This window comes from Eumetopias jubatus, unplaced genomic scaffold, assembly GCF_037043125.1.
Source record: "Eumetopias jubatus isolate StellerSeaLion01/CBP00866 unplaced genomic scaffold, mEumJub1_p1.0 scaffold_17, whole genome shotgun sequence".
NCBI lineage: Eukaryota > Metazoa > Chordata > Mammalia > Carnivora > Otariidae > Eumetopias > Eumetopias jubatus.
In genome coordinates this window covers 7,523,065-7,789,108 of record NW_028274823.1, presented here as the reverse complement: position 1 = coordinate 7,789,108, position 266,044 = coordinate 7,523,065, and the positions used below count along the sequence as shown (strand labels likewise).

The following is a 266,044-nucleotide window of genomic DNA, read 5'->3' as shown; positions in this document are numbered from 1 at the left end:
TTTGACAGAAAGACACAGCAAGAGAGGGAACACAAGCAGGGGGAGTGGGAGAGGGAGAAGCAGGCTTCCCGCGGAGCAGGGAGCCCGATGCGGGGCTCGATCCCAGGACCCCGGGATCATGACCTGAGCTGAAGGCAGACGCTTAACGACTGAGCCACCCAGGCGCCCCACTGAGCCACCCAGGCGCCCCGAGTCTGTGACTCTTGATCTCAGGGTTGTGAGTTTGAGCCCCACTTGGGCATAGAACTTACTTAAAAAAAAAATTTATACGCATGTACACAAACATTTATGGAGATGATAAATGTGAGTAAAAAAACCTCAGAATGTATACATAAACATATACACACCAAGTCTAATAATGGTATATTCAAATAATACATTTCTGGAAATTCCTTATAATGTCATTGGCGATTCTCTCTTGGTTTGGGTGTGTAGGTAATTCTATTTTTTATTTTTTCCTGTAGTTTCTAGGTCTTCTGCAAGAAATGTCTTTTTTTTTTTAAGATTTTATTCATTTATTAATTTGAGAGAGAGAGTATGAGTGTGGGGAGGGGCAGAGGGAGCAGGAGAGAAAGAGAGAGAGAAGTGGACTCCCTGCCTGACACGGGACTTGATCCCATGACCCGACCCGGAGGTCATGACCTGAGTTGAAACCAAGAGTCAGATGCTTTACCGACTGAGCCACCCAGGCGCCCCAGAAATAAGAATTACTTTTATTTGTTTCTCTCCTTGAGAAGCCAGGGTCTCCCACAGGTGGGCTGTGGGAGAATGTTACAGCAGAAAGCCAGATAAACTGTTCAATGTGTCATCAGCTCGAAGAGGCTAACAAGAGACCATCCAGGGACAAACTCAAGAACCCGATAAGTCCAAAGGTCAGAGGTCAAGAGCGTAACAACTGCCCTGAGCAGACAAGAGGGAAGTGGCTGGATGTGTTCAAGAGCTCCTGAGCCTCCTGCACAGAGTGGAAGGGGGTCATTAGCGTGCTAACTCCATGAGGACAACCTTTATGATCAGAGAAATATTGGAAAGCATAATCATGGTGGTTATTATTTTTTTCAGATTTTATTTATTTATTTGAGAGAGAGAGAGAAAGAGCACAAGCAGGGGGAGCGGCAGGGGGAGGGAGAAGCAGGCTCCCTGCCGAGCAGGGAGCCCGATGCGGGGCTCAATTCCAGGACCCTGGAAGGCAGACTCTTAGCCCACTGAGCCAGCTAGGCACCCCAGTCATGGTGGTTATAATAATGCCTTGGGTCTCCTCCGTGTATGTCTTTGTCACTATTCTCTTTCTTGGCATGACAGACTCCTCTGCTTGCTGCCTTAGGAGGAGCTATAAACAAAGGTCTCGGCAAAACCCTTCTGTAACCTTTGGGACCCTCAGCAGTGATAACAGCAGGAGTTAGAGCCTGAAGAGCCAAAGCCTGGAGGGATACAGGACACACAAGCTTAAGGCGACCAAGCGATGGTAGAGAGCATGAAGGCGGTGTCAGCAGCAGCCTCTGGGGCAAGGCACCAGCCGCCCGCGACCAGGGAGGAGAGATGGTCTGGGGCGTGCCGTGTTCTTGCAGCTGGGAGCTGGGTGTCAGACTGCCGCGGTTTTCCTCTGCCCGGCAAGGCCCCCAGACTGCAGAGGCCTGGCCCATAAGGCCTTGGTACAGCCCCTCTGACCTCCCAGCTCCCCTTCCTGCAGGCAGCTGCTGTCCCCGCCAAGTCCTTGTGGGGCCTTGTTGCTGTTGGACGCCACCATTCTTCACAGGAATGATGTAGGACCCGAGCCAGGATTTTCCAGGCCCTTGAGACACATGGAGCTCTCCTCTACATCTTTTGAAAGCTGCTTGCTTTTTTCTTTTTTTAAAGCTTTTTTATTTATTCATTTGAGAGAGAGAGGGAGTGAGAGTGTGAGCAGGGAGAGCGGCAGAGTGAGAGGGAGAAGCAGGCTCCCCATGAGCAAGGAGCCTGACGTGGGGCTCGATCCCAGGACCCTAGGATCATGACCTGAGCCAAAGGCAGACGCTTCACCGACTGAGCCCCCCAGGCACCCGAGAGCTGCTTTCTTAAGAGCCCTGGATAAATGCCTGGTGCAGGCGTTGTGTCTTGGCCACTCCGCAGTGACCCTGCTTCTTCTCTGCCCCTTATCCATCACTCTGGTTGGTCAGAATGAAACCAGACACACAGTTTTGTTTCCTCTTCTAGATTACGTGAGGGAAAAATTGTCATCAAGTCAAGAATTTATCAGGCCCTCATGTCTTAAATTCTTAATTTTAATTCCTTCAGTGAATGAGCTAGTCTAAATGCTGCAGCTCTGTCTTTTGCTTTGGGCCCCAGGCTGACGGTCTAGAATCCCCAGATGCTGTTATGTGTTGTGTGTGGGTTGCCATGGTGCTGGAAATGGCCTGTAAATGCTGACACGTTTGATTTCTGAGAGAGAGGATGGGGTGTTCTGTGTGGGTTTGGGTTCTGTGTAGATGAAGCTGCTCGGTGACATCTGAGAGGTGATTTCGTGGTTCGCATCCACTTCAGACCCAAATCTGATCAGCCTCTTGACTCTGACAGTCGACTGAGTTATGATCAGTTGTTAAAATGACCAAATAACCCCCGTGATAAAAGGATGCTGAACTCACAGCTGCCAGATGACATGGCCCGGCAAATTCTGCCGAGGTTGGCAAGTCCCTCCAGATTCGGGGCTGGGGACTAGAAATCTCCAAAGACTCACCACCACCTGTTTAGTGCATTGTCTTCCACTCCTTGGCTCCCCTGAGAGGAAGGCTCTTGACCCCAGGGTCAGCCATGCCCAGCACGCTCCCCCCTCTGTGGGGGGATAGAACCTACCCCTAGTCAGGGGAGACTGGTGCAGCCTCAGGAAGGGAGCGCTAGAGCTCCAGATTTTCCACCCTGATCCTTCACTGCTGAGCCACTGGACAACCATGTGTCATAGGGTGTGGGAGCATTTGTTGGAGACACGCTGGAGGAACCCTCATGCCCTCTCCGGACGTGGCCTGGTGAAGGAGGTGGAGCTCGGTTGCCATGTTTGCAATAGCGATCTCACCCCGCCAAAGGTGGTTGAATGAGACACCTCACCTGCACGGAATGGATCAGATTTTCTAGGATTCCAGCCAATGCTGCAGTGCCTGAGTTAGATGGCCCCAGTGCTGCGTCGGATGTCAGGGGCTGCTCTGGAGCCTCTGTACTTAGGTCTGCTCTTAGACACCCCCCTGCCCCCCAGTACACCCTTATTCGTGCTCCTGGGGCTTAGAGGGAATGTCAGGTTCTCCTAGCATCTGTTTTGGGCAGTGCCTTGAGTACACTCATGTGGACTCACCCCACTCTAGCTCCTCCTGTATTGTACCACTTACACCCACTCCCGGATGCTCATCCTAGCTCTGGCCAGCCGCCCATTGGCCAACTCCTGGTCTTAGCCTTTCTTAAGGCCCAGAGCCAGTACCTGGGGCCTTGGAGTGACTTATACAATGACCCAGAGGGAGAAGGATGTACTGAAGAACTGCATCCTCTGGGGAGTATCTTCTACCTACCATGCCCCCTAGACGGGCTTTTCTCCGAGCCCTCTGGCCAAAGTGGTGCCTCCCCTGGAGAGGCATCAGAGCTCCCGTGATTTAAAATGGAACTGTCCACCACTCATGCATGTATGTGCCGAAACTGGAGGCCCAGAGCCCAGGCCTTCCCCCACCATTGGCAGGGCCCAGGGCGGGAGTGGGAGTGGAGGCCCACATGCCATGTGTCCAATGTTGAAAAGTCATTAACAAGTCCCCCAACTGATACATAAAAATATGTTCTACCCTCCTGCCTCAACAAATATGTCTTCATAATGACAAAACAACAAAAAATTTCTATTTATAAAGCCATGGCTTTTACTTGCAGAAAGTTGGCAAAAATATCAAAGAAACTGAATTATTATTGTAAATGTCTAGGTGCTTTGTTAATGGGCTGGTGATGTTTGTGCGAGTGATAAAGACAAAATTCACAAATTATTCGGTATTTGTGCCACAATGTTTATTTTTCTTTCCTGTATTGCAGTAAAGTCATTATATTGTTATAGGCAAAATTTTCAGATAATTTGTGTTCTATTGACAGTAGTACTGATTTAGACAACTTTGAGTCATTGTAGTTCTTGGGTAGTTTTTTTTTTTAATTTAAATTTCAATTTGGAGGGGCGCCTGGGTGGTGGCAGTCAGTTAAGTATCTGCCTTTGGCTCGGGTCTTGATCTTGGTGTTCTGGGATCGAGCCCCACACCAGGCTCCCTGCTCAGCGGGGAGTCTGCTTCTCCCCCTGCCCCTTCCCAGTCGTGTTCTTGCACGTGCTCTCTCTCTCTCTCAAGTTAAAAAGAAAATCTCTAAATTTCAATTTGGAGAAACTTCACTCTGGTGAAGCAACAGCAACTGAAATTGTCAGTAAAATTATTAAAGCAATAGTTAGATTCAGAAATGAGCCGTGGGTTTCGTATATCAGAATCAAGCATTGTCTAGGATTACTTGTGACAGATTATCTTTACTGCAGAAAAGATTACAGCATGTTAAATTTCACCATATAAACTGCTATCGTTTATATTGCAAATTTCCCCATCTCTTTAAGCAATAGCTAGATCCACAGAGGAAGGTAAATAACTGGCATTGTGCTTCACAAGATTACGTTGAGATGTACTTATGAACACATTTCAGAGTGACCTGAATTGTATAATATTGCACGGTGTTCCTTGGCCACCATGAGCAACTCCAGTGAAGACTCTGTTTGTTTGTGAATACCTGGATTCCAATCCTGAATTAGGACATGAAGGAACAGGGGCAAAAAGGCATCTAGGACTACTGGGGAATGATGCTTTTCTTTGCAAGACTCTGTTGTAGTTACGCTATTTGAAGATTCGGTAAATTGACCGATCTGTCTTTCTCAGTCTTTTCCCCTGGCCAAATCCCTTCTGCTCCTTGAAAATCGTGTCTGTCTCCAACGTTGGTAACAGCGCAACCACAGATCTCCAGGATGATGGGGCTCAGCCACCTTCTCTTCAAGGAGAGCAGCTAGGAACTGTAGAGAAAGATTTCCCTGAGGCCTGACTAGTGTGTCCTGGGTGTGTCTGTTTCCAGTCATGACCTGTGCTCAATGCCATCGTTGAGCATAGGCTCCCAAGTGGCCCGAACACTGTGTGCTCTTTAACCTGTGGGCTTTGTGTGTGTTTTTGTCACGTATGAGGCCACGGAAGGGGCCTCTTGTGCCAACTGTCAAGACTTGGGAAAGATCCCTCTGTAGTGATGACAAAGCAGCTCGGTGTCCTGCAGAGCGGAGTGACAGAAGCTGCTAGGTTCCAGGTCCTGTGCTAAGCCCTCCCTTCCTCTCTTTTTTCCTTCTGTCCTTCCTTCCTTGAAAAGGAACCACATGCAAATAGCAACACATTCCACCTGCTGTGCCCTAAGACCAGCAGGACAGCCCTGGGGAGCGGTACCCTGGCTTTGGGAGGAACTGGGGCGCCAGGGACTTGTCAGGAAGGGAGGCCTGGGGGTGTTGGCCTCTTGAGATGCTCCCAGAATTCCAGCTGAAGCTCAGCTCCAAGGACGGTTTATTCCCATTGTTACTGCTCCCTAGACACTTGACTCTTCCTTTAGACTGTGGGGCAGATGGAGAAGGCAAAGGTTTACCCTTTAAAGACAAGTTCAGGACACTCAACACACTGAGTTTAAGGAAAGTTCCAGTGACACTCTTTCTCCCGTACTGAGCAGAAGACTGACATTGTGGCTGCCTGGTCAGTGCTTTTCATTCAAAATACGTGACTTTCTCCTTGCCAGGATCTAATGGTGGAGCCCAGCTTAGCCTCCCTGTGCTCAGATCCTCCTTTGTAAATGGTATGGATGGTGTGGGGTTGTAGGAATTCGTGAGCTGGCTTCCTCAAGCCCAGTTAGCACAGTGTGAGCGTGGCAGCTCGGGAGATGGGAATTCTCTGCATCCTTCCCGTGTGAGTGTGGAAAAGGGATGAAAACCCAACCCACGTGCGTGTTGAGTATGTGTGTGCATACTCACATGCGTGTACACACTTTGCGGGGTTTCCGAAGGCTTTCCTAACAAAGTACCACACACCGACTGGCTTAAGACAACAGAAAGGTATTCTCTCACAGTTCTGGAGGCTAAAAATCAAATATCAAGTTGTTGGCAGGGCCATGCTTCATCCAAAGAATCTAGGGGAGCGTCCTTCCTCTCTTCCCAGCTTTTGCTGGGTGCTGGCAATTCTTGGTGCCCGTTGGCTTGCAGACACGTCACCTCTGTCTCTGCCTCCATTGTCGTATGGCCTTCTTCCCTGTGTCCCTGTGTCTCTGTGTGTCCTCTCCCCTCCTTCCAAGGACACCAGTCATAGCGGTATCAGCCCCCCCCCAAAAAAAAACCAGTATGACCTCATCATAACTGATTGCATCTCCAAAGACCTCGTTTCCAAATAAGGTCACATTCCAAGGTTCCAGCTGGACATGAATTTCTGGGGGACACTATTGAACCCAGGACACAGGGTTAAGACAGAAAGCTAAGGCTGCATTGTGAGATGCACTGTGAATTCAAAGATGTTAAATGTGAAAAAATACACATATTAAACTCCATGAAATATGGCATCTACTATGCACATCCAAGAGACACAACAATGTACTTGGAAAAAATATGTTCTCAAAAATTGCCATGATAATCTTTTGGTGGGAGCCCCAGCTGAGGTGCCTCAGTGTTGGGGGGTTGGAGATACCCATATTCTCCAGAATAGTTAGGGTTTCTGGAAAAGGATTTAGACTTGGCATGAATTTGCTCCGGTGGGAGATAATGGTTGTGACAGTGCTTTGCAAACAGTCAAATGTGGTACGAATAAAGGTTAATGGATCCATGAGTTCGCCCACTTTGAGCCCTTAGGGAGGGCTGTCCATTCCACACACAAAAGCAAGGACACAGACTTGGAGAGATCACGGTGATGTCCTATAAAAATCATTTCTCGCCAGGTGAAAGGAGGTCACCTGCTCTTGGCTTTGTAAACACAAACTGTGTTTTCTATCAGGGGGTCCAGCAGCCCCTTCTGGGTTTGTTCATTGCAAAGCTCTTCAAGCGGATCCTAGATGTGCAGGTTTAGCGCACAGAAGCAGGGGCTCTGTTATCTGATCAGAATTTCACATTCTCTAGGATCTGTATATTGTCTTGTAAAAACAAGGGAGAGTGGGTCAATCATTTCAGAAGGAGTTATTAGAATTTTACACCCAGAAGTGAATTTATTCATGACCTCCTCTAACCCATTTATTTTATAAAAGAGGCCAACGGAGAAGTCCCTGGTTGAAAGTCACTGGTTGGCTGTGGGCAGGGAAGGAGTTGGAGGTGGCATCCAGGCTTGAGGGGGAACTATAGGAGCTTCTGTGATGCTCGGTCCTGTGTTTAGCCCTCTCCATCATGCTTCTAAGGTCGCGGTGACACACATTCCTCAACTGGGTATATTATTGTTCCCATTTTACAGATGGGTAAACATAGGCTGCTTGATGCAGTGTCTGGCTTAATATCATGAGCTGGTATTATAGATGGGTGACCCCAGAGCCCCAGTCTGGACCACCCCACTCTTCCTGCTGCTGGACAAAGACCATGAAGGGAGAGTCAATGTGTTGGGAGCATTCCCCATCCTCTCCGTACCCCTCATGCCCCAAGAGATGAGCCAGGGTGAATGGCAAGCATTTATTTCCATAAAATAGGTGAGTTCACCCTAGCTCTAGATACCATAATGAAAATTTGAAGTCAAACGACTGTATAAGTAAATGAAAACAATAAAGAGACTGTTTAGGGGCTTATAAAAGACAGGCAGGAATTGCAGATTATCGGGAGGAAAGGTACAAAGTGACTTAAGGACCGGGATCGGGAGAGCTCCATTGAGGAGGATGGCTCTTGCCCGGTAGATGGAGTCGCAACAGCTCTGCATCTTTTGCTCGTGGAGTAGCTGACACTCCTCCTCTAACAGTGTCCCATTCCTGTCATTTCACTGCATGTTTGCCATTGCTCTAGATGGAGGTTCAATCTGATGGTAGCACAGGCTTTAGGGCGAGCTGTGGACTTAATGTTACTGAAAAGTTAAGCAGATGCTTGTGTTTTCAGGGTAACCACAGTGCCTTTGCACTTTCTTTCTTTCCTCCCCACCAGCTGCTTGTTGCTTAAGATCTAATGAGTCAGTGATGATTTGTACTGAGTGACAGTAAGGAGACGGTTTTGAGGATTATGTGTAGCGTGTAGGAATTACGAAACCATTTTCCATGTGGAGATGATGTTGTCTGTTGTATTCTGGAAGTTTTCTAGCACTTAATCAGAAACTAAATATAGAGCAGTTTACTCAGGTTTTGATACAGCATCTCTTAAAATGTGAAAGTGTCTGTCTCATTTTTCCTTTTCTTCTTTTCAACCTCTGGTCTATTCATTTTTGGATTAAAACAAAATTCTGAAGCTCCTTCCACAAATCACAGACCAAAGCAGCAATTTGGAAAGGAGGATTTGATTAATGTTGATAAACAATCTGGAAAGTCATTGCTATTAGCATAACTTTTTCAAGTATGAAATATTACATTGAGACAAAAGTTTAGAGGTGGGAGTGAATTTAGCAATCAAAGGTCACTGCCATTTTAGAGACCTCTCACGTGGTTATTTATACATTTGGCATTTTTATTGATCAAGTATCACTAATCAGGTACGTATTTTCAAATAATGACAATAAAGTGTAATATTCAAGGGAGACATTATGAAAACAGGAGGCAACCCCCTACACTGGAAGTTTGTAAGTATCATGCAAATGTCAGTTCTTAGTGTATTATCCACTAAGCTGATTACCTAGTACAGATTCTATTTGACCTTCAAATCTGCCGAGCACCAGAAGGCTGTCCCCTCAGCCTGCTGTGTCTGGTAGGGAACAGGGACAATTTCCTCAGGGAATGCACTTGTAACATTACTCTTGAATTAACCAAACTGCAGAGCGCTCAGAAAAGTACCTTTGCCTTTTTATCCACCCTTCTCTGATTACTCTGCTGGAATTTCTCTCCCCCATACCCAACAAAAGCCTGTTCAGGTCTCTGTCTTTTATTCAGGGATGCAGAAATATTTATGGATGAAAGGTTATGCTGTCTGGGATTGACTTCAAAATCATATGGAAAATGGGAAAGCAGGTGGGGAGAAAATTGGAACAAGGTTGGCCGTGAGTTGATGATTGTTGAAGCTGGGTGGTGGGGCAGGGCACCCACTGTGATGATGTGGAGTGGACATCCTTGCCCGTGTGGGGGTGTTTCCCTGAACTAACCTGGAGAAAAGCTGCTGACCTGATATACATTTTGAATTTACTGGATGCTGTCAAAGTGCTTTCCAAACTTATCTGCACAGATTTATGTTCTTGCCAGTCACGTATCTCACCAAAACCTGAGATTTAGCATTTTTATCAGTCTGATTTTTAAAAAGTAATATACTCCTCTGTTTTATTTATGTTTTCATAATCATTTTGTGAATCCTTTCTCATTTGCTCGTTCTTCAGGGTTTTTTTTTTTTTCTTGTGAATTATCTGCCCGTGTTGTTCCAGATTATAGATGAAATCACAGCGAGTTCTCTTTCCTCTCCCCTCCATGCAGTAAGGGGCAGCAACCTGCTTGCGCTCGTTGATGAGAGCCAATTGTTAAGTTTTCAAGAATTTTATGAACTGGTTATCAAATATAGGGAGCTCAGAATTGGCCCTCTGTGGATATTTACAGTGTGGCAGCTGCAAATCAGGGCTCCCACTCCCAGAGAGTTGGGTTTTAAACCTTTACCGGCACACCACTGCCTCCATGCATTCACATCTGGATAGATCTTGGTCCAAAAGGGCATCGGGGTGAACCTGACACATGGCTGAAGGAGGGGCTGACCCCTGCCTCGCTGACCAGAACTGGAAAAAGCTTGGGGGCTCTGTGCATCCTGCGCTTGGCACCTGCTGGCGGACAGGGGCAGGGTGTGGAGGGCGGCAGCTAAGGGGCATCCTGCCGCAGGACTAGGTAGGCTTGGCAGGACCCTGTGTAGAGTCTATTCCTTGGCCCCTTTCCCTTTGGTGCCAGGTGCAGCCGGCTACATCATTTGCAGGGCCCAGTGCAATGTGAAAATGTAGGTTCCTCATTCAAAAGCCTTTTCCTGACTCACCCATGATTTCTCTCTCTCCACCAGTCACAGCTTTCTTTATTTCCTATTTAATGTCACATTCTCTTGGACATGGGGATTTTTGTGGGGTGAATGCCAAACCCCATAGTTGTCTGGGGTCTTTCCTGGTGACTTGGCGCACAGGGCATATATGACCAACGTGGTTCTTTGGGTGCCTGCACCCAGGATCCTGCCAGGAGCAAGGCAGAAGTGCTCACTACTTGGGACGGGGGATTGGGCAGCTGAGCTCCTATCCTAGGGATGGGAAGAGGTGGAGGGCAGTTAGACAGTGAGTGAATCCAGGAGTATACTCGACTGACCCATCAGACTTCACTTATAAAACACAAATGCAGAGATAAAATTAATTCAGAAATTCAAGACCGCAACCAACCACAGAGCATTAGACCCCAAGTGTGGGGCCTCCTGTGTGCAAGTCCTGTGTGACTGCATTGGTTGCATGTCCTGAGGCTGGCCGCCAGGCCTCTCTGCAGCTGAACCCTCCCTATCTGGGGTTGTATGAACCTAGATACCATATATATATGGTGTATATATATGGTATGTATACATATATTTACATGTGTATATATATATATATATATATATATAAAGTTATGTATGTTAGTGGTAGGTACTAACAAGAAAAATGAAAGCATGGAAGAGGGATCGAAAGTGTTGGGCAGTGATCCTGATACAAAATGGGTGAGTTAAAATTTTAGATGCTGGGGTTTTGGAAAGAGACATCTGAGCAAGAAGCTGAGGTGAAGGAGGACACACCAGGTACCACATCTGTCCTTCGTGTCATGTTCCTTGTCATCCCAACCATGGCTGTATCCGGATCATAAGGAGTTGTGAGTAGTGTGCAATGGCACAACCTTTTTGGTTAAAATCTGCCCGCATAAGATTCAATTTTAGTTAGAAGTTATTTTAAGCTTTGGAAATGTCATATAAAAAATATTCTGGTTAGAATCCCCCTCTTTTTTTTTTTAAATGTAATGTTTATGAATTCAGTTCTCTTTGAAACAGACACTTCATTTATTGTCATATTTTTAGAGACTTGGGAAAGTTATCTCTGGCATCTTCTGAGAATTAAACACTTTTTGCAATGATCTTTTTCTCCTCCTTATTTCAGTTACTCACTAGGGTTTCTTGCCCAAAAAGAAAAAAAAAATGGAGTGTTAGATAATAAAAATGTAAAGCTGCAGGAAAAGGAACAAGAGCAATTCTTCCACATCAGGAAGTGGATATTCCAATAGGTTGTTTGAAAAAGAAAATCCCCAAATAACAGTGCCTTTGATAAGACAGATGTATTTTTCCCATGTAAGAGCTGTCTGATAGAAGGCAGACGATGCATGGACTATATTTCTGCTCTACCATCCTCAAAATCACCTCATGGTTCAGAACGGCCACAGGAGCTCCTGCCATTACAACCATGCTCCAGGAAGGAAGATGGGGTGAGCTGAATGGCCTCTTTCCTTCCTTTTGAGGGAAATCCCCATCAAATTCCTCACAACACACACACACACACACACACACACTCTCTCTCACACACACTCACTATAGGCCAGAATTTAATAACATGGCCACACCTACCTATAATAGAGACTTGGAAATACAGGAAAGGCATTAGCTGAGTAACAATTTTGTTAGAAACCGATGTTCTTTGCTTCAGAGAGAAAGGAGAACAGATGTTGGAAAGAGTCTCTAACAATTTCTGCCACAATCTGCAACTTTGTTTTCTTTTCAAGTTATGAGGGCTATAAATCTCAGGAAAATAAATCAATACATAACTCCTAGGGCCATGACAAACTATATTTTAAAATGTTCTCATTATAGCTTTTTAAAATTCAGATGGGAAGTTCCAATGGGGAATGTAGATTCTATCATCTTTATTGATTTTGTGTATGTTAACTTAAGCAGTCTCCCATTTCATCTGCTTTGGTATTGTACAGTCAAATAAAAGAGGATTTCACTGTAGTTATACAGAACTTTGTATTTTTTAGGACAAAATATTTTTTTTTTAAACACGCATGCGAGAAAGGAAATAATAATGGGCTGGTTACAATGGTATTAATTTAAGTTCTGGGCCAAAATGAAAACATTTCCAGACGAACATCCTACCCTTTTTTCGTTTTTCTTTTCTTTTTCCTGTTGAAACTCATCTTCAACAGAGAAAGCTCCTTCCTCCCGTTGACCCACACCACAGCCTCTGCTCAGGCAATTTTACAGAGTATGTGAGGCTTTCTGACGGTAAGCTAATGTATTTTTTTTTTTAAGTGGTCTAATGTATTTTTTTTTTAAGTGGTCTATTTCTCAGCTCTTTTTTTTTTTTTTAAAGATTTTATCCATTTTTTTTTTTTTTGAGAGAGAGAGAGCACATAGGTGGAGGGAGAAGCTGACTCCCCGTTGAGCAGGAAGCCCGATGCAGGACTCAATCCCAGGACCCTGGGATTATGACCTGAGCTGAAGACAGACGCTTAACTGACTGAGCCACCCAGGCGCGCTGTTTCTCAGGTCTTGAGCAAGAGTATGCCTCCCTCTGAAGATTCATTTTCTTTCTTTCTCATGGTGACAGATGTTGTCTCTCAACAGCGCAACACAAGAAAAACGTCATGCTTCGGTTACAAATGACCGTGGGCCACTATGTTATCAGTTATCTGTTGTGCAGGGCAAGCTGGTGATTAAACTGCTAATGTTTTCTTTGTGGGGGTTTCCCTTCTGATTAGCGAAGCTTTCAGGAATATTAACACAAAGCTACATGTCATTTATGAATCTCTCTGCTTTATTAAAATATAGTTATCTCTGAGTTAGAGCTAGCTTCTTCACATAATTCTTTCCTGCTTAATAATATAAGAGATTCTTCATCTCTAATCCTGATTTCAGTGATGGAAATCCTGCAGACAGACTCAAAGCTATACCATAAGACAAAATCATAAAAGGAAAGTCTCTTATATCTGCCTGCTGTGGAAATACAGTTTAATTGTTTAACATACGAGGATGACTGGCATTAAATTCAGTGAAGGCTCCAACAAATCTTACCTTTTGTGATAAATCATTTCAGTCCAAAGAGACACTGCTAGAGAGATAACCTCTCTATAACTTTAGAGAGATACCTCTTTAGGAGAACTTTTCCTGATGACTTTCCATTATTTCACTGGAATGTGTCTGTACCACCTCTGACATCCATCTTTCCTGAGTTTTAGCTCTAGAATGGATTAATGTAATTCTTTTTTATGGCATAAAACCATGCTGAAGTAGCAAAAGGAAATTCAGATGTTCTCAAAATACATTGTCTTTGGGTGGAAAAGTCTGCTTAGGCAAATGGATTCAAAATAGTGATAGTTGCCGCCTCCAGGTAAAGTTCTAGAAATATGCATTTTTTTTAAAGATTTTATCTATTTATTTGAGGGGGGGGTAGTGAGCAGGAGGGAGAGGGAGAATCTGAAGCAGACTCCGCCCTGAGCACAGAGCCTGATGTGGGGCTCTGTCCCACAATGGATTGTGAGATCATGACATGAGCCGAAACCAAGTGTCAGACGACTGAGCCACCCAGGCGCCCCAGGAAATAACCATTCTTTTGCATGTGTTCTGCTGTAGTGTCTGTTGACTGGAGAGCTTTTATTTGTCCCTCCAGACCCACTTGCTCTGTGCCCCTGGGGCAGACTGGCCTGTGAGGGCTGTGTCAATGGCTCCCTGGCCTTATGGTCACTGGTTTGGTTTGGCCAGTGGGAGGCCCTATCCAGAGACTGGAGGGAGGAGAGAGGCACCAGGATGTTTACTCTGGCTGGTTCCTGCCGGGCCTTAGGTTGACAGTGGCTATGTTACCTGAGAAAGGCTCCTGCCAGGTGGCCCTCCCTACAATGGTCCCTCCCCAGGATTTGGTAGTGGCTCAGGTTCCTGCCATCTCAGGGCTGTTTCGCCATCCTTGTTAGTTTTCTTCAACCTCGCCCACACGTTTGTAAAGAATTTCAATTTTCCCACTGGAGTGTGCTGTTTCTGCCTGGGACATTGATTTGCAAGTTTTCTAATGACAACTGCTAAGCATGGGAACTGGTTATTTTGCCTATGACTTGTTTTGAGAAAATGTTTTCAACATGAATAAGATTTAAAGCAAATCCCCGGACAATTTAAGTTTTTCCTGCTGTTTGTTTTTTACCACTAGAGTTGTAAATTGTTTACATTTTCACAAGAATGTAAAGAGGAAGGATGTAGTTCTGCAAGGTAGTTGTACAATTCAATGAGGTCTCAAGGCAGGTTGCTGACATCCTGCCTGAGCTCCCAGACACTTGTAAGTGGTGGTCTTACCACTACGGGGTCCAGGGCAGATGTGTGTAGTACTGAGTGGGCCCTAAGAGTCAGCATCTTCTTTCCCAGACCCGCCCACCCTGCAGTGCACGTGGACTCCAGCTAACTCTCTTATCTCCTTGTTTCTTACCCCGTTACTGTCCTGCCCGCTGACCCTAACATTTCAAGGGGACTTGGGCAGGGCTCCAGAAACCAAGTGCTCTGAAGCTGATGCTAATTACCCGTCCTAAAAGGTTGGGTGAGAAATTCACTCAGTTTGAACATATTCTTTTTTCAAGTTCATCACTGAATGAGTTTGGTTTCAGGTTGGGTGCTTATGCTATTTCTCATTTTCCCCACAATTAGGAAGACTTCTATTTCACAAATGCAATGAGGCCAGTAATCTGTCATCCTTCTGGTAATTCTATTTGCTAGGATTGCTTCTTGAAAAAAGTAATCTCAAAATTAGAGAAGGGACTGATACTTCGTTTTAATCCACACATTTTATGAAAACCTTGGTAAGCTCTGTGTTTTCTGGGGCCCAGCTAGGTCGATGAAAAAGTCTGGGGCAGGGTTACTGGGTTATAACTTCTGGGGCCTGTGTTCTAATTCCTAAAGAGAGTCTTGTAACCTTTCTGTCCCTTGGCTTTCCCTTCAATCACTGGAGATAACACCTACCTGACAAAACTGATAAGGATAGAATAGGAAAATGGATGTTAAAGTGCTTTGAAAATTTAAATATTCTAGGGGTGCCTGGATGGCTTGGTTGGTTGAGCGTTCCACTCTTGATTTGCCTCAGATCATGATATCAGGGTCTTGAGATCAAGTCCAGTGTCAGGCTCTGCACTCAGCAGGGAGTCAGCTGGAGATTCTCTCTCTCCCTCTGCCCCTCCCCTCGCTTGCGTGTGCACTCCCTCTCTCTCACAAATAAACAAATCATTTTTAAAAAAAAGAAAATTTAAGTATCCTAAAGATACTAATTATTGTTGCCTAAAAAATGATGAAATATAGCCTAAATCAGTGGTTTTTTGGGTCCTGAATGCCTTTAGAGAATTGATAGGAGCTATAGACCCTCCCTCTGGAACTGCATAAACCATTTAGAGGATTTTCTTATACAATTTCAAGGCATCCATGAATCTTCTGAAGCCCACTACATCCTTGACAAATTTCATAAAATATATCTTGTTTTTTTTAAAGATTGCTAAATGTAAAAGTGAATGTGTTAGATATAATTTTCATCTGCATTTACTTATAAGACTTGACATTTAAAATTTTGCACGAGATACTGCATAAGATATATAAATTACAAACCAAAAAAAAAAAAAATCAAAAGGAAATACCAAACTATTCTGAGTTCTTGAACGAAATTTCAACGCATTAGGTTTTGGAACTAGAATAATGATGGTTGGCAATATCCTGAAGTATAAAAGCAAGAAAGTGAATTTAATTCTTTCAATAAATATTTCTTGAGCACGTATATGTGCCAAGGATCATTCTCAGTACTCAGGATTTAACAGTGAATCAAACAGTCAAAATATCTATATATATACTTATTAAGTAAGCTCTATGCCCAATGTGGGGCTCAAACTCACGACCCCGAGATCAAGAGTCATACGCTCCAGCCAGGTGCCCCAAATGGTCAAAATATCTCACATACAGAGATGATACTTTCTATTCATTGTGAAAGCTGTTAAAGCTCCAGGTAACGTATGAACATCAGCCAGTGATTCTCTTAGTTACAGATTCATGTTTTACTCTTTCGTAGAACAACTGAATAATTTTTATATTGGTCCTAAAACTATATTTCTGTCTGACCAGCCCCCTTTTAACTTGTAGCTTGTGTATTGTGAATTCTAACTACTATACATATTTTACTTTGAAGATAACCAAATATTGTGAACTTCATGCTTTCCTCCGAGCCAGGAAGCTACAATACAGATTATTCTCTTGGGTCCACAATTTGAATCTACATACTGTTTTTGAAGCCAATGAGACCATTTGCTTGACTCATCCCTATTCATTTAAGAAATACTTGAATGACATCATGAATGCTTTCAAATATTTTGAAGTATTTTTAGACTGTGGTCTCTGAAATGTTTGGAAGGAGAGGAATGAAAATTATTGTTGCATTCCTAATTTTTTAGATAATTTATCACTTTAGTGTTTGGCAGAGTGGCAAAATATTTTCAATTCCATGAGTATTATATAATAAGACACATAAGAAAGTATTAGATTCTAGATCAGTATGTTTATTTCTGCTGTGTGTGTGTGTGTGTGTGTGTGTGTGTGTGTGTGTGTGTGTGTGTGTGTGTGGTGGTGGTGGTGGAAGTGTTAACTTCTCAGCACTGAATGGGACGATGTTTGCTTGTAAAAACTATAAACTGGGTAAAAATACTTCAAAAGGGGTTAAAGTTAAAGCGCATTTGAGGTTGACCAGATATCAGTCCTGCTTTTCACTTTTTCCGAGTTTCCTCAGCGGGACCCATCTCTTCTCATCTTTCCCATTATGTCCCTGCCTCCTCTTCTCTCCTTGCTGAGCTAATCATATTTATCTGCAAAACACAGCCTTTCGTTTGCACTTGTACTCTCCGAGGGAATGGCATGGCTTGCCTATTCTGTATCCTGTATTGGAACATAAGTAATCTGATTATTTTATATGGAGTTTGCCTTTCTGTCCTGAGAAGTGAAAAAAATTCAACCTTCCCTAACTAGATGCAGGTCTCAACCTTTTTTTAAAGGTCATGTCCATTTCAGAATAATTTCTTTTTTTTAAAGATTTTATTTATTTATTTGAGAGAGAGTGAGAGAGAGAGAGAGAGAGAGAGAGTACATGAGAGGGGGGAGGGTCAGAGGGAGAAGCAGACTCCCCGCCGAGCAGGGAGCCCGTTGCGGGACTTGATCCCGGGACTCCAGGATCATGACCTGAGCCCAAGGCAGTCGCTTAACCAACTGAGCCACCCAGGCGCCCTCAGAATAATTTCTTAAATGCATAAATGAGATAACTCTATTAAATGTAATTGGTTTCCTTGTTATTAAATGTTAAAAAAATCTGTAACATTAAGCGCTTTTAAAATAACACATTAAGAAGCTGGTGGCGGGTCTAATGGCCACCATGGTTTTACAGTTGTGATGGGAATAACGTGTATTTTGAGCTATGTGCAATTGTAATGTGTTCTAAGAAATCTGTGATTTCTGATGGTGCCAAAGCCACAGGTTTGTTAATATTACTGGGGTGTGTTGACTCACGTTGATAATTAAGGTAATTTCTTCATTTCAGTTAGACGTTAGTAGAAATGAAGATGCCTTTTCTTCCCATCCGCAGTCACAGACCCCTACAGGGTATGGGAACTCCAAGTGAAGAACTGCTCTCCACTGCCCCCTGACTCTTAGCCCCTTGGTGCAGAGACCAGCACACAGCACAGTGCCTGACACAGCATGATTCCTCAATAAATGTTATCTGAATTAAGTGAGACACAAAGCGGGGAAATCGACATTTGTCCAATACGTAGGATTGTTGCTAGAACTTTTTGTCTCTAATCTCATTGACTCTCTGATTGATTAGCTGTCAGAGCAGCCCTGGATTTCTCAGATGAGGAAATGGGGGCTCAGGATAGGTATTCATCAGAGCAGAATTTAAACTCTGGTCTGTTTGACTCCAAAGTTCACATTCTTTCCACCCTCACATTGTTGCCTCTTACAAAACTTTTCTAGGTCCAGAGAAAAATACAAGGGAAGTCCTTTCAGGTATTTGATGTCTCCAGCCTTCTTAAAAAGATTCAATAAAACTTCAATTCTCTCATAACTTAGTGAGTCTAACTTCCAAGGATACCTAGTTGAGGCTTATGAAAATTTCTTTATCTAGATGTACCGTGATCTTGTTTCTATGAGCCTAAATTCTTACCTGTGGAGATGAGGCTAGTCCCAGCCTGGCCAGGACTTGGTTAAATCAAACGTCTGTTTGATGCCTTACATACATACTTGGCCCTTTCATGAGAGATTTTTATCCCAGGCATGTTTGTGGTTGGTGTCCAGGACGGTCACAGGATAATCCTATAATCTTGTGTTCCACAAAACAGTGTCGTTTATTGCATAAGAATGGATCAGGCAGCACTATTATATTGCATTTTCTACTGTAAAGAGATTTTTTTTTTTTTTACTGAGCAATCATGTTGATCACATATAGTAAGTGGAAGATACTTTGCAGTTTATGCAACTGACATTGTCTGCAACATGGCTGAGAATTTGTTCTTGTAACAATCAAACTTTCTAGCATTTCTTTTGAGGGAAGCTCACTAATTTTATAAAATCTGCTTCACAGAAGCACAGATGCCCGACAGACCCTAAGCAAGCTGGACCTGTTGTCCTTTCCTTCAGCAGAGTACCTTTCCTTTTCCTTATTTGGAAATGTCATCTCCCCTACGTGGCCTCTGAGGTCTGGCCCCCCTGTTCTGGGTCTGACTCCGGACTTCTCTACCTTGTTGGAGAAAGTGGTTCCTTGTTGCTCTTCTTTCTCCACTCTTCTTGGTTTGCTTCCTCCCAACCTGCGTCCCGACATCCCTCAGTTCTCCTCCAGCTTCCCGGCCCGGCCCTGAGCAGGTGACCTGCGCCTGCTGCCTGCAGGAGGAGAAAGGCTATGGAGTCTGCTCTATCACCTCCCTCCGATCAGAATCTCCCCGCACCACTATTTTTTCACGGCGTCTTTCCTTTCGTTTCTGAGAAAGTATGGGCCCTTCTGCCTGCCCAGACAAAGCACTGTGTTCTGGGTCACCTCCCTACTGGATTTGAATCACTTTTTTCCTTCTTTACCTTCTCTGTTTACAAAAGTACACAGATGCACTCATTCTTTAAAAAAATATGTAAAAGAAAACAAAACCTTTCCCTTATTCTTGTTACTCCCTGGGTCTATTATTATATCTCCTGCCTTCTTTACATTGGCAAACGTCTTGGACTGGTAGCCTATAATCTCACTGCTTCAATGCCCACACATGCCTTCAGCTTTTGAAATCTGGCTTCTTTCTCCACCATCCCACTGAGAATGGTTCTCTAGAAGGTCACTAAGCCTCTTGTTTGTCAAACCCAGTGACCTTTTCTCTGTTCTAATTCTGAAGTCTCTAGAATCGGACATTGTTTATTACCATGTTCTTGAGGCTTACTGCTGCTCGGGCTTTGAGAACACTTTTTTTTTTTTTTTTTTTAATCTCCTGTCTTTTCGACCAGTCTTTTCTCCTCCTTTAGAGTTGTTTCCTATTCCTGTGACTGTAGTAGTCACTTCTACATAGATAAGCCCCTGATGTTTATTTTTCAGCTCTGGCTTATCACATTTCAGACCAGCATTTCCCCTGCTTGCACACATTTCCTCCTGAGCCCAGGATCTGGACATACCTGATCCCCTCTTCTCTAGTTCCTCTCCCGTGTTTCACACTGTTAACCATCCCACTATCAGCCAGAATTCTCAGACTTTTGGTTCTTTTGCTTCAGATTCAGACACTGGCAAACCCTGACCCTTCTCCTGCCACCTTAGTTCATGTCTGTCCTTCCTTTCCATTCCGACAGCTACTTTGGTTTGGGGTTCTTATTTCTTAATTGGTTTCTTTGTCCCTGTTTCTAGTTCTACCCTAGTTTGTCCCACAGACATTCCAAGGTTGTATAGCTCCAGTACTGGCACTTTCCTGCTCAAAAACCTTTCCATGGCTTTGAACTAGTAAAGAAATTAAGTATAGATGCATCATTTGGCATTCAAGACCTTCGCAACGAGTAAAATGGAGATTTTATTTTCTACGGGTTATTTGGGAAACACCCGGAAGCCAAAACAGACTGTAAACAAAACTATACTGTCCCTACACTTTAGTACAAGAGTTCTAATAAAAATAAAAAGAACTTTATTTTTTTTTAAATAGTGCATACTTTTTTCCAGCTTTAACATAGAGTCATTTTGGGATTTGCTCTTCCTCTCAATTACAAGGTAATTTTCATTTGAATTTACTTAGCACATTCCACCTCATATTGTAATTATGGTTATTTTTGTCTTGCTCTCTTTCCTACGCTGTAGTCCCTCAGACACAGATTGTGTCTTACTCATCTTTGTCTACTTATTGTTCCTTGGCACATGGTGCAAGTCTAACGTGAGTGAAGAGTTCATAAGCCTTGCCCCAACAAGATCCCCTTAACAAAATCAACTACAACTCAAACTAAACAAAAACACCGAATTCTGCGTTTCTTCTTTCTCCGCTCTTCTTGGTTTGTGAAGAGTGATAACACTCCTAGGAGACGTGGTGTGCAGCTGAGGTCCAGGAAGGGGAAGCTGGAGGTACTCAGAAGCTCTTAAAATACTTTCAAAGCGAAATGTTGGTTGAACCATTTGTTCTTACATAGTAATGTGCTGTTTAATTTAATCTACAGTTGTGTTAATTATATGTTTGAGAATATGTGTTAAGTTTTGTAGGCAAATGACTGTTGCCATTTAAACTCAATTTATTGACAAGTCTTTGACCAAATAATGTTCTGGGAAGATGGGGATTGTTGAAAATCTCTGTCACAGGAATGGCTGTGAGGATAAAGTATACCACCATTATGAAAGGTCGTTGGTGAGGGGTAGCTCTACAAGGTTATTATTCTTTAGTGGCCATAGTAAGGCTATACACATATCCTTAACTTTTTATGAAAATAATACCATGAGTAGTTTTACTAAATGAAGTCTCCCAGTTTCACAAATCCAATTAAACTCTCAATAATCCTTCCTATCGAAGCTGAGGTGTCCAGTACAACTGCTAATGACCTTTGACAGCGCTATAGTTCTTCCACAGATAACTTAAAGAGGTCTACAACTTTTAAGGAGTTGCTGCACTTTATGGTCTTCCAGATTCTTGAAATACAAATTTGAAGTATGAAAAACTCAAGGCCAAGTCCCACTAAGAAAAACAAAGCTCTCCAGCTGGAAAAATTTGACACACGGGCTTTTATAGCACAAGGCTAAATGACTTAACTATTTGGCCATATTTAAAGTAAAAGAAGAAATACACAAAATACATCACCACAGAACATACTCTGAGACTTGGGCTCTGGGAACTCTCCTGGCAGTACTTTTTCCAGGGTTGTAATTTAGCCTCTGCCTTAAATTTACAATTTACAGAAAAGGTAACACTTGCTACAGAAAAGGCAACCATAAGAGACCTAGGAGACAGTAGAAGAGAGCGGAAAGCAAAGTCTCCACGGCTTAGATTTAAAAAAAATTTTTATTTTGCGATAGAATAGGCATAGAATTCCACGGCTTCATCGTGCATATTTGTACGTATGTAACATACAAACATATACATACACACATAGAAATGGAGAGCCGCCTCGAAGGCAGGGTTTACGTAAAACAACAGACATTGTAAAAAACAGATCTGTAAAACCCTAAACATTGATCTTCCCCGATGTCTTATAAAGAGTTTGTATTACAGCGAGGCAGAATCTGTCACTGAGTAACTCGGGAGCTCTGAGACCCAGGGTTGGGCTTGGAAGTCGGGCGAATCGGTAGCACAGACAGGGCAGTGGGAGCCGGCCAGCCACGGGGCCGCCCCCGGCGCGTCGCCTGCGTCCCCCCGCCCCGAGTACGTCGCACCGCTCTGTCGCCTCTCGGCGTGCCCCGCAAGGCGCCCAGGGCCCGCAGCCCGGCGGGCAGCAGCCTCACAATCGGGGCCGGGCGCGGGCATGACGTCACCTCTCCGCGGCCCGCCTCCTGCGCCCGGAAAGAGGCGGCCGTCCATTGGCTGCGTCGCTGGCGGCCTCCGGGCCAATGACAGGGCGGTGAGCGGCGGGGTCCGGCCTTGACGTTGTGCCGCTCACCGTGGGGTTTATTTGGCTCCGGGGCCCCTCGCCGACGCCATTAGGAGCCGCAGCGCCCGAGGCCGACCCCCCACCACTCTTTCCCCTCTCCCTCCCGAGCGCACCCCGCCTCCGCGCCTGCTCTCCGCCCCCTCTGCCCCCTCCCCCCCGCCCCCGGCCGCCGGGAGCCGCGCGCGGGCCCGCGGAGACCATGTCCTGACTGAGGGGAGAGGGCGGAGGCGGCAGCAGCGGGACGGGCGGCGGCACGGAGGGAGGCGGAGAGGGGCCGGGCTCGGCTCGTCGCCGCGGGCTGCTCGGGGAGTCGCCGCCGCCGCCGCCGCCGCCGCCGCCGCCGCCGGGCGCTGAGCATCGGACGGGGAGAAGGAGCAGGAGCTGGAGGAGCTGCCGCCGCCAGGTAACTGGGCCCCGGGAGGGCGCCCCCACTGCAGGCCCCTCGCGGCCCCCTCTGCGGCCTGCTCGGCCCCTCGCCCCGTGGAGGCGCCCGGGTCTCCGGGGCCGCCCGCCCGCGCCCCCTGGGGCGGTGTCGCGGGCGAGGGGGCTCGGTCGGCCGCCGCCGCGCTCCCATCTTGGGCTTTCTCCGGTGCGGGGACAGGCCCGGGGCTCTGGGAGGGTGGGTCCGCCGCGCTTGTTTACCGACCATCGAACAGCCGCGGCTGGACGCGCTGCCTACCTTGCCACCTCTCTTCCGCCAGATTGCCCCCCTCCCGCCCCCCAACTTCTTTTCCTGCCACCTACGGGCGGGTGAGTGGGGCTTCGCTCCTACTCTGCAATAGGCCGTAATACTTGGTTCCATCTCCACAAGTTGGTGCTGGTCTCCAAACTTGTATTTCGGCCCTTCAGCCGCTTCCTCTCTGCCTCCCAAGGTGGCCTCCGGTTGGTGCCATTTCTACGAAAATAGAGGTGGGGGGCGACGGGGCTGGGCTGGGGAGCAGTTGGAACTAGGGGAAGGATTGTCTACCCCTCGCTCGCAATAACAGTTGTTCAGTGCAAGTATCTTGTTTTTTTCTCCGCAGTGGTTTGGTATGGGTTATTTCACAGACAAAAGGACTGTAATGAATACTTGGCGTTAAGCGCAAGGGACAGGCAGTTTGGGTTCACCCTGGAAGTTTGAACCGGCCCATTATCTTTGAGATACACTGGTGTTTTGAAACACTGTGGCTGAGAATTTTGAGTTTCTGTCGATTGGGTCTCCTTTTCCATTAACTCCATAGACTACTATCAGGTTCAGGGCCATCCTCTCTACTCTCTATTTAGGTCTCTTTGCTCACGGTATGGTTTATGGTATTGTCAATACATTTAACGTACGAGAATATTGGTTTCGGACTACAGTTGAGAAACCCTCCAGTCTTGGAAACCTTATATAATGAGTGGTTCTTCTCCTTGTGGTCTTTTAGTTGACTTTATCACTTGTGCCACCTCAAGGGTACCCCTGTTTTGATCAAACATGGATACGCCAGGGGAAACCATAAAAAATTTTGATCTTGGTTTGTGCCAAGGGCCTTGGAAAAGTCACGTAAACTGTGTTTGTGAAAAATAAATAAAGCTGAATCTCGTCTCCTGGTTATTATTAATTAAATGAGGTAATTCTAAGATATGCATTCACTTACTTATACTAAAATTTCATGACATTGGTTTTTTTGGGCTATTAGGGAAACTAAAAGGACAGTACTGACACATTTTAATCTTTGGGGAGGATAGTTGAATGCCATGAGGGATTTTTATTTCTGTTAATGTTTCAACACCTTTTATTAATGCTTCAGAACATTGAGACACTCAGAGCATTGAGACACTCATTTAGTTACTCTTGAAATATGCCTGGGTTAGTATGATGAACTCATTCTTGGTTGTGTATTTTCAACTTATGGCCCCAGTCCGCCTCTGTACACTGATAAGGGTCACGGCATATCACATTTAAGGGCTCAGGGTTAAAACAGTTATGGAACTCTCCGTCCAGTTGTACAATATTTGAGGTAAATTGCCTACTATGTGTAATTGATATAGTGAGGGCTGTTCAATGTGCTTTACACTTACATTGCTTTTATAATAAGTGGAAACTTTAAATGGGAGTTGGAAAAGTAGAGCACTTAGGTTTTTATTTCACTTGGTTAAGTTTTATAATTTGAGCATTGCTGCTGCCTCCCTTCTCCCCCAGTAATAAACTCTTAGGCCTGGGTTTGAACGCATTTTCTCCCAGTGATGTGCAGTCTCATTTGGAATATTTGTGCTTGCTTATGCTTTGGGTTAATAATATCTTGAACATTTTAACACTCTCATCCCCTCACTCACAACATAAAAACTTCCAGAACACTCGTTACATGCAAAGTAAGGTTTAAGCTTCTTGGTGTGGTGGTGAAGTTTCTTTGTAACCTGGCCCGGATCCACTTCAGTCTTAACTCTTTTTTTCTTCCCTTTGTGGATTCTTAGTTCTAGCCAAACTAACTTGTTTGTTGCTGCTGTGAAGTCCCTCCTCTTGGCCTTTCTTTGTGCCTTTTTTTCTGTTTGAAACCCTCTTCCGCAGTATTCATGGATGTTCTCTTTACTTTGGGCCCAGTTGAGTCCTGTCTCTTGAGAAGCCTTTTGGACTACAACCTCAAGGGATCTATTCACTTCTTTTTCTCTTCACTTCTTTTTTTGTGGGGGACTTTTTTTTTTTTCTTAGCATATGCTAGGCTGGATTTCAATATATCTTTTTATGTTTTTATTCTACTTCCCAATTAGATTTTAAGACCTCTGAGAAATGGGTATGAGTTCTTTTTCTGTGAAGACCATATATTCAGCACTGAAATATGGATACATGATCTGACAAAGTATTTTTGGTTATAGAATTGTTCTAGGATATGCTGTTCATAGGCTTCTAAGTAGTGAGGTTTCTGGGATTTTGATGATTTATGAAATAGAATATTTGAAGTTATGTCTGTCTCAAATTTTTTTTGTCAGTATGTTTATTTCTATTATTAGTGTGGTTTTCTTCCTGTAGAGAGTGCGCAGTGATTTGGTAATGATCATGTATCATTCAAATAAAAATAAGTACTGCATTTCTGTAGTTTACTTCAGATTTGAGTCTCGTGCAGTTACTTGGGTTTGAGTTTGGCACCAGTAATGCTAAGGGGGAGGTCATTCCATATTTGTATACAGGTAGCATTTAGCATCATGAGAAGGAGAAAATAATCTGTAGTCTGTTTGCATCCTTCACCTCAGATGTTGGCAGTGGGTGACATTGATCATGAGGCGGATGAGACACAGGAGAATGTGTGATTCACTGTTACCTGTCAACACTGTTGGAAGAAAACACAAACAAGCCGGTCCATAGTATTTTTGTATACCGAGGATAACATGTATAATTATATAGTACCTGGGTGGGTGCTGATGTAGTCGGAAAATGTTTCTGTTGTGTGTATGAGTAGGAGGCTTGGTATTTTATGGATACGTAGTCTCTTAGCAGTAAACAATCTTGATTTATCCATTGCATGTATGTGGAAACTTGTCCTCTTCTTCCAGTTCATCAAAATATTTTTTCCTTGTAATTGATTTTTTTTTTTAGAAGGTAGCTTCAGAAACCTTTTTAGCATAATCGAAGCTGAAGTTAGTCTGTTAACAGACTTTCCAAACATATTAAGCATTTTTACTTAGGCTATTTGCATTTGTAAAAGGCACTTCCGTGGAGTTGATACCGGTAATTTTACCATTTGAGAAATCTGGATCAGTAAGCATTCTTTGCTTTCTGGGAGGGTGGTATTTTGGTTAAGATGCAATTTTTGACAAGAGCCATCAGTTTGGGGCGCCCAGGTGGCTCAGTCGGTTAAGCGTCTGCCTTCTGCTCAGGTCATGATCCCAGGATCCTGGGATCTAGTCTCACATCGGGCTCCCTGCTCAGTGGGGAGTCTGCTTCTCCCTCTCCCTCTGCGCCCCCCCACTTGTGTTCACACACTCTTTCTCTTTCTCGCTCTGAAATAAATAAAATCTTTAAAAACTTTTTTTTGAATTTTTGAATTTTAAAATGGATGTTGGTCAGGTAAATTGAATATAAAGTTGATAATTTTTCAGCTGCCTAGTGAATTTAACTTTTCAGTAATGAAAAAACTAATTTCCTTTATAGTTCCTATATTGAGGGCAGGCTGTCTCACTCTCTCCTTAATCAACACAACATAATTTTGGCTTTTCACCATTTGGTAAGTCAAAATTTGATGTGGCTTGAATGCACGTAAATAAAAGAATATTTGCGGGCACCTGGGTGGCTCAGATGGTTAAGCATCTGCCTTTGGCTCAGGTCATGATCCCAGAGTCCTGGGATCGAGTCCCGCATCGGGCTCCCTGCTCCTTGGGAGCCTGCTTCTCCCTCTGCTTCTCTCTCTCTCTCTCTCCCTCTGTCTCTCATGAATAAATAAATAAATAAAATCTTTAAAAAAAAAAAAGAATATTTGCATGCATAAAGCTTGTGGGAATCAGTTGCATATCTTTCCACTTTTTTTCTTAATTTTAAAGTAACAATTTCATTGAAGTTTATTTCATATACCATGAAATTTTTTTTTTTTTAAGATTTTATTTATTTGAGAGAGAGAGAAGTGCGTGTGTGAGCCAGGGGGTGGGGGTGAGGGGCAAAAGCAGAGGTAGAAGCAGGCTCCCAGCTGAGCAGGGAACCCCACCTGGGGCTTGATCCCAGGATTCTGGGATCATGAACTGAGCGGAAGGCAGACACTTAATCAACTGAGCCAACCACCCAGGTGCCCCGAAATTCACTCTTTTAAGAAGTATATAATTCATTAGTTTTTAGTGATTTCACAAAGTTGTGTAGCCATCACCACTACCCAGAACATTTCATCACCCCAAAAACTGTACCCATCAGCCAATCATTCCCTCTTTTGCCTCAGTTCCTGGGAACCACTGATTTTTCTGTCTCTATGGTTTTGCCTGTTCTGTACATTTCATATAAGTGGAATCAGTCATACAATATGACCTCTTTTATGTCTGGCTTCATTCACTTAACATAATGTTTTCAAGGTTTATCGTATTGTAACTAACATGTAATGGTACTCTTTTTATGGCTGAATAATTAATATTGTATGGATATACCGCATTTTGTTTTGTGTTTATCCATTCATTGATTGATGGACATTTAGGTTGTTTCCACTTTTTGGCTGTTACGAAGTATGCTGCTATGAATAACTGTGTACAAGTGTCTGGTGGACATAAGTTTTCATTTCGCTTGGGTATATACCTGGGAATGCTGGGTCATATGGTAACTGTTAAATTGCAGCAATACACTTTGATTGGAGTTCTGAAGGGAAGACATCATTTCTGTGATTCTTAACAATAACACTTCTAAATCCTTTGCTTTTTTTGGTCAGGGTGGGTAATATGTTATTAAAAATTTTTATTATAAAAACTCGTTTTTTGGTGTTTTGTGAAGCTAAAGTTTGTTTTCACATGGGAACTACAGTAATTTGCAGTTTTTGACTAATTTTGTTTTGAAATGCTATCCATTCAGTAAATACCAGTAGAATATTTCTTTGCTTTTTATTGCCTAAATGATGAGTAAGTGACTGTTGCAGAGGAGACACTGTTTATAGAGACATAAAGGTGAATTTTCTACAGGCAGTCATTGGAAACAAACCATAATTCACAAAACTAAGTACTATGAAGTGGTAAAGAAGTGACTGAATTAGTACAGGTTAGTTATGGGTCAGGAAGGGCTTTATAGAGATGGGAACATTTAAGCTGGTCCTTGCAGAAGTACTACGTTTCTGAAACTGGGTAAGATGGGGGTTGGAAAGGGGCAAGCGTCCTGTGCAGAAGCGAACTTGTGTGTGAGGGTATGGAGACGTGAAAATTACATGTCCTGTTTAAGGACCAGCAGAGGCTTCAGGATAGCTAAAGCATGTGGATGAGGTTGGCAAGGCACTCCTATCCAGTCCTTGCCTCACTTTCCCCAGAGCTAGTATTGTGGGACTCGGAATTAGAAAGGTGGAGTGATCCTCTTCAGTATGGATCATCTTCACAGACAGGAAGAGAGAATTCTGTCTCCCCACTCCATCTCTGTCTCTCTTTGTGTGTATGGTGGGATATATGGGGGATATTTATTAAGTTGAAAATCTGAAGGCATTGTTTTTATATAAATTCATCCAGCAGATTAATTTTTGGGCACTTACTGTGTGTTCTGAAGTTGTTTAAGATTTTCAAAAAGTAGATTATATAAAACACTGTTACAAAGGCTACTGAAATTAAAACATTTAATAATGACCTAGTCACTGTTCAAAAAGCAACCATACTGGATGTTGAGATACCCAGGTGAACAAGACTTGTATTTACATTCCTGTATGGAGAGGCAGTCTAGGAGCAAACAAGGGGAAAAACCAGATAGTGGTTAAGTGCCATGTAGATAACGCAAGCAGGGTGATTTGGTGGATGTGACTGAGTGGTCAGGGAAAATCTTTCTTTGGAGGTGGTGTTTAAACCTAGATCTCAGTGACGACAGCTGGCCATATGAAAATCTGGGGATAGAGCATTCAAGGCAGAAGAGATTTCAAATATAAAACTCTTAACGTGAGATCGAGCTTGCTGGTAAAAGGGAACAGAATGAATTCCATTTTTTATGTAGAGATTTTTAAGAAGGGCTGGTTTTAATTTTATTCTGAGTGGATTGGGAAGCCATTAGAGGATTTTAAATCCTTGTGTTGTGATCGGGTTTACATTTCTAAAGAATCCATCTGGCTTCTATGTAAGGATGGTGGATAGATTAGAAAGCAGTGAGAATAGTGGGGAGGCTTTGCAGTAATCCACAGGAGAGTTGATGGTGCCTGGGACTAGGGGTTCACACCTAGGGGATTCTGGAGGAAAGTCAAGATTCTGGGACTTGTTTTGGAGGTAGTGTCAGTGTCAGTGCTTTGTGGTAGCTAGAGACAGTGACTACAGTCAGCCTGTCTTGTCACCTAATATTCATGTTTTATTCTAGGGAAATGCTTTTGTAATCCTGGAAGGCTCTGGTACACTAGTGAGAAAAAACCAGAGTCAGAATTCGGGGTTTATTTCTTAAAGCTTTGTGACCCTGGGCAAGTCATTTTACTTTTCCTGGAGCCCTGGATTCCTTGTCATTAAAATGAATATACTTGTACCTCAGGAAGATTCTAGAGTATCTTAAGGGAGAATACCTGAGGGTTCTTAGGATTAAGGGAAATAATGTAAGTGTTCTGTGGCCTAAAGCTCCATACGTAATTTAAGGTGGTGTTATTTCAAGCTGGCAGTTGTTGGTAGTATTAATTATGGGATGTGGATCTTGAGGTTATTAGTTTTAGTACCTACTTAAAGACAGGTGTGGCATTATTAGCATTTTTTTCAGTGAAGACCTTTGGGTCTTAATCATTTGGCCAATATCTGAGATTCAGTAAGAGGTGGAGAGGGACTTGAATTTGCGTCTAAGAAGTGAAGTACATTTTCCTGTATATGGGAGAAATAAATATAAACATCAAGAGACGGAACTGATCTTCCATAGTAGATTAAAGTAGATTTCACCTTAACACTTTGGTGAAAGGCACTAGTAAATCACTAAAGGAAAATATTGTAGGATATTCTTGAAGTGCGTTTTTGTGTTTCTGTGACTGAGCAGATACTTAAAAGACCTGTCAGGAAGGGCCTTTGATACCCTGTTTAGGATTTTTAACTTTGGTAGGATGCTCTTGAAAATTTCAGAGCTGCAGAACAGCAACATCAGATTTTTTTTCTTTTCCTTGTTTTTTTTTTTTTTTTTTTTTTTAAAGATTTTATTTGCGCGCGCGAGAAGGAAGCTCCCCGCTGAGCAGGGAGCCCGATGGAGGGCTCCATTCCAGGACCTTGGGATCATGACCTGAGCTGAAGGCAGATGCTTAACTGACTGAGCCACCCAGGCGCCCCTCTTTTCCGTCTTTTTTGACCGCTCTGGTAGAGATGTGGAGTAAGAAGGTGGGAAAACCAGTTATAAAAATAGTTGAGGAAAGAAATGATGAGCTAGGGCTTGATACGGATGGAAAGAAGGGCTAATTCTTGAGAAAGGCTTAGGGTATAAGAGGCAGATTTATTCCCTGATAAAAGGACTCTTTTATACCTATTTCATGGTTTTTATCAGGATAAAAATAATGTATGTGAAAGTACTTTGTAAATAGTAAGATTTATTGTGTGATGTGGATCTATATAAATAACATATATTCTCCCCAGAGCTGTTTGAAAATCAGTACCCCTTTATCCTTAAATATGTCAGTGTATAGTTCCTAAAAATATTGGGCTTTCTGCTACATAACCGCAATATAATGATCAAAACAGGAAATTAACATTGTATGATATGTTATTCTTAATAAGAGTCTACAGATCTTTTTTTTTAAGATGCAGGTTTTATTATTTTTGTATTTTTAAGTAATATCTGCACCCAACATGGGGCTCGAATTTACAACCCCAAGATCAAGAGTCGCATGCTCTACCACCTGAGCTAGCCAGGTGCCCCAAGATTCTATAAATCTTACTCAAATTTGGCACTTACTCCATTAATGTTCTTTATAAAGGCAAAAGAAAATCTCAGATTATGTGTTGCAGTCTTTTGCCATTTTTTAAAAAAGATTTTGTCAGGGAGTGCACACAAGCAGGGGGAACTGCAGGCAGAGGGAGAAGCAGGCTTCTTGCTTCTCCTTGCGGATGTGGGACTTGGTCCCAGGACCCTGGGATCATGACCTGAGCCGAAGGCAGATGCTTAACGGACTGAGCCACCCAGGCGCCTCCAAAGGGTGATTTTCTAATCCAGTTACTTTTTGCATTTATTAGTTGGATTTTTACTGTAAGGAGGAGCTTTCTCTTATTTACTTATTTGTGTGTTTATCGGTGTCTGTGTAGACTTACAGATTTTTATTTTAGTCAGTGTTTTAAAATCTTTATTGTCGGGGTGCCTGGGTGGCTCAGTCTGTTAAGTGCCTGACCCTTGGTTTCGGCTCAGGTCGTGATCTCAGGGTTCCTGGGATCAAGCCCCGCATCTAGTCGGCTCGGTGCTCAGCGTGGAGTGTGGTTGAGGGATTCTTCCCCCCTCCATGTCCCTCCCGCTCTGCTCCTCCTCCCCTGCTTGTTCTCTTTCTCTCCTCTAAAATAAATAAAATCTTAAAAAAATTAAAAAAAAATTGTCATTGTTTATGGTGATGCTCAAGTTGATCCAGATTTGGTCACTGGGAGCTCTTCATACTAATTTCTGTGTCTTTTTGTTTTTTTAATTTAAGATTTTAGGTGTGACTGTATTTCAAATTTGGTTTTATTTTTTAGAAACAGCTTTAGGTTCAAACCAAAAGTTACTGTGGCCTTTTTAAAACTATCATTCTTTGAGAGCTGATTTTTTTTTTTTAAAGAAAATGTTTCCTGTGTATTAGTGACTTAAAAAGAAACATTAAGCAGATTTTTAAAAATAGACTTTTATTTTTAGAGCGGTATAGGTTCATAGCAAAATTGAGCAGAAAGTATAGAGAGTTCTCCTATATCCCTTGCCCCAACACATGCATAGCCTTCCCCAGTATCAATCACAGCAGAGTGGTACATTTGTTACAGTTGATGAATTATTATCAACCAGACTCCATAGTTTACGTTAAGGTTCACTCTTAGTGTTGTCATTCTATATATGTCAAAACCCATAGAATGTACAAGTATCCACCATTATAGTGTCATACAGCATATTTTTACAACCCTAAAAATCCTCTTTGCGCTGCCTGTACATTCTCCCCTCCCCACAACCCCTGGCAACCACTGATCTTTTTACTCCTTAGTTTTGCTTTTTCTAGAGTATCATGTAGTTGGAATTACACAGTATATAGCCATTTCATATTGGCATCTTTCACTTAGTAATAGGCATTTAAGGTTCCTCTGTGTCTTTTTATGGCTTGATCCCTCACTGGTTTTTAGTGCTGAATAGTATTTCATCGTACCACAGTTTATCCATTCACCTCAGATCATGTGTCGCACCTACTGAAGGACATCTTGGTTGCTTGCAAGTTTTGGCAATTACGAATAACATCTGTATGCAGACTTTTGTGTGGACATAAGTTTTCAGCTGCTTTGGGTAAATACCAAGGTGCACAGTTGCTGGATTGTATGGTAAGAGCATGTGTAGTTTTGTAAACGCTCAAACACTCTTCCTAAGTGGCTATACTATTTTGCATTCCCATCAGTAATGAATGAGAGGTCTTGTTGCTCTATGTCCTCGCTAGCATTTGGGGTTATCAGTGTTCTGGATTTTGGTCGTTCTGATAGGTGTGTAATGGTCCCTAATTGTTATTTTAATTTGCAGTTTCCTCTTGACATAGGATGTTGAACATTTTTTTCATGTGTTTATTGGCCATCTGTAGATGTTCCTTGGTGAGGTTTGTCTGTTTAGATTTTTTGCCCATGTTTTAATTGGATTGTTTGTTATTGTTAAGGTTCAAGAGTTCTTTGTATATTTTGGATAACAGTCCTGTAGCAGATAGGGCTTTTGCAAATATTTTCTCCTATTTTCTGGCTTATCTTTTCATTCCCTTGACAGTGTGTTTTGCAGAGTGGAAGTTTTTAACTGTAATAAGAAGTACTTCAGAAAGTATTTTTCATGGTATTTTATCTAAAAAGTCATTGCCATAGCTAAGGTCATCTAGATATCCTTTTATTTTGTCTTCTAGGAATTTTATAGTTCTTCATTTTACATTTAGGTCTGTGATCATTTTGAGTGAATTTTTGTGAAGGATGTGAGGTCTGTGTCTAGGGTAAATTCTTTGCATATGGGTGTCTAGTTGTTCCAGTGCCATTTTTTTTTTTTTTTTAAAGACATCTTTTCTCCATTGTGTTGCCTTTACTCCTTTGTCAAAGATCAGTTGACTATATTTGTAGGTCTCTTTCTGGGCTCTGTTCTATCCCATTGACTTGTCTATTTTGCAAATAACACACTGTCTTGATTATTGTAGCTTTATAGTAAGTTTTGAAGTTAGGGGTATCAGTTCTCAGACTTTGTTTTTTTTTCCTTCAGTACTTTGTTGGCTATTCTGGAAATTATGGTTCTCCATATAAACTTAGAATTGCTTTGTTGATACCCACAGAATAACTTCCCGGCGTTTTGATTGGGATTGCATTGGATCTCTTGATGAAGTTGGGAAGAAGTGAGATTTTGACAGTTTTGAGTCTGCCCTTCCATGAACATGGAATAATAATCCATTTATTTAGTTCCTCTTTGATTTCTTTCATCAGAGTTTTATAGTTTTTCTCATATAGGTCTTGTATGTGTTTTGTTAGATTTATACCCAAGTATTTCACTTTTGGGGGTGCTAGTGTAAATGGTGATAATGTTTTTAATTTCAAATTCCGTTTGTTCATTGTGTTATATAGGAAAGCAATTGACTTTTGTATATTAACCTTGTATCCTGCAACCTTGTTGTAATCACTTATTAGCTCTAGGCGTCATTTTGTTGATTTTTTGGGGTTTTCTATGTAGATAGTCCTATCATCTCTCAATAAAGACAGTTTTATTTTTCTTCCCAATTTGTGTACTTTTTAAAGTTTTCTTCTACAGCATTAGCTAGAATTTCCAATTTGATGTTAAAAGGAATGGGGAGAGGGAACATTTTGCCTTATTACTGATCTTAGTAGAAAAGTTTCTAGTTTTTCACCATTAAATATGATGTTAGCTGTAGTTTTTTTGTATATGCTCTTTACCATGTTGGGGAAGTTCCCCTCTGTTTCTAGTTTGCTGAGAGTTTACCCCCTGCTCCACGAATGGGTGTTTGATTTTGTCAAATGCCTTTTCTGCATGTATTTGTGTGATCTTGTGGTTTTTTTATTTTTCAGTGTGTTGATATGAAGGATTACATTAATTGATTTTTTGAACATTGAACTAGCCTTGCATATCTGGGATAAACCCCACTTGCTTGTGGTATATAATTCTTTTTATACATTGTTGGATTTGATTTGCCAATATTTTCTTGAGGATTTTTGCATCTTTGTTCATGAGAGACATTGAAAAGACAGGTTTTTATCACTTTTTAACTTTTAGTTTTCTGAAGTGTGATATTCACCTGTGCAAGTTTAAGATGAAATAAACTTTGGTTCATAATTTGATAGATTTTCTCTTATTTTATGAACTGTACCTGCAAGTTGTAGAAAGAGGCTGTATTTGTAAGTTTTCCAAATGTTTTAACATTGCTTCTCAAACACAAATGTTTTATTTATTATTAGACTCAGTAGTCATAAAATTACCCTGTAAAATTACTACAGAATTTTGAAAATGCTTGCTGTCAATTTTTCTACAGACCAGTAAACAGTTTGTGGACTATCACAGGCTCCTGGACCGTGGTTTGAGTAGCAGTCTGAATATTACACAGTGTACTGCTTCTTGCTCCTTTTCTTTTTTTTTAAGATTTTATTATTTCAGTGAGCATGAGCGTGGGGGGTGGGGGCAGAGGGAGAGAGAGAATCTTAAGCAGATTCCATGCTGAGTACAGAGACCGACAAGAGGCTCCTTCCCAAGACCCTGAGATCACAGCCTGAGCTGAAACCAAGAGTCCACCGCTTAAGTGACTGTGCCACCCAGGAGCTCCTCCTGCTCTTTTTCTGATAGTCTGAGCCTTAATTCTCAGTCTTGAGCAGCATTTGTTACTTTCCTAATAGATTGAAAGATTTTTCATTATGAAAAGCTTCCAGCACACATATACATATATATGGACTAGAAAAATGAATTCTCATGTATCTGTCATTTATGTTCCTCCTACTTCCAGTGGAGTATTTTAAAGCAAATTCTAGACATTTTACAGCACTGTAAATATTTTCGGTAAAAGAAAAGGACTCTTTTTTTTCTTTTTTTTTAAAGAAAGGGAGGGGGGTGAGAGGCAGACGAGAGACAGAGAGCGAACCTTAAGCAGGCTCCATGCCCAGTGCTGAGCCTGATCTTGATCTCACAGACCTGAGATCTTGACCTGATCCGAATTCAAGAGTTGGACACTTAAACTAACTGAGCCACTCAGCCGCCCTGAAAAGGACTTGTATTTTTTTTAAGATTTTATTTATTTATTTGAGAGAGGGAGAGAGAAAGCATGAGAAGGGGGAGGGTCAGAGGGAGAAGCAGAGTGGGGAGCCCGATGTGGGACTTGAGCCTGGGACTCCAGAATCATGACCTGAGCTGAAGGCAAGATGGTTAACCGACTGGGCCACCCAGGCGCCCTGGAAAGGACTGTTTTAAGAGCATAGGTACCACGCTGTTAATCACACCTTAAAATTTTAATAATTTCTTAATAACACATCAGTGTTCAAGTTAATTTTTAACATGTATTTAAATTTTAATACACACCCCCACACACAGGAATTTGCTGATTGCATCTCCATGGAATCAGTTCTATCCCCTATAATCCTGTAAACCGGTAATTAGATCTGGAAGCTTGATCTTATTCAGGTTTGATAACTATTATTATTTGGCACAAGTAATTCATAGGTGGTATATGAATGTTTGATGGCTTTATTTTAAGAATAAATTTTTGATACTGCTTACATCTATTAAGTGATCATTAACTTAGTATATATTTTAAAAATTGGGCTTGCCTACCAGAACTTAACAAATGGAGCAGGGAAAAGTTAAGAAAATGCTTCATTATTTCTGGAAATAGAGTATTTGCAAAATAAATTCAGTAAACAAGATTTGAAAGTGAGTCTTTACATAGAAGAATATTGAGACTCTTTGATAGTTACAGTTTAGTTTGTGGGATGGAGATTCTTGAGATTATCTTAATTTATTTTTTTTTAACAAGTGAGAAAGTTGAGGCTCTAAGATAAAATTGACTTACTTGCTATCTCACAGTCTTTGCTTTCCTGTAAAAAAGGGGCATGTATGTATAGGCGCTGCAGTTCATACACATCTGTCATTTGGGGAGATCCTCCGTTTTTCAGTTGTCTAAATGAAAATGGAAGCCTTTTCTATAATTTTAATCTACATACTGTAATTTCTTCAGTAATCTGGATTAGTGTATTAGTTTAAGGGAAGTCAGTCTGTTTTTTTAAGATTTATTTATTTGAGAGAGAGAGAGCACTAGCGGGAGGGGCAAGGACAGCGAGAGAGAATCTCAAGCAGACTGTGGGGCTTGATCCCACGACCCTGAGATCATGACCCGAGCCAAAAGCAAGAGTCAGGATGCTCAAGTGTGCCACCCAGATGCCCCCAGTCTGGCTTTAATAATATTTTCTTTCTCAGGGATTAAATAAAATAAAAAAAAACAAAATAAAAAATCCCTTAAGGTATTTTATAGTAGAGAACCGTGGTGAATATTCCCAGGTTGTTTTTTTTTCCCTACTCAATTTTAGATGCTAAATTTAGTATTATCTTTTTTAAAAAATTTTATTTATTTATTTGACAGAGACACAGTGAGAGAGGGAACACAAGCTGGGGGAGTGGGAGAGGGAGAAGCAGGCTTCCCATGGAGCAGGGAGCCCAACGCGGGGCTCGATCCCAAGACTCTGGGATCATGACCTGAGCCGAAGGCAGCCGCTTAACGACTGAGCCATGCAGATGCCCCAGTATATCTTGTTTTATAAATAACTTTTTTTTTTTTAAAGAGAGGGAGGTGGGGGAGGGGCAGAGGGAGAGAGAGAGAGAGAGTCCCAAGCAGGGCTCAGTCTCACGACCCTGAGATCATGACCTAGCCAAAATCAAGAGTCAGACGCTTAACTGACTGAGCCACCCAGGTAGGTACCCCTTATAAATAATTTTTTAAGGTCTTGCTTATTGCTCAACTTTTTAAAGATTTTGTAGTACTCAATCTAGATATGCTGTGGGAATATTCTCTGTAATTTTATTTATTTATTTAATTTAAAGATTTTATTTATTTGAGAGAGAAAGCAAGAAAGAGCACGCAAGCAGAGGCAGAGGCAGGGGGAGAAGCCAACTCCTGGCTGAGCAGGGAGCCTGATGTGGAACTCGATCCCCAGGACCCTGGGATCGTGACCTGAGCTGAAGGCAGACGCTTAATGACTGAGCCACCCAGGCGCCCAATTCTATGTAATTTTATTTTATTTTTTTATTTTTATTTTTGATTTTATTTATTTGAGAGAAAGAAAGGGAGCACATGAGAGGGGGGAGGGTCAGAGGGAGAAGCAGACTCCCTGCTGAGCAGGGAGCCCGATGTGGGACTCGATCCCGGGACTCCAGGATCACGACCTGAGCCAGAGGCAGACGCTTAACCAGCTGAGCCACCCAGGTGCCCCCAATTCTGTGTAATTTTAAAAAGCAAAAATTTGAGCAAAATGTGTGTTAAATAAGTTTTTCTAAGTTTTCTCATTTAAATATAATCTGTCATAGTCATCTAAGAAGGGACTGCTTAGTGAGAAACTCATTGCCGTTCGTTAATAGTCCAGATTCTGGATTATTGGAATAAGTGACTATGGGCTGCAGTATAAATGTGTATTTATTATGTAATGTGTATAGTACCAACTTTGGAGCCAGAATCCCTGGCTGTGCCACTTAGTAGCTTTGTGACTTTGGGCAAGTTTCTCAACTTCTCTGTTCCTGTTTCCAGTTTTTAAAATTGGAGACAATACTAGTACCTGTTTCATAGGGTTCTGAGGATTAAAGTAGTTAATGTATATGCACAGTGCTTAGAACATGTGTAGCATGCTGTAAATGCTTAAGTTTTAGCTGTTTTCTTAGTTGGACAAGGCTGATCCCAACAAAATTGTGAGGAAGACAGAGTTGGCTTAGGCCTTCATCCATCTCTAATGACTGGGTGAGCAGTGCCGTTAGCCTTCGGCCATCTTTGGCGCTCCTTCCCAGATTGCCCTTTGCTCAGCCTTTGCCTGCTTGTTCTCCTTGTCCCTGCAGTGTAAACCTAAATTACAAAATCCCCGTCCTATTTTCCTGTTAGTCATTACACTAGGAATCCTGAGAAAAATGATTGAGTTGAATGACTTTACATTATTAATAAATAACATTTGTGAATAACTTGGGTTTATAAAATAAGTTTTTTTTTCTTTTTAAGATGTCATTTTTAAGTAATCTCTACACCTACCTTGGGGCTTGAACTCACAACCCTGAGATCAAGAGTCACATGCTCTACTGACTGAGTCAGCCAGGCACCCCATATAAATAAGTGTTTTAATTAAAATAACTTTAGTGGATTGGAAGTTAGGGAAAATAACAAATTTGAGCAAAGTTGAAGCATTGGGAAAAATATATGGTAGCTCTGAGTTGGTTTTGCCTTGGAATATTTCATCCATTTGGTTTCCTCTGCTTTTCACATCCCTCCCCTCTCTCTTTCTTTCTCTCTCTCTTTCAAAGATTTTATTTTTTTATTTTTAAGATTTTATTTATTTGACACAGAGAGAGACAGCGAGAGAGGGGACACAAGCAGGGGGAGTGGGAGAGGGAGAAGCAGGGTTCGCTCTGAGTGGGGAGCCTGATACGGGGCTCGATCCTAGGATCCTGGGATCATGACCCGAGCCGAAGGCAAACACTTAACGACTGAGCCACCCAGGCTCCCCTCAAAGATTTTATTTATCAGAGAGAGAGAGCACTAACAGGAGGGAGGGGCAGAGGGAGAGAGAGAAGCATACTCCCCGCTGAGCAGGGAGCCCAACATGGGCTTGATCCCAGGATGCTGGGATCATGACCTTAGCGTGACATGAGCCGAAGACAGACGCTTAACCAGCTGAGCCACCCAGGCGCCCCTATCTTTTTCTTTCTTTTACATCAGAACTCACTGATTATCTAAAAGTTCCAAGTTTGTACTCCTCCTTTCTCGAAATATCACACAAAAAGCATCCATAGTGTTTGGCAAAAAGATGGCCTTTAGTTGGGCTTAGGTATAGTAATGACTCTTGGTTTCTATGGATACTTTGTTAATTGGGATTGATGTGTTTAGTATGAACAGAGAATAGATAGGATAGTGAAAGAATCAAATTCTGAATGAGGTAGCATCTTTATAGTTCTTACAAATGTTATTTTTTAAATGCTGGGTTGATAATGCACTCTTGGAGCTAACCCACTTCCATTCATGTTTAAGAAAACCATTGTCATGTTTCATCTGATTAGATGCCCTGAACATTGTAGACCTTTGGTAACTTCTGTAGGTTGTTAGGTTACATTCGTTTTGTTTGGGATTATAATAGGGTGTGCATGATTGACTTGTGAAGTCTCTGAAACTGTCCAAATGAACCATGCTGAAATGGGTGGTATGGTAGTTAAAGATACATGCATGTATATATGTATGTATGTATAGGTGTATGTGTATAGGTTGTGTATATATGTATATGTAGTGTGTATATATGTATGTGTATATGTGTAGGAACTGAAGAATATAGAGGAAGTAGGCAAGATTACAGATAAAGCCCTAGTACATATTTAAAGAGGTAGAATTTCTCTTGAAAAGAGTGGAGTGTGGGGTATGGGGTGCTTGGGTGGCTTAGTTGGTTAAGCGACTGCCTTTGGCTCAGGTCATGATCTCAGGGTCCTGGGATCGAACTCCCCGCCAGGCTCCCTGCAGAGTGGAGAGTCTGCTTCTCCTGCTGCCCCTCCACCCTGCTTGTGCACACGCTCGCTCGCTCTCTCAAGTAAATAAATCTTAAAAAAAAATAGGGAGTAGATTAAAAGAAAGAGCATTATATTGTTTTGTGCAAGAGTTTTAACATATTGTAAATTTTTTTTTTTTTTAAGATTTTATTTGTCAGAGAGCTAGAGCGAGAACAAGCAGGGGAAGCTGCAGGCAGACAGGGAAGCAGGCTCCCTGCTGAGCAGGAAGCCCGATGAGGGACTCAATCCCTGGGATCATGACCTGAGCTGAAGGCAGATGCTCAACTGACTGAGCCACCCAGGTGTCCTGACATAGGGTAAATTTTTGTGTCTATAGATCTAATCAATGGATTGCTAAGTAGTTTGAAAGAAAAACTATTAGAATTTTGTAGCTTTCATTACAGTTGTTCCTGATTCTGCAATGTTCACATATTAAAATGTAAACTTTATATTCTTTGTTATATTTCAGGGACTTAGGTTTGGTTGGAATGAAGTTAGATGTACTAGTTGTATGGGTAATTGGCTCAGTTAATCAGGCGCAGTGCTAGTAAGATCATGGTCACCATGGCAGGTGTTATTTAATTTTGTTATTTTAACTGAATTTACTTTGTCCAGCTTGTCCACAAATTTTTGGGAAGGGACCTGAGCAAGTATGTTTAATAAAGTAAGTTATGTAGATAACTATGATCTCTCTATAGGAGGAAGGGCAGCACATTTTTGAGATCTGATTCTTTTTTTTTTTTTTGAGATTTTATTTGACACAGAGAGCACAAGCAGGGGGAGCAGCAGAAGGAGAGGGGGAAGCAGGGAGCCTGACACGGGCTTGATCCCAGGACCCTGGGATCATGACCTGAGCCAAAGGCAGATGCTTAACCCACTGAGCCACCCAGACACCCCTTGAGATCTGATTCTTGATTACTTTTTACAAAATTTCACATAGATTTAGTACTTTCAGAGGGTATTTAATGATCGTAAAAGTTTTTGTGACCTTTATAGGACACAAAGGACTTGTGTCCTTTACATTGCAGGACTTGAACAATTAACCAGCTCATGAGTGCCTACGGTTTGGTACCTAGTTGTTAGTGGTAGACGTTGTCTACTGAGGTCTTGCCACAGGAGTGGATCCCATCCTCTAAAATTTCTTTTTGCCTGAGATTGCTTTAAGCTCCACTCCTGTCTTTTCAGTACTCTCAGTGTGGTCTGTTCTGTGGATTTTACTAAACATAGGGCTGGCCCACATTCCATGCCACTTGATGCCCTGAGCCACAGTTTGTTTTTGTTTTTAATTATTTGAGAGAGAGAATGTGTGCATGCGCACTGAGCAAGCACAGGGGTGGGGAGAGCAGAGGGGGAGAGAGAGAGAGAGAGAGAGTAACTTAAGCAGACTCCATGCTGCTCGTGGAGCCTGATGTGGGGCCTGATCCCATGACCCTGAGATCATGACCTGAGCCAAAACCAAGAGTCTGCCCCTTAACAGACTGTGCTGCCCAGGCGCCCTTGAGCCGCAGTTTTCTTGGTGTCTCTGTCAAATAAATCTTAAAAAAAAAAAAAACCGCAGTTTTCGAAATCTTGGCTACCTGATTGAAAACTGAGAATACAGGAAACACACACACGCAAATCGATATTCTGGAAATTAGCCCCAGGAGGAAATACAGATAGTGCCAAATGCCAGTAGAAGTGTGATGGTTTGGAGTGTAGTTGAAGTGATTTGGAAAAAACTCATGAGAGAGATGAGACTTGAACTGAGCTTTAAAGAAGGGATGGGATTTGCCACAAGTTGAACATGTGCATCTGTTATGCTTGTGTTTGTAAAGGTAGTGCCTATCATTTGGGTGGGGTGGGGGTGGTACGTGCATGAGGCTGGGGTATGTGTGAGGTGTTTGGGAGCGAATCTGTGAGGTGGGTGTTGTGTGCGACTACTGGAAGGAGTTGGGAGTTCATTCAGTTGCAGAATTGCGTCAGAAAGAGTGCCTTGCTATTAGGAGGATTTTTCTGGTAACAGTAAGCTGGGTGGATTTAGAAAGGGAAGGCGCTTAGAAGGCTATTAGAGTAGTTCTGACCTGGACTGAGAAGGGTTGATGGCAGTGGGAAATGGGAAGAAAGGAACTGATTGGACAGAAACCACCAGAGAGACTCTGGTGGGGGGAAAGGCAAAATTCAAGAGGATTCTGCATTTCTGTGCTGGGTGCAGAGGTCCTCATGGTGTCCTTAATGGGTACAGTAGAAGTCAGGATTAAGAGTTTGCTGTGAGAGGAAGAGAAGAGGTTTAATGTGGGATGTGATACGGTATTGGAGCCCTGAAATGAGGTCAGATTTATGGATAGAGGGTTCACTGTACCATCAATCTTCAGGATCTTGCTCAAGGCCAGTTGTTTTTTCTGTTGACTGTTGTGAGGAAGGACAGTGGTGTAGAAAGATGTGGAGGAGAAAAGGGAATAACTGTGTGGGATTTTTGGCTTAAGAGTTAAGTAGTACTTTTTATATATCAATATTACAGTTCAGAATTACCATATGATGGTGTAACAGAAACTGAAAATTCAGCATGCTTGGAATAACCTAATTTTAACTTTCATCTGTGTTCCCCTAAGATGCTTTCTGAGCATTTATAAATTTCCATAGATTTATGTTAATATTTATATCAACAATTTATATTGAGTTAATATTTATATTACTGAATACAGACTCATATTTAATAAAGCTAATACGAAACCTTAAGGACTGCTATTAGTCCTTTGTTTGGACGACTTAACCATTTGAAACTAATAGGCAAATGGGCTTCTCTGTTTCTTTCTTTCCTTTTTTTTTTTTTTTGAAGATTTATTTATTTGAGTGAGAGAGCATGCACAGCAGGAGGAGGGGGAGAGGGAGAAGCAGACTCCCCACTGAGCAGGGAAGCCTGACCTGGGGCTCTCTCCCAGGACCCTGAGATCACATCCTGAGCCATTAGCAGACGCAACCAACTGAGCCACCCAGGCACCCTGCTTCTCTCTTTCTTACAGAGTTTATACATGATGAGGATTATTTCACATCTCCAGTTTTTTTTTTTTCATAGGGTTTTAGTAGGTGGTTGGGAGAAGTTGTAGAGTAGCTACAATTTTGAGGAATTGCCTTTAATAGAGATCTATTTCTTCTACAGTGTTTAGTAATGCTTCACAAATATGACCATGGTCTAATTAATTATTAAGCATGACAATATAAAAAATGTTCAGTTGCTAGCCTCTGTTTTCCCCTGATCATTAATCCATATACCATAATACTTGCGCTTTTATTATTATTTCAAGTGGGAAGTATATAATCAAAAGCATTGATCAGTTTAGAACTGCTTGATATACTTGGAGACATTATTCAGTCTGTCTACAGGTAGAGCTTGATGCACAAATGGATTCATGGATTCTTTGGTCCACAGGATGGGAATTGCTGGTATTGCATTCGAACCAAGGAATATTTGTTTGAAGAGTAGAAGTTGTGTCTGCTTCTCCTTAAAGAGGGTCCAGATTGTGCAGATTTTATTTTTGCTTTTATATTGTACCAATTAATTGAAGTATGATTCATTGGATAGAATTTAGAAGTCTGTTACATGTAAAATTAGACTTGTAAATTAAATTTACTTGGGTATATGACTGTATATTAACTTAAGAGATATTTAGTAACAGTTTTATTTCAGTGTATAATAGTAATTCTCAGAGCTGGTTGCTATTAAACATAATTTTATGTTTTTGGGGGGATTTTTGACAACTGGAAGAAAACGTGTGCTTAGTGTTAATTTCATCTCAATAATGCAAAAGCATATAGTTGAGCCAAAGTTATCTTTACTCTTCCATTCCATTTACTGATTACAGCAGGTACAAATGGCTCTCTCAGATAATCCTCTCCAATGAGTTTTAGTTTTCAGTTACTAAAAAACGGTATTTCTACAAAGTCTTAATTTCCCATAGAGTTGATACTGTATACATCATTGTTTAATATAATGCACTTGCCTTAAAACTTTGGAGCATGGTTTTGGTATTGCTTAGTTACCTGGATTTTTTTTTTTTAAAGATTTATTTATTTATTTGGGAGAGAGAGAGAGAGAGAGAAAGCACATGGGGGGGGAGGGTCAGAGGGAGAAGCAGACTCCCCGCTGAGCAGGGAGCCGGATGCGGGACTCGATCCAGGGACTCCAGGATCATGACCTGAGCTGAAGGCAGTCGCCCAACCAACTGAGCCACCCAGGCGCCCAGTTACCTGGATTTTTAAAGAGGGAGGCTATTTACCAGGCATATATGACAATGATTCTATTTTTTTATAGTAGTTTTTTTTTTTTTGTCTTTTGTCACACGTGGACATTTAAACATGTGCTGGCACATTAGTTCCATGAAGATTAGCTAAGATAATGTAAGGTCACAAGCTGTTTAGTTGGGCCTGTAAACATATCAAAGTAAGACTTACTGAAGCAAGCATGATGTTTTGAATGTGAATATTTTACATGAAATACTGAAATTACTTATAGTAGCCCTGGATGTGTATTCATTATGTCATTTGTTCTTGTCATAAGTTTCTACTTGATCATGTTTTTTTCCAATAGCACAAGCAACTTATTTATATTTCATTCCTGAGAAACTAAAGGAAGAAACTGCCTAATGAATATGAAAATTGCCATTAAATTAGATTGTCCATTTTATGGATGCTTATATGATTATAGTTCCTTGCTCTTCAACACACTTTTGGACTGGTGTTAAGAGTGTGTGTAATCCATATGTACAAACTAAATTTCAAAATCTAAGCAATATAAATATAAATAACCTGGGTTAGGGAAAAAATACAGTTGCTGAAGGAGAAAAAGACTTCAGGGTAAATACAAGCCGTATTTTTTGCTTTTTCTACTCACTTGGTTTACACCATCTTTTTCTTTTCAGTAATAACAAGTAATATGGGTAGGAACTGACTTAACACTACTAACTTAATATTAACAATGCCATTAGTGAATATACACACATGTTTAAGGCTTTAGAGAAAAATGTCTTTCCCGTGTCATGACCAGCCCAATCAGCTAATTTTATTGTTAAATAAATTTAATTTATTAAATTAAAGTGCTAAATACAGTAGTCCATTATTAAAAGAAACGAGTAGGATTAAAATAAAGGCTTTTTTAAAAAAATAAATACTTCTGGATAAAGTAGCAGGCTTCAAGTGAAACTCAGTTTTGGTTTCCTTTACAGGACTAGCTATTCACAGTCAGAACCACTTAGCACGCTTTGCCCGTAGAGTCTACTGAGGAAGTCAGAATCTGAGCCAGGATGAAGACTGAATCTTGTCTTTGGTCTGATTTATAAATCATACTTTTATTCTGACCATGTGCAAGGTGGAGGTTATAGCATGGAAACTAAAACCTTAGTAAGTGTGATTTTTATTTTGGCTAATAAATTATAGCCTTTCTTGTAGTGAATTTGTCCTCTTAACGGAGTTCACAGTATAAATGGAGTGAGGACTTGGCGGACAGAGACACAGTAATACACATACAAAGCCAAAGATTGAGCTTTTCAGGTCAGGAAAAATCTCTGTGAAAGGGAGGCAAAAGCTTCTCTTACTCTGCCTAGGATTTTTCACTTTTCTGGTTAAAAATAGGTGGCAGGATGATATTTAGTTGAGAAGGGATATAAGAAAATGGCTTTAGTGGCTGCCATTAAAAAAAGTAATTATTAAATTTGCTGTGGAAGTTACTTCATAAATTAGTTGGCATTAAATCATGAAGTCTTCATTTTAGTGTGGTGTTAGTAATAAGCCCAGGGAAGAATCCTAGGAACCTTTTTAAATATTGAATGTGTTTAGTATGAATTGAATTTTGAGTATGTTTTAAATATTGAATATTTTTCATAAAAGTTTGAATATTCAAAATTATATTGGTATTAACATGCTAGTAGTTATCTTAGGGACATTCCGGCGATTTTATTGTGCCAATAGGTGATGTACAGTTATTTTTTTTGTGCTCCAGACAGAACTAGATTTTGACGGTGTAGGCTATCAAGGAACTTAATCTGTATTTCAGTGTTATTTTCTGATTGTAAGGATTACTCTTCAACATTTTTCTTTTCTCCTGTGCTTATTAAGAGCAGTGGATAAGTAGTACCTTTAAGCTGCTGCTTCTTCCTTAGCAAAAATGATAGAATTGACTTTGTTTGATCTGAATTCTTCAGTAAATCAAACAGAACGATACTGTACCTAGAGAGCATAAGAATCTAAGTTGTTCAAAATTTGAGAATGGTTATGTGTTTATTTGGTTTGTGTTCTTTCCCTTCTCTTTGAATCTTAACTGTTGGTTACTTTTCTAAATTGATGGTGATGACCTGGCTTAAATTAAACATTTCTATTAGCGGCTTCTCTGTTTTAACTTGCTTCTGTCTTAGAACAAACGTCCCTTTATCTCCTGCTTATCTCTTTTGCATTCTAAAGTACAATTTCATTAAATCCCTGAGGTCTAAGATTTTTTCTTTGGGAGCTTATCTCTGGTGTCTCTAATGGAAAGTGGAAAAATAAGGATAGTTCATTGCTAAATCTTACAGGCTTCTTTTGAGAGATTTATATTTTACAAGTTGAAGGGTACTTTTGGGGCACAGAGATGGAATTATGTAGTTACTGTTTTAATAACCATGTCCTAATTATTTATAGCTTCCTGCCTGACATAACTCACTTCAAGAAGAGCACAATGTCAGAACGTGGAATTAAGTGGGCTTGTGAATATTGTACGTATGAAAACTGGCCATCTGCGATCAAGTGTACTATGTGTCGCGCCCAAAGACCAAGTGGAACAATTATTACAGAAGATCCATTTAAAAGTGGTTCAAGTGATGTTGGTAGAGATTGGGATCCTTCTAGCACTGAAGGAGGAAGTAGTCCTTTGATATGTCCAGACTCTAGTGCAAGACCCAGGGTTAAGTCTTCGTACAGCATGGAAAACGCAAATAAATGGTCATGCCATATGTGTACCTATTTGAACTGGCCAAGAGCAATCAGATGTACCCAGTGCTTATCCCAGCGTAGGACCAGGAGTCCCACAGAATCTCCTCAATCCTCAGGATCTGGTTCAAGACCAGTTGCTTTTTCTCTTGATCCTTGCGAGGAATACAATGATAGAAATAAACCAAACACAAGGACCCAGCATTGGACTTGTTCTATTTGCACATATGAAAACTGGGCCAAGGCTAAAAAATGTGTTGTTTGCGATCATCCCAGGCCTAATAATATTGAAGCAATAGAGTTGGCAGAGACTGAAGAGGCTTCTTCAATAATAAATGAGCAAGACCGAGCTCGGTGGAGGGGAAGCTGCAGCAGTGGGAATAGCCAAAGAAGATCGCCTCCCACTATGAAACGGGACTCTGAAATGAAAATGGATTTTCAGAGGATTGAATTGGCTGGTGCTGTTGGCAGCAAGGAGGAACTTGAAGTGGACTTTAAAAAACTAAAACAAATTAAAAACAGGATGAAAAAGACTGATTGGCTATTCCTCAATGCTTGTGTGGGTAAGTTTCTGCATTTTTTGAATGGGATGGGAAAAGGTATTAAAAATGACATGAAAGATCTAAGCAGGGTCAATATTATTTAGCATTTTGATCATTCAGCATGATAGCTGTACTCCCACTATGCATGCATGAGAATCTCTGTATTTGTGATTTTGTTATAACTTTGTTCTAAATTGCCTCCATTTCATTGTGTGTCTTTCCATCATTAGGGAGAAAAACTTTTTAAGTTAAAGCAAAGTTTTTTACACATCAGTAGGAGAAAAATATACCTGGAGTTTAAAGCTGCTCCTCTATTTATTGTAACAGGATGTGACTGAGGAACACCAGCTGCTGCTTCAGAGTGTTTGTAAACAGTGTGAGCATCTTGTGATGATAGACGCTTTAGTCAGATGTTAAAAATATCACAAAAATGTGACTCCAAGAAGTTGAACAAACATAATACTGACCTTGAAAATGCTGATGTTAATTTAACGTGAATGTCATATAATTAATATTTGCACATTTTATGAAACTGATTTCACGTAGCCAGCTGAATTCCACATTTCAAATTATGATTTGTATATTTTGTGGTATTAGTGCTTCCTAAAGAAATTTTGGATATTGGTCCCAGTTACTGATTCAGACCTGTCGAAGGACCAGGACATGTTGTGAGAGCAGGGTTTTCTCTAGTTAGACCTTGTGAGGTTAGTATTTGTGATGTAATTCACAAAAGGAGTTACTGGACTCCCTGTGCTTTTTTGTTTCTTTTTTTGAGTAGGTTAGCTTTTTGAATTTTATGATTTAAATTATTTGGATGGGGTGCTTACCTTGACATTTTGTTTTGTAAAGAAAATTTTTGTGAAGGATAATTTGGAGTGACTACTCAAGTTAAATATTGTGTGGAACAATAGCTAAGCCTTAAATATAGCTTAGCTGTATGTGTATGTTTTTTTTCCCCAGTATGAATTTCTTTTGTTTATCCTCCTGAATATAGCTCCAAGAACGGAAGACATAACTGTATGAACTTGTAAGTCCTAAGCGTAGATTTCAAGAAATCTTGAGTTTTTTATTTTAGTTTTGTTCCGGCAAAAAGAATGTACAAGAAGGTGAGTCCTTCTGAACACCAAAACACAGTAGGCACTTAGTAACTCTTGGCTCCAGTTTTCTTGAGGACTAGGGATGAAAGCACACTGAGCCATTTTAGGCTATCTGTGTTTTTCCATTTCATCCCATTGATTTTTTTTTTCCTCTCAAGTTGGGGTACCCTATGTGGTATAATTTTCTTTTTTTTTTTAAAGGAGGTACAAAGAGTTTTATTTATTTTATTGACGCCAAAGTTGCAACATAAAATTCACCATTTTGAACGTGAACAAATCAGTGTCATTTAGTGCATTCAGAGTGTTGTGCAACCACCATCTGTCTGGTGCTAAAACATTTTATCACCCCAAAAGGAAACCCTGTACCATTAAGCAGTTACTCTACCTCCTCTCCTCTCCCAAGTCTGTCTGTGTGGATTTACCTATTCTGGATATTCCATATACAAGTGGAATCTTATGTAACCTTTTGTATCTAGGTGTGATTGTCCTTAAATTACCTCGATGCCTTTTGGAAACTCTTAAAATCATTTTTGCAGGTGGTAATGCGCTATGCATACCTTTAGTACAAGGTCGTGTTATAGTACACATAAGTTTACAGATGGAAATGAAGTACGTTGGGACAATTACACCTCTGTTGGGGTCATAGAATCCTTTAGAAGTCAGAGGTTCGTAGTTTCTTCAGGTTACTGGATCTCAGGATAAGAACTTCTACTTTGAAATATTTTCTCTTCTTGAAACACAAATTAGACCAATCAATATAACTTTGTCTATGTGGCTTTATTTCTTTATGACTACTCTCATTTTGTTGCACCCTTTTATTTCCACATATTCTTATTTCTTTTTTTTTAAAGGTTTTTTTTTTTTTTTTTTTAATTTGACACAGAGAGACATAGAGAGGGAACACAAGCAGGGGGAGTGGGAGAGGGAGAAGCAGGCTTCCCGCCGAGCCGGGAGCCCGATGTGGGGCTCGATCCCAGGACCCTGGGACCATGACCTGAGCCGAAGGCAGACGCTTTACCAGCTGAGCCACCCAGGTGCCCCTCTACATATTCTTATTTCTTTTGGGATAACCATCCTTGTACCTCTTTGCATTTTGATGGCTGTGATTTCATTTCATTTTATTTTATTTTTTATTTTTTTAAAGATTTTATTTATTTAACAGAGAGAGACACAGCGAGAGAGGTAACACACGCAGGGGGGGAGTAGGAGAGGGAGAAGCAGGCTTCTCTGCAGAGCAGGGAGCCTGATGCAGGGCTCGATCCCAGGACCCTGGGATCATGACCTGAGCCGAAGGCAGACACTTAACGACTGAGCCACCCAGGTGCCCCTGTGATTTCATTTTAAAGGTGGAACAAAAACTCATGCCAGCAGGACCAATATTATATTTGATTTTATTTCATCTACCAAACAGTTTTGTCGTTAAGTCCCTACTCCCACTCCAGAGTTTCTAGGTTCTTAGGGCTAAGTATTAATTGTATTTAGTTCTTAGTAATGTGCATTCTGTTTTCCCTTTCAACAGATATTTTTTACTTCACCACACAATATGGTTCTGAACTGTTGTACCAATTATGACTGTGTCTTTTTTGGGTAATCCTATCCTGATTTGTAAACATCACTGAAAATGTGTAAAACATTTTTTTGTTTACCTTGTGTTGGGTTAATTAACAGAAGCCCCCATGTACTGAACATTAACCTTTACTTCCCCTTTTCTGCCTGCCTTATGTTCTCCAGATTTATGGTATATTATGGCTTGTCCATGTTAGGCATTTAAGAAAATCATCTTGGGCGCCTGGGTGGCTCAGTTGGTTAAGCGACTGCCTTCGGCTCAGGTCATGATCCTGGAGTCCCTGGATCGAGTCCCGCATTGGGCTCCCTGCTCGGCGGGGAGTCTGTTTCTCCCTCTGACCCTCCCCCCATCTCATGGGCTTTCTCTCTCTCTCTCTAATAAATAAATAAAATCTTTAAAAAAAATCATCTCTATGGTCCCTTTGGTAACACATTTACTAAAAAAAAAAATCATCTCTGAAGTATATACATTAAGCATAAAATATTTACTGAGTATAAAATTTATACTAAGTATAAAATGTGAGACAACCCCTTTGAAATTGGAAAAAGTCTCAACCTTTGCAGATTGTTAAAATAGGATTGAGGAGGATTCAGTTGTTAAGAAGGCAAAAGTAAACTGAAGTGCCAGCAGTATTGAGCAAGTTTCTTTTTTACATGACTGTTGGGTGTAAGTTTCACCTAAGTCATTATTATTATCTTATGTGGTGAGCAGACATTGGGGACAGTGATGCCAAGACCTGACATCAATGAAAGTGGAATCTGGGGGTAGGAACCAGGATGGTAAAGGCAGAGGTGTGAATTTAAATGTGCAGTTGTCTCTGGAATGTCTGCAGTTTGGTGCCAGGTGTTTTCTGGGAGGTCATGTTGGTGCTAATCATAGACTGCCTTTCCTGCTGGATAGATCGTGTCCCTAGAGAATAGGGCAGTACTACCTAACACACCATTTTAATTCTGCTATTGTATTGAATCGGTTGCCCGTTAGAAGAACGTTTTAATCTGTGACCCAGGCTGATCCCTTGAAAAGATAAACAGGGTCACATAAGAATCCCAGATTAAATCTGTGGTGATAACTTTCTGTATTCCTGAACCCTGGACTTGTGTAACCAGTCGTGTACACCACATTTTTCCTTGAATAGCTGATATTTCCATATTCTTCCCAATTCAGCGAAGCTGAAACTGAACTGGTCTCTCCCTTAAACCTATTCTTTCATAATCCCCTTTCTCCCTTGATGACAAGTTTATCATCCCACCGGCTGTGCCCACAGCCTCGGTCATCCTTGATTCTCCTTTTTCTCATTCCTTTCCGACTTGTCAGAAAATCTTACTGACTCTGCCTTCAAAATACATGGAGAATCTGTACTTCTCACTACCCTGGTCCAAACCATGATCCCCTCTGTCCTTTTTTTCTTTTACAAATGTTCTCCACCTAGGAGCTACTCTTCTAAAACTGCTCAGAACTCTTCAGTGATTGTGTTGCTCAGAGTAAAAGCCAGAGTCCCTCAAAGACACTCTAGGCCCCCTCAGCTGTGTCCTGCACCTTCCCCCGCCCCCATTCCGCCTCCTGTCTGTTGCTCTCAGCCTCACTTACTCACTTCAGCCACTCTGGCCACCTTTCTTCTCTACAAATAAGCCTCAAACCTTTGTACTTGCTGTTTCCTCTGCCTGGAATGCTCATTTTCTGGATTGCAGGATTAGCTCATTTAGTTGCTTAAGCTCTTTGCTCAGTTGTAGCCTTCTCGTTGAGGCTTCCCGGACCGCTGTATCTACAGGTCCAGCCCTGTCCTCGTCCCCTTCCCCCGGTTTTAATTTTCTTTACAACACTTGTTACTTTCCACTTTATTATTGGTCTCTTTTCTTCCTTAGAATTTAAGCTTGGTGAGGGCCAGGAATTCTGTTTCCTTCACAGCTGTATCCTCGTACTTAAAATAGTGTCTGATATATAGCAGGCGTTCAGGCATTTGTTAAATCATTCAGCAAATAAGCCCTTGTGGAAACTGAGATCCGGACAAATAGACCTTTATGCTTCTTTTCTGAATTTCTAGATTTTTTACTTTCTTCCTAGCTTTCTGTATTTTTTACTTTACAAACTACCCCTGGGCTTGACCCAGTGGGAGCCAACTTGACTTCTCCCTATTAGGAGAAGAAAGGAAGTTGGTACAACAGTCTTCTTGAAAGAGGTAGGCCTCAGTTTATCACTGGGCAGTCTATGGATACGAACAGTCTGAAGTCAGATTTCTTTACCTTAAATTTCTCTGTCTTCCTGCCTTCACTGATGAATATTTGACAGTTTGATGAATATTTGATATAAAGAAAAAAAATCACGTGTTTGCTATACCTGAAGTCCTAAAGCAAATAAAATTTTTACTTGAATACTTTATATTCGTCATTGGATCTGTTGTTGCAATTTGGCATTTTGTCTCATGTCTTCAACAACAGCTGCGTCTTTCTTATGTTTGGCTTGTCCAGTGACCCTGCTAATGAAGATGGGAAGGATTTGAGATTGGGGGTCAGGGTGGTGGTGTAGGTGTAGGGGAAAAAGAATCATACATAACAAATACATGTTGAAACTGGATTTTTAAGCTGAAAATATTCATTTGCCCCATGGCAGTGGCATTATAGGAAATGTGTGCAACAGTAATGTCTCCTGCTCTTCTCAGGCTTTGGGGTGACCTGAAGCATACACTTGTGTCCTCCCGCCCCCCCCCTTTTTTTTTAAAGATTTTATTTATTTGAGAGAGAATGAGAGAGAGGGAGAGCAAGAGAGGGGGGAGGGTCAGAGGGAGAAGCAGACTTCCCACTGAGCAGGGAGCCTGATGCAGGGCTCGATCCCGGGACTCCAGGATCATGACCGGAGCCGAAGGCAGTCGCTTAACCAACTGAGCCACCCAGGCGCCCTGTGTCTCCCCTCTTTTTAATTAACATATAATGTATTATTTGTTTCAGGGGTACAGGTCTGTGATTCATCAGTCTTACACAATTCACAGTGCTCACCATAGCAGATACCCTCCCCTCCCCGATGTCCATCACCCAGCCACCCCATCCTTCCCACCCCCCCCTCCCCTCCAGTAACCCTCAGTCTGTTTCCTGAGATTAAGAGTCTCCTATGGGGGGTGCCTGGGTGGCTCAGCCGTTAAGCGTCTGCCTTCGGCTCAGGTCATGAGGATTGAGCCCTGTGTAGGGCTCCCTTGCTCAGTGGGAAGCCTGCTTCTTCCTCTCCCACTCCCCCTGCTTGTGTTCCCTCTCTCGCTGTCTCTCTCTCTCTGTCAAATAAATAAATAAAATCTTAAAAAAAAAAAAGTCTCTTATGGTTTCTCTCCCTCTCTGGTTTCGTTTGTGTCCCCTGTTGAGAATCACTGAGTTACGGGCTAAATCAGAATCTCCTTATCAGTGAGCATGCTGAAATGGAATCATGAGGATTGTAGTCTGGGGTATTCCTGAGCAAAATTTTGATGTGTCTAAAAACTTACATGATTTTTTTTTTTTTAAGATTTTATTTATTTGAGCGAGAGAAACAGCGACAAGAGAGCATGAGCAGGGAGGAGAGGGAGAAGCAGGCTCTTGGCTCAGCAGGGAATCCGGTGCAGGGCTGATGCCAGGACTCCGGGATCATGACCTGAGCGGAAGGCAGACGCTTAACTGAGCCACACAGGCGCCCCATAACTTACATGATTCTTAAAAACATAGGAAATATGTTAGAATTGACTTTTTCTTTCAGGTTGTCTGCAAGGATAGTTCTATTTGATCAAATACTTCTCTTCTCATAACTGTGTTGAAAATCAATATTTGTGGCTGTTATTTTCTGCCCTGACGCCAATTGTGTTTTGTCCGCTTGCCTGTGTACCGTGTCCCACATAGCCACTCCAGGGCACCAGATGCAACTGTAGAAACACCTATGACTTATATGGTGCTAAACATGTCAGAATGTGTCTGTTTGCTTTCACTAATACTCTTTTTTCATTGTATTTTTTAATTTAAAAAATTTTTTTACCTTTGTCATTTTTAACAAAAATTAGTAAGGTATAGGCTTATTACATTTAAAAATACTGTTTATTTTGGTATCATTAAGAATTGTAGCTATGAATGGTTTTTTTCAAGGAAGTAACTATTAAGGTTGTGTAAATGTTTTTCTGGAAAAACAAATGTGTTGCAAAATGTAATGTTCTAAGGTAATTTTTTTAATGGTGACTTTATTATTTAGTTTAGAGATATAGTGTGTCTGGTCAAATGAGTGTTGTACAATAATCCAAACAAAATTTTACTAACTTCGACAGAAGAAAAAGTCCTGTATAATTAGTTTTTGAGAGATGGAAATACTATGAACTGCAATGATAATAAGGTGATATATACCAAGGACAGTACCACATCAGAACAAAACAAAAGGAAATCCTTGACATAAGATGCAATGGCGATTTTACCTATTTATTAAGATGTCTTTGTGGCTGACTTTTTAACTTTAGAGGAAGCTGAGGGCATATAAATTAGTGTAAGGAAAGAAATGGAAGAGGCTTCTATTCTCTAGTTTGGTGTTCTTTGGCTTTAAAAATTGCTGCACAGAGATACCTTACTGATGACTTACTTGAAGGTACAAAACATGAAATATCTTGCAAAATATGCTATTAGGGAGAGGAGTTGGTGTGTAAAGTTGTTTTTATTAGATGCCCAAAACTGCTTGCTTTCACCGCCCCCCCCCCCCGGCCCAGCCTTTTCTGATTTACACAACTGATTGAAATAGTGTAACAGGCAGAGTAATGCCTTCTGGCCCCCCAAGGCATTTGAATTCTAATCCCCAGAGTATATGAATATGCTGCTTTACGTGGCAAAAGGGATCTTGCAGATGTAGTTAAATTAAGGACCCTCAAATGGAGAGAGATGGACCTCCTGTTATTTGGGTGGGCCCAGCATAATCATAAGGGTCCTTATAAACAAGAGAGAGACAGGAGAACGTATGTCACAGAAGGAGATATGACAGTGGAGCAACAGAGGTCCTAGTGGTGCGGGGCTGTGAGCTGAGGAATGCTGGCAGCCTCTATAAGCTGGAAGAGGCAAGGCTCCCCTAGACCCTCCCCAAGGAGTACACTTTGGTTTTAGCCCAGTGAGAGCCATGTGGAACTTCTGCTCTTGCTCAGATTTTAAAATAAAAGATCTGAATTGTTTTAAGCCACTAAATTTGTAGTAATTTGTTAGAGCAGCAATAGGAAATTAATATGAACAGCATTTTTTTTTTTTTTCATTACAAATAGCAAGTCCAGGGTGTCGTGTGTGTTTCTGATCTCTTGGTTATAAATCACAGGTTTCCATAACCCTGGCTTGGGTTTAGTAAATTTGGTAGAACTGCTCACAGAACTCAGGAAAACCTTTTACTTACTAGATGACTAGTTTATTATAAAAGGCTTGAACTCAGGAACTAGATGGAAGAGACGTAGAGGGCAAGGAAAGGGGCTTTCGGTGTCCCGTTGGCTGCCACTCTCCTGGCACCTCCGCAGGTTCAGCAGCCCGGAAGCTTACGGAGGCTGAATCACACAGGTGAGATCGATCAGATCATTGGCCACAGGTGAATAATTCACCCTCCAGCTCCTCTCCTTTCCCAGTAGGTGGGAGCGGGATGGTGCTGGAAGTTCCAACCCTTTAATCCCAGGGTTGGTTCCCTTGGCACCCAGCCCCCGTCCTTAGGTGTTTTCCAGAAGTCACCTCATTAACATAAACTCAGAAGTGGAGAAAGGGACTTGTTTTATGAATAACAAAAGACATTCAGTTTTCCCTTTATCTCTCTGGAGCAATTTCAGGAACTGGGAACAAAACTAAATATATTAACAAAAGCTGCCCCTAGGGATCTTACTTAGGAAATTACAGGGGTTTTAGTAATTATGTGCCAGGAACAGTAGATACATATTTCTTAATCACAGTGGGTCTTTCTTTAGTTAGTTTTCTTTGTTTTTGCTCTGTGTTTGAAAGTACTGTTACAGGAATTTTTGAATAATGTTTGATGCCTGTGAATATTAATGTTTCCAATCTTGCCTTTTTTCCAAGTCAACTAAATAAATATGCCTAAATGAAGCTGATTGTCGAGCCCCAAGATAGTCTGTCACTTGCTAATAGTTCTGGGCATTGCATGATTAGGTCACATTATTTGTGCGGTTTTTAGTATGACATTTCTGTAGTATTCTGTTTGTTTTGCTTGTGTTTGCCTGTTTTCAGTTTGGTATACTATAGCCGTTTGGAAAATCTGTTTTCCACCTTGAGAAGTTTTTCTGCCCTATGGATCGCCTTTGCGGCCATCATCACTTCTGAGTTGGTAGTCCAATAGCAGATCTTTGTTCTAATATTTAATTTTTAGAGATCATTTTCTGGGAGTTCAGAGAAGGAGTTAATGAAATTGTTCACTGTTCTCATAGATTTAGGTTATGGTTATTTTTTAAGTGCTGGATTTATTCCAGGATGCTAGTGAACCATTTTGTTTGAGTATGAACTTGATTTTGTATTGGTACGAGACTGAGTGTTTTACTGAAAGATACTCTTCTGATTTTAGAGTCCTTTTTCCCTTAATACTTGGCTTTTTTTCCTTAATACAGGTAGAACCTGAAAAAGGTCTTGGACGTCTTAATAGTCTTTGACATTTAAAACCATCACATTAAAAAAAAAGCATAAAAAAATAAAAATGGTTTGTTAAAATATCCTATTGAAAGCTTTTAATAGAATCCAAAATACATGCAGACTCCTGCAGCAGATCTTTGGCACTGTATCCATAAAAGGAAAGTAAGCTGCTAGAGTGCCGGCAATGCCTTGTATGTCCTTGGTTAACTCTGTGATACTCTTACGTGGACGTGTGTGTGTAGCTATCAAAACTGAGGTGTCTTTTCACTCCATACACATTCTGGGTTGTGGATCTCCTTCCTATCCAAGGTAGTTGATGTTATAGGTAATAGAATTATTTTTAGCACTGTGAATGGAGTATCTCTTCAGATAGCTTTTGTCTTGTTTTTCTTCAAGTTTCTAAGGATTTTCTCTTGTGATTGGCACTCTGGATATAAGAATTTTATGTTACGATTTTTAAGAAAATTGTGATAATTCTCAGCAATGTCAAAGATTCTAATCAGTAGGGAACATGCACATACTTTGTTTCTCCTGGCCAGTTCATTCTGGCTTTGAAAGTGCTTCCTGACACCTGGGATGAGAAAGAAGTTTCTAGGAATGAGTGTGTCTGTTAAGGCAAATGGATGGGAATGGCAGAAATAGAGCCTCCGTGGTATACTGCTGGTTGCCTTTGGTCTGAAACGCAGTATTTGTCTTTTAGAAATGATTGATTATACTGGCCGGCCAACTAATAATGTGCCTCCTTATGCTGAGAATGGGGGTCTGTCAGGTGATTTTTGATTCTGTGGTACTGACATTTGAATATGCATCATTGATTTAGTAAAAGCTTTCATTTTTAAAAAGCATTATATTAAATGAACACATTGAGTTATGAAATCCAAATGTATTGTTTAAATATTAAATATAAAAAGATGTGTTTAGACTCAGCGAACTTTACTGTTTACCATAAAATAACTTTAATTGAAAACATTTATTAAAGAAAACTATTTAAAAAATCAAGCAGTAGAGAGGGAAGAGTTTATAAAGAAAAACAGTAGTTTTTCTTTTTTTCACTCCCAGTCCTGCTGTGCAGAGACAGCTTTTTGCCCCATCAACCTTTTATTGTGAGAAATTTCAAAACATGAAGAAAAGTTAGAAGTATAACTATATTATATGCCTTTGACCTACATTTTCCAGTTGTTAATACTTTGCCACATTTACTCTCTATTTGTCTTTATTTCTCCTGAACCATTTGAGAGGTAATTGCAGATGTCGTGACATTTTGCCCCTAAATAGTTCAGCATGTGTGTCCTAAAAACAGACATTTTTCCCTGCATAACTACATAATATGATTATCCAGAAAATTTAATATTCAAAGTCCATACTCAGTTTCACTGATAGCTATTGATCCAACCCCATTCAATCAAGGATTGTACATTTTATCTATTAGTGTTCTCTCGGTAGGCCCCTCTTTTCTAAACGGTGCCTCAGATGGTTTTTGGCTTTGTTTATTCTTTCATGAGAGAAACATTTTTTCTTTTCTTTTAAAGGTTCTACCTATCTATTTGACAGAGAGATAAAGAGCACAAGTAGGCAGAGCGGCAGGGAGAGGGAGGAGCAAGGCTCTCCACTGAGCAGGGAGCCCGATGCGGGGCTCGATCCCAGGACCCTGGGATCATGACCTGAGCCGAAGGCAGACGCTTAACCAACTGAGCCACCCAGGAGCCCCGAGATAAACATTTTCAAAGAGTCGAGGCAATTTTTTCACAGAATTACACTCAATTTGGAAATTAATAGATTAAATTAAAATATTTTATCTTTTTTGGGGGGAGGGAGGAATACTACATAAGTGATATTGTTTGAAACAGTACCTCTGATATGTCTGAATTGTGTCCTTGTATCATTTTTTCTCTTTTTTAAAAATTTATTTTAACTGTGGTAAAATACATGGGACAAAATTTGTAATCTGAACCATTTTTTTTTTTAAGATTTATTTATTTTAGAGAGAGCACAAGTGGGAGGGGCAGGGAGAGGAAAAGAGAATCTCAAGCAGACTCCCTACTAAGCGTGGAACCTTACACGGGGCTCAGTCTCAGGACCCTGAGGTCACTACTGAGCCGAAACCAAGAGTCGACACGTAACTGACTGTGCCACCCAGGCGCCCCACCATCTTAACCATTTTTAAGTGTACGGTTCAGTGGTATTAAGTACATTCATATTGTGCAGTCATCACCACCATTCCTCTCTGGAACTTTTTTCATTTTGCAAAACTGAACTCTCTATCCATGAACAGGAGATCCCATTTCCCCCTCCCCTAGCCCCCCGGCAACCACCACTCTCGTTTCTGTCTCTGCGCATTTGACTGCTCGCAGTACCTCACATAAGTGGAATTTATGGTGTTTGTCCTTTTGTGACTGGCTTGTTTCATTTAGTGGAATGTCTTTAGAGTTCATTCATGTTGCAGCACATGTCAGAATTTGCTTCCTTTTTAAGGCTGAATAATATTGTATGTATATACCACATTTTGTTCATATCTGGATGGACACACCAGTCTTCTTGTTTCATCAAGTTTAGACATTATGTACTGACTTCTTTTAACAGTATATGAGAGTTGGGTTCATTTTTAAATAATAAAAGAGCATGCTCATTGTAGAATATTTCAGAGATAAGCTATGAAAAAATAATAGTGTAAAGCATTTGTGTCTAGAGGAAATGTGTCATGTTATTTTGTATTTTCAGTTTTTTTTTTTTTACATATTTTTATGTAATTGAAATGACTTTTTTGTTGAACTTTATATTTTGAAGTGATTAGAATGTTTTCATCTTTTAAAAAATGAATGTGTAACAGGACATTAAGTTGCTATACTTTAACTTGGCCCTTACTTAGCCTTTTGGGTTATTTCAACATTTTTTATTCTGATAGTGTTTTCCTGAGCAAAATTATCAGCATTTCTAACTATTTTCTTAGATTCCCTGAAATGGGATTACATGATCAAACGATATGAACATATGCATATTGGTAAATAGCTGCCTGGAAGAACTGCCTGGATTGTACCCCATCAGCGGGGTCAGAGCGACGTTGCGGCTGGGTCTTTCCTTGGGGTTTATTAGTAAGGGAGGTGTATTGTCTTGTTTAGTCATTTGTATTTTTCCCTGTGAATTGCTGATTTATGTCTTCTGTCCATTTTTCTTTTATTTTTAGCAAGTTATATGAAGTCTAAATATAAATAATACACTAAAAACTGTACCAATCATATTTCCTGCAAATTCCCCCCCTTTTTTAAGTGTGGGGAGAATTATATTAATGACACTTTATCTTTGTTGTCTTACACAGTCTTTCAGTTTGAACTAAGAATTAAAATTTTCTAAATTCCATTAATATTTATTTATGATTTTATTTATTTGTCAGAAAAAGAGAGCGCAAGCAGGGGGAGCAGCAGAGGGAGAGGGAGAAGCAGGTCCCCGCTGAGCAAGGAGCCTGATGCGGGACTCGATCCCAGGACCCTGGGATCATGACCTGAGCCGAAGGCAGACATGCAACTGACTGAGCCACCCAGGCGTCCCTTTTAATATGACTTTAAATAAATTATTTCCCTGTGGGTTTGGGTGGTTCTTTTATACGTAAAATGATTCTGCATCATTTGTTTTGAGGCTCTTTATTTTGACGTTTGTTTTTTACATCAGTATCATACTTTTCCTTAAGTAATTATGGTTTTATGTATTTAAACATCTGATAAGGCAAGTGTTCATCCTGTTCCACCCTCCAGTTGCTTTCCAAAATTGACTTAGTTTTTGCCTTTTCTTTATTGGTCCATTTATTTTCACACTTAGATATTCATGGAGTGTTTTCCTAAGCACTGTGAAGGAAGTCATGGCTCTCCGTGAGCTTGTGCCCTGGTAGAGGAAGATAAAATCCAGTAAGTCAATATAGTGTGATGAGTTTAGTAGAGGAAGGATAAGGTGCCGGAGGAGTGTATACCCTAATCTCATTTGAAGATCTGGAGAGGGCTTTAAGGAGGAAATGACATCTAAGCCAAAACCTTAAAGAGAGGAGGGAAGAATGTTTTGATCTGAGGGAATGGCATGTGTGAAGACCCATTAGACAAACTGATGGAGTTAGCAGGGTTGATGTGTAGTGTGGGAGCTCCAGGGTGATGCTGTGGGGTAATGCTGGACCTTTCAAGGCCTGTGGACCTGGTTAAGGAGTTTAGCTTTTAACGTAAGGGCAGTGGTAAACATTCCAAAGGAGACTGCCTTAATCAGATTTGTGGTTTAGAAAGAACACTTCGGTCATAGTATGGAGACTAGATTGGAAGAGAACAGCACTAGAGGTAAGCTAACTACTCAGAACGTTACACTAATCTTAGGGAGAGTGCAGTCTTGACCTAGGATAGAGGCAGTAGAGATGGGGCAGGGGATGTATTTGAGAGAGACTTAAAAGGCAGGATTGACAAAACTTGGCAAAATTGATATGGGGCCTGAGGGGAGAGTTAAGAAAGATGTCCAGGGTTTTGGTTTGGACACTTGGGTTTGGATCATTTTTCCTAAGCATAGGAGATGTGAAATTCAGTTTTAGACAGGATGGTAGTGAGGCTGTCTAATGGGTTGTTGGATATATGGGCCTGAAACTTTTGAGGAAAATCTCCCACTCCATTTATATGGATACTTGTGTGGCCGTGGGAGTTCACTGAGGCTGTGGAACTTCTCTAGCAGTGGCAAATAATAGGAACTTTCTTGTTTTGTGCTTCTACCTGGGAACCTTATCAAGATGGACTAAGTAACGTTTTAACATGTCTTCCATTTTGATGATTCTGCCCTGATTCTGTCAATATCTTTGGCTAGAAGAAGAGTTACATGGACATATTATGAACAGTGTAATGTTATATGTCATAAGAGTTTTTCCTTTTGTAAACTAAGTCTTCCATGACTTGTAAAAGAGAGTGGGCTAGACTATTCAATAATCCCTCCAGGCCTACCTAAAATAGTATAATTCTAAAAATCTAAAATTTGGTTTCAGATTCAGCCAGGATAACTTGGCCTTGTTGCAGGCAAAATTTTTACTTGCAGTCAGAAAACTTTTGGGACTTGATTTCAGTGGTGAAAGTGGATTTGACATACACTGTTTTATACAACTGGAACCCTAGGTTTTTAGGAACCCTAATATCCCCTCAATTGACTCTTTGGGCAATATTTTCAGTGACCTTTGTAATTCGAACTCATGTTCATCTTCGTTAACTGTTAACACTGGCCCTCATCTCTGATCCCCTTCCCAAAGATAACTTTGTGACCTGTTCCTTTAAATCCTTCCATGGCGCTTTCCGCAGTATAATTCTTCCTGCATGGTGAGATCTTCTTTCTTCTGAAGGTATCTATCGATTCAAGTATTTTTTCATGACTTTGGGGATTTATATTTCCACAGCAGTTGGGTTGTTAACAGTCTAATCAGAGATGTAAAGACGTAAGAGCTCCAAAGTATAAATTATATCTGGCATAGTTTGTCATGATTAATAATAGAATAGTTGAAGGCCTTAAAGATTATTTTGACCTTTCTATCATTGAATCTTTTATTCTAAAGAGGATGTTTTCATAATGGAGTGAGTTTATTGACTGAATTGAAGTTCATCTTGATATAGTATAATAGATTAAAGAATTTATTTCCAATTTGTGATTTTCATCTCAGTTTTTGAAAAGGTTATTTTTCTATAGCACTATTCTAGGAATAGAAGTGGTACATTTTCACTTGCTGCCGTTGGTTATGTGAATGATGCCTCTAGGAGGTGGTCTGGGCTGCTTATTACACTGTTCCTGAGATTACCACTGAGCTTGTGCCCTACTTGAAGATACACTTAAAAATACTGAGGTCATTTTGTTTAAAGAGCAGCTCATATTTGAATATTGAAGGAGTTAGCTGTGAATATGACTATCTAAGCCAAGTTTGTGATCGAACTATAGCGAAATGGTTAGGAATATAAAGAAAAAGTATTACTGGGTGGTATAGTTTTTTTTTTTTTAATATGCAAAACCACCTAAGTGAATTAAACTCGGGGTAGAAGACAACTATCCAGACATTGTAGCCAGCGCATCTGCATCTTTCTACTGACCATGGTAAAGCACATTGTGAACATTACCACTTAAAACTAACTTTTCTCTTTAAGGGCTCCTGAAATTGTGCCAGCTGACTCCAAGTCCACCCTGACCCCACAGCATAAACCATGCTGTCATGTCACAGCTACCATAGAACTCCAGGGTAGTGTTGAGCTGGCCCATGTGGGCTCAGGTAAGTCCTGGCTTTTTTTTACCATTTGGCATTCTTTTCAAAGTTAGTTACGATTATGATTTTATGTCATAAAAGAAAATAAGGCAAAACTTTGAAAACTGTGCCATATATGGGGGAAAAAATAAGTCTGTTTTCTAAACATCTCTGAGCCAGCTCCATATTCTAACCAACGGAGTTCCATAGTAGCTGTGAAGTCCCCAGTGAGTTGTGACCTGTGGCTTCAAAATATGTTAAATTCCACTCCTGGCCCAGCTTCTAGGACAATATGAACTTTTTTTTTTTTTTAAACTTTATAGTTTGTAAGACGTAGTAACTTTCATTTACTCTTAGGTCTTAATGTTTTTAAAAGTATATTAACACTTTGCATTATCTGTAATTATGCACCACTGCTTAGTTGGTTGTGTATTTCATTCAGTCAGTTTTGAGTGTATGATGATACTGTAGGTTAGTTTTATAAAGTTAATCTCAGAGTGTCTTCAGCTGTCCTTTTAATTTGCCTTCATAGCACGGAAGAAGAAGGGACAGAACATGTAATAGACATTTATTAAATTTTCAGAAAACACTACAAGAAAGACGCTTCAGTTACTCTCTTGGAGGCAGTGTGAGAGGTCAGTAACTAGGAAGCATGTATATATCACCTCTTCCATTGGAATTGTCCTGGTTTTTCCTGGTCGTTGTTACACGAAGTGAGATTTTATCCCTTGTGTTTATTTTGCTGTCTTTTCCTACCTCTCAGCTCTTCTCCCGTCTTGCTACTTTTCTTTATCATACCCTGATATTAGAGGTGGTAAAATTTTATGTGAAGAACTCAAAAGACATTTTGTAAGTTGTTCTGCGTATAATCTTATACTTTTTTCCCCCTAAGTAGAAAACATTTGGTAGCTAAAGCTTTACCTTATCTGAGTATGGGCCAAATCCTTTTAAATACCTTGTTTACAGTGAAAACCCATCTGTCAAGAAACTGTGGACACGTTAATCAATAGCTGTCTTTGAACAATGTGTCATAAAGATAGACTAAACATTTGGACTGTTCAGCGACAGTCTCATGAAATTTATAATAAATGTACTTTGTAGCTGAAAACTCACTGGTAACTGAAACTAAGTTCTTTTTTTTTTTTAATGTTAACTCTCTCTTTTTTTTTTAAGATTTTATTTATTTATTTGAGAGAGAGAGAGCACGAGAGGGGAGAGGGTCAGAGGGAGAAGCAGACTCCCTGCCGAGCAGGGAGCCCGATGCGGGACTCGATCCCGGGACTCCAGGATCATGACCTGAGCCGAAGGCAGTCGCTTAACCAACTGAGCCACCCAGGCGCCCTAATCACAGTTAATGAAAAGAGTGGAATCCTATGTTTCCAAAACATTAGATAATATATTTTTCTTTAAAATATTACTTTGTGCCTATACTTATGTTTGTGTTTTTCATGTTCTAGAAGATTTGGAGGATTTTATGCCGTAATGAATAGAGCACAAACTCTCTAGTCTCTTCATCCTCATTTTCTGCCCTCCTGGATTTGCTCCATTCTGGGGAGCGGCAGCATACCCTATCTGCAGTTCAGTGCAGAGTTTGGGGTTGAAGGAAGTAATTGTTTTAGTATTTTCGATTTGGACGAATAGAAGTCATGTGTTTTTTTTTATATATGTATCCTCTTTATTGAGCTAGAATTCATATACTGTGCAGTTCACCATTTGAAGTTCTATTTGTATTTAAAAAAAAAAAACGCTTAATTTGAAGGCAGACTGACATTGTAAATCATAATTCCAAAGCACAGTTCGTCAACTTGTGCTATTTGGTCTGTTACCCTCCTCCCCCTTGATTATGTTAGTTAGTTTCTAATTATAGAAATCCCTCACAAACATGACAGAGGAAATGAATTCTTAAGCAAGACTTTCTAAGATGAGATTCTTCCAGATACCAGCTATATGGTGAGTTAGCTAAAAATAGTGAAGACAGTGATTTAGAAGTTGGTTGGCAGTCATCTTTGTCTTTGAGAAACAAAAGAAGGTGTGTGTGCATGGGCATGCACGTGCCTAAATAGGTACACAGATGTATACATGTTCTGTGCAGGTCTTCCTCTGTATCTTCTCAGGTAAATTGATCAGTCTTTTTGGTCCTTGGGTGGCTTTTCTTATGTCATAAAGAAATTTTATAAATATATTTTATAAATAGATATTTTACAGTTAAAAAACTGTGTAAGGGGCAGTGATACTGAAGGCACCCAGAATAGTGACAGCTTTGATAGGACTAACATGAAAAGCAGTTGCCTTCATACGGAAATACATGTACAGGGAAGGAAACAGAGCAGGGCATATTTAGTTCTAAAGAGATGAACTACATTAGATTATTCATAAAGTTACAAGCTCTCTCTGATTATTCTCCTCTGTTATTAAAACAAGCAGAAATTTTAGAGTTCTTTGTGTACTTGACTCTTTAACCATAGATTTGTTTTTATTTCAAGTAGGGCTTTCTGTGTCTGTTTTTAAGGCTTGCCCTTTGGAGAAGATTCCTGCCAGCCGTATCACGTTTTAGCCCTGATGACTTCTCCAGGGCACTGGGCCTCCTAAGGGTGTGTTAAAGCCCTTTCCATAGTGGGGGTAGTACACAGTGACAGCTGCGCTTAGGCATTTCTAGTGAAGAATGTCTTAATCTGTGTGGCCATGAAAATAAAAGTTCCTGTAATAAGGTGTTCTCGTTTGATATCATGGATTTCTTCACCTGAAAAATGTCTGTGTCGGCGGCAGGGTGTCCTTTTATGGGGGAGTGGGTCTAGATTTGCAGAAAGGATCTTTGGCCACAGAGTCTGAAAACTTTTGAAGCTGGCCTTTTATGGTCCACAGATGGGATGAGAAAGGACTTTTGAGTATAGGAATCATGTTTGTACTGTGTTTCTCACATTGCCTCGCACAGTGCTTTGTATGTAATGGGTGTTCAGTGAACATGGGAATTATTTTAAAGTTTTGCTATTTTTAATAACTGGGAGAAATTGTTGCATTGTACCAATCTGTTATACTCCAAGGAGTAGCTCTTATTTCTCTAATTCTTAATTCAAGATGGCAATTAAAAAATGGTTCTTTAAAAAATACACTAAGAATATTTTTAGCTGGTATTAGCATTTTACCCAACAAACAAATTTTTCCTGATATAACTTAGGATACACTTAAAATTATTTGGTCCTTCAGTCGTGTGTGTGTGTGTGTGTGTGTGTGTGTGTGTGTGTGTGTGTATGTAACACTATTTGTGGTTAAATTTGAAGCTCATCTACACCTTTATATTTGCCAGGGATATTTATTCATAAATGTGTACTGTACTGCTTAGTAAATAGGATTACTGTCTTCACCTAATATTACTTTGTGTTAAGTTTAGTAACATGGGTTAGTGGAACAGAAAGTTCTTTATGGATTGGGAAAAATGATATTTGTTTTATCTCTCTACCCCCAACTGGTTTGTAATGTTTATTTTAGCATATTTTTGTTCTAACTCATCTGGTTCAAGTTTTACCGTATTAATACTTAGTAAGTGTGAGGAAGACTTGGCTTTGAGAGGTTCTGAAATCAAAATGTTGCTAACTTTAACTTATATTGAAAATGGTTTTAATTGCTCTGAATTGTTTCATACCTAAACAGCAATATGGAAGGCTCAGCATCTGTTTTGATTCAGCTTAAAAAGTGCAGTTGTAAAGGGCAAGAGAGCCCAAAGCCAACAGGAAGGACGTTCCCGTCTCCTTGGTTTCTGCAGAGTCAGGGCCAGACAGGAGTTTAGTGTCTTGTGTAAAGTTTAGTTTCTCAGACTAGGATTACTGATCTCTTTGATCCAATTAATACATTCTAATGATTCCTCTAAGCCTCGAGCATGGAGCCAGCGCTGATGTGAAGGTAAGTACCTAAATAGGTAGTTCTAGTTCTGGAAAGAAATTAAAGGGAGAGGAATACACCAGTTTTCCTTAATATTTAGAACATTTAAATATGTTGTCCCGGGGTCCAGAAATCCTAGAGAAACACTTAAAAGGGTTTAGAGTGAATGCAACAGGTTTATGCTTTTGGAAGAAAAATAGAAATAAACTCTTTTCTATCTTGCTGCTTGTTCTAGGGGTTGTGGAAGGTGACTTAGCCGCTATAGAAGCGTACAAGTCATCAGGTGGGGACATTGCGCGTCAGCTCACTGCAGATGAGGTGCGCCTCCTGAACCGCCCTTCTGCTTTTGATGTTGGCTACACTCTCGTACATCTGGCTATACGCTTTCAGAGGCAGGATATGCTAGCAATACTGCTTACAGAGGTGAGTATGGCACTTTGGTTAAACGTTTTATGTGATGGAAGTGTGTTCATTAGTTTTCATTTTTGATGTAATGTTTTTCTAAACTGTTCTTAAATGTTTTGTATTTCTTTTACTCCCTTTGTAAAGTCACACTAAATTGAGACTTCCAACAGTATATAATTCCTAAAGGTATTATGCTTTTAAAATAGAACATTTTGCCACAAGATTTGAATCATCAGTTTGATTAAAAAAAAAACACTAGGATGTATCTTTCATTCATTCATTTAACCAATATTTATTGAGTACCTACTGTGCTAGATATGGTGCTAAAAAGGGATATAATTGTGAAGACATTGGCTCTTCCTTCAGTGCGTATCCAGAAAAGTAGAGAAATAAACAGGTAATTCCGTACAGAGTGTGTTCTCATAGATGTAAATGCCAGGTGCTGTGGGAGTACTTGAGAACGTGTTTTGGGGTATCTTACCTTCTTCTTACCTAGAGTAGGTAACATTGTAGTGGAAATCCGAAGGAGAAGTAGGAGTTAGCCTCATAAGTGGGTGGAGGAGAGACGGAAGTTGAGGAAACCATTTATTCAGAGGCCCTGGTGGTAGTGTTTGTGGTGAGGTCAGGCACTTGCAGGTACTCGGCATGCCTGTGATGGTGATTGGGAACTGGGAAGGGAAGCATTGTGAAGGATGATCTAGGCCAGGGAATTGGAAGATTGTTCCTAGGGCAGTGAACAGGCTGTGCAGAATGTTAGGGAGAGGGTCAGGGGAGTAGCCAGATCAGATCAGAGTGTTCTGACTTCTGTTGATGGGAGAGGGGGGATCCTGGGTAGGGTAGCACTGTGTGATGCTGGTGATGCTGGCAAGCGCTCTGCTGGTACAGGAGTGGCAGTGGCAGTGCAAGGAGGTGGGCCGGTTTGAGAGGGCTCGGGGGGACGGGGTCAAGATTGAGTGGATCGATGGGATGTGGGGGGAGAGGGGTCAAGTTGGTTCTGAGCGCTTGGGCTTAGATAACCACGCAGATGTCACAAAGGATTGCAGATGAACGATTCAGGATGTGACCATATTATTCAGGTAATTCTTTTAATGGTAAGAGATACAGAGTGAGAGTGCAGAGAGATCAGTTGTAGATTCAAATTTTGTCACTATACGTCTTCTGTGGTATGCATATGCATATTGGCATATTCAAATTGGCCAATATTGGGAACCATTATGTACAAAGCACTGGGAGGGATTAAGGAATGTGAAGGTTACCTGAAACCATGATTGAAATGGCTAGCCATTGTTCAGTTTGCTAAGAGTCCAGTGACGCCAGAGGCACCAAAAAGAGGAAGGGAAGGGCTTGAGCGATAGTCATGTGAAAACAAGGGGCAGGCTTACTGTGGATAGAAAAAGGGACTGTTTGAAAAGCAGCAGTGTTTTAAGAAGGCCCAGAGTTCTGGAACAGGGGATGGAACAGTTAGAGGTAGTTTCTGTAGGATTTGAGGTCTGTCTGTATTTGCGTTGTGTATTGGCAGGGCCAGTGTGTAGAGCTGTAGCTGCTGGTGGTGGCAAGAGGCAGGACAGAGAGGGCGGCTGTGAATCAAGGCTCAAGTCCTTTGGGGGGGGTTCCTGGACGCCCCTCCGCCTGGCAGAGGGCTGTGAGAAGGTTGGAGGGGATTGAGTCAGTGATCTCCTAAGAGCATCTGGGGACTAACAGTGGGAACCGTTGACTGCCCAACAGGTCACCTCCACTGAGCAGCTTTAGACAGCAGTTGTTATCTGCACACAGTTTCTGAGTGTAGGGAATCTGGGAGCTGCTCTGCTGAATGGTTTTGGCTCAAGGTCTCATGAGTTTACAGTCACATTTTCAGAGCTGCACTTGTCAAAAGGCTTGACTGGGGTGAGAGGATCTGGTTCCAAGCACACTCGCATGACGGGTGGCGGGAGGCTTCAAATCCTGGTCATGTGGGCCCCTCCAGAGGGCAGGTCTCACCAGAACAAGTGATCCGAGAGAGGGGGCACGAGAGATTGATCCACATGGAAGCCTCAGGGTCTTCTAGATGGAACCTAATTTAGGAAGCGACATACCATCATTTTTGCCATATTCTCTGGAACACATAGACCAACCGTGGTGCACTGTGGGAGAGGTGGGAGCAGGGTGGATTTCCAGGGAAAGAACCATTGGGTGTGGAATGTCATCTCAGTGGAGTGGGCACTCCAGAGGACAGAATTGAAGGGGCCGGCAGGGAGATTGGACTAAGTAAGGGATGTGCCTGCAGAGAGAGCACAGAGCTAAGTATTTCTGGGTTGAGACTAGGAGAACATTATATTTTGGGGGATATGTATCTGGGGCAGGGTTTTTTTTTTTTAATATTTTTTTAAATTTATTTGACAGAGACACAGCGAGAGAGGGAACACAAGCGGGGGGAGTGCGAGAGGGAGAAGCAGCCTTCCCGCGGAGCAGGGAGCCCAATGCGGGGTTCGATCCCAGGACCCTGGGATCATGACCTGAGCCGAAGGCAGACGCTTAACGACTGAGCCACCCAGGCGCCCCTGGGGCAGGGGTTTTAATTGGATTTTAGGTCATGGACTCTGTTGGTAGTCTGGTGGAACCTATGAACTCCTTTTCATAATACTGTTTTTTAAATGCCTAAAATAAAAGTAGGATTGCAGTGGAAATCAATTATATTGAAATGATAGTTTTTTCAGAATATTAGATTTGTGATAGGTAAGAGAATGCATTTTAAATATAGACAGGAGAGGGGCGCCTGGGTGTCTCATTTGGTTAAACGACTGCCTTCGGCTCAGGTCATGATCCCAGGACCCTGGGATGGAGCCCTGCATCAGGCTCCTTGCTCAGCGGGGAGCCTGCTTCTCCCTCTATCTCTGCCTGCTACTCCGCCTGCTTGTGCTCTGTCAAATAAAAAAAAAAATCTTAAAAAAAAAAAGGAAACTGTTAAAAAAAATATAGACAGGAGGTCAGTGAAAATGAAGTATTTAAATTTTTTTTGAAGATTTTATTCATTTGAGACAGATAGCATGGGCAGGGGGAGAGGCAGGAAGCCGACTCCTTGCTGAGCTGGGAGCCCCACCTGGGCCTCCATCCCAGGAACCCAGATATCATGACCTGAGCCGAAGGCAGACGCTTAACCATCTGAGCCACCCAGGCACCGCTGAAGGATTTAAATTTAATGAAAATTCCCATTCAGGTTCACAGGTCCTTCCCAAGTTCATGTGCCCTAAGTTAAGAATTACTGGCCTGAGGAGATGGTTGAGAGTCATAAGGTTGAAGCGGCTAGAGATAAAGGGTAGGGAAGGTTGTCCAGGTTTGTGGCTTCGGTCTGTAGTGACAACAGAGAACAGAGCTGACTGGTTCACTCAGGGTTCACACCAGACTCATTTCCTCTCCAGCAGATACCTTTGATTTCAGAATTCTTCGTATGCAGTTATCTTGAGCTCCACAAAAGGAATACAACTTAAATATAATATAGTATCTTTGCATTCCTTGTTGGTATCCCTCATGAAAGAGAAAAGGAGTTTCCTAGCCATGCCCTTGCTTAGAAGTTCTCTGTCGTAGTGCTCACTAACTACATCGCTGCTCACATTTATTCCTTTAGGCTGGCTATACTTCGAAGGTTTGTTGTCCTACACTTGGAGAAGCCAATTGCTTTTTTTAAATATTCAGAGTTGTAACAAAGGGGGAGGGATTTGAGGTCAGTGGAAACTAACCCTTTAAAAATATCATGCTTTCTTTATTCCATGTCAGGGTACTCGAAGTATTCTTTTTTTTTTTTTTAATATTATGTTTTGCCTGAATTATTACTATTTTTTAAGATTTTATTTATTTATTTGACAGAGAGACAGCGAGAGAGGGAACACAAGCAGGGGGAGTGGGAGAGGGAGAAGCAGGCTCTGGCTGAGCAGGGAGCCCGACGCGACGCGGGGCTCGATCCCAGGAGCCCGGGATCATGACCCGAGCTGAAGGCAGACACTTAACGAGTGAGCCACCCAGGCGCCCCGTACTCGAAGTATTCTTAACCCAGCAGAAGAGTGTTTGTACTTTACTCTTTCTCCGTGAGCTGGAATTTCCTGTTTTTTAAGAATGCTTTTATTGTGGGCATGATGCTTAGTCTTACTTAGGTGGGTTTTTGTGTCCTCCTGCCCTGTCCTAGGATGAACCTTTGTGAACAACACCATTTTACATAAGTTTTTATCTAAATCTTTATATATTTCCTTGGGATAAATTCCTAAGAAGTGAATTTCCAGAGTCAGAACGTAAAGCATTTTTATGGCTATTTTCCCGGAAAGTTGTACTGAAACATGTTTCCACTGGTGAGGAAGTAATCCCTAATCTGTTTTAAAATTAAACAAACAACACCCTGAGTTACTGGGAAGGTTTGGTAATTTCTCTTAAATACTGTTGTTTTCTGCTTATGTTAATGATAAATGAGATGCAGAGGAAAGTTTCTTTTGTGTTTAAGGTGTCTCAACAAGCAGCAAAGTGTATTCCAGCAATGGTGTGTCCTGAACTGACAGAGCAGATCCGGCGAGAGATAGCCGCCTCTCTTCATCAGAGAAAGGGGGATTTTGCTTGCTACTTTCTAACTGACCTTGTTACATTTACATTGCCAGCAGGTAACTCCAAATTTCAATGTGAAAAGAAATGTTCACTTTATTATAATTCTTTTTTTTTAATGTGTGAGTGAAATTGTTTCTGTTAGAAAGCAGATAACTTAGCTACTGTTTGTGCATTTTAAATAATTTGACTACCCTATTTATCCTGGAAGTGACCAGTACAAGGGTTCCTCGTAAACTTATGCTTTGGATCTGGTAGGAAGATAGCAGCTGATAATAACTGACTTCTATGTGGGCCTTAGATGTTTTAAAAAAATCTTTACCCATTTATTTTTCTCTTCAGGTTTAGTTTATGATATTGGTATACTTTTTCTTTGCTTTTTCATACCTATTTTAAAATTATGTGACTTTGGTTATTGGTATATTAGTAGATAGGATTAGAACGCTGGCTTTTGATGGGTGGAATCAGATTATTTGAATCAAAAGACACTGGCATTCTTTTGCAAGTGTCATTGTGTTTTTCACTCATTATATTAATTTCTACTATGTTTGTGAAGCAGCTTTTCATTTTTCAATTCAGTGACAATCAGAAATGTATTCCAGGATACTTTTTGTCATTTGGCACCGAATAAACGCACCAAACATCAGAAGTTTCTAAAATAAAGCTTCCATCATGGTTCTAAGTGTCTTGAACTTTTTATATTGACATGAACAGAGGAATTTGCAAATGTTAGGGAGATAATAACTAAGCCTTTTTTTTTTTTTTAAGATTTAATTTATTTTAGAGAGAGAGAGTGAGCACGAGTGGAGTTGGGGAGTAGAGGGAGAGGGCCAGGCAGACTCCACGCTGAGCACTGAGCCCAACGTGGGGCTTGATTTCACAACCCCGAGATCATGACCTGAGCCAAAATCAAGAGTCGGACGCTTAACCAGCTGAGCCAGCCAGGCACCCCAGTAACTAAGTCTTTTAAAATCAGACAAAGTTCTGGGGCGCCTGGGTTCTGGGCCTGGGTGGCTCAGTTGTTAAACGTCTGCCTTCGGCTCAGGTCATGATCCTAGAGTCCTGGGATCGAGCCCCACATTGGGCTCCCTGATCAGCGGGGAGTCTGCTTCTCCCTCTCACTCTCCTCTTCTGCTCTCTCTCAAATAATAAAATCTTAAAAAAAAAAAAAAAAAAGACAAAGTTCACTTGAAATGCACTCTCTGTATACTTAAGCTTACTCTGGTGATGTTTAGATTTTTATTTTGACTTGAAAATAGCCTAATTTTTTTTTTTTTTTAAATTTTAAGGATAATACTTTTTACTGTAGACTGCTCCTTTTTACTGTAGACTGCTCCATTAGTAAACTGAATAAAGCATGGAGAATTTGAGGAAGATGACAAATACGGGGGTCTGTGTGCCAATAATTAATGGTTCATTAACTTTTATAAGAAAATTCTAAAGTCTGAAAACAATAGGCCTGAGCAGAGGTTGAGAGTGGGGGGAGACAAGGGCAGATAAATATTTGTATGTTGTTACTGTTTCATCATCTTGAATTTCAGATAGCCCTTTTTTTTTTCCCTTTTTTGTTTTACTGAGGGTTAATTGTCCTATAAAATTGTCAAATATTTCAAGTATCCACTGTGATTTCATATATACATATGTGGTGAAAGGGTTTCCCTGTCTAGTTATAACACACCCATTGTCACACATGTTTGGTTTATTTATCTGTTTTGGTGAGAACATGTAAGTTCTACTCTCCTAGCAAATTTCAGTGATATAATACAGTGTTATAAGATACAGTTACCATGGTTTTGACATTAGGTGTTCAGCCTTATTCATTTTATAGCTTGGAAGTTTCTGTACCCTTTTGCCCATCTCTCTTTTCCTCACTTCCCCCAGCCCTGGCAACCTCTTTTCTGCCCTCTTTTTAGGAGTCTGACTTTTTTTAAGAGTCCACATGGAAGTGGTACAATGCAGTATTTGATGTGTCTTTCTCTGGCTAATTCTACTTAGCCTAATGCCCTCATTGCCCTTGTTGCAAATGGCAGGATTTCTTTCTTTCACTTGGCCGAATAGCATTCCGTTTTCTACCCCCCCATCTTTATTCATTCATCCATTATCTATATCTTGGCTATTGTGAGTAATGCTGCAACACACATGGGAGTTCAGTACCTCTTCATCATCCTATTTTCATTTCCCTTGGATATATACCCAGATGTGGGATTGCTGGATCATGATAATTCTAACTCTTTGAGGAACCACCATACTGTTTTCCATGGTGGCTGCACCAGTTTACATTCCACTAACTGTGCACAAGGCTGCCTTTTCTCCACATCCTCACCAACATTATTATCTCTTATCTTTTTGATAATAGTTGTATGTAAATTATTGGTCCAGATATTATTTTTTAGGTAACAGTTTTGCTAATGAAGTATAGAAAGGAAATCCTTTATATTACATTTATACACACGCACATTATACGTGCATTTTTTTTTTTTTTTTTTTTTAACGAGAAACCACTTGACAGCCTTCACTGGCAGGGGAGTTTTTATTTTTTGTGTGTGTGTGTGTTTTTTTTTTTTTTTTAAGATTTTATTTATTAGCGCGCGAGTGAGAGAGCACCCTGGCAAGGGAATTATTTTAGGGGAAATCACTATTAGATGCTCGTATCAAATTTATTAAGATATGAGACATAAGAAAATCTTTTAAGTCTGTTTTTTGCTTTGTAGATATTGAAGACTTGCCTCCAACAGTCCAAGAAAAATTATTTGATGAGGTGCTTGATAGAGATGTTCAGAAAGGTAAGTGTGGAATTAATGAATGTGATTTAGTTCAATTTCCATAAACACTTTGCTTTGTAAGGCTTGGAGCAGTTCAGTGTATGGTTGACTTGTTTTATTTTTACTTTAATTGAAAATGGAAAGTCCTTAAGAGCAATGTCACATTGTGCTGTTAAACGTTCATTCTGTTAATTGTATCTCGATAAAACTAGAAAAAAAATTTAAGAATGCTCATTCACGGCTCTTAACTGTGATGGAAAAGTTTTTAAGCCTCGGTTTTCTACTTCCTATTCTAGAATGGGTATATTTCCATGTTAAGCATTCTTCGCAAATAGTAAAGAATTTAGTTGAGAAAATTATTCTAGAGCCACAGATGTTTCAACTACTCAGAAGATTTGTATTTCAGTTGATCAGATTTATTTAGGTGTTTAATAGTACATGACACATAAACTTACCAACATCTAGAGAATGGGTTCTTTCCTCCAATGAATAGTCCTAAATTGCATGAAAATGAACATGTTACTTAAATTCCTTATGTAGAGTTAGAAGAAGAATCTCCAATTATAAACTGGTCTTTGGAATTGGCTACACGTTTGGACAGTCGACTTTATGCGCTTTGGAACCGGACTGCAGGAGACTGCTTGCTTGATTCAGTGCTACAAGCTACCTGGGGCATTTATGACAAGGACTCGGTGCTTCGGAAAGCCCTGCATGACAGCCTGCATGACTGTTCACATTGGTGAGCCGGCATCCTTCCCTGTGTAAAACCAGGCGTGCTCTCGCTGAATCATTTCCTTATAGTGTTGGGATACTTTCTGCTTGTTACATTTTCTGTGGAAGTTAGGGGGAAAACTTTGGTTTTGCACATTGAGACACTTTGAACATTTTGGTGGCTTTTAGACCTTTTTGCTGAGCTTTTAAATAGAAACATTTGAAGTTAAATATTGATAAGGTCTTTGCTCATATTTTTAAGTGTTATGATTCCATATTTTTGTTGAAATTTAAAAGATTATGTTGGCATTATATTATAAGATTTTTTTTTCTTCCTGCGGCACATAGTCTTCAGACCACATTTTATTTTGCAAATTTTGAGATCCACAGTAAAGTTAAAAAAATATATCAGTGCAACAGATGCTAGTGTTTTCTTCATTAGATGTCCAGTTGTTAACCTTTACCCACATGTGCTTCATCTCTACATATGTAAGCACCTCCCTTTGTCAGTTAGTTTAAGTCATCACGATGCTTTTTCCCCCATCAGTGTCTCGGTGTGCATCTTGAAGAACAAGGATATTCTCTTACCCAGCCAAGTCCTCATTACCAAATCTAAGAAAATCAGCAAGGACTCTGTTATCCAGTATACAGTCCACATTATATCTTCCACTTATCTCAGAAATGTCCTTTCTGTAGACAGGTTTCCCTGCTATCTGAAAGTAGAGCATTCCTGGGAAACCTTTTGTCAGCTGAAATGGCATAAAGCAAAGATGCAGTTACCATCTCGTAGAAGTGAAAATCCTCTTCAGATTTCTTTTTGGCTAGCAAAAACAGGTGCTAATAGAGGTCTTTTGTAAAGGTGAAGGGATACGAAGCAAACTTTCAGGTAGTGGGGAATCCTGTATGTATATATACATATACTTGGGTGGATGCCGGGTAAAAAATATTACCCGGCATCCACCCAAGTATGTGACTGGTCTTGACCTATGGTATTTTCTTGGTTCTGTATATACATCTCAGTTATCATAAATGAAAAAAATTGAGACTGTGAAAGAAGCTAAATTAATTAAAATGTGTTTCTTCCCCCCTCTTAACACCTGATTGAATGCTCACACAATAATGATAATGGCCTTACTCCAAAAAACTTTACTACCCTAGTTCCTGTCTGTAATTTTTGAGCACTTACTAGTTGTGAATTTTGTCAGTATTTAGGGATTATGTGAAGTCCATTAGAATATAAACTCCATGAAAACAGAGATTTTGTTGTGTTTCATTGTGGAAGATCTAGTGCCTCCAGTAGCCTGACACATAGTAAGTACATAGTAAACATTATTCAATGAAAGTACTCTCTAGAATTTGAAAATGAAAGCAATTTAATCACTTTTTTGAGAGCTAAATTATAGATAAAAGCATAATGCAAGAGAGGAAGAATTTGAGGTCACCTGAAAAAAATTAAAAAGTTCTCTGGCTGGCAAGCCTCGATGTTACCTGATTGGATGTATAATACGTACAGGCATACCTTGGAGATATTGTGGGTTCAGTTCCAGACAACTGCAGTAAAGTGAATATCGTAATACAGTGAGCCAAAGGAAACTTTGGTTTCCCAGTGCATAGAAAAGTTTAGTCTGTAGTCAAGTGTGCAATAGCATTAGGTCTTAAAAAACTACACATACCTTAATTTTAAAAATATGTCTTTGCTAAGAGACCCTAACCATCATCTGAGCTTTCAGTGAGTCGTAATCTTTTTGCTGGTGGAGGGTCTTGCTTCAACGTTGATGGCTGCTAGCTGATCAGGGTGATGGTGGCTGTTTCTTACGATGACAACGAAGTTTGCTGCATCAGTTGACTCTTCACAAATGATTTCTCTGTAGCATGTGATGCCGTTTGATGGCATTTTACCCGCAGTTAGAGTTCCTTTCAGCTTTGGAGTCCGTCCTCTCAACCCCTGCTGCTGCTTTATTGGCGAAATTATGCGATAGTCTCAATCCTTTGTTGTCCTCTCATCAGTCTTCACAGCATCTTCACCAGGATTAGATTCCACTGCAAAAAACCACTCTCTGCTCGTCCATCCCAAGCAAGTCCTCATCTGTTCGAGTTGTGTACGAGCTCGCAGCGCTTCAGTCCCATCTCAATGCTCCGCTTCTCATTCTAGCTCTCTTGTTCCCAGCACGGCTGTACTGACTTCCTCCACTCAGGTCTTGAACCCCTCCAAGTCATCCATGAGGGTTGGAATCAACTTCTTCCAAACGCCTGTAAATGTTGTTATTTTGACCTCTTTCCATGAATTAGGAATGTTCTTAGTTGCATCCAGAATGGTGAATCCTTTCCAGAAGTTTTTCAGTTTCCTTTGCCCAGATCTGTCTGAGGGATCAATGTATATGGCAGTTATAGGCTTACTTGGAATAATGGCTTGAAGGTTGAAATTACTCCTTGATCATGGGCTGCAGAATGGATGTTGTGTTAGCAGGCATGAAAACAGTCTGGTTGTCCATCTCCATCAGAGCTCTTGGGTGATCAGGTGCGTTGTCAGTGAGCAGTCATAATTTGAAAGTTTTTTACCTGAGGGGTAGGCATCAGGTATTTCAAAATATTTAGTAAATTATACTGAAAATGGTTGTGCGGTCATCCAGGCTTTGTTGTTCTTTTATAGAGCAGATTATATTTAGCTCAATTTTTAAGGGTCCTAGGATTTTCTGAATGGTCAGTGAGTATTGGCTTCCATCTAAAGTCACCAGCTGCATGAGCCCCTTCACAAAAGAGTCAGCCTGTCCTTTGAAGCCAGGCAGTGACTTCTCCTCTCTGGCTATGGACAGTCCCAGATGGCATCATTTTCCAAGAGAAGACTGTTTCATCTACATTGAAAATTTGTTGTTTAGTGTAGCTTCCTGCATTCATGATCTTAGCTAGATCTGGAGAACTTGTCACAGCTTTTGTATCACTTGCCGATTCACTTTGCACTTTGATGTCTGGATACAGCTTTCCTTAAACCTCATAAGCCAACGTCTGCTAGCTTCAGGCTTCTCTTTGATAGTTTCCTCATCTGTCTGAGCCTTCATATAATTGAAGAGAATTAGGGCCTTGCTCTGGAAGTGGTTTTGATATTCTTGTGAACACATGGGCTATTTCTAGTCAATTATTTATACAATGACCAAATAGTGAATACTATACAGTAATGTAGAAATGTATTGTCTTTGTATCCAGCATCTCAGATGATTTTGAGTGTGAACTTGTAAACCAATAGTAGACAATTGAAATTGTTCTCATCACTAGTGTTTAAAGTTGTGGTGGAAAACTTGATGGGTGGTGAATGAAATTTTGTGTGAGAATGTGTTAAATGATGTCTGTTAGCAGAAGGTAGGCATTTTTAATTTGAAAATATAGTACAAAGTGGGTAAAATTAATAATTGCTGATCTCTACATGAATTGCTTAAAGACTACATTAAATAAATGATTGGGACATTTATAGAAGGCTTATTTTTTACTGTCTTGCTTTTTCAGGTTTTACACACGTTGGAAAGATTGGGAATCATGGTATTCTCAGAGCTTTGGTTTACATTTTTCCTTGAGAGAAGAACAGTGGCAAGAAGACTGGGCATTTATACTCTCTCTTGCTAGTCAGGTAAGAATGCTTCGAGGCATGTCGCTTCTGTGAGAAAAGTAGGCTACATGCTCTAAATCCTGGATTTACATGCATAAGCTATGTTGGAGGCATTGTGGTATACACGGAAGAGTGCTTGATTTGGCATCAGGTGACTTGGGTTCTGGCCGTGACTGCTGTCTGTCAACTATATGACCAGAGGCGAGTCCGCACTGCAGGACAGAGGTAGTAACATGTTTCTTACATTAAGTGACTAGAAACGGTCAGAATGAAAGTTGTACTGTGTTGGTTCCAAGCGCTTCTATACTTTTTTCATATTGCTCTTCATTTATATTGTCTTCTTAGGAAGGTGGCTTTATGCCTGTTTTATCTACCTCCTGGTTAGCTCCTGTTCTGTGTCTGAGAGGGCACGGAACCGAGATCGCTGAGCTGGTGGTGGGCACTCTTGTGCTGGTGCTCCGCTGTCAGGCCCGGAGGGTGAAGCGGTCATCTGCGCGAGGCTCTCTCTCCATGTGATGTGTGCCAGGGGGAAGGTGCCATGGCCGACAGGTGGAAGGATTTCTTTAAAATTCACCTGGGAATGAACTTTTAGAAAAATGAATCATGTAGAGTGGTTCCTCTTGGACTCCAGCTTTCATACTAGTTTTATTCCGTGAAGCACATTCAGTATGCTGAACGTTCAGATATACACACAACAAACCCTTCCTTTTCTTTGCAGAAAGCACCATCATTTATTTGAACCCTGTGAATGTCACAGTGGCTGTTTTACATCTGCAACACGTACTTCCTGAAAATGGGGTGTCGGCATCCTTATAGACGGGTGGTAGACCTGTTCCGTATTCTTGCCATTTATGTTTGTGTGAACTAACAGCTCATCTTTTTACTTGCGGAGGACCTCGTTGTTGGGTCGTACTCCTACAGGTGACTTAATGAGGAAGCCATGGAATGACTCCAGCATCCCTTGCTATCTGAATCTCTCGTTCCTGGGATCACTATTTAACCAAATCCGCTGGGTTCTTGAGATCGGATAGTGAAAGATACTTGTCTGCACAGACTTTGCAGATTTATTTTATTATTTCATTGGATTTTGCTGTTTGAAGAATTTTATGCTTCTTTAGCTTGTCAATATTAATAATAGAAAAAAAAAAGCATCGCTCTAGTGTACTGAAGGGGAGCAGCACTGTGTTTTGCACAGTAGTTTTCCAGGGCGGCAGTAAATGTTTTAAAGAGAAATTGCTTTCTTTATTTTATTCCGTACAGCCTGGAGCAAGTTTGGAACAGACACACATTTTTGTACTTGCACATATTCTTAGACGACCAATTATAGTTTATGGAGTAAAATATTATAAGAGTTTCCGGGGAGAAACTTTAGGATATACTCGGTTTCAAGGTAAGCCATTATTCAAGAGTATTTTAGAAGTCTCTTGTTAACTCACCAGGCAGCTTGCAGCCATGTCTGGTAACCCCACGGGGATCTTCTTTCCTCCCTCCAGGTGTTTATTTGCCTTTGTTGTGGGAACAGAGTTTTTGTTGGAAGAGTCCCATCGCTCTGGGCTATACAAGGGGCCACTTCTCTGCTTTGGTTGCCATGGAGAACGACGGCTACGGCAACCGGGGTGCTGGGGCTAATCTCCACACCGACGACGACGTTACCATCACCTTCCTGCCCCTGGTCGACAGCGAGAGGAAGTTGCTCCACGTGCACTTTCTTTCTGCTCAGGAGGTAAGAGGGTAGGAGGCGTGGCGCTCCTGTGAACCACCGGAAGTGGTCCCGCTGCCCCAGCCTGGCCCGGGACACCTCGCCCCGCAGCCTTCTCCACGCTGCCAGCCCCGGCCCTCGGCTCCGCCAGCCCGTGACACATACCTTTCCTGAGCTGTCTGTAGGTGGTGTGGTGCAGGTGCCGCCGTCATGGGAACTGAGGCGGTGGGGGGAGGGGGTTGTTGCTGAGGAGAAAAACTAGAAAGATGGGGGGCGGGGGGGCCCGGGGCTCATGATTGCAATCGGGCCGTAACGGGGGGTGTCTGAGGTGATGATGCCTGAAACAAGCCCCGCAAGAGAAGGGAGTCTTGCAGAATATGAGGGAAGAGAGCTGTAGGGAGAGGGTACCTCAGCCCCAGTGTGGTTTGTGGGGAGAGGGGGTTGAGGGGCTCAGGGATGGCAAGGGGCCCACCAACAGCCTTTTAAAGCCTTGGCTTTGACTCTGGGCAAACTGGGAAGCCTGCAGCCCGTCTGTCCGGTAGAGGACCACCGGCTGCTCGGCGTGGAGCCTAGAGGCTAGGTGCCCGGAGCAGTGGTGGGGGCAGCAGCGCCAGCTAGGAGACTACTGCAGATGCAGGGGCGAGGGAGGTATAGACCGGGCAGGGGTGGTGAGGCTGTGCAGGAAGAACATGCTCAGAAAACCCATATTCTTACAAAATTATTGGTCTTTTATTTAATATCCTAGTAGTTATTATAAAACTTTTATAATCAGGACATTAATTAGTAGAACATAATTTTTATAACTTCATTCTGTAAAGACTTTACTGAATAAACTTACCTTGTCATGTGTTTGAAGCTGAGAGTTTGTTTTTCTAGCCTTTTCTTTGCCAAGATCAGTGTATTAGGTAACATTTGGTTTTTCCTGTTTTCAAACAAATTAACTCATTAGTAGGTGGTTTTTCCTCCTGTGAGATTTTCCTGTGAATTTTCCCATTGATGTTTTTCTGTTTAACTATAGGAAACTGGGTTTTATCATAAAATTGATGAGAGACTGAAACCACGTGAAAAGTTTGTTGCTTTGACCTTTTTGTTAGTAATCCTGCCAGCTATGTTTTCATTAGACTTTTCCTAGCAGGTCTCTGATCTGTGGTATTATTTCCCCTTTTCTTCACATTCCTCTAAAAGCTAGGTAATGAGGAACAGCAAGAGAAACTGCTCAGGGAGTGGCTGGACTGCTGTGTGACCGAAGGGGGGGTGCTGGTGGCCATGCAGAAAAGTTCTCGGCGGCGGAACCACCCCCTGGTCACGCAGATGGTAGAGAAATGGCTTGACCGCTACCGTCAGATCCGGCCTTGTACGTCCCTGTCAGACGGAGAGGAAGATGAAGATGACGAAGATGAATGAAAAAAATCAAAGAGCAGAAAACCAGGGTATCAGCTCTGTGGCGACCCCAAAGCTAGTGTGGTGCACGCTCCAAGCAGAGCGCAGGCATGGAAGGAACCAGATCTGCCAGGATCTGCCCGGAAGGGCTTTTCTAATCCACACCCAATGGAGATGACGTATCTGCTGTGTGAGGAGACAGAGAACTTTGTTTGGACTACAGTTTGTAAAAAAAGAAGAAAAAAAACTAATTTTATTAAGACAGAACTTTTTTCCTTTCAAATTGTAAATCTGTCTATAAATGTGTAACGCATGTGGTTGTGTAAGAAGTTGTGTAATAGGACAAGTTGTACCAGCATCTTCATATTATTGAGAAGTTTTTTCCAGCACGGGCACCTCCAAAAGCACATGGCAGATGACTCTCTGTTCCTTTGAGATACTTTTTTTGAAGTAGAACCTGGCATTCTACTTCCATCTTAAAAGGCCCACTTTACGTTGAGTCTCATTAGAGCTCATTAGAGATTTGGAAACTTTCTGTACAAATTATCCACAGCAAAACATAAAAATAAAAACAAGCTTTTATTTTATTAATAATTTAGTTCCTGTCATGCCCAATAAAACGAAGTCAAATCTTTAAGGAACAAACTGGAAGGAAAGTAAGAATTATTTGAGTGAACTTCATACAGACGTCATTCCCTTGTTTTGGAAAGGGTTTTGGTTTCTATTATTTTGTCTTTTTTAAGCTTCTGATATGCCCCTCTTCAGTATTTAGGTATTTATTTGTTTGGAAGAGCACCCTTAACCTGAGGGTTCTTCTCCCAGAGTCCGGGCGGCAGTCTCTCTGTGAGTCGTCATTCCCGGGATGTAAGTTAAAAGAAAGAGCCTGGGGAACAGGCCCACTTGTAACTAAATGAATTGTGTGAAATTTGCGCACTTGATTCAATTGACGATGTTATACTCCCAAATTGCCATGCAGAGGGTCTTTGGATTCTACCTTGTATCAACTCTGCTTTAAGCAAATCGTGTTAGAAAGGCATGCCTTTGCTTGGGCTCATTGGGAATCATTGTTAAGTATAGAATAAAGATTTGAAAATGCAGTAAGGTGGAAATGCATTATATAATGAATTTCTCAGAGTAGTCTGAGAATTTTTGCATGTTGGTTAATTGTGGCCATTCTTATTTAAAAGTTAAAACTTATAATCTTAGATAGAAATCTTTTTATAAAAAGTATTATTTGACCACTTCAGGTATATGTTCAATACTGGGTAAAAATTTCAGGCCTATCTCAGGAACACATGAAAGACTTAGTGTCCTGATAAGCACTTTGTAGACTATTAATGTGGCAAGGAATTCGGAAAGCAGCCCCATACACACACACACGCACACGGTTCCTTTCCTTTGATGGAAAGGCTGTGAAAAACCTTTAAATATTTGCTTCTTGTTTCCTTCTAAGTTCTGTTTAGATGGTGTTTGAAATGTGCATCCCCTCTAATTTGATGCTGGAATACTAAAAATAGAGAAACACCCATGAGATGTCATGTCTTTAGTTCCTTCTCCCCTCTCGGAACAGTGCAGAGATTCCCGGGTGAGAGGATCACTTGTGCTGTATGCTAAAACTTGCAGGAAACTTTTGCAATTTGATTTCATATAAATGAGTTTTGGTGTAATAATGGTAAATGTTACTGTTCTAAGTGGCTAGGTTTCCCTACAAATTGACTCTCTGGTTGGCTTTCATTTTGGTCAGTAAGTTTCTAGAAGGCTGTCGTTCTTACTTAGCATCTCTGTAAACTTTTCTCCATACATAGGAAGAATTCTTTAGTGGGCACAGATCCTATTCTAGTTGCTGTTAAGCAAAACTACCCTCTCAATTGAAGAAGCCAAAGAGAAATGTTTGAGAGAAGTGTCTAGTCACTATGGTCTACGCTGCAGTCAATGCTGTCCAGAAATCATAGGCTCAGTAGTTAGCCTGTGTGTGGTGGTCTGCTGAGTGTTGCTTCCCCTGAGGTGCCTCTTTATTTATTTATTTATGATCAGTGATCCTGACCACACCTAGTTTAACGGGTACAGCATTCTTCCCTGTGGGAAAGGTAGAGCATTGCATTTCCTAGGCTCCAGACAGGGATGGGGCTTTAAATGGTTTTCATAGCAGATTGGCCACTAATGGCCAAAATGTTGGTGAATCAATGCTATGTTAAGCTCTTGAACTATTAAACAGCCATAATTGTTGTCCCGAGATAGAGTACGCAGTCCTTTCTCAAAGATGAGGTCTTGGTTGACTCTGGACAGTAATTACCTTACCTGTATGGACTTAACTTTATCGTTCTTTTTTAGGGAGAATACAGTGTGGTGTTTTCTGTTCTAATTAAACAAAACCTAGGTGCACCATGGATTTGAACTGGCCTTTTTGTTTTTTTACTCTAGGCTCACCGTGTCCCACACTTCATCCGTGTTACGGGAACACTGCTTGCTTTAGGCAGTTGGGAGTCTCCTTTTTGCGCATGTGTTGTCGCGCCCTCATTGACAACATTCTGGTTATGACGAGGACGTTCAGCTCCCATTCCGTTTCCTGGAGTGATGGGTCAGTCAGTAACCATGTGCTCCATCTCTAGCGTAGGAGGTGGTTTTAGTATAATTTTTCTGGGAGGGTTGGGATGGGGCCACCACCTTCAGATGAGGGAGGAGGTTGATGTTTGAAGACCTGGTCATAGCCCCTTCCCCCCTTTTCTTCACGGGAAGGGGAGGAGGAGGAGTGACAGGGAGTTGGGTACCTGGAATTGGGCCTGATGGATGGGTGGATACTTGCGGATACCACTAGAACAAAGGGATTTAATGCTATTCAAGAAGGAAAATCCTTTAAATCAACTTAAAGTTCTTAACATATGGAAATGGCTGATTTCTTTGTAACATTTCTTTGTAAATATTTAAAAGAATTTTGAGATTCACTTCCCTTCCTGCATTAATGCTTGAGCCAGGTAATTCTGCTTTTGGGTAAATTAAAATCAAAACTCTCTAACTTGACCAATTTTGTTTCTTGAATCGACTCAGTTCCAACCCACTATTTCATCTTGAGGATGTCATGATTTGGTAACGATGGACTTACTGGGCAGTTTTCTGATTTCTGGGTTAAGCTATCATAGGTAATCGCCTGCATATGGGCAGATAGAAAAGTGTTCATTTTTGAACCCGGGAGGAACACGAGTTGAAAACTGGCTAATTGAGAATGTAGTTTGCCTTTAAAACATCTCAAGTAGAGAACATTTACCTGGGTGAGATGTACTTGAATTTCAGAACTTAACAAATTTTTATTACTTTTTATTGAAAACTGCACTGAACGCTAAATGTCCACCTTTACAATAAACAGACACAGTAGCGGGAACTCACACTAAAACAAAACACTTCCGATAGCCATTATTTTTCTGTTTGGGACAGTTTTAAAGGATTTTTTTTTTTTTGTCACAAAAACAGGAATGTACCTATACAAAGGCTCAAAATAGGCCATCTTTTAAACAAAAAGGCGATGATTCACAAAAGACTATGAATATAACATGTAACTAGTTGATACAAATCTAATAGGATTTGTTAAAATCAGTCACATCTAATAACACACCTGAAGTGTTCTTGTATAAAATATCACGTGAAGAAAAGAAGATTTATCAATGTCTAAAAAAGTGGGTTTGTTCATAGACAATCTGACAAGTTACCATAAAAAGTGTTTCCTGAGACATAAGGAAATGCAACATTATTTTTCTTGAACTCTTTTAGCTCAAGACTTTCCACTCAATAAAATAGCTGAGGATCTGAAACTGAGAAAATATATTTGAGTACAAACAGCTTGTGAAACTTAATACTTTTTCTTTTTTTTCTTTTTTTTCTTTTTTTCCTTTTTTTGCATCATCAAGAGGGTATCACTGAATTCACAACCAACTCGCCCGCTCAGTATGCAGTTCAGATGGGAGAGAGACTTCTGTACAGGAGCCCGTACACTTGCGGTGGTCTAACCCGGGCACACAGTTTTCTCCCCCTTCTCTGTAGTAATTTAAATCTTCCTATCAGCAAACGAGGTCACCAGCCCCCATGGACCGAAGGGACTAGAGTCATAGGAGGGGGATTTCCTCTTAGTATTTTTTATTTGACGTTTGGAACTCCTGATGCAACATTCTAGAGCCAGGTGTTCAGGACCTGCTGTGCCCAAGGGGCTGATAAAGGAAAAGGATCTATTTATTCTTTGTGATTGGATGCACAGATGAAGAACGTAACACACAATAACAGAAGTTGGTCGTTAATAAATCACGTCCTAGTCTCTCAGCACTTCCGTCACCAGATGACAGCTCCAGCCTTCCCACGCCTCGGCTTCGCGCGCTCGTAACACTGCAGCGTCAATGATGCGTATGTCCGGAATCGGTTAAAAAGACGGTCAAAGTCCTTTTCTTAGTTTTATCTATTTTTCACTGTCTCTTGGTCCCAGGTTTATCTGAATGATGACCGTTCGTCATTCTCTGCTATTGCTCATTGGGGTGCTCTCTATTGTCCCCGTGTTTTGTAGGCTGGTTGGGAGAGGGAGCTTGGGAAGGGTGTGCCACTGTGGGGAGGTTGTGAGTCACCGGGATGCCTCCGGGGATGATCCCTTCCATGGCTGCAGGAAGTCCACCGGGAGCCACCCCCACGATGCCTGGCGGGTATCTGGAGCACACAAAGGAAGGGCCAGTAAGTCGAGAGCAGGGAGGAGCAGAGGCCTTGGCTCTGCCTACTTCGGGTTGTTGTTTTTAAAAAGGTGAGTCACTTTACCCCCCCAAAAGCAAGGAGAAATCCACATGAAAAATCTAAAACGCTGACATTTAACCCCTAAAGAACAAAATCTACGTAGTCCAATCAAAACTGCCACGGACCGTGTAGCTTTCACACAATAGGAACAGCCCGCATCACGTCCACGGACACTACTGCATTTGGGAAACATTCTTCAAAAAAAGGCTCCCCATTAGAAAGTGTTCGTTACTTGTATCGATGCTTTTAATGATCTCCCAACAGACCAGACCCTAGGCGAGCTAGCTGTGTGCTCTCGGGGCTGGAGCTGTGGGACCAGACCGCGGCGGCAGCAGCAGGGGAAGAGCTGAGCCGGCGAAGACTGCCCTTACGGCCCGGGCGCACGAGCTGCTGTGCGCGCGAGGACACGCTGGCACTAAGCCACCCACAGAACATGCGGTTCTTACGCAAATGCGAGTCCGGGTATGGAAACCTGCCTCGGATAAAACGGACTTAGGAGGCAGGTGCTTTAGAATTAAAAGCCTCATTCTCACCATTCTCAAACCCTTGACCATGGCTCTCCACCCCGCACCCTGTCACAAGTGCTCACTGGTGGGTCGGAAATGAAGGACTCCCCAGGATTTGGCGAGCTACAGCCTCTCGAGCGTAAGCCCTATTCCAAGGGGCCAGGGGAGGCTTGGTCTGTCAAAGGGAAGAGTTAACATGGGGCCTTGAAAAGGACAAGCTGCCAACAATAAGGAACAGGAAACCTGGGGCCGAGGCAGGTTCAAGTGATGATAGCGAAATACTATTAAAAGGGTAAAAAAGAGTGGGACGTTAATAGAAGATGGCAAACCGAAATGTAAATAAAGCCACGAGACCCAGGAAGAAAACCACAGGACTTCCTCAGAGTCTGAGCCTTCACCTATGGGTCCTCCTCCACCAACTATAGTTCCCCATCCCTCGCCCCCCTACCCCCGCCGCCCCGATGGTTAGAGGGTGGTTAGAGCCGTGCCTCACAGCGGGGGAGGTTAGGCAACAGCTCGAGCCATTTTCCTTTATTAGGGTTGCGAGTGCTGGTGGAGGCCAGGGCCACCAAGACGCATCCCACAGTGCAAAGGCTAGGCCCCAGGGGACAATGATCTGGCCGGTAAGTGAATACTGCCAGGGGTGGGGCCACCGTGGGTTACAGCAAGAGCGCAATTTCCTACTGGAATTCAAGGCTGCAGCTCCTTTATAAAGCCGGACTTTGATTTCCCTGTGAGCCCAGCCATGGTCGGGAGAGAGCCATGGGAAACGGGGCTGTGCGGGCTCTGGGCCAGAAGATTCAAATTAGCAAACAAATTCACCAGCAGGCCCTTTCCCCTGAAAATCTTCCCGGTACCTTCTCACACCCAGAAGCCCTCTGCTTCTGATGCGGTTCGGAATGCAGGGGGAGTCCCCACAGCGTTCAGACCCTCTGGGGAACGCACTCCCAGTTCCCACTCCTTATAAATAGGAACCCCAATTCTAGGCTGTATCCTGAGAGTTGTGTTTGCTCCACAGAAACTGGGCAGCGGCACAACTGCGAGGACCGCAGACCTGGTGCAGGGAGACTCCGGTGGTTTCCCCATCTCTCCTCCCCTCTCCCGGGGGGAGCCCTCCAGCCAAGGCCGGTGCCATTCTGCTTCTCACCTGTACGTGGCGCCGTTGAGCTCCGGATGGATTGCTTGCTGATCTATTACTGACCAGGGAGCTGTTGTGACGAAGAATTCCTTGTTCACACAGTTTCTTAAGCTTTCGGGGATGCGACCTGGAATATGAGGATTAAAATTAATCAGATGTATTTTTTTAAGGTCACGGTTACAGATCACTCTCAGTAGCTGCTGCGGGGGGAACCCCCTACCATGTTTGAACTATGGAAATCTGACGGTAAAGTCTCTTACTCTAGAATGAGAGGGCCGGCCCTTCCATTTTCAGAAAAGGTGCAATGTTGCGGGGCCTGTGCCCTGCGCTCTTCACTCCAGCCCCCGCCCCCGCCCCCCCCCCCCCCCCCGGAACAGAACGGAGCCTCTCCCTGGCTCCCTCCACACTTGGCACGCTTATGCTGGCTGACTGAAAACGAATTCGTTTCCTCTGAAATTGAGTCCAGGGCTTGGATGAACTGGGTCCAGCTCCTTCCAAATGTAATCAGCTTGATCCCTAAAACCTCCTCTGCCTGTAGTAGCAAGCCTCTGTAAGCCCTCTGGCGTGTTAGCCGAGCCGCAGGGCCCTGGCCGTCCCTCCCACCAGGTGCTGGCTGGCGGGGCCGCAGAGGGCGGGCTCACCTGTGATTGCCCGGCGGATCTCGGTGGCGGCTGCCTCCCGCATCTCTAGTGAGGCTTGCTCACTATACCAAGCGGTGTGGGGCGTACAAATGAGATTCGGTGCATCTTTCAAGGGACCCTGAGCAAAGCTAGATAAATGTACAAAAACACAACAAATGAGAAGAGTTGAGTATCACTCCCTACCCTACTCCTCGAGAGAGAGCTGGTGGCCATGCAGCACACTGACCAGTTAATCTGTGTAGAGAACAGTGGGTAGGACGTCTCCTAAAGGCTGGAAATTTAAGAACATACTGACCAAACCTTCTAAATGAGTGTCAGGAGGGATGAGGGACGCAGGAGGAAGGATCTTCGGAGGATCGGCAGGGCCTGCCTCTGAGCAGAACCCGCAGTCGAGGGGACAGATGAAGCCTGCTCCTCTCTAGACCAACACACCATTTTTCTTCCTTTCAGACATTTGTGGGCCCTCTGGCCCTTTTACACTCCAAGTACAGCCCAGCCCTTGGAGCAGAGGCTGTAGGTCTCTGGTTTCCTCCCCAGGAGCCGCTTCTCTGGGGAAGTGCCCTGCGGTCAGTGTGGGGGGCGGTCAGGGCTAGAAGCAGGCCCCGTGAGTTCCTGGTGTGAGGCTGGGAGCTCGGCTAACGATCGGGTCAGCAGCCCAGCAGACCCACCTGAAAGGCTCCGATTCATGCACGTCGAGGGCTGCCCCTCGTATCCTGCCTTCCTTGAGGGCTTGGGCTAAGGCTTTCTCATCCACCAGCCCACCGCGGGCCGCATTCACTAGGAATGCTCCTTGCCTCATCTGTGGGAGGAAAGCAAGCCGTTAGATGCCACCACGCTGGAAGGCACCTGCCCGGAGGTTTCAAGAAGCCAGCCACGGCCCGGACCAAGGAGTTCTGCTGGTCTGGCTGTTGAGTGCATGTGCGGCAGGGCGGGGGAGGGGCGCAGGGGGTGCCAGCGACAGCTGGGTGGGTTTCTGCGCCGCCTCCGCGGGGCCATAAGGCGGGCAGGCTGGAGTTGTGGCCTGTCACCTGCCTGCTGCTTCTTGGGAGGCCAAACCTGATTGAGACAGGTCCCTGCTGGGTCCTGGGCCAGCCCCCGTTTGTCCTGGCTTGACGTGGCCCATCCCGTGCTGGGGCCTCACCTGGTCCCTCACTGATGTCCTGGGGGATGGTCTTCCCTTTCCACGCACATGTCCACGGACCACTTCCCTTCCCCTACCCCCCTTTTGTTTGGTTGGAAGTCTCCAGGGGCTGAGGGTATTTATGTCCAGTTACCTGCTTTATAGTAAAGTCATTGATGAGGTGGTGGTTATGTTCGTTGAGATTACAGTGCAAGGAGACGCAGTCGCTCTGATACAGTAAGTCCTGTAGGGTGTAGACCCTCTGCACGCCCAGGGACCGCTCTATCCCATCCTGCAAGTAGGGGTCATAAAATATGACGCTGAATCCAAAGGCCTTGGCTCGAACAGCAACCGCCTGCCCCGTGCGACCTGTGCAGAGAGAGAGCGTCCAGGTGAGCGAGTCCGCAGTCCTGTCCGCTGCCGCCCAGCGCTCCGGATGCCGCGCCTTGTGGGGGCCCCAGCTGCCCCCGCTGCCAGAGCAACCGCGTGCCCAAAGCTTGGTGATGCTCTCCGCCAGTGCGGCTCCTTGGCTTCCTGGGTGAGGAGCGGGGAGCTTGTTTGCAGCGGTGTGCGTGCGCGTGCCCGTGTGCGTGTGTGCATGCGCACGCGTGCGCGCTAAGGCTCCTGCGATGGACCTTCTCAAACATACAGCTACAGAGGATGTTCTAGTGAATGCCACGTGCCGCTCCCCCAGTTGCAGCCGGCACCACAGTCTCCCATCCTCCCTTCTCTCTCCCCGAGGTTTCTGGGTACACAGCAGGCTTCTTAACCTGAGCGTCCTTTCTTGCGACAGAGAGGGCAGTAAGACAGAACATTCTCTTGCCAAGGAGCACAGGGTTTGCTCACGAAGGGGCACAGGGATTGGAAGGGCCCCCCGCGGAGCGGGAGCCTCACTTTGATGGGGAGGGGGAGCCCCGCACCGGTCGGGTGTGCAGGCTGGTTCTGACCTGCTGGGGGAGCCCCAGGCCCCTCTCTCTAGCGGGTTAGTGGCCCACACCACCTAACCGTCCGGGACGGCCTCCCTGTCTCCGAAGTGGTTGGCATTTGCACAAGCCCACGGAACCCCACGGCTAGCGCCTCCGGCTTCCCAGAGCTGTTTTCGGCTTGAAAACAAAGTGGTTTGCGTGATGCTTGAATAGGCTCGTCTGGGAAGCGCGCAGAATCGTCTTTGAAACCACTGCTCAACGGTGCAAGGGAAGGAGGAGGCAAGGGAAGGTATCCCTTCCCAAACGGGAAGCCCACGTGAGGGCACCATGGAGGCGGGCTGTCCCCCACTCCTGCGGGCTGGAGGGCCAGCGGCAAGGCAACCAGTGCGTGCTTGTCCCTCCTGTCCTCCCTCCTCGGCGTCACCACTTGGGACGCAGCGCACCGGGAACTGCAGCCACACACCCCAGTGGACAGACAGGCATGACAAAGGTGACAAGCTGGAGAAGCACCAGTGGCCTACAACACCCCTGACGTCCCCGAAGCAGGGGACACACGACCCCATGCTCTCAGCCCACACAGGAACGCCCCCCCCCCCCCCCACGTTCTAACGCACTTTGCCTGGAGATGGGGCTTCCCGGCTGTGGCTGCCGGGGCCCGAGCGTGATTTTCCAGTCTTTCCTTTTCATCAGTCCCCTAACACTCATCTTTTCACTAGCTTCTCTGTTAGCCCGGAGGTTTTCTTAAGTTTCTACAAGACCTAGTGAGTTAATTCTGTTACTGACTTGATCAAAACTGAGCCTTGCAGGACAAACCACTTGTCTTGGCCTGAAAAATATATGTATCTTGTTGCCACTGGCTGGCTGTCTGTAAGCACCACCCCACCACCAGCCCGGGCTGGGGCCACGCTCAGGGCTGGGCCGCCCCCCCCACTCCGGGTGCTGCTTCTCAGCGAAGCCTCAGGCAACCGAACGCTTTCGGAGGGAGGCATCAGGCAGGCTCCGACTACGCCTCCTCCCGTCCGGAGTCCTGTCTGCACTGGGGAAGGCCACAGACAGACCTGAAAGGCAGCAAGGCGACCTCACCGTCAGAGTGCACGGGGAGCAGGGGCTGAGGCGGTGCTGGCTTACAGTCTCAAGTGAACGGGGCTCAAACCATGGGACTGCAAAGGACGGCAAAGGGCTCAGCCGCTGCAGGGGTAAGAACACGCGCCATGTTCTAAGAAGCATCTCCACGGGCCACTGCACAGAGCCACAGGAGGCCCAGCGGGCACCAGCAGAGGCGCTGCGGTCCTCACACAACGCACCCGCGTTGCCTATGGTCACTTGTACCGTCCGCTCAAGAAAAAGTAAAGAGGACTCCTTTGTAAATCGTTTAGAGGAATGCCTTCGAGAGTGTGATCATCCCTGACACCTGCGTTCTTGAACTCACCCTGGGGAGTTAGATGCGCCCTCCCCGAAGAAACCCAGCTCCCTCTACCTTGTTCAGGCTGGCACCCAGAGGCCATCCCAGGCGTCCTGACCCTTGGTTTTCTGGAAACAGCTCTAAGGGTCGAGCGACAGCTTGGGGTCACGCCCTTCCTGAGGTACAGAGTGGGACACCCAAGCAGAGAGGTCAGTGAATTTCCTCAAGGTCATGGAATGGCCGAGTGGCGGGGCTGAGACTCAGCAGTAAAGCAAGCCCCCCTTTGTGCAGCGCGGGGCCCACCTGAGCCCCTGTGCTGTCAACGTCATCAGGCTGCTTTCCGTCACAGCTCACCTTGTCCTTGGTGACCCGCCCAGGACGCTCATAGGGCCGCCAGCCCAAGTGGGCTTTCTAAACTGATGACCTGACCATGCCACCTTCTGGCTCAAAATCCTTCAGGGACTCCCTGCTGCCACCTTGGCCGGACATTTGAGGGTCTCCAGGGGCTGGGCCTTGATCATGGCCCAGATCTCGGCTCAGACACCAGCCCCCATTCGAGCCCCAAGCCTGCTGGTTTCTCCACAAGGCACCTCCAGCAGCCCCTACCCGGGGCATTCGGCGGGCACACAGCCCCTCCTGTTGCCCAGCGGCAGAGACTGTCCCCTGTGCTGCATGCTCCCCACCCAGCCCTGCAGACCCACCTCCCAGGGGGTGCAGTTGCCTCGTCAGCCTCTGGCTCCCCCAGCAGACAGGGAAGGCCAGCTCCCAGGGGACCGGCCGTTCCCGGGCTCTTCCTCGCTGGGGTGGGGGGGGGGTGGGGTCCCCGTGCCAGCACCGGTGGGTGGGGGGCGGGCTGGGCAGCTGCACCTACCGAAGCCGATGAGGCCCAGTGTTTCCCCGCGGATGCGGGCTGCTCCCGAGGCCACCTCCCGGATCTGCTCGACGCTCTGGACCCGCGTGCCTTCCCGCAGCGCCTGGTAGAGCCACGTGTTCCGCCGGTACAAGTTGAGGATGTGGCAGATGGTGGAGTCGGCCGTCTCTTCCACGGCTGCGGACGGGATGTTGCACACGGCGATGCCTGGGGAGGACAGGGCCCGGACCCCGGGTGAGGACCCCTGACTCTGGGGCGGAGCTCCGGGGCTCCCCGAGCGCCCAGCTGAGGGGTGGGGAGGCGGAGCTGGCCCTTCAGCCACGGACTCGGCGTGTGGTCCCATCAGGTCAGGCTCTGAGGTCTGCCCGTCACCTGGGAGACACGGACTCTTGGGCTCTGATGCTCAGGGGCCTCCAGCCCCCACACATCCATCCCAGGCTCACCGTATCCCCAGGCCCCCACTCACACCATGTCCCGCCCACCCTTTGCTTCTGGACCCTGTGTTCCCAGGAAGCGAGCAGTCGGCAGCTGGAGGGGTGAACAGCCAAGAGGCTGGAAACCTGCCCCGCGTCCGCCGTGGACAGCAGGAAACCAGGGTGCAGAGACCGCCCCCCCACTCCGAGGGTCGTGTCCAGAAGACCAGACTCCTCACAGCGAACCCTCTGGACCTTCCTCCTGGAGCTGGGCGGAGGGCACGGAGACTGGCTTCTTGTTTACGGTATTTTAAGTCTCTTGTGATGAACATATCAACAGTTGTTTTGGTAAAAGGGCAAGATGGAAGAATTAGGAACCAACACCTCCCCGTCAACACGGGCCCGGGTGAGGCCAGGACGGAGCGGATGCCGGAATTCAGCCCCACGCCCATTCAGTGGGTCCTGCCCACGGTCCTGCTCGGGCAGAAAGAGCACCGAGCGGTCGGAGCGCCTGCCCTGCTTTCTGAAAGAGCATTTAGGGCTGGGGGCAGCTGGTGAGGGCGGGCCCCCAGGCTCTGGGGCCAAAGGGGCTGCTGGAAGAACCACCCCATGTCTCCAGCAGGCAGAGCTAGGCACTGACCTTCCTTGGTAGGAGGGTGTTTGGGGGAAGAACGCAAATGTCTGCCAGATGTGGGAGGGGCGCAGAGGGCCTGGCTCGGCTGTGGCAGAGAACAGGGGCCTGTGGAGGGGGCTGTCAGGCAAGCAGCTTTCTGAGGGACATAAGTATCCAGGCACCAGTCAGACGAGCTCAGAAAACCACCCTTTAATCCCAGGTTTGGGACCCAAGGAACACAGGGGGCAGGGCCTCCAAGAAGGCAGCCCTGCCTTTCTCTACCTTCTCAAGCTCGGCAGTGGCGACAAGAGCACCAGAGCCACTGTGGCTCACTGGAGGGAACGCAGGACTCCCTGTGCTGAGCACCCCCCTTCTAGTAGCTGTGTGACCACCCCACAAGGGCTGCCCTGAGGTCCAGGGTCTCGATGACCCCCTCAGGAGGACAGAACAGCTCAGAGGGAAAGCCCCCATGAGCACATCGTCCCACCTGGTCCCAGCTGGTCCCAGCCACCTGCCGGGGGACAAAGTGTCCGACAGATCTAGGCTGCCGAAATTTCCATGAGCTGGAAGTCAGTTCTGCAAACAGCCACAATGGAGCCTGCTCCATGTGAAAGAGGCCAGCCTAGAATTTGGGCTGCGCCAGAAGCCAGGGTTTTCTGATGGTTTCCGATCCTCTGAGGAACCGGAGGTGTTCTGGCCAGAGCCCAGCAGGAGGGTCCGGCAGTGGACCCTCGGCCACTACCCAGCCAACCACCCAGGCCTGGGACCGGCTGTGCCCTGGGAGCCAAGATCGGAGGGGGTGCACTGGAGGAGGGGGTCCCCACGTGTGTCCGTGTGACACAGAGCATCGCATCCGCCCACCCCAGGGGTGGGGGGTGCAAAGGGACACTGCTCAGGCTGCACCCCTGAACTCTGACATGTTAGCTGCTCGGCTGCAGAGCCTGAAAGGGGCCCGAGACCGAAACCTGGAGGAGGGGCTGCTGGAAGCACCGGGGACCGTCCTTGCCCCAAGGGCAATGGCACCTTCTTCTGAAACCCCAAAGCCCTGACGACCCTCCTGCTGTGGGATTCTTTCTAAACCATTCTTGAGGTCATGGTCTGCATCAGGGCAATCCCCTAAAGGTCATGATGAGAAGTTTCTAGCACCCGCAGGGCAAGAGTCGCAGCGCCGCCTCACCCCAAGGCCTGAGCCCTGTGGCTGAGCTGCTTTTCCCGTCAGTGGTTTCACTCTTTGCTGTTACCCCTTCTGAACTGGAAGCCAGATAAAGGAGTTTGCTAGAGAGGCTCACAAGGTGAGAGGCCTCCAGCAACCTCCCACCTCCCCCGGCTTCCCCCTGGCTCCCTCGTTCTTGGGGAGACACTGCACAGGCTGAATCCCTCTAACTCCTCCAGGCAGGTGACACAGCTGTTTCCCGAGCTCGCCCTGCTCTCAACCCCAAGCAGCGACTCTGGCCCGCCATCTTCATGCCAAGGCTCCTGTCCTCCCAGGAAGGCCACGCTGCAAGCCCCAGACACAAGCAGCACCTACAGCCACTGTTCTCCTTTGCATGAAGTCTGGGGACAGAACCATCTGCGGAGTGCACTCTGGAGACAGGACAGAGGCCCATTTTCCTTCTCCAAATTCCACATGCCCCAGGGTCAATGGAAACTGAGTGGAACGGAAGCTGACGTCGTTTCCGTTGTTCAAAACGGCAGGCCCCTGGGAACAGGATCTCCTCCGCCCGGGCCCCCTCACCAAGGGCAGCCGTGCAGCTGGGGGAGCGGGGCACCTTTGGTTTTAGGGAAACGAGGTCCCCCCCCTCCTGGCCCAGGCCAGCTGTGTGGGGAGCTTCTGCAAATGGAGGGATGGCAAGTTTTGCTTGGGAGACCTTGCCATCTCTCCCTGGAAAGAAGTTCCCTGGTTCCCATCAAGGAAACTCAACATGAACACCTCACCCGAGCCTGGGCTGCAAGGGGTGGACACACAGAGATGAGGAGGCGGGTGAAGGGACGCATTTGAGGACCGCCCCTCCTGCCCCCCTCTCAGTGTGTTAAAACTATATTCTCCATCGCTGTTTGAACCTGGGATTTCAGCTCTACCAAGAGCACAAAGAACATTTGTTTTCAAACAAAAATATTCTTGTTGGTGCCCAGGAAAGATGGAAAATTGGAGGTAATGCTAGACATGCTTCTGAGGACCCCTATCTACCCAAGTTTCTTTGTTGCAACCAAGATGGGCTCAGCAGGACCCTGAGGCCAGAAGCAAGCGCTCAGGGCAGACGCAGGAAGCCATCACTTCCCCCAGACCCCGTAACAGAGTCTGGGTTCTGATGCCGCCCCTTTTCCTCTTGTATAGGGTCGATCTTCCAAGGCACTTGCCACCCAGCCCCTCACTTCCAGGATGGGGGAGGGGAAGAAGGCATCTTGTTGGGGAATGACCATCTCTTGCCTCTTCCTTTGGGGTTCACCTGTGGGGCGATCCCACCTGCCGTATCCACACGCTCAGAGCGCCCTGGACCACCATGAAGCACCACCAGACTCAGCACCGGCCAGGCTCCCTCTACCCGGCACCTGCCCCCAATTCAAGTGAGGGAACTAAGCACTCGAAGAAACCATGGACCTTTACTCAAAACCCCAGGCTAGGAACTTGGAGGAGGAAGCGGAGGCCAGGTCCTGAGGCCGTGGCGCGCACGCTTAGGTAGGACGCTGGCTCAGCTCACCGTGCCGGGCATGGCACGCACGCAGCCCGTCCCTGGAGCGCTGGGGCCCACAGGGTCCTCGGTGGGGGCGGGGAGGGAGATGGCCCACTGGCCCACAGACAGCCCACCAGGGCCTCAGCACAGCCAAAGGCTGGGGGACTGTAGAGGCCTGAGTTCCTAGATACCCGCTAGCAGCCCTGGGGCTTTGGGGCACCCCAGTACCCAGGTGGAGCACGGGCCCACGCACCCAGGAGCCGATCTGGCACATCGAACACACAGATCAAGGACAGTGAGCACAGGAGCTCATTTTGAAGGACCTTGGGCCCTCACAGAGCGAGGAGGCCAGCTCAGGGTCGCCTGCCATCAATGCTCTGTGGACACTCCTCACACATGGAATCCACAGGTGCTGGGAAGGGGGGGGCTGTGGGGTGGGCACAGTGCCATGGCCCTACCTCTGGGCAACTGCCTGTGGGTGTCCATCTACTGCCCCTGCTTTTCTCTGGAACCCCTGCCCCTCTGACAAGGGCTGGGCAGGAGGTGCTGGGCTTTGGTCCACCCCGTTGGCACTGACCTGGGCAGGTTTCTGGGTGGACAGCGGCCCTTGGGAGAACGGCTCCATGCTGGGACTGGAGGTTCCCTAGAAATGCCCGACGCCCCCACTTCCCGAGCCCTGAGCTGTGCACCCAGCACCGGCATTCCCAGGTGGTGGGTCCTGACTGGCCAGCACTGACCTGTGGCCACTCACAGGGTCCCCTCTGCAGGGACGGGCCCCTGGCTCGTGGGGCTTCAGGTTCTTCCCAAGTGAGACAGCCCGGTCCGGCCGGCACAGGCACCGCGGCGGGGGCTCGGGGCCCGGCAGGCATACTCCTGCCTGCGTATGTGGAGCTGTGCCCACCTCGGCCCCCCGCACAGCCGCCCCGCGGCCCTGCGCACTCACCGAGCTCACCAGCAGCCTTGATGTCAACGTTGTCATAGCCGCTGCCTATCCGCACGATCACTCTCAGGGCCTTGAACTTCTCCAGGTCCTCCCTGGTGAGGGTAATGGTGTGGTACATCATGGCGCCAACGGCTTCATTTAGAACCTGTGATGGGGTGAGCAGAGCAAGGCTGGAGCCCTCGCCCCAGCCCCATCACCCCTGCACCCGCTGCAGAGGACGCAGGGTGGGCATGACCGCTCCCCCAGGCGAGTGGCCCGTGGTTGCGCTTCGGGGTCTGCCTGTGACTCTGGGTGATGGGGGGGGCGGAGCGGAGGGTGAGAGGGTGCAGCCCGGGGAGACCTGAGGGACCCCTTGCTGAATGGCAGCCACCTGACCTGGGGTGACCCCGGCCTCGGGGTGGGGGGTGGGGGCCCACCTTCTCGTGGATCTCCTGAGTGGACTGTGCGTCACAGAAGGCCACAGTGGCCAGGTCCTTCAGGATTGGCATCTCCACGGTGCAGTCTCTGCCATCGAGCAGCGCCACCAGGGGGCGGGGGTGCAGGGGGCCGTTCATGATCTGGGGGCGGATGCCTGTGAGGATGGGAGGGTGATTTGGTGGGCGGGCATGGTGGCCTGTCCCACACTGGGGGACAGTGCTCCCCCTTACCCACATCCATCAGGTCTGCGGGACCCCAGAGCTCCCTCCCTACTCCCTGAGCGGACCACGAACCCACGAGGCCGCCCAGGCTCCCCTGGGCTCAAACACCACAGGCTCCTTTGGAGTCGTGGGGGAAGATTCTGGGGCAAGCCAAGGAGACCCAGGGGGAACATCTGTCTGGGTGGACGTCTGAGGGGGACCTGGGTCTCAGTGAGCAATCTCAAGTGTAGCGAACAGGAACCACCGCAGAGCTAACTCCATCGCCACGTGGAACTTGGGCCAAGGAATCTGTTTAAGACACACCAGCCTCGGGCACCTGCTGCCAGTATGAGCCGGGCCCACAAGGGGGCTCCCCCTCCCACTCCAGCACCTTCCAAACAAACACGAGGGGGTACAAAATGAAACCAGAGGGACAGGTCATGGCTCTCGTACCCCACGGGAGCGTCCTGGAGAAACAGGCACCCTGGGCTCAGCTCAGGGCCCCTCTTGACCTGGCCCGGTGGTGGGGAGGTGTGTGTGAAGGCCAGCAGCCCGCTGGGGACTTGGGAGAGCAAACAGAATCTGCCCAAGGGCCGCAGAGCGAGGCGCACTCCTCAGGTACCAGGACCAGTCAGAGCGGTCCTGGGTCCTGGCGCTGCCCAGAGACAAAGGACACTTGTCCCCACAGCTTGGGGCGGGGGGCGGTGAAGGGAGCACAGAGCAGGGGCAGTCCTCCCTGCATGCTGCTCCGTGCAGACCAGCACGGCTGCTTACGGGAGGCTCAAGGGGGCGGCAGGGACGCCCCCAACCCACAGAACAGAGCGGGGGCGCGTGCCCTGGGCCACATGGCCACACGAGGTGCACGCACCAGGCTGCCTGCAGAAGCCTGGCAAAATCCATATGCTGGCAAGTCTTGGTGTCTCCAGAGGGACCGTGGCCCCAAGATGGTGCCATTTTCTCGACTGATCTGATGCGTAGTGTCCCAGGCTACAAGTCAAAGCGAGAGAGCTTTCCGTGCATCTTATGCTTTCAGAGGTCAGGATGAACTCTGACAGGGGCCGCTGCACCGAGGCCAGGCTCCGTCTGTTTTGCTTCCTTCTTCCTGTACAGAATCTACTTGTCCTTGCCGCTGGTGGCTGCCTGGCCCACTGGCCTTCGTGTGACCACAAGGCATCGGGTAGAGGCTCCGGCCAACAAAAGCAGGACCCGTCTGCCCAGGCTGCACTCAGCTGCGTGCTCTCCCGAAGGGCTCGTCCCCTGGCAGCCCTGCCATGGCCATCGGGGTGTGGGGGCCCCAGACCCATGAAGCCCCCATGTGACCGCCAGGGCTCATCACGCAGCGACACGCTTGTGTAAGAAGCGGAGAGAAATCCCCACCTGGAGCTGTGTCTGGGTTCCCACTAGCACTGGACGTGGAGGTGGGGAGGGTGTCCCCGTGGTGCCCACACAGCCCCTGCACAGTGGCCTCTGCCCTGGGATGGCACTCCCACGCCACAGCTGCTCAGCTCGGGACAATCACCTCTTTGAACGAGGAGCCGAGGAAAGGCTTTTGTCCTGGCCTCACACTGGGCCAGGGCGCAGGTTTCCTCGGGGCAGCTCCATCCTGAGCTGGGACTCACGAGGGATCAGTCCCTCCCAGCCTCTGAGTGGCAACAAAACCACTGCTGAACCCAGAGCCTGGATCCCCAAAGCAGGACGTCCAAGTGAAGTCGAGCCCCCAACATCCACTGTACCAGGTGGGAAAATGGGGGCTCCAAGGCTGTTTGCCGGGGGGCTGGTGAGGCCTCTGCTAGTGTTCTTTTGGCCTAACTAGCAGGTGGGCTCCACAAGGGGTCAAGGTGGGTGTGTGTGAATGGAGAGACTTCCCCAAAGACCAAGGGTGCTGTTGAGTCAGGAACCCTGGAGACCAACCGCCTTTTACCCCTGAACTCTGCAGAGGGAAGTGAGGGGCAGTAATTCACATGGTGGCCTATATAGCCTCTCATTTCATTCTCATCCCTTTTAATAGATGAGGACCCTGAGGCACAGAGTGTTAAGTGCCCCCTGGAGTAGGCAGCTGAAGGGGGGGGCAACCTGATGTGCACACATTAAAGCTCCTACCTCTGCCCTTCCCTTTGGCCAAGAAAAGGGTGAGACTTTGACCGAATCCCAAAGGGCCCGTCTTCTTCCACCAGATTCTGCCCTATTCCCACAGCTGCTGCCAAGCCCAGGGCGGGCTCCCATGGGACTGGTGGTCTTGGACTATGGGGGCAGATTTACCCACCTGCCCCAGGCTGTCCCTCCTACAGGGTACAGAACATCCTGACTTGACTCCAAAGGTGCTGGCAAGAGTGTTAATCAGACAGTGTTTGCAGAGTTCATTGATCGTGGTAAGAAATCCAACTTGTTAATTAAAAAGCAACCACAGAGGAAAATGACGGGCAGGCATAAGACAGGCATCTAGAGTCATCCAAGACATCTGGAGAGGCTGAGGGGCCTCATCACAAGATGTCCATCCACAGCATCAGTGCATGGATCCCGTTACCTGGGCAACAAGCTCCAGGTTGCCTAGCGATCGCCCCCCTCCCTGGCTTGGGTCGCCTCCTCTTTGGCGAAACCCACACCCTTTGCCCTCGTTCAGGCTGGGCATGCAGAATGCAGCTGAGGCTCGTCCGTGAGAGCCAAGGGCTCCCAGATGAGGCCCTGGGCTGAGATACGGGCTGCAAGCCGTGTACGGGAAAGCAGGAAGGGGAGAGGCACAGGGGGTTCTGCTGGGGATGCATGCTGAGCGGAGACAGCAGTGGTGAGATTCCCGTGTGTCCTGCACGAGGTGTAGGGGGCCGCACGAAACCCCAGTACTGAGGATGAGACAAAGCTCAGCCAAGGCATCGCCGAGGTTCGCTTCTTTTGACAAAGGGACTGCACCATACATGCCCCTCAGTCCCAGAAGGCTCGCCTACCTGCACACCAGAGAATCCAGCAGAATTCAAGCCACACCCCGCCCAGCACCTGCTGTCCCTACAGTCTTGCAGAAGTTGGGGCAGAGGTCCCCACAAGACCCCAGGAAACGCCAGTGAGTTGAAGTTGTAAACAGACTTTCTATCTTGCCTCACATCAACCGATGCATCTCTCAGGGCTTCTGACAATTGGAGTCATTTTTAGTATATTAGGATGCAACCAACATGTTACTGTAAATAACCATTTAAGGGACTCTGGGAAATGGGTTACCCCAGCAGGGGCCGCCCTTAGGCCTGAAGGGAGTGTCCCATTTCCTCTGCAGCCAGGGGAATTTGGGGGAGAAAGCCAAGGCACAAATATCTTTAACAAGAACGGACTAAAAACTGAGGTCTGTGACCAAAAGCTAGGGTAGCCATCACTAGACACTGCTCAAACCCCGAGACCGACATTCAGAAGCCCATTGTGTTACTCTTATTCCCATCTTACTAGCCAGGGAGACAGAGCCAAGAGTGACCACAGACCACACCAAGGAACAACAGGGAATGACGAGAGCCACCTCACACAGCCCCAGGGACCCAAAAGAGCCCGAGGAAACACGTGCTGATGATGAGGGGCTGAGGGTCCTGGTGGCCCCCTAGTCAAAGCGACTACTCCCTTTCTGCAATCTTGCCTTCTATTTCAGGACAATTCCAGCTGCCGTTGGACACATCCACAGGGAAAAAAAAAAAAAAATCTATCAGCACGTTCCTTTCAACAACTTGTCCAGCACTGACTCTGCAGGGCAACTTCGACTCCACTGGTGTCAATTACTTGCTGGTTTCAGGCTCACCTCCGCACAAGCAGGGCCGTGTTCGCCGTCAAGGATGCAGTGCCTCAGCTCGAGGCCACCTCCCATGGCCGTCCTTGGGCCCGGTATTACTTACAGCTGGAACTGCACATAAGAAACTGTGAAATTAGACATCCAGTGGAAAACAAAGAAGACACCAGGCCGCGCTGCTGGAGTTCTGCTAGGAGTGGCCGATGGTCCAGGGGAAGACGAGTCCATAGGCCCCATGGATTCCGAGGGAGGAAAGGGAGGTCCCCAGGGAGGACACCGGCAGCTCTCTGGTCAACCAACCTCAATGCCACCTTATCTGAGCAGCACCAGATTTCTCAGGAGCTGCTTCTTCCCCGGGCGACATGGGCTGACAGGGCCGCAGTCGGCCTAATGGGACAGGCGTCCCTAAGCAGAGTGACTGAGGGGGAAATGGGATGATCCTGCCACACGATGCGGCCTGTGGTGTCGGAGACCCATTTTCTGGCTTTCCTGGACGCTGTGTGAGGTTCAGCTGACATGCTTCCTACAGAACTCTGCCTTGTTTTTGAAGATCTGAGTTGGTTTCTGTTGCTTGCCAACTTAAGAACCAACCTGCTGGGGGCTTTTTTTGATTTTGCAGTTTCAAGATTTCACAAATGAAGCAGTTTTACCCCAAAGCAAAGTGGCCACAATAATCATGTTTGACCAGCAGCCAGAGGCCTCTTTTGACAACTGACCAGATTTTGCTGAAGCATCCCTACACCACAGCCCTCGAACACCTGTGCTGGGCCGGCCAGGATCAAGGGTGACAGTGATGAGTGACCGCTCCACCGGCTCAGGGTCACCCCTGTTCGCCTGGCAGGGACTAGCCAAGTATGCTGGGATGACCAAGGAGGGGAAAGGGCCTGCCAAGCAGCATGGATTCGCACCAAGATCTTCACTGCTGCTCCGGGGCCAAAGAACACGGGCTAGGCCTTGCAGGTGGGAACCCAGCTGGGAGCCTCTGGGGCCTGAAGGCAGTTGCTGGGATTCTCTGGGCCAGGCACCAGCTGTTCTGGCAGCTGACGCTGGAATTAAGTACCTGGGAAGAACCAAGTGATCCACGCAGGCCTTAGAAAGATCCGAGATAAAACGCACTGTCCTGCATGCTTAGCCAGTGGCCCCAGAGCCCATCAAATGGGTCTTCAGCTCCCAGATCTTGCAAGGTGGTCTGGAAGGCAGAAGGGGCTCCTGTCCTCATGGGCAGGCGTTTTGATGGGGAGAGAAGATGCAACCACACAGTCCCAGCGGTCCGGCGGGGGTGGGAAAGGACACTCAGGTCTGCACTTACGGCCTCTCCAGCCACGACCACTTCATGGGGATCTGATCATGTTGCCCCCGCCCCAAGAACAACTTCTCCTTAAATGCAGGTGCTCCCCAATTAAAAAGCCACTTCCTGCAACCCTGCACAAACCAACCCTCATTGGCTGGGCTCAGCAGTCCCTATTTCTACAAGGCCAGACACAGAATCAGATCTAGGGTCTGATAAGGTGCCTATTTTACAGGCTTGCATTCCCACAATCTAGAGCTGAAACCCATGACTGGAGCCAAACTGGGGGCCGGATGCGGACCTTGGGTCATAAATGAACCTGTATCTGAGACTCGGCATTCAACTTGCAGACATGTCCGCGCTGTGTGGGGGTCCAGCATCTACCCCAGTGCACGGGGTTCCAGAACCCCACCTAGGGGAGAAGGCTGTGGAGCCTTGTGTTGAGACAGGTCTCCCTTACTTGTAAATACGGTTCATCCATGTAGTAAAAACTGTTCTACATTGTCAGCCACGGGGTCTCGCCCACAAGTGTCACGCAGCTGGCTAGAGCTTGTTCAGAAGGTGGGTCTGGACAGCCAGCAAAGGCACGGTGACCGTCCCCATGTCTAGAGGCCTGCGGACAGGATCCACGCCCACGGCAGCTGCCCTTGCCTCTCACGAGAAAGAACATGGGAGAAGACGGAAGTGAGTGGCTTCAAGACAGCAACTGTAATAAAATGTGTGTTGCTAAGTGTGGCACTATTTTCAGGTTAAAAAAACACAGTTTCTGTTAAGAAACCTCATCTTTGTGTCCACGTCACTGTCTGCCTTTTCGTTGGGCAAACGTGCATTTCTCGGTGGTGTCCCCATCCTGCCCAGGCCGCGGGATGATTTTGAGAACTCGGCGATGTGCACAGATGTGACCCCCACCGCGAAAGGAGAACCCGACATTTTCTCAGGGGGTCTCTCCTTTCGAGTCTCGTCTTATACCTGGACAGGCTGCTGGGGGAGGCCTGCTCGGCCCGAGGGGCGGTGACGACGCCTAAGTCAAGTCGGTTCCGGAAATCAACAGCAGCTCGTAGCTCCTGGGCTGCTCGGCGGCGCGGACTCCCAGGAGCGGGGTGCAGCCTCACTCCTTTCCAACTGCGCACCCTCAACAGGCTCTGGCACGCGGGCCTGGCTCCGGTCTCAGGGCCCGCAGAGGAATGAGAGGCTGCTGCAACCCCCAGGAGCTCCAAGGGCACAGGGAATCCGGCTAACGGAAGAGACAGCTTTTCCTCGAGCTGCTTCGCAACCAGGAACACGAGGGCCGACTGAGGAAGGCAACTTTTCTAGCATAGAAGTTAAATCAGTGCATCTCAAAATTCAGCTCAGGCTGGAACAGAGCGCCCTTATGCACCTTGGTGTGTCAACAGCGAAGAGGAGAAAGTAAAGCAAACCTGCCCCAGGAATGCAAACACGCACGCACTCTTCCCTTCCTGCACTCATGGCAGACATCACTAATGGACCTCAGCACTTTCAGCCTCCGAGTCCCCGATGATCACGATGCCCCAGCGAGCCCCCCTGCAAGGCTGGGTGCCATCTGCCTGCCAATCCCCTCTAGAAACTGGGAAAGGAAGGTGAAGGTCAGAAGAGAGCCAGGAGATGTAGGGAGGCTGCAGGGGAAGGAAGAAAAGGCCCACGACCCAGGCTCAGACCTCGGTGAGCAGCTGGACCTCCTATGCCACCCCTTCCAGGCCCGTGACTGGGGGTCTGCGACCTCCTCTGTTGCTCTAGGACCGCCCTCTGCTCTGCTGGGCTCCACGGCGGGTGCCTTGGTTTGTACCCACCTCCTTCACCATGGAGAGCCTCCGCTGTGTCCTGCACTGTTCCGGGACCACCCGGGGCCACCTGCCTCCTGTGTTGAACGCAGCCCCCTCCCAACATGACCTTGCCGCCCCCTCGCGGTGGAGGGAACTTCCCCAGCCCTGGAAATGGTCTGGCCTTGGACTTTGCTCTGAACTACGTCACGTAGCAGAACCAATGTGGCGTCGGTTCCATGGCGAGACCCCACGGGGTGGGCATTGGGCCGTCCACGCTCATGCGCCCTGCGGTGAGACACCTGGGAGGAAGGACCACTGAGCAAGCCCTGCCGGCCCAGCTGACGGGGGGTCGGGTGGGGGGCACTGCAGACTGTCCTGCCACAGCCGAGCACAGAGCTTCTGCGAGCCAGGAGGCCCCAGATTCAACTCTGAGCATCGTGAGTGAACTGATGTGCTCACGAGGGCAAGGCCGGGTGTGTGAGGGTGTGAGCCCTGCGACCTGACAAAGATAGCAGCATGGACATGACCCATGCCGAGGCTGCAGAAACCCCTGGAAGCTGGTCCCCAGGCCTTGCCAGGACGGATTGTCTGTTTTTTAAGATCCAGAAGACTTGTGCAGGGTCGGCGCCCCAAACTGGGCTGAGCTGTGGGCATGTCAGTCATGGGGTTCATAATCACAGGCGCCCCTGTCGGAGGGCCAGGGCGCCTTTATCGTCCCCCAGGGAAGGACCAGACTGCTCCGCCCCCAGCAGACTCAGAGGGGCCCTCCCCGAGGCCCGGCCACCGGAAGTGGAGACCCTGGTGTGGCCTTTTTAAAAAGAGCATTCCTGTCTTTTCACTTTCTGGATGAGCCCCCAGCTCTTGGACTTCCTTGGCACACCCTAGAACCCCCACCTGATGCTAATAAGCCTTATGGTCGGGGCCCTAGGAGCCTTGTGCCAGGTTGCGCCCCCTGTCTGGAAGGAAGCTGTTCAACCTTTCACTCCACGGGCACCGGGGCCCGGAAGGCGAGAGGGTGCAGGCGGCGCCTGGTGGGCGAGCAGCAGCCTGCGGGCAGTGCGTGGGCCCAGCTGCCCTGAGCTCCGCAGTGTCCCTGCACCGTGCCATTGAGGACCTTGCCCGGCAGAAAATTACTTAACTCAAACATGAGCAAGGACTAGCCCCAGGCCAGGTGCTGGAAAAACAGCAGGAATCAGGAACAAAACAGAACCTGGCTTAAAAATGCCACTGGGGAATAAAAAGGAGTGAAGTACTTTCCAAGATAAGAAAGTGGCCACGCCATCCCGTGCGGACCCCCGGCCACTCCAGGCGCTGCCCCAAGTCCCTCTAGGGACAAGTGGCACGACCGGGTAGGAAGAGAGCTCAGCGCAGACACCGTGCCCTGGGAGCACCTGCACCCCGGATGCAGTCGGGCCCCCCGAGGCCGTGTTCTTCCACCGGGCTGTGAACACACATCAGCCCCGCCTCGCACACGGCACTGGGCTGACTGGTACGGGCCTGAGTTCTCTCTCAATAAAGCGAGTGTGGGGAGACCCGGCCTCACCAGGCCCTCTGAGCTGCTGGGGGTGACCCCCACTAAGGGGACTGCTCACAGGGCTGGCTGTGTGCCATGGAGGGGCCAGGTTTTAAGCCACTCCTCAGCTCTGATTTTAGTGTTCTCTCCAGTTGGCCGGAGGTTCACCCGAGAGGTGGCCTCAGGATAAGGAGATTAGCTTCTTAAATAAAACAGGGATCTTAATGAGTCATGGCCCTCGTAGTGAGGTGGCTTCAGGCCACCTCCTCTGTAGCTCAGGTCACAGCTGGCCAGAAAGCCGGCCAAGCAGGAGGCCCCCAGGAGCCTGGGCCATTGCCCCCTCCCCACCCGAGGCTTGCCGGGTGATTGCGGTCAGCCCAGTGCACACGTGTGTGCTGACTTCTGGAAGCCAAGCAGGTGTCTACACTACGTGGTTCCCACCACATCATCCAGTTCAAAGAAGAGGAGAACCTTCTGTACCTCCAGAAAGACAAGCATTCATGGTTGCTTTAACTGGTCCCTTAGAGCAACCCAGGGAAACTGAGTCAGCAGTCTGAACTATACAGTGTCCACACCACAGTGGGGGCCTTGAACAGAGAAGAGGGACAGAAACTTCTCCTTTTTCCAAGAGAGCTTCACAACAAAACCAAGAACCATTGATCGCTTGCTTGAAATCCTTCCCTTGGACAGTCACACGCGGCCCCGGGGGCTGTTTGGTAGCCCAGGTACCGCTGCCTGGCCGCACTCAATGCACCCTTTCCAGAGCCGCTCCTGGCTTTGAGGGTTTGTGCCTGTCACCCTCAGTCCCCAGGGAGCCTTGTGTTTCCGGTGAATCCCTCTGCCCTGAAGAAGCTCCTGAAACAGGTGCTTTCCACCGGGGGGTGGGCCTGAACACCACCACTTAGCGCCTCCTGACTGACCGGCCAAAAGAAGCACGGAGGAGGAAGTGCCTGCCCCAAGGTCTCGGGGAAGGGATGGGCTCAGGGCACGGAGGTTCGACCCGCTCAGGGCCACAGGGACAAGACCGGAAACCAAGCAGGCCACTGCGGGACGCATTTCCACAGCAAATCGGCCAAGGATGCCAGGTTCTGCTTCCGTTTATGGTAAAACGTGCTTCCTGTTCTGGATTTCTCCAAAGGGCAGTCTCACGTGGGTGGTCCTGGAGCGCAGGGAGGGAGGATGGGATGGAGGGAGGTGGTCTAGGCAGACACTGGGCTTGGGAACAGCCGACCCCCTAGGTTCAAGGACTCACTGGCTTCCCATCCGGGCAAGGTCACAATTCACCTCCCAACCTTCCCAGCATGCCTTGGGCACTGGCCAGAGCCACAGATCCCTGGCCCGGGCCGCATCTAATCTGATGACAGGCAGGCGATCCCAGCTTAGGAGATGGGGAGGCCTTCAAGTTCTCTTCGCCACCGCAACACTGGCCATTTGTCAATTACACATGGTCATCAAATCAAGAATCCTCACCCCTTCTCACAGCAGGGATGGACCCTTCCCTTGGGGGTCACTCTGGATTTTGTGGCCCAAGAGATGAATCTCAGCGTGGTAAGCGTCCTCCAGTATGATCTTGTGGCACCAAAAGAAGAAACACCCCTGCCCCTCCTTTGGTACCTTCCAAGCTAGGACCTTGCCCGGGGCCCACTCAAGTCCCTCTTTCTGCTGGTTGCCCCCAGAGCCTCAGACCCATGGAGACTAGAAGGATGCATCCAGACAAGTCCGAACACCGGAGAACGGTGAGCAAGCTGCAGGTGCCTGATCCCTACCCCCCGGGGCCACTCTGAGGGACACGAGGTCATTCCGCAAAGTGCCCTAAGACCCAACATACACCCATGGGCCTCGTTGATAAGAAACCTGGTCCAGAAAATGCCTGCTTGGCTCCTGACCTCTGCCCCTAAAGGCATCAACCTCTGGACATCCCAAACACATGCTTTCCAAGACCTTCCTGACAGGAAGCAACCTACTGGTGACCTCCCCACAGATCCCAGCTGCTCTGCACCTTGAGTCCACGGACCTCTGGCATCACAGACATGCAGGCTTGGAAGGAAGAAGTGCTCCCCCCAAGGCCTTAGGGAAGGATGAGTCCAGAGGAGTGAGCTTCGACCAGCTCAGGGCCACAGTGACAAGACCAAGAGCCATGCCTGGCTGTTCAGTGTGGTGGATCTCTCACAGCCAGTCACCACCAGCCTTGGGCAGACGGGGGACAGGGGACGCGACACAGTTCTGTCACTCCTAAACGGTAACTGGAGAGATGGTCAAGCCATCAGGCCTCAAGATAGAGGACGGAGGAGAAAAGCGAGGATTCGCCGCCCAGAGCTCCCCACACAACTATTTTTCCTAGAAAATACTCTTGAGTGTGTAGGGTGTTTACCAGTTACCATATGTCTGTTTCCTTGGGCTTTCAATTAGCCTGGGGAGGGGGGGGCGTGTTCCACATCCTTTGGCAGAAGCTCTGGGCAACCTAGCCGAGCCTGGAATAGCTTTACAGAGTGGCCCCTGAGAACACCTCCTTGCTCACCTCCTGTTCCTGCGCTGAGGGTCATTCATCATTTAGCTCACTCACCGCGCCGGACAACACGCCGGCAACGTACAAAACCATCCTCACAAGTGGTATGACCCACACAAAACGGTAAACAACCCAGGCAGCACTCATAAGGTCACTGCTTCTCTACGACGTGGGCTTTGCCACCGCGAGAGCCACGTCCCAGAGGGGAGAGCAGCTACTAGGGTTCGTGTGGGTGCCAACATCAGCAGTCACCCCAAAGGCTACAAGCCAGGCACACAGTTCTCCACAGCTCAGCCTGCTCCCGAGCCGTCGGACACTGGACTCTGTGCCCCCGTCTGCCCGGAGCACCCGGCCACCAGGACGTGGGGCTGGGGAACACGGGCCTGGCTCCCGGGCCCTCCCTGGGCATCCTGCCCCAGCCTGGGGAGGGGCGGCACAGGCCCCGCTGGGTCCCCAAGGCCGAGGGGGGAGGCGCTGTCCCTGCAGGACTCCCGGTAAAGGCCCTACCTGCCGGCGGTGTGTGCGTGTGTGTGTGTGGGGGGGGGGGGAGTTTCATGTGAGTACTTCTCAAGCTCTAAAAATGTGCCTATGGCAACAACAGAAGGGGATGTTTGAGAAAAATAAAATGAAATAAAGATGAGAAAAGAAGGGATGGTTGCCAAAAGAGTCTGGCAGAGGCAAGCTTTGCACGCCTACTTGCTGGCCTGTGTGCTGTCGGCGTGTGTTACTGGCTCACGCAGGGCTGACAGGACTCCACAGGAACCCCAGGAGGCTGCGGTCAACCCACCAGAGCAGGGACTCTCCCACCCCAACCTCTCTCCAGGGGAGCACTTACGGGGGCCTGGCACCCAGCAGGGGGCTATGGCACAGTCCGGGACACGGCAAGTCAGGGACGGGGATGTAACGGGGCCAGGGAAGCCCTTGGAGGGGTGGGTCCCTGACCAGGCTGAGGACACCCCGCACTCTTTTTTGGTGCCTGGAAGGGCCTTTCCTTCCAAAGGCCAGGCAGCAGCAGCAAGCAGCAAGGCAGGTGCTCAGGCGCCCCGTGACCGCAGAACAGCCGTGAACGGTGCTGCCCCTACAGGCCTGCAGCCCCCGCGTGCCGGGCAGCCCGGTGTTTCCTGCTCACCGCATCGGCTGCTGCTTCCCTCCCGGACTCCGTCGGTGCCCCTGAGGAGCAGACACCGTGCTTTCCTCCTGAAAGGCCCCTGCAAGAGCCTGGCGGACCCAGGCTTATTCTTCTGACCACACTGCCCAGGCCCTGTGCCCATGAAAACAAAACAGTGCCCTGTTTCTTAGCTACGACAGCCACCAAGGCTGGGATGGGAGATGGGAGAAGCCCAAGGCTTTCAGCTAACTCTGTTTTTCATGTGGCCCTAAAACCAAAAAGAAAAGTGATGCTAAAGACCCTGTAACGGGCTTGCTATCTGGCTGCCCTCGGGCCCCAGAGTGGCCGGGAAGCTGATTTTTCCCAAGCACAACAGCTGGTGGGATATCCCTTCCCTGCTCTTCTCCTCTGTAACTTCTTTTTCCTTAAAACCTAATGACTTCTAAAGTGTTCCAGGCTCAAAGCCCAGTTCACAGGGAAACACCAGAACCCATCACAAAGTCATAGTTATTCCATCAAATAAAAAGCATCTAAGAGAGAAATCCCCAGTGGGGAAGTTGGGTGGGTTGAGAGGTCAGCTTTGAGCACCGTACGTGGAGGGAGAGTGGCCAGGCCCACACGGTGCAGCTGGTGACAGTGTCCACCTCTACAGGCACAGCCCCCTTCAACGGAGGAAGATCGCCACTTCCTGTTGGACTTGGCCATGCCCGCGGCGGGGCTGACCCAGGGAAGAGGCAGACAGCCTGGAGAGGAAATCAGAGGTCAGCTGCAGGCACGGCAGCCGCCCCCCCCACCCCCCCCGCCGGCCCCAAACCCGCACATGTGAGCTTTTTAGCAACTGCGACCGCGTGAGGCCCGCTGAAAATCTTAACATTTTATAAAAATTAGAAGACGATGCACAGGAAGCGGTCATGAGTCACGGAACCCCTGAACGGAGAGGGGCAGGCTGGGCCATAATGGGGAGCTAACAGAGAATGCAAACTGCACATCTAGAGCTGATGCGGATTCTTTGGACAGGAACAACACCTCGCAGCCGCTCTCCAGAGCCAGGGGCTCATCAGTCCCATCTTGGGCACAGTGGGAATTAAGTGATCTCATTTCCCTCTTTACTTGGGTTGCTAGGAAGCCTGGAGAGACATGCCCACCTCCTTGGGCACAAGACTGCAGGGAAAGCTCTGCATTCTGGCCTCCCACCCAGTTTCCTCTTTCCTTAATATGCTTATTTCTCCCTCTACTCAACTCTGTGCTTGTGTGTTAGAGCCATTCCCCAGAGGGAGGCTTAATCCTCTTAGGACCAAAGAACATTTACACTCCATTTAAGCACACAGCAGAATTCATTTCCTTTGCTCTCCCGAAAGGCAGCAGGGTAGGAGGAAAGGGGCTTGGCTCTGCAGCAGAGCAGGGGGCAGGGCACCAAGCTGGGCCAGGAGCAAAGCCTCAGGTCTCTGGGGATGAGTGGAGCCCAACACCCCAATGTCACACTTGGGGAAATGAGCCTCAGAGCACCACGGGACTCCTCTGGAAGGAGTTTACTTTACCCTATTCTTGCTGACATAGACCTCAGCTTCCAGCCTGGGCTGGTTTCCTCTTCCCAGCTTGACACCACTGCTGATTTTTCCATGCGACCCTGAAGCCCTATGCTTGGTGGTTCATCACGGCACAGTGACGAATCACAGGTTCGGAGTCAGACAGGCTGGCTTCAAGTCCCAGCCCTGCTGTGTGACCTGGGGAGAGTACTAACCTCTCTGAGCCTCAATAGTGTTCATCTTAATAAGGAATTACTCAGGAATTCAAATGCTCCATAATGGTGACAATCACACTGTAATTTACTGGGCTGATTTGGTCCTGGATGCTCTCAATGCTGGTGAACCCCCCGCCCTGCTAGCGCTTCAGGTACTTGCATTTGGGACCCAGAAGTCAGAGTACCCGTCCTGAGCCTTCATTTCTTTGCACAAACAGCCTGCCAGGATCCTTCCTCCCACAGCAATCTTGTTTAAACAACAAGTTCTTTCACTCACATTTGGCAAACCCTTCCAGGGATCAATTTTCAACTGCTCTCAGGAGAACACGTCTCCAGAGCCGCCCACCTTCTCAGTGGGGACGGGCGTTTACAGGTTTGATTTTATGCTCTCCCAACAATTTGGCAAAAAAGTTGTTTTATTCATACACTGCGTACCGCTATGTGGCTAAATTTAACTGCAGTGTGTACCTTCCTGTTCCTTGAGCAGTGGAGGGAGCAAGAAAAAGTGAACAGACTGTTTTTTTCCTTTACATGAAAAACAACTAGAAAGTTCTCTGTGAAGCCAGCCTCAGAATGGGGAAAACACACAACAGCGGCATGTCTGTTGGGCTCTATGCTGCTAACATGGGCTAATCAATTACGGACTGTAAGTGTTATTTCTATTTCATAAATCTAAGAAACAAACAACCCCCCCCAAACGCCTATGAAACAGCTTTAGAATTCTTGCTTCATGTAACTTTGGGGACAAGAAATTAGCTCCAAATGTCTGAAAATCTTCTCTTTTAATATATGCTGGTTTTCTTTAAACAGTGTCTATCTTCTTTGGATGATCAGTTGCCAGATGCAATACATATAATATGTGCCTCCACCGCCGCCCAAGTCTGGGCCCCCTCACCTAGCTCAGCTCCCCTGAAAGCAAAAACAAATGCGTGCTGGAACAACAGAATATCCACATGCAGTAGAATGTAGCTGGAGCCCTACCTCACACCCACATACAAACTGGACTCAAAATGGTTCAAACACCTAAATGTAAGAGCTAACATGGTCAAACTCTAAGAAAACACAGGCATACATCTTCATGACCTTGGATTATGATACCAAAGGGCAAAGCAAGCAAAGGAAACAAGTACATAAATTGAACTTCATCAAAATTAAAACTTGTGTTTCAAAGACAATATCAAGAATGTGAAAAGACAGTCACAAAATGGAAGAAAATATTTGCAAAGCACATATCTGATACCAAAAGCCAGTGAAGACTTCTTGCCTGCTTCCTGAGCTCCGTGATCCATGAAGACCCAGGTCAAGCACTGAGGTCAATGAAGCCAACTGGAAGTTGGAGAACCACAGCGTAGGGCAATGATCATATAGGGATCAAAATGGCTAAGAGATACATGAAAAGATGTTCAACATCACTACTCATCAGGGAAATGCAAATCAACATCACAAGATACCAACTCACACCTGTTAGAATGGCTATCCTCAAGAAGACAAGGGACAACAGGTGCTGGTGAGGATGTGGTAAAAAGAAAACCATGTTCACTATATTAATGGGGATGTCAATTGGTCCAACCACCGTGGAAAACAGTATGGACATTCTTCAAAAAAAACTAAGATTAGATCTATCATACGATCCAGCCATTCCACTTCCAGGTACACATCCAAAGTAAACAAAAACAGGATCTCAACAGGTATGTGCATCCTCGTGTTTATCAAAGCATTATTCCCAACAGCCAAGATATGGAAACAACCCAAATGCCCATCAAGATACGAATGGATGAAAAAGACAAGAGGTACATACACAACAGAATACTATTTAGCTGCAAGAAAGGAGGATATTCTCCCATTTGCAGCAACATGGGTAGAACCTTGAACACATCGTGCTATGCTGGAGAGGTCAGAGAAAGACAAGTACGTACAATATCACCTATCTGTGGACTGTAAAAAGGGTAAACCTGTAAAAACTAGAGAGTGAACTGGTTGTTACCAAGGAATGACCGGAGTGGAGGCTGGGGGGTGGGGGTGGGGGGGGCGTGCACAAGACTGATAGTGTTTCAGGATGCAAACTTGCAGCAAGTGTAATCCAGAGACAATGAATACAGACAATGATATTGTATTATAATTACATAACCCAATAAATACTGCTACATCTGCCATCGAGGTGCCTATATAAATACCAAAGTAACATGCTGTACCCCTCACACTTATACAACGTTACACATAAGATATAATGCAGTTAAAGAACATAGGTCAGGTGAAAAAGTAGCATGGTGAAGGGCTCCATCAGCTTCCCCTTTTCTTGGGTAGATAATCCTACCAGTGCTCACCCCCACTGTGGATTCAGCTCAGCCCCTTGTGCCACTAACTCTGTAAAAACTTCCAGAAAAATTTGGCCCATGCTGTGTGGTTGGGACTGTTGCCTCTTTTAAAAGACTTTGGAGAGGCAGTCATCCCTGGGGGAGTCTAAGGGTGGAGAGAGATAAAACAAAACAAAACAAAACAAAAAACCCCCACACACACAAACTATTCTTTGGAAGCCAAAGCCGAGCCTGCGAGGTCACTCCTCGAAGGCAAGGCCCGTGAGAGTGGGTGAGGCCCCACTCTCTCTAAAACAGGAAGACAGAACGCCCATCTAGAGAGAGGGCACGAACAACCTGTCCCGGGCAACTTCGGGCCTGCTCAGGCCACATGAGAGAGGGTCTGGCGACAGGAGCTCAGACAGAGGTGGCCAGTCCCAGGGTGGACTCGGCTCCATGTCTTCCCATGAGGACACGAGTCAATTCCTTTAACTCTGCAGGAAGCACAGCCAGGACTAACCTCATTAACCACCTTCTCTGTGTCCGGCACATTAGGCAGAAACCCCGTGGTGACCCTGTAGCCCTCCAAGAAGGCCGAGGGAGCCCACCTTACCCAAAGGGGTGGGGGCTTCTCAAACCCAAATTCCCAGACCACACTCCTTGAATGATCACTGACACACACCCCTGCGGACGGGGTCTGAGCCATCAATGCGGGGGTGGAGGGTGCACTGTACAAGAAGTTGACAAATCCCCAGACACCCAGTTTTGTGAAAGGCCCATTAAGTTTTCATGGGACTTAGGCCCGGCAGAGTGGCCCTCGCGCTCCAACCCAGCCGGTGGCAGGGTCTTCTCCAGGCTGCCCGACCACAGCCCACTCGGATGCTGTCCTCCATGGACAGAAGCACCAAGTGTCCAGCCAACATGTCTGAGGAGGCTGCTCTGAGAAACCCAGAGCTGGGGGACAGGCCTGGCCTCTAGCTCTGCAGTGCCCCTCGGCCCAGAGTACTGTGCCCAGCTTCAGAAGTGACCAAGAGATGATAATGATGAGAAAAGCACCATTTCCAGAGCAGGCCCAGGCTCTGGCCAAGGCCACGCAGGTTTAATGACCTCAACACTCAAGTTACCTCTTCCTAGGCTTGCTGCATCCCCACATGCCCATGAGGCAGGTTCAGTTCCCACCTTCCTTGGACAGACATGGAAGTAGAAACAGAGAAGACAATACGGTCACCAAAAGACACACAGCATACATTCAACTACCTTATGTTCCTGGGCTGAAGTCCTATTCCCCGGTGTGCAAGGGTTTTCTAGCAACCCAGTAAGAACGGAGAAATTCACGCTGCCCGGTAAAAACAGCTACAAGAACAAAGGTGACATCAAGTTCAGTCTCCGAGTTGAGTCTGGTAAGGAGAAAACGACCGAAGTCCAAATTCTCCTGGACACTGAGAGGTAGGAGATGATCATTCCCACTCTGGGAAAACAGCAGTCAACAGCGAAGGCCAGGAATGACAGGTCAGTCCAGTGACCTCCAACAGAGGGTGGGGATCGTGGGGGCCCTAAGAGGGTGGGGAATGGCTGCACCTGGGGCCTTGAATGCAGAGACCAGGAGCAGGTGACCCCCGAGGGGGCCACCTGCATTTGGAGAAACATGAGCCAAAGAGTCACATGTGACTCCAAACACATGCGCAGGGGTCAGCCTGAAGGACGGATCAAGTGCTTGCCAATTTTATGGGCACGGAACACGTTTTAGGTGTTTTACTTGCTTGGGAAGCCTGAGCCATCAGCAGCTCTGACGTGCACAGGTGCTCCCCGAGCTTTATGTAAGGGAGGTGGACCGTAGAGAAGAGGGTCCTGGCCAGAGAGAAGTCTTGGCTGAGTGGCCTCAGACAAGTCCCCTTCCTGCCCATGGGGCTGGAATTTCTTGGCCATGGAGGTATAAAACAATCTGCAAGAAAAAAAGAAAAAAAAAAAAAAAAAAAAGCCGGGAGATGCCCCAGGGAGTCACAAAGCAGCACTGCCTTGCAGGCCATGACTCGTGCGCACCCGTCTTAGCTCCCTCGTGCCACCTGGGGCCGCGTCCTCGCCCTTGGCCTGCTCACAGGCCAGTCTGTGAGTCTGTCCGCAGTCTGGTAGCTGCTCCGGAGTCTGTGCTCGGCTCTCAGCCCTTCCCTCCAGTGTACACCATGTCCTTAGACAGCCATTCCCAGCTGTCCCAGGCTCCCCGAAGGCCCCCATGTGTGTCCCGTTTCACAGGGCAGCACCCCCCACCCCAATACCCCAGGCCGCGGTCTTACACACTTGTGGGCCATCGAAGGTCTGACCCGGGGCCCGGCACACAGCTGAGGAATCACGGAGCCAGAGCCAAGCTCCCAGGCGGCCTCACCCGGTTTGTGCTCCGTGTTCAGGGGTGTTAAGGGTTGCCCTACTTGCTCTCCACCTCTCTTCAGTCAAAGGGCAAGATTTTGCCAAAGTAAGGCTCTGCAGCAGAAGGGCTGATACCATCACCCTGATTCCCCGCAGGGCCAGCTCAGGGTCATGGTCCCTAGATCCCCATTCCACCCCTCCCAGGCTGGCTCTACTCTCGGGCAGGGGATGGGTGTCATCAGCTGGCTCTGGGTGCCTTTGGGGCCTCGTGGTAGCCTCCCTCCCACCTGACGGTTTGAGTCCTCACCCTCAAGCCCCATGCATCGCCCCTCTGTCCTCCTACCAGGACCGACCCTCACGTGCAGAGGCTCCCTCCAAGAAAACCAAGGACAGGGAAAGAATCCCCAGGTGTGCATGTGCCCAATCCTCCATTCTGATTCTGAGGAGACAGGAGATCTCTCCTAACCCAGCAGGCCAGGTGCCCACACCATGTGTTGGCACCTCATCAAATGCCACCACACACGTGACCAGCCCCGATAACTGGGAGCACGGTGACAACCACCCGTCTCCCCACAGCCCCAGCGCCAATGGGCCTTGGATGTGCCCTGAAAGGTCCTTGGGCAGCGGCCCCAGCTACTAGACAGGGATCACAACACTGAACGAATCCAACTGCATCCAGAAAAATGCCTGGAAGGAAACAGACCCCCAGACAGAGCAGGCCACGCGGCATTTCTCACTTGAAACCGCGAGCGCCGGCTGTGTTCGCGGTGACCCGTGGCAGGCGCTGTGCCCTGCCGTCTTTGGGGAAGACAAAAACATGGGCTGGGTTGCAGTACTGCGGTTGACAGGATGCGCCCCGCTGCGCGGTCACAGACAGGGCTTCATGTAGTGCGGGAGAGGGGGCGGTGCCGGGTTGCAGCCACGGCTGGAAGGTTCTGCGGCCTGTGCCACAGTCAGCCAGGTCAGTGTGTAAGGGACAGCAGGCCCACCAGATGCCGACGCTCACCCAGGTCCGATGTGCAGCTAATCCCCCGTCACATGGGGGCTGGCGGGCTGCACAGGGGGCCCTCTTCATCTGGCCGTCCCCAACTGCCTGGTCCATGGGCTAGCAAACAGCCTATTATTTCCACCCACAAAGCCAACCAAGGTGAAGCAGGCAGTTCATGGACTGAGAAAAGCAAGTAGGTGTTAAAACACCCAAAGCACGTTAAAGTAAAACCAGGCGCTTTTAAAACCAAACACACAACCCACCGGAAACCTACAGATTGCCTCTCCCAAGGGAGAGAAGAGTCGCATTCTCGAGCATTCCCTGCCCCTCCAGATCAGAGGGAAACCTTTCTGAGTTAGGTGAAGACCAAAATGAACATTAGCTCATGCTGGCTGTGCCGTCAATGACCGTGATGGCCAAGCTGGATTTGAGGACGGCCATCCCCCAGCACAGGCTAGCTGGGGCTGCCCCACGGGAGCTCCGGGTTCCCAGACTTTAGGGCCAGGGTGCTTCCCTTCAGCGTAAATGCTACCCTCCTGGGGGCAAAGTGACCACCCAGCGCTTGGTGATAGGAGCCAACACATCCAAATCTGGCTGTGGAAGCTACCCCCCAACATGCCAGTTCTACAGGCTGAAAGCTCTGGGAGAAGAAGCCAAGTTCCTACCCCCGGGGTCCCCGACACCACTTCAGGGGGAGGGTCGGAATGACACACTGAGTGCAGCAGAAGGATCGAGGAGAATGACCGCTACGGGACAGATCGCCGGACAGAGAAATTTATTTGCTGGCAGACTTCCGACTGCAGGCTTCCTTGGCACTGGCTGGCTGCCACGCAAATGAAACAAAAATCAATATCCTTTGGTCTGCAAAACAGTGTGTTAACAATCATACTCCAAACAACTTAAATAATACCCCTCAACCCCATACCCAAATAACGGGGAATGTTTCTGTATAGAAGGCAGTGCAAGATAAAGAGAAGAAAGAAGAAAATAAGGAAATTTTATAGGTCCTCCTTCAGCAAAACCTTTCCAGGACTTCAATGAGGAGATAATCTTTCTGTGATTATGACCAAACCCTCCCGTTGCTTAGCAACACATAATTAAGGAATATGTTTTCAGATCCGCTTTGCAAGCCCGGCCATTATCAGATGAAATTACTGGAGCAACAAATGTCATTGCCATGCAAATTAGTTGGTTGCAAAGAAGGAATGTTTGCGAGGGAGAAGGTGCATACGCTCTCTGCGTGCCCATCTGAATTTCTCCTGCTGCACGTTGATGTTGATTAGAGAAAGTCGGTGGGGCAAAAAAAAAAAAAAAAAAGTCAAATACATTGTATGATCAAACTTAAAAAAAAGCCACACTAGCCATTTCAGCCGCCTGGTAGCCACGAGGTCAGCAGCCCCACAAATGTGATAGAAGAGCCAGTTACAGCCCTCCAGGGTTTCAGGATCAGGCCCCCACAGCTGGCGAGGGGGTATTTTCAAAAAGGTACATCTTATTTTTCACACCAGTCCCTCCACCCGAGAGTTCTAGTTATTCAGAAAAAAAAAAAAATGCATTTGAAAGGGATTCAGTTTTCTAAATTGGGGTGGCAAGAAGAATGAAAAGAAAAAAAAAAACTGTCGTCAGTAAAGATTTGTCAGTAAGTTGTCAGTAAGGATTCTACAGTGAAAACACAAAGTAAGTGTTGTTCAGAGAACGTCCACCTGGAATTTTACCCACAATACCCAAGGAAACACATGTAATAAATTAAACTTGTCTTCTGTTGTGAAGAAAACCACCCAGGACGGTTCTTTCTTTCTTCAACTTGGAAATCTATCGTTACCTACAAGTAAACAGAATTCCCAACTGTATTTCCCAAAATGAGACTACGTCTGTCTTTGAAACAGGGAGTTCTAAGGAATTTCGTCATCTTGCTTTGTTTAACACACAAGCCTGGAAGCACACCCGATTTTAGTCTACGGTGGTTCCAACCTCGGATACTGTGCGCAGACCCTTCAGAGGTGTGTCTCCACGCTACAACGCACTTCTCGTGGGAAGTGAGTGATGCACAATTTGTGGGAGGCCCTGGATAAATACCCCCGCCTTCTCCAGAGTCACAGAAGGTGAACTGGAGAATACGCCACCCCCCGTGAGCCGATGGTTTCATTCTGTTCTGAACGATTTCTGGGTTTCTCCCAGAAATACAGTTGTGTTGCATCACCACAAAGGGAGAGTCACTAATCAACTGGGACCGAACCAGAGAAAGGGAAGGCCATGCAGCTATCCCAGTGGGTCAGCCTGAACGGCAATTCTGTCTCGCCCAAAAGAACCTGTATTGGATTGGCTAGCTGGCTCCGTGGGAGCGTGTGTGTGCATCAGGCTGTAGGGTCTGGTCTCTCCAGGCATGACGAGAGAACAGCAAAAATGTGAGGACCCGCTGTCCTGTGCTCAAACCTCTGCCTGCACTGTCCCCTCAACGTCCCAAGCGAGTAAGGGCAGGGAGGGTTCATTACTTGGTTCCGGAGCAAGCATGGTGGACACGATGATGGGGGCCCCCGTCCGCCGGGCCACCTTCTGGTAGGGCGGTTGAGGCGTGCGGAGGCTCTGGCTGGCTGGCGGCAGCGTGGCCGGCTCCACGGGGACACTGGGCTTCCGCAAGAGCTGGGGGCTGCCATGGGGGCTGGACAGAGGAGACGCGGCCACGCCGCGATCCCGCTTCAGCAGCTCCATGGGCACCGTGTATGCTGTGGAGTAGGCGGTTCTGGGGCCCGGGTGAAGGGGGGGGATGGGGCCTGGGTGAATTAAGGCCACTCCGGCCTGTGGGGGGTATGTGGGGCCCAGCTGTGCCGTCAGGGCGCAGGGGGTAGGAGAGCTGTACCCAGAGTTGGAGGGGAAGTGGGGGGCTTGGGCGCCCACCCCCGGGGCAGAGTAGGTGGCCGCCGTCTCTAGGAGGTGCTGGGATGGTGCGCTGGAGGGGCGGCGAGCCAGGTCTCTCGCACGGGGGGATGGCGCCTGCAGGGGCCCCATGGGCTGGGGCTGCAAGGCCGAGGCGCCCAGCGAAGACAAGTCACCATGGAGCTCGCCGCGATGGCTGAAGCTGCTGGAGCGCATCCGGGGCGAGGGGCCCCCCCGGCCCTGCCTGCGCAGCTGCATCTCGGTCCTGCAGGTGCCGGCCAGGCGGCTCAGCACGCGGGCTTGGCCCAGGTTGGGCGCAACGCACTTGATGTCTGCGTCTTCCATGGTGGCCAGGACGGCTGGGGAGTCGAAGCCCTGCTGTAGCAGGGCCACCAGCGTGGCCTCCGCCACCCCCTCAGCCCGCAGGAGGGCCAGGAACTCGGGCAGCGTGCTCCTCCTGCCCCCGAGTCCCTGGAAGGAGGACAGGTTCGCCTCGTAATTCTCATCAGCCGCCCTAGAGGAGGCACTGCCCCGGGCAGGCCCGTAGCTGCGGTTCAGGGTTCCTGGGGCCACCCCTGGGCTGCTGTCCGAGGCACTGGCTGCGGCGGGGTCCACGACCAGGCAGGTGGGGGCTGCCTGCCTGGCAAGAGCAGAATCCATGGGCCTCTCGCCGACGTCGTTGTAGAGCTGGCTGGCCGGGTAGGCGGGGGCCTCAGTGGCGTACCTGCCGACGGCCAGCTCCCCTGCACACCGAGTGGGCGACGGGGCCCGGCTCTGCGTCTGCGGCCCCTGAGCCATCCCTCTACCCGCCGGATCCCGGTACAGGTGCCCGGCCTCCTGCAGAGCAGGGACGCGGCCTTGCACCTGATCCCACGACATCCTGCTGCCCGTCACTCCATAACCAGGCAGCGACCGGCCAAGTCCCGGGTCGCGGGGGTGGCGAGCCTCCTTGGGCGCCCGAGTGGCTCCGGCCGCGTCACCGTAGTAATCCCGGGGCAGCAGACCACCTCGGCCAGACATCACCGCCTGTCTGCTGTCGTAAAAGGCGAAGTTGGCGACCGGGCTCTTCCTTCCAGCGACAGAGTTGAAGAAGGCCTCCCGGTAGAGGTAGGGCTCGGCGGCGCCCTGCGGCTCGTACCAGGGTCCTGCGGTGCCGCCGTCCGCCAGGGAGCTGCTCCTCGCCGGAGCCTCGGCCACCTCCCAGGGGCCCTCGCACCACCCTGCTGCATCCCAGCTCTGGGACCGGCCAATATGGACCTGGCGGCTGGGGACCGGCATCGGGAAGGAGGGACGGCGGCTGAGGCAGGGGAGGATGCTGGTCTCTATAAATCTTCAGTTACACACATCACAACAGACCCGCTGCCTTCTAGCCCTTCCCAGACGGCAGGAAAGACCAACTGGGGGTTTTCTATTTCAAAGTACGGCCTGAATTATTAATCCCCTGAAACATTAGTAGACAAAACACAACTCACGGTAACTTCGCCTCACTCCCCAATGGCAGCACCAGTCCCAGAAAGGAGGCTGCGCCAGGCTTGCCGGGCCCCCTCCCTCACGGGGGGTGAGCTCACATGGACCTCGGCTCTCTCAGCGTGGGGATTAGGAGCTAAATAAAACCCGTAAAGCTTTTGTTCCATGTGACATCTCGTTAGATGGAAGAACACGGCTGAGGGCTCCAGCCAGGCCTCCGGACCCGCAACTGGCAATTACTTTCACACTGAAGCTCTGGCTTATCTCCGTGGTCCTCACCAGGATACTTTTGGGATGAGCACTGCCTCCCCCCACCCCTGCCCGAGATGGCCTAAAAGTGACAGAAGGAAAATAGGAAAAGACCGCTTTAATGTCAATTCAATCTTAATCCACCCTGATGAAATGTTAATCCATTGCACACGGCTAAGAACAAATTAAATGTGAATAGGCAGGCAGGATAAAATGGGGGTGGAGGGAAATCTCATGCACAATTCTAGAACACGAGGTGCCCTGAGAAATGGGCCAGGTCTGCAGCCAGATGCTCCGAGGACTCTGGTTACCAATCAAATGAGTTACATCGCTCAAGTCCAAATGGATTCTTTATTATCGTAAAACACAGATTCCCTTCATGCTGCCAGGGATAAACAAACAAAAAAACACCTCTGTGTGTAATCTAGAATTTACCATTTTAAGACCGCCACAGAGGTCAATGACTAAACCCCGACATTATGAAGCAAAACCGGGAAGCGGCTGCAACTGAGGTGTGCCTCCTTTTAAATCTGTTCACAGGGAAAGCGTCATTCCAGCAGGCTCAGGCCGGCTTAGATTTTGCAGACGATTTTCCAATATTCCTATGGATTAAGAGTTTTACCTCCCTCACTAGGGGCTTCGGGTGCAGTCACGCAAACAACAGCAGTTATTTAATCTAGATAAAGGAACGCCCCAATCAGGAGCAACAGAACATTTCCTAATAATAAATATCGAAGGGTCTGAGAGAAGCAACACTGTAGACGAAGCCACAGGCTCTGCTCCTCCGACCGTGGGAGCCCCGAGGCACAGAACTCACAACAGAACAAAAGCTCGTGATCGCGGCGTCCAGTGCGAACGTTTAGAACTGAGATCATGTGCCTATCTGCAGCCGTGAAACCCAAGAGTGGGGTCTTCACCCACATCTCTCTCAGTGTCAGATTCAATCAGAATCTTTCACTTAAAAATCCCAGTTGCTAAAAAACTTTTGTTTGAACTGAGTACTGAAAATTTACTGTGGGAGAGGAGAGTAGGTACAAATCCATTTCCAGGAACTGAAGGAACATGGTAATACAAGACAGGTTCAGGGGGGCCAGTGCTCCACCCCATCTCCCTGTGTCCTGATGAACACACATACTCAACTTGGGACAAGCTCTGTTTATAAATCAGCACTACTCCCCCAAAGCTGGAGCTCTGTGGCCTCCCACTGACGGTTGAGGAACCGGCGGGGATGCAGCCCAGGACCCCAGGCTGTTACCTGAACACCACCGCCCCCATTTCTGACTCTAAAATACCAACAAAACCTCGAGTTATCTGGAAAAATTCCCTGGCAGGCGGAGAGGAGACCCAAATCCTCCTCCACCTCCTGGGATGCATGGGAAGGAAGAAAAAAAAACAAAAAACTAACAAGCCACACTGCCAAACGCTGGGTTTCCACGTACAAAGGATGGCTGCTGGCGCCGATTTCTGTATTTCCTCTGCTGGTACAAGCACTACCACGGGCTGAAAGGCCTGGCTGGGCAGGGGCCCGAGGGAATGGGCCTGGCCACACCAAGACAGCAGTTCCGCGTCTCACCAGCAGCTGGAGGATGTGCTCACTTAGAAGATACAGACAGGAGGATGTTACAGAGCCCCAAACCAAATGGAAACAAGGCTATCTGGTTACAGCTGATCCGTCCCCGGAGCGGCTGGCCCGGCCCATCTCGTGCATGTTGTCCCCTCCTCTGGGCGCCGCTCAGAGCTTCCCCCCCTCTGGAAAGGAGCGGGCCGGGGAGGATGCGGCGTCTCACTGGGGCCCCTTCTCAGAAGGAGCCCAGAACACAAACTTGTGGGTCAGGCGAGACAAAGTCAGCCGTCAGCAGACACTCTTGAGCAGCTTCTGCCCACATCTACCTCGTCACCTCTTCCCCTTCAGTCTTGGGTTTTGGGGCCAAAAGGGCCTGTTAGGCCTCTCAGTAGGGAATGCACCCCATTGTCACCTCTTCCTCCACCACTTGCCAGAGAACGTGTCTGGCTGGGCAGGATGGACAACCGCAGTCCTTACCCTTCAGAGGTGACCAGAAACCAGGCATCTTTGGTATCGCGTCTTTCTTACAGTTTCCTTATTAGAGGATGTCCACCACTGTGAATGTCTGTACCAGGAGGGCCCCGTTCTAGGTGCTCCGCCCATAAACAACTCTATAAGCAGGTATGACTATGTCCCACCCAGATGCTGGAGATGGAGCTTGGGTGCCCTGCCCACGGCAACAGGGTGTGGGACGCAGGTCAAACCCCAAAGCTAATGCTCCACTTTCCAGAATCCCCTGCACTGACCCTGGGTAGCTCTGCCCTGGCGCTGGAAAAGGAAACCTGTTTAACACAGTAATCCTATTATTTGCTTAAGATTTTCCCAAACTCCCAAGTATTGACGAGGTCACCTACAAAATTAACTACTTGAGTATTGGAAAGTCACTCCTGAACTTGGACTGTGCCAGCCAGCCTTCCGAGTGGGGCGCCCTGCGCTGCTGCTGGAGCCGGGGACCCCCTGCCAAAAGCTGATGATGGAAACTGCCCGAGGCCTCGGGTCAGCCCATCTGGCCATTTCCTTTTCTTCCCATCTTGTAATAAAGGAAACATAACATTCAGTGGCTCTAGGGCTCAGGGGCCCCGCTCATGTTGCACACACATCCCTTCCTGGGTGCATGGACCCCGAGAGCTGTGTGCACAGGATCTCTTTGCAGTGGGGGTAGCTCAAGGGGCTCATCTGGCTTAAGCACATCACGTTCACAGTTCAAGTTCTCCAATGGAAGCAGGACTGTCTGGAAGAATGTGTACCCAATAGCTCCTAAGAAACCACGAACGGGTTTTTGAGAAGGAGCGGAAGGTGTAATGCTAGAGGCAGGGCAGTAGTGGGGGGAGAAGCTGCAGGGTGGGCGCCACCCTCTGCACCAGAATGAGGAGGCCCGGGTCTCCCCTGCCATCACCCAGCCCATTCTGCTTGGAAGCCACCCAAACTCACACAGCCCCGGCTCCACAAGGCACCAAATATTATGACAGATGTTTTCCTGTGTTAGGTAAAAACACCTGTAACTGGACTCACACTTTCCTAAACACTCTGGCAGATTTTTTTTTTTTTAAAGCACATTGCAGTCTTTTAGAAAGAGCCACTTTTCTGAAAATCTCATGTTGACTAAATAAAGCAAGATGGGACCAATTTCTGAAAGAGCAATGAGTCTCACAGACTTAACTCTTTAATCCTGGAAAGAGTTTCACTACAGAAAATTTCATCGAGTAAAAAAAAGCCATCTTCTGAAAACAGAGAGACACAAGCCAAATTCTCTTGCAGATGAAATGAACCCAAGCGAAAGCTGACCATACAGAATAACCCCCGGGGCTATAAGCAGCACCCTCCCCGAGCCAATTCTTCACTTCCCTGTGCAGTGCTGAGAGAGGATCTAGAAGGTTCCAGAAGAACAGGGAAGAAAATCAAGGAGGGGCCGGCCGGCCGGCCGGCCGGCCGGCCAGCCAGCCAGCCAGCCAGCCAGCCCTTCCACGGAGCAGTCCTTGGGCGAACCACCAATAAGCATTTCATGTTCCAACCACTACGGTGACCCAGGAAACTGCCTGAAGAAAATGGGAAATGGAAGGCTAGCCTCACATTTGTTCATAAATGAATTCCGTATATATCAGGTAGGAGGTGGAGTCGGCCAATCTAAAGTCTGGACTCACCTGAAGGGCCCCGGTCTGCCTGCCCATCCCTCAACAGCTGTGCTGTTTCCGGCCCGCCTGGTGGCCATTGACGCTCGCCCCTCCTCAGGAGGCAGCCAGGCCCGGCTTTGGAGCATTGCTGGCTGGCCTTCCATTTCTTGGTCCTCCTCTAGCCCTTGAGGCCACGAGACCATGGCAGCTCCGAAAGCGAAGGCAGGAATGAGAACCCCCTAGAAGCTTCCCTGTGCCTGCGGGATCCCAGGACGGAGCCCCAGCAGTGCCCGCACCTCTGCCGTCCACGGGCGGCATCTCCTGGGGGACACTGCGGAAGTCAGCGGGCTACGCGCCGTTTTCCCGCAGAAACAGTGCCAAAAACAGTCCTAGGACATCCTGCTTCCTACTTTTCAGTGTGTACAGCCTGTGTTGGTTGTTTTGTTTCTGTCAAGTGTTTTCGAGTTTATGTTTAAAAACAGCTTCCTGCCTGAAAAGTTTTCTGTCTTGTTCCCCCAGCACCCTGATCGAAATAACTTACTTGGCTCATCTCAGGCAGAGGGGCTGGGTGACCCAAGTGCGCTGGTAAAATAGCAGACAGGACACTGTAGTGGGGTTTTAAGGCAGCCTGCATCCACATTTTCACGAATGCAAAGAGAAAATCAGAATGTCTGGACGTCATTTCAGTCCTCAAAGGAATGACAGCACCGACTATCCTGGGATACGTGATGCATGTTCCCCATTTCTTAGTAGAAAGACGGAGGCTTCAGATCATCAGTGCACCCCAGACCCGAAACGGCGCCTTGTAACCAAACCAACCTTTCCAAGATCAGCACCCTCAAAACAGTCCCAGCCAGCATGTACCTCAAGATCTAGCCATTTTAAAAAAGGGAAAACAAAGGCTCGCACGTTGCTCCTATCTTGACTTCTTAACTAGATTATAAATAAGATGACAGCTGTGTTATGAAAATTAGCTTTGATTCCCACTCATGATGGGGTAAAAAGTCCTCTCCTCTTTCAGGGCGTGGTTGGGGGGTGGGGGGAGAAGAAAGTGTGTGCTGGGACACTAAGCTGGGACACAGGCCTGGGCAAAAAGCCACAGGACAAAAATCTACCAGGAAAAGCTGACAACTCCCCACACAAGGTCTGCTCAGGCAGGTGCTAGATGAAAACCACCACTTCCTTCCTTCCTCTCTGTAAAAAACCTCCAATAACAGCAAAAATCCTGCAAAATCTCAGCATCTCGGGTAATCCTCAACCCACCCTGACGCTGCCACCCCTCACTCCATCACAATCTGTGTTTTATGTCCCTTCCCCTGTATGGGGTTCAGAATATTCCCGAATTCCTTCCTCTCACCTTTGAGAATGCCCTAATCATTTCCATTCACCAGGGCCCCGCTCAAATAACCTACCTCCAGGAAGCTTCTTTCATTCACTCTTTGTCCCTCTGTCCATAAGTACAAAGAAATCGACCCCTATTAAGGGGAGACCACCGAAATAATCCAGGGAATACATCAACTGGCAAAGACAGCCCATGGTTTTCTCAAGTTGACAGAACCCTGTCCCTCCTGACATGTCCTTTTCTCCATCACATGCTTGTTCCTTCAACACAGTGACCAGACGGGTGTGACCGTACAGGGCACAGGACTCGATGGGGACAGCCATTCCTTGCCCTCAAGGCACGTACTGTGTGATGGGGAAAAATGACAGGTGTACGCAGTCACCAGGACGCGGTACCCACACCCACGCTGAGGCATAGGTAATGAGCCCAGTCCCTCCAATGAGTAACATGGCAAGAGGGACAGGGAGGAGTGGAGATCACTCGGAGCAGGTGCACATGGATATGCAGAACACGCCCCCCTCCTCCCGCGACCTCATAGCCCCGCTGGTGGTGCCGAGCCGAATTCTTGCCTGGACCCGGCTGCGCACCTGAAGCCTCCCTGGAGACAGAAAGCATGCCAAAGACCCTGAGCTTTGTTATAGAGCAAGAGCCCCATTAACGTCAGGATGTTCATAAAATCATGGTTTGGTGGCCTGAGTGTAAATCAATCAGAAACAGGAGCCTCATTTCAGTGTATCCCTCGTAGGTTCTGAAAAAGGAGTCACGGTACAAAGAGCTGGCAGCCAAGCATATCCTGGGGTTCTGGTTTCGTAGTCCCCTCAAATCCCTGTAATTGGGACCTACCCAAGCCCAAGGACAGCCTCCACATTTGCGTGCGGGCACTGTGTGCAGGTCTCTGGCTCTGCAAAAGCCAGGACTGCTCTGCTTGCCCTTGGACCTATTCCAAGGAGACTAGGCCTGGGTCCGTTGGAACCCTGGTTCCTGTGAGGTGTTGACTGAGCCCAAAAGCAGATAGCCTTTCCTCAAAGGTGCTGTGACCAAATGAAATGCACCCAGAGCAAAGCAGGCTGGGGACTCCGGGGCACCCAGGAGGTTTGATCCCAAACCCGGACAGAGACAGGGTGCTGCCAACCTGAGGGAGGGCAAGACCCACTGTGCTGGGGGAGAGGGCAGAAGCACCAGCCACTAGCTAAACACCACATCCCCACACCCCAGGTGGAAGCAGGCGGCCCTGACACGCTGCTCGTGGAAACATAGGGAGTTAAAAAGAAATCCGGCAGCTGCAGCGAGAGAGCCCGCTTGGTGAATCAAGTGCAAAGAAACGCTGAAGTCTGCATTTTACAGGTGAGTAGCAACAGAGAAGAAAACACTTAACCTGATTTTCATCTGCAGAAAGTGAGGGCCTGACTGAATGTGCGCAATTCTAGGAACCCAATCCCTAGCTGACAGACAGCGGACACCCCAGGGGAGGAGCCATGACCAGATAAGGGAAAATGTGGATTTTTATCCCTTGCAAATAACTTCCATTAAGCTTCAACTTGACCACACTCCCTTCCTTTACTGATCCCTTACATGGAGCGCATGGTTGCGGTCTATTTGTCTATGCTTGGAGTTTAAAGTCATGTCTAGTTGACTATTGTATATTTACATAGCTAATGTAATTATCGCTAATCACATAATTACTAGAAATGTGCATAATTGCCTGAGCCAAACATATAATTATAACGTATAGCAACATTATGAATCCCCCTTTTAAAATCCACATTTTGGGGCTATTTAAGGGTATTTATTAGAAACGATTGTGGACTACCTAGAGATGGCCTGCTTCAACACAGTTTCTGTATATAGTGCTGGTAAGTGCTTTCAAGACCAAAACACGTACAACAAAATAGCCTACAAACAGAAGACAAAGTGATTCTGGTCTGAGTCTGTTGACTCCTGTCTTGTCTGTAGGGAAATACCAGCCAGTCCCGCTCCATGGGCTCCCGTGGGCGTGAGCAGTGGGATGAAAGCGGCTATGAGGGAAGATCCCCCAGGCGCCCCATGCCTCTACCACCGCAGTCATCTGGAAAACCTGGAGGCTCGGAGACATCTTTGCTTCCAGAACATTCTGGGACCATGAATAAACGTTCTTAGGGCCACACTGCATCGAGATGTACTACTCTCTCACGGTGACATGCTCAACCTGCTGAGAAGAGGAGAATGCCACTGAAGGACGGTCTTCCTTTACCTCATCCCTGCAACATTTTCTGACTCCTCCTGTCCTCCTCGGTGACAAAACTGACATAGAAAGACTCCCAGAATGTTAGAACTACTCATGTGTTCAACGGATAGCAGTTAGTCTCTATTTTTCCCATGTCCATGCAACCAGCCCACCTTCTCACCTCCTACCTCCATGCTCATGAAAACATCCTAGAGACAAGACATACCACATAGGATGGTTTATTTAAAAGAAGGTTTCCATCATTCATTTTTCTCCTGTCGAGGAAGGGGAGAGTCCTGTCCTGAGTTATGTTACAAAGGGGGTGCTAATCACAGCTCAACTGATGCAATCACCAAGACCATTTTTCCACGTGTGTAAGACGTTCCAACAAAATAAAATGAAATATCTACATTTTCCAAATTGCATTCTCCATAGCCACAGGAAAGGATGGTGTTTAGTGATTTATTCTACCATAACCCATAATAAGATGTTCTAACAAAAAGTCATCAGCAAAGCCATTCTGGTATATTACCCTTCCACAAACCCAGAAAATGCTTTCCAGAAAATGCTTTTCTGGGCTACTTTTGCAATACTGAATGATAGTAAGCCCTCTTCTCTGACCAACAGATATTTGGGGCAAAATTACACCAGCTCTGCCATGATGTAGTAACACAGTAAAACTCTGATGGTGCAATTCGCAAATGCAATATATCAATTATGCCAGCAAACTTAAAAGAGTGGGAAACCAAGACCTAAATTATACACCAAAAAGGGGAGATGGCAGCCTGGCCCTGACCAGTGACTGTTATCACACCCTGCTCCGTAAGAATTCTTACACAACAGCACTCTAGGACTGTTTGATACCAGGCATTAGAAAGAGCAGAGAACTATAAATATCAAAATAGAGCGGTCGCTTTAAAAAGAAAGATTAAAATCTGGCTTTTAAGTCAGCTTGAAAGACCATTATTCCAACTGATTTGGATGGAGTCCCAAAGACTGGCTGGTGAGAAGCAAAGGTATACTCTGCACTGTGCTGAAAGCACGATAGGAACATCCCGTGGTGGGGGGAGGGGGAGGGGAATGAGAAGGTGCAGCCGGAGTCAGATTCCCCCCTCTACCCCGTTTTCCCTTGGCGTCAACTCAGAGCCACAAAAGGCAGAGTGGCTAGGAGTGGCCACAGGGAGACCTTGAGGTTTCCAGGAGGAAGAGGCTGGGCCTTGGAAGGCAGGCAGGAATTCTGGAGGCAGCATCTGTGCAGGGATAAGGCTCAGATTCCACCAGACTGGCTAGGCTGGAGCAAAAGTGTTCATTAAAGTGAGGGAGGGGGAAGGAGTGGGACCCAGGAGGGCCTGTCTGGCATGGGGTCCCACAGTCAGGGTTTGCGCTGGGGTCTTGAGGTAGGCAGGAGGACAGAATTCTGGAGATTTGTTCCCAGAAACCAAGAGCCGAGATGACAAAGTTCCTATGAGCCCAGAGCGGCTACAACTGAGCAAGGCAGCTTTCATGCTTTTAATCATAAAAATCAAAAACAATGAGCTGCAGGAAATCCCGGGGGATGGGGCGGACATTAGCAGAGGGAAGGAGACTATAGTTTGCAGGGCGCGATGGACTTTCTAGAAGAATATTAAAGAGCGGTTAGCTCGGGTTTACAGAACAGATACTGGTAACAGTCAGAAGCCAGGGATGCAGACGCATGAGGCCTTCAGGAGGAAGAACTGAATCCACGGAACTGATCTGCGAGAAAGGCCAGATAAACAACAGCAGACTGCCCGGGTTCGGGGGCACACAGACCGACTGCTCTGTGCCTCACTGGTCGCAGCTGGGAAATGAGCACCACCTGTCCCGGCCTGAAAAACCTGCTAAGTCGGTGCCTCAGCACAAGGGTCAGAAATGAAGCACCTTACAACAGCTGTTATCCGGAACGGGACAGCAAACCAGTGTCTGGGGTCGTGGATTACAAGTAACACCCGAGTAAGTGAATTTTGCATGTCTGTTTTGATGGCACCTATTGAGAAATTTTAAAAATTGTAGCTGCAACCAGCTCAGGAATGTCGTTCACGGATGAAGTGGATACTGAAATTTCAGTTACAAAAAGCGGGTGGGAGGTTGATGGACCATGCTCGGGAGGGGGGGGGGGTCTAGCCCTAACAATATAGAGGGGAAAGGCCACAGGCTCTCCAATCCCATTCTCGTCCCTGATGGGGTACATCTAAATAAATCCTGGGATCCTGGGGTGGGGTGGGGGTGAAATCAGCAAAGGCATTCTGCCCACAAGCCTTGCAGAGTTGATTCACTACGTTTTCTGAACAGTAACCTAAAACGAAGCACCTTTCCACTGGAGGTCAAAAGTAAATTTAATAAATCCCCACATGATCGGGTGAACCCAGATGGTGGGACACGACCAGCCAAACAGTTGGCCTGGGCTCTTCAAGGAGTATCAGTGTTTCTGCAAGTCAAAAAGGCCAAGAAAAAATGTTTAGACGAAGGTCACCAAGAAGACATGACAACTAAATGGGTCCCTTGATAAGTTTCTGCACAAACCAAGCAGCTGGAAACAGATGCGCGGGGAAAATGAAAACAGGCGGTCTGTATTAGGGAATGCTGCAGTGAGGTTCAGTCCCCTGGGCGGGGGGTGGATTATGGCACTGTGTTTACATCAGGAGAGGTCCTAAAAGGGGACACATGCCACAGGTCCTTAGGAGTGAACTGCCGCATCTTCAACTTTCGTTTCGATGGTTCTGGAAAGTCCACCCATCCATTCGTACACACACACACGTATCACTCTCTGTACATCCATAGAAAGCGAGTGACAGCAAATGTTCTCAACTGGTACATGCAGTTGAAGGGAGTCTCAGTGTCCATTCTAGTCCATCGATCCTTCTGTAGGTTTCAAACTTCTCTCATGTTTAGCAAAATCTTTAAATCCCAAACCCCCGACACGGCAGCAGAACCCAGGGCTGTGGGAGGGCCAGTGAAGAGTGCTATGCTCTGGTGTCACAGAGCTCTTGCCGGGCACACAGTCACCCGGTACAACACGTCCTTGATGCCTCCACCCTGTGCGGCTGGACCAACTGTTCCATGTGCGCAGCTGGTGGGCGAAGCAGAGTGCGAGCGCATGCAGGGTGGGGGAGCTGCGGAGCCCACCCTGCCGGGGGGGGGCGGTTAGCAGGGGGCTCCCCTCTGCCGCCCCCATCAAAGACCCTGCAGCCAAGTCACCGGTCACAAGGCTGGGCCAACCCAGTGGGCAGTGTGGCCGTGGCTGCCAGGAGCGCTCAACCCCACGCCCGAGGCCGTGCGCTCTGGATTTCTTCCCACTCCATAATTAGGAGGGGATGGTGTTTAATCAACATCTCAGAGGTTCGTCCCCAGGTTTCCATTAGATTTTAATTATGTTTATTTTTCCTTTCATGAATAAAACACTTCCAGACATTTTCAAAGATACCAGGGATGTGAACACATAATGAGGGGCAACGCTGGGCTCTTCAGGAGTATCTTGGAATTCATCACTGTAAATATCTTAATCGGAAACAGATAAAAAGTCCGGAAACCTCAGAAAGTGAAAAAAGATGGCCCTGTTACATGGTGTCCTCCCATCTGCAGGGTGACCTTAGGGTGTGCGCAAGAAACAGACGGAGGGCCACTCCCTCCCCCGGGAGCCAGGCACCCCTGCACGCAGGTCAGGTCTGGTGACCATGAGGCCCAGGACCCGGGTGGGGGGTGCTAGGGCCGGGAGTGGTTTCTGGCTGCAGTGGGTTTCAGTCTGAACCGGGAACCAGGTGCCCACGGGTCAGCGATGAGCGGGGCGAGGGTTCCAGGGCGGGACTACGCACCTTTGGTTACAAACCGCCAATCACGCTGGCTCTTACCTTCACAAATTCTGTCCAATCGCTGTCGCTTGACTTTGTGCTTATCCACAAGGGCCATTCTTTATCGAACTTTGCAACTCTCTGATTCAAAAGGCAAAGCGGTCCTCTAAGAACTTAGGGGAACGCGCAGGAGTCTGCGGGCATTACGCCACTATGAACCCTGAAACAAGGAGAAAAGAATCCTTACTCTCTGGACAGCCTGGGGGCAAGGACAACAGGTCATTCAGGATTTTACTGCCCCTTCCTACAAGGGGACCTGCCACCAGCGCTCGCTCTCCTCCCTCCAACACAGGAGATGGAGGTTGTTCCAGTCCGCTGTCCCGGTCTCCCACCCTCCGTCTCAGACAGGAAGGGAGCAGACGCACAAGACAATTGTTACTTGCGTCTGCAAGCAGTAAATGGCAGCATCTAGAGCTCCTGCTTTTAACTTCAGGGCTGTCCACGCCAACTGCCGACAACCTGAACTGTTAATAATTCGTACTCCGACGCCAGAGACCACACTATGAGGCCAGCTGGGCCCGCCCTGTGCTGAACACAGAGGGGCGGAGCCTCAAGGGGGGGGGGGCAGAGCATCAGGGGAGCAGGTCCCAGGCCCACGGGCACTGAGATACAGACACCCAGCTGGGGCTGCAGGACAAGTTCTCTCTCCTTCCACCAGGCAGTTTACGCGACCTCCCCCCCAGAGCCGCTGCTCAGCACGACACCTGGCCCTGTCCCCACTGTAAGAGGATGGGACAGGAAGCCACACGCCACCTAGCCACTTAAGCGAAGTGTGTCAGGGCCACCTTCCTGGGCCTCCTCGGCACCTGGAGGGAGCCACAGGTGACATCGTGACGGCTGAGTCCAGGCTGCTGGCCTTTGACACAGGGCAGCGGCGACCGGGCCCATGCCCGTCCGCGGCGTTTTGGGCAGAAACGAGGCAGAGGAGGGGTGGCTCCCATCTGGGTTGAGGGCTGCGGGAGTCTCCAGAGGGAGAGCCACATGCCACCCGAGGAATGGGGAGCTGCTGCCCAGCTCGTTTGTGGAGGGAGGCTGGAGGGGGCTGTGTTCTGGAAGGCTCTGACCATCACTTCCTGCTCATCCAACGTACCAGTTGAGGCCACAAGTCACTATCTGCCCCCCACAATGTCCGAGCCTTTTTGACTCAGTGCTGTGGTCTTATTTTAACAACACGCACACGCATGGAAAAAGTTGTCCTTAGTCACCCAGCAAATGAGGGGGGTTAGAAGACAAAAGTGAGGCTCCAGGGTTAATAATGAGGATTATTATGTATGGTCATCAATTATGCAAAAACGCTGGGAGTTACTTTATCAAAGGTCAGAATACAGGTCTGACTGGGAGAAGGCAGACTTCCTGGTAGTTAATGGCTAATTTCCCAGCAATGAGGCGCACCCCAAAGATTTATGGCAATAATTACACGATTTTTTTTTTTTTAAAGAGCTAGGGGAAAAGCACAATTTCCAATCACATAAATAATGCAACATCCCAGGGATACTAAGCCCTATCCAAACCTGGGGAGTTCCCCAAACCTGCACTGGCCACACCAGACTAGGCAGGGGATGAAGGTTGTCCGAAAGCAAGTGGGTCAACCAACACTTGGGAGGTCCCCGGTGCAGACGTGATGGACACGTTATAAAAAATTCTGCTTTTGCTTTTCCTGGGCTTTAGGAAAGGCAACATCGCAAAGGAGCGAAAGGGGTTCCTAACTCAAGCAAACTGGAGACAAGAGTCCCAGACAGAGGGACAGCAAGGCCTCAACCCTGCACACGAGTGCCGGTGCTCACGAGACACCCATGGGGCGGCCCCGGGCCCCAGAGCTCGGCCTGGCAATTTCCACCTGCTTGGGTCCCGAGTTCTGCTCATCGAGCTGCAGTGTGGCCCCTCTCCTCCATGCCCGCGTGAAGTCAGAACCTCATGTTAGCCGAGGGGTGAGAGAATTAATTAGTTAATAATTGTGAAGTGCCTTAGAGATGAAAAATGACAGCATTATCATCCTAGGCAAGCCAGCTTTCACACCCTCCTCCTCCCATTCCCCAAGTGAGGCCTAATCATTCTTTTTGCTTTCCTTTGAATTTTAATTTGTATAATTAGATGGAGTCCTGAAAAATTGATAAGTAGAATCTCGATTATGCAATCAAAGGAAAGATCAGGCATCGGCTTACACAAATAGTCTGCGTCCTATTATTTAAAAAAAAAAAATGAAGAAAAAGGGCAATGGACTCCCACGTCTGGGTATTTTTGGGGCTGGGTGTGTGTGTGTGGGGGGGAGGTGGGGGGTCTCTATGCTAGCTCCTCTGCGGAGCCCCCTCCGGCTGTGGCACCCACCCAAGCTGACAGTGAATTTAGACTCACAAGGCCACCGGGCAGAGCCCGGTCAGGACCTTGTGGCAGTGACCGCTGATTCACAGAGCCCTGTTCCTTTCCCCTCAGTATCTCTTTTGAAGCAAGAATGTATGAAATGTGACATTTTCCTCCTTGGCTCTCCCGGGGAGCAAGCTATTTATGAGGACTTAATTAGCATACCCCTCTTCCTGATGACAGGGACAGGCCCTCCTCAGAGCAGAGCCGCCACGAGCTTCAGTCTCTAGCTGGTGTCCACACGGGGATGGCCAGCACACCGCACCCTCCACGCTGGCCCCGGGCTCCCCGGGCAGCGCCCGCTGCAAAAGCCACCATCCACCTTTACCTTATACCAGTCTCCACTCATAAATCAGGCCCTTTTCTGCCCCCGAATTGATCACCACTATCATCACTCAAGTCCGTGTTTAACAACAAATCGAGGTACACATAGAACAGAAAAAGGAGGGGGGATGGGTCCCACTGTCCCTCTTCGGTGCAAACCAAACAACTTCGAACCACAGTCGTGGTGTTGTCGCAGGGGGGAGAATTCTAGAACCTACTTGTGTAATGACCGAGGGGAAGCAGGCTCTGTGCATGTTAAAAAGGGATGCTTTTACGTTCCCTGCCCACGGTAGCCAGCCGTGGACACCGCTCCCTCCGGCTGAGGCTGGGGGGGTGGCCTCAGTGGAACTCAAGAAGGGTCAGAAGGCAAGTCAGGTCTTCTCACAGGCAGGATCACCAATGCCAAACCTTACAGGAAAACCACTGTCGTCTTCTCCCCCAAAAGGGAGATCCTAAAATTGCAGGGCAAACCACAGAAGGGCCTACCTGACCTTCTATTAGCTCGAGATGAGGGGTGATCCAGGGCTGAAAGGTCTGGGGTCAGGGAATCTGGCTCACTGTAGAAGGAGAAAGATGCCTGCATGAGAAAGACACTTAGATTCTGGCCTCCACCAGAAAGCAGCCGCAAGGGTGGGAGATGGTGGGAGATGTGCTCCCCGTGGTTTTCCAAGAGAAACTGGAGATTTAAAAGGGGCGGCAAACAGGAAGTGCACTTCATTTTACGACCACTTGCTTGTTTATCAAACACAAAACACCCAAAAGCGAGTACAAGAGAAATGGGTTGTTCCCCTCATCCAACGAGGTCTAAAATCTGGGTGGATTGATTTTTACTGAATAGGACCATTAACAGCCCACCTGCCTAGACCAAACTCCACAATGCGCAGAAACCCCGAGTCCTTACTCATTTACATTCGTAAAATCACAAGTTTTAAAAAATGCCCTCAGTTTCTTTACTCTAATTCCTAGTCTCCATAAATATTAGGCAGACGATAAAAAGTTACAGCCAGTAATTGATGTCTTTCCAAATGAAAATTTTTCTAAAACCATGGCGATCGCCTTCAATTCTTTTTAAGGAAATCTACTTAAACATTATGTTAATAAAGAGAGACCAAGTTGTATGATGGGTCCTCAATATATTGCACTGTTCTTGCCCGCAAGGGGACTAGAGTTTCGGTTTGAGAGGTTGAGATGATCCAATGCAAGGAGAAAAGGCCCCCACGGCCCCCCAAAAGCGTGGGTACAACGGCTCCCACCCCGAGGGGATGATGGCACCACTCCTCAGGTCTCCTTTGCCCCATCCTACAAGGCTCTAGAGATGTCCACAGGCTTGCTCACCAACCTGGGAGTGACCCAGCAGGGCAGCAGGCCAGGTACCTGCTGGCAGGCGCAAGGTCAGCATATTTAACTAGTGCCTTGACAATGCTGACCCACCGAAGCCAACTGCCCAGAACACTCTTGACTCTTCATCGAGACCCAGTGGAGTCAAGTGGTCCTCACGCTACTGCCAAAAGAACCTGTTCCAGCATTTTCAGAGGCCAAACTGGAACAACAGATTTCCCTTCTTGGGGAGACGGCTGGGTAGAATCCTCTGTACAGGGGATCTGGGTTTTGTTCGGTAAAGTCTATCTGAAGAAATATTCTATAGGGGTCAGGGATCAACGGGAAAAACATTGGCTTAGCCTTTGGGAAGTGGTTGACATAATAGCACAATGAACAACAAAATTATTAAAACTGCATTTTAGGGAAAAAAAGGAAGCTTTGGGGGGAAGATCAATCGTGGGAAATAAGCTCACTGAAGTCAATTTTGTAAATGTCTCAGACCTACTACTGATCTTGGATTATTTCCTCAGTAGCTTTGGGCATATTTAGGGTTTTTTCTTTTTCTTTTTTTTTGAAAGGGGAAACCAATGGTTCAGACATCAAGTGGCATATCATAAGGTGTAGAGGTGACTCCCAGCCCCACAGCCCCCACCCCAGGCCCAAGACAGAGGTAAGCAGCAGGACTAAAGCCTCACTCTGGTTCCTGGAGCCAGACCTGTAGACCATTTGGTAAGGCTGCTCACCTTTCCCCCAGGGAACTCCTGGCAGCCCAACCGAGGGTGACAGGGTCACACCCTGGTCACATGCCCTCCATCAATTCCATGGGCCCCACCCTCTGATCACCAGAAGTGCACAGCCAGCATCAAGTGCCATTAGCACAGGCCCACCACATTTTTCCAGCACCCAGGGGCCAGGTAAGCTTCAGGAGTCAGAAGCATTTGGATCTTTAAGAAGCAAAAGTGCTGGGCGCCTGGGTGGCTCAGATGGTTAAGTGTCTGCCTTCGGCTCAGGTCATGATCCCAGGGTCCTGGGGTCGAGTCCCACATCGGGCTCCCTGCTCCTTGGGAGCCTGCTTCTCCCTCTGCCTCGCTCTCTCTCTCTAATAAATAAAATCTTTAAAAAAAAAAAAGGCAACAGACTGCTTACACCGTATTATGGTAGACCCCCCAGATCAATCATTAAGATTTCTGCACCAGGACACAAGAATATGCTCACCCAACCGGATGAACATACAGGATAGAATTACCCTCAACAATTCAGGCCAGGTAAAAAATCTGCTGCCAAATGGGTTACCAAAGAATTAAAGGTTCCAGAACTTTCTACAGTTTGGATGTGAGGCTAAGGAATTGTGGGCCTGGAATTTTAGGCTTTCCGTCTGGCCCCCCAGCAAAATATCCTCTGGGGCTCTGAGGGAAGGAGAAAGATGAAGAGTGAAGGGCCTGTAAGGTCACCAACCCAGAAGGCAAGTCTTCTAGCACGAGGAAGCCCAGGGCCAGGGCGTGAGTCCTGTGAGGCCAGAGGCTGCCCCCAAGAAGGAGCAAACGTCAAAGCCACGCTTGCGCTGAGACCAGCTCCTCGGCCAACAGTTTCGAGTGAGTCCTTCTGCTTGGTTTACGATGGTTAGCACATGAAAATACCCTTCCCGGCGTTAAACGCAAAACACAAGAATTCTCAATATTTTCACTTGCTAACAACTATCCCCAAGAACAGAGGACTGGAACAGCACCAATTCATGATTTTCCTAATTGGTTGTTTTGTGTCATAATGAAAATTAAGTGTTGGTTTTCCCACGCTGAAGGAAATGAGACTCTCCCGTGTTCAGAATTTTCACACATTTTTAAAGCACTTCACTTACAAGTATGCTGCAAACATTAATATATTCATTTTTATAATAAAATGGTCTTTAGAAACAAAAGCAAACCGAACAAAAAAGATAAAGGCAAATAAACAAATTTTCATTTAAATTAAGAAACGTAAACCACCACCTTTTATTCCCATGGTGCTGAGACCAAGGAACCATGGGAACACAGACGGAATTGTTCCTTCCCCAGTTTTCTGACCTCTCCCCTCCCTACCTCCAATCAACCTTAAAACCAGGTATGACAATTCCCATCTGGAGCTGAGACGTTCGCCTAGACAGGGTGAAGGGAGGAGCAGCCTCAAGTTCCATTATGACCTGATAACTCCTCTTTTGTTACATACTGAATGTAAGAAATTACTGTAGATTATTGGCATCTGAGCGAATAAAAGTGAACACCGTATTAGAGGAAGCAACCAGAACTTTCTCATGAAAGGCCTGCAGAGGGGCCGTGGGCATGGTGAGGATTTTGGGGTGGCCACTCCAGTGCCCCAAAGGTCACCTGAAGGTGATGTTTGCAGCCGGTGATGAGACAGTCCACCCGTGGCATTTGCGGTGGTTCAGTGCAGAACAAAAGCAACGGTAATTAACGGCCACTAAGGGCCTGGACCTGGAGGTCAACCAAGGCAGGAGGCACCAGGTGACAGCGATCTCAGAGTGTAAGCTAACATCATGCTTAATTTTAAAATAGCCTACGGAGGGGTGCCAGGCTGGCTCAGTTGGAGGAGCATGTGACTCTTGATCATGGGGTTGGGAGTTCGAGCCCCACGCTGGGTGTAGAGATTACTTAAATACACACACACACACACACACACACACACACACACACACACATATATACATATATATATATATATATAAAGTTATTTATTTGAGAGACAGCAAGCATGAGTGGGGGGAGGGAGACGCAGGCTCCCAGCTGAGCAGGACCCTGGGATCATGACCTGAGCTGGGCAGAGGCTCAACTGACTAAGGCGCCCAGGTGTCCCAATAAACAAACTTTAAAATAACCTATTGAATGGAGGGTGGGATGGGGGAGGAATAGGGTGGAGAGTAAAGATTTAACACTTCCAAGGCAGTCTGGATTATTTGCTTATTCTAACATATGAATTGCATCTGTATTTAAATGCCTAATAAGGACAATTTTATGGAACTAAGTTGGCAAACAAATGGCAAGGTCTTGAATTTTTAAAAAAATCTTAATGTTAGATTTTGAAGACCTCTGCCTCCTCGGCTGCCCTCCTGGAACATGCGCCTTCCTCAGGGGACACAACTGTTTTGCTGCCCCTCTGAAGATTCCAGCCTGCTTGTCTCTTCACACCGCGCAGTCCAGAATCCGCATGTGAGGGGACGCTCTTTGCAGTCTTGGCTCATTTGCAAAGCTAATGGGAAAACCACCAGTGTGAGGCGAACCGTCTCCTGGTCTAACCCCTCCCAGGAGGAGGCCTGGCGCCCAGCGATGGGGCCCTCTGGCCGGCAGAGGGCATTGCTCGCCCGGCGTGGCCTTCCCAGGCCCCAGAGTCCCGAGCTGCTATGCTGGGACTCATCCTGCTCATTTCAACCCCAACTTGGACTCTACCAAGAACCTGGAGAAAATGAAACCAGATACCTCCAGAAGGAAAGGTCTGAGCTGATTTCAGGATGGCACACGGCACCTTCCCTCAATCTCCAGGTGCAAAAAGAATAGATACCTCCAACCAACCTTAAAACCAGGGATGTTTTTAGATTTAGGACCATGAGCACCTGGGAAAAACAGAACCCAGGCAGGCCCCCCACCTTCAGAGCTGAGTGAGCCGATGAGGTGGGTCACGGATCCAGGAAGGGCAGAGCCACCCTGAAGGATGATTTTCCATTATGCCCACGCTTCTTGTTTAAAGACAAGAGGAATCAATGGGGAATGAGCCATAGTGATGAAAAATGAAAACAACTTGGCAGGGATGTAGTTTCTAAGGAGAGGGAAGAAGAGGTGGAAACTGAGCAAAGGCGAGTCAAGGTTTCCACCATGAAGCTCAGGACCACGTACACCTGGTTAATTGGTAATTGTGCAATTCTCCTTGACCCCCAGCCTCAGTGTGCTTTGAGACACGGATGACTTCAGGATACACAACTTTTTCAGGAGACACTAACTGAGAGAGGGAGGTCAAATGAATTTTTCCAACCACGTTCAGGAATGAATTCTGACCAGCAGGCAGTGGCCTAGAGGCAAGGCCTTCTCCCTGGGCCCCTTAAATGAGCACAGCAGAGGGAGAGCTGACCCCCCGCCCAGTCTTCTCCGACCACCACGTTCTAAGAAGCCCACACACGGATGCAGTAAGTCAGCTCCCTCTCCACACCTGCGGGCACCCAGATGGTTCAGGTTGGTGGGGGGAGCTGGTTTCGTTCATGGACGCTGAAGTAGGGGTGACGCACATGCCTCATCCAATCTCCACAGCTCCCTAAGACCAGCATCCTCTCCTAGCCCCATTTCAAAGCCAGCGTTGCCATAGCAACAGGATGCCGCTGGGCAGCATGACTTGGCAGGCCAGGTCTTTGAAGAACCCCCCCAGTCAGGCGCCAGGGTGTCCCACCTGGCCCCCGACTCAGCCTTCTCCAGGAAGCGTCCTACAAGTCTCTCCTGCTCTTTGCTCTCTGCATCTGACACAAGCCCCTCCCCATCATGTTCCAAAGCACACTGATTTGGAGCAGGATCCTCTACTGCCCACTTTGGGGTAGACAACCCAGCACGGCGTGTGGGTCACCTGATGGTCCAGGAGAAACAGAGGCTGCCACGCATGGCCCACCAGCTCCGAGGCTGGCAGGAGAGGGGATTCAAGTCGGTCTGTTGGAAATAAAGTTATCAATCTGAACGATGGCTGGCTGGGTCCCTTTGTTCGCTTTCAAAAAGCTGGTGTCTGGAAAGATGGTATCTAAGAAATAGCTCAAAGAGTTCACTCTGAACCTGCCCACCTGCCTGAAGGAGCAGGGTGAGCCAGCCTCCCAAGTTTGGTGCTTGAAGGGATACAGTAGCCAGTCGAGGACCAAACCAGGTACACCCCCGAGCAACCCTGCAGCCCGGCCCGGCCAAGCCCGGGGAGAAAGCGCCCGGGGAAGGCCCCGTCACACAACTCAGCTTATGGCTGCCCCCCCTCGGAGGGACCCACACTTCAAGACTAGATCAGCAGGCACGTCCTGGGACAGGAGTGTTCCAAGTGCCTGAGGGTGGCCCATCCTTCATTTCAAATGAGGTGTGGCTTACACAAAGGCAGGTATCAGGAAAGTCAACTCAGACCTCAGGAACAGAGTAAGGAATTTCCTTTCTGACGATGGCTCTTCCACATCTGGATCTTTACAAACACCCAAAGCCCATGGCCACATTTCTCTACGGGAAAAGCCACTTGCTGGAGCCGTAGGGGCATCTGCAGGCTCCCTTGGTGCCCCGTCTCAGGCAGCAGGGTTAAGGAAATCGGACGTCCCTAACTCCGAAAGTCTTTTGACTGAAAATCTGTTCTTCCCAGACCTTCTCTTTTCAACCTGAGTCACAAAAAGGAGAAATCTTAATCTTAGATGTCGCTATTTAACAAAATGAAATAAATCCATTGGCCGCTATTCATTTTGCTCGACACTGTTTTAATATGGAAGATTGGGGGCGAGGTGTACCGGAAACCCGGGGGGGGCGGGGCAGGCTTTGTATCCACGACTGCAACCAAAGGAGGGTGGCCGGCTGGCAGTCCGGTTGGGGGAGAAGCGGGTGACACTTATATGTCACACAGATTCATCTTCACTGATCAAATTCAAGAAGGGAGCCTCTAAAGAGCTCCTTTTGTTTTTTTGTAGTAGGGTATTCCTGGAGAATTTCCCTGGTGTTACGGGGGGGCTCCAGATCTGTTCTCCAAGTCTTTGGTGGGTAAACAATACAATTTCTACATTTATTGTAGCCCAGAATGTTCTGAACTATGGCTAAAATATCCCTTGGTGTAGAGAGCTTGTTTGAATAGGAGGCGGCGGCGGCAACATTCACCGTGAGAATGTTCCGGAGGTGTGAATCCTTGTCCTAATGAACTGGGTTCTTCACAAACAGGGTCACCATGGGATGGTTCACGTGAATACAATCACCTGTTTAGATAATTACCGCTCACCATGTGCTGAAGCCCAAAGATCCTAATTTTACATGAAATCCTATTGAAGAACTCTTGACAAGGTGATCGCCATTGAAAAATCCGTTTTGAGCTGACTTATGAGGGCGCTGTACACTTTGGAGCCCCAGGCAAAGAACAGAGGAAGGGAGGCTCAGAGAAGGTGGGATATCTGGACACCAAGTTTATGTCCCCGGACCGACAAAATGTGCAAATGGCACAAGATGTCATTCTAGGGGAGGGAAGGCAGCTTCCTGAACGCCCATCCTTGCCGCCCAAACTGCGTTATTTATGGTCTTGTCCGTATCGGAAGACCCCAAAGCTTAACACATATTTTCAGCTGACTGCCCACAGTCACATCAGGTGTAAGTGTCTTGTTCTACGGACTGAATTATGCCCCCTCTCCAACAACAAAAATGACATTCAAGTCAGAAGCCCCAGTACCTCGGAATGTGGCCTTATTTGGGGATACAGTCTTTACAGAGGTAATCAAGTTAAACCAAGGTCATTAGGGTGGGCCCTAGTCTAGTAGGACTGGAGTCCTTCTAAGAAGGGGAAATTTAGACAGAGGGACCACATGTGTGGACACACTGAGGAGATGACCATCTACAAGCCAAGATGAAAGGCCTGGAAGAGATCCTTCCTTCCCAGCCCACAGACGAAACCAACCCTGGTGACTTCCTGCTCTCAGACTTCTGGTCTCCAGAGCCTCGTGCCAATGCGCTTCTGTTGATTAAGCCACCCGGTTGGTGGTACTTGGTTATGGTGGCCCTAGCAGACTGATCCATGCTTACTGATGATATTGGACATGGCTGCCCCAATAAATCCTCTAGGATCTTGCACCAGCGATGCTCAGGGAAGCTCAGGACCACCTTGGCGGGGGTCCCGGCTGTGCAATTTGTCAAGAATCCTGGCTTTGTTCACAACACCAATGCCAAGTCAACCTGAGTCCAGCCATGTGCCCGAAAACTCAATAAATGCAGACACCCCCCTTGCCCCAGGTGCTGGGCCCCAGCGGCTGCTATCCCGAGCAATCAGAATGGGCCAGGCTGGTGAAGGAAGGGGCTGCCAGCCCAACCCCCAACTCCTGCAATACACAAGCTGTCACCTCCTGAAAGAGACCTGTGTTTTCAGGGAGAGACACAAAGAGAAAAATGCCCTAACCTTCCCTTTAAACTGTGTTCTGCTCCCCAAATCTGAGAATGCACTGTTTCGAACACATTATGGTCACTGATACGGTAGTTAAACAGGAGAAATAAAAAAAAAAAAAAAAATGATACCCTTGTACTGCACTGGCACCAGATTTGCATTACCCAGAGGACAAGGAACCCTAACAGAAAGCCACCAGAATACTGTCAATCCTCAGCTGCCCATGCTGACACGAGGTCTGTGATCTACCTGCTTCTGTGAACTCCGGGGTACACGACACTCTCCTCGCGTCGGCAATGCCCATAGGCCTGGAGAACAGAAAGCCGGTGGCGGTGATCCCTTATCCCAGATGCTTACAGTACATTTCCAGGCTGCGTTCAGCACGCACGTAGAGTTAACGGAGGCACCCCAGGGTCTCTACTCTAACTCATGCTCACCCATAAATCTGGGGACATTAAACAAGATCTATCAGGGGCCGGGCCCACATTAAGAATGCAGCCTTCCAGGCCACCCTCGGCACGGCAATTCGCTGGATAAACAGGCCCTCTTGCTTTCCTATTCTCAGAAGTGGTCCTTGAACTGCGGTTCCTATTAAAGTTGAGCTCTCCTAATCAGAGGAAAAAGAATGCAGGTAACATGAAAGGCAGTCTGCAGAGTTTCAGAGCATACACAAAGCCCATTCCGGCAACGTGAACGACACATGGGAGCTCTGAGATATCAGCAAGCCCCACCCAGAGCCCAAAGGGCAGAAAAGGCATGGAGTGGAGTGGTGCTGTGGTGTGCGCGCACACACGCACGCACGCGCGCACACACACACACACACACACACACACTTGTGTGGGCCTTGATGTTTTCTGGGAACCATGGCATTTCTGGAACATTCTGAGACTTGAGAAGTTACCAAATCCAAACTGCTGCCTTCACAGATGAAGAATGTGAGACTCAAGGACTCTGGGTCACTCCCAGCCCATGTTTCTGCTCATCCCCTAGGGTCCCCGTGACACTTCTCACCCAGCAGCTGTGCAGAGAGGCATTATTGGTACAAGAATCTGGAAACCCAGGAGCCAGCTTGGGCCGTGCAAGCCAGGCTGAAAATGTGTGTGACGGCTACATCTCATTTAGCTATACCCACAGTCCCTAAACCACAACTAACATCCCCCCCCAACCCCCCCCCCCCCCCGCCGCCCCCGGCCAAGGTGGAGCTCTCCAGACCCAAGAGGGAATACCCACATAAGTAAGCCAACAGATCAGCAAAACAAAGACAGACTAGTTTGTAAACTCATTAGGAAAACAGAGTCCAGGTACAATCACACCCAGCCTTCGGAGGGGGGAGCTCCCACAGTATACAGTCTTGAATGGCTGCGAGGTTTGTTATTTGAGCACCGGTGAACACTTGCAGAGCGCTTAATGTGTGACAGGTACTGTTCTAGGTGCTTTCGGGAGTGAAGTCATCCACCACACATAGAAGCAGCCCGCTAGCAAGTTCCACTCTGCTGAAGTCAAGAGATAATTTTGCAGTCTACGCTGCAAACACACCCAGCACCACCTCAGTTGTCAAACCGGCTCTGGATGACTTTGGGCAAGTCTCCAACATCCCAGGTAATCAGAGAACAGAGGTGCTCCCCCAGCCCAGACTCTTTCAGAAGAGTGAGCCCAGAGGAAGCCCAGATCAGGGCCCAAGGGGTCAGGGACTATGGCTCAAGACTCCCTCCCTCCAGTAACTTGTCTTTTTTTTTTTTTTTTTTTTTTTAACATTTATTTATTTTAGAGAGAGGGAAAGCATGCATGACAGAAGGAGAACTGGGAGGGAGAATCTCAAGCAGACTCCCTGCTGAGCGAGGAGCCCGATTCGGGGCTCAATCGCAGGACCCCAAGATCGCGACCTGAGTGGAAATCAGGAGTCAGATCCTTAAACAACTGCGCCACCGGGCGCCCCAGTAACCTGCCAGTCTCCTAGCTGTGCTTTTGCTGTGTGAGTTTCAGGTAAAGGCTAAAATACCAACACCACCTTCCAGCCTCCAGGACAGATACCATGTCTACTTGGGTGGTGGTCTGCTCTCTCGGACTAGGGATGTCAGCTTCAGACTTTCATGGGTTTAGGACCTCCGACACGATGACTCCCAACCCTTGCCATGGGCAGTGACTTGTCCAGGTCACACAGGCTGCCATGATGTCACCTACTAGGGACCCACCTCCCGGTCACACCGTGGCTTGCAGCGTTGGATGAGCTCTAGTCTTGGCACACATCCACGTGCAATACCTAGAGATTCTGGAAGGTTCTCTCTCACAGGGACATGGTGGGTCGTTTGTTGCATTCCTGGTTTGTGAGTCTCCATTAGACCTTTTCTTCAAGCCACAGCTTCCTTCAGGTCACGGGGCATCGGATGCTTCTGGCTGCTGATCTGCCCAGCGCTGCAGGACCCGGATGGGCTCAGCTCCCCAGGCCAGGTCCAAGAGGCAGAACAGAAAGTGGCAGAAAGAACAGACGGGGTGATCTTATTCTCAGAGGGAAACTCAGGATGGGGTAAACGGAATTTGAAAAACAAAACCTGGGAAAATGGCTCCACTAAAATGTGATGAGGTCAGCGAGTAGAGAGCGCCCTAATGACACTTATAAGAAAAAACATCTGTCGGTGTCGAAAGGTCGGCAGGAAGTGAGTGGGATTTACACGGGCCTGACTGGCCAGACCAGTGCTCCTAGAAAGAGAGACACACATGGCTTGACTTAGCCCAGAGAAACAACAAAAAACCCCTTTCAATTGTCCTCTGACCAGCCCCCGCCGCCCTCTGAACAAGAGGCCAAACTCTGAGCTATGAAATCCGTCTAGGACCCTGACTGGCAATTACCTCTTTGTTCATTCACTGATCAGCCACCGAGGCTAAAATATTTCTGAATGAGCAGTCTTAGGGGGAATGACGTTCTTGGTGTGTGTCTGTGTCACCGCTCCCGGCCACAAAATCTCCAGTTTTACTCTTTGGTTGGAAAACAACGTGGGTCTCTTGAATAGCAAATGTTTCAATAAATCCATCATTACAAAAAACCAAAACAAGAGGTTTCTTTGGAAAAACAGGAAGTCCTGGTACATAACATGGCTTAAAATAGAGCCAAATTCATTTGTTGACAAAACCTCAGCGTACTAAGCCTGTTGGCCTGATTTGTCCAAGATCCAACTTACCTTTTAATCCCTCCTTGAGAAGCCCATCCTGTTCCCTCGGGCGACAGGCTGGCCTGGTCTTTGTTATTGCTCTGACACAGGTCACAGAGCTGGAGCCCGGCCTGGCCGCCTGCTTCCTGCCCACAAGCCCCGAGGACAGGCTCACGAGAAGCCAGCTCAGCCACTGCAGGAGTCAGGCCTGGTGCTTTTCATAAACCGGGGGCCCACTTCAGGTTTCTCTTTGGGACCCCGTACAACATGGAGGCCTTCTGGAATTCATGTTCTGTTTGTTCCTTATGGATAGGTACAGAGCTTTAGAGATGTCCTGATTGTTGAGCCAAAACTCTGGGCTACTACCTGAGCTTAACCCCTGGGCAGCGGGCAAAGCAGGGTGCCTGGCTTCATCCTCGTCTGAAAGAATGAGCCTCTTTCTCAAGGCCAGGAGGGAAGGAGGCCAGGAACTAACTTACTGTTTCCGTTCTTCCCAGAGGTGTCCGACTTTCGAGAATTATAGGCGCAAGGAATCTCCCAAAGACATGACACAGAAAGTTCTTCCCTGGGCAGATAAAGCTACCCCCTGCACTTGAACCTGCATCTGTACATGCGGCACGTGTCCACAAGATGCCGCCTGTACACACCATCCATCCCATCTACCTGTCCTTGCCCCTGAAGACCAGCCCCACCCTCTCCCCACTACTTTTTGACTTTCCTTACTAACCACCAAGCACAAGGATGGGCGTGTTAGTAGAGCAGGGTGTGCGCCTATCATAATTATCCCCTTGTTAAAACGTGAAACCACATAACGCACACAGGAAGATCGCATGATCAAGTCAGCCCAATGCTTACAGACATCCCGATCACCAAACTCCATTTCCCCAGATCTGGCAGTCTTCTAGGACCCTTAAAATGTTTCTTCACCACCGGGGAGGGTATTAGGAGGTTTATATAGTCTAGTTTAAAAACTGTACTACGGGGGCATCTGGCTGGCTCAGAGGAGCGCACGACTCTGGATCTCAGGGTTGTGAGTTCAAGCCCATGTTGGGAGTAGAGATTACTTAAACACACACACACACACACACACACACACACACACAAACAAACTGTATACCACAGTAAGTAAATTTTCTACTCAGTTTGCTGACCCAAAAGAGAATTAAAAAAAAAAAAAAAGTCCAGAGGTAAATAGAAATGCTAAGTCGTTTCAGGATTCTGCTGAGTTTTGGTTTGTTAAGGAGAAAACCAGCCGTCGTTGCGCATTCTCATTGAAGAAGTGAGAATTTAAACTTCAGTTTCAGCTATGTGGACAAGTGTATTAAAAAATGGGAAAAAACATACTACGTAACTTCAAAAGATAACAGGATTTGGGGCACCTGGGTGGCTTAGTTGGTTAAGCATCTGACTCTTAATTTTGGCTCAGGTCATGATCTCAGGGTCGTGGGATTGGGCACTGCATGGTGTGCTTGGGGTTCTCTCTCCCTCTCCCTCTGCCCCTCCCTCCACTCATGCACACTCTCTCCCAAAATAAATAAAATCTTAAAAAAAAAAACCCAACAGGATTTAGATGAAATTTCGTTTGCACCCCAACACTTGCCACCCCTGACCCGCCCTGATTACACAGCCATTCCGGACCCCGAGGAGGGCCGCAGCCCGAGGCCAGCATGCCCTTCCAGGCGACTGGCCACCAACGCTGGAGCGCACCCTGCCTACCCTCATCCTCGGACTGCCAGGGGTCAGAGAAGAAGGTGCCGGCCTTAGTCGGGGCTCACTGGGACCCGGAGGGCTGGAGAGCCAGGAAAGGGCACATCTGGGAGCCCTGTGTGGGTCTGGCTTTGCTGCAGGTGAGATGGGGGGGTTTGGGACAGACGGGGGCTTACCTCGGCCTTCACTGGTGAACCCCATGGCCAGCACCCCCGGGATCGTGCTCCGCTGCCCCAGCCCCTGGGTGCTTGGTTAGGGGGCCAAGGGCACAGAGGTCTCGTCCACATGGCCCTCAAACATATGCGGCAGCACACGGCCACTCAGTTTTAAAGCATCGTGTGCTATGTTTATGCTCCCCCGAAACACTGCCAAGGGAGTCCACAAAAAAGGACACGTCCGCGGGGGCCGCTCTGGCTACTCGGGCTGCCCGTTTGTACGCAATGGACTATACCTACACATCATTTGCTACCTTGACCCCGAGGCAGAGGTCGTAAACTAAATCACTGGAAATGATTCGAGTACTTTGTTTTAAAAAAAAAAAGAAAAAAAGAAAAGGTCACAAGTGGCTTTTAACTGGAAATGCCATGTTCTTACTCTCCACCCTGCCGTGCGCGTGCGCGTGCGTGCATGTGTTGTGTCTGTCTGTCACAGCTCACCTGCAACCCTGTTCTTAGCAAGCAACCAACTCGAAACTGCTGGGAAAGAACCGGCCATGCCCACGCCCTGGAAGGGAAAGTTCTGGAGCCGATCCTGGCCCGTGATTATGTGCAGGGCAGTCATGCAGGAGGAGGGCCGAGTGTATCCTGTGTGGGCAGAACCGTGACTGAAGAGGGGAGGAAGCCAAAAGGAGATTGCGGATGGATAAAGAAGTTTCTCACAGTCAAGAAAAGGCTGCCCCCCAGGTGTGAACCAGGCCCCCTGGAGAGGAGCTCCCCACCCCAACTTTGGACTTGGGAGTGTCGTCCCGGGCTGTGGGCCTGTTGGGAGACTCCCTCACGGGCAGCAGTGCTAAGGAGAAAGGGGATGGGGGAAGGACGTGCAGTTTCCCGTCTGTAGAGGCTTTTATCCCTGTTCTAGAATCTTCTGGACTGTCCAGGAGGCGTGCCCAAGGGGACGCGCAGCCAGCCCCTATTTGATCCACGCTCCCCGTGGCCCTTATAATCCTGAACTCTCACGGGATTCCTGCGGAGGCGAACAGCCGTGGTATTTATCATTTTATTTTCACTCAAAACATCCTTCCTGGGACCATCCCAACAAGCTGAGCATACTATTTTCAACTAAGGCCCTGGCATTGTCTAGGAATGTTTTCAGGACTAAGCAAATTGCTAAAGCAAACATCTTATTTTTGTCTGCTAGGCCAGCCAAGCACTGAAACAACATTTCCTGATCAGACCTCCGGGGGAACTGCCCCCTCTGGTGGACCCGGCGGCACCAGACACGCGGTGCAGGGAAAAAGCTCTCACTCCAGACACCTGGGTGGGGGGCACCCACACGGTCCCCGGGGGTGGTTTCTGCTTCAGGAAGGAGTGAAAGTTGGGGGGATTCCCCTCTCCTCCCCACTGCCATCTCCAAGGCACAGCCACTGTTTGCAAAGGAAAATAGGGGCCGGGGGAGTCTATACCCCTCACCTCTAGATAATTAGGTCACCCTGAACAAGAGAGAAGTGGGGTTGGCATTGGAGTGGCTTATCTGAATTTTCTTTAGGCATGATAATGCCATTATTGCTGGATTTCTAAATGGAGGCCTTATCTTTTAGGAATATAAACTGAAGTGTTTACCATTGCAAAGAAATGACGGCGAGGATGTGCTTTAGGACAGCCTGGTGGGATGTGTGGGGGTGCGCACGCAACGAGAGCGGCCATCAGCTGCGGAGGGCCCGAGCTGGCTGCTGGGGACGTGGGTGTTCAGGACGCAATCTTCTCTGCTTTTGTAGATTTCAAAATCTTTGTTTTTATTTGTTTTGTTTTCATCTCCCCTTCTGTAAAATGGGGACATGTCCTCTACTTTGCAGAGCTGTTGTGGGTATCACAGACCGTGGAGGCTGGCTCTCCACTCACAGCAGGGCTGTGGGTGTTGTTAGTGACGGGGGGCACTGAGCACCTTGCAGCTTCCTGGTGGGGCCCAGAAGGGCGTGGTGTGAGCACAGCTGTGCCTAGGTGATGGTTCTGGGGTAGCACACTGCAGGCCGGGGCCCCTACAGGGAAGACGGGGGCCCAAAGGCAGCCTCCCACAGCAGCACTGGGCCCACCACACTGGCCCCGCACAATCCCACGGTGGTCGAAGCAAGAAGGAACAATGAGCAAATTATCACATCCTCCTTCTCCTTACGAAGAGATCTGGAAAGCTAATTACGCGTTTCTCCGAGCACATCTTCATTTCTGATGTGGAACCAGCGTGGTGGATAGCTCTAGTGAGAGCAACATCATACTTAGAAAACTCAGATTATTTGTTACTTCGGAAGCTACAAGCCTGCAGAGCACACACACACATATCTCGAGGCCCTTCATGTGGGGATGGGGAGCGAAAGTCGGCTCCCAGCCTGGCTTTGGCCACGTGAGGAAGCAGCGAGAGAGGACAAGGGCCATGCGTGCCAGCACCCCCGCCCGCCGATTCCCTCGCAGGCCTTCACCCACTCCTCTCTAGCTGTGGCAAAACTACCACGCTCCTCTCAACGTACACAAAACCAGGGTAAAATTCTAGGCCTCTGGCTCCTGCCAAGAGTTAACAATTAATTGCCACATAAAATTGCTGACTCCTACCAAATGAAGCTCTACGATTTATCAACTCGCGAATGGCGCAAACTCAATAGCGGTTTAAGTCCATCACCTGAGTTATTGCTGTGTTTGGTTATCGGCGACAGCTTTACTGGGAATGAAAGTTTTGCAAATTCATTCACGTAGCACAAAGTTCCAAAGTAAACCAAGGTGTCAAGCAGACACACAGCATCCCCACAGCTCTGTCACACTGGTTCTCAAGGCCAGACAGTGTATGGAGGACAAAGTTTCCCTAAACCCGGCCTGGGGTGGGGTGGGGCCCCAGGATGTGCACCTGCAGCGGGGTCACACACCCCACTCCCACAGCATCACTGTAAGTAAGGGTGCTGCCCTCGGACACCCCAAGCTTTAGACCCCGTTGTAATTTAATCATCCAACTCCGCCTTCCTGTAGGAACCCAGTGATTTAAAATGCATTAAAAAAAAAAATCACTGCCTACTGTTTTATTTTCATCCAGGGCAATGAATTTATAAATAGCTTGTATGGTACAGCAATTAGATGGAGCCCAACTCTGTGAAAGCCACATGTTATCGACGAGGGGCAGGCATTACCATGCTTTCAAGGGCAGAAGACACCTTTGTGCTAGCAGGAGCCTTTGCCTGTGAGGCTGGGGATGCCCACCACCCCGTGGGCTGCTTTGGTTTTCCTCACCCTCATCTTGTGCTGTTGGGACAGTGGTGGGTTGGTGTTTTTCCGATTTTGAATTGGGTGGGGCATAAACAGGTAAGTTTCCTTCCAGTCTACCCATCAGGGAAACAGGCAAGCCGTTCTTCCAAACTCCCCAAATTCAGGCTTTTGGGGGAAAAACCAACTTTGGGGGCATGCTTGGGAGAGGAGTTCCCTCCATGCTCGAAGTAAGCACTGGAGGGTCACCGATCCTTCTTCAAAGCATGGGAGCTCAGGGGTACCTGGGTGGCTCAGTCCGTTGAGCGTCTGCCTTTTGGTTTCGGCTCAGGTCATGATCTCAGGGTCCTGGGATCCAGCCCCAAGGCACGCTCCACGGGGAGTCAGCTTGAGAATCGCTCTCTCCCTCTGCCTCTGCCCCGCCCCCCACTGCATGTTCACGCAGGTGTGCACACATGTGCTCTCTCTCTCCCAAATAAATAAGATCTTAAAAAAAAAAAGTGGGCACTCCAACCCTCAAGAGAGGAGCACCCCAACTCAAACAGAGAACTTGAAACAAAAATCAGAAGCCAGTTTCTTGAAAACCAGAGAGGGTATTAGTACGGCCAGCTGGCTGATTTTCCCCATTTCCAACCACTCCAATTTGTCTTTTGTCTCCCCGACCCCTCCCCGCCCCAGGAGTGAGGAAGTGGGGATGCAGCCTGAGGTCTGTGGTCAAGGTCACAGGAAGACAGAAGAATGAAACCTTTCTGGTTTGGTTACTCAGCTCAAAGCCAGTTTTGTTCTTTTCTTCTTTCTTGGCCAAGTTCTGCATATTTAGGGTTTTAGTTTCACTGAGTGTCCCCACCCCACTGGTTTTACTACTTAATGAGCAGGGCCGATTCTCCAATGATTATCTGAAACACCGCCCCCAGGTAAGCACTACGGCTTCATGGACAACATGAAAGCAGGCTGAGCTGGCAAGGAAATGCCCAGCACCAGCATACACAGCCAGCTGTCCCCACTGCCGGGACGGGAACCCGCCCTCCACGTAAGCGGTGGGTCACTCAGGAGGCAGCTTCACAGACCACCCAGAGATCTCACCAATTCAGCTGCTGGGGCCGGGGCGGGGGGCGGGGGGGGGGGGGGAATCAGGCTCCTGTTCACACAAACAAAATTCGTATGGAAAGCCACTCTCCCTGCCATGAACTATGATCTGGAATGTTCTTTGACTCAGGGATCTGACCCTTCCAGAAAGGCCAAGCCAGCATCAGAACCCAAATGGAAGTCCTGTGACTGTGGGACTCTGCTTGAGCTCAAAACCCAACAAGGGTTGCCAACTTTGTTGGCATGACAACTCACTGCGCTGTACATTCAGAGTTTATATGCTTCTCTGTGGGCATAAGAACACTTAAAAAAAATTTTTTTTTTTTAAACAACCCAGGGGAGGGTCAACAGTTTAATTCAACTGATGTCTGGCTATTAAGTAACTCCAGCAAAAGACAGGAGAGGAACCAGGGCCACGAGGCAACTGGTGTCACCAGCTGTACTCCCTAACACCCCCGGGGGCTGGGAGATTTGGGGCAGGGCAGCTGGAGAGGGTTGTGGCATGGATCAGTTAAAGGATGCTAGACCAGTGAAATAGTGAATCCACACCCCTGTGCAACCAGCACCCCCTCACCCTGGGTTTTACTTCTGTGGGTCTCTGAGCTGGGAACTAAGCGAGGGCTCTGGACAAGTGGGAAGTCCCGTTAGAGGAGGAGTCCACAGCACCCACACCAGCTGGATCTGGCCAGCCACGGCAGAAATGGAACCCTACCAAGGCCTAAGACTAAATTAATATTTGTTCAGTCTCCGTTTGAAAACAGGGATTCATCTCTCTCTTCTAGGTATTTGGACCAGCCTGGCTTGTTACAGAAGGTTGTCAAAAAAAAAGGGGGGGGGTCACCATCCACCTGACTCTGAGCACCTGGCTGTCCAACGGCTGTGCAGTTAGCTACCCCTCTAGCGTGTAATGGGCCAAAACCCGAACCCCAGCGGGGTGAGAAATAATGCTCTGGAGGCAAGCAGACCTACAGATAGCAGGACCCGCAGGGCTGTCTAAAAACCTTCCGGTCAGAATGTTTCGCCTTCTCACTTGTCAGGTGCACGCCCAGTGCTGGGTGGTGTCAGGAGATGAATAGGGTGGGGAAGCAGGGCTCCCTGCCTTTGGGGTGCAGTCTTTCTTTTTAAAGATTTTATTTATTTGACCCAGAGAGAGAGAGAGTGAGCACAAGCAGGGAGACTGATGTGGGGCTCGATCCCAGGACCCTGGGATCATGACCTGGGCCCAAGGCAGGCGCTTAACTGACTGAGCCACCCAGGCGGCCCTGGGGTGCAGTTTTCACAGGGGAGGCAGCACCAGAAAGTGGCCAAGAAATGCAGACAACCTTGGGCGGCAGCTCTTCCGTCCATCTGTCCCACAACGCAAGGTCTGAGTGCCACGTAAGTGCTGGGAGGACAGAGTGCCAAAGCAGAGTTTAAAAACTCTAGCTCTCCCACTTCACTGGAGAGCCGTGTGACCTGTCGCCTCAGCCCTCTACACCTTGGTTCCTTATCCATAAAGGGAACTACCAGGACTTGTAAGATATAAGAGGAAGGAAGGGTCCAGCGCGCGGCAGCCCTCGGTAATGGCTCACATACACCTCAGGGGGACCCGAAGAGATTGCACAGCTCCCAGAGGAGGTCGGTGCGTGCCTGCAGACAGCACGTGCAGTGGAGAAGCAGGGACCGGCCAGCCCCCCCAGAGAAGCCTGCAGTGAACTGAACGCAGGCAAGGCCGCTGACTCCTGGGGTCCCCAGACCCAAGATCTGAGGGAGAGAACCTCACGTCCTCAGCTCACCAATGAAGTGGGGCAACTCGTTAGGGGCCGGCAAGAGTCTTGCCCTTCTTCCCCTACAAAGCCCATGAAAAATGGCTTCCACGTAACCCATAACCTGGTTTACTCATGAGAAAACCATCCAACAGGACGCCTGCGTGGCTCAGTGGGTTAAGCGACGGCCTTCGGCTCAGGTCATGATCCTGGAGTCCCGGGTTCGAGTCCCGCATCGGGCTCCCTGCTCGGCGGGGAGTCTGCTTCTCCCTCTGGCCCTCCTCCCTCTCGTGCTGTCTCTCATTCTCTCTCTCAAATAAATAAATAAAATCTTTAAAAAAAAAAACCATCCAACACACCACAACAGAGGGATCACTCCACAAAATACACGAATGTATGCCTCAGAACTGTCAAAGGCACTGCAAGAGACAGGATGACTACATGTAACGTGGTATCTGGAGGGAATCCAGGTACACGACAAAAAAAAAAAAAAAAAAAAAAGACACCAGGCGATCTGAGTAAGAGGTGGACTTCAGTCAATAACATTAATATTGGTTCATCAATTGCAAAAAATGCACCATGCTAATGTAAAATGTTAGTGATAGGGAACCCGGGTGTGGAATAAATGGAACTCAATGCCACTTTCTCAGCTTACCTGTACATCTAAAAGTGTTCTAAAAAATAAATAAATAAATAACATCTATTTAAAAAGAAGAATTGCTTCTGTAAGTACCATTTCTCAAACTTCTTGCCACTTCCACACTCAGCCCATTGTAGCTATCAAATCATGGTGCACGTGTCCTAAGACATGGCGTGCTTCAGCCGGGGTGGGGTGTCAGCTTGCTTTCCCTGACCATGGGGCACCGGGGCCCCACCTCTGGACCTGCCAAGGGCAGGGTCAGCCCCTGGGAGCCACTGAGCTCCAGACCCCACAAGGGTCTGATCGGTGTCCAGTCAGGTCCCCCAAACTCCTTGCCCACTTCCTCAGGAGGCATCACTCCAGCAAAGTCGGAAGACACCTGCTACTGAGAATAACCAGGTGTATCTCACCTGGGCTGGTGTGTCCAACAAGAAACCAGAAAACAAAGTGAGGAGAATGACAGTCTCCAGGTCAATCGGATCACATGGCAGCAGCTTGCATCAGCCCGACTGCAGGGGATCTGAGGTGCTTTATGCCCCAATGACTTTCCTGGTGTGTGGAGGACGTATCTGTCCTGTCGACAGATGTCCACGGAGCCCCCGCTGGATACAGAAGAGCACCACAGAAGGACTGTCCCCAAATTCAGGAATCTGAAATTTCATCTGCCTTAAAAGGACACATGTACAGAGGGAATAACGTAAACCAGAAGAAAAGTTATTTTGTACTTTTACAAACCTGCATCCCATTGCCCTCAAAATAGTAAGTTGTAAAAATCCAAGATGCAAAGAAAATGTTATTTACGTTTTGGGTAACTAAGGTTTAGTGACTGATGAAAAGCAGAGTATTTCCTCCTAAAAGATAGGCTACAAGTTTCAATGGAGCATGAAGCACAGTAAGGCAGCGAGCATCCGAAGGGTCGGGAATTCGTCTGCAGACAGCACGGAGAATGCCCAGCATCCCGGGAGGAGGAGGAGGAGGGGCTCCAAGAGCTTCAATGCCCTGACAGAGACAACTGTCCAGGCTCCTCAGATTGGCTGCTCGCACACAGAGGCTGAGCAGGGTTACCAGCACCTGCCAAAGAGAGGGCCCACTGCTGTTGGGTCCTGAGTGCCCGGCCCTGGGGAAGAGGAGATGTGGGACCAGGAGGGCTTAGAAGGTGTTTATTGCACCACCAACTCCCTCGCAACTTGGAGGCCAGGCTCACTCCCCTGGCCCAGCAAGGGAGGCCTGGCGCCTGAGCTTCTCCAGTGGGGCCGCTTTCAGTCTCTGTGATGCCCAGGCCCTCTTCAGCAAACCCACCAGCAAAAATAGTCTCCCTCTGCACGAGGCCTATGTTCTCCTCTGGACTCCACTGCTTGACCTAGAGGACTCACCTCATCTCTCTGACCACCCCCGGCCCCAGATCCTGATCAAGGGGATAAGCCCCCAGAATGAAATGCAGGGATGGCCACGAAGGGCCCAGGCAGAGCAGGTGCCTGCCGTCCTCCCGACAAACAGCCCCCAGGGCCGGGTCCCCCCAGCCTGACGGTGCTGTGACCACCCACCGGCTCCCAACCATCACGGCCCTTCTGCCAACAACACCCACACTACGTGGCAGCAACATCGTGGAAACTCCAAAATCAGAATCGGGTAAGTCTAATCTATAAAACATACTGAACAATGAGTTTCGCCCAGCATGCACTTGCTCAAAGTTTCCATTTAGACAATTCTATTTTCCAGCACGGAATTCCTAAGCCGGGACATGGTCGCTTCTGTTTGTTTTGCTATTTAATCAGGAAGTGGGAGACTCTGTGGACCAAACCCCCTTTTCGATGGAGGTTCTTAGGATCTTTTGTCATCTGCCTCCTGACACCCCCCACCCCAAAGTTGAATGTAAATCAGAGGCAGAGTATCTCCTTTATTACAGTGCATGCACACACACACCTGAAGGAACTGAATACTACAGAAATATGAAAAGTTACTCTCTCTAGATAAAACCACGTGGACTTTAGTTGATAATAACGTATCAATACTGGTTCATTAATTATAACAAATATATTCACGGAGAACATAAATGATAGGGAACATCGGGTACAGGGCATACGGGAATCTCTGTATTATCTTCTCAATTTTTCTGTAAATCTAAACCTATTCTAGAATGTAAATGTAAAATATACTGAAAAAATTTAAATCCTAAGGGTAAAGTGATCCACTGTCCCCAGTGCTGCAGACCCCCTGCTGTTGGCAAGTACCTGCCCCCACCCCTTGCTCTGTGTGTTCGAGCAATCTTCCATCAGCATCCAGAGGCTTCTGTGGACCTGTGCCTGCATCGGCCTGCCCCCACCTCAGCTCGGGTGGACAGGCTGGGCAGCGGCGGTCAGGCTCACAGAGCCCAGGTGAGGGGGCCTGGGGTGGGGGAGGCTCCATAAACCTGCGGGCTTGCTGAAGGTGGCCAGTCCTTGGCACCAGACTAGAGGGCCAACCAAGGCTTCGGGGGATGAATGGAAAAACGAAGATATAAATGCGGAACGCCACTGACGGAGGAAGTGGTAAAGGCTGCTAACAAATCGGTCGTTTGTGTAGTGAGCTTGAGCTGATGTGGAACAGGAAATTAATCCAACATGCTGAAGACTTGCAGTCCGATTCTTGGAACCAGGCAGGGGGAACCCACCCCAAAAGTGAAGTAAGACCAGAAACACGGCAGTGAAAAAAACTCACGAGACTCAAATTAAAACAGAGCTAATGGCCAGGACTGCTGGCCAGGGAGCCTGAGGACGGACCAGGCAGCCAGGTTTTAAAGAGCTCTTTAGAGAAGCAAGGCTCACTAGAGCCATGAGGGAAATAATGGCAAAATAAAATCCGTGACAGATTAGACGATAAATCTCTGAAACTAGAGCGAACAGCCCAATATTTTTCCAATAACTTTTCCTTCAGTAACAAAACGGTCAGCAAAAATCTACTTCGTAGATACCCAGAAATGGATGCCCCACTGCCAAATGCTTCCAAAACAGAAAGACACCACACCTTTGCAAAGATGTCTACCAAATGCTATAACTGCCAGAGCAGGAAGCGGAGTCGGGCAATATTTTACTGAGGAGGACGAGCCAAGGCAGGCGGCTGCATACAGATGCAGAAGTCCGAGCATTTGGCGGACAACGAGCGGGCAGGACAGACGCCTCCCCTCCACACTCTGTGGGTGGTCGGCCCGGGGCTGGCATGTCCACAGGATGCATAGCCTCCTTAGGGCCTGGGCCCTGAGTATTTGTGGCCAGATACCAACCCCAGAACAGAACCCAGGTGCGGCCCTATTTGTCCTGCAAGAAAAGGCAACCGGCTGGCAGGGGGATGTCAGAAGCAAAGTTAAGATGCCAATTTCTGGGTCCACTGCACACCAGCCTTCCACTTGCACTCCTCACGGTATGTAGGGAGAGCAGCCCCCCAAATAACACCCCCTTCCAGCTGCCAAAGGGAGTTGCTGGTGCCCTAAGTGACGATCCAGACATCTCTGGAGGGGACAGAGTGGAGCAGACACGGAGCAGCAGGGGGTCTCTCCCACCCGGCCTTCCAGGGCCTGAAAACCCAAATCAATAAAAAATCCAGTCTCAGAGATTCGGTAGATCCCCCCGGACATGTGCTTCGGGGCTAATTATCTCGCAAGCGAGGCCCCAAATCATTAACAAAAACATTGATTACAGTTTTGGCAATCATTACTTAAGCCACTACTTAAACCGTTGGATGCAATAAATAGATATGACAGAACGGTAAGCAGCTGAGAGCCCACCTCCAGAGCCCAAGAACACTGTGTCGGAAAAAGAACACAGCCCTCGCGTTTCCAGACAGGCTGGCCCAGCCCTCACGTTCAAACCCTGCCTGAGAAACCATCCTCAGGATTCCTTCCTGGTTTTGCAATTCCGGGGGCCACTGTGTCAATTTCCGAGAAGTTTTTCTTCCTAATCTCTATGTTGGCAGGGCCCACAAAGAAGCTCAAGAGCATCTGATTTCTTCAATGGCTCCCACATCTCTTTCAAATGGGCTCTTTACATAAAATGGACATATTAGTGGGATCGGGAACCATATTTTATGTGGCAAACAATTTTCTGTGGCAAATCAACTGCCTCGATTCATACATTGGATCCGCAATACTGTGGCTAAGACATGTTTTCCTAGAAGAAAAATAAAAATTAAGTTTCTTGTAGACTCTAGGCTCATTAGGGTTTGTCCTACACGAGGGCTAAGCGTCTGGGCTTGCTGCCGTGGCGTAAGGGCCCACGGGCGGTGGTGACAAGTACGTGAACTGAGACAGCTTTGTGCAGCCAGGGCCGGGCTGGAGGCTGTGCTCACACCCCCCCCAGTTTACATGTGGAAACAGCCTCCCAGAGCTTTCAGGGACCTGCCCGAGGGATCGGGATTCCAGCCGCTGTCTCCTGGACCCGAATCCTCAAACTTGTCCAACACCCCAGGATGCTGAGGACCCCACAAGCTACTTGAAGCTTTCTAAACGTTGGCACGGTGGACATTTGGCTGGGAATTCTGTGGGGGGCTGTCGTATGATTCACAGCATCCCTGGCCTCTGCCCACTAGATGCCAGCAACATCCCTCACCCGAATATAACAACAAAAAATGTCTCCAGGCATTGCACAAAGTCCCCTGGGTGGGGACTGGGGGGTGTGTACAAAATCCTGGGTGGAGAGCTGCCGGGGGACCTCGGCACCGGTCCTCCTCATCAGGGCACAGGACAGTGGTTAGCAAGCAACGCAGACACCAATGCCTGACACGCGGTCCACGTGTGGCCAGAAGGGCAAAACTTTCCCACCAAGCAGAAGCCTGGTCTAGTCCTTCCGGCGAGGACCTCGCAGGACAAGGTGGGATGAGTCCCCTTGGGTCTGAGAACCTCTTGGCACCACGGCTGTGCAAGGCCCCACCAACCACAGGCCCTTGGCACAAGACTGGCAGGGATGTTGGGCCAGGATGGCACCTGGCTAGAAATAAGGGACGTTCTCCTAATTATCACTGTTTTTAGGCTAAAGAAAAATTTTGGCCCAATGATCGTTTGTCCTTAAAAAGCATTACATACAAATCCACGCATGTATTTTTAATGTCAATGGTCTAGTGACATCTACTACTCTGCTAAACTTTTGGCGAGGCAATGATCTTTCTTTCCAACAGTTACTTGAAAACAAGTTCAGCACTGTTCATACAGTTTATGAAATCCTGCCTTGCCACAGACTAAGGAAAAGGACTTCCTCTGCTGATGAGTCTGGGGGCCTGTGGGCAAGGAGCTGGGGCTGGTTTCTGGGGTATGGTCTTGAGGCTGTGTCCACCATCTGGGAGAATGAGCCTCAATTCACACCGGCCAGCTGGTCTCAACCTCCCCCTTCCTTTCTACACCTTCCCCCCGCAAAGGAGCTAAGAAGGTAACAGCTCCCCCAAACATTTCCCCTCACGATGGCTCACTATGAATCTTAAGGAAAAGGGCCATTTGGCCAATAGTTTAAATCCATATACCTCATGGTTCAGATGCTTTTCTATCCCTGGAAATAAGGCACACCTCGGGCCTTAGTTGTCTCATTTAGAAAATCAGGGGCTTCCAGAAGCTTCCTTCCAACCTAAAATGTTGTGACCTTCTGAGTGCCACTTTGTGATTCTGAATTTTAGAGAAATACCTCTTCAGTACCTAGAAGAACAAGCTTAAGGCTCCATTCTTTTTATTTTCCAGACAATTTCTTGAGATAATATCCTATATAACTCAGACCTGAGTCAAAAGTTGCTTTTCTTGTGTGGGGGTGGGGGTTGCAGTTTTAGGCTGTAATAGTCACAAGCCAAAGTACCAGACACCACAAACACACCACACACCAGTGGTGCCCGGTGGTTCCACTACAAATATGGCGCTCACCATGAGGAAGGCGATGGAACCACCCGAGGAGACAAGGGGTTCCATACAGTCAGCCACAGAAACGATTTGGGGTCTTGCTGGCAATGACCCAGCAAGCGGCCATAAAGCCCACGGTAAGTGCTGCCCTCTGGATACCCATGCGGGGCGGGGGCGGGGAACCAACCGAGAGTATACACTGTGAAACACATGGCAGGTGTTCCTTCCAGTCCTCCTGGGATCTTCCGTTCCTCGAGGCAGCCCTGCACGGTACAGCCCACCTCCCTGGCCCTTCCTAAGTAGAAACTAGCTCATGCCTCCATCAGCCGGGCAGTTCCTCCTCATCAGCTGCTCTGTGGCCGAGGCAGAGGTCTAACTAGGTGGGATGTCCCAGGGCGACAAAGTCCCAAATGCTCATCAACAGGAGGATGGACAAATAAAATGAAGTATATTCAGACAGCAGAATATTACACAGCGGTAGGAAAAACTGAACTACCATTCACACCAAACAGATGAATCTCACACAATGCAAGACACAAAGGGTACAAACTGCAGAATTCCATTTTTAAGTGAAAAACAGGCAAAGGTAATCTCAGATAAGTCCAAATCGTACCTTTGAGGAGAGGGATGTAGGGCGCGAGGCTCCTCCAAGGAGACTTCTGAGCTTGCCCTAGTGGGGGTTCAACAGTGTATTTGCTGTGTAAACTCTATGAGCTGTACACTTAAGATCTGTGCACTGTTCTGTTTGTATATTCTGTTTTCATTAAAATTTTAAAAGATGGATAAAGCAGCCCAAGTCTCACCACTCATTCCAGAGACTCCCTCCTTCCCCTTGTTTTCTTTCCAAGCTCCAGCTCCCTCATCCTCTCGACACCATTCCCAACACCAGAGGCGGCACCCACTTCTGGGCCACTTCCCACCTCCCCCGCCCAGACGAACGATGAACCTGAGCACGTGCATCCTAGACTCCAACATGACACGACAGGACATGCCCTGTCGGGTCGTGAGGGCCCATAGTGTTGTGTGGCCTCCGGGGAACGTGGTACAGAGGGCAGGACTCTTGGGTTCCAGCCCCACATCCAAGGCCCCCTTGCCCTGAGTCCTTAGCAAAGCCTTCCCACCTGGGGCCCGCTCATGCACCAGGAGCAGCTTATCCCAGCCGGGGAGTCAGCCTCTCTTCCCTGGTCTGGAAGGTCTGGAAGGCTCAGCCCTGAGCAAGACTGTCACCCTTCTGCTCCTTTTCCTGGGAACTTGCCACGCAGCCCTTCCTCGCTCTCCCACCCACCCTCCTTTTGGCTCCCTCTACCTCTCAGCAGAAGAAACACACGGACCTGCGAGGCAGAGCCTGCCCATGGGGCACAAGCTCACTTCTACGGGCCCTCCCACCCACTGGACGTAAATGACACATCTGGCACAAAGGAACCTCACGAAACCGAATGCCAGCCAGGTCAGCCCTGCCTCGAGCCCACAAGAGAAAAAGAAAAACGGAGCTGTGGCAGGGGTTGCGAGTTTTGTATCCACGCCGGCCAGAGGCAGCTCATTTCTCAGGAACTGCCTACGGATTTCCAGATTTCTTCCCAGGAGAGTTAGAACGTCCAGAAAGGTTTCTTCCTTCCCAGACCCTCTCTTCATCCTTTCCCCTTGAAACTGCCACTTCTGCCAAGAATCATCGGTCTTGCTGCTTCCTGCCGCTCCATTAATTACAATAACAAGAAATAACCTTGCGGTGATGTCATCCAAACTTTTACTTCCTGTAGTGAACGAACAGGTCAGCCAACCGCTCGGAGGCCAGCTGCGTCACGCCTCCATTTTGCAAAGAAAAAAAAAAACAAAACAAAACAAAACCCAGGGCTGTTGCACTCCATGAAAGCTTTTATGTTTACAGAGGCACTCACCCCAAAGGTTTTATAAGTTAAATAAAAATAAAGTGTGTGTCAGGCACTGCTACCACCAAAATGTAGCTATTGTAAGGGCAAAACAAGCCATCGATTGTGCAAAAGCTGTGAATGTAGGTTTATATGCATAAAGAAAAGCCACATTTTAAGATGCACATAATGAGATGGAGGGCACAAAGTACACCCAGTGTTTCCAGCATGTGCGAGCTGAGTCGAGGTGGAATCGGTCGTTTCTGACCTCGGCGGGGATACCGAGGCACCCATGGGTGCCATGCAGACCCGTGGGAAAGGAGAGTGACAGGCGTGGAGATGCGGCAGGAAGCACCACCTGCCGGGGTCTCCGAGCTCCACGGGACCGCAGGACAGTTCCCTGTCTCCTTCACAAAACCTGGCAGCCAACACTGATAGGCACACTCTGAACTTTCGGAAGGGATCGGAGAGCAAGGTTCTGTCCAGCGACACATTCTGGCAAGTTCTGTGCTTGGGATTTCTGACAAAAAGGGGCTCTCTGGGGGACCAATGGGAGGTCCCTTGGAAGGAAGGGGACCCGGGTTAGCTGCAGACATCCCAGCCCTCCATTCCTCTGCACCCTGCGTCTAGCCTCGGTCACCCCTACAGCACTTAGTGGGGCCACCACCTGGAGCCTCTTCTGTGTCCTCAACCCCGGGGAGCAAGGTTTCCTTGGGTGACTGTTTCAAGGGCCAAGTCTGAATCTGGACTCAGGGGCCAACCCGGTGTGGATGTGTTGCCGCGAGGGGGATGGCCACCCTGATGCCATAGAGTCCCCAGCCCACAGGGGAAGACCTGCTCAGACCGCAGCACAACTCCCGCAAGAAAAGAAACAGAAGCTTTCTCGCGGGAGGAGGCCACGTGTGGGCTTGAGTAGTAAGATCAATCGAGGGAGCTTCTAGGAATTATTTCTTACTGCAATGATGACTGGGCCCAAATAGTGCCCGTGATTTTTTTTTTTTTTTTTTGGTCCCTCGTCTGCAGAGGCCAGATCTCATTGTCAATTATTTGCAGCTGAACGCTGTGTTGTGTTCCCAGGGGCACCCCCATCACCCAGAACTAGATGTTCTGCGGCCACCCTAAGATTTTTCCACTTCCGCAGCTATATTAACCCTGTCCTGGCCAGGTCCTGACGAGCTCTAGCAGGGTCGGTTCCAAGTACCCCCGGAAAGTGCTGAGGAGACACGAGGCTGAGGCAGCGTGTTTTTCCTGGGGGCAGAGCCGGTGTTAGTTCATGAGGGAGAACCCACGAGCATTTCTTTAGATACCTTGGGGGATCCGGTGTCTCCCCCACAACTTAATTTGACCCCTTCCAACGAGAGTGCTCTTTCTTTCTCCAACTGTGTTTTTCCCACCACAGATCACGGCCAGAATACTCCTTCTAGGCTGTTCAACAAACTGGGGTTAAAGCATCCCAAGCTCTAGCCCTTGGTGAGTTTGAGTTTCTCCACCCTCCACGGGGAGTTTGAAAGCTCGGAGTGGGGTTTCTGGGTCACCTGGTTTCTGGTGGGTGGAGGGTCTGCACAGGCGGTACCTCCCACAAACAGGTAGAAGGAGGAGCGCTAGAGAATATTCTTTTTAAAAAAAAAAAAAGATTTTTTTATTTGACAGAGGGGGAGAGAGAGAGCACTAGCAAGGGGAGCGGCAGGCAGAGGGAGAGGGAGAGGGAGAGGGAGAAGCAGACTCCCTGCTGAGCAAGGAGCCAGATGCGGGGCTCAATCCCAGGACCCCAGGACCATGACCTGAGCCAAAGGCAGACGCTTAACCGTCTGAGCCACCCAGGTGCTCCGCTAGAGACTATTCTTAAGTGATCAACTCATCTGCCTGCTGCACCCCCTTCCAAACTTGGGGCACAGCCATTCTGTCTCAAGGACACGGTGCGCTTCAGACCCTCCTTCTACAGATGGAGACAAACAAATAGTGGGCTGGTTTCAGTAGGATCTGAAGAAACAATGGGGAAAGACCATTTTGAAACGGCCCATTATATTTAGAAAATTAAATCAAGTCCTGGCTCCAAACAGAAGGGTGGACCTCATCCTAGCATGCCCTTAATTATTAATTCTCCTGTAATGTCCCAATAAGAACCAAATGGCCTATTCCCAGAGGAAAACTTACTCTCATGACAAAAGACGACCAAAATATTTATAATGGTTGTTAATTTGAATAGAATCAGTTCCAAAATTAGGACAACTATTTCAATGGCGAGTTTATTGACCAGGCATTTTCTCAGATGGAAAGCAGGGAGATGGATTTAGAAACCACAGGCCTTTCTCCCGTGATGGAAACCACTTCCAGTATGAAGCACTCTGTGGAGAAGTACTTATATTCCTTCCCTTTGATTTTGAATGTTTGGGGCAGAATTTTAAAATTCCTGTAACGGCGTTAAATGCTTCTGATACTGTACCTGAGTGTTTGAGTGATCATGTCAAATAAAATGTTCTTCCAAGTTAACTCTGCTGTATATTTAGGCATTTAATACCACAGCTTACTGCAAAGTGCACAAATCATTTTAACAGAGTGTAAATTTAACTACCATGAAGGCATTTTATACTCTGCTTAACTTCTCTAAGGGCCCCGTATTTTTTGGAGCAGATAAATCAAGCTTCTACAGAGTTCTATTTAAGGGAGTAACAGTCAAACTTCTAAAGAGACACCCCAACCCCCCTAACCACCCCCCAAGGCTCCTTGGCTTCGGAGATACACACACATACATCTACACCGTCAACCAAGAAGTCCGCCTTTGTCAACTGCCTCCCCCCTTTCTAACCAAGAACGGGCAAGCCAACAGCACATCTGGGCTGGGGCAAGTGTGGGTAAGTGATCGGCCCCCTCCCTGCCCCTGGTCACTGCTCCCCTGACCTCTCTCCACGGACAGGGATTGACCACTGTAGACCTGAGAATACTGCTAACACCACAGGGGCTGACATCTGTGCTCTTCTAACTGTCCTCGTTAGAAACATGATCTCCTATGGATCTCTCCTAAAACGAACTCAGTCCTCCAGTGCCAAAAAGGTCTCCAGATGCACACAAGAAATAATTAAAAAAAAAAAAAAAAAAAGTGGGAAAAAGAAGAAACCCATGCCCACAGCAGCTGAAGTCATAAATTATTTACTGAATTGAGGGAACCCTAGCCATGGGCCATCTGGAAGGGCCAGACTTGGGTCTCACGCTGCACCCCAAAGGTCGACATGGGGGAGGCTCTTTTGGCCAGAGAGAAGCCAAAAAGCAACAGCCTCCGGATTCATGGACATGGGAACACACTTCTATGTGCAGACTATGCAATCACAAATGGATAACCCACAAATACTCAACACTGCCCATGCCCAAGTCCATACCCAGACATGGTATATAAGGGAAAGATACACAAAATCATGTACAGGATGACTTAGGGGAAAGGAAAGGAGATTGGGCCAGAAAGGAAGGAAATGCTCAATGAGACAGACACGTCCAAGGGGCATAAGATAGAGCAGTCAGCCCGAAGAGGCACCTGCTGGCCAAATATGAAGCAATCTGGGCATCGGCGTGCGTAATGATAGTCCCAGAATCTAACCTATGGAAAGAAATAAGGGCCCAGGAGTCTTCATCAAGACTCATATATAACACACAAAGGGAAAGGGGAAGCTTCTCATTAACAGTGGGAAACAGACGAATCAATGTATGCGGCAGAAATGATGGAGTCAGAGAATTAATTACCAACTGGCAACCATCATAATAATTGATTCAGGCGAGAGTTATCAGTGGATGTCAGAACCAGAGAAGCTGGCATCACCCGGGGCCCCCAACAGGAAGCACGGAGGACACATGCCCACTTCCAAGGAACTCCTGCCAAGCGCGCATCACTTGAATCTCATCAGGAGAAAACGTGAAGCAAACCCAAATGGAGGGCTCCGTCTACAAACTAACTGGTCTGTTCTCCTGAAAACATCACTGCCATGGAACAACGGCAGATGAGCAGCGGCTCCAGAGGAAAGAGAATTAAGGAAGCGTGGCAATCAAACTTCCTTTTGCAATAAAGGAGGTTATTGGAACAACTGGCAAAATCTACAGGAGGTCCAACAAGACAATATGATCAACCATGTGAATTTCCCGATTCGGACCCCTGCGCTGATATTTAGGAAAAACTTCTTTATCTCTAACTACTACTCTGTTGCATATTTGCAAGTCTTTCTCAGAGGGTTTAGGGGAAAAAAAAAAAAAACCCAAACTACAGGGCTGCTGTGTGTGTGTGTGTGTGTGTGTGTGTGTGAGAGAGAGAGAGAGAGAGACAGAGAGAGAGAGAGAGACAGAGAGAGAGAGAGAGAGAGAGAGAGACAGAGACAGAGAGAGAACACAGATGTGGGAAAGTATCATTCAGGGGTATCAGGGGGAAGAGTAATTAGAAATTCTTGGACACCCATTCTTACCACTTTTCTGTAAGCCTGAAATTACATCAAATAAAAAGTTTAGATCAATGTTTCCCCCACAGGACCTAAATTACTGAAACGTGGTGTTATTGCTCTCAAAGATAAACTACCAAAAATAAAGATTCACAGTATGTCTGTGGCTTTAGGTGAAAGGACAGGCAGGGTCAGAGAAAACAAGGACCCCCCCCCCCAGTTTTGGTGATGAATGAAGACAAAGCCAGGAGAGACCTCCCTGCCCTGCTATCTGCAGACTGGGGTCCAGGGGCCCCACTGCTCTGAAAAAGGCCTGAAGAGATCAACCAGAAAGGGCTATCCATCTCCTGAGCCCCTTCCTTCAGTCTGAGCTGGGGAGTCCGCCCATCCCCCACCCAGGCCGAGAAACAGTTGAACCCTGGGCCACATCTCTGGCATCCACTGAAGGTGGCATGTGAGGCCGTGGCCTTTGGGCTGCACAGAGAGCATGCACGTGGAGGATGCAGAACTCAAGAATTCACCAACCGTCCACACAAATACCACTTCACACGGACGTTTCTACAGGCCCCCAGTGAATGCCGGAAGGAGCCCAGGTCCCAAAGCTGAGCAGGCCCCCTGGTGGCCCACGGGCCAAGCCTGGCCCCTACGTGGCCTACAGGACTGTCTCCCTCTCTCCCCGGGGCATCAGCTCACAGGCCCCCCGGGGCAATCATACCTTTTAAAAATCCCAGGCTCCTCAGAGGCAAATGACATTCCCCCCACCCCATTTAAATGCAGCCTGACTGGTCTCTCTCTGGCAAAGACAGAAAACTGCCTGTAGGTTCCCCCAAAAATGTTTTCTGTAACTAACCTCAACTTTCCATTATTCAATTGATTCTTATAAAAATTTAATGTACCTCTTGCCTCAGGTAACATTTTCAGCTAATTCTGCCTCTCCCCTTGTGACCAGATTGTGGTGGCTAGGCGAGGCAATTCTGGGGCACTCTATCATAATTCTTCACCAGTTTTCAAAAGGACAAGGCCAGCTGGCTTCAGCATCACCTTCTACTCGTCAGATTCTCACTGCTAGAAAGTCTGGCTCAGAAGCTACTTCTCCAAGGACAGGGCTTCCAGAAAGTCAGATCTGAGGGTCCCTTCCCCTGAGCCAGACAGGGTGTGTCTGCCTGGGACACGGGGGAGGGAATGTCTCTCTGCTGGTGGCCATCCCACCAGCCTGTAAAGACGTACCAGAGGGCAGGGGTCCCTCGCCATCTCTGCATCCTACCAGCTGAAGCTGAACACACTGTTAGACGGAAGTTAGCTAAAGGTAGCACTAAATACGGCTGGGCTATTATCTTACCCTGGGACTGAAGGTTTCCATCTGACACCAAATCCACAGACGCAAGACCATGGGAGTTAGCACACATTCCCAACATACTTTCCCAACCTGAAGAGAGCATAGCTAAGTCGCTCCAAAAAAGCTTGCAATGTAGCTTCAGGAGCAAACCAGTCTCCCCAGTGTGCCGGCGCAAGAACATCAGGCTGCACCACGAAGCCTCAGGTCCTGCACCAGGGAGGCCACCAGCCCAGGCAGCTGGCCTCGATTTCTGACACTTGAGTGAGGACCCAACTCTCTGAGGCTCAGTTTCCCCATGTGCGGAAGAAGAAGACAAGACATCACTTTACCAAGCCCACCCTAACAAAACCACCGCTTAGGTGGCAGAAGACAACAGGGCATTCAAGGTCCTCTGCCCTGTATCCTGCACCAAACAAGGAGCCCCGCCACACCAGCGGCGCCTTCTGAGCGGGTGCCCTAGCCCAGGGTGCTGGGGCCAGAGGCACAGGGCACTGCAGGAGAGGCCAGTCAGCCAACCTTCTATTTGGAGCCCACAGCAGCCACAAGGAAAGGGGACTGATGAGGAAGCGCCTGGCAGAGGGAGGTGCTCCGGAGGCCACTGGCCGCCCCAGGAGGGCCACCCCCTTGGTGGAGTTCCTCATGTCCTGCTGGCACCTACCCCATAGCCTCTCCTCCTTGGGAAGGGAGGCCGCTGGGAGTGGTTCCTGAAGCCACCTCCCCAGCCCCAAGGCCCACACAAGTTCTTGACAGTGGTCCCAGCCCATGCAGAATTTGTCCGGCCAGTGAGGTTCCCAGAAGTGCCTACCACCCTCTCCCTGCCATCCTTTGTCCTCTGGCAGAACTTGGGCCTGGCAAACACAGAGCAGGTCCCGGCCCCACCCAAGGCCCCATCATGCCCCCCTCCCACCCGTCACCCCCTCCCTTCCTTGCCTTGTTGCAGGACCAGGGCTCCTTCCTGCCAAGGTGCCTCGTGATCCCGAAACATTTCCCCGCGGCTGCCCTCAGCGCACCCCTACAAGGTGCTGACTTCTCCACCTGTTACTGCCCGTGCTTGACACACAAGCCTGGAGAGTTCTGCCTTCGCCACGTCAGCAAATCTTTGCCAAAGTGTACTTCCTTTGAACATTCCCCCGGCTCTATGCAAACAAAGCCCTCTCCTTAGCAACAGCTTACTGGGCAAAATGCAAAGATGACCCAGCCTGGAGCTGCTCCAGCATCCCGGGTCTCTGCTCAGGACCACCCCCCCATCCCCCGGACCACAGCAGCAATGACCTGCTAGCCCCCCACCCCCACCACCCAGCCTGCGACGCCAATTCATCAGGAGCAAACACGAGGCAGACTGCAAACAGCTGCCGAGCTCCAAGATAAAGTTTTATTTTAGTGGCTAAGGGGGAAAGTGCAGAAAAGGCGCCAACATTTTTACTAACAGCATAATTCTATCAGGGAAAGCTCCCTCCTCTAAGATTCCCGCGCTGCCCCGACAGCAATTTCAGCTGCTGGAAAGATGGTCGACAAAGTCATTACAGCCCGAGCCCAGCTCTTCCCACATGCGCCTGCCTCTCTTTAATGGCAATGACAGAGGCGATGAGGACATATGGTGAGGGAGGCTAGCCCCGTGTGCACCAGCAGTGACAGGAAAGTGCTCGGTGGAGGACTGAGCCCCTTCTCAAGATCCCATCAACTGGAGACCATTTCCACCTCGGCGTCCAGGCAGGGCTGGTAGCTTTCCCTCTGAAACCCGGGCCAAGAGCCTCCGAAGTGTTCTGGGGGTGCACGACTGCTGAGCAGGACGCCTCGTGCAAGTCCGCTCCCGGCGGCTTCACTGCAGCCGCCTCCCAGAAGCACAGATCTGCTCGGCTAGCGGCGAGGACACTCTGCTACGTGGGGCCCCCCAGGGGGTCTCCTGTTCTGGCCTTGCCCCTTCTGAGCCCTTTTTCAGACACACCTAGGGCCGGGGCTTGGCTCTTTTTCTAAAAACTTAAATCTGATCTTATCACATGGTCCTTGAATCTGTCCGAATGGCTCCCACTGCTTGATGGTTAAAAGCAGGACGTGGTATGATGGCCAAGTGCTCGCGGCCCCACTGCTTCCCCCTCCCCCTGCCACAGCCGTGCTGCTTGTGGCTCTGGGGGCTCTGCAGGAGCTGCCCCTCGGCCTAGACCTCCCGGGTGCCCACCCCCATGCCAGAGCCCTGCTCTCAACACTCCCACCCCAGTGGTTACTCAACATGATCCCAACTTGACACACACCTCCCAAGAAAACAATCCATCAGGGTGTCTCATCCTCTGGCATAGAAGCCCAGTGACCGCTTGTCCACCCTAACCATGGAGCCCAGAATAGTCCCCGGCATGCACGGGTACGTGTGGGTGCACACACACGTTGCACACACACACACACACACTTTTTTGAATAAGCAAATCTGATGAGCACACGAGCGGGCCAGCCCTAACCTCAACCCCGAGAAGGTGGGTCCGGGCAGTCCCTCATTGAGGACAGAAGCATCTGTGAGGGCCAGTGGGCCCTTCCAACACAGGGAAAAAGAAAAGAAGAAACTTCTAGCCATGCAACCTCCAGGCACGACAACGGATGTCCTGTTGGGCCCGCAAAGGGTGAGTCTGTCTGCTTAAGGATCCCAAGCCAAATCGTGTTGTAATTCTATCAGCCCATCGCCAGATACCTTGCATCCCCTCTTTTTATTTTCCTCTGGAGTCTTTCTGTTTGACTAACCAGGGAGGGCCCGTGTCTAGGAGTGTGCCAGACACCTCAGAGGCGTTTGAGTACAGATCTTAGCTGCATCAGTGCAGACTCCTGCATCTTGCAGCAACCCTGTAAACTAGGAGAGGTGGCCCATGGGGTCGCGCTCTAGGACACAGGGGGTCTGACTCATGGTTGGGCAAGTCGTTATTTTTGAAATTCTTTAGGTTTAAAAAGAACTATATGCTTCCTGTCTCCCCACCCAGTTCCACCCTCTGGGACAACCTGCCTTCCTTTTTGACAGGACCGTGCTCTGAGGGAAGGTGTTTTTCCCCTCCACTCAACAGCCCCACGTCCCCCAGAGGCCTTTCCCAACCCCTCCATCTCAACTTGGCTTTTGGGAGCTCTTCAGAGGTCGAGGTGCAGCTGACCCCTGGCTCTGGAATCTGACCCCACACTCAGGCTGCAGAGCCCACTGAGAACAGACCTATTTGTCTTCTGCGCTTCTGCCTAACAGGACTAAAAGCCGCACGAATGCCTGTCCAAACATAACCGGCACATCCTGTGTGTCAAAGATGCAGCCAAGTCGCTCAAGAAGCTCACAGGAATGGTACAGCGGTCAGTGAGCAGGGGGATCCAAAGAGCCAAGATAAATGGAATAGAAGTTGGTGAGAGAGGCAGGGGTTGCTGCTGTTGGTTACAAAAAAGGGGGTAAGGAAAGGGGGGGGGGGGCTTGCACAGGCGAGCGGTGGCGGATTAAAAACCGGGACCCAGAAGGAAGAGTTAAAATACACCAACCATGTATCTTTCCCAATCAACCAAGGACGGGCAGCATCGGCACAGTCCCACCTGGTAACCATTTCAGGTCCTGCTCTGCTCACAAGTGCTTGCCGCTCATCACGGCTACATAAGCCAACCAGGGTTGGAGCACTGTTCATCAATCAACACGGTAAAGAGCCTAAATCACCCAGATAACCTCAGGACTCTGTTGCCTATTCCCTTCTCAACTGCATGGAATGAGGCAAAAGCCTCTGAAAAAGGTCCCTCTCCAAGAAATTACGGTTTCTGAATGCTAGAAATCCAGAGTCCTTTGTCAGGCCCAACTACGGTGAGTTTTTTGAAAATACACACAAAATTAGGAGTTCCCACTTCTCACTGCTGTGTAAGCCCGTCTACCTTCGAGAAAGGCCCCAAACAAGGAGCCCCAGTTGGAAGGGAGGTGCACACGACTCTTCTCTCCCACCCTACCCTAGAGGTCAGCGGTCAGCTCCACCGAGCAAAACGATCAAAATGGATAAAATATCAAATAAGCCATTTTAGTTTCATAGCCTATCAAATATGCCTTTGACTTTAGGCTGGGATTCGACGGTGTGGTTGCTGATACATAAAGTTGGTAAGCGGAGCGAGGAAAGCGGCGTTCTAATACCTTCCCTGAACATTCAACAGAATATGAGTAAGAGCTCCCAAAAAAGCATAGTTATAATGGAAGACTCAAAGAGGCAGAGACCCACAGAGTATTTCTGAGCCTGATAATATGCCACACATTTTTTTTTAACTTTAAAAATATTTACTCTTGACAACAAACTTTAGAACCAGAATAATTTTTTTTTTTTTTAACCAGAGTATTGAAAAGGAAAAACAAACAGTACTTAACGGGATTGTTTTTAAGCATTGGGAGTTTCTGACAAATCAGAGGTTGAAGCAAAAAATTTTAACTCAGGATACCAAATATGCCAGTAGAATTGGTGAAATTATTCTGTAAAGGCTGACCACAGCTGAGAACAGGTCAACTGGAGGCGTAGTGGCCTGACCCAAGGAGGGCCCAGGTCTAGCAGGGAGTTAGTAAATGACCGTTTTGTCAATCCAGAGCTTGTCATCCACCAACAGACTGCCTGAAACTATCCTGGCCACTGCTTCGTCTGCTTCCCTTTCTTCTGACCATGCAAAGTGTGCGTACCAGGCCCAGAGGGAGCAGATGGAAACTGCAATGAACCTCAGGAGAGAGGAGCAGGGAAGCACACAGCTCAAAGCAGCTTGGAGCCTGGCAGCCTCCCAGACTGACCTGCACAGAGTCCTAGGTCCACCCCTGACATACAGCAGGCACTTAATAAATGCCTTGACAAGAAACAAAACCGCTACTTGCAGGCTGGCTGCTCAGGGGAACCCCGTACTGGGTGAGATCGAATCGGAGGAGAATTATCTTGGCCTGTGGGCCCACTGTTCATGAGCCCCCCCCAAATCAGCCCCCCCCACCGTGAACACTTCTGGCTGGGCTCCACCTCTGCCCTTGCTCTGCTAGTGGGACACCTGGGGGCACGGCAGCCTCGTTAATGAACTCGTCCCAGGGGGCAGCACCAGTGCAATAGGCCTTGAAGATCCAACCCAAACCATGCCTGCTACAGACAGACAACACCTGCCGGTGCGGGCAGGCGGAGGGGGAAGGGGTGGGCACAAACAGAACACAATTTTCCCTTAAAAACAGCAATTTGTCAAAGGCATGTACTGGAGAGTTAGGGTATGGATGATGTATTAGGGCAGCTAAATGCAAAGAATATGTGACATGAACTGAACGATGCGCTTAATGCACCATAATCCGCATATGTGACTACAAACACGGAGCGGACGGAGACTGATCCCGGCGGTGACAAAAACCGGATGTGAGTAACAACAGATGAAATCAACATGCATAGGAAACCGGGTCTCCAGGTGCTGGTTTACCCAGTTTACAAGCATTAACTCACCGAGTCCTTAAGGAGCCTACAAAATAGGAGTGCTGTCCCTGTGTTTAAGGAGAAAACAGGCGCAGAGAAGATCAGCCATTTCCCCAAGGCCACACAGCTACCAAATGTCAGGGGGATGCTCGCATACACTGTCCTGCCACGGAAGACAATTTAAAAAGGGGCGGGGCCGGGGCTAACCTACAAAAACCTAAAACCTAGCAGGTATATAGACCCCCGCCGACAAAATCCTGTATCTGCACAGATACCCTAAGACAAAGGGCAATACTGGATGGAGATCTGTTGTATCAAATGGGGCTACAAGCATGGCAGGATTCTTTTTTGGTAAGCCAACACAAACCCTCGGTTATGTTCATACATGCTTGCATATTCTAAGAAATACAAGCAGAAAGAACAGAAACAGCACCTTGAGAATCAGGAAGATAGGATAGTCAGCTCCGCCTTTATAAATCTTGCATTGCACTGCCCCCTCCTCCCCAAGCATATGATCCTTCTGGAAACAGATGACCACCACTTTTTTCCCTGTTTAAAAAAATAAAAAAAATCAACATATACTCGTTACAGAACATTGGGATGGGGAATAGGGAAAAGAAAAAAAAAAAATCACCCAAATTCTACCAATTAAAGATAACCACTATGAAATATTCATCACGTTTCCCATGAGTATTTTCTATGGTTTTAATTTGTAAATGTACATTCAATATTAAATCTTTTCACTCTGAGACAAGCCTTCTATTTATGTTATTTCAAACTGTGAAGGCATCGTTTTTTAAAGGAATTAGCTATTTTCCCCACTGTTGGATGCTTCAGGCATCTTTTATGCCATTAAATAACACCAGGATAAGACATCTTGAGGGAGTAAAGCTTTTTTTCTGGCACCAGGTGGGGAAGGGAGATTACTAGGTCAAAGGGCACGTGTGCTATTTTGGAAGGGGCAACACTGGTTTCCATGTCTGAAAATTCTGACAATCCCCGACACTATCTTATCAGCCTCCCTCCCACGGACACACCAATGCGCGTGCACACGCACACACGGCAGAGTCTCCGGCTCCTGGGTTTGGCTCTACGGTAGAGCCAGGCCCCTGGCCGGCCCTGGAGTGGAGCAGAGGTAGTGAGCGCTCCAGTGGCAGGTGCCCAGCCTCTGGATAAGCACACAATGGTACAGACTGTTGCTTTTCCTACCAGCGCCAGATGCAAGCAGTGGCCTGCGTTTACGAGCCAGGGCACTTAAAATACCCCCACCTTTACTTGAGAGTACCCCTCGGTGAGATGCTCACGCCAGGGACGATGGTGGCGGTACCGGATCACAGTGCACCTTCCGCAGAGACAGGTGGCAGGTTAAAGGCGGCGTGCAGCCCAGCCCAGCCTGACCACTGGGCGGTGCAGGAACGGCACCCAGGGTAGGGGACCCCGGCGCTCCCGGGCCTGAGTATCTCAGTGTCTCTGCTCCTGCCTTTCTCTCTGCCCAACCTCGCGGGTAGACGGCCTGCTAGGACCAGAGCCATCCCCTGGCCTGCCTTCTCAGCAAGCACCTGTGCACTTCTAATCGTGTTCAAAACACCCCATTATTTCGAAAGACGGGTCCTTCGCTGCACCTGTCCTGTAATCGGGGCCGGGGAGGGCACACCCGCAGGAACCCTGGGGCCCACAGGGAAAAGAGAAGGCAGGCTCAGTTATCACCACGCTCACTAGAAAGGCGCACGCCCCAACCGCCCCTCCTCACCCCGCCCACCACACCCCCTCCGAGAGCCCGTCAACCACCCCTCCCGTATATGGGACAGCCACTTCAGCAGGTCCTATTTTAGGCAGATTTTCCACATTAGAAAGTAAATTGGTTAAAATCATTGTAAGATACACCTCCCACTCATGACACTTTGTTTAATTCAAAGTCAAATAGCAAAGCAGGAGAGTGGGCTGTTTAGCACATTTATACATTTATAAATGGCCTTCCTGACCAGCACCCAGGCTGCCCCGCCCCCCTCCCTTCTTTCAGCCACAGCTGGGTAGGAATTCACTGACCTAATAGCACCGGACAGATAATTCCTTGCCTGGGGGAAAGACTGGCAAAGCCCATGGCATCTGCCATTTCCAATCTATGTTTTGAGATGGTGAGCAGGGGCTTGTGCCAGGAAGCTTGGGATGGGGGGGTAGGGGGGGCAGCGGCAGGGGATGCACCCCTCACTCTCCGTGAAAAGTTGACAATCCACCTACAGCCGACGTGGAGGCACAGCTTTACGTCGGAAAGTCCGGGCCCTCTGATTCAACTAAATCATCTCATCATCTCGAAGCCTGCACTGGAGAAAATAATTGAATTAAAGAGTTGCCGTAAGTCATTCAAGTGAGAGAGCAGCCATCCAGTGGGAAGCAGAGACGGTGCTGTTAAAATCCGCCGTCTTCTTGAGATAGCAAGAAAAAAGGCAATATAACGCGGTTCAAAGGACAGATGGGACTCTCCTAATTGTCCCCAGATTCCTAGCAGCAGGGGTGGTAACTAAATGGTTTCAATTAAAAGTTAAAGAAACAGGGAAAAGCAGGCGGTAAGTTATGCTCGTGCCGATGAGACTCGGTCGGTGCAGCGCAGACTGCCAGGGCTGCTTTGTCCCGATTTCACCGGCCCACCCTCAGTGGAATACGAGCAGTGAAGCTATCGCAACATGCTGCCGTGACAAGGTGACCGATAAACCCGTCTGTCGGATGCACAGTCGTGAACACCCATGTGAGTCTAATGGAGCCGAGGGTGAGGCAGGAGCCCACCTCTCCGTGCCAGTCCCCGCCTCTCCGGAGGGGCCAAGCGCGTGCGGGCACGGGTGTGGAGGGCACGCTGTGTGCGGGAAGGCTGCAGAACCCGCCCTGGGCAGGGCGGTAGGGGGAGTTCAATGCCACTCCAGGCTCAGTCCCTGCGGCTCAAGCACAACACGACAACACGCATGGAGTAAACATCCGCTCCTTAAAGCAGTGATCTCAACCGGGGAACACTTTCCACCCCAGGCACATTTCGTGACGTCGGGACACATTTTTGGTGGTCAACATGGGGGCAGGGAGGGCGGGTGGACAGAGGCCAGGGGTGCTGAGAAAGATCCCACAAAGCACAGGACAGCCTCACAACAAGGAAATGATCTAAAATATCAACGGTGCCAGGCTGAGACAGCCCCTTAAGGGAATCTTAAAGCATCTGAAATTCAAAGAAGTAAGAAAGCTAAGAAATAAGCTGGGGTCAAGTACACACACGTTAATCCGTCACCACCGTGGGACAGAAAAGAATTCACGGCTGTGAAAGGGACAGTTGGAGGCAAAAAAACAGTGGTGTCAACGAAGTGCATCAAGTGAGCGGAGTAGATAGATGAAGGAGGGTGAGGCACCCCCACTCCCCCCAGGAGGAGCTCGGTAACCACGGTAACCATGGTGTTTGGGGCCAGGAGACAATCAGACCCAGTCTGGCCCACAGACCAGGGCAGCTGACGCAGACACTGAGGCTCCTGGCGATCACCTGGCGACCTGAGGTGAGCAGCCTGGGTGGGCGTTTGGGCGGGGGGGGGCTCTGCGCACGTTACATTTCCCAACTGTACCACCACTGCTCTGTACCAGCCGCACACCTACGAACAGATTTCAGAATAAGTACCAAATCACTCGGTGTAAGAAGGTCCCTAACGGACAAAGGCAAAGAGAGAGATGGAAGGTCCCGGAAAGCCAAGTTCAATGGGTAAGACCCTAAAACCGGTAACCAGCATCCACCAGTCCCTTGTCCCAACTCTCAGGACATAGTCTTGTCTGGGCCCAACGGTCACTAACCAGGTGGGGGGGGCGGGGGGGGGGGTCCTTGCATCCCCCTGGGAATTACAAGTCAGTCTTGTCAGGTCCTCATGGAACCTCTTCCTGGAAGCCCTTTGAACAGCAGGCCCAGAGGTGAACCAGAGTAGAGAAAGGAGGTGGGGGGTCACTTCTTTCCTCCCCCTTGTAAATACTTGTGACTTTGTTCTTTGTTCCCATTGTAAAAACAAAAACCCCACACGACGGTTATCACAACAACAAATCCGGGAAGAAGTAAGAACATTTGAATATTCCTTAATTACACAGCACCACTACTAATTAACTTTTCATCACTACAGTTCATAATTCCTGCTCATTTTTTTTTCTTTTCTGAGAGTAGGTTAAAGAGGAAGAAAAGACACTGAACTCAGACTTGAATCTGCTCTATGGGGGATAAAAAAAAGCCCAGAGTTATGAAAAGTGGAAAAGCAAACACAAATGCAAAATAAAATATAGGAATGATGATAAAATTTCCTGTGTGATTGAAGACTGAAGCCTCAGGAATCCAACAGCGACTGATCAATACTGCTTACTTCCCAACTCAAAAGCAGCAACAGAGCCACATGCCCAAACCCATAAGCCAAAGAGCCAAGAAAAAAGTTATTAGCCACTAGATTAAGGCATGTGGCTGTTTACAGAGCTCGATGTGGAGAGACGCCTGTACTTGGTCAAGTTATCAGACAGAGTTCTGCCTGACAAATCCTCTCATCTCAGACAATCATACACATTAAGGTTTAAAAAAAAAAAAGGAAGCTAACCCAGGTAAGAAATACAAAAGTCTATGTAGCATGAAATATCTCCAAGAGACTTGTTTGGTGAAATTAACTAGTGGTTTAATAGGGGGGAAAGCCTGATATACAAGAGTGCCCCAATTTCTTCAGAGAAATTAACATTTCAATCCTGTTTTTATCTAGAAGTCATTAAACTGTGCAACATGAATTATAGGAACTACAGCAGCGAATTAACTCTATTCATCAACTAAGTCCAAACACTTTAGAGTGCATCTGTAATGAAAAAATAGCTCTACATTTCTGCCTCTTCTCATTAAAGTAAACCAGTTTTCTCTCTCTCAGTATATAAAACTGTCTTCTCTTCATATAATTTATATTACCATAAGCCGGCTCACATTCTAAACTATTACACGCCTCCAATTAATTTTTGCAGCTTTTGCCTGAAAATTTAATGAGATAGTAGTGGGTGAACCTGCTGACTCTAGATTATGTGTGTGCTCCCAATATTAATGTTGGCATAATAAAATAATCTGATCCATACTTGATGAGAGTGTCCCCCGTTGCCCCCGTGGTAAAGGTAACGTGTAAACCAGGGCTACTCGTTTTCCTCTTTTAAATCCAATTACAAAATTTACTAGTCTCAAATTAAAATGCCCCCCACTCATCAACCTGGGGGAAAGAAGGCAACAGCGCCATGTAATTATCCCCCAGCTCCATTTCTATGACCATTTCAGACAGTGGTGAAGACGGATGGCTGTTTGTCTAAGACCTCGGCTCTTGACCACGGAGGCTGCACTTGTCAAAAAGCCAATCCCGAAGAGGCAGCGAGGGCGAGCGCCCAGATGAGGAATCCCTCACTCAGTCCAGCTGCAGGCATCCCTGGGGCTGACGTGCCACAAGTGGGGTCCATACCCCCACGTCTGCTCATGTGCAGACATACGTGTACCTGAGTGTTCAAGTTCAGCCAGAGACGGAAGAGGTCTCAGCCATCGTCCACTGGACTGAGGGGAAGCAGGAGTGTTCAGCCCTGGGAACCGGCCAGCGAAGCTTGGGCAGATCACCCCAAAAGCCAAGGTTGATCCTTACCTACGCTGGAAGGATGTTTCCAGATGCCATCACTGGTGGCTAAGAATTAGCCGTGGCAGGAGAATACACAGCACTGAGCCGAGCGCCTGGATAGGGTTGGCCCTTAACACATCATTTAGTTGGAATCTTTGTGTTTAACAGCTCGTAGGGAAGCTGGGGAGTGAGTGGGGCTGGAAGAGCCTCCCGTTCGGGCCCTCCCCTGACGTGGCCCACACCCCAGCTGCATCTTCCCAGTGCCGGTGAGACAGCTGGGGGTCTGCTTCTGCTGAACAGAGACACAGACAGACTCTGAGGTTTGAGCCGCCCTGCCAGCGCCAGTCCAGCCTGGAGGCCTAGCTACTGCCATGTGCGACGGACTTGTTCTTGTCTGGAGCCAACCCTGCAGGTGGGCTTAAGGAGCACTAAACCCCACAGACACGACACTCAACAAGCTCACCTGACTGTGAGCACTTAGCCCAGTGGGATGCCCCGTCTTAGAAGATGGTTTGTTTGTACACAAACCTGGGGGTATATAAAGATTATAGAATGGCTATCAAATCAACAGCTGATCAGGAACACCCAATATTAAACCTTTTTATACCCAATGTCTGAGCTGTCAGGGTTGGGGGTGCGGTGTGGAACATGCTAGGTGTGCAGATCAATCCTGGACCCGGGTTCAAATCCCACATCTGCTCCTCCAAGTCCCAAGAGAAGTCAATTAACCTCCATTATCTATTAAAATCTTAAGAATAAATAAGGATAGCTCCCCCTGCAACCCTCACAGGACCAGCCACATACACGGGACCAGACGAGGCTGTGTGCTTGGGAGTGACAGGCATGCAGAGAACACTCAGCGTGTCGGGCTTCCTTCTCACTTGTCATTGCTGCCGGGCCTCCCTGACGCTCCAAATAAAGTCACTTTCAACTCTGCTTTCCATACCAAGGCAAAGTGGCAACATAAGCCCCAAACCCCAACACTCGGGCTCACTGAAGAAACCTGTCTCCCCCAACTCAACCAGAAGCATCTCCTCCTCCTCCTCCTCCTCCTCCTCCTCCTCCTGCGGGGTGCAGCTTCTCACTCTCCCATTGGGAAAGTTGGGACTTCCCGGATCCCCAAACTACCAACAAGTTTTTATTTAAAAAAAAGGGGGGGGGCTCTTGTGTTACCAAAACCGGAGGGGAAGCAAAACCAGGGAAGGCAGCATCACCTAGGAGGGCAGAGGGTTCTGAGGACTTCCCAGGCCCAAGGTCACTTGCTCTGAACCCATCACTAGCCAGTCTGGTCTAGGCTGGACGTGGGTTATGGGGGCCCGAGACTGGGGCCAGCCATCCTGGATTCTTCCCAGAACCAATACCAGCACACTCTGGCCAGAGGCACCCTCGAGAGAGGATTCTACAGGGGCTCAGGCCTAGTTCCAAGGAACCTGGAAAAGCCCCCCCCCCCCAAATTCTACACCACCAAGGCCCTGGGGAAGACACAGTATGTCTCAGCAAGGTCACATACAGACTGTGAACCCCTTCTCCTATGTTGAGGAACGGAAGCTATTAACTGTGTTACTGGCAAGCACAGATGTTGTCTATATCTAAAAATTCCCAAATAGATCAATTAGCATATTATAAAGAATTTACTTTCATTTTTCCTTGGCAGATCATAAAAGCCCAAACGCAACACTCAGTTTGAAACTGACAAGTGCATATAGCAGAAGATGCTCTATTAAACGCAGACAACAGGAAAAGTAAATGGTGTTTATAATGATTAGCCACCTAATTAATTCTAAGAGTAGAATGTCCAAAGCTATAAATCCATTTCTTTGGTAACTGAAGCTCGACATCAAACAAGTCACTTCTGTGCTGAGAATGGCAGCCCTAACATCTTCCCGACATTTGCATCCAGCAATAGGGCTGTCTTGAGGGTTTTCCAGGGAAGGTACTCAGAATCTATGTGAAAAAGCAACAGAAATAAATACACTTGCACGCGCGCGCGCGCACACACACACACACACACACACACACACACACACACACACAAATAGCAGCAATAGATTCTGAAATGAAAACAGCTTCGATGCTACAAACATGGCTAAGTATTAACAGACTCCTAGGACAAGTGTTCCTCCCCTCCTGTGGCAATTAGCTCAGTTTAGAGGGAGAACTGCCCAGGCTCCTGACCCCGTGAAGAAATCTGGGGGCCTCTGTGTTTCTTCAACTTGGCCAGGGAGGATATAGGTGGTAGATTCTAAGACAGACCGAAGTGTAACAACATGATCACCCTCTGAAACTCTGTGCCTCTTCCTTACTTGTGACTTCAGAAACTACCTTCTGGGGCAGGAGTGGGGGAGGGAGAAATGCACAGGCAGAGTAAGAGCAAGAATACCATGGAACCAAAGTTGATAATAGATGCAGAGCTGTCCTTCTTCCCATACTTCCTGAATTTTCTTCCTAGATTGCAAATCAAAATCTGCATTTAAATAGAATATTTTTAATGTAGAAAAGAGGAAGCCCTAGGGTACAGAGGTATTGCGTTCAATATCTATGGGCACAACACTGCATTTCAAATGAGATGCAGCATTTTGAAATTTACTGAATATATTACATATTCCAAATTGTCTTCTTATTACCACTATTTTTACTCGATTCTCCTATCCTAATAGGTGTGTTTCTTTTATGACCAGGACTGTTAATAAAAGTAATGTGATATTACATCATGCTATCAACTGAATCTTGAGAAAAGATTACAACAATCCAAGGATCTCATAAGCCCCTGGCTCTGATAATTCCAGCCATTATTCAGTGTGAAATTCAAACAGTCTGAATTCATTAACATTGGTTGCTACAAATCTGCATTTTCAGACTTTGCCATAAAACGCAGGAGTCCAAACCTGGTGACCTGAATCGATTGAACAGCCTTTAGCGCGAAGTGGCCCCGCTCACAGGCCTCTCTCCGCACAGTTCTGGGTGCTGGCCCTCTCCACGGCTGACCCACCACTGCTGGCCTCACGCTTCATGCTCGGTCATGCAGGCAAATCGCAGAGACCTCGGGCCACTGACAGAAGAGGGACGACCCGCTCCCAGTGAAAGACCACATTGCTAAATGGGTCTCCAGGTTGCTGATCACATCGGGGCACAGAACCTTGACTCCAACACCTCCCCTCCCTTACTCGGCTCAGATCGGCTCACCCTCACAAAAATAAGAACTCAAATCCAATAGGCATATATGAGAAAGACTTCGGAGAACCCCACACCCTTTGTTCCTTGATGAAGAGAGATCACTGCGAGGTTGACGGTGGGGGGTGTAGGGGGTGCAGCAGGGGGTATGCCTCACTTCCAAAGTCCCAGGAGGAAACCACGACAGAACTGTCGTGAGCAAGAAGTCTAGCGTTCTAGCCACTTTTCATCTAAACGTTCACGTAACCCTGACCGCAGGTGTGTGCTCTCCAGCCGTGGGCAGGTCACCAGGGCTGACCCCAAGCCGAGGGCATGGCTAGCTCTTTACTGAAGCTGCTAATGATGGAGAGGATAGCAGCAGTCATCCCTCAGAAGCCCCTACCATGGGCCAGGTACGTGGCTAAGCCCTCCTCAATGAGAGTTTCACTGGACACCCCAACTCTTGAGAATAAGCACTACTATTCACCCCCATTCGACAGAGGGGGAGCCTGAGGCACTAAGCACAGAAAGCTCCTACCTGCCCAAGGTCAACACCATCAAGGGTGGCCCAGGTTGCCCTGAAGGCATTTCCTGGGCCCGCCCTCAGGATCCTTCCCCCCACCCATCACCAGGGCCTTGGCCAAGTCTTTGCCTCTGCAACTGGACTCTTTCTTTACCTTTCCCGTGCAAACATGCGGAAGATGTGCCAAAGCCATCGGGCTGCTGGAGGGAGCGGCTGCTAGGATGCAATTCCATGCTAAAGAGCTGGGTTGCTTCCCAGCCAAGGCGAACGCTGCATCAATCTGCTCTGTTTAAACACACAGGCAGAAGGCTTTCCGGACTTAAACAGGCCTCTGTGGTGCGGCCACTTAAGCCCGTGGGAGATCAGAGTACAAATCAATATGAATCCTCCTTCCTAGAGGAAGTTGCAACCCTACCTCGCGGTTTAGAGGTCATCTTCTGCTGTAATTAGGAAGTAGCAGGGAGTTTCGACTAAATTATGAAAAGCCAGGACTCTCAAAGTTAAGGTTTTCAACAATGTGGGGCCAGGGCTTGTCAGTTCCACATGCAGGAAATGCCGGCTTCCAAATCTCCAAAGGCAGGCAAAGCAGGCGGCCACCATGCTGGGTGCATGAAGGAATGTGATACGCAGGCCATCTGTCCTCCAGTCCTAAGGGGCCTGCAGGCACGAGGCTCTGGGAGCCAGTTGGGCCTTCTTGAGGTCCTCATAGTCCCTGCTCAGATGTGGTCACCGCAGCTGGATCCAGGAAGCCCCCATGCCCACGAGGCTACCACAAGCCACACTGAGTTCAAACTCCCCACCCCGCCTCCGAAAACTCCGGAACACATATACCTCCCCCTAGGCAGGTAGTGTGTCATGCTGGTTTGCCTTCTGTCTGCAGAAAACACTCCCAAGCTAATGCAGAACCAACCCTGCCTTCCAGACAGATGCTGGGACAGGCTCTCCCACATGGGCCCAGCCATTCCACCCCTCCCCGGCCCCACCACAGCCTGGGATCCACTCATTCAAGAAACATTCCTGTGGAATCCAGAACATGTGGACCATGTACAGAAAAATGAAGATGACGGGAGCCGTGGGCATGGCTTCTACCTCAGGAAGCTTGCAGTTATCGCTCTGGAAGGTTCCATGTAATCAGAGCACTGTTTGTTAACCTTTATTATCCAATTTCACCTGGTAGAGTCTGAAGGCATGGCATCATGAGAGACTAAACTTCTGGGGAGAATCTGAGCTAACAAGGACTAAAAGGGCTCACAGCCCATCCCAGGCTACCTCCTGTACTCAGGGAAGCCAGTGAGGACCCAGCAAAGCCAGTCCCAGTAGATGATCCTATTAAAGATGCAGAGGAGGCCAAGAGGCCAAGGGCAGCTTGATGGAGTCTAGACCTCCTGGTCCTGAGCTCCCGAAATGTGGTAGCAGCCGTGAGTTTTCAGTCCGCAGAGGCTGCCCCGACTGGCGGGACCCGAGGGGCATGCCAGTGAACCTGACCTGCCACGCCCTCGTCCCAAGCTGCCCCGGGAAGAGGGAGCAAAAGCACCAGCCAGCCATCTGAACGGACTCACCCCGCGCCCGATGGAAACTGATAGCCCTGCTCCAGCTGAATTTTTCAAGGAGTTGCAGGTTACACCCTGTCCAGGCCAACCAAGGTTTCCTTTGAGTTAAACAATGTATAGTTGAACCGGAAGAGGGAAGGCGACCACAGAAAAGGGGTTGGGTTACAGGCACAAGAACCAGATAGCTTTACCACCGAGACTCATTTTCTGCAAATCTCCCCTATGAAAAGGCAGCACGACACAGTCCGCTAAATCAAGGCCCACCCCAAACAGATCCCATTAGGAGCTGGCGTGGGGACACCCGATCCTGTCTGCCTGGAGAAAGATGGGGACTGGGAGATTGGGGTCCTCTGTTCCCACTGTTCTCAGTGTGCATTTACGAAGAAATGGAAATCAAATACCGGGCTCAGATGCTCAGAACTGCTCCTCATGCACGGTGCGTGTTTTTACCCCCGCACGCTTTTTCCTCCCAATGTTCTATCTTTTTGCCATATATAATTAATTTTAACAGCCATCTCCAAATTACCCCACAGGCTGGTGCCGGTTCTTTTCAACAGTTCACTGCTGAGAAATTGATTTGTTGGCTCCCCGTGCCTAAAGAACCCACATAATGAAATATGTATAAATGTCACTGGTCGGGCTGCTTCTGAGGATAAAGTCCAGGAAGCGCTTTCACCCCCCCTGCACAGGAGTCCACTCGTGGTGCATATCCTCGGGTATTACTCACGTGCCCCCATGCAAAAACCAAGGAATTATACTGCATCTTCTTTTAAAACCTCCTATTTATCCTTAACTGGTACAAGTCTAGGGGAAATTATCTTAATTGCTACGTGGAGAAAATGAATTGCAAATGCACTTGGTTAACCAAGAAGACTATTTTTAACAGCATGTGGCCAGCTGGGAGTGGCCGAGTTTGCCAAAATTAAAGGAATCAATTGATCGATCGATGGATGGATCAATCGAGCAAATGTGTTCTGAACACACTTGAACCTGGAGAGGCGGCGTGTGTCCCTCCATGAATACCTCGATGGGGGCACAATAGGAATTACAACCCAGACCAGGTTCAAAAAAGTTACTGGTCTAATGCATCCTAGAAGACGTAGTAACAGTGGCAACACACAAGCCCTATGCAAAAATACAGGAGAAAAACCACCTTTTCCTCTCCTGTGAATCACCCTCGGAACGTCTGATTAGAGATCCCGTTTTCCTATGAGAAAGTTCACTTCCTCACCCACTCACACATCAACATACATAATCCTTATTATGAAACTTACTGTAAACAAAGTACCATTTCCTTCCACCAGCAGAGCCCTCACCCTGTAGGCCATCACCTCCCTCCACTCCTCCCCATCCCCCCTAACACCCATGCCTCAAGCCTCGGGGAAAGCACAAGAATCTGTCCACTGACAGTTGCCTCTGGTTGTCCCAGAACGTGGGCTGCTGGTCCCCAGTTCACTGGGGGGACCAGGGGTAGGACAGCCTCTGTCTGGGGCGTGTTTGGGCATCCATCACAGCCAGCCTCCCAGGAGCTTTCTCTGGGCTCCATGGCCACACCCTCGGGGGCGAGCAGCCGCCCGAGGTCAGCCCCCACTTCACATGGACCAAGTGTGAGGGAAGGGACAGACTCACTGCACACCTGAGAACAGGAGCACACCAGAGAGCTGCGGCCCCCAGGAGTCACCACTCACTACAAAGGGGTCCTGTGATGATGTTGGCACAGCCAGTCACCGTGTTGTAGTGTTTCCACAGGGGGAGCCGGAGTTTGGGCTACACAGTGTCTCCAGCTCTATTCTCTCACAGGTCCCGCGTGCCAGCAAAGAGATCCTCGCTTTTCTCGGAAAGGGAGGTGGGCCACACATCCACGTTTCCCAGCATGACAGGGTCGCAACTCCTGCCCCACCAGGGGAGAGGGATGCAGGGAGCCATCACTCCCCAGCCGGGCCCTCCAACCGCAGTGCCATTCGGCAGAGACCCACCCTGGCCAGGAACCCCAGGAAGTACTGACAGGCTTGCTTATTCTGGACACACGGATGACAGAGTGAAAATTAAGACCCTCTGTTCCGTTCCGAGTCTCCTTGGCTGGTTAACGGCTGTGATTAGAACCAGCAGTCTCGAGGGGTGGGAGGTGGGCAAGAGGGTCAACAGCAGGAAACAAACCCACCAGGACGAGTCGGGAGGCTGGGCCTGTGTGGTGTGGTGTGGACAAGGAGGAACTCTTGAGAACAGAAACAAGGGGGCTAGGCTGGATGATCTCTGCGCTTCTATGCAGAAGCCGAGGTAGGATTTTGAGATTCTCGGGAGGAAGGAACACGGGGGGAATCAACACCTCCCAGAGAATGGCTCCCATGTGAGCTCGGATCTGCGGCTCAGGAAATAAAATCCAAACAAGACCCAAGCACCCAGAGCTCAGCTGGGGCCCTCCTCCCCTCTCCGCAGAGCTGACTGAAGCCCCACCAGCATCCCCCAGCCCCCATCTCGGCCTCCTAGCTGTTTCTCATCCAGAGAGTTCCCCTACAGATAGAAGGCCCTGTGAATCTTCCTCTGGTTTGCTGTTTCTGATGTTGGCAGTCTTGCCTCGCCGAAAATCTAGAGCAGGATCCCACATCCCTCGTGCAGGCCCAGAGCACAGGAGGACCCTGGAGGCCACGGTGCCAGGACCAACATACCCACCCCATGGTGTAGCTATTGGTTTCTAGAGCAGGACAATACTTCCCTTCTGTTTCCTCGGGAAAGAATCAGTCTTGGCAGAAACAGGGCAGAGGCCCCAACGACCAGGCAGAGGGCTTCATGGAACCCTGCTGGTCCACTCAAGCCACACTGCAGATGGCCGGCTCAGCCTGGTGCCCATGGCAGGCCCGGGTGAGGCTCTCCCCACCCACCAGGCACAGCCGTCATCGGTGCCCTGGCGTCCCCCGCTTGCCACCATTTCTGGGAGGCTTGTGAAGCGGACTGAGCTTGCACATCATTATTATGATCTGTCAGAACAGCACGGTGCACAAACTTCTCTGGGTGCAAGCAGCTGGATTCGCTGCCACATCCTTGCCAAACCACAGCCACGGCTACCCTGCCATCATTTTACGGAATAAAGGCTGAGAACTCTGATTTGCATTTCCGCGTATTTGTAGACATTTAACAAGAAAGCACCTCTTCCTCCCTACCACTTCTGCTGCGATCACAAGGTAAATGGGGGCTGGGGCAAGTGTTAATGCTCAGTAACAAAACAGTTCCAGAACAACAACGACCCGTCTGAACTGATGGAGAATGAGTTCTGGTTCCAGGAGAAATCAGCAAACCAGAGGGCATTTGGGGTTTTCATTTTAACAAGTAACAACACACAGAACGAAGAGCAAAACTACAAAAAAACACCAAGATGTAAACTTCGCATGTCATGATTCATTCATGATGACAAAATGAGCCTCTCTGCAGGAAGAAAACTGAAATGTTTCATGTGAAATTTATTTTTAAAAGGCTATAAACCAAAATAATGAAGTCTAGAATACCAGGCACACAACGCTCTTAAATGAGGACGTCCTCAAAAATACGAAGGTCAGAAAGGCTATATAAATGGTTCTGGAGCTTCGGAGGTTTGCCATTCTGAGGCTGTGGCTTTTTGTGAGTTTTGTGCAAAACATCTACTTCCTTCTCCTCTGCCCACATTAAACAAGATTTGTCTAGACCAGAGACCTCAGCAGGTGAGTTACTGGGTTGAAATCAACACGTGGTCCTTCCTCAGGCTGGAATGCCAGATACCCCTTACGCTGCTGTATATGGACCACAGGCGGGGCTGACTGGGTGGCTGCCAAAAACGGGGTACAACCTACTGGGCACAGTGATGAGCCACAGACAAGAGCTCCAAGAGCCAACACATGCCTCTAGGGATATGCGGGAAACTCCATCCACCCTGTATTTGTGAGGGTGGTCAGGGCAAAGCTAAACTCCCAGCAGGATGCTGGGCATGGGGCGTGGCGGGGGGGGGGGCACCGGGCAAATGGTTTGGTTGTAGACAGTGCATCCCCCCAGCACAATGGCCACGTTCCAACTATGGTCGACCCCAGCGTGGTCCCAAATGCCTTGAGCACCTCCAAGGTGCTGTCAAAAACTGTTTCCCCAAATTATGCCCCAAACACAGAAGCGGGAACAAGTGTATCAGGCCAATGTCTGAGCACACTTGGTTCTCAGGAAAAATCTGTTATCAGGAGCCGTGCTGCAACCACATTCTGATACAGATGCATTTATGCAACGTGAATGCTCTTCTCACTGAGATCAAAACCACTGATAAACAGGAGCCTGCAGTGGTTCAATTATCAGGTTGAGTCAAATGAAAATGCTGTTACTCAACCATTTTTGATATATATTAAAAAAAAAAAAAGCCCATTTCATCTTTTACTATGAATTCCCACATTCCTATCTTTAGAGGAAATAGTTTTCCAACCCTGTGGTGTCTATAAAATGTACCAAGTGTTACTTTCCAGTTTTGGGTATCCAATGGAGCTGTTCCCCTGGCCAGCAGGTGAGCCTCAAGCACCTTTCAGTGAAGGACTTGACATGAGGCACCACCAGTGTTTGTACACGGAACTGGATGCCTGTGGGAGGGAGTCCACTGGATTTCCATCACCATCGCCATGAGTCCCTGGAACCATCTCTGGCCCCAGCACCCAATACTGAAACCAACACCCCACCAGCCCCAGGCCCACAGAGATTCTGTAACATCATCTCTCTGCCTGAGAATCCTGGATTAGACTCCAGCACACGGTCTTCAAGAAAAGTTCCTTTTAGAAGAATGGGTGAAAAAAGAATTAATGTTGGCCTTGAAAGGCAAAACTGAAGGTCTATGACTGAGAGTGGCCATCATGACTTACGAATAAATACACCCCTTTCCCCCAAAGAATGGTCAATATTCCTAGTCTCTTGCCCTCTCGAATGCTCAGATTCTTAGAATTGTTCCAAGAACATGGAGTGTCCTCTGGTAAGCAATCCTCTCAACTACACACTCTGCTGTGGTCTTTGGTCGGGCAAGCCCTCTCGGGTCATCCCGGGAGAGGCTTCTGGACTACCACACCAAATTTAATCTTAAAAAACAGGCAGGGGATCTTGGGGACCGTCCTAGCACAGCTACTGAATTCACATGAAAGAAGACCTCCAAATGCCTGGAAGAGGCCCAGGTCCCGGTAGTTTTCGGTCAGGATCTCCAACTGACCCTACTCTATGGGGAAAGGGGGGGCACACAGTGAGACCCTTCCCTGGGCCACAAGCCTCTCTGCTAGCTAGGTTCAGGCCGTGGTTGTGCTCAGGCTCCCGCCCACTGGTGCTCACAGAGGAATACTGCACTGCAGGGCTCTAACAGAGCCCAGCTCCGAGAAAGGTGGGCCCAAGCCCGAAGGGGTGCACCTGCCTACTCTCCAAACCAGAGGCTAGATGCTATCCAACACTTTGGGCAACACTCCCAGGGGTTTGACAGAAAGGACACCGAGAAAATTTGCTCTCCCACTCTTTGTCTTGCTTTTAAATGATGCTGTTAGCTCAAGGAGAAAACATTTTTTTCCAGCAGGATAAACATCAATCACTTCTGAGAAGTTGCCATTTTGAGACGTTGAGTTAAGATGCAGGTTTTGTGAAGAATGGCAAGCGGCGTGTTGCGACTAGACTTCTGGACCTCCAAACCTTGCTCTGGGTAAAGGATTGAACTACATTGATTGAGGATTTTCTCAGCCACACTCTGAGGGAGTGCAGGCAAAATTGAATGCTCTCCTCTGTGCACACCCACATCCCCAATCAACTCCACCAGAAAAAAAAAATCACTTCACACTCAAGACATCCTAGAGGTTGGTAGCTCTAAAAAAATCCAAGCTCATTAGAGATGTGCTTCCATCAGCAAGCTGCTGTCTTTCTAAAGACGTCCATCCACCTTTTCACTCGAGCGTCTTTGGGGTGGCATGAGACTATTTCCCTAATTCATTTTTACTCTTTGTAATTAATACGTTGAGAAGTCCTAACACGACTTCCATTCTGCCTTGAGTCTCCTAGTAGTATAATTTCCGTTGACTTATCTCTGTGGCAGCAGCGAGAGCAGAAACAATCACTTTACACTGAACTATATTGCTTCAGAGTTAATTACATGTATTTTGCTTTTGATAAATGAAAATACCAGATGCAATTAATTGAAAGACAATCAATAGAATCCTGTTATTAGACATCCCAATGAAACATCCAGAGCCTGCTGGCAATCCATAGTCATCAACTAATTGAAAACACATTCCAGAGGTGTTTTAAAAAACCTGAGCTTTTACCTGGAGATATTTTACAGTAACTCACCAGTATAAATCTGTCCACAAACTATAGATCACACGATGGGCTGTCCGTCTTTTTAAGGGATTCCAGCTTCATTGGTTCAAAACCATTTAAGGCGATGAGAGTCTGAAAGTGAAATGAATTGGGTCAGTGGAGCTGAAGGAGTGATTTTTTTTTTCCCTCTGTTGTTTACATCTAGCCATTCCTTAATTGCATTTTTCCAATGCCTTCGATTCTAAGCTACCAGAGGTTATTAAATGGTTTCATTAAAAATACTATTTGTCTTGCTTTAGTCACACACCAGATCAAATTAAACAGTAGAGCACCAGAACAAATGAACCCTTTCCATCTATTCTGACACAAAGCCAAGTGTGCAAGACCAGAAGGTGATATTGTGTCATCACCGTGAAAATGTCATTTACATCTCTTTACATCTCCGAGTAGCGAGCAAAGGGACAACACAATCAATACCTTCAAGCAAAAAGTATTACCAACTGTTGGAGAAATATGGAAGTATGAAGTGCAATTCATAAGCCCATGGTTTATAAGTGCTATTAGCATAAATGCTGACAACTGTTAATCCACTGTAACTCTGATTAACGGTTGCAGTTGTCCATTAATAGAAGGCATTTTAACTTACTACTGAAATTGATTACTCAGTTAAGAATTCAATCCTAATGTTCAATAAAATTGCACTTTCTTGGCAAATGCAATATGAAATGAGGTGATGCATTAAACAGCACTCACATTTATTTTACTATACAAGGGATGAAGAGGAAATCTACTGTGGTGTCATCACCTACTTGAACCACTTCCTATACAGACAGAGTTGTCAGAGGGGCAGGTGGGGAAGGTACCCCTGGGGCAGACAGAACAGGCAAGCGCGCGGGTGAGCGTGTCCGAGTGCCTTTTCGGGGACTTTCCCATGACAGACAGGATTGCACCACTGCAGTTGTCATGCAACCAGACTGTCCATGTTTCAAGGTAGTATTTCTCAAGGCCCATGAGAAAGGAGAGGTATGCACGTCCTGGAAATGAACTGTTGCAGCCAACCCTGACCATTCCCAGGCCCATCTTGTAATCAATCAGGATTCAGATGGTTGGTTAATATTTTTAAAAGGGTATGAAATTACGGAAACCAGCTTCCTAGCTTCGCTCTACTTTTCAAACCATTCGAATCTTAGGGAGCAAGAGTTTCCTAATATACTTTTCCCCCCTTTAATTTTTTTTAAGTAGGCTCCACTCCCCGTGTGGAGTCCAATGAGGGGCCTGAATTCACGACCCTGAGATTAAGACCTGAGCCGAGAGCAAGAGTCTGACACTCAGCCGACTGAAACACCCAGGTGCCCCACTTTCTCCTCCTTTAAAACAATGGCGTCATCTCTTGGGATCCAATCCTGTGGCATAACCTGCCCAATTACACAGCAAGTCAGGGAAAGGAAAGCCATACTTGTGTTTTCTATTCAGCGTAATGAAGCAGAGCATCCGGGTGCTCCGACGTCAGCCAGCTCCCACACCACAGCTAGATCCGAGTCAAAGGCAGGCATGGTTCTGAAGAACTACTTAGAAGAAGGGTGACCTCTATAGTCAGGGTTATCATACCAAAGGTCAAAAAGTAATTCCACTCCCACACCATCTTATGCCCCCAACTTTCCAATTTAAGGAGGGGTGGGAGGGAGGGGACGGAGACATGTCAGCCTTAATTTATTAAGTGCTGGGGACGGAAGAGCAGGCACAGGCTCTCGGCAGTGCTGAGCATCTAACGACACAATTAAGTTTCATGTTTAGTAACTAAGCATTTAACTCTATCTAGGAACCATCCTGAAATTTTCAGGAGACAAGAGCTTGCCTATCAAACTCCTGTTCACCCTTCAAAACCCATCTCACTGAGATCACCTTCCTGCTCCAGCTGCCAGGCTGTTCCATACCCTGACCAACTCCAAGTCTCTTCAGTGTTAAATGTCTCGATCGCATTCATCTCTAGATTTCTCCAGGTGTGGAACACAGTCGAAAATCAAATATTTAACTACCTGCATAATGGAATCTTTCTCCTTAGTCTAGCACTGCTCGTCCTAATAGGTCACAAGCTTCCTTTTTCTTTGTTTCCAGTGCTTTGCACAACAGACACTCGAATGTTTATAGATACATATATATGTAAATGACGCATTTCCAAAAACATAAGGAAATGATATGTACATCTGACCCTCAGATGACACGAAGGTGAAGTGTGCGGGTCCACTTATATGTGGATTTTTTTTTTTCTGATGGAGAACAGTCCTGTAAACGTCTTTTCGCTGATGATTTTCTTAACAATTTCTTTTTTTCTAGCTTGCTTTACTTCAGTATGGCCTATAATACAAACAACACACAAAACCTGTCAATCGACTGTTTATAGATTGTGATTAAGGGCTTCTAGTCAATCATCGGTTACTGGTAGTTAAGTTTTGGGGGAGTCCAAAGTTCTATGTGGATTTCTGACTGTTGAGGGGTTGGCACCCCCAAACCTCATGTTGTTCAAGGGTTGACTGTATAACAGGAAGAGGTCCCTTTTGGAAAGGAGGGAGAGAAGGAAAAGTTACTGGGGAAGTGAAATTGAGCAGGGTGTGTGAAGTTACTTCTTGTATTTAAACAAAGCTTAAAGAGAAATATACTAACACGTTCACACTGGTGGGTACAGTCTTACTTTGAGCTAATGCTTCATAGCGAAACCAATTCAATAGGGAACTGACAACTTGGCCATTTAGAAGGCTTCACAGAGGAGGTGACAAATTCAGGAGAGCCTGCAGACTGCCCAAGCCAACAGGGACGGCTTATGTAGCCGATGAAGAACACCAAAAAGGCTTGGAAGACTGCCGGAATCTTGATAGCCGGTGTCCACTGTTACTTGAAGGTAGTAAGAAGAAGTACTTTCAAAAAACTGGAGCAGGAGAAAGGCTACAAATCCACAAGCCCTTGTTTCTGAAGATACCTGGGGGTGGCACCGCGTGCGGGAGGGCCGTGCACACCCACCAGGATTTACGAACTTCCAGGAGCGTGCAACAAGACGCGGATATGACTTCGCTGATCACAGTCGCCACAGCTCCTACAAAAGCAACCTCAGGAGCCCGAGCGGGCTGTCCCACCGAGTGTCCCGGCCATAGCGGGCGAATGCCAGGCAGCTCCCGTGTCTGGCCAGGGAGAAAGGCTCCTATTTTTGGCCTGTACCATCAACCTGGGTGAAGCTATTAAAGAGCACTTGGCAAATGTGTTCCGCCCATATTGTGTGGTAACAGGGGCGTGCACGGGGGCCTCAGCCCACGCCCGAGGAATGCAGCACCCAGACGCTGAAGGAATCTCAGCCAGGCCACGTCCTGGGGCTTTCTACACACAGGAAACAGACAATTCAGGACACGTTGCCTAGAAGGATCTTCTCCTCCTGGGTTTCTAGTTCCTTCTCACAGGAAGTCGGGCAGATGAAAGTTACTGTTAGGGATATAGTAAGACTACTTTTCTGAAATGGAATGAGAGGAGCACCTGGGAAATCTGCAAAGGACCGGAGCAAGGTCAGGCCTACAGAGGTCAGGCGGGGGCCGAAGCGCTCTGTCCTGGCTCATTCTAGGAGAACCCGTCCTGCCTGGACTTCAACCGTCTTTCCCAACGGCTCTTGTGTCCTGCATGGCACCGAAGGCCCTCAGGCATCCAAACTGCAGTGAGGAGAGAGTACAGGGCGGCTCCGCCTGGGCTCTCCCACCCTCCCAGCTGCGGCAGGCATCATTTACAGACAAAAAGCCCACTGACTTGCACTTGCTCTGGGTGAGTTCTTCTCATGCTACTTCTTGCATCTCCGGCTTTGATGCATTGGCTACTGTTACCACTTGGGGCTTGTCTGAGCCCCACCTGGATTCTCTGCTCTGACTCACGTTTGGGTCATCTAGGCTTTAAAATGCCCGTCCTACTGTCCTGCCATGAGTGATGAGAGCCGCTTTACCCGCTGGTCCTAAGTGGAGCTCCTCCTCCCCCTCCCCAGCCTCATCGTCCCCAGGCTGGCCAGTGAGCTACAGTACAGCTCAACCTGGGCGATTATTAGAAGGGAAAAGACCCTCGAGTGGCAGATGTGGACGGAGCAGGTGGCCCAGGCTCCTGGAGAGCACCAGCCTCATCTGGAACCAGCTCACAGCGTCCACAGCCTCCTCTCGGATCCAGGGAACCCCATCGGCATTCACCACTTAAACAGAAAACCTGAAAGCAGCCCGCGAGATCATCCCTTAGGCAATCGTGAATTTTCTGCAATAAAGGGCCACTGGGAAGGGACCAAGGGAAGAGCACGGAGCACTAGCAAGACACCACACAGGAGAATCCCAGGCTCCATGGGTGAGGATGACCAACCCACTCCCTAGGACTCTGCCCTGTCTGAGATGGAGACTGCACCTGCTTCACGGGGGGACAGGGCCCTTCAAAGACAGAAGGAAGTCCAGTCCAGGGCCAGGGTACATCAACTACTCAGAAAATGCTAGTCATCATCGGATTCGGCACTTGGCTCCAGGACAAGGTCATCCTCATTAGCATCTTCTAAAAACCAAACCCGCCCCTGCCCACATCACGAGATAAATGGTTCCTATTTGGCACAAGAATGCAATAGTCCCAGCTGGGTCTTTGAGACCAACATGCCCCCATCCCATCTGCCCTCACCTCAGTGAGTCCTGTGGCAAGGCTGTGCTCAGCAACAAGAGACTGGGTGGAGAAGCATCCAGAACCCCAGCCTTCCCTCCTGTCAACGTTCCCTTGGCACAGATGCCGCCACCCGGTGCTCTCAGGAGGGCGCCCAACGTTAGGACACTGACGATGGAGCTGTGCTAACGTGACAGGTCGCCTCTCCGGGAACTGCTCACCTCTCCTCAGCTGCGAGTACCCCCCCACCCCGGTCCCGCTGCCCGTCTGCCCCTCAGGGCAGGGCAGACCAGCCTGCAAGACTGACTGGCCCATGGGGCCGCTGAAAGAAGGGCCCACAGAAACAAAACGCAAGCCAAAGCTCCAGAGAAGTCTCACCCCACCTCTCAAGGGCCTTGGATGGGGTCCCGAGGGAGCCCACCGTGACATGAAGGTCCGTGGGTCCACACCCAGGCAAGACCCATTTCAGTCTATTCTCCCTTCCTGCTGCAGACCCGGGCCCTTGTCACTGTTGGGGGGCATCAGTCTGAGAGGGCAGTGACCCTTAGTGATGGGATCGCAATAGGGATGTGAGGGCGGATGAAAAGGGGTGCCAGGGGCTTTCCCTGATATCCACAGTGGGTCCTCTTAACCGTCTCAAGGTCAAAGGCAACAGACAGGGAAAAGCCGCAGGCAGACGTGGAACCTACAAGTTCAGGGAAAACCCAAATGCCCACCGCATAAAATGGACCTGCCTAGATCACAAGTCCTTCCAGCCAAGTGGACGGACACAAGCGCACAGAGGCCACATGCAACAGCACCCGAAGAGTGTTTCGCAGGACTCCACGAGCACCCTGGGCCCCTGTTCCAGAATGACAAGGGCAGGGCACTTGGTTCCCTGTGTCCACGCCCAGCCCTCGTTACCAGCCCCTGCTTCCTGCCCTGGCCACCTCGGCTGGTCTCTCACTGGGAGGGTGAGATCGTCCACCACCAGTTGTGACCTCACTCTTCAGGGTCCCTCTGAGGATGTGTGGGGCAAAGCAACCCACAAGACTACTGAGATGGCACCAGGGGAGCTGCTGGGGAGCAAGGTCAGGGCAGTAAGGGCCAACAGGGATTGGGGGAGGTGGTGGTGCAGCCTTCTGCTTCTGAGCACGCTGGGCCACAGCTGGGGTCTGCCCTGCAATCAGGATGCCAGGCCAACACCGAGATACATAAGCCCCAGTGGCCCAGAACGGTGCCCCCACCCCTCAGCCGCCCAGACTTTGTTAACTCACCCCAGAAAGGCCCAGCCCATCCGGCATGGAGCGGTACAGAATTCTGGTTCAGCTGTTACATGGGAAAAGGCAAGCAAAGGACAATGTCCACCAGAGAGCAAAATGTTCCCTACACGTCAGACAGGACAGAGTGAACACGGTGTGATCTGAGATGCTGTCGCCCCAGTGCAGCCAGGTTATTCCTCCCCAGGACTCAATTCCACTTACTACTGCCTCATAATAAATAAACCATATTAATTAGCTTTGAAACAATTAGCCTTTATTCAGGGGAAGAAAAAAAAAAAACAAACCCAACAACCCTGCAAGCTAATTCTTTCCAGGTCCCTATACAGCCCACGTTGGCATCGAGACACTTAAGGTCAAATCAACACTTCGTTATAATCCCCCGATGTCCAAGAGCTTCAACTTCAATAAGAAAAAAGCCCTCCGGGCAGAAACTTTACATACATAGTCTTTGTGGCGAATGTTTATGGAAATTTTGTAATATTAAATATGTTCAGCTGGTTTTAAGTTTTAAGAAAGTAAAGCACCAACAGCCAAGATTTTAGAACTCTGGTCTTCAACCGGGACCGCCAGTGGGAAACTTAAGGGGAGTCTTGGAACTCTGCCATGTTTTTAAGGAAAACAAAATAGGATATTTTCTCAGTGTTGTCTCAGATGTAGTCAATTAATTTGTCCCCTTCTCTGCTCTGTTTTCAGCTTTTTACTTCTGTGTGCTACAGAGCCCGCACATCTGAGACAGGTTAGGTGACCAGGACAGCAAAGCCTCGTAGCCCTCGCTAAGTGCTGCAGAAACGCTCTGTCCTAAGCCACTATTCCACTGAGGGAATAAACAAAGACCCAAGGGTGCCAGGTGGGGGGGGGGGGGTAGGGGGCTTGGAGACAAGCGTAAAAATGACCACGGAAAGCAAATCAATAAATGGGTGCTGCTGATCAGGCCTGGCACAGGCCAAGGTTTTCGGGGGAAAATAAGTAGATCCATAAGCATCAACCCCCCACATACAATGATGTCATTTTGTGAATTCAAGCTGAGTTCCCACACCCCAAACTGCCCAGCTGGCCAGGGGAGGGAAGGCAGCTGGCCTGAGCCGATTGACCCTCGGCTCATAGAAGCCTGTATGAAAAGTCAGACAAGCCATGAAGCTGCCTCTTTAACTCTGAACAGACCAGAGGAGTGGAAGGAATCCCTGCCAGGGGGCCAGGACCCCTTTCAAATCAGCCTGGCTCCCAAGGAAGCCTGGCCCACGGAGGCCTCTGCTGAATGTACCAGGACCCAGTTTCCAGCAAGGGAGGAACGCGGATAATCCCACATCGAAAATCATAGACACCTGTAGGTGGCTTTTCATGGTTCCAAATAGTAACTTAAGAGGAAACCTGGAGGCCGAGGTACACGCCCCTCTGTGTAGGGGGGTCTGGAACATGCCAGGAGTGAGGACAGAGCCCAGCTGGTGGAACCACCAGCCCAGCGGGGCATCTGGAAAGCAGGCCCTGGCCTGGGTTTTCTCCCTGGTAGAGTGGCGGGCTCCAAAGAGAAGAGGTGGTATCTAAGCTCCTTTCCTCTAGGCACCCCATCTAAACCCCAAGTGACAAAGGGCACAGGGTCTGACGGGAAGCAGAGGGGTCTCCTGATGCTCATTACCACCATAACACCAAACCTACAGGCTGACAGTCTTTAAAATAAAATCCACTGATGAGAAAGCAGAATGTTGAAGCCTCAGCAAGACAGACAACCCTACACACTCTGGTGGGAATAGGAGGGCTCCTTTTCTGAAAAGTTAGATTTCATCCTTCACCCCATTCTACCCCTAGAGGTAGGGGTCACAGAAGGGACCGGTACTTACATAAAAGTAAGAAACCATCTAAGATGCCCCCTTAATAGCTAGATAACTCTCTCCTGAGACACAACAGATACGTACTCACTGTACCATATATCAGGCATCACAACACCTGTATCAACAGATTATGCAGTTAAAAAAATTTTTAAAAATACTTAACATGGGAAAAATACTTACAGGTTAAGTGGAAAAAGAAATACGAAATACATAGAATAATCCAATCGTAATTTTAAAATATTCTTTAAATGGTTTTCATTTTTTTACATATATACACTTACATGTAAGAGACAGAAATCACATCCAAAGTGTTACTTCTCTATGCGAAGATTAAAGGTGATTTTTTAAATGTCTTTCAAGATCATGCAAATCATTTCATCTTCTTCACACTCCCCTATATTCTCCATGTCCTACAATCTGAAAATGCACAGTGAAGATGCTGTGGCCGGGGGGTAGGGAGCTGAAGCTGGGAGTACAGAACGGGAGTCCCCAGGTCATGGCAGCAACTACCTAGGTGAGTTTGAAGCAAGTAAGGTGTCTCCCACATCCTTGTGCAAATTCAGTCTGTAACAGGGTGTCCCTCTTGGTAATTCAGATACCTAAGTTTGAGTTCCAGTGGCCAAGCAACCTGGGAGAATCCACTGGGGTGGGGTGAGGGGGCGGGGGAGGCACCCACACAGTGGGGGACCCCTGGGCTCAGATGGGGAGCTTGCCACCCATACATCCCCGGGGCCGCTGGAGAAAGACACGGCACTAGGGCTGAGAAAAGGGCTGACTTCTCAGCAGGCTCGGCCAAGTTCTTAGGCACGGACCAGACTGCAGAAGAATGAGCACAGAGAAGTACTTGAAGACGAGAGCTGAGCCCTCAAACCCTAAAGAATGACTTAACACGAAGAGTGATCAGCTTTCAATACCAACATGACCAGTGGGCTCCATGTGGAATATTGAGCAGGGCAGTGAAGCTGGGTAAAATTCACACGGACAGGTAACCCCTTCTCTCCCCAACACCGTGTCCTCACCCCCACCCCTTTATACACTACAGAAGCTGATCACGGCTGCGCCTGTTTTGTAACTGGTTTAGCTGGTCAGCGTCATGCCAGCAGGGACGCAATCTGATTTTTGTGCTGGAGAACTCGGACACCCACCCCTTGGTGTTAAGAGCCTTGGAAGGAGGCTGTGTATGGTCCTGGAAAAGCTGGTCATCCTCAGAATGCCTTCCTCCGCTGAGCCCAGGAGGTGACCGTCAGCACCTTGTTTGTGGGGATTCCTGCGATAGTGCAGGTAAGGTAAAGTGCACAGAGCTGGGTTCAGGGCACGCCGGAAACCCTAGCATTTCACAAATACTTTCTTTACTGACACAACTGGGTAAATTCAAGAATCCAGTGTCCTGGAAAGAAAGAAAGAAAAAAAAAAAGCCTGCAGGAAATTGGGTTCCCTTTTTATTTCAAAGCAAATTTATTCAAACCTAAACCTCAAGGTTCAGAGAGGATTTAAGTATAAAATGAAGTACATCACTGCCATCAAACGGAGCAGCTGTGGTACCTGCAACAGAGGAAAGACTACTTTTTAAAATCCATTTACAAGGTCGGGCGTTTGACAGAGAATAGCACTTGGGGAAACTCTGCAAATACAAACACGAGCGAGGCACCGAAGGTCTGAGGATTAATGTGTGGGTCCAGAATGTACTTCCTTTAGTGGCAACAAGCTTTATTTTTAAGAATAAATCAGAGTAGGGGCGCCTGGGTAGCTCAGTCGTTAAGCGTCTGCCTTCGGCTCAGGTCATGATCCCAGGGCCCTGGGATCGAGCCCTGCATTGGGCGCCCTGCTCGGCCGGGAGTCTGCTTCTCCCTCTCCCTCTCCCACTCCCACTCCCCCTGCTTGCGTTTCATCTCTGTCAAATAAGTAAAATCTTTAAGAAAACAGAAAAGAAAAAAAGAATAAATCAAAGAAAAGAATAAATCAGAGTCAGGGGAGATCTCGACGGAAAACCGAGACCCAGATGACCTGGCAAAATCAAGTGTGGCTTGGTCCTTTCCACTCCCCACCCCAACACGTCGTCAGAACACGAAAGCCCCGAAACAGACAGGACAGCCTCTTCACCTGTGACCCCGGCTCAGACCAACCAGTGGCACTGATCCCTAATACAGATGCCAGACACTCCTAACCCAGAGGGATCCAGGACCAGGAGAGGAAAACCAAATACCAGCCCAACCGAGGGGCCCCTTCCCTGGCTGCATGACCCCCATCTCAAGCACCAGGTGGGGAGGTGCAGGTGCCTCATCAAGCAGCATTGCCTACAACCAGCATCAAGTCGGACCCAACAGTCTCATCTAGGAAAAGGAACAGAGGAGTCCCTAAGTAGCATGGAAATATTACATATCAATTCATATACATCAGGTAAATAACCCTGGGAATCCTGAACTCTCTTCCACACACACCTAATTACTCAGTGTGTTTCATTAATTTTGAAAGTACAGACAAGCTTTTAGCACGGATGGTCACGAGGGCCAGGGCTGTCCTCTCTTACAAGATGAATGTGTAGATACACACATACCTATGTGCACAACGCACCGCACCTGTGCTTTCTGAAGGGACGGCAGCTCAAACGTGTCCCTCTGAACTTAGGTTCCCAGCATGTGTGCATTTACAGTCGTCGTGAAATCACACCAAAGCCAACCCGGGGACCCGCGATGACTTCCAAAGCCCCACGGATACTGCCTTCCCCTCCTTTGTGCATCAAGTCTACACCCCACGTGTTGCTGCTATCACCGCGTGACTGCTAAGAAACAAAACCTTAAAATTCCATGATCCATTATCCCAAGTTGGGTGTCTTCACATCCTGCAGTCAACGAGCACGATGCAAAAGCACACATCACAGAGAAACAAAACTCCCAAGGGGAAAGCAGCTCTTTCTGCTAGTTTCAAACTAGCTGAGCCAACGTGGCAGAAGCCACTCATGTGTCACCGCACAGCCAGTCACTGAGACAGGGGGCGAGCAAAGGGGAGGCCGGTGATGCCCAGTTCCTCTTTACATCAAGCAACTGGGTGGAGAGGGGGTGTGAGGGGGCTTCAGCACTCAGGTCCCCACAGTGGGTTTCTTCTTACCCACTTCTGGTCTAAGACTGGGTCAGAAATCTTTGGGATGGAATATTCCTCATCAATAAAACAAACCAGGGATACACAAAAGAACTTGAATGAATCTCAACGGGAATCACGCGGTGAAAAAATTCAATCCCAAAAGGCCACACGTTCTGACTCCATATATGTAACTTCCTTATGTAACAAAATTAGATGAAAAAAAAAAAAAAGATTCATGGTTCTCAGCGGGAGGGACTGGGAGGAGGGCAGGACACGCCAACGCTAGAACATTCTCTGAGCAAGCCAGGTCTTGGCTACCTGAAGAGGGTGTGGCTGTAAGTGGACGACAGGGGAGATCCTTGGGGTGGTGGGACTGTTCTGTCCCTTGACCACAGCAGGGCATGCTGGAACCGACACTTTGTGGTACCACCGCACAGAAGTAAACACACACGGGAACAAACACATGAAAGCTGGGCAAATCTGAAGGCTATCTGGGGATGCATCAGTATCAATTTCCTGGTTGTGTTAACTGTTACTATTGTTTTGCAAGATGTTACCAATGGGGGAGACTAGACAGGGTATTATTACAGGTACAGGGGACTGGAGGATTACTTCAAAATAAGTTTAATTACAAAAATAACAACCAGTTTGTCCTGGTTTTTATTGTTGTTTAGCTGGGCTCATGGTGACCATAGATAGATAGGGTAACTCCTTTCTTTTGTGGATTGCTGTGTTTACAAGAAGGAGCCCCCCAAGGAGCCAACCCTATGAACAGGATTTTCACACTGCCTGGGGCCCACGAGCCCAGCCTGCCTCTCCTTCTCCACTGCAGTCAGCAAAGATGCTTGCTCTGTAAGTTCTGTCCTGGGAACAGGCACAACTGACTGGTTTCTCTCTCCCAGCTGCTGTGGATGCCCGTGGCTCCCCAGGTCACATGTGACAGAGAGCACCCTCCCTGGCCCAGCAGCCCTGGAAAGGACGGGAGAAAAAAAATCAGCCCCTGGAGCTGGTCTGTGCTGGGTGAGTGGGCACCCTGGCGGGGAACTAAATCCAGGCCTCGCTGACCCAGCCTGGCTAAATCGAAACTACCGGCAACAGGCTGGAACAGGCCAAGACCGTCCCCAGCTGATACACACGGCTGTACGCTGGGCTGGCCACCTTCCAACACCCAGCTCGCTCAAAGAAAGTTCTGGAGCTGAGGCATCCCAGCAGATCATGGGGGTCAGGGGAGCCACCTGTCTGCCTGGACCCACAGCGACATTCCTGCTTTTGCAGCCTTCTAGGACAAAACTTAATCACACTGTATCAACCTAAAGGTCTTTTGTGGCATTCTGTTTGTCCCCCGTTGCCTCCGTTTTAAGGAGAGCCGGCATACTCACTCCTCACGCTCGCCGGTAACTCCCCGCTGATTCAAAGAACCCAAGGAAAAAATTACAGGAGCGTCTGTTTCTGCCTTTATTGTCTTCGGGGCTACACTTTTTTCGATTCTTTCAACGGGAGTTTATCCTTAATGTCTCCCGGAGACAGTAACAAAAATATCTCCCTCTCCCCAAAATGTGCCATTAGATAACAGTATACAGCTGAGAAGGATTTCAATAATAATGCTATTTTTTTCTGCTTCCAGAAACCCTTAAATAGCCACTTACTCAAAAAGCTGAATGTTTTCAAATCTCCCAACACTGCCCAGCTTCAAAGCTGCTGAAGAAATAACCAGCAACTCTTCCACGGAAATAAAAATTACATTCTACATAAATTAAATATATAATTTGATTAAACGTGTTTATGTCTTTGTGATGACATTTAAAATAGAAGCAATCATTTTCCTTCTTAAAAGAAAAACTCTTTCAAATATAATTCGAAGCTGTCAAACCTACCTTCTGCTACAGATCTTTTAAATGTCACATACCTTCAAAAGGGGATGGCAGTTTCCTTTTAAATATGCAATTCCAAGCAGCGCGTTCTGAATCAAGCACGTATTAAAACACACTGCTGGCATTTATCCTGACTGAGTGTAGCCTCCGTGCCCCTGCACCTGATGGACTTGCTCAGGCCCCGGCCGGTCCCTCCGTCCCTCCTCGGTCCCTCCTCATACTACCCCAGCGTGGTTAGTGCCCCCATGGCTGGCTGCAAACCACACGGCCCAGCACCAAGTCACGCCCCAACGCCTTAAGGGGGCAAAGGTATCTTCCTGTGATTCCTAGTTTCCCTCCCCATACCTCGCTGAACTCTGTGTAACCCAATTTTGGCATGACATCAACGGCCCAATTGTAAGACAGTGTTAAATCAGATGCAAAGAAAACCCCAAACTCATTCTCCTAAGTCAATGACCTACATATTCAATTGCTTATTCTCCAACTCTGTAGCAAACACCGTGCTATATTTAAACATAGAGCACAGATAGGCTTTCTCCTGAAACGTTAGTGATACAGACAAGCCTTCTACTCCAGCCCTCTCTCCTCCAGCTAAAGAATGTAAATCTTGTCAATATCAACTGTGGAACTCTGAAAGCAACAAGCGGGGTCGACTGTCTCCCTTATTTTAGTAAGGTAGCAAATGTCATTTTTGTAAAAAGCAAAAGTGAGCAGTATCTCCACTGGAACACAAGAAAAACGAAGCCTGGTTCAACCCTGCCTCCCCAGTACTTGGCAAATAGCAAGTGCTCAGAAAGAAAACAGATAACGTCCTCAAGTCAGTTAAACGTGGGTAACAAGCATGTCACGTACCAAGTGTCCAAAGGGTATGCGAACACTGCCTAACTGCTGAACCCTGACACCCAAATAGTATTGCAGCCAGCAGGGATGACAGCAAAAGCAGGAGGGAGCTCTCAGAGTCTAAGACTCTGGGAGACTTCACTGCCAGTCTCGGTATCTCATCCAAATATGACGGGGCATGGGAAAGTCAGCCCCCCACAACCAATGCTGGAAGAGGATCCTAAGAACATCTGAAGAAGCAACAAGGCAGAGGGTTTGAAAGCCAAACAGAAGACAGCCCAGCCCAACACCTCAACAGGTGCCTCCTTCCTGGGAAAGGAAAGCTGCTGGGGGTAGGGCGGGGGGCAGGGCAGTAAGCAAGAGGCCAGGGGAGCCTTCCAAACAGACTGCAGTGCAGTGGGTCCTCTGGGAAAGGACCAGGGTGACTAGAACACACGTGACAACCACAGCCCAAACTGCGGCTGTAGTTTGGAATCCCTCCTGCAGGCACCTTCTTGCCATGTCCAACCGTGTGACCCTAGAAGCATCTTCTCACAGGTATGGGAAAAGAATGCCACCCGGACACACTAAGATCCTCTAACTCAAGTTCTAATTCCATTTAAAACAGGCGATCATGAACATTAAAGCCAATTCTCAAGTGACCAGGGCTTGACAGAAATCAAGAGTGCAGAACAGGAAGAGTCATTGCAAAAGGGATTTCTCTGTTCCTTTGGACTCAGGTAAAGTTCCGTTCATTGGGCAGCAAACTCCAGCCCCACAGCACAGATGAGAAGGGCCAAGAAACACCACCCCTGAGGCCAGACCCCACAACCTGACCCACGGCGTCAATGAGGAAGATGGAAAACGCGTGTGGACTGAAATGCTCAACTCAGTGGAGCCGTCATTCAGCAAAATGTTTTTGTTCCTTTTGGCCACACTGGCCCTTCTAAGTGGTTCCTGCACCCTCAGCCTCCTCCTCAGAGGAGACTTCCCAGTCAATACCACTCGCCCTCCCGTCTCCCCATGCCTCGCCCACAGAAGTAATCAGCCAATTTCCCTCAATCAACTCTCTGGGGCTCCGCCATTGCTTTTTAAGCCTTGCTGTCAAGCTTTCCTTCCTATCACCTCCCCCCACTACCGTAGATTTATTTATATATATATTACATATATAAATTATATAAAATTACATATATAACATATATATATTAACATATACATTCAAAAAAGCTGGTGTGGACTCCTGATGGTCAAAACCAACAGCCTTTTTTTTCCTTAAAGATTTTATTTATTTATTTGAGAGAGAATGAGAGAGAGCACGAGAGGGAAGAGGGTCAGAGGGAGAAGCAGACTCCCCGCCGAGCAGGGAGCCTGATGCGGGACGCGATCCCGGGACTCCAGGATCATGACCTGAGCCGAAGGCAGTCGCCTAACCAACTGAGCCACCCAGGCGCCCCCAACAGCTCTTTCTCAGCTGCTATCTAGACACTGCCCCACGACATACACACACACACCCCCCACCCTATGCACTCGGATACTGCGCCAAGTGAGAAGGAGGTACTATTAAGAAAGGCAGATTTGAAGATAAATGAAGATAAACGAAACCTAACCTTGTCTTCAAGGAGTTCTCCAGTGCTGGAGAAGCAGGCATGGAAGGAGATTACCCCTCTGCCTGAACTCCCATTCAGATGCTCCCAAGTCCATTTCCTCCACCTGTCTCCCTAGGCAGAAGCTCCATGTGCACCTCACCCCTGCCTTCTAGACACTTCCTCCCCATCTGCATGTCCCACCTGCCCCTCAAACTCCGCTAGCCCCCATCATCGCCCTACCACTTGGGAGTTCCTGATTCCGACCAGGCTAGCCTCTCCATTTGTCCACCTCTGTGTCTGACAAATTGGGAGAGTAATCCCAATGTTTCCCCTACACACCAGTTCCAGGGCAGGAAGTAAAACTCCTAACTATCATCTTTAAACCACCTAACAAAAGCCCAACAGAATTAGTATTTTTTTGGAAGAGAGTCCAATTCAACTGGTCGGTATCAACTGGCTTTGTCCTTGAAGTATTTTAAATTCCATTCCATGCAAGCTGGTGCAGCCACTCTGGAGAACAGTATGGAGGTTCCTCAAAAAGTTGAAAATAGAGCTACCCTATGACCCAGCAATTGCACTACTGGGTATTTACCCCAAAGATACAAACGTAGTGATCTGAAGGGGCACCTGCACCACAATGTTTATAGCAGCAATGTCCATAATAGCCAAACTATGGAAAGAGCCAAGATGTCCCTCAACAGATGAATGGATAAAAAAGATGTGGTGTGTATATAATACACACACACACACACACACACAGTGGAATATTACACATTTCATCAAAAAAAATGAAACCTTGCCATGTGCAATGATGTGGATGGAACTAGAGATATTATGCTAAGCAAAATAAGTCCATCAGAGAAAGACAAGTATCATATGATCTCACTGATATGAGGAGAATTTGAGAAACAAGACAGAGGACCATAGGGGAAGGGAGGGAAAAATGAAACAAGATGAAACCAGAGGTTTCAAACCATAAGAGACTCTTAATCTCAGGAAACAAACTGGGGGTTGCTGGAGTGGAGGGGGGTAGAAGGGAGGGGGTGGCTGGGTGATGGACACTGGGGAGGGTATGTGCTATGGTGAGCGCTGTGAATTGTGTAAGACTGTTGAATCACAGACCTATACCTCTGAAACAAATAATGCATTATATGTTAATAAAAAAAAAAAGAAAAGCAGAGTTCAACTTAAAAAAAAAAATTCCATTCCAAATCAAATGACCACCTTAGAACAAGAGCTCCTCACAGAACGGCTTCCTCTAAATTGTCCCTCAACATGCTTCTGACTTTTTCCGGTGGACCCAGGCACAAGCAGCCTGATATGTTACCAGACCTTGGTTGATGGTAACTCTCTATCCCTGTACCCAACTCTCTGAAACAGAGCATTTCTCTTTGTGATCAGCTCAAGGGCAAATGTTGTCTCCCTAAACTCAGAGAGAGCTGTCCACGGCCAACTGTCCTGAAATTTATGGTTGCTGTATTTGCATTTTTTTTAATCAACTCTGGCCCTTCCCCAATCTCATACAGCAGCCTATTTTCGAGTCCTCAAAGTACTTTCTTGAAAGAGGTAGGATATAAATAAATGGAATCCACTCAAGGACACGTTAGTGGCCCTATAAACCAGGGCTTCAAATGTACTGGCCCCAGAAAAACTTGGAGAAGCTTCCCCGAGGCCAGTGAAGCCAGCACACCCGGATTGCTGGGTTTTTGTAGGGCCCAGCTCACAAGGTAGCAGATATGCAGGGAGGGGTCCAGAACACCCCCTTAACCAGTATCTTCACACTGAAAAAAACTAGAAATGTACGTGCTACTACGTGATTTATCAGTGGCTCCAGAAATCAAGTGCAGGCAGCCAGAAATGCAAACAGGTAGGCACAGATGTTGAAAACCAGGAACTAAAGACCATGACCCTCACGCTTCATTGAGCACAGTATCTGGCGGGGAGGGGAGACCACAGGGCAAGAGAGAGGCATGAGAAGGGCTATCAATGATCATTCTGAATATCTAGGGAAAGCCAAGACAAGCAGGCCCCCTCTAAATAAAAACGGCATGGCTACTTTTTCCAGAACGAGTGAACTCCACAGCCCACCCCCAGCGGAGCAAATGGTATAGACTCTGCATCTGTCTTGTTAATGGAGGGGCGAAGGTAGAGGAGGATGTCCCCCACCCACTCGTCCCCCGTACCCACTGCACCACCCTCCCGCAGAAAGCCAACCTTCTGTTAAATGGTTTAAAAAACAGCTCCATTTCCCTACATGATGGGTAGCACTATAAAATTTCATAACTGCTTTAGAAAACTAAACAATGTACCTATTCTGTGACCAGTAATTCCATTTCTAGGAATTTACCCAAGAGACATGAAAATGTAGGTCCATAAAAAGACAAGCGAAGAACGATCCATAGCAGCTTTATTCAGAATAGCTAAAAGCTGGAAACAGCCCATGTATCCAACCACAGGTAAAAGGGTAAACAGTGTGGCAGATTCCTACAATGGAATCCTACACAGCCACTAAGAAGGAACAGGTAACTGACCCAGGCTAAAACAATTCAAGTATCTCAAAAACATTATGAATTAGAAAAGGCTTTTGCAAAAAGGTTCATGTGGTATAATATATATGAACGTATAACACATATGTATCTATGTATGTTATATAGTATTGGTTTCACGAACAAGCAAAATTAATCATGGGGAGGTTGGGGGTGCCTGAGGTGGTCAGGGACTGCATGGAAAGGGCCAGGAGGGAAATTTCTGGAGCAATGCCGTGTCCTGGATCTTGAGAGGGCACAGGTATGTGCATTTGCCAACCAAGTGACTGGCCCCCTTAGGATATATGCATTTCCTTTTACCGCATGCCCCCACTCCCCGAACACCTCCCAAAGTTTCACCTCAAAGGAAAACAAAACAAAGAGGAACCACAAGCAAGTCCATGTCAGGTGATGAGATGCACGCTGAGGGACTCAGGGTTAAAGGTGAGCAGGATCTGGAAAGGTAGCCAAGAAACGTTGCCAAGTAAAAGACAGGCTGATGGGCAGAGGGCAGGAGAGCGCCTTAGCCCTTGGGTGAGGGTGGGTGCATGTGTTCACTGCAGAATCGTGTCCACTTGGGGAGCCTTTCATGCTTGTCAATCCACAGGAGTCCTGTCTCTGGAATGAGGCCCACAGGAACCCTGAGAGGCAGGGTCCATTTCCCCACCAAGTGTGCGAATCCAGGCAGCCCAGGTAGAACTTCCGCCCAAGTCCTATGTGGAAACAGCCTCCAACCAAGTAATAGCCACTCTGTCCACGGACTTCTGAATCCAAGGAGGCGGGCTGGGGGCTTGTTTAGGACTGTGTGCTCATGCCAGCTGATAAAACAGAACCCCGCCCCCTCAGGAAAAGAGCCACTGTCTGAATACAGCGTCAAGGGGGCTCACCTGCACTGTGTGCGTTCTGGTGTCTCGAGGCAGGCAAGGGGAACCCCAAGAGCAGCCAGAGCAGCCAGAGAGTTTCAGACCCTCCCTCTCCAAGCCTCTTCAGGGGTGGTACAGCCTTTTGGCCCACAAACAGCTCCCCAAGAGCAAAACAATTACCCAGAGCCCATCTGGAGCACATCATAAGTGCCACACGGCCGTAACCCAGCTATCGCTGGGAAGGGCCATGTCCTGTCAAAGTCAGGACTCCTTTGTCTCAAGGTGTAGCCCCAGCACAGGTCACACTCATGGGCCGGACATTCCAGCCTGTCGTATCACTCAAGAGGCTTTTAAAGGATTAAGTATAGAAAATGAAAGTTCCCGGGGGGGAATACAGCATGGGGACCCTCTGAAAGGCCACCCACTCCACTGTCATTCCAGATGCTTCACTCAGATGGCGGGCAAATGACAATAAAAGCACGTGTGAGAGGCATGAACAGCGAGGCAAGGGTAACGGAGCCATACCCAGATGGAACCCTAGTGCTCAGACTTGGGCCACGCCTGGAATCACTGAGCACAGGCCCCGCATTTTAAGACTCAGGCAAAAGGCACTGGGAGAGTAAGTATGGCTTGCTGCCCGAACTAGAAGAAATTCCTGGGCACTGTCCCTTTGACCTACGTCATAAAGTTCGATAGGTGTTAGGAGTTTGGGTCCTCCAAAAACAAGGCCAGACGAAATGAGCTGTGCAAGAGACTTCTTGGGGAACGCAAAAAGGGAGTCAGAGAGAGATTCGGGTTGGACTCCTGCAGAGGAACAGGGGAGAAAGGAGTCCAGGTGGGAGAAATCTCCACCGTTGTGCAGTTTAAGGCCAGCATTGGCTGGCTGCTAGGAGGAATCCCCAGTCTTACAGGAAAGGCCTGGGGGCACCAGGTGGCTCAGTCAGTTGGGTGTCCAACTGGTAATTTCGGCTCGGGTCATGATCTCAGGGTCGTGAAACTGATCCCCATGTCGGGCTCCACTCTCAGCAGGGAGTCTGCTTGAGATTCTCAAGCTCTTCCTCTCCTTCTGCACCTCCCCCTACCCCCCCCCATCTCAAATAAATAGATCTTTAAGGAAGGAAGGCCGGAACGAAGGCCTGGCATCCCCACCATGTTCAGACCCCAGCTAGGGGCAGCCCCTGGGAGCCGAGGCTCTGTGAGTGCCAAGCTGGATTCCAGATGCAGAACACAACAGTTGGGGCCACCAGTCGATTCCATTCCCAGAAGCAGAAGATATCAGAGAGGCACCTTTTCATGGCTGCCACCCCTTACCAGGTCCCTGCTACAGTTTTACCACCCAAGACTTCATTCTAGATTTCTCCAAACATGGACAATCCACTCTCAGGGCCACCTGGCTGCACCCCAAAGTACTGGGGTGGATGGCATTTGGCAGGTGTGAGGCAGGGAGCCTTGCAAGGATGCCCACCCTCAGGGACTCACAGCCTAGCGGGAGCACCCCTACAAGATGGGGGGCGGGGGTGGGAGACAGAATCTCCAGGACGAAGCACATAAATGGACAGGAGCTGGCCATGAGGTGGCGATCGGGAGAAGCGGACACCTTATCACTGAGGCAGAGTGTGACACAGGGTTGGCCTGGATCTACGATCAAGGTACTCGATTTCCCAAACTAGGGTATTAAGTTACATTCACACTGCTTCCACAAACCCAGAACGGAGTATCCACTCAAAACAACACACGCTTATTTCTGTATCACACAAAGATCAATGTTCCTAACCATGGGCAACTCTCCACAGGGTGACTCAGGGACCCAGGAAGCTAGGTGATTTCCTGCTGAACAATCAAGGGTGGAAAAAGAGAAAGTGGGTAAACACTTGTTTCTGAACTAATTCTGCTGGGAAGGGACACTTATTCCGACCAGGACTCACTGGCAGGAATGGTCCTGGGGCTTCAGGGAGATGCCTAGGTGGCCACCAAGCAGCCACTCCAGCAATCAGTCCCCACCAGTGAAGGGAAGTGTGGGACTGCAGGGGACATCCGGTCATCTCCACCACACACACCTGCCAACTTGGCCTCAGGACAGGCTTACTTTGGAAGCAATACAAGCCTCTGGTTCTCTGAACACAAGAGTCCAAGGTTATCGGACCATGGGGCCAAACCTGAAAAAAGAGGCCAACTCTAGAAACGCATCTCTTCCATTTTCCTGGGGCCACACAACCACGGCATTGAAGCGGAAGTGGTCCTAGCTTGACTTTCACTGATCGACTTAAAAAGTTAAGTTTTATTTGGAAAAGGCCCAACCCTAACACTTTCAAGTTTGCAAAAATGCTTTCATGTCTATCAAGGCTAAAATACCATCAAATCTGATACTCGGCATTATTTCATAAGCCACTAGGAAAGGAAAAAAAAGAATACTGTTCATTCAACTAAGGCACACAATCAATTTCGTGACGGCTCAATCCTGGAGATAGATATTAAAACGGCGTGAACACCAAGGAAGTAACAGTGTTTCTGTTGAAGTCTCTCAACAACCCAGGAAGAAGCACAGACCTCACCATTTCACAGATTGGGGGGCCCAACCCCCGTGTTGGGTTGGGTGACTTGCCAGAGCTTACCCAGCTTGCGGGGGGGGCGGGGGGGGTTCCAACCAGCCTGACTCAGCACCTGCACCTGCGTCGAGACCCAGCCCGTCTGCCAACCCTCACAGACAGACCTAGCCATTCTCCAGTATCCTTACATCCATATACGCTCCGCTTCAAATGGCAAATCAAGCACCTTGGATAGAATATTCTTTTAAACTCATTTGAATTAAAAAAAAAAAACACTACACTAAAATATGGATTTTCATCTGCATAACACTTTACCAACAAATTCCACAACATTCGAGTGAGAACAGATGATGTACTGAAACATCAAAAACAAGAATCCGATTTGGTAAACAGTTGAGTGCTATTTTCACATCATCCTAATGAATTTAGTTTCAATAAACGCAAATCAGCAAACACTCTGAAAATTCTAATGGTATGGCACAAAATGATGCTTTGAATGACAGCCCCAGAAAGCAAACTGTTTCCAGCAAGTGACAGATACCACAAGAGAAAAATCAAAACTGATGACTCCGTTCAAAGGGTCTACTTATATGGCTGGCAGGTCTGAACTTGGCCCTGGGCATGCTGCCCATATATAGCTCCCTGGACCATGAGTGAAGCCAGTGGAGGAGCTCTAGACCCCTGGATCCTGCTCAAACTGCTCAATCTGATAGCAGGTGTCTGGTGCGCGCAAATATGTGTACAGCAGGTGGGTCAGCCATCACAAAAGACGCCGCGCAGAGTTCTGGTCAAATTCTTGCCCGGGGCAGACTCCTGCCTCTCGATCCATCTCAGTAGGGCCCCCAGCATTAAGTGCAGGAAGTGTCTGAGGATACGGATGGGATACGGGCCCAGACGCCCCCAGGGCCCCACTCAGCTGCCCACCCACCCTGTATGCTGTGTCTGAATCCTGTGGTCCCTAGGTTAAACCTCAATAGTGACTTCACTACCACTTTCTTAAACTCAAGAGCACAGTGAGCCCGAGACAGGAAAACACATGGACACACAGAGAGCCATCGCTTCCTCTGAGCTCTTCGTCTTCTCCATCCGAAAACAGGGGTCATTGTTGGTAGGCTGTCCTTAGAACACATCTAAACACAACTGTCAACTAGAAACCACTATAAAAAGACTGGCCTGGTCTTTTGCAATGACATTTTTACCTTGGCCAATGAACAAATTCAGAGTCGTTTTTGCAAAAAAGAACCCCAAAATCTAATAGCTTCCTTAAAAAACAAGCGTAGCGTAGTCTCTCCAGACTGTGAGCTCTGTGCAGACAAGGAAGTGGCCCCTTCTTACTGTATTCCTCCTGGAGCCTAACATGTGGGAATCAACACGTGATTAACTGAATTCTGAGTGCCTGGCACAGACTTCCTGGCCGTGGCCAAGATTACAGGAGTTTGTGGGTTTTTTTTTTCTTTTGCATGGACAATGAAAGTTTGGTTCCAAAAAGAAAGGCACATAAAAAGCATTTAAGACTTCACTGGTATGATTTTAAGCACGAACCAAGATCAGATTTTAAAAGCATGTCAGCAGCAGGAACAAAAACAAGCATTTGAAAGCCACAAGCACGTTATTTTCCACTTGCTGTGCGTCCAAGGATCCAGGTAGCCCCCAACGGCCAGACCCATGCAGCTGGAACTCTTTAATCCATCACTATTCTAGTCCAGCGGCCTCGCCATCGAGTAAGCGTTAGGACTCTCAACTTGAGAACAAGGAGACGGAGGCACTGAGCCTCATGCCACGGTCCACAGATTAACAGAGTTCAACTCCAGTGCACCCAGTGGAAGGCCACTCATGACCTGCCCAGCAAAGGCCAACGGGGCAGGAGGAATACGGTGAAATGGGATCCGGGCTTCAAGACGGACCCCCATGGAGAATTCAGGACCCTCCGCTTCCTGCCACCCCTCCCCCTTCACCCAGGCGGCTAGAGGGGGTATAACACACCACGATTCCAGCTCTGAACTCAGGGCCCATCCAGGAACCCCAGGGAGGGACTGGGGAATCTGCAAGACCCTAGGATCCTAATGGTCCAGCACCTCTAGAGACGCCTCAGTGAGGGGGGGTCGCCGGCCCAGTTCCCAAGGGAGGGGAAAGATCGCAAAAGACTCGGCTAGAAAACTGTGCCACCTGCCATAGCAGCCCCAGACACACAGCTGAGGAAGGCAAAGCACCCAGCACCCCAGGTGCCACCTCTGCCCCCACAAGTGCTCAGGGAAGGGAATCAGCCAACAGGAGCAGCTGAACGGGGCTTAAGTCAGGCACAACCCTTCCCCCTGGCCCCAGCTGCAGCCTCTTAGCCCAGCCTGCTGGCCGGCTGCCCCTGCCCCACCACACTAACCCCCAATGGCTTCATCCCAACACCAGCCAGTCGCCCAGGATCTTGGTATTGTTAGAATCTCAAACCCTTTCCCTTTCCTAATAAAGGGGAAGAGCTAGATTGCATCCTACAGGGGTCCATGGGGCGCCGCCACCCACTTAGCCCAGCTAGAAGAGCCTCTCCTTGGTCCAGGGATCACACTGTCACCTGTGTTCACTTCCTCCTCCATCGCGGCCCCAGCACCCCTCATGCCCCCAACCCCAGGGCCTTCACCAAAGCCCAGTGACCTGCAAGCAAGACAATTCCTGGCAGCTCCTCAGGGCTTCCCCAGTTCCCTGTTCAGCACCCACCCCGCACCCTTTGCTCTCTCTCCCTCCTGTCTCAGAGAGTGGGCAGAACAAATTTCCCCACTTCCACCCCCGACGACAAGGTACCTCACATAGGAGTTCTGAACAATATTAGGTCCCAGGCTCCTGCAAGAACTGTCCAGAGCTGGATTCTGTTCCTATAAAAATGCACCTAAGACCCTCCCCACCCCATCCCCCTGACTAGAGCCATTTCTGGGGCTCACACCCACCCCCAGGCATGGAGCCCCGAGCCTCCAGCTCTGTTTCCTAGGCAACAGCCCGCTCTCCTTCCCACTGACCACTGACCGAGGCGGGAAGATCTGGACGCTCCCACAGTTACTTCTCAAGAGGCAGGAGACGCAGCTTTCCTTACTTATAAGCAGGAGGGGCCCTGCAGCAGCTGGGATCCCAGCAGCTAGGGCTCCCCCAACCCCGTTCACGTGCTCACAGGCACCTGTCCTACAAACCTGACCTCACTTTCACTCCAGGAGAGCCTCGCAGAGGAAATGGCACAGCCCCAAAGACTCTCACCTGGCGATGGGAAACTGGCCGGTGACTCCTGCTTATGACGGTGGTGAGTGGCTCTGGGTCACCTGGTGTCTGGGCTTGCAGGACTGGTGTACCTGTCACGTCGGACCCAAGTTTGAAGAGCTGTGCTTCCGGGAAACTCCTCTCTGCCCAGCCCCCATTCCGTAGGCCCATGCCTTCTGGCCCACGGGCAGAAAGGGGCAAGTGGCCTCCGCTGAGAGCAGATAGGCTGGGCAGTGGCTTTCTATCTGGTTGCCCGTTAGAATCATCTGGGAGCTTTTAAAGCTACCCGAGGCAGGTCCCACCCCAAGATCATTGACTTAGAACCTCTGAGGGTGGGGCTGGGCTCAGACCGCTTGTCAAAACTCCCAGGTGATGTCAGGGCCAGACAGAGATGAGAAAGATGGGGCTGGATGGGGCCAGGTGGAGGACAGGGCAGCCTCCGGGGTGGACAAGCTGGAGGGAACTCAGGCAGCCCCTCCTCACCGCCACCGGCAACTCACGGCCCATAGCCCACCTCCTTCAGGTCGCCTTCCCTTAGTGTATGTGGACGGGAGCCTGGGTCCCAGGGCCGGGACCCCCTTGCCCCTCCCCAGCCTGGCTCCCCAGCTTGCTCACTGCTCTCTGGTTGTGAGGTCTGCTCCTTGCAGGTGGGACCACGTCAGACTTCTTCAGGCTGCCATCCCAGACCCAGCACAGCATGGGCCACACTTTGTGCCACCCCCACCCCGACAGTTCAGTAGCCCTGAAATGAGGAAAGGTCCACTCCCCCTCCATGTGCTCAGAGAAGGAAGAGGCAACAAGGAAAGCAAGCCCCACCCCACGGAGCCCAGTCTCTCAGGAATTACCCTTCTCAGCACCTTCCAAGCCTCCCTACTCAGGTGTGATTTATTCCTGAAACCATCCCCTGCAGAGACTTCCCTGAACTCACACTGTGCACCTGCCACCAGCCAGGGGCTGAGAAACACAGACCCCATAGTCTGTTAAAAAGCACCAGCCCAAAACACTGACTACAACTCCCTCCAAAATAGCTCCACTCGGCCACGGACATCTAGGAATGGACACATATAACACGTTCTCCCCAAAGGCTAATAGAATGTCTCCCCAGAGGTGCTGCCTGTGTCCTTGAAAGAAGCCAGAGTGATTTCAAATGGGCTCTGGGTAGGCAGAGGTGGGGGGGGCGTTAGGAGGGGCGGGTCACCAAACTCCCCCCACCCAAATCTTCAGCGGTGACATCATCACCTTCAGGATAGGAGATGTTTATTTTTTTACAAGTCTCATGTTCCTAAAAATCTAAATTCCCCATCTGGGTCTTCACATACCAGTGGTGCCCAAATCACAATTCACCAAAACATTGAAAGCACCAACAATGTCAGAGAAGCGGTCTAAAAGGAAAAAGGGATTGGGAAATCAAGGTGAGAGAGAAACATCTGGGAGGAAAAGCCTAGTTTGATCAGAACGGGATCTGTGTTTTACAAAGGGCTATGATGTGGGCCTACAGAGATGGGGGTCCCACTTCTGGGCGCAGCCGCAGTGACCAAACTCAGAGCAGGGCCTTGGGAACCCCTGGCCCTCAACATCCAGCCCCCTGCCCCCACTGTCTCCCTCCCCCACCAGGCAGTCAGCAGCCGGTTCCCTTCAAGGATGGTGAACAGCACACACAATATCAAGGGTCAGACTTTATCTTTTAAATGCACAGTGTTGCCTGAGCCAAAAACAAAACAAAAAAGCTTTCCAAGATGCTTTCCAAATTCCAGAAACACACTGGGCTGGAAAAACGGAGCCCAGTTTCCTCTTATTTTTAATCTAACACTGGCGAGGTTTATAATAAAAGAGAATTACCTATTTATTTGCTTACCTTGGAAAGACAATAAATTGGAAAGGCTTCATAAATCTCACAGGGAAGTCCTTTAAATAAGGACTGTCAGCAAAAATCTGTAAATAACCTTCTGCCAGTCTCTAGCAATCACCTCCACCACACATTCTTTTTCCTTCCTGCTTTTGTACTAATCTTCTAGCAAACAAATCCAGTCAAGCACCAAAAAATGTTTTTAGGCTTATCGAGGTAAGGCTCAGAAAGTACCCGGGAGTCACCGGGCTGCTGACCAAAGGTGGCCCTGTAAGAAGCCACAGCAGAGAAGGCCCCAGGGGACAGGCTGAGGGCTACCTCCGCACCCCCAAAGGCAGCCACACCGCCCCCCCCGGCCCCGATTTACCAAACCCTGGTAAATCAACATTAATCTGAAGCATACCATCGGCCAAGCCCCAAACAGACAGACACCTAATGACACAAGGTCGTGCTCAGGCTGATGACAGGTTGTCACGAGTTGGCCCACCTTGGGGTGGGCTGGTGTCAACGGTGGCTGTGTTTGCCTCCTGCCCGTAAAACCCCAGCGTGGATGGAACTGCGGGATCCAGGCCAGCTGCTGGTCTGGTCAAGTTCGTCCATCCCGGTCCTGCCGGGACTGGAAGGAAGCAAGCTCGCACTCAAGAGCGGACCAGGCCTTATCCAGGAGGCCCCGTTCCTCCCACGTTAGCATGACTCGCAAGGCAACTGGTGGATGGGGTTGATTAAAACGACCTTCGGCAGCTCAGAGAGAGCAGAAGATGGACAGTCTCACACTGAGGTTTCAAGGACTGTGCTAAAAATAAGTTTAAATAAGAGGCAGAAGGAGGCTTGTGGATAATCAAATGAGCAAGACTTGAAAGAGCTGCTGTAATCAATTTACATATCAGGAAAGGAAAATTACCATAACCGGAGGGAAAATTTCTCCAAGCCAAAAGGTTAAAAAAAAAAAAAAAAAAATTAGATCAGCAAACCACTACCCAAATGTAAACGGAAATGTGTCTTCAGAAAGCACCACCCTCTTGAAATGCCTGTCCACTTCCAGAGCCTCGAAGCTTCACTGCGAGACCTCAATTCTTGGGTGTGAGACGCACAACTCAGGAAACCCAAACCCACCTGTGCACGTCCACAGACTCATTCGGATGGCTGGCTCGGCAAAGGAATGGGCTTGTCTCCAGTCCTACTGAGGTTCCCATGCAGCAACTGTCACCAAAAAGCTGTGTCCCTGCGAGCCACTGAGCTGCCCTGAGCCGAACACGCTGAAGAACTTTCAGCCCGTGAGAGGCACTTCGCTGTTATTATTACGGATGCACCAGATATTTATTTTTTTTTATCCTCCTCTTTGGCACATTCCCAGTACTCAAAAAAAAGCAGCTGTATTATCATTTATCTACCAAAGGAATGTATTTCTAGTATTCTCGAACACAGGCGAAGGCTTTTCTGAACTGGCTCCCTTTGAAATAGTCATCTGACAACGTGCACACCTCAAGAATGTTCTTCTTTTCCACCTGGGCCTGGGCATACAATAATAGCAAGCTGCTCACCCCTCCGGCAAAGCAGAGTGGCTGCCCATTCACTTCCCTCCAAGTCAGCTGGAATGATCCACCCAAGGGAGTGGCTTCTCACCTAGAACTTACCCTGTGGACACAGACGCGGAGCCCACGGAGGGCCCTGGGAAGGCCCTGGGCGGCCTGGAGTCACGGTCCTACTGTGCGCTCACAGCTGCGCACCATGGCCACGGGAAACCATCCACCGAGAGCTTTGACTGCTGTGGATGGAGCAGCCATGCTTGCTGACACCCTTCGGGGCAGAAAACACTTTTCTCTCTTATCTGTATGCAGTCAACCTTTCCCGTAAGAACTCCAGGCCCTGCACAGGTATCTTTCCCCCCAGCCCCTGTGCAGGTGTTTTCCCCCCGCCAGCCCCAAGGGTTGCGCAGGGAACTGGGGTCCCAAGACTGTCATGGCAGCGTGTGCCCGGAGAACCCTGCTGCAGCCAGGTCCTGCAGGCCCTCCAGCCTGGGACAATACTGGCCTCTGAAGCTCCCCCGGGACATGGGATGCCAACCTTCCTGCTACTCCCCCAAATCCTGTATGCATCTGCGTCTCCATCCACTCACTGGATGGGAGCCCACAGATGACCACCCCCAAGAGGACAGGGATGCTCAGACATGAGTTTCAGGCCAGGACCAAGGTCAGGTTGACTCTGAGTTCACGGGCATCAAAGAGTTTCCGTGCACACACAGGCACGCATGATGCACCGTGAGCCCCTCCAGCATGAGGAGTGCTCTCACCCACCCAGAGGCTGGGGCCCTAGTGGGGAAGCAAAGAACCAGCTCTGAAGACATTTCCAGCAACAACCGGAAAAATCGATAAATGCAGCGATCCCCAGCTAGCAATTTAAAAAATTCCCAGGCTCATTTCATTAAATTCCCCCCCAACTGAACGGAAATAGAATATTAAATACTACGAAGAAAGCCAGTCAATTTGGGCCCCCATGCAGTGTGATGGGGGGCGCTCTCCTGCACGCCCGCAGTGCCTCATTACAAATGACCCTCCTCAGAGAGATCCTGACCCTACTTGGTGCAAAGGTACTGGGGTGGGATGCTGAGCCAGTGGAATGATCCACAGCTGGATCTGGCAGCCACTGACCTTCCCACAGAAAAGTCCTCTAGTCCCTCCAGGCTCTCCCCAAACCACTGCAGGAAGGCAAATGGAGACCTGAGTCCCCCACCGCCCCGTGTCCCCAGGAGTCACAGAACACAGAATGACCACAGCACACAGGAAATACACTGGCTGCTTGCTCCAAAGCCACTTCCCCCAAGGAGGAGAAAGGAGGAAGCAGCAAGTGACGTGGCGGTCACTCCCGATCCCTCTGGACCCAGAGCCAGCAGCCGGGGTGGACAGAGAAGCACCTGTCTCCGGGTACCTTCCAAGAGGGGCTGGCAGGACATTGTGTGGAGGAGGGTGAGCAGCTGTTGTGTGCGTGTCCCCAGGAAGCCCAGGGACAATGGCCTGAGAAGCACCGTGGCCTGTATGTATGGGTTTGGAACTCACCCCTCTGGGGAGAGAAAAGGGGACCTTTGGGGGTTTCATGGGGCAGACAAGATTCCAACTCCAGGGACTGACCTTGGATCTATCTTGCCCAGCATGGGCCAAATGCCTGAAGTCTCAGACATCCTTGGATGGCGTCGGTGCCTGCCCCTCAAGCAACTCTATCTGCTGTGACTGGAGAGTGCCCCCCGAGCCAAGTGAGACCTCAGACATTACAGATGTGCCTCACATGACACATCTACCTACCTTGCCAAACTTCCGAGGCTGGCTTTTCTATACTAACAAAAAGGGGCGATTTCATCCGTTAACACGTGACGGAACTGGTTCTGCAGCCACGTGGTGTTTACATATCTTTGGTCAAAACTTACAGAACAGCAGGCGGAAAGGGTGAATCTTACTGTATGTAAATTACACCTATGTGAAAGTTTCTCAACCTCCATCTCGACGAAAGACCAAAACAAATAAAACAAACATCCTCCCCTGGGCAGTCAACTGATCTCCACCAAAGACCAAAACAAATAAAACAGACATCCTCCCCTGGGCAGTCAACTGCAGTCCCAGAGCAGGGACCCCAGCCTCCAGCTCGCCCCAGGAAATCACCTCGGTCCCAATCCCCAACCCCCAGAAGGGTCTCCACATCAGCGGGAAGGACCCCACTCCACACACACTGGCAGCGTCCCTGAAACTCAGCCGCACTTCAGAACAGTCTTGTCAGGGAAGACACTTTTGTTGCCTCCAGCAGGGGAAAAGAGAAATGAGACTCCCCTCAAGTACCGTGCCTTGACTGCTCTTACCCCAAAGTCTCCTCGATCCTCGGAGGAGGTCCCTTTAAAAAAGTGAGCCTTGTCAGGGTCCCTTTAATCTAACTGCAAGCCCATTTGATCAAGCCAGGAACGGACAGGCTCCGCCCCAGCCCCGCCCCACTGCTCCCTTCAGGAAGATCCCCAGAGGGACTGGATCTACCCTTGCTAAGGGCTGCTGCTGTCATCCTGGGGAAGCGTGGGACGTGCGTGCAAGGGCCAAGCCAGTAGCCCGCGAGAGCCCCCGGAGGCCACACCCAGCCTAACAAGTCCCCATCAGTAGGGCGTTGGGACCCCAGGCGTGCCCCAATCCTGAGAACCCAGGGACACCCACTGAAGGAGAAACAGTGGGGTAGCGCTGGAGGTCATCCAAGGTCACAGAGCAAGCTCAGGGCAGAGCCAGGACAAGACCTGAGACTTCCCTTGCTGGCCCCTTTGTTAAAGAGGATCACCACCATCCCTGGCCCTGAAGATGACCGACGTGGGGGGGGGGGGCGCCGAGGATATAGTGACAGTGACAAAATAGCCCTCAGCCCTATCTTGGCACCTGGGCTTCTCTGTGGAGGAACAAAACAGGGTCATGTGCAGGAGCTCAGAGCGAAGCTGACACTCAAGCTCTAGTGTAAAATGAGCTGGGTTTAGAGATGACTGACCCACCCTGCAGCCCGAGTCCTTGAGCAGACCCCCAAAGACTGACCCACCGTGCATGCAGCCCAAGTACTTGACCCACTGTCCTCCTGTCTGTCCACCACCTGTCAGTCACCTGGGCCTGTTCGACTGAGCACCAAGCACCCTTCTGATAGCTCCTCCACCCCTCACGTCCACCGAGTCCACAGCGGGTCCAGTCCCCCAGGCACCACGGCCATCGCTCTAAAATGCCATGTCTTGGGGCGCCTGGGTGGCTCAGTTGGTTAAGCATCTGCCTTCGGCTCAGGTCATGATCCCAGGGTTCTGGGATTGAGCCCCGCATCGGGCTCCCTGCTCAGCGGGGAGTCTGCTTCTCCGTCTCACTCTCCCTCTGTTCTCTCTCGCGCGCGCAAATAAATAAAATCTAAAAAAAAAAAAAAAAAAAAGCCATGTCTGGCCGTGGTGATCTGAACTCAGGGCCACCCCGCAACCCTCTGGGCCCTCTCTTTGCCTCTTCAGACCTAGAGTCCTTCCCACTCCCACACTTCATTCTCTCTACTCCAATGTTAACTACTACTATAATAATAATAGTAATGCCCACATTGGAGATCTTCCTCAAGGTGCATGTCAAGGGCTTGCCATACATGAAGTCACTTCACCCTCACAGATTCCCTGAGCACCCACCACCCCACAGTGAAGACACTCAGGCATAAGGAAGTGGGGTCACGTCCCAAGGACTTCACCAGGGGGGCAGGTGTCCTGGGACCCGAAATGCACATCTGGAAGTTATGTTCTTAAGCTCTACACAGCACATCCTCAGTCATAGGAGAGCACCACGGATGTCTTTCAATTCCTCCAGCAGCTCAGCATCCCTGACCCCTCAGCCTGGGGATGACCTACCGCCCACCCATGCCCTGGAGAAGCCCCTCGTGCCCATTCCAGCTCTTGCAAGGTCACCAGTACATTGCTGAACTTCAGGATAAACCCTCCTTGCTCTCACCTGGAGGCTGGCGCACAGTAGGAACTCTATTTGCTCAAGAAGTGGATTTTTGTTCAACAGGCCATTTTCAGAAAAGCAAATTCATCTCGGTGTCACTGCATAAATTTCCACAAATCAATCCAAATTGAGTTACTTTATCATAGAACGTAAAAATTTTAAACCCTATGCATAAAATATGATACATCTATTTTTATTTGATCTACAAAATTATAAAGCTTTCCTAAATCTCTTAAAGGTGGTTTTTCCAGTAATGCATAACTGCTTAATTGGGAAGTGTACAAAACATAATTACACTGCCTAACACTACAATATTGCTTATGGGAATATCTTCGTTCATGCATTCTGCTTTATTCTGTATTTAATCTCTATTAAGTTGTCTATATGAGAACAGATAGGTATGCTAGTCTTCATAAACACCATAAATCATAAAGTCATTTCTTTGCTAACCCAAGTCCAAAAGCAGCCCCCAAAGAAACTGCTAGGACCCAAAGGCTTCTACTTCTCGTATTTAAACAGAATTGTGGCCCCGGGCATCTATCCCTGTGCCACTTGGCCAGGTAATGGTTAAGGTAATGGTTGGAATTTCTCTCACAGTAAATGTCTCTGTGTGTAATTCAAAAGGTATCCCAAACTTCCCCCAGAAAGCAGTTACCCAAACCAGAAAGGGCCAAAAAGCTCAAGACCACAGTTAACAACCTCAGATCAAGGAGTTAGAAGCCCCTTAGATCACTCATCTGAGGACACCATGCATGCCCCCCCTTCAAGCTCACCTTGACCCTAGCACCTGGAACTCACACCAAAGGCTCCAGATTCTTCAAACTGGGTGGACTTCCCCACACCCCCGCCCTGCCTTCAAATTTGTACACACACCCTCATCCTTAGAATTGGGTTAGCTGAGGGGCACCTGGATGGTTTAGTCAGTTAAGCATCTGCCTTCGGCTCCGGTCATGAGCTCAGGGTCCCGGGATCGGGTCTCCGAGCTCAGTGGGGAGTCTGCCTGTTCCTCTCCCTCTGCCCCTCCTCCCCTCTGCCCCTCCTCCCGCTCAGATGCAGGTGTGCATGTGCGCAGTGCACGCTCTCTCTCTCAAACAAATACAATCTTTAAAAAAAAAAAGAATTGGGTTATCTGAATACAAAGCCACTCTTCAGACAGCTTGGTATTGGTAGAGAAGAGGCAGGTCAGAACCAGCTCCATCATTTCTGAACTGTGAGCCCATCCACATGGCTTGTGAGACCCCTCAGCGGATTCCACAAGTGGGAAGTAACCACACCTCCTCACTGTCTCATTAAGGGTTGTTACTAAAAAACAAAACAAGCTCCTGGATGACAAAGCGTTTCTACAAACAGAAGAAAGGTAAGTTGTCATCTATATAGAAACATAAGCTATCAGCCTCAGTGAAGCCTACTAATTAATAAATCCACTGATTAAGATAAAAAGAATCTGCCACAAAATGTGTTTGCTTACATTTCTAAAACAGAAGGTGTTGTCCCCAAATCTGTGTTTGGCAACACAGGGAAATAATACCATCGGCTCACAAGAGCTCCTGGAGGTTGACTTGTTCACTTGCAAAATGAGGCAGATGTGCCTGGTGCTGATCTCGTTCACGCTCACACTGGCCAGCGTGCAAGTCACTGACCCCGCTGCTGCACCCATCCTTGACTTGTGTACCCAGATTTCCAAAGTGTGCTTCCCTGAAGTGACTCATATTGTACTAAAATGTAATTTGTAAAACCAACTTCTCCCCTTGCCAGCAGGCTGTGACACTCAGCCCAGCCCCCCTTGGTGGATGCTGCTGGCCAGTCAGAAGAGAGAGAGTTCCATGTCAAGTGCATCTGAGTATGGAACCAGCTCCAATGTTAACGGGTACATGCAGAATTTCCCTCCTGTCCCTAGGAAAGCCTGGTGCTATTCTAGGGGGTGAAGAATCCCTCTTAAACCCCCCCCCAAAAAAACCCAAAAATGAGACTAGGTCGGGCAGCAATCCATATTTCCCATTTCCAAATCTATTCATTCAGATTTTGAGGGGGACGGGGTTATTCAAGACATATAAAATCTTTCAATCATTTGTCGTGCCAAATGTTCACTAGACTCAAGTGTATGTATGTGTGCTGGGGAGTGGTTTGTTGTTGAAGAAAGATAATCTGTGTGCAGTTGGCAGGTTCTGGGCTGGCTGCATTAAGAACCACCAGGAGGAGTTTGCTAAAAATATAGCTGTTCTGGCCCTACCTGGAGTTTCTTCCAAAGATATGTTGGGTGGAGCTCCAGGAGACTGACTCCTGGCCAGGGGGTACCCCAGAGAAGCCCTGCTCCAGAGGACACCCTCTCAAACCACCTGGGCACAGGCCCTCCCTCGGGACTGCATGAATCACTCATGTGAAAACCACCAAGCCCACAGCCAGCTTCTTACCGCTAAACGCACGCACGGAATCCATGGGCTCTGCTCATGGGGCAGGCCGGAGCAGGGCCTAGGGTGGGGGTGGGCTGAGGGGTGCTGGCAACTTGTGCTGACCCAGCAGGGCACAAAGGACCTCTCCGTGATCCCGGAAGGCCTCTAATTCCAGTTTGATGTTTTACAGGGATGTAGCAAGGCACGCAGCTCATCGCTTGAAAAAGGCAGAGGCAGAAGGGAACTTTAGTCGCACTTACTTTACCACCCACCACAGCTTCTGGTACTACCCATGGTTCCCACTCCTCTTAGACTACCACCACCACCACCACCACCACCACCAATGATGATGATGATGATGATGATCAAACCACAGCTAATGTCTGAGCCCTTCCCACGTGCATTAGCCTTTAGTTACTGAACACCACTCCCTAGGATTTGCAAATGTGGAAGTATGACATTTTGGTCCCTGACCCCTGAGATGTCCTCACATTCCAGCACCGGCTGCCTCCCAAGGGCATTTTCAAGGACCATCTTGCTTTCCAAGGGAGATTTTTTTTTTTTTTTAATGGCATGAATTGAGCCCAAAGAAACTGCTGGTCCATGAAATGACCAGCCCACCCTGAAGGCAACAAACTGTCCCTTCCACGGACCCCGGTAGGACATCTTCCCAGAACACAGTCCCCCCAGGCTGTGCCTCACCACTTCATGCTCTCAAGATCCTACTACTTGAACCTGGAGCCCAACACGAAATGCAGAGCAGGAGCCCTGCCCCCGGGCGGTCATGTGCACCCCCACACAGCACCGGGCCCTAGTGGGCACCCAGTCAGTCCCCATGAGTGGATGACTGCCCTGGGAGGAGATGAGCAAGTACCATCCTATTTCCAGGGCCAGGGGGCAGGAACACATGCAGCAAGCTGGTCACCCAGCTGGACCTGGGCCAGTCACCAGAGCTGCTATGGACCAAGTGCCCACCACGTGCCAGGAAGGCAACCCCAACAAGCCATTCTCTGGGACAGGCACCAACCCTCCTACTGCCCGCTCGGGACCTGGAGATCGGACGGGAGCATGTGAAGGCAAATGCTGACAGGGAAGGGGGCTGACTAGTGCCTTCTCCTACACAAATTCCGCTAGGAATGTGGCCAGTCAGGCCCACCTGCACTGTGCTTTATCAGCTCTGGAGAGAAGGTGCGGAGCACTCAGTGGTGCTGAATTCAACACAGGGCTGGCTCTCCAGTGGACCCCACCTGTCCAGGGCAGCTGCAGCAGGGGGTGGCCCAAGCCCCCATGTGGGCCGTACTCAGGCAGAGTGAGGCAGCACCCAACGCTACTCTTTCTTCCTTCTCTGGTAAGGGAAAGTAGCTCTTAAAGAGAAAGTAAATATTTTACTGGGCATTTCTCAGAGTGACCTAATACAGAGTAGCATTCCAGTCTAAAAACAACCTGAATGGTTTTTGGGTCATCACTTTGGCCCCAGGAATCATCGAGAAGATGGGTTGCTCCCTAACCTAACCAGCCACCACCCTTATATCCCTGTACTTTTTTTTAACAGCACCAGGATTTGGATATCCCACCCTCAAACACTATTCAACTACACACCCATTTCACCTAGCACTTCACCAGGCTCCATAAAATTCACCCAACCTTCGTGTGCAAAGGATAAAACCTCCCATCCATTGGGCGGCCATTCCCCTAGGACACAGCCCACCATCTGTGACTAGCAAGCCCCATCTCAAAGCCCAGGGAGCCTTCTCTCCTGTCCCCCAACACCCAAGGGGAACCCCTTTCCACTGCTGAGGTCAGGATTCTCTGATCTCCACCCCGACGGTGTGAAGGACACACAAGGAAACCTGCTCCAACAGGTACACAGCACCTCGAGGCAGAAGTGGATGATTTATTTGTCTATATTTTGTATTTTTAAAAATTTAACAAATACCTATGGTGTGTGAGGCCTGTTCCAAGCAGTTTATAATTCTGATCCTCATTTTAGATTCAGAAACGGTAAGTCCTCTCCAAGGCCTCAGTAAATCCCGAATGCAGTCAAGCAGCTTTCCCTGCCTCCTTTGCCACACACTTTCTCAAACCGTCCGTCCCATCGGATCAGTCCGTGTTTATCTTGTTGCCTCTCCTAAGGTCTTGAGGATGGGGTGGCTCTCCTTGGGCCCAGCATCAGTCTGGGAAGGATGACATTCAACGACCTTTCTGTGGGACCTCTCCTCTCCCTCCTGGGAAGTGTGAACAGGCAGAGAACACTGGTAACCCTGGGCTCCCAAGTGGGCTGCTGGGATGGCTCAGGGGAAAGCTTCTGGGTCTGACCCTGGAGCCTGCCACGCCGAGGGATCACCAGGTTGTAAAACTCCCTGCTACAGGCAAGGCCAAAAAGTGGTCCCTGCACTGGCCCCGCCCCCTCCCCCACTAACAGGAGAACCCAGACCCAACTCCCACCAGTCCTCTCTCGGTGCCTCCGGCCGGCCCAGCCTGCTGGGCCGCTGCCCCAGATGATGGAGGGAATCACGGCAAAACACAACAAAACCCAACTTTTTAATCCCTCTTGTGCAGAAACGTTTTAAAGAACTAGAGTTATACTTGCAAAGCGCGTTTCAAGTGGTTTTGCTGAGGTGGGGGGGAGGGGGGAGGAAGGCAGCTTCGAAGATCTCATGCCCGTGTGACACACACAGTAAGAACACAACCCAAACAGCAGCCAGTCACAAGCCTCTTCCCTTTGTGCCCCTGGGACACAGGGGACTCAAATAAGGCAAGCTCACAATTATCACAAAGAAAACTCAAATCACGTGGAGCTGCTTCCTTTGCCCACGACTCGGAGCACATCTGGCCAGTTTAGGAAGGAAAAAAAATTACCCACGGTTCAAAGTCCTCCTTAAATACTCAGGAAGACATCATTATGGATAGAATTCCAACTTTAATTCTGAAATCTCCTGGCTTTTGTCAGCTGAAGCCACATTCTTAATCCCAGGCTTAGTTGAGAAATGAGAAGAAAGGATGTGTGTTTAAAAAAAAAAAAAAATTCTCAGCCCTGAGTGAAAAGCAACAAGCATCTTGGAAGAGCAGGAGAATAAACTGAACTCCGCACAGAGGCCAAGGTGGAGAAAAATCGGGTCTTAGGAAACCTGGTGTACTAACCACGGCACCAACAAGGGCATGTGGGGCACTAATCAGATGGCCCCTGTGTCCTGCTGGAGGGACTTGGATGCCAAGCTCAGGGGCCTTTCTGCAGAGCCAGGGAACCCTGAAACGTGGAACAGGGCAGAGACACACACCTTCTACACCACAGATCTGAAGGCCGGTTCTGAGGCCACCCATGACCCCTGGCTCCCATCAAGAACCTGCATGGTGGGGCCAGCCAGCAAAAGCTGACAAAGCTACAAGGGACATCAGAGCGTCGCCTATGCAGAGAAGCCTGAAACCCCAGTGCCCCATCCACGCTCCAGGCAGTGCGGCCCGAAGCAGCTTCTCCCTTCTCCTGTCCCACCGAGGCGGCTGACTGAGCCCCACCACAGCCCCTCTTCTGTGGGGAGTGAAGCAGAATGGAGACCTGTTTGAAAACTGCACGGGGGACTTAAAATAGAAAGAATACAATCATTACCTAAACTAGAGCTGAGCCAGCACATCAGGGCTACAGTGACCAGCTGATCAAGAGACACCGCCCCTCCTGGCCTTTCCCCTCAGCCCTGCAGACCAGGCAGAACGCAATGACTGAGTGAGACCCCCCGGGGGGCCTTGGAGCCAGAGCAGCTATGTTGGGCATCTCCCAAGCACACACGTGTTCCCAAAAGGGTCAGGAGCACGGCAGGGCAGGAAGGAAATCTTGTCAGTAGAGGAAAGCCTGTTTTTCAGGAAAATCTCCACCTTGGGGGACCTTACCCTAAAGGAAGCCAAGGTCAGTGAGAGCTCTCTCGTCACCTGCTCTGGGTGCCTTTTAGGTGAGTTAATCACCCAGGCAGGCTCCTCTCCGGATTTCAGGACACACCCAACTTGGTGCCATTCCCTTTCAATTCTCTGATAGACTCTTTGAAAAGAAGGCTGCTCCTTTTGTTCAGGAGTATGATTTCAAATTCCTTGCTAAGGCCAACACAAACGCAGGGCAGCCACCCAAAGGAGGTTTACCCAGCAGAATCAAGTTTCTGGCCGGTTTTTACAGGAATGGTGCAAACAGACTATTCCAATCAGATGAAATCCTCCCCATCTTCCCAGTCTCTTCTCCCAGATGCCCCCACGTTGAACCCAGGAAGCAACTCCCGTTGTAAGAGGTGCATCATGAGTCCTGTTGGAAAGTGTACAGCAGCCAGAGTGAGGGAACGGAGCATCCCACCCACCACCTCCAGCCCCTCCCCAAGAAAGGGGCACACCCCAGGAAGAAGGGGGGCTGGTTTTGAAAAAATCTGAGATCACTAACCTAGACCACAAATTTGGAAATCTGAGTCTGACAAAATGATACCTGGCCACCAAATCCAATGTTACCACCAAGAGAGCCTAAGCACTGTGAAAGCTAGCCACACACAGAGAGAGAGAGAGAGAGAGAGAGTGTGTGTGTGTGTGTGTTGGGAGGGGATAGTGTGGTTGCATCAGACACCAAGATGGAAGCAAGGGAGAAAATGAGATAGCACAGAAGGGGTCTAATTTGGCTATCATGGCAAAGCCATCCCCAAGTCCCAACCAAAAGCCCAAAGTCTCAATCAATTACAGAGAAACCAGCTCAGGATGGACTGGGAACTAACTAGACTTCTGGCTCCCCTGGCTGCTTAACCTTCCTGACCCTCGGTTTCTTCACCGGTAAAACACCATCACTTCTACCAGGGAGAGGATCCGAGGGTAAATGAAGGAGCACGGCTGGAGAAACAGCACGGTGCCTGGCTACTGAGGTCCTTCGGGATGTCTACTCTCTGCCTGGACAGTGAGTCCGTGATCCAGAGGGGCAGAACTCTCCCCATGCATCCAAGGGGGCCCCTGACTGCGAAGCCTGCCCGAGGCTTCTGATCGGGAGCCATGCTGTTCATTAATCCAAAAAGTGTAGGGAATTTAAAACAGGCCTTGTCCAGGAAACTATCTAGAAATTCCTCCCTGGCATTAGATTGTGAGATCCTAACAAAAGATCACTAATCAAAGGCGGAAATTAAAACAAGCCAGACTTCTCATGGCCCCATGTGATGTGGAAGTCAACCCGGGCCTGAGAAAGAGGATTGTTTCTGAGAAGCCCATCTGAATCCTGGGGAGAACGTGCCAGATTTGGGGTAGACCTGGAATTCTCACTTCCCCTCTGCTCTCAGGGTGACAGGACAGGCTCCCGACACAGGAGGAGTTCCTCCTCTGCCAAGGAATCCTGCCAGAACCCCACTGCCAACAGCCTGATCCGAGTCCCAGCACTGCCACTTGGGGCAAGGGGTTACAGGCAAGTCACCCAAGTGCCTCCGGCACCTGACATCACCCCACCTTACTGTGAAGATCAAATGCAACATACACCAAGTGTGGGAGTGACAAAGATACTAAGTAAATGCTCAATAAACCATAGCTATATTGTTACCTTAACAAAAGTAAGAGTACTACTTAAAAAGGGCCTGGGGTAGATTTGAGTTTCAAATTAAGTCGGCCAGAACAGGAAGAATCAAACACACAGAAATTCTTCCAGCAAGGACAAAAGGGGTGCAAAGTGGAAAAGCCCTAGGCCATCCTGGCTCTACACTCACTGGCCCATCAGGAGCCGCACTGTGACAAGAGGAGTAAGGTCACTTGTCCTGGACTTGGGGTCTGGGGAAGGCCTGGGTAGCCCTCGCAGCTCCCCGCAGCAACTAGCGCCGCGCTCCCGCTAGCGCGAGTAAGACACCCAGACTGGAAGGTTGCAAGAGGAGCGCGGCCCCAACACCGCCCAGGAGACCGGATGCCAAGCGGGCCAAGTCGTGAGGATGCGGCCGTTCACCGTTTCAGCGTCTCCGCCGCCATCGCGGATCAACGGACCTCCTTGTCCCCTTGGCGGGGGGGGGGGGGGGGGGGGCAGACAGGAGGTTGGGGGTTCCTGGAGCCTACGATCGCTGGGGGGTGGGGTGGTTCAGGCACGGTCCAGCCAGGTACCTGGTTCAGCCCCGGGCCTCGGGCGCGGGTTCGGGACCCACCTGGGGTCCTGCGTCGTCTCGCGGCTCCTTCCCCGTCCCGCCCCGGGACCCGGAGAAGCGCGGAGGTCCCTGCGGGTGTGGGCCGCGTCCGGCCGGACCCCCGCCGCCCGGGGTCAGACCCCGCACAATGGCCTGTGGGAGGAAGGAGGAAGTGGGCACAGGGGGGCAGGGGCCATTTCTATCACCTCTAGCGGACTTCCCCACGGCGAGAAACGGCTGCTATTTACAAGTGAAAGGGCCAGCGCCAGAGGAGGGGCGCTTCCGGCGGTGTCAAGTGGGGGTGGGGGGTGAGGGGGGCACAGGTACGCGAGCCCCAGAGGGGGAGGGGCGGGGCCGCCAGGTACGCGGGCCTGCGGGGGGCGGAGCCCCAGGTGCGCGGGCCCGGAGGGGAGGGCGGGAGCCGGCAGGTCCGCGGGCCGCGGAGGTCAGGGGGTGTGGGCACCCGGGGAACCGCAGACGCCGGCAGGCCGGTCCTTCCAGCAGGGCGGAGCACCCCGACCGTCCGGGCGCGCGCGGGGAAACGCGGCCAGACCCCGCCCCCTCCAGGTAGAGCGCGGCCAGGTGCGGCGGCCAGGCTTCCCCCAGGCCCAACTTTGCCCTCCCGGCATCACAGAGTCGAGCAGGAGACCGGAAGTCGCCCTGTGGTCCGTCTGGGCGGAACGTGGGGGTTCCCGGGGCCCCCACACCCCCAGCGCGCTGCGGAAACCAGAGGCGAACACCAGCCTTTTTAGGAGTTGGGGGAGGTGATTCACTATTTCTGCGGCGGGCAAAATAGCAATTGTTCTGTTTACCTAGCCCGCAGGAGCTTCGCGAGGATTAATAACTGCGAAAGGGTTTTAAGATCAAAAACATTCTGAGATTTTACGTGTAGGCACTTATATGTGCATACTGATATCCGTACAGAAAAATATACTCTTTATTCATTGCCCTCCTGGAGTGACTTCTAGCCCATAACCGGAAATCGCTGAGAAAAAGGAATAAGGTACATCTCTTGAGTGCTCCTGGGGAGAAATATCATTCCCACTTGGCATCCACGCTGGGCCTCCTGCTCCATCCCGTCCCTGAAGGGCAGATGGGAGCAATCGGCCAGACCACAGTTCGAAGTCTGGAGAAGAGACAGAAAAAAACTTGAAAAGTATTTGTCACCGCCACTGGAAAGAAAATGCAGCGTTTCTCCCCAACCCCACCCAGTTCATTAGGCAAGTGTCCCCAAGTGAAGGCTGCCCTGGTGGTCTCCGGTGTTTGGAAAGCTTTGTCCCACCTAACCACACCTCACACAGCAGTCCGCCAAGCTCAGCCGGTGCTAGGAGGCCATGCAACCATCTGGCCCAGCAGCTTCTCCAGCAAAGCTTCCCTGGTGTCACCAAGACTCCGTCCCTCCCAGCAAAGCTTCCCTGGCATCACCAAGACTCATCCCTCCCAGCAAAGCAAGCCCATGTGACCAAGTGAGGCTGTTCCCCTCCAAGCAGAACATTCCCAGTCCCCTCAGCCATTCCGGGACAGGGACAAGAGCTCTTGAGAGCCCTCCCCCTGCTCACTGCTGGCTGGGCCTGGGAGCTTACTGCAGGCAACTTACTGCGGGCTCTCCACCATCCAAAAGAGCCATGTGGCCCCCACCCCCTCCCTAGCCCACCTGGGCCTGAACACGCAGATGATATACTGTGACTTTGTTTGCGCTTGTAGGCCTACCGCACTAAAGACATCCATCAGCAAAAGAATAAAGTCCCAGACAGAGCTCATTCAGCAGGAAAGGTGCACAAACCCTTTCCCAGCCTCACACCCCCTACAGCAAAAGAATTTCACCTGCAGTTCCTCTTATCCCCCTCCCACACACCTAGGGCAGGAACACTATGAGCACTTCCAGGTTGACTGGGCCATTTACACCCAGCTACTGGCTCTCTGCTAGGCCTCAACATTAGGTAGGCTTTTTAAGTTGCCATACTGGAGGGGAAAAAAATCCCATTAGGCCAGAGGAGTTGACCTCTGCGGTCTTGGTCTACAGTTCCTTCTAAAGAACTTCCTGGGACTCCTTGACTCCATAATGAAGTTTTTGTTTGTCCTGGGCTTGGACAGATTGCTAGAGGCCAGATTTCAGGCCTGGCTGGAGCACAGCAGTGAGTTTACAATCCCTTGGCTAGCCCCGATGCTGCGGAAAAGACCCGCTCGCCACCTAAGTTACACATCTTTTAAAAAGGCCCTTCCAGTCCCTGCCACTATGTAGGCTGGAATGAGACAGAAATATTGCCACTATTTCCAATCAGTCTTCAAGCCAGTAACAGTGTCTTGCAAGTCGTAATTAAGGGCTTATTTTAATGCAAAAAGCACATTTCTGCTGATCAATAGATTGCTTTTGAAGGGAGTCAGAGCAATAACACAAAAGAAGGTGCGTATTTTTTTTTTGCATTTTATAAGTGGGAAAGATTTTAAGAACCAAATGGATGAAAAGCACTGCCCTCCCCCCCTTCACCACCATTCCCTACCCCCCAGACTTTTTTGGACTCCCAGAAAACCACCACCAAAGACCAGCCCACCAAGTTCAGACAACGACAGCTATTTGGGATTAACATCCTCTAAATACCACTGGGAAAAATGAAGTCTCTACTATTATCTAGAAGTTACAATTCCCCATAAAATCAAAGGCATCACTTGCCCCATGAATAAGAACCCAACCATTTTATCAGAAATTTTGTGAACATTAAGCCAAACTTTTGGCCAGTTAAATCAGATCATCTCTGAAACATTCACTCAAGGAGGGATAGGCTTGATACAGACGGAATGGTCAACTGGACCTCAAGTTCTAAACCAAGGGTACCTCGGTAACATCAGAACAGGCATCAGCCCCCAACGGTAGTCAATGTCTATACTGATTCCACTTAGGGTAGAGCGGCAAAAGAGAAAGGACACAGTAATGCCCGTCACTTGGAACTATAGAGTCGGCTCCGCTCTGGAACCTCAGTTCTCACACGGAAGCAGGAGGGCTCTGTGAATGGGGAGAAAGATGCACAGAGGACTGTTTTCAAAAATGGCAGCAGCTGTCCAACCAAACATGAAAAGCCAACAAATACTCACTTCAGCTCTACTTTCCCTAACACTACAAACAGCTTAAAAACTACTTCAACATGAGGAGTAATAAAAATAAACACAACAGCTTCTTGCGACTTGAAATGCCTCAATTTCTGGTAAGGGTTGATAGGATTTCTTAAAATTGTTTTGAGGGGCAGGGGGGAGTCTGCTTTTTATACTTTTCTTTGAAGAACGCTTCTCTCTACTTTTAGAATCTTTACTCAAAAAAGCAGATTACAGAGAAGAGCCCACAAAGGTCCCTAGCAGTCCAAAAGGGACCACCTTCTAAGAAAACTCTGGAAAGGGAGTAGACCAGTGGCCCACATTGCCATGCCAGGCAAAGGCAGATAAATGTGCCTCTGGTTCCCATCGGTCCACAGCTCCTGAAGTTTCTGTGTTCTCGAGCAGTTGGAAGAATGAAGGCCAAACTGCCCCTTGGCTCCCATTGTCAACATTCCACACAAACAATGGCCAGGCTCTCTCCCTATTGTACATTCTGTATTCATTTGTGAGTCCCCCCCTTTTTTTTTTGCACAATGTGCAAAGTCCTTCTTTTCAGCAGGGAAGTCCTGAATGCCCAAGTGCAGCCATAAATTTAGGCTTTAAACATCAATAATGAGAGCTAAAAAGCAAACTGCAGATTCTGCCCCAACATTAATTTGTGAGGATCATTTGAGTCACATTCATGACTTCTGGATACCATCCATTAAATCATGATCAAAAGAAACACTGAACACCTTGAAAATGGTTCTGAAGTTTTTAGCAATGATTAAGTATAATTTTCCAAATCCAGAGATAGGGCTTTAAAAAAAAAAAAAAAAAACCTTTCATACATCCTCGATACACGTTCCATCAAACACAGACTTGAAGAAAAAATTAACTTCTCAAGCTCGTCCGTGGGGAGAAGACTTGCTTTTTCCCTCCTTTCCCAGTGTGCTGTAACTTTAACTGCAGCAGTGTGAATTAGGACATGCTCACCAGCTGTAAGGGAGAAAACTGATATCTACCCAGGCAGTGTGGCCTCAGACTGTATCCATTCCAGCATTTTCATGTGCCTGCTCAAAGTTGTTCAGCAGTCCACGCGAGCATTCCTGAGCTAGCGATTCACGGGAAGATCTTGGAGGAAAGGGCACCCCGATATTTCACTATACCGAGTCACTTCTGCTAAGTCCAAGTACTTCTCTTCAAAGGGTTGGGCAAACTGCACTCCCATTTTTTTAATTACTACAAAACTGTGTTCCAGCCTCTGTGATGGAACTATCAGCCATACATTGGAAATATTACCTGAGTTGTGCCCTGCCCTACAGATAAATTTCCTCTCCTGATCGTGTACTTTATGACTATATGTCTGCGGCCTGTATCAGGGACACAGGACACTTAGCCTGCCGCTTGTCACTGATAGAAAGATTACTCACAGAGGGACCCGGGCTGCACTCACATACATTATGATGACAGCCCTTCTATATTGAAATGACAGTGGTAAAAAAAATGACAACGGAGATGGCCATTCCCCTTTAAATTTGTTCCATTTAGGGAAAGCGTTAAATGCAGAGGGTGTAACTGCATTCAAAAGTGATTCACGAAGGAAAAGGACTTTTGGTAAATGGCAATCTGGTGCTAGATCTCAAAGGAGGGGTGTGCCTGAGATGCGGGCCCTTTTTTGTTTTTAATCCGCGAGAATCTCAAGGATTTCAAGTGGTGTGAGCCATCCTGAGCTCCCTCTGCTTTAGTATTTTAAACAGTTCCCAACAATATCCTTTTCAAACCCCGGGCACTGCTTGTTCAGTTCTGATTTTATACACTCATCATTTCCTGACCTTGTAGCTAGCTACTCCGAATGCTGCAAGAGATGCGGGCTGACTCTGTAGTTTTGTTTGTTTGTTGGTGTGGCTGTGTTTCATCATCTCTCTTTAAAACACTTCCCAGACTTAGAGATGCAATTTCTTTGGGGGGGGGGGGGTGGCTTAAAAAATCAAGAGTAAACTTATCGATTATTCCCTGAAAGGATAACTGATTGGCTAGTTAATGATTATACAGATAGCCAAGTTTTCCTGTTTCATCTTGTGTACACGACCAGATGAACAATGCCAAGGAAAGCAAACTCGACCCTGCAGGGACAGGAACAGGTGTGCCCTGAGTCTTAAAAGGCCAAAATATCTCACAAAGTATGTCACCGGTGTATTTTTACAATGCTACTAGTATTTGTTTTTAAGTAGCCAAACTTTTTTACTTTCTTAACCTTAAGAAGACACACTTTGCAAATATTTCTTCTTTGAGTTGATGACTAAGTCCCAGAATAAGATGCAACTTGTGCCGAGCAAAGAAATACATTTTAGGGACAAAGAAGTTTTTTAGAAAAATCACAGTTAAGAAAAGGTAATTCACCCTGCCCCTCCCCCAGGAGAACACCCTTTCAAGGGCCAGTTTCAAAAGATCCCAAGTGAAGTCATAAATAACACAGGGCTTGGAGCTCAAACTGCAGAGCCACACCACCCTCCACTCAGCCTTACTGAGGTACAGTTAGAAATGAGGGAGACAACATGCCTACTCCCCTAGCCTCATCTTCCCAAACAGGAAAAAGGATTAAACCAAAAAGCACCTTGTCAGGTTCAAAACGAGTTCTAAAGCCAAGATTTTAAAATTCCCTTTAATAACTGCTTTCTACAGGGACAAACTGGGGTCCCCAACCCCTGGGGCACAGAAAAACCAATCAGTGCCATAAATTCCCTTTGCCTTCAACCCTCACTCCCTTGTACTGGGGGCAAAATGGGGGGAGGGGGTGACCTGACATCAACACTTACACTAAACCCCTCAACGCTCTACAGAAATATGCTGGCTTATTTCCTTTGTTTGGTCCTGTTATACTTGATCAAGTGTGAACGATTAAACTGGCTTCATTAAAGGCAAGTGCATTCACGACTAACATACAACTTCAATGGCAACTGTAAGCATATTTTGCAAGAAGGAGGGTCTGCTTTTTTGCTTGAAACCTACCATCTCATTAACTTTTCTTTGGGGGGCAATAAAAAGGGCACCAGGGTTTTTTTGTTTTGTTTTGTTTTTTGTTTTTTTTTTTTTTACAGGAGAGTGTCACTGAGGTTCAGAGATCTGATGGCAGACAAAAGGATTTTTAGTGTTTCAACTCTAAGATATAGTCCCTGTTACTTAAAAAAAAAGAAAGAAAAGAAATTGTTTCAATATTAAAGCTGCTGACTTAAACTGTTTAATTAGCATTTTGAATATCACTTTATAATTGCTGTAAGAAGTACTCTTTGAAATCAAATGATTATAAAAACAAGATCCTTTAAAGTGCATTACTTCAAAATGTAAAGGATTTATTTAAAAATTTTTTTCAAAACACTGGAATTCTCCTAAGTACAAAAAAACTAACTAGTTCTACTGTGAAGTTCTACTGCCTAGAGGCAGAAAAGCAGTCTTAGGTACTGAACACGAGGTAATTTTAAAACTGTCTTTGAACCCAAGCACCTAGTAGAGAATCTTCTTTGAAAAAGTAGTAGGAGTTTAATATATTTCGCCAAAGTCGGGAGGCAGAATCACTTTGTAAACTAACCAAAATATACGTCCCCTCCAAATTATCCATGTCAGATAAAAATATACCAGTCTCTAGAATATCCAACAGAATTGCAAATAAGGCACTTAGCATTTTAAATTCCCAATGCATATTTATAGAATACAATTCTCTTGTCTACCCTTCAAGCCACTCATATCTGACTCTCTAAGAACTTAACCTGATCTCCAATCTTTGGAGAAAAAAGGTGGGAAAAAAATCCAGAAAGATCTGTTTACCCTGGATAGGGCAAGTGAGTCCGGCATGACGACGTAGGCCACCGCAAGGACGCAGAGCGAGCGGGGTTTTCTACGAAAAATTCCTCCTTTCTCCTGTAAAATACTAAACATGGGGACCCCTGGAGCCAACTGCTGCTTGGGGCTGCCTCCGGAAAAAGTACTCGGGGTCGGGAGGTGGGGGGGGCCACCCCACACACTCGCGCGCACACGCACACTCAGGGTCCGTGACCATCCGCCGCGGCCAAGAGCGAGCCACCGGAGGGTGTGTGTGCGCGTGTGTGTCTCGCCGCGGCCGGCGGTGACCGCGCCGAGCTCCCGGGCCCGCGGCCTCCGAGCACCAGGACGCTGCGTGGGCTGCGGGCAAGCAGCTACGCCGCGGGGCCTCCCGCCGGAGAAAGGCCCCGGCGCGCCCCGGCTCCCGCGCGCCTCTGCCCAACTTGCCCCGGAGCGCTGGGCAAAGCGGGAGGGAGAGAAAGAAAGGCGCTTCCCCTCGGCCTCGCGGGTCAGTCCTGCGCCGCAGAGGACGAGGAGGAAGAGGCGACCGCGGCGGCCCGGCTGTCGCTACGCCGCGCCGGGTCCCCGCCGCCCGGGGCGCGCCCTCGCCAGCCCCTCCTGCGAAACTTTTTCTTTTTGGTTCGCCCCACCCGAAAAGTGCAGTCCGGGAGGGGGAGGCGGGCAGACCTGGTTCGCGGCGGCGGCGGCGGCGGGCGAGGAGGAAGTGGTGCCCGCGGGAGCGCGGACGGGCAGAGGAAATGCCCGGCCCGCTGGGCCCCCGCCCGCGCCCGCCGCCCGGCCAGCCCCGGGCCCCCGCCCCGCTGCGACTTTGGCGGGCCCAGCCCGGCGCGGCAGTGGTGGCGGCGGCGGCAGATGTGGCCCGGGCTGCCCGGAGGAGCCAACAATGCGGGGCCGGCAAAACAAAAGGGTTCCACTTCGCCTCCTTTCCCTTCTTTCACTTGCGCTCTCGGGGCGCCGCGCGGGATCCCCGGCCAGCAGGGGCCGCTCCCCTGGGGGCCCTGAGCCGCGCGCGCCCCGGTTTCCCCGCGGACCCCCGCTCTCCCCCCACCCCCGCCCCGCAAGCCTAAGGCCCCGCGCGCTCGGACTCCCGGTCCCGGGGGATCCGGCCGTATTGTCCCCGCGGCGCGCCGCGCGCTCGGCCTGGGTCGCGGGCGGCCCCCGCGCGCGCACCCACCGGCCTCGGGGAGCAGGAGCCGGGGGCGCCTAGGAAACCGTCGCCGAGACGCCGCCGCCGCCGCTGCCCTCCGGACGCCGCCGCGCTCGGGATTTCTTTTTTCTTTTTTTTTTTTTTTTTGCCAATCCTGATGGGAAGGAAGGTGACCGCCTACTTCGCATTCATCAACTCTCATCACAACAACAAAAATCCTGGCACAAACGGCAACCGGCGGGCGCGATCGGCGGCGGGGGGCGGCAGGCAAGGACCTCCAGGCCGGCTCCCACCCCCGGGCGCCAAGCGGGGACACGGGGGCGCAGACCAAAGATGTCCTCGGATGCCGGCTCCGTGTCCTTCGCCCTCCTCCTCCCCCCCCCACACGGCGAGTGGCGCAGTGAGGCGCGGGCGCGGCGCCCCCAGCCCGCGGCCGCAGGTGAGGCGGGGGCGGCAGCGGCCCCAGCCCTCCCCCGGGGCCCCTCTTACCTCGTCCCGGGCCGCCGGCGTCCACGGCGAAGGGCGCCCACCCGGGAGGCGGTGGCGGCGGCGGCGGCTCCCGCCCCTCCCACCCCACCCGGCGGCGGTGGCGGTGGCGGCGGCTGTGCGGCCCCCCCTCAGCGCGGCATGGCTCCCGGCTCGGTCCCTCGCTCCTCGGGCCGCCGCCGGCTTCTCTGGGCCGCTCCCGGGCCACCTTAAAATGACACACGCACACAGGGACACACACACAAAAACTTAATCTCTCCAGCTCCCCGCCCCTCCCCCTCCCGCCCTTCCCTCCCCTCCCTGTCTCTCCCCTCCCCTCCCCTCCCCACCCTACCCCTCCCCTTCCCTTCCTCCTCCTCCCCTCGCCGCCGAGCCTCTTCCTACTTCCCCACCCACCCCACCCCCTTCCTCCGCCCACCCGGCTCCCGATCCTCCCCACCCCAGTCCCAGCCCCGCGCCCGCAGGCCGGGAGGGGGCTGCGTTGGGGGTCCCCGGCCCGCGCTCGCCCCGCGCCGCGCTCACCCCCAAGAGGATGCTAATTCCAACTTGGATCGGGGGAGGGAGCGTCCTGGATGCCTTGCGCCTCCCGGCTATTTGCTCTTCTTTATTTGTTTTCTCCTCCCGGGAAGGAGGCGGAAAACGGAGAGAAAGGGAAAGGGAAAGAAGCGGCGCCGGCCGCGTCGCCCGGTGCCCGCCGGCTGCGCAGGAGCGAGGCGGGAGGCGAGGTGAGGGTCGCCGCTCGCTCACTCCTCGCTCCTTTTTTTTTTTTTTTTTTTTTTTTTTGGGTAAAGGCGGGGTCTCTCTTTGCAAACCAATGACACAACCCCACATGGGCCGGCCTCGCCCCCTACAGATACTCCTCACTACAAATCGGCTCTCTCGGGGGATTAGTGGCTCCGCGAAAGTGCACACAGGCGCGGCTGGCGGGCGAGGGGGCCGGGCGCGGCGGGCACTCCCCGGCCCGGCCCCGCCCGGGAGGCCCTCGCGAAACACTGGGGCCTCGGCGGCGGGGGCGGGGGTCCCGCTACAGCGGCCGGCAGTCGGGCCCTCCCTTCGCTCCCCTTCTTCCTCCGCCCCTTCCACGTGGGGCCCCGGGCGGCCGGCCACGTGGGGGGACGCGAGCCCAGGCCGGCCTGGGCGCAGGGCCCCGGGGTGGCCCTGGCCCCATCGGGCCCCCGCCTGGTCCGCGGCGCCGACCTGCCCCCTTCCCGGCCCCGCGGCTCCAACTTCCTCCTGGGCCGCGCGCCGGCTGCTTCTGCCTTCTCTGGCCCGCGGGGTCAGGCGCGGGCCGGCCACAGGGGGCACTTGCGCTCCCCAAATCCGGATCCGGGAGACGGTACCCGCGCCTTGCCGGAGAGGCGGCGATGGCTGTGGGTGCGCGGGAGGGGCCCTGTGTGCTGGAACTTGCAGCGGTTGTGTTCCCTACAAGAAGCAAAACATTTTTTACACATTAAAAAAAAAAATGTTCCTTCCTGTTGCCTGGATCTCGCCGGGGCTATTTTTAAAAGCCTTGCTTTGGGTGGGAGCGCCCGGCCTCGCGGGACGGAGACGCGGGCCCGAGAGTAGGGGTCCTAGGCTTGCGCTGCGCCCCGACGCCGCGAGGTTACAGTCTGGACACCAAAGCTAGGGATCAGGCCGCGCGCCGGCCGCACCTAGATTAAATTCAATGCCCGTGACCTGCGGTACTGGAGCCCTGTTTGCGAAGGGGGTCGGCGGCCAAGGATTGGGAAGGCTCTTCCCCCTGCGCCCTAGAGCCCCTCGAACTCCTCTCACTTCCCCGAGGTCGCCGCGCATCGTCCAAGAGCTCCCGTGGAGGCTGAACGGAGCCCCCAGTGTCGATGTTTTAAAACTATATTGAGATGTTATGAACTGGATTGAGACGTTGAGCAGGAAAGGCATGAAGAGGGGTGTGAGGTCGGGCCTTTGCAGGCCGCAGGCATGGCTATTCTGGAAGCCCAGACTCTTGGTTTGGCCTCTGACGTCCCGGCAGGGCACCGCACCCCACGGTGCCGAGGAAACGTCAGGTAGGGCCTGGAGGCCACAGGAAGGGCCGCGGAACCGCGGAACCCTTCCTGCATCCCGAGGAGAGCTGCTCTAGGCCTGTCCGTCTATTCACATTTAAAAAAAAAAAAAACTCCTGCTCCGGCCCGCAGCAGGGGAGAGGTGCTCACTGCTGGTTTGCTAAAGTGCACCCAGATGTGGCAAGCACGGCCGGCCTTGGGGGGGAGGGGGGAGGGGGACGCTTGACTCCTAATGATTGTTTCATCATCAAACAGTAGGTTTTTAAAACTCGAGGGAAGACCTCCCACACTGATGGCCCAGGCATTTCACACCCGCTAGCTCAGTAACTAAGATGTTTATCACACGGCCTGAATAGGCCGGGCCAGCCCAGCTACGTGGCTCTTGGGTCTGTGGTTCAGTCGGAAAAACTCCCAGACGTGCCCGCCCAGTTGTCTCCATCTTCTGGCGACCCCAAATCGTCACAAGCATCGTCAGGGCCCTCCTCCCCTCAGCAGTGCTACCTCAAGGTCATGCGGCCTAGGATAGTTCTGGACGATTAGACCCGCCCACCCCCAGGCTACTGGGCTGCCAGCAGGTGATTTTGTTTCTTAGGCATAAACTGTAAATGACCGTAACTAAAGCAGAAATGCTTCCTCATTTCACAGATGATCATTGGTTCTGAGTGGCCATCTCTTCTCTCCCAGAAACCACAAAAAGTCAGCTGGTTTTTCCTATCACTTATTCGTTTTCTTGTGTAACAGGAATGCGTGGCCTCACTCTTCTTGTTTGGAGAGTGTTTAAAAAGCAGGCATCCTCAGAGACAAAAATTATCTTTCATTTCAGTTTGACACCCTGTATTTTAAAATATTAAACCCATTTAACAGCAGCATGTGAATTATTTCAAACTCCAATTGTTTTTTTAATGTTCTAAAAAACGAACCAAAAACCCAGCCCAATTCAAAAATGAGCAAAGACTCGAAGAGACATTTTTTTTTTTAAGATTTTATTTGTCAGAGAGACAAATAGGGGGAGTGGCCGGCAGAGGGAGAAGCCGGCTCCCCACTGAGCAAGGAGCCCCCATGGGGGACTCAATCCCAGGACCCCAGGATCATGACCTGAGCTGAAGAAGGCAGATGCTTAACCACCTGAGCCACCCAGGCGTCACTTGAACAGACATTTCTTAAAGGAAGATATGCAAACGCCCAATGTGCACATGAAAAGATGCTCAGCATCACTAATCATCTGGGAAATGCTAATCAAAACCACAGTATATACCACTTCACGTCCATAGGGATGGCTCTTATAAACCATAATAACAAGTGTTGGTAAAGATGTGGAGAAATGAGCAAACATATGCACTGCTGGCAGGAACGTAAATTGGTACACGCACTATGGAAAACAGTGTGCTAGTTTCTCAAAAAGTAACGTAGATTTACTATATGATCCAGTAATTCCAATTTTAGGTGTTTCCCCAAAAGAATGAAAAGGGTCTCAAAAAAAGTTGGGGTGCCTGGGTGGCTCCGTCGTTAAGCATCTGCCTTCGGCTCAGGTCCTGATCCCCGGGTCCTGGGATCGAGCCCCGCATCGGGCTCCCTGCTCCGCGGGAAGCCTGCTTCTCCCTCTCCCACTCCCCCTGCTTGTGTTCCCTCTCTCGCTGTGTCTCTGTCAAATAAATAAATAAAATCTTTAAAAAAAATTGAACACCAATGTTCACAGAATTATTCACAATAGCCAAAAGGTGTGAATAACTCAAATGTCCATCCAAGAATGAATGGATAAACAAAATATGGATATATATGTGAAATGGAATATTATTCAGTCTTCAAAAGGAATGAAGTTCTGATACCTGCTCTCATAGGGATGAACCTTGAGGACATTATGCTAAGGGAAATAAACCAGACACAAAAGGACAAATATTATGCCACATACAAGCTATCTAGAATAGGCAAATTCACAGAGACAGTAGAAGGGAGATTACCAAGGGCTGGGGGGAGGGAGAAAGGGGAGTTATTGTATAATGGGCACAGAGTTTCTGTTTGGAGTGCTGAAAAAGTTCTAGAAACGGGTGATGGCGGTGAGTTACAAAACACTGTGAACTATACACTTAAAAATAGACAAAATGATAAATTTTATGTTATATACATTATACCACAATATTTTTTAAATGTTGCAAACTAGCTTTTGTCTTACAAACCTCTTGGTTTATTTTTATTACTAGACATAAAGGTATTTTTCAGTAAGAAAAAAACATTAAGATACAGAGAAAATATTTTAAGTACATTTCAGCTAATTTACAGAATAAATGCCATTTACCAATTTTTATTTCTCTGTGTTAACATTGTAGAATATCATACTGAAACGTTAATTTTTCAGTACCCTCCATGATCTCTTCCCATCTAATCCTGTTTAATCGTCAGGTTCAACTTCTGGTGTTCCAACATGGATTTTGACAGACATAAAAAAGAAGAGTCATAAAAATAACAATAGTAGGGGCGCCTGGGTGGCTCAGTCGTTAAGTGTCTGCCTTCAGCTCAGGTCATGATCCCAGGGTCCTGGGATTGGGCCCCCCATCGGGCTCCCTGCTCCTTGAGAAGCCTGCTTCTCCCTCTCCCACTCCCCCTGCTGTGTTCCCTCTCTCCCTGTGTCTCTCTCTGTCAAATAAATAAATAAAATCTTAAAAAAATAATAACAATAGTAGCAAAAAATGTTTCTCCATGGCTCACTAGGGTGCCTGGCACTGGGCTAAGCCATGGACATGCATCTTTAATCCTCATAGCAGACCCTTACGAGAGATACTAGTATTATTCCCATTTTACAGATGAAGGAAACTGAGCTTCAAAGACTTACTGACTTCCCCAAGGTCACACTGCTAGGGAGTGAGGAGGTAGGCTTGGATCCCTGTCTGCCTTATTTTGACCACTTTTCTCCCCCATTTCAAGAAGGGCTTCTATTTACATAGATACACATTCATTAGCATGGGCTCAGAAAAGGCAAAGTTAGTTACTTTTGTTTTTTTTAAATATTTTATTTATTTATTTGTCAGAGAGAGAGAGAGCACAAGCAGGGGGAGCGGCAGGCAGAGCAGGCAGAGGGAGATGCAGACTCCCCACTGAACAAGGGGCCCGATGTGGGACTTGATCTCAGGACCGTGGGATCATGACCTGAGCTGAAGGTGGATGCTTAACGGACTGAGCCACCCAGGCGCCCCAGTTAGTTACCTTTGAAACATTAAAGATGCATCTTATTTGAAAGGTTTTGTTTGTTTTGTTTACTAATGTCACCGCAATCTAGTCTTTAGAGGGGGGGTTAAAAAAAAAAAAAGGAAAGCCCAAGAATTAAATGTGTTGTCAGACACTGGTTACAAAATAAAAAGAAGAAGATGGGTAGTGGATTTTAAGGCTCCCGAGAATCAGTTTCAGAACAACAAAAAAAGCTGTGATCTAGAAAGTAGAAAATAAACTTTTGATTACTGAGAATAAGTCTTCCACATAGTACTTTCATACTGAGGAAGAAGAATTAATATAGAGTTCAAAAGGTTACATCTAACACTATTTTTTTCCTTGTTGAAGAGCCGGAATCGCTTTTTCCTGGTGGTCTGAGCTAAAGAGAAAAACCCAATCACTGGGAATGCTTCATTTGTTCAGGTGATCTCATTCACCAAGCTTCCAAAGTGGGAGGGGTTTGAAATGCACACACTTCTCAGGCATGCAGAGAGGAAGGTTTTTCTTTACTCTGGGGAACTCAACTCATTTGCCTAGGAGCCTCCATTCCCACTTGATGTTGCTAAAGAAAGGTAACTTGGTGTCTTCTGGTTCGATTCTGCTTCTTCTGGGTTAACCAGCTCTTTGGGTCTCTCTTTTTTTTTTTAAGATTTTATTTATTTATTTGAGGGAGAGAGAGAATGAGAGATAGAGAGCACAAGAGGGAAGAGGGTCAGAGGGAGAAGCAGACTCCCTGCTGAGCAGGGAGCCCAATGTGGGACTCTATCCCGGGACTCCAGGATCATGACCCGAGCTGAAGGCAGTCGCTTAATCAACTGAGCCACCCAGGTGCCCCTCTTTGGGTCTCTTTTGATGCATAAAGTTCAAACTCCTTATCAAAGTGATTTCTCCCCTGTTCGGGGAGTCTCTTCCTTTCAGGGCACTCGAATTTGGGTTTCAGATGGGGGGTGTTTTCCAACCCTAAGGCTCTGGGGGAGGGGTCCTAGCTCTCTAGATGAGGGATCTAGCCCAGGGGAGCCCCAGTAGTGCAGTGTGGGGGCTGGTATAACTGGTATAGCTCTCAGCACAGACAGGGCAAGAACATTATTCCTGGGGCCATAACCATTCCCCTCCTGTTGTAGGGCTGGTACAGCCAATTCTCTGAGATGCTGCCAGTATCCTCCACAGCATACTCCCCAACCCCTCCCACAGGGCCACGTTCCCCATGGACACACAGGACTTCTTAACTTTCAGGTGCTTTCTGCGTCCTCCGGGAAGCCATGGGTTCCATCCTACCACAGGCCATCAGTCCACTTCCTTTGGCCACCCTCTCCCCCACCCCTGCCACTACACACTCACACACACTCACGCGCACACACACGCGTGCGTGCACGTGCACACACACACGAGGAGTCTGGGGCAGGCAGCAAGAGCTGGTTCAGATTCTCCCTTAACCCATGGGAGTTTCTGGATCTCTGCTCTGCACTCCTTCAAAAGAAAATAAAGTTCATCTCTCTTGAAGAATTAATGGTTTGCTTTTTTTTTTTTAAGATTTTATTAGAGAGAGAGAGAGAACACACTGTGGGGAGGGGCAGAGGGAGAGGGAGGCTGGGCAGGGAGGCTGACTTGGGACTCAATCCCAAGACGCTGAGATCATGACCTGAGCCGAAGGCAGACGCTTAACCGACTGAGCCACCCAGGAGCCCCTAATGGTTTGCTTTTAACGGATAATTAAAACAGTGTAAATCATCATGATTCCTTGTTGCCTTGGCTCATAGGAAGCTCAAAGTCAATATGTAATGCTCAAGGATACCAAGCAGCCTATTGTCATGTTCCAGGAAATATCTCCCTTCCTCTGTGAAAAGGGATTCTGAACTTGCTGTGGGTGAGGGGTGTTGTTGGAAGAGGCATCTTAAATATTTTCATATAATTTTATATCTGGAAGACAATTGTTCTGATAATACAAATTATGGGCAATAAAGCTGAGTAAAATCTTCTTGCTTGGTGATGATAGATAACACAAGAAGCACTTCCTGCTCTTCAGAAAATGGGACTGAGAAACGGTTGGAAGGAGTTTCTGATTTTTATTTTGACTTACTGGTTATTAACTGGAGGGTTGTATACCTGTTTTAACTATAACCACCTACAGTGCTTTTTTGGAAGTCGGTGGGAAATTATTAATAAATACTACAAAACCCCCAACCATATTGACATCCCTGGTTTAGGGTGGCAAAGGATTTTTTTTTTAGGAGTGAAATGGCACAGAGAGGGCAAGAATTGCCCTCGGTGACTATTATCACATTTCATAACCATGAACTTATGTGCTGGTTTGAAGTGTTGTACAGGGCCTAGACCATAGGAGGTGCTTAGTTAAGTATTTCATGGGTGGATGGATGGATGCACGGATGGATGGATGACTCAGTGAATGTATTTCAAGACACCCGAGCTTTACAAAAATCATATATGTAAACTGACAAAAGAATCAAGTAATTTTAACTGGACATATTAGTATTAGGTAGGATTTGAGGTTATCTTTAAAGATTTTATATCTTTATTTTGTTATTTTTTTTTAAAGATTTATTTGAGAGTGAGCGAGAGCAGGGTGGGGTGGGGCGGGAGGCAGAGAGGAGCAGAGGGAGAGGGAGAGAGAAACCCAAGCCGACTCTTGTTCAGAGCATGGAACCCGATGTGGGGCTTGATCTCATCACCCCGAGATCACAACCCTGAGATAATGACCTGAGCCAAAACCAAGAGACGGTCGCTCAACTTACTGCGTCACCCAGGTGCAACCTTGTTATATTATTATTTTTTTTAATTTTTATTTATTTGACAGAGAGAGAGAGAGATAGCGAGAGCAGGAACACAAGCCGGGGCAGAGGGAGAGGGAGAAGCAGGCTTCCCGCGGGGCAGGGAGCCCGATGCAGGACTCCATCCCCGGACCCTGGGATCGTGACCTGAGCCTGAGCCGGAGGCAGCCGCTTAACGACTGAGCCACCCAGGCGCCCCATTGTTATATTATTTTTATAATTTAAAGAGGGAAGGGGCAAAGAGAAATGATGTATGCAAACGGTTCAGAAAAAATAATACGTACATAAGGCAAATGTAGCAAAATGTTAAAAACTGGTGAATTAGGGTGATGGGTACATGGGAGTTCTAACCTGTAAATTTAGAAATTATTTCAAGATACAAAGTTTTTCAAGAAGTAGTGAAGGAAATGAAATCCACAGCCCCAGTGTGAAGCGTGGAGTTGGTAAAGCATTTCTTCCTCCGGTTTAGGAGCCTTTAAGCAGGAAGGCATAATTCCTTCCCTGCTTTGTGCCTCCCTCGGAGCCACTTTGATGTCTCTTGGAACCAGGAACGGGGTGGGGGGGCTATAAAAGGCCCCTGGGACAGGCCCGCTGCTGGAGCTTTCCCTCTGCCATAATCACAGACCTCCAACTGACGTCTTTATTTCTCAGTCCCCTATCTCTCTCCTGTTCCATTTCCAGGAACCAACGGTTGTAGGGGGAAAAAAAAGATAGTGGCCCTAGATAATAGTGGGTCCTTTTATTGGAACTGTTTTGTGCAGTAAAATTGACTAGTTGTGCACACTTGAGTATTTCAAGGGTCTGGGCAGCGAGAGTGGCTGGGATTGGGACTCCACCGCTCACTCACCTAGCCACTTGCCGAGCTCTGCTGTTCTGGATCCGGCTCACTTCGGAAGCACAGTTATCTGAAGCTCCCAGTCGCTGTCCTGAATGGAGGTGGGAGTTTTGCCACTCTGTTTTGTAACATAGCTGTGCTCTTTGTGACTATAATATAATCACTTTGTGATTCATAATTAATCTAATCACCAAGTACATATTGCTTTACAGATGTTGTGGCCCCTTTTCAACTGTGCATTCAGACTCCATGCTCCTGCCCTGTGGGTGAGGGGTACAGATCAGAGTGGGTGAAGTTCTCCGTTTCAAGATTTAATTGGCATTTGGGTTTAAGCCCATCACTTTTTTCCTCCATCACTTTTATTTTTTAATTAAACACACACACATGCGCGTGCGCGCGCACACACACACACTCTGCCTGAATTCTTTGAAAAAACAGTGTCTCTAGTCCTAGGAAAACAAAAACAAGCATGCAGATCCACAGAAATGAGTGAATCTGCAATGTAACATACGGAGAAAATAAACAAACATATTGAGCTACTTCTACTCAACAAACATTGAAGGAGGGTCTGCTCCATGCCCGGCCTGGGCTGGGCCCTTGGTACAAAGAATCACCTGAACTGGTTCCTCCCTCCAAGGATAGAGGATCGCAGGGATGCTACGCTGGCCCAAGTATCATCTCATTTAATCCTCACCCTAATTCGAGGTGCGGATTAAACGCCACTGCCATCTGTGACAAAGGTGAAGCTCCCAGAGGCTTAGGTGCAGGGCCAAATCCATGGGCTGTGGCCCATGCAGTCACACAAGCCCCCCCCACACGGAAGGGCCCCATGCTTGGTTTCATGCTCTGCAGTTGCCATCTTGAAATTCATCATAATTTTGAACGAGGAGACTTGCATCTTTATTTTGCATTGGACCCCACAAATTATATAGCCCCTACTGATTAAGTGTCTAGTCTGAGGTCCCTCAGCCAGCAAGCGGCAGACCTAATGTGCAGGTGGTTCTTTTTTTTTTTTTTTTTTAACGATTTACTTATTTTAGAGAGAGAGCGAGAGAACGTGTGCGGAACAGTAGGGGTAGAGGGAGAGAGAATCTCAAGTACAACTCTTGCTGAGTGTGGAGCCTGACACCAGGCTCGATCTCACGACCCTGAAATCACAACCCTGAGATCATGACCTGAGCTGAAACCAAGAGTCAGATGCTTAACTGACTGCACCACCCAGGTGCCCCTACAGGGTGGTTCTCAAACTCTCAGAATTCACTGCATTTCAACCACCTTGGGAAACTAACTTAAATACTAGATAAAATAGGCCCAGTTCTTGCATAGTGGAACAGAGTGTGGGAAAGCCTAGAATTCTCTATCAGTGGCCCATGGCATCAAACTGAAGCCAACATGAGTCTAAAAGTCCCCTGGCCTCGTGATGTCACATGTCCAGCATTGACCCTCCCCTTGGAATGTTAATTTTCCTACAGCGGGGCAGGCCCATGACACCCAGGCCTTCAGACGTGTGAGCAGCTGTGACTAACACCAGAGTCATGCAGCCACTGACGCTGACTCAGCCCAAGTAGCTGGGCCCATGGTGGGGCCATCCATGGTGGGGCCACTGCTGGGAATGGCCAAGGAGGGCAGGGGAGTGGGGTAGTCAGCCTCCTGGAATTATTGCACACAGGGGAAAGGAGTTCCATCATCAAAGGAAATTATTTAGTTCCAACTAGAGTTGGTTTTAGGGTCTAAAACTCTCAATGTAGCTGCAGTTCAATCACCTGTAAAATGCTCTAATGATGGAGCTGACTGGTGAGAGTCAGTCCTCCCTGGGGAACTCTGTACTTAAAAAAAAATCAGGTCAGCTAGTCACGGGTGGCCGTGCTTGCCCATAGCCACCATTCGTGGCACACTCACTGGTCCCAGAAGAGCGTCATTATTCACATAGCTAGGGAGGCCCCTGCATTTCACGTGAGGATGCTGAGGCTCCAAGGTTGGGTCACTGGCCAAGGCCTCCCAGCAGACAAGCTGTGGGGCCTGGGTTGACACCGCAGGGTTGGGGAGCCTCTCAGGTTTTCCCTGACTCTGCTGGCCGGCCTGCCTGGTGCTCACTGGGATGTGGGAATGTGAGTGCACTCTGTGCCCCCGGGGCCCATGTCTCTCTGGAGGCTTCCCTTCACATTTAATTTGTGCCAGGAAGAAGTGAAGTGGTGGTCTGCTCGTTTCTCTCCCTCACTCCAACTTTTCATTTCAGGACTGTTCAAATCTATAGAACAGCCGATTTATTTATTTATTTATTTTTAAAGATTTTATTTATTTGACAGAGCGAGACACAGCGAGAGAGAGAACACAAGCAGGGGGAGTGGGAGAGGGAGAAGCAGGCTTCCCGCGGAGCAGGGAGCCCGATGTGGGGCTCGATCCCAGGACCCTGGGATGGTGACCTGAGCCGAAGGCAGACGCTTAGTGACTGAGCCACCCAGGCGCCCCTATAGAACAGTTGATTGAATAGTACAATGCAGACCCAGGGGCCCACCACCTATTGGAATCAGTTGTTCACATTTTGTCACATTTGCTTAGCATTTTCCTCTCTGTAGTCATAGATAATATTTTCTTGAACCGTGTGAGTGTAAATTGCAGACATCCTGATGTTTCACTCCTAAATACTCCAGCATGTAAGTCCTAAAGAATAAAGATCTTCTGCTACAAAATCCTAATATCTCATCACACCTATGAAAATTAACAATACCTTTTAATACCAGGGCTCTCAATTCAGTGCTGTTCAGTATGTGGTCAGTGCACTGGGGGCCAACCCGCAGACCTTTTCTAATAGGTCTATAGCAAAAACTAAATCACAAAATTGAGAGCAGGTTTTTAGAAACGTACATAGCATTTTGACAGGGCAATTTTAGATCTGTTCAGTTTAATAAAGGGTCTGAGGTTACATTTTATATATTTTTAATTTTATTTTTCAAGAAATTCACTTTTATTATATTTTACAAAAGCATCAGTCTGAGTCATGCCAAAAAACAACCACCAAACACTGGTCCTTTACCATGGAGAGTTTGGGAAGCACTCATTCTCAGACTATTTTCAAATTTCCCCAATTGTCTCAAAATGTCTTTTGTAGTTTTTTTTTGTTTGTTTTTTTTTTTGGATCCAGGATCCAGTTGAGGTTCACACACTCCATCTGGTTGTTATGAGGTGTGCAGGCTTTTTGAGCAGATGTTGGGCCGTCTTCCTGCTTCTCTTTGGAATTTGAGGGTGTGCCCAGATTAGAGCCAGTAACTTCAGTATTTGCGGACCTGGATCAGGGAGGGTGTGTAGCTCTCTGGGGCCTGGAGAAATTACTGTTCATAAAGCTATAAGCACGTAAGCCCCATGATCTGACAAATCTGTGTTTTGATGATAGGAAAAAATGATATGCCACATCTGGGGCATTTTGGCAGAGTTAGATTGGGTAAAGCAGAGAAACCCCTATTTATGTGAAATCTCACCCTAACAAGAAATTTGTGATTTTCTGATGTCATAGATGATAATCAGGAAAACCGTAACAACATGGTGATGTAGCGCTCGGGGTTTGGCCAAATGCGTTTGCACTGGGATTAAAAGTTGTACAGGTTTGGCTCAAGGTAGCTCTCAGCCAGCAAGTGGTAAAGCTAGTGTGCATTTACGGAGTCCTTGGCTACGAAGCAACATGCATTCATCTAAATTTATTCCCACCGAAGAGGACTATTTGATGTGATCGATATAAGGAAGGGTACAAATAACTACCATTTATTATTGCGTATGTAAAAGCATTCATTTGGTGCCTGGCCCCCAGCAGGCACTTAGAGCAGATGCCACTGGGCTCCCCACCCCAGGCCGGCTTCGTGGCTGCAATCTGAGCAGTTAGAAAGACTCTGTGCTGGTCTGATGCTCTGTAGCTGCCAACTTGACATTTCTAATAATTTTTCAACAAGGTACCCTGCATGTTTCATTTTGCACTGGGCCCTGCAAATAGCCAGACGCACACCCCTCCCCCCAAATCTTTTTGACCTGCCTCTGATTTTAATAGCAAGATGAGGTGCATGGTGAGACGCAAGCTCAGGCTTTCCCCATCCTGACAGCACACACCTCGTGAGCAGCCTGCGTTCTGCCCCGAGCCTTCTCCAGTATCAAAGAATCACATTCACCTGCACTTAGATACAGCCCCGAAGTTCAGGGGAGATAAAGTGTGTGTGTGTGGGGGGGGGGGCGGGGATTCCCACAAGCAGTTGACATCAGGAGGACAAGAGCCAGTGAGTAAATGCTCTGGGCTCCTGCTCTTTGGACGTATAGCTCTGAAATGGGTTCTGTACACTTTGCAGTGTTCCCAGGATCATCAAGCCCCTGATGCCCATTCTGCCTCCCTACACCCTCGCTCCTGCTTTCTGGGATCACTTCCCAAATAAACCCCCTTCCCCCAAGACCTTGTCTGCAGTTCTGCTTCTGGGGAAGTCCTCATGCTAAGGAAGTTTCAGTGGCGAGTGTCCATAACTGTGTGTCCATGAATCCTTGAGCACTTGGCTCATAAGATTACTGACAGGATGCGAAGAGATAAATTATGGAAACATCTGGTTCAGAGCCTGGCACATAATAGGAGCTCAGTGAGGGGTAGACGCTGTTGGTATAATTTCTATCTTACCCGTCCAGTTTCTCCTTCGGCTGAAATCGACAGGAAATTTGAGAATAGGGATGGACTGCAAATTAAGTGACTTGAAACTGGAATCTGTTCTCTTGAGTTCTGGAGGCCAGAAATCTGAAATCAAGGTGGTTGGCAGGGCCATGCTCTCTCTGAAGGCTTGAGAGGAGCCTTCTTTGCCTCTTTCAGCTTCGGGTAATTGCTGGCCATCCCTGGCGTCCCTGGTAGATGCATGACTCCAATCTCTGCCTCTGTCTCCCCGTGTATCTGTATTTGCATCTCTGTTTTCTCTTTTTATAGGGACAGCACCAGTCACTGGGTCAGGGCCCACCCCAATCCGGGATGACCTCATCTTAACTTGGTTATATCCGCAAAGACCTTATTTCCAGATAAGATTGCATTCATAGGTGCCAGGGGTTAGTCCCTGACACGTCAGTTGAGGGGACACACCTTTACCCATCACAGATGGGTATTATCCCAAGGATAGTCTCTGGGACGAGTTCATGTGTCACCTAAATGGCATTTTCACTGTCATGTCACTGTGGGCAAGCCAGACTTTTTGGGCAGATTGCAGCCATGTCTTAATGCAACCTTTTGTAGGTGGGCTGAGAATTTAAATTTCTGATACAGGCCATAATCCCAACTGGGCTTTTCCCATGTAGCTATTTGTCAGTAGCCACAGATGTTAATGATTAATACACGTGAAATACTTGCTAGGCACCTCATTTATGCCAGGGTCCTGTATCATCAGGCACTAGAGAGGCAGAGAACTGGGCACAGGCCCCAGCTCCTGGTGTGCCCTTACCGGTGACAAAACCTCACAGATTCATGGCATGAGCGTGTCCTGAGTGCCGCCTGCATGCACAGTAGGAACTCAGTGCTGAGATTTTTGCTTTTTCTGCATCTGCAGTCCATATGGCTTGCCCAGAGAGTTGTTCCCAGGCAAAACATAGACACTGAAGCCACAGCTGAGAATCACCGTGGCTCAATGAGACCAGAAGGCTGATTCTTTCCTTCTCTCTGCCTTTCTTCTAACCATGTGGTTTGGGGTAGGTCAGGCCCCTCTCGGAGCCTCCTTTTCCTCCCTGGTAAAAGTGAGCAAATGAAAGGAGATGATCATGCAGGGCTTGTCAACTCTTAGATCATTATAGTCAATTATAGTCAAGAGAGTCTACCTAGACATTTATTAAGCTCTTACTGTATGCCAGGAGCAGGGCTAAGTCCTTGCCATGAATTCTTTCACTTAATCTTCACGACAACCCTGTGAGGTATGGATTTTAATTATTCCTGTTCTACAGACTGAGAAACTGAGGCACGGGATGACTAAGTCCATTTCCATATGTCATAGAGAATTAACTGTTAGAGCCTGGGTTTCAAGCGGTCTGACCGCACCACTGGGCCCTTGACTGGTGAGCGGGACCACCTCCCCGGGCAGTGGCACCTTCCGTGGTTGCCGTATTGAGAGGCCCCTCAAAGGGAGAAGCAGCTTGCCAGGGGCGAGTAGGGATGGAAGTCCTTGTGAGTCCTGAGCTGGCAGAGAGTGGCAGCAAATTCTTTGCCCACTTTACTTTTGCATCTTTCCCACATAGAACAGCAGCATGCTGTTCAATGGAGAGCATATGTCACTGTGTCCACCCTTCGGTGGAATGTCTTTCTCTGGAGCTTGTTTTTACTCAGTGGACACCACACACCCCTCCTGGTAGATTCCCCTCTCTGTGCTAGTTGCTAGGAAGCTCATATCCCACATCGGAACTAATTCTAGCAACTAGAGAGAACCTTATAGGAGATACTGTGTACACTCTCACCGTTCCTGGCTTTGTCTTGTTTATGTATTCTTATTTTCCTTTCATTCTGCTGTGCCAGATGTCTTCCGTTGTCCCTCCCGATCCACTCTGCACCCTTTCCTACCCTGCTCTCTGCCATGGGAGGCTGACCCGTATATATTGCACCGATGTTCACCTGCCCACTGGCTTCTGGTTGGGTTTGGCCGATGGGGGGCCATAGTCAACCAGAGGGAGGGAGGAAAGCGAGGTCAGTGCATTTATTCCCCTAGACTCCCCTCCTTCCTCCTATTACCGCCCGAGGTTGTCTTGGGCTGACTTTGCCTTTCTACCAAAGGTCATACTCCCTGCTGTTTTTAAAAATTTATTAAGATATAGTTCACATACCATGAATTGCAACATTTTAATGTACACCATTGCAGAGGTTTATAGCGTATTGATAAAGTTGTGCAACAATCACCACTATCTCGTTCCAGGACATGCTCATCACCCCAGAAAGAAACCTGGAACCCATCAGCGGTCACTCCTCATACCCCACTCCCCCAGCCCCCAGCAGCCACAAATCTACCTTCTGTCCCTGTAGATTTGCCCATTTGGGACATTTCCTGTACGTGGGCTCATACCCTGTGTGGCCTCTTGTCCGGCTTCTGTTGCTTTGCATAATGTTTTCAAGGTTCATCTGTGTGTCGTAGCAGGTGTCAGTACTTCCTTTCTTTCAGGCTTCCTTGTGACACTCCACATGTCTCCCTTTCTGGGTTCTAGTAACTTCTTCCTTTCCTTACCCTTTGGACCTAGAGGCGGTGACAGGTGGTGAGTCCTTTGTTGCTGCACCGTCTCATGGGGGTTCCCTGTACCCACGTTCTTATAATCAAACCCTCCTCAAATGATCCTATTTCGAGTGTGCCTTTGTGTGCTCTTGGGACCCTGACGAGCACCCAACTTCCTTGTCCACTGTTTCTTTTTTGTATGAATTTCCATAATATGCTTCACATACTTTCTCACGATGAGTTAGGCTAGAAATGAATGCGTGATGGGTCTGCCGATACCACGAGACGTGGCGGGTGGCTCTTCCTTAAAACCCTTGCCTGTTACCAAATCGCTGAGTGATTTCAGGAATACTTGGGGGGCCCTTACAACCCTCCAACCCTGCTGTTTCTGGAAATACTCATCAGGGAAAGCCTGGCACTTTGCTGCATTTTGGAAGTCTCCGAGTTCCCTTGGCTCAAGTGAATATGGGTGGAACTCCTCGGGGATGACCAGACTGAAAAGTGGCCATAACTTTCAAGTTCACATGAAGATACACTTTGGAAATGTGCAAAACCCTAATTTTAAAAAGAGGGCTCCTTGGGAGGATGTTAGTGGCCGGCAGAGAGCTGTCTTCTTGCTTTCATCTTGTCACCACTGGTAGCTGGGAACAGACTGTCCAGCCTCTGTCTACTCTTGAGGATTCTCAAAAGAGTTTTCAATAAATTTCATTTATGAACAAGGAACTGCTCTATTAAAAAAAAAAAAAGAATACCATTTGCAAGTAACCTCCTATTACTTAGGGCTTTGATTTCTCCCGTATCACGGAGGAGTTGGCGGGAACAGCAGAGTGAGACAGTGAGCCCGCGTGGAGGACCGCGCGTAACAGGGCAAGGTTCTCTTCAGCTTGTCACTCAAGCCCGAGGGCTTCCTTCTGGAGCAATCTTTGATGTGAATGCTCAAAATGCCCCAAATCCAATTGCAATTTAAATCTTAATGATAAAACTCAGGAGCCGGGCAACTGTTTAGAACAGGAAAAAGACACTGAAAGCCCAAGAAAACAAAGACTTGGATCCCATGTCACTGGTAGAAGGAGAAAATTGAGGTCAGCATTGCCCGGCTCACAGACATTCTATCTTCAGAGATAGCATTCAGCTGCTGCCGTTACAAGGCAAATGCAGATGTCTTGCTTAATATTTCATCTACATTGTTGGGGGGAAAGTTTAAAACTTGAGGGGCATTCAATGTTGGCTGGAAGCAAGGAGAAATGCCCTCACGTTCCTGGCGAGCGTTTCAACTGGCACAACATTTCTGGAAGAAGTTTTGGCAATTTGGATTCAAAGACTCAAAAAAAAAAAAAAAGTGGCCAACAAGCATATGAAAAGATGCTCAACATCAGTAAACACTAGAGAAATACATACATATCAAACCACAATGAGCGATCACCTCACACCCATTAGGATGTGTGGCCACGATTGAAAGAACAGAAAACAACAAATGTTGGCAAGGATGTGGAGAATTTGGAGCCCTCGTGCGCTGTCGGGAATGCAAAACGGTGCATGCAGCCTCTGCGGAAAAGTGGATGGAGCTAACAAACGATCCAGTAATTCTGCTTCTGGATATTCACCCCAAGGAACCGAAAGCGGGATCTTGAAGAGATACTTGCATACTTATGTTTATTGCAGTGTTATTCACAAGAGCCAAGAGGTGGAAACAACCCAGTTGTCCACTGACGGATGAGCGGATTGACAAAATGTGGTCCATCCCTACAGTGGAATATTATCCAGCCTTAAAAAGGAAGGAAGCTCTGACACCTTTAGTTGCAACATGGATGAGCCTTGAGCACGTTATGCCAAGGGAAATAAGGCAGACACAAAAGGTCAAATACTGTATGATTTCACTCACATGAGATCTATAAAGTAATCAAAGTCATAAAAACACTAAGGAAAAAGGGGTTGCCAAGGGCTAGGAGGGGGGGAATTAGTGTCTAATGGGCACAGAGTTTTCGGTTTTGCACACTGAAGAACTAGGGATCTGTTGCACAACAATGTGAACATACTTAATACCACCAAACTGTCCACTCAAAAATGGTTAAGTTAAATGGCAGGTGTTTGTAACCATCATTAAAAGTAAAAGAAGAGTTAAAAAAAAAAAGTCTCAAAAATGTTTTTACCCTTTGTCCAAGAACTTCCCCATCTGGAAGCATATCCTGTGAAGCTCTTGGGGTCTCCTGCACACGTGGTTTGTCACAGCGTGACGTGCATCAGTGAAGAAATAGAAGCATCCTGAATATTCGACAATAGGGGCAGGACAGACAAAACAACACACGTCATCCAACGGAATACTCTGCAGCCAATAAGAATTTTGTCATAAGAGAATATCTAGTGGCATTGGAAAATGATCATGACATATTAAGTCAAAAGGGCACATCAGATCGTAGGATTATAGAGTGAACATAATTTTGCAGTAATTCAGGCATATGTGCCTAGAATAAAGGCTGGAAGATAGAGATCAAAACAGGAATCCTGCATCAGGATTCGAGTTGACTTTTGTGTATCCCTGTGTGTTTGTCTCCATCCCCTGAGAGGAACACCCACCACTTCTGTAATCAGAAATAAGCACTTTTTATTTTTTTTATTTTTTTTTATTTATTTTTATTTTTTTTAAGATTTTATTTATTTATTTGAGAGAGAGAATGAGATAGAGCATGAGAGAGGGGAGGGTCAGAGGGAGAAGCAGACTCACTGCTGAGCAGGGAGCCCGATGCGGGACTCGATCCCGGGACTCCAGGATCATGACCTGAGCCGAAGGCAGTCGCTTAACCAACTGAGCCACCCAGGAGCCCAGAAATAAGCACTTTTTAAAAAGTAGAATAGGAATGGATTTCCAAAACGATTATGCCACACTCTGGGAGATGATACCGGGGCAGTTGAGGATCTACTTTCATTGACTACTTTATGTAATTTTTACACGTTCTGGTATAAAAACAGGTACACATTACTTTTACAATTAAAAAAGAATGGGGGCGCCTGGGTGGCTCAGTTGTTTGGGTGTCCGACTCTTGATTTCGGGTCATGTCATGATCTCCGGATCCTGGGAGGGAGCCCCGCGTCGGGCTTCCCGCTCAGCTCGGAGTCTGCTTGTCTTCCTCTCCTTCTGCCCCTCCCCGTCTCTAAAATGAATAAATAAATCTTTAAAAAAGAATGAAGTCCAAGCCACGTGCAGTAGCTGCCATCTTTTCCATTCTCAACCCACCAGATGTCTTTTCAGGGTCACGGCTTAAAAGAGAGCAAGTACAAAAAACACCTGCTGACCATGCAGGAACGAAGACCCTGTGATTGGCACTGCCCGCTCTGTGAGTTCCAGGCTCTTGGTGCTGTCCTCCACACACAGGGACATGCAAGTCTGTTGATTGCCGGGGTGGGCAGGGCTGGGCAGAAGCCCTTCCTCATGGCGGTGGGGGTCGGGGGGAGGACAAGAGGGAGATACCTGACACCCCCAAGCAAATGAGCTGCATGCCTGAGACTGAAGAGGGCACCGAGTGGGAGCTCTCTCGTACAACAGGTGCAGCTGTCCATTTTCAGAATCTGTATGTCACTGAGCAGCAAAGAAAACAGGGAGACGTTTCGGTTTTGGAGAGCTGCCCGAGTGCGAAGAAGAAGCATTTTCTATTATTCACTAACAACGGTATTGTCAACATACTTGAAGGAGAAGCCTGTTCATCGCACAGAGTTACCCCCGGCTTTACCTGTAAAGGAACAGTTTTGAGCCCAGAAGAACATCACAGGAATTTCAGGCTTGACACCATTTCAGCTCAGACAAAATGTGCTGGGATCATCTTGAAGGAAATCGGAGACCGGGAGGGGTCTGTTTTCAACTTGTCTAGGTGTTTAATTTACTTCATCAAGTTAATATTGTATTTCCTAAGTGGTTCTCCATTCTTGGGGCAAATGCATCTTGCCTTTCATTTATTATTATGACATAAGTATATTTTTCATGTAAGTACAAATTCCTCAAAAACCTCTAAAATGGTATATAAGATCCCATCATATGACTGTGCCATAAATTATGTCTTTGGTTACCATCGAAGTCATTGGCAATTTTATTAATATTAATGCAGCCGCAATTAATATTTTTATGCCATTAAACCTTGTTTGCATTCAGATGATTTCCTTGGGACCGATTCCACAAGTGAAACCACTAGGTGAAAGGCACGCACATTTTCCACCATTTTTTTTTTTGTCAAACTTTATTTTGCGTTGCTTGGGTATTTTTCTTTCTTTTTTTTTCAAGATGAAATGCCATTTCCTAATGGTAAAAGAAATGCCCACTCAATGTAAATGATTCAGCTAAAAGAAAGATGTGACGAAGTGAAACTTACCAGGCAAATCCATCATGGATAATTACTGTTGACATTCCTTCCAAATCTCTCCTTATGTGCATATATAATAAAATACACACACACACACACACACACACACACGTTCACCTCTAACGTATGAACATCTTCCTAATAATTTACTAGAGAACTATACAAATCTTTTGGGCTGCACAGTACCCCTCTGTATGGAGGGAGTTGTGCTTTATGAACCCAAGACTGAACATTTTTAAGGCTTTGACTCCTATCATTCAAAGACTTTCCAAATGGCTTATACCAATGATATCCACTCCATTGTCAGGGTGTGACAATCCCTCTCACACCCAATGAAAGCCATTTGCAATGTTCTTTTTTTTTTTACTGAGACATTTCTAGCAAAGAGGGGTGCCAAGAATCTTGACTGGTGAGTTTTGAGGTTTAGCTGCTTCTTCTGAAAGAGTGGAAAAGAATTTACCTCGCATAGAAGCTGGCTTATTTCTGAATAGTAGGTTGAGAGGGGGCTGGAGAAGGGCCCCTGGAGGACCGTGGCTTTCCATAAATATAATTTTGTATTTATAAAACCTATGGTCACGTCTCTGAATTCAGATGGGGGTTTATTTACTGTGATGCAAACTATCTTGGGGGAACACTGCATACAGATATTCTAATTAACTCAATCTAAGAATCACGATTCTTGTAGTTAGCAGAATGCCACTCTAACACTCTGATGATGAACTCTGCCCAGAAGGCCTGTCTCACGGGAAGCAGGAAGCCTCCTAATTACACAGGACTTCCAACACAGGCCGAAAATTGAGATGTTGAGGGTCAGACAGGGAGACACACGGATCTGTGCTGGGCACCCAGGTGGAGGGTGTCACATACAAATGGTATGCACCCACGACAGGGAAGCATCCTTCGCTCCACCTGTGAGAGGGGTCGGATATCGGGTGCACCCCAGCTCGCACCTCCGCAGCGGTCAACCACAGGGCCGGAGGGGCTTCTGATCACCTGCTGTTGCTGGCACTTGGGGCCAGGGGTAACCTACCCTCCTAAGTGCAATCGCTCTCTAGACTGCCCTGGAGAACTGAGCTGCCCCAGAAGGGGAGCTTGGGGTGCAGTTGGAGGGATTGGCGGGGGGCTTGGGAGGTCTGGAGGAGGCTTCCCACCGTCTCACTTGAAGGGCTGGAAGGCTGGGTTTGATTTGTGAACTTTTCAATCCTATTCCTTTTCAAAGGCATGTGCACAGAAGAAAACACTGCCCTGCAAACAGCACATTCTGTCCTTGGTCAGGTTTTTTTAAAAGATTTTATTTACTTGAGAGAGAGAGAATGAGAGACAGAGAGCAGGAGAGGGAAGAGGGTCAGAGGGAGAAGCAGACTCCCCGCTGAGCAGGGAGCCCGATGTGGGACTCGATCCCGGGACTCCGGGATCATGACCTGAGCCAAAGGCAGATGCTTAACCGACTGAGCCACCCAGGCGCCCCTGGTCAGGGCTTTTAATACTCCTAGTTAAGCTCCTGGGAGGTGGGACACCAGGCCACATGGCAACACCTAGGAGCGAGAAGCATCAGCAAGTCATGGTTTTCTCTTATATGTGGATAAAAGTTTCCCTGTGGCCTTTCCCTTTTCTATTCTGTTTTGTGGAAAAGCAGACAGCAACTGAGAAAAGAAAGTTCTTCAGACCAGTAGCCATTATCCTGGGTGTCATGGGCCAGAGAGCCGGCAAAACCAACCGACTCTTGTTTTGATTCACAAGCCTGAGCCTCTGTCTCTGTCTCAATACACACACAACACAGACACCCACACCTGCCCACTGTGTCTTGCCTGACGCAGTACGTGGGCATCTAGGAGCAGACCTCGTTCCAGAACCAGCACTGGCCCTGAGCACTCTCTCCCTGAGCTGGAGCTTTGTCTGCTCTATGAAAATCACAGTGCACAGCCCACAGGGTTGTCATGGGGACTGGATGAGCCAGGGATGGGGAAAGAGTGTGGCAGAGAGCCACACACAGGTGTTAAGCAGAGGTGGCTGGTTCTGATCCTAAAGTCTGCAAGGGGAAGTGGCTCTATGGCTGTTGTGTATTGGTCCCTTAGGGTCACTGATTGGCCAATGCCTGGAATGCCCACCAAGGCTCATGTGGCAGGGACTGGGCAGACAGCTCGAGCTCAAGGAGGCCTTCCCTGGAGGCTGGCCCGACGTATGTACTCAATAAATGCCTGTGGAGTGAATGAAGGAAGCCATGAGCCCGTGAACGAGTGAAGCAGCTTCTAACCTGACAAACAGCTGCCATGAATACACGTGGCATGCGGGCGTGTGCCCAGGTCCCACACCTGCAATCTCGGCGGCTCTTCCCAGGGCTGTTGCTGTGTGTCGGGAATGCCATTTCTTTCTCTCCCTCTCTCTTCCCTGCCCTTAACTTTTCCCTCTCTTCTGTCTTCCCTCTTTATCTCCAATCTCCCCAGTGTGTCTCTGTTGAGCTCCTACACATCCGACAGAACCCGTTTCAGAGAACACCTCTTCTGGGAGGTTTGCTTGCCCCCCTGGGTGGAGGTAGGTGTTCCCTACCCAGGGTTTTCCAGTGTCATGGTCACACTGTTCCCATTGCTTTGGAATCCTCACCTAAAGCCTGGGAGCTTCTGGGATTAGACTTTGTCTTACCCAACTTTTTGTATCTGGAGCATCCTGTCCAGGGTCTGTCATCTCAAAGATGTGTCCTATGCTTTGGTGAATGGCAGAACATCACAGAGTATCAGACTTTTGTAAGCAGGCTGGCCCCATTTTGCACTTGAACCCATAACCAGGATTCATTAAAGTTCTCAGTGCCCTGAAACTGCAAACAAGAAACATGGCAGATGGTTCTGCTCTGTGGTTAGTTTCCAGGGGCTTCTAGATGATTGGCAACCTCTTAGGACCCCATACTAGCACCAGAAAACAATGGAGCGACATACTGAGGGATCATCAAGAAGAAAATCTAATAAAGAAATGCAAATCTCTTTAACCAGAGACCCAGGGCACAAAATGTTTGTGCCCTCAGAGGGGGTTTGCCTTCTAGAAATAATACGAAAATAACCAGGCTAAAGCTTTCGGCTTTGTAAAGCTATTCTTGTCAGCTTTTCCTCCCTTGCAGCAAGGCTGTAAGCAGTGAGTAGAATGCCACTGTCTCTGGGTATGCTCCTTTCCATCTTTGGTTTCAGAAATTTCCACCATTGCCTCACCAAACAATGGCTGGCCCAAGGAATAGAAAGCCAAGATCAGGTTCCTCCCTCCCAAGGAGCCAGTGCCTGGAGGAGACGCAGGAGAGTAACCCAAAGGCTCTGAGATACTCCCAGAGGGCTCCCGCACCATCTTGGAATAGCTGTGGCACCCGAGTGGAATTTGGAAGTGCTGGTAGTGTCTCGCTGGGTGACGAGGAGGAGTAAGAGCACAGAGAGAAGGCCATGCATCTGCTGGTCCCTAATTATCAAAGTCAGCCCAAATTCCTCTGCTGGCATTGAGGGCTCTCCTCCTCTGGAGTCTTCAATGGCTCCCCGGTTCAGCGTTACCAAGCCGGGTACAAACTCCTCATTCAAGGCCATCCACATAGAACTCATGGCATCATCTGTCACCTCTTCCTTCCCAACCCCATACATCTGCTTCCTGTCTGGAACGCTCTCCTTCTCCATGTACACCTTCTGAGGTTCTTCCTACCCTATCTCCCCGCTGAGACCGTGAACTCTGCCGTAGTCACCCTGGGAGGCCCTTCGGCACCCAGCGCAGTGGGAGCTCAGAGAAGTTTGGATTGCTTGGAGGAATCTCTCCAGTTGGGATGAGTGCTGCCCAGGGGTGAGGGCACTGCCTTCCCCTTTGCTGGAGGAACAATGAGCAGCGCCCCCAGGGACTCCTTTCCCAGATGGGAGGAATTAACTAGTGGCTCCCTGACTGGTCTTTCCTCCTACTTGTTGGGCCAACTTCAGGCACTGCCTCCTGCCCCCTCGTCTTCCACAGGTGTGTTCCAAGGGGGATTCCAGAAGGACTTTCACGCAAGCGCAAGGACCCAGACTCCTTCCTTGTGCATTCTGTTATTCATTCGTTCATGCGCCAAACATGCATGGGACCCGTGCCGTGCGTCAGGCATGGTGATGCGCCTCGGGTACTGTCGCCGGTCCTATCCCGAGGGCCTTCCAGGCCAGAGAGCAGTCAGAGCTGGTCAAAGGAAGAGAAGGCCCGAGAGCTGCAGCCGTCCGGGAGCGGAGAGAGCCTGACTCCGGGAGGAAGCTGGGGAAGGAGGGCAAAGCAGCCCTCATGGCTTTGGAGCAGAGTCTAATAAAATGGTTCAGATGAGGATGCCTGGCAGTGTGCATGTGCGTGTGTGTGCACATGCATGTGCATCTTTATATGGTGTGTGTGTGTGTGTGTGTGTGTGTGTGACCACAGGTGTATATGGATGTATAGGTGTGGATGTGCATACGTGTGAGTATATGTGTGTCTATGTGTATGAGCAGAGCACGTGTGTGTATGTGTCTGCATATATATGATGTGTGCATGTGTGGGTGTATATGGGTGAGTGTATATTTGCAGGTACATGTGTATAAAAACATGTATGACTTGGAAACATGCATTTGTATGTCTGTGTGTGCAGGTATATCTATGTGTACGGGCATATCAGCACGCATGTGGGGTGTATGTCTTGTGTGTGTACACACGTATGCATGTGTATGTGTAAATGGGAGGGCATACCAGGCAGAGGGACAGCATACAATAAGAAACTATAGGCTGGGACCCGAGATCAGTTAGATGGCCATTTTAGGGTGGAGGGGGTAGTCAGGTTAATAGTGTGAGGTTTGGGAACAGATGGTGGGAAGTTTTTGAGTTCATTTGTTCCTTGGAGAACACCTGAGGAAGCAGGA

General features: G+C 48.3%; 2 protein-coding genes and 1 long non-coding RNA gene across 7 annotated transcripts; 2 read left to right on the top strand and 1 right to left on the bottom strand.

Moving 5' to 3' along the window:
- Positions 1–22,498: 22,498 nt before the first annotated feature.
- Positions 22,499–84,722, top strand: ZRANB1 (zinc finger RANBP2-type containing 1). Of its 2 annotated transcripts, XM_028119975.2 has the most exons (11): positions 47,163–47,251; positions 62,619–62,740; positions 63,246–63,348; positions 66,825–67,012; positions 71,460–71,613; positions 74,266–74,337; positions 74,857–75,055; positions 78,526–78,646; positions 79,886–80,015; positions 80,119–80,348; positions 81,510–84,722. In XM_028119975.2, the coding sequence occupies exons 2-11, from the start codon at positions 62,729–62,731 to the stop codon at positions 81,726–81,728; spliced, it is 1,428 nt and encodes a 475-aa protein (XP_027975776.1). In that variant the 5' UTR covers positions 47,163–47,251; positions 62,619–62,728; the 3' UTR covers positions 81,729–84,722. The 2 variants fall into 2 exon arrangements, with proteins under 2 accessions (XP_027975775.1, XP_027975776.1); XM_028119974.2 differs by lacking the exons at positions 62,619–62,740; positions 63,246–63,348 and adding an exon at positions 22,499–22,646 and having other exon boundaries at positions 46,401–47,251.
- A 278-nt stretch (positions 84,723–85,000) lies between these two features.
- On the bottom strand, positions 85,001–241,553 carry CTBP2 (C-terminal binding protein 2). Of its 4 annotated transcripts, XM_028119972.2 has the most exons (12): positions 241,317–241,553; positions 240,798–241,002; positions 192,209–192,310; positions 133,338–133,497; positions 98,127–98,281; positions 97,711–97,855; positions 93,070–93,276; positions 90,025–90,239; positions 89,419–89,549; positions 88,751–88,878; positions 88,119–88,236; positions 85,001–86,384 (listed from the first exon to the last, which is right to left on the bottom strand). In XM_028119972.2, exons 4-12 carry the CDS (start codon positions 133,393–133,395, stop codon positions 86,204–86,206), a joined length of 1,338 nt encoding a protein of 445 aa, XP_027975773.1. In that variant the 5' UTR covers positions 133,396–133,497; positions 192,209–192,310; positions 240,798–241,002; positions 241,317–241,553; the 3' UTR covers positions 85,001–86,203. The 4 variants fall into 4 exon arrangements, with proteins under 4 accessions (XP_027975773.1, XP_087876099.1, XP_087876098.1 ...); XM_088019973.1 differs by lacking the exon at positions 192,209–192,310; XM_088019972.1 differs by lacking the exon at positions 241,317–241,553 and having other exon boundaries at positions 240,798–241,046.
- Positions 85,530–88,224, top strand: LOC114221818 (uncharacterized). Its single transcript, XR_003611814.2, has 3 exons — positions 85,530–86,927; positions 87,510–87,594; positions 87,990–88,224. It is a non-coding gene; the product is annotated as an uncharacterized LOC114221818 (long non-coding RNA).
- Positions 241,554–266,044: the final 24,491 nt, after the last annotated feature.

Excerpts from the sequence above, each read along its gene's own strand:
- ZRANB1 (XM_028119974.2), top strand. The coding sequence starts at position 46,438 with ATGTCAGAACGTGGAATTAAGTGGGCTTGTGAATATTGTACGTATGAA. Across the intron at positions 71,614-74,265 it reads TACATTTACATTGCCAGCAG|ATATTGAAGACTTGCCTCCA; the intron begins GTAACTCCAAAT and ends TTTGCTTTGTAG. Across the intron at positions 78,647-79,885 it reads TACTCTCTCTTGCTAGTCAG|CCTGGAGCAAGTTTGGAACA; the intron begins GTAAGAATGCTT and ends TATTCCGTACAG.
- CTBP2 (XM_028119971.2), bottom strand. The coding sequence starts at position 121,813 with ATGCCGGTCCCCAGCCGCCAGGTCCATATTGGCCGGTCCCAGAGCTGG. Across the intron at positions 90,240-93,069 it reads ACTGGGCCTCATCGGCTTCG|GTCGCACGGGGCAGGCGGTT; the intron begins GTAGGTGCAGCT and ends CTCTCTGCACAG. Across the intron at positions 86,385-88,118 it reads CTCAACGGCGCCACGTACAG|ATACCCGCCAGGCATCGTGG; the intron begins GTGAGAAGCAGA and ends TGTGTGCTCCAG.